This window comes from Lepisosteus oculatus, chromosome 12 (genome assembly GCF_040954835.1).
Source record: "Lepisosteus oculatus isolate fLepOcu1 chromosome 12, fLepOcu1.hap2, whole genome shotgun sequence".
NCBI lineage: Eukaryota > Metazoa > Chordata > Actinopteri > Semionotiformes > Lepisosteidae > Lepisosteus > Lepisosteus oculatus.
The window spans coordinates 15,432,779-15,677,635 of NC_090707.1; the positions used below are offsets into that span (position 1 = coordinate 15,432,779).

General features: G+C 36.1%; 8 protein-coding genes and 2 long non-coding RNA genes across 21 annotated transcripts in view; 4 read left to right on the forward strand and 6 right to left on the reverse strand.

The window, feature by feature from the left end:
• The window catches only part of b3galt1b (UDP-Gal:betaGlcNAc beta 1,3-galactosyltransferase, polypeptide 1b), a 108,898-nt gene extending 47,269 nt beyond the window's left edge, over nt 1-61,629 (forward strand). Inside the window, exons 2-5 of one of the 5 annotated variants that reach the window (XM_015359050.2) lie at nt 11,234-11,285; nt 20,642-20,703; nt 40,774-40,888; nt 58,295-61,629. In XM_015359050.2, coding sequence (XP_015214536.1) covers nt 58,559-59,542 — 984 coding nt within the window. In that variant the 5' untranslated portion in view covers nt 11,234-11,285; nt 20,642-20,703; nt 40,774-40,888; nt 58,295-58,558 and the 3' untranslated portion in view covers nt 59,543-61,629. Of the gene's footprint in view, nt 1-11,233; nt 11,286-20,641; nt 20,704-36,096; nt 36,180-36,261; nt 36,393-40,773; nt 40,889-58,294 lie in introns of those variants that run through there. The other 4 variants (XM_015359049.2, XM_015359055.2, XM_015359056.2 and 1 more) reach the window with 4 other exon arrangements.
• On the reverse strand, nt 7,515-21,543 carry LOC107078800 (uncharacterized). Of its 2 annotated transcripts, none has more exons than XR_001479768.2 (3): nt 21,488-21,543; nt 21,044-21,234; nt 7,515-7,992 (listed from the first exon to the last, which is right to left on the reverse strand). It is a non-coding gene; the product is annotated as an uncharacterized lncRNA (long non-coding RNA). The 2 variants fall into 2 exon arrangements; XR_001479769.2 differs by lacking the exon at nt 21,488-21,543 and adding an exon at nt 21,364-21,481.
• Nucleotides 61,630-68,257: 6,628 nt separating the features above from the next.
• Nucleotides 68,258-104,979, reverse strand: stk39 (serine threonine kinase 39). Of its 2 annotated transcripts, XM_015359060.2 has the most exons (19): nt 104,794-104,979; nt 100,257-100,369; nt 99,074-99,182; nt 97,854-97,995; nt 97,312-97,367; nt 95,958-96,067; nt 95,755-95,856; nt 95,462-95,595; nt 94,636-94,684; nt 94,479-94,544; nt 89,344-89,415; nt 88,341-88,463; nt 87,668-87,697; nt 86,932-86,988; nt 85,449-85,516; nt 75,256-75,308; nt 73,753-73,821; nt 73,545-73,609; nt 68,258-69,687 (listed from the first exon to the last, which is right to left on the reverse strand). In XM_015359060.2, exons 1-19 carry the CDS (start codon nt 104,897-104,899, stop codon nt 69,613-69,615), a joined length of 1,599 nt encoding a protein of 532 aa, XP_015214546.1. In that variant the 5' UTR covers nt 104,900-104,979; the 3' UTR covers nt 68,258-69,612. The 2 variants fall into 2 exon arrangements, with proteins under 2 accessions (XP_015214546.1, XP_006636599.1); XM_006636536.3 differs by lacking the exon at nt 89,344-89,415 and having other exon boundaries at nt 104,794-104,978.
• A 2,840-nt stretch (nt 104,980-107,819) lies between these two features.
• Nucleotides 107,820-164,108, forward strand: cers6 (ceramide synthase 6). 2 transcript variants are annotated; one of them, XM_006636535.3, is made up of 11 exons: nt 107,820-108,179; nt 124,679-124,784; nt 125,865-125,995; nt 131,175-131,232; nt 139,802-139,852; nt 141,058-141,150; nt 150,434-150,562; nt 151,878-151,984; nt 160,206-160,362; nt 161,148-161,171; nt 161,603-164,108. In XM_006636535.3, exons 1-11 carry the CDS (start codon nt 108,010-108,012, stop codon nt 161,759-161,761), a joined length of 1,185 nt encoding a protein of 394 aa, XP_006636598.1. In that variant the 5' UTR covers nt 107,820-108,009; the 3' UTR covers nt 161,762-164,108. The 2 variants fall into 2 exon arrangements, with proteins under 2 accessions (XP_006636598.1, XP_015214549.1); XM_015359063.2 differs by lacking the exon at nt 161,148-161,171 and having other exon boundaries at nt 107,822-108,179.
• A 433-nt stretch (nt 164,109-164,541) lies between these two features.
• On the forward strand, nt 164,542-177,256 carry nostrin (nitric oxide synthase trafficking). Of its 2 annotated transcripts, XM_006636609.3 has the most exons (17): nt 164,542-164,593; nt 164,815-165,037; nt 165,342-165,427; nt 167,267-167,350; nt 167,913-167,975; nt 168,073-168,154; nt 168,561-168,623; nt 169,395-169,493; nt 169,732-169,857; nt 170,239-170,337; nt 170,644-170,769; nt 171,569-171,677; nt 172,278-172,366; nt 172,757-172,882; nt 173,719-173,971; nt 175,698-175,781; nt 175,999-177,256. In XM_006636609.3, the coding sequence occupies exons 2-17, from the start codon at nt 165,011-165,013 to the stop codon at nt 176,133-176,135; spliced, it is 1,653 nt and encodes a 550-aa protein (XP_006636672.1). In that variant the 5' UTR covers nt 164,542-164,593; nt 164,815-165,010; the 3' UTR covers nt 176,136-177,256. The 2 variants fall into 2 exon arrangements, with proteins under 2 accessions (XP_006636672.1, XP_015214307.1); XM_015358821.2 differs by lacking the exons at nt 164,542-164,593; nt 164,815-165,037; nt 165,342-165,427 and adding an exon at nt 165,450-166,330 and having other exon boundaries at nt 173,701-173,971.
• A 948-nt stretch (nt 177,257-178,204) lies between these two features.
• Nucleotides 178,205-183,275, reverse strand: spc25 (SPC25 component of NDC80 kinetochore complex). 2 transcript variants are annotated; one of them, XM_006636608.3, is made up of 7 exons: nt 182,947-183,275; nt 182,331-182,488; nt 181,128-181,193; nt 180,890-181,036; nt 179,836-179,940; nt 178,962-179,060; nt 178,205-178,713 (listed from the first exon to the last, which is right to left on the reverse strand). In XM_006636608.3, exons 2-7 carry the CDS (start codon nt 182,479-182,481, stop codon nt 178,589-178,591), a joined length of 693 nt encoding a protein of 230 aa, XP_006636671.1. In that variant the 5' UTR covers nt 182,482-182,488; nt 182,947-183,275; the 3' UTR covers nt 178,205-178,588. The 2 variants fall into 2 exon arrangements, with proteins under 2 accessions (XP_006636671.1, XP_015214359.1); XM_015358873.2 differs by having other exon boundaries at nt 183,018-183,274.
• A 2,391-nt stretch (nt 183,276-185,666) lies between these two features.
• Nucleotides 185,667-188,532, reverse strand: LOC107078782 (uncharacterized). Of its 3 annotated transcripts, none has more exons than XR_011191352.1 (5): nt 188,418-188,532; nt 186,967-187,128; nt 186,751-186,842; nt 186,205-186,358; nt 185,667-185,748 (listed from the first exon to the last, which is right to left on the reverse strand). It is a non-coding gene; the product is annotated as an uncharacterized lncRNA (long non-coding RNA). The 3 variants fall into 3 exon arrangements; XR_001479754.2 differs by having other exon boundaries at nt 186,746-186,842; nt 188,418-188,531; XR_001479755.2 differs by lacking the exon at nt 186,751-186,842 and having other exon boundaries at nt 188,418-188,530.
• Nucleotides 188,533-191,686: 3,154 nt separating this feature from the next.
• LOC102691948 (glucose-6-phosphatase 2) lies at nt 191,687-197,111 on the forward strand. The gene is made up of 5 exons (XM_006636607.3): nt 191,687-191,904; nt 192,321-192,430; nt 192,931-193,042; nt 194,747-194,868; nt 195,314-197,111. The coding sequence occupies exons 1-5, from the start codon at nt 191,687-191,689 to the stop codon at nt 195,823-195,825; spliced, it is 1,074 nt and encodes a 357-aa protein (XP_006636670.1). The 3' UTR covers nt 195,826-197,111.
• A 2,665-nt stretch (nt 197,112-199,776) lies between these two features.
• On the reverse strand, nt 199,777-223,676 carry LOC102694104 (bile salt export pump-like). Its single transcript, XM_069196627.1, has 29 exons — nt 223,455-223,676; nt 221,208-221,314; nt 220,812-220,833; nt 220,684-220,713; nt 220,551-220,602; nt 219,597-219,841; nt 218,034-218,121; nt 217,497-217,630; nt 217,034-217,205; nt 216,811-216,935; nt 215,670-215,844; nt 214,818-214,931; nt 214,012-214,122; nt 213,644-213,769; nt 212,094-212,297; nt 209,984-210,154; nt 209,519-209,720; nt 209,317-209,392; nt 208,591-208,720; nt 208,317-208,475; nt 208,085-208,189; nt 207,829-207,990; nt 206,610-206,813; nt 204,819-205,060; nt 204,566-204,722; nt 203,030-203,227; nt 201,836-202,042; nt 201,447-201,593; nt 199,777-201,072 (listed from the first exon to the last, which is right to left on the reverse strand). Exons 2-29 carry the CDS (start codon nt 221,281-221,283, stop codon nt 200,872-200,874), a joined length of 4,035 nt encoding a protein of 1,344 aa, XP_069052728.1. The 5' UTR covers nt 221,284-221,314; nt 223,455-223,676; the 3' UTR covers nt 199,777-200,871.
• Nucleotides 223,677-223,837: 161 nt separating this feature from the next.
• Nucleotides 223,838-242,770, reverse strand: LOC102691751 (bile salt export pump-like). The gene is made up of 26 exons (XM_015358983.2): nt 242,603-242,770; nt 242,458-242,515; nt 240,353-240,594; nt 239,541-239,625; nt 238,664-238,797; nt 237,823-237,994; nt 236,735-236,859; nt 235,992-236,166; nt 235,595-235,708; nt 235,397-235,507; nt 235,107-235,232; nt 234,305-234,508; nt 233,489-233,659; nt 232,568-232,760; nt 232,394-232,475; nt 231,891-232,014; nt 231,157-231,297; nt 230,968-231,072; nt 230,673-230,834; nt 229,947-230,150; nt 229,598-229,836; nt 228,379-228,550; nt 227,108-227,305; nt 226,608-226,814; nt 226,222-226,368; nt 223,838-225,964 (listed from the first exon to the last, which is right to left on the reverse strand). Exons 1-26 carry the CDS (start codon nt 242,620-242,622, stop codon nt 225,764-225,766), a joined length of 3,912 nt encoding a protein of 1,303 aa, XP_015214469.2. The 5' UTR covers nt 242,623-242,770; the 3' UTR covers nt 223,838-225,763.
• Nucleotides 242,771-244,857: the final 2,087 nt, after the last annotated feature.

Below are 244,857 nucleotides of genomic sequence, written 5' to 3' on the forward strand. Positions count from 1 at the left end.
ACTTCAAATGCCCCCATAATTCAATTGATGAAGCAGTTTCTCACTTCTCTGTCTGTACTGTAATGGGGCTGCTGGTACTTAATGGTTACCTCACCTCACCCAGATGAATGCTGCCCTTTGGGGCTTAATGAAATGGCTCTCCCCTATGTGTCAAGTGCTTTTGTATCCTTTGGGATGGGAAAACAATACAGATGCAAGGAATTATTAATACTTAATTAATTAAAGATTATGCTCCAGAGAGCTGTTAAAGTTTAAGGAGAGCGTTGCTGTGGAAATTAAAAGTAGATTTACCAAGGGAGGAATTTTCTTTTATTACTTAACCATGAGCCAGAGTATTTAAAGAAAATACAGATAAAAGGCATTCTCTTGACACTGAGTTTTCAGAAAATCTCACTCTGAGGGAGACCAAAAAAAGTTCTAGATACGTTTTGATGTGAAAGGAATATTCTCCATCCCAGGTTGTCTGTTGTTGCAGGTTGGTAAAATATGAAGATTAGAAAAACAGATCAGTGTAGAAGATAGATTAAAAAAATAGGGCATATGTAAATTTTAATACAGTATATCGTGTTGTAGGTCTTGGTAACACTTGATGAAAGACAATTTCCCCAAGAACAAATTCATGATGGATTCCATGCCCTCAATTTGATTCATGAGAGAAATTCATAGTCAAGTGATCCTTGACTGTAATCCAAAATGTCAGAAGTAGGCACATACTTGTAGGCATGTAGCTGGGGCACCACATGCTCCTTTGTCGGTAGATATGTAGTCAAAAGCATCCTGGTAATTTCACTTAAAAAAAAGACGATAGGATATGATCCAAACCGTCTGTTGGGAAGAAGAATCTAGGTCACACTGGTCTACCTTTTGATGAGATCTAAAATTTCATTGTCAGGGTGATAGCAGACAATTTACTCTGAAAACCTTTCTTTACAATTTATACAGTAGTTCAGTAATAACACTTTAGTCCAGTTTGATCACTTATTTTAGGTTTTATTTGTACAGATTAGAGCATTGCTTACATATCATTAATAGGTATTTTATTGATGATGGTGGAGCATATAGATGTAAATGTAATTTGCGTGGAACAGATTGGAACAGTTTTGTCTGTTGCAACTAAAATGTATTTCCAAATTTTAAAGCTCAATACATTTTTAGCAAGTGTAGTTATTGGTCATTTTTGTAAGCAGAATGTCTAAATTATCATTTGGCAATGAAAATTAGAGAACCATTGCAGAATCACTTCTGCTTTTTGCTGATCTCATACCTGCAACATGCAAGATATGTACTGTACTTTATCAAATGAATGTGTCTGCAAAGACAATCTTCATTAATTCAATGCTGAGCTGAGATGCACAATGCTGTTGTCTTTAAATATTTAAAACCTAAATAGGGCTTTCTTTAATGTAATGGTCTGGCCAAAATGGTATTCTATGCAATCCAATAATTTACTGCTAACGGCACACTCCATAGCAGCCACCCATTAATAGAAAATGAGTATAAGATATTATTGAAACAGACAAACCAATAATACAATGTCCATATCCTCAATTAGGGGAAGCTACTGTATGTATATATGTATTTTTTACAAAGTTTTAATTTTAAAAATTTATACGGATTACAAGAACCCAAATTATACAGCCCTGTGAACATAATGTTGATATTTTATTAATTACCTCCAAAGAGCAAAAAGCTTTTGGAAGACTGCAGAGCATGTAAATAGCTTTCCTTTGTGAAATCCACTGTAACAGGCAGCCTTAGGCATTTTAAAGCACATGAAAGGTGACACAATGTTCCCATATTCTCTATGTTGAAACAGTTATAGCCCAAATGATTAAACCTACTGTATGGTAGTCTTAAGGATAAGCCTCTGTCCTTTACAAGTTGTTGAAGGTTACCAACATCAATGAGAAAAGCATATAATGTTGCTGAGGAGAAAGACAAAAGACAAAACAAAAGAGAGAGTTCAAATTTAAATATTGTTGCAAACTGGGAGTGATCAAATTACATATAAGAAATGTTCAAATACATAAAATCCAATCCTAAATACTGGGTCAAACAAATTATAAAAATGAACAATTACATTCTCTGTAATCAAGGACTATCAAGTGTTAACAACACATGTAATTTTTTTGTTTCTCTGACACATCTTGGTACTGAAGTAATAACCAGGCAGAAAATTTAAACAAGACAACTACAGTATGTATTTACAATAAAATACAACTTAACAATATACAATTTTTACAGCTATGCTCAGGTTTTTACAGTTCTGTATAATAAAGGGGGATAAAGAGAACAAACCTGTGTTTTATTAAATAAAATGATCTTGTTCAGGACTATCCTATTCACTCTCTAAAACACAAGCTAAATAGGAAACTATTTCCTATCAATGTTCCCCCCAATTTTCAATAGCCTGTGTGCGCAAAAATTTCAAGTTGTGCAATTTTTTTCCCCAATAACAAAAAGTAGTGCAGACTAAATTAAGTGTATGTAAAATTGTAAACCTGCGATTATTTTTTGTTAACATACAGTAGTCATTCTCGTAGATGCATAGAGATCGAAAAGACCGGGACAGCGATTCAGCGAGTGTGGAGCGAGCATGAACAGTGAGGTATGAGACTGCGAGAGCATAGATATCAATTATCGAGTAACAATAAAAAAAAAGCCAAGTTGGGCCTCTCGCAGCCAGTCTCATGTGGTCAATTAAGTGTTTTTCAATTGACAACCGTGTTTGTTTTATTATCATATTTATTTATTTTTTGTGCGCTGTTCAATTTTGTGTTTACGCTGATTTCATAACCTGTGCGTGCGAGCAGGGATTATAGGGAACATTGTTCCCTATTCAAAATAGTGCGTTACTAAACGGTGATTTCTTCCAGCCTGAAAATAGGAAATCAGTATTTCCAACAAATACCTGTACAAAGCCAAAAATCAGTTCTTAAGCGCTCCAATTATGGAGGTTTCCCATCAAAGTAGTTTATTCACCCTTCACTCTCCTTTTGTGACTTAGTCCTCCTCATATATCTCCTTTTCTGTATGCTCTTTTACCCTGGCCATGACTATGGCACATCTCCCATGAAGACTGACTTAATGATTTAACTGTAATCAGCTACCCCCAACACAAAATAACATGTTGTTTTATGGCTACCCTCCTCCATTCTAAAACAAAATTTTTTTCAAAAATAATGTGGCTAACCCCTTTGTCCAAAGCAATATAAATTTGTATTCTTCTTTACAGCTGGGCATTTCATTAATGAAAGTTGAATAAACTGCCATGCTCATGGGTACAACTTACAGTGTTGCTCTAGAGATTTGAACCCACACCGTTTCACTCACAAGTCTAGAGCCCCCAAAACAATACCCCACACTACCACTGCTGGAACAGCTCTTTCATAGCACTAGCAGAGAGAACTCTGGTTATTACACAACACTTTCATCTCTCTCTGCATCTAGACAATGTGCTGTCAGAGGCTGAAAATGACACATAATAACTAAGTTCTCATGATACTGCACAAGGTTGAATGCACATCTGAAAGGGCTCCTTACTATGAAAGTGTTAGGCCAATTTGATCCAATCCACATTTCCTACTGCTTTGCACCAAGCTAGTTCTGCTAGACTTCCCACTGAGGGTCAAAGCTATAAACCATCTTGAGAAACTGAAAAAAACTTATCACAGAGAAGGCATGGCACTGGTAGTAAATGGGCCCTAAATTAACATACTGCATAATGTCCTGTATCTATTAAAAAAGCATGTTTTTCCTTTAAAGTTGGTAATCAAATTGAATTGTTAAAATTCAGTGTTTCTTAAGGGAGCAGTCTACGGTAATTATTTTTTTAATAAAAAAAACATGAGTGTTTAGTGGGCTAAAAAAATCTACAGTGCTGGAAAATATGCATGGCCAAGCTGCAGAAGAATGCTGGAGGTGACACAGATTGTTGTGTTAACCTTCCAGGCACCACAGATGTCCAGAACAATCCCCCCTTAAGCATCATTTTGTGAGCCCCATAGCAGTGCATAATAATGAGCTGCATCTGAAGATCAGATCCCTAGTTATATGGGGTAATTGCAACATCTTGAAATGCTCCCTGTCGATCAAAAAGCAAGGTAGTCTCATATGGAAATGGGAGGAAATTGACAAAATCTTCAGTGAAAAATAACCTTCAGTGAAAAATAATGTCATTACTTCACAGTTGCAAAAATATATAGTGGTTGCTAATTTAGATTTGCCTAAAAATGTGATTATATCAAATTAGGAATTCTTTGTTAATATAGCTTTTGCCATCATAATTTTATGTAAAGCAGGGGAATGGTCCTGGAAACAGATGGCCGAAAACGTAATGCACTGCTTTCACCACCTACAGTCTCGTTTTTGTAGTACTGTCTGGTGCCTCTTTTCAAGGATGTATTCCATAAATATTTTGGGACCTAAAATTTAGGAATCTTTTTACAGTGTATCCATGTTTTGATTTTTTTGCTGGGTACCGACTAATATCTTGTGATGGTTTTAGCTTGGCTTCATTATTTTAATTTCATTCTTTTTTGTGCTAATATTATATTGCTAGAGAAAAAAAACATTAATAGGTGTCGCAGGAAGGCTGTTCAAAGGATGTCTTCGGAATTGTCATCTGTCATGTGGTGAATTCACTCTGAGGAGCCTTATATGACTCGTGGATAGTTTAGCTTTTCTTCTTCATTTACTGCTATTGTGAGTGGCACATTAAATATTGTAATTTGTAACTTATCCATTTATAACATGTAATTTTCATTATATACCCACCAGTTTTATTTCACAAATGACTTCCAGTACTGTATATGAAACCATTTATCACTAACTGTGCAATAAGTGTGGGATATATTAGGGAATCTGTTGTAATTACAACTGTCAGGTGATGTAAAGGGAATCTTAAAGGAAAACGTTAATCCCTTTGTATCATAGCAGTCTGCAGAGAATAGGCTGCTATCCTCGGAAGCATCAGTGAAGTTTGCATTTCAAAAAAGCAATCCTACAATTACCCTTTTTTCTTTGTTTAATTAGGATCCTAGAGACAAACGAGTCAATAAAAAGTTTTAAAGAACAACTCTGATTGATCTTCATAATGATTTCAATCACACAGGCGTATGCTTTGTGTCATTCAACAGAAAAGAGGAAAAGTGATTGCTGGAAGCAGAAATGGCACTGTAAATCTCAGTAACACATTGTGTTGGAGCAAAGAAGACACATTTTTCACTGTAGGAAATCAGAGTGAATACAAGTCACTCGTCTAATAAACTACTGTAAATGGTAATCTCTTTAATGTAATACAATTAGGATTTAATAGGTAAAACATTTTGTGGTTATATTGCATTTAAAATGCATGACTCTTCATTAACATAAAATAAAATGAAAAAATAATAAATCAAATACTATATTTTAAAATTAACATAAATCTTGAGGTTTAAAACATTTCTTTATTATGTTATACTGTAGTAGTAATTTAAATATGAGACAACTTTCAGTCTGTGCTTTTTTTTTTAAAGGTATTTGTGTAAAATAATTAAGATGCTATGAGGCCTGTCCTTTCTTCTTCACAGGCATAATATTCATTGGAATTATCTTCACAATGTTAGTATAACATGCAAGCAAATTCTTGCATCATTGTATTTGTCATTTTCATAGTAGTATTTGTTCGACTGTAAGAGTTAGAAATCAAATTTCTGAGTTCCATAAAGAAAAAAAAAGGATCATTCTGGCATAATAATGGCTAGTTTCCAAAAAGAGGTGAAGGTCTTTTACAGTGAGCAGTTCACTTAATTCCTTTATCTTTAATAAATGAATGATAATTGATGCTTAATAGTAGTGCAGAGAGCATGTAAATTATAGCTTGATTATTTTATTGATTGGTGAAACTGTGTGCATTTTCCCTTTTTATTGTAGTATCTACAAAACTAAGGCAAATCGAACGAGACTCTGGAGAATACGACCCATTTCCAATGACAAAACCAGACATTAGAGCATTATTTTAAAATTCTGTGAAACCAATACAAAAAAAAATAAATATACAGTATGGATGCCAAAAATTAACGCATCAGAAAGATACTCTATATATTAAAGCAAGGATAAATCAATCTCATCATGAATTTGTGCCTATAGAAACAGTAAATATAGACTTAGTACCGACATCAGTAGCTAGGCTCTGATTTTTCTTTTAATGTGAACACTTATTGATGTATGATCAGACAATTTTCCACTTCCCCTCAAGTACATGCTAATTCAGAGGGTGATAAAAGTCCATTATTAACCTGTCAAAACTCTGAGAATTTGATTCTAGTCGTGTTAAATGTGTTGTTGTGGATAAATTCCCAGAGGTACTAGAGGTGTGCTGATTGCTATTGGCTTCTCAGTGAGGGGATTTGTGAATCTGACAGTATCAGCTGTTTTAACACAAAGAGGTTACTGTATATGATTAGGGCTCAAGAAGCCAATATTGAGATGCTCTTAAGGGAAAGTAAAGAATTTATTTCACTTACTGGGGAATTGTTGAGCCTTTAACCCTTGGTGGTGGGATTATGTTCATATAGGCTTTTAACTGTCACGCTCCTAACCTATAGAACACTTAAGTCAGTTTCAGGCACTAATTATGTTAAGGAACAGATTTCGAAGCATGTCAATTGACCTTAGTGTTATCTTTTGCTTTTGACCTGGGGGAGTTATCTGGATACTCTCTGTGTTTGCGTGGGTGCTATGGTTTCCTCCCATAGACCAGAAACATACAGATAGGTAATCTGGCTTTTAGGAAAACTGGGTATTAGTGCAAGTGTATACTGTACGTGTGTTTGTGTCTGTCCCATGATGGACTGGTGTCCCTGCCAGGGTCTGTCCTGCCTTGCTTGCCCAGATAGGCACCAGCTTCCCTGCAACCCTTTTAGACTGCTTTTTAGAAACAATTATAATACAACCTGGCAGCCTATGTACAGTAAATAAACTTCATATACTGAAGTTACAGAATCCTTCTTCAACCTGGAAATTCTTAAAAGGAAATTATCAGCGTCTAGGCAGATAATTTCAATTTAATATCATTTGTGCAATTTCTAGACTATTTTTGGAACATTTCATAAATTTAAACCACACAAAGTTGTATAGGTAAATTCGTGATAATGTACTGCATAACTAGCTGAACACTTGTCGCCTGCTTATCTTACAAGCATATGTTTTAATTAAATGTATGCCCTATATCTACATTTTTCCTAAAGTAAATTAAAATTAAGCATTTAGTTGTCATACCAGACATCTGCTAGTTTCAATAATCATATGCATGCAATCAGTAAATTAAGATTGCTGTCTGCTCCGAGAAAAACGTGCTAGCATTTTGTTAATGTACATTTATGAATCTTTGGATTTATTTATTGTTTGACTTAATTAAAGCTGTAATTCATATAACCTTGCTAGTAAGAGATGAGCTGTGAAGAGATATGCTCTTTTTCTTACCATATTTCAAGCTTTGAGTAGCTTCCCTTGAGACAAGTGATGACAGTAAATCTGATTAATTTCTCTTTTTAATTGTTGCAGAGTTCCATCCCATTAGCCAATGCTTGTGAGTAGCAATTAATAACAAAATAAAACTTCCTTTGGTGAAGTTAATTTATTCTTGTGGGAATCCTTCTATGAGGACATTTTCAATAATTCGATACATGTGATTTTAGACAATTTATTATACAGAAAAATTAAGTTTTTACAAGTGCAGGATTGTTCTAAAAGTACCTTTTCTGTTATAATGAAAGGTCAGTACTTAACACCGTCCCAGATATATAGAGATAAATGCTCACTCTGATAGATCCTAAAAAGAAATACGTAATTCAAATATAAAAATGTAGCTCATTATCCCCAACTTCACTTTTGGTCTGTTCAGTGCTAAAAAACTCTTGTTAAATTAGTCCTCAAATGGTAGGAATCCTCCCAAACTCCTGGAGCTTCGGTGTGTTGGAAGGTGGAACTCAGGGTCTTATTTCTTCAGCTCTGGAGGATACAAGAGAGTATTATGGCTGACTACTTCCGATAGCAAGATGCTTTTCCAGAACCAGACATTCACCTTTTAGCTTGCTATTTTAATACCTTGTTTGGTCATTTTTCACACAGGCTTCTGTCCAATCATAGAGTCAGAGTTCAGTATACTGTATGTGGTTAGGGAACGTTATGGAATATCAACCCAATTTACTGGTTCTAGCCCACCACAGCTTACCTGCTCGGCCATTTCACATTCCACTTCAGCATTAGTAAAAGATTTCAGATTCTTGTGTTGTTTAATTGACTCTAGGGGAGCCACTCAACAGGTGGTCTTCCCATGTCTTCTTTGTGGCTTGCAACTGTGCTGTCTTCATTTGATCATGGTTGTAGGCCCGTATAGGCTAAATGATTTCCTGATTGGTGGCTGTCAATCCTTATTGATACCATACCCCCCAGCACATATCAGTATTTAAGTTCTTATAACTCAGTGGTGTCATTGGTAACGCAAGGGGACACTAAAATTCTGAAAGGAACATATTGAGAAAAATGCTAATGTTAATACATTAAATTATGAGTTGTGTCTTACAAAGAGTTGCCCTGTATGTCTTAATGTGCGACCATATTGTATACATTCATTTTTAGCAACAAATGCTGCACCTTTACTATATTAATAGCAGCATTACAAAGGCATCATTGAATTGCAGTTCAGGACTGAAACAAATACAGTGTAATTACAGTGCAGTGTAAAATATGAGAGGACGTTGTATTACAAATGAACAGACCTTTCTCATGATGGTAGTAATAGTGAATAGTTATATCCATTGCAAAATATCTTTCAGCATATTTATCTTTTCCAGTCTTTGAAAAAAACACAGTTATCCACTTCATTTATTTTTTCATTAGTGTATTAAATGACATGACACAAGATTATTCAGATAGCAAACACTACCTCTAAATTCATTAGAAAGCATTGTATGACCTTTACTATACTAAGCAGGTGTGAATGCTGATTTATAGTAAAAGGGCATGCATCAGTGGGTTTGTCAGTTTAAGTTAGGAAGAAAACACAGGGTGAAGCTGGTAAAACATTTGTTTATTGGAACTTGGTTAGAGTTGCTGATCTTTTAAAACAAGAGTCAATTATTGCTCAATTATTGACCAGGTCATATACTACCACTGCAATGTCTTTCCTTTTATCGGCATGTGACTATGTTCATAATCCGAATTAATGTTGTAGTGGTGATGGCTTGAACGTTCTGAAACAATTAGAAGTCACAACAGTAAATTCTGAGTGTTCTATGACTTCTAGGAATCGATCAATCCTAACAAATGGCAACATATACACAGACATTCAAAAGTTACAATATGCAATTTTCTTTCATAGAACAAAAAAAATGTGCAACTTAGACCAAACATATGTGAATGAATCTGCCATGATACAAACATTGATCACTCAGGGATTACAAAGATGCTAATAATTGTACAGTTTAAATACGTTAATTATAATTACTTAGTATTGTAACCAACCTCATAATTTAAATCAATTTCATATAAAACATCAGCATTTATACACTTAAAATACAAGTAAATATTTAGTTACTGTTGTGATTTGATCTTTGTCAAACACGTTTGGAATAAAAGCTTAATTCTTGAAGGTCATGATGTTAACAGTGAAAGTATATTTGTCCAAATTAGAACACCTGGGATATGGCAAAAGTCTCAAGGCCTTAGATATTATTATAGGGTCATTAGTTTGATTGAGAAAGCAGAATTGAGTTTTCATTCCCTCTTGCATCCATGAAATGGGATTTGCTTTATATATTTATTTTAATTTGATTTTTTTTTTACTTCTTAAATGCCCTTCATCCTCAATTTCTTTAATGCAGTGTTCCCCAAGGTATAACTATGCTATCAAAAATGTTATCCCTTTTAATCATCCCTGCACTTGACTTTCTCAGATTTGGCCACCAGCATGGCTGTCTACAGTATGTTAGATTACTATCCACTATTAAGCCATCAGAGTTTCTCTATCTATGCCTCTCTTAATCAGCCTTTTCAAGATATGGAACTAGTAGAGGTTAATGCCTCTCTGAGAAGCAGAGAAAATGCACATTTCAGATGTTGAGCCTTCTTCAGGTTTGAAAGAGGATGAGACGCTTATGAATGTTGCATTGATATAAAGTAAAGGAGAACAAAAGGAATATCATGCAAGAGTAGACACAGCGGGTGTGAAAGACTGCCCATATGAATGGAAATCTGGGGGAGACGTGTAAAATGTTGAAATCCGTAAATGAACGAACAGGTTCGAAAACGAAATCAGTCTGTCAACAGCTGGTGGAAGATGGAGATCCAAATTTAAGGATCATTTTGGTTCCTGATTAATTTGTAGACGCACACCTGAAAATGCCCAAAAATGTTTTCTTTCCCGCATGGAGTTATCCTCTACTTATTTTGTTGCAGCTCTCAACTTTCACCTTCTCAAGATCATTTTTATAGAAGACAAGAGGGCTGAGGAACATAGTTGAGCATCCCCCACGCAGGATAGTATCGGACTCCACAGGGAATTAAAATGGTTTATGTATACATTTGTTTGAAGATTGTTGCTTTTCATATAATGACGTGCACACTTCTATGACCCCTCTCATATTGTGCAAGAATATAAGAACATAATAAAAGTTATAAATGAGGTGATGCCATCTCGGCCATGTAGCTTGTTCTGTTGAGAAGAGGAAGGAATTCAATAACCTTTTGTGTAAAAAAGTGCCCCTGTCCTCAGTCTTACGTTCTCTTGCTCTCAGTTTTCATTTGTGTCCTCTGGTCTAGGGCTTCACTATTGATCTTGAGGAAGTATATTGGATTGCCCTTGTCAACTCAAGGATATTGAATACTTGAATCATGTCACCTCAAAGCCTCCTTTATTTAAAACTAGTCAGCGTTGTTTAAGATTAAATATCTTAATTTATTTTACTCTTTAGTTTAGACGGCAGAGAAATAGGATGTATGGTATGTTATCTGGTGGAAAATTATCAAATTTAATGAGGATTTCGTATATGACTGTCACTGGCGACAGTTCAGGGACACTTATATCAGCTATGACTAATTGCCCAATGTTTCCTTCTTTCATTTTGAAGAATAATGGATAATATGAATGTTTCTTTGCACATTTCAAAAGGAAGAAAAAATGAACATCAGGTAGAAAATAAAGAGAATACATTCTATCTCTTAAGATGTTTTTTTTTTCATTTGTTTCCAGAGATCGTGTGATGAAGGAGGCATGTGATCTGCATTGGAGCCAAGAGCTTAAGGTACTCTATACAAGCCGGGTTGTTCAACAAGTACTGCAATGTGCTTTTCTGTTAAAAAATATAATGGATGAAAAAACTCTATCCTATAAATCAAAATACCTTTCTTCTTCATTGAAAATGGTGAAGATCTCACATAGAAATAATGTTTTGCTCATAAGCCAACAGCTTTAATCTGCAGATATCATCTCATCTCATTTTCTAACCGCTTACTCCTGCTGAGGGCTGCAGTGGCAACAGGCTGTGAAAGATCAGACTTTCCCTTTCTCCAGCTCTTCCTGAGGGATTCCAAGGTGCTTCCAGGCCAGCTGGGAGACAATGCCTCCAGCGTGTTCTAGGTCTGCTCCAAGGCCTCTTCCTTATGGGCCTTAAAACTTTAGTACAACTCCATCTAAACCACCTTTTCTGACTGCTTCTCTTAATCCAGAGGAGCAGCAACTCTCCAAGTTCCTCCTAGACTGCTGAGCTGCTCACCCTGTTATGGAGAGTAAGCCCAGCAGCCCTACAGAGAAACCTCATCCGCGTGTACCCATGATCTCATTCTTTTGCTCGCTTCCCAAAACTGAAGCTTTATATACAAGTTCCCATGCAAACCAGTTTTATCTATCCATCCTTTATAAGACAAACACTCCTGACAAACGTCACGGCATCCCACACCCATCCCAGAAGCACAGAGTTACAACCTGAATGGGACACTGCATGCAAGCACACAGTAACTTAGAGACGCCAATAAACCAGCCAGCAGATCTTTGAACGTGGGATCAAACCAAAGCTTCCAGAGAAAACCCACTTAAAAGAGGGAAAGCACCAAAAGGTCACCATGCCTACTCAGTATTAAACGTGCATGGCATATGGATCATGAAGCAATAACATGATCATGACGCAATGGCAATAATCAACAATACACCCTGTCCCACAACACTCGACTTAATGCAGTCACTTTTATATTAAAAAACTCCTGTGGGTCCCATAACATTTTGGAGGTATAGAAGAGTTTATAGCATATGTGTAGGAGCAGGGAGTGCAGCAAGTTCCTTTCATGGATGAAAAGTGCAGAATAAGCATAATGTGGTCTCCACCAGGGCTCTGTTTTACACCTCAGACTCGTTTTGCTTTTGCATATCATTTCAGGATTTATCCCTGAATGTTGTGCGTAATCCGTATTGCAATCATATCAGGGAAGCTCCTAAGTGATTTTATTTACTGTGTATTTCATTTTGTGTTTAATTACCAAATAGTATAGGGTAATGAAATGTACAGTATTTATACATTTCTCTCCTAATTTCAATTTACTGTACTGCATATTTTGGAGTGTATGCTATTTGGTGTTTATCTATTCAAATTATAGAATTTGAATGTTTTTTTCCCATTAATCATTATTTCAGTTTCCTCCCTCTATATAAATTCCTTTCTGGAATAAGACATAAGACACGCTAGCATCTGCTACCTTCTCTCCCTCTTGCTCACTAGCCCCCTCCATTATTAGCACACACACTTGTTAACAATTAAAAGAAAATGAACGATGGTGAGCCTGCAGTTCTGCTCTCCTGTCTCTCATTCCTCTCTCACAGACACACCTAGGTTAAATAAGGGAGGATTACTGAAGTACCTTGAATGGTAATTCTACTGAATTTTTAGCCATCTTCATTTAAGATCACAGTTTGTCCCGATAGATCTGTATTTTTAAGTAGAAAAATGCACCTTTTGGCTTTAAGGACATGTAAAATAAAGAAATGATGTTAATGACAAGGGACACCTGGCAATGTGTTGATTAGATTTGAATGGTAAATGTGATTAGTTACTACAATCAGGACTTCATATTGGCTGATCAAGTATAATTTTTTTTTTTTACATAATTTAAGATTCTGAAGAATGTGAATGAAAGTGCTAAATGACAAGCTTGGGCAACCTAAGCTGTATTATAACAGACAAATGTGCTATAATAATAGAAAACACTACTGGAGGCTTCGAGTAAACTGCTGATGCTGGATATTGTCTGTCAAATGCATAGTTTGCAATTGGTGGATGAATCAATGTTTTGATTTAATCTCAACCTACAGACATCTACAGTACATTATCTTTCTATAAAGTATGAGTGAGGAGGATTTGTAATACTTTAATTTTCAAAGCTGTAGAGATTATATGGAAAAAATTAATATAATCACATAGATTGAAGTGAATTTACTTCCTCTGCTTTCAATGCTGTAGGGATTCCCAAGGGCAGGTTTTAACATTATGCAGTTACAAATGTAAATCAATGCATTGTTAGCTGTGTCACTTGTAAGAGCATAGCAGTGGAATTCTGATGAACATCTTTGGTCTTTTATCATGAATAAATATGTAAATATAATCAATTCACTGAAGACAAGCTTAGAAAGGTGATTACACTTGCAAACTTCTGAGACTCGGAGCTGAATATTTCCGATACAAATCTAAAATGTAAGCATTGTTTAATTATGCTTTAAAAAGTTTAATTATAATTTACATTCCTTGTCACAAGCATAGCTAGAAGCTTTATCTGTTAGGTAAACCATTTCATAAATCAACAATATAGGTCCAATTTTCTCTAAAGATCCTGTTTGTGAAAGAAATTGTCGTGGAAATTGGTAATCGGGTGTCTTGCTTAAATAAAAAGAATCAGAACTCATTCTGATGAGGCATTATTTAGGATAATGTGAATATCTGCGCAGCACACTGCTTTCTTGCTTAGTAAATCCACATACTTACAGTAGTATACTGGCAATAACAGGTTATATTTTAAATTAAAACCCAGTGAACAAACAATACAGTATGATACTGAAAAATCTGCTGATCTTCCAGCAGCAAAATGTGCAATAATTATGGATTCAATTTCAAAAACCATTCTCTAAAACATTTTAAGCATCCCCATAATTTCAATCTGTTACCTGCATTCATGAATGCTCAGGAAGTTGTGATCTCCAAGTTGAATGAATTATCATTAACTTATTAGCTTTCTAGTGCAAGAAAGTCTGGCTTTTATTTAAATTAATCAATAGTAATGACTCTGCAATGGGCAGGTGTTGTACCCATTACTAGTCAGGATAGGCTCCAGCTTTATATTGAATAAATCAGTTAAAAAAAAAGGATGGATGGATACTGATGACCAATTTTAACCAAAAAATAAATACAAATACCCAAAACAGGTCATCTCAACAAAACACATGTTTCTGGATAGTGTTTTTAAGAATATAAGATGGTATATCAAGGGGCATTTTATTTGAACTGCAGTTAACATTTTCCCCTAACCTTCAAAGATGTGTTGGCAGAGAGACTAAAGCAAACAACAAAAAACATAATGTGTACAGTATATAACCCATGCTGTAGAATGTTTATATCCTCTTTTATTTTCTAATTAGCTATATTGCCTGTTAATTATATTTTGTCCTCATTGACCTAAATCCAGTGCTACCACCATGTGTACAAGACATTTTACAATATGATACATTATTGATTTAAGGTTTTATAAATCATGCATCTAATACAAAGTCTCAATGTCATTGTGTTTTGGCTGTTTCACACAGATATGCAAAATCCACAGTCATCACTTCCCTAACAAAAAACTGTCTAAAAGATTGAATAAGCACATTCCTGTAACTTTATCAGTCTTTTGAATGTCAAATTAAATTTTCTACTATGCACTTTTAGGTAGTTAATATAGTCATGCACCAGTCATGCTATATATTCAATATTCTGCTATGTTGTCTATATTGTTCAGTGTCCTCCACCTATATCTTCCAATAGCAACCTGTTTCATTCCAAGTTATGTATAACTTTGAGAAAGGCAACAACTTTAAATTCTGCTGTTTAAAATGTGCTTTTCCACTTAAATGGCATATACAAACTTTTTTTCAGCACACACATTGAAACACGTTAGCACAATGACAGACAAAAAGAATCTTCGATATCCTTCGCCCTGATGGAAGGTTTAAAGTGTTCTAGCTCAGGAAGGTGTGTGAAAGAATGACATGGCATTTCAATTTGAATGACAAGACGCCCTGGCTTTTTTTTATGTATCACTGCATCTCTGTAGACAGCCGTGACTACATTTGGATTTACAGTGACAAAGAGGGAGAAAACATTTACAGGCTCTTAGGCTATTGAAGCATGCCTTTATCTTTGACAAAATGCCACAGTAGGTGAAATAGTATTCTATTAACAGATTATATAGGAGTTAAATTAAGTGACACAGTGCACAATTGAATGATTTTTATATTTAAAAATGAGCGCATGAAATTTTGTGTCAACATGAGTCATTAAAAGGCACTGTCAATATAAATGTGCCATAATGCAAAATGCAGTTTATGGAAGAGATTGCACCTTAATAGCCACAGTAAGTACGTGTTTTCATTGTTTCACTAGACAGAAATCAAATTGAGGCTAGCCGTGTAGGTCTTTGTGCTCTGTCTTCATATTTAACATAACTGAAAATGACTTTTAAAAGACAATAGATTATGGCCTCAGAGAACAATAAAATGATTAGTTTAAGAATGGGCAAAATGAGAAAGGAGGAAAATGTTCAAAAATACAGAACTGTGACTTGATAAAATAGCTGAAGATACAACTAATCTGCTGTGGGAGTATCTGGATCCACACAGAAAGACCTGATTTTCTTAAATGAACAATGTAATGTTATGAAACTTTATTATATTGTGGACCTAGGATATAGAAAACCATGTTTCCAGGTAAATAAATGAAATGTCTGCCCCGGTGAACAATAAAATGTGAAAAAACAGTAAAACTAACTCCAATAAATGACACCTCGGCGACTTGCAACAAGGTTCTTGAAATTGACTTCCAGAAAGGGACCAGCCACAAAATGTGAATCGGTTCAGGGCTTTTTTATATCTGGCACTGATTGAGTGGCCAACGGGACTTTACTCTCAAGCCTAAAAATCCAACAATTTCTGATTTGTATATTGGTTTTCTTTTAGATCATTTAGAGACAGTGATAGGTAACGGGAAGATCATCTATGACATTAAATTGGTTGACAATGGAAGAAAATAAATAGGTCTAGTTGCAGCACATTTTAGAGAAAAAAAAACTGTTATGAGCATCCTAATGTGAGTCTCCTCTGACACTGTTACAGTATTTGATGGACATCTGGTTAAGGGCCTTCTTAAACCTAATGACAAGATGTTTATACTTTACTTCTTTAGACTAAAAAATGATTGGATCTTCCCTTTTGGCGTCAGGGTTATTAACCTTCCTTTGGTGCAAGAATGCTTTGTCTTCAGCAGAATTACTATTCTTCCTTTGCATTTAGATTGTGACACAGAACACATTCTGTGTCCCCTCTGGTCTTGTCACTTTTTTCCCCCCTTTCTTACTCGTTGCTTATCCTATCGCACATGATTCTTTGCAGCTGTTTCTACATATTCATGTCATGATCGCTTTTCCAGTTAAATAGAACTGCAGAGAGTCTTATTTTAGTTGATGCCCAGATATTATACAGGAGTGGCTATTTAGTGTCGCATTACTTTGTTTTTAATATTTGAAAAGTCAGGCTTGATGTTTAATTTTTTTAGCTTTTGTGCAACATACTGTACTGTACATGTGCTTCATCCCACTTTAGCCGACAGTCAGCTTTCAGAACTCTTTCTAGAACCTTTTTTTTAACTGAAATCATGCCTTACCTTGGAGAGAAAAAAAAATCTAAGGAGAAAAAAAATTCACCCAAAGCACATTTAAGAAGTGAAGTATGAAGCGATAAAATGGGAAAAGTTCAAATGACTTCAAATTCTGTGTGGTTGTTCTAACCCTCCGAAACAGAATGTGAAGCAGTGTTGTGCTCTTTCCTTCAATCTTAGAGCTATATCATGTATGTACTTTTGATGTTTTACCCTATTGAAAATAACATCAAAGATATGGGGTTCTGTATGTAGCAGTAGTTATTGCTGCCTTTCCCTGTTATCGACTCCATTTGTCACATTCAGCACTGCGCCTATGGAATTAAATATGGAACATGGAATGTTGCTTGGGGTAAGTTGCATATTGCCCAAATGACACTAAAAATAAATCATTGTCCTGTAGATTGTCCCAGGTGAGAAGAAATCATTGATTTTGCAGTTAACATTTTAGGAGAAGCAATGTTTTTCCAATGAATGGAATAAATAGTAATACACATCAAATAATCTTTACTAAAATCAGTGGACCGCATCTCTATATGATAGTATTTTCTGTTAACTACCCTTTCAAGGGAAAGGCTTTTTGTGACTTAAAATGCAAGGTGCGTTATTTGCAGTGGATGAGTGTTTTAACAGTTATTTTTCTGCCAATGGCTTGTCTCATGGCAAAGATTTTAAGTTGTGGCCTGTAGTAAACTCTGCACTCATAAAAAATTGATTCAGATTTTTATCACCAATACGTTTTTTGAGAATGTTCCAGTTGGTTCTTTAGACCTTTGTATAAGATGACAGCTCGCTTTACAAAAGAAAGAAGCAAAGTTTACCAAATAGTTTTTGCAGTATTATTGATTTTCCTCAAGGTTTTAAATTTTATCTTCAGTGACTTCTATGTTCAATGTCAACAGCTTTTTGCCAATATTTTCTATTTTCATACATATTTTTCCTAATATTTTGCAAGTTAATAACCATTGAAAAGTGCATGTTATAATTAATCTTCAAGAAAATGCTAATTATTTTTATGCAAGCTGTGTTAATATATTTATTAATTTACAAGACCTTTGTGCATTTCTTAAAATTTAAATAGATCTTAATTACACTGAACTGTATACAAATAATAGGATTCATGTTATGTAAAGAATATATACTGTATTACATACGTACTGCACACTTAACTTGCTGCACCATGAATGTTTTATTTATGTATTATTAATTAAAACTGCACTGTTTCTTAGATATAATTTCTTTAAATACTTACCACTTAATTATTTTGTGTCTTATAATAATCTTCCTTACATTTCTTAGTTTCTGTAGTCTACAATGGAATGGCATTGTATTTTCTTAAGGGGTTTCATTTTTATTTTCGTAAAACAAGTTGTAAACCTGACCCATCTTTAAACCAGGGATAGGTTATTTCAGTCCTTCAGGACAGGCAAATTGTACATGGATCTTCAATTAGCAACTGCTTTAGGCTTAAAAAATATAGGGGATTCAACTTTTTCCCCCAAAATGTTGTAATTTTTTGAAAATCAGATGTTGAATGTAAACCAGAAGACCCAGTAGACCTTAAACCCTGGAGTTGTCCATGTCTACTTTAAAGCATGAACCATATCTCAGCTATAAAAATCCTCGCTTTCTCTGAGGGGGGATGTATTTTATGATTCAACAATCACCCTACATCTGCTGTTTTATGTATGTGAATAAATGCAGTGAACGAAAGTGTAAGGCACAAAAAGGCTTTGGAGCCTCTATATTCTGTATTACACATGGAAACCAGGGAATACAAGGTAAGACCAATAAGTCATCGTGAATCCTTCAAATAAACTGAAGTATCAAATTGTTGCTCAAATAAAAAAATGCTAGGAAGGTCATTCTGCTAGGTAAGGAGAATGAGACATACGCTGTTTATACTGTATATACAGCAAATGACTCCTATGTTGCCGATTAGCTAAATTTGTAGTTAACCCCATTAAATGAAGAAAACCTGGATCTGGGAATGTGTTGGGAGCATGTTTTACACACTTTACTAGAACTTTGCAAAATGCCTATGCTGGATTTTGCATCATGAGTGACATATTTGGTAAGCTTATGTGCCTACAGGGCAGCATATTCAGTATCTTGCACATACTGTATATTTAGTTGACTCTTAAAGAAAAAAAAACATTAATGCATGGGGAAGCTGAAGTCCCCATGCTGGAGAGTCTTTTATTGATTTGCATAAAAGCATCTTAAAAATTAATAAAGGTACACTTTGTCAGCAGTAAGTTACAGTATATAAATTTAAAGAGAAAGAAACTTAAAAGCCTTCTAAAGCAAAAAGTACAATAGAGTTGTAGGACAAGTAACTAGGATGTATATTTCAATTCTTCCAAGCATTAGAGATCAGTACCATATTTTCAGAGAATGATGAATGATGGATTGTCAGAAGCTTCTGTTCGAATAGGAATTTTGCTGTATTGTATGAAGAGATTTCTTGTAAAAATTTGTCAAACGTTTTGTGTTTCGAAGGCTTGATTTGAACTTCACCCTTTATTACAATCCTCACAGCCTTTCTTTGTGGATGGGTATACCCGTCAGTTGCAGTTTCACCTGCCTCACAGATCCTTCATGTTTTTTAGTTTTATGGCACTTCCTCTTCATGTGAATAAAAGTGATAAGTGTGCCAAGCACTGCTTTAGCAGCATTATTCCCTGAAATATCATCACATTGACCCAAATGCAGTCTTAAAGAAATTCTTTTGTGAAGGTTTTAATTAGCGTGTGGAGTCAGTGCTCAGGTATGCACAGCACAGGTGCCAAATGGAATGAAATACGAAGGAGAACTCGGGATGCTCTTATTGAAAATAGTTTTTCATAACTGCTCTTTATAACTCATGATGCAAAGGATTTTTGTGAACCAAGTTCCCCATTAAGAAATAATCCCAATAATTGCCAATACTCTTACTTTGTAAACCTGATGTTCACATTCGAATATCTCCAATTAGGATTCTTGTTTTCATGATTGTGAGAATTTGTTTTTATAGACAAGCAGTTTTGGTATGGCTTAATCAAATTATACCAAAGGTAGAACAGCACTTTGGACTTTTAGAGACTAAGAAGTTAATTATGTGAAAAAAAATACAGACATTTCTAACCAGGGGAAAAGACTGACAAGTCTTTGATTCAATGCAATTATTTGTCTGGTTTTTTTTTCCCCAAGCTAAAATTGATAACATCTTGATTCAGGTTGTACCTTTCGATTCCACTTCAAGGATAATTTATGTAGTCTCAAACATAATGCATCTCACCTTGCAGAGTTTCATACAGTCTCTCTCTCCTCAGCAGAGGAGTATCTGAAACGATCACTAAAATATAACCATATAACCCACTGCACATTTCTTGATTCCTGTTCCCACTGCTTTGCCATGTTCAAACTTTGTAATTCTCTGTCCTATTATTTCACACATCATCAACAAAACATTAAGATCTGGACTTGTTCACTCTGCCCTTAAACTTGGAATTACAATTAATCTGTTTAAAAAGCAGAAACTTATCCCAATTTGCATAGTAATTAAAAATACATAACTAACCATTTTTTCAAATATTCTATTTAGTTACAAGTTGATTTATCAGCACAAAGGTACTGAAGTTATTCTTCTATTAAATTATGATAATTGTAAATAATGAACCACTGTTGTCTGCTTTCTCTTTTTATCTATTATCTTCCTCCTGGACAAGTGCTTAGTGCTGGCTTTGATACTGTTGATCACACCATCTTGCTGAATAGATGAGACAGCGTTGTAAGTATTACTGGCCCTAATTTTTGTGGTTTAAATCTTGGTTTTGTGGTTCAAAGAAATAATTGAATCAATTAGGTCACATTTGGCGTCTCATAATACTCTTTTGTCCAGCTCCTCATATCGTCTATACAGTATGTTCAATTGGATTGATTCCTTGTAGGTGAGGTATCGGCTTTCACTTCTGTGCTAATAAAACCGAAATGTACGTTTTCACAAATCTTGATCAAAGCCTTGTCACAGAGTTTAGGTTATGTTAAAAATGGATGCAACAAAACATCTTACAGAAAACTGTAAACTTTGACAAGACCAAAGTTACGCTGTTCGACTCTCTAAATCATACCTTGGCTACAGGTGGTCCTGAAGTCGGCCCAAGTTCTCACGATTGGGATCTTTGTCACCTTCATTCACATCTCTCCTAGTCAGATGCACAAAAGCTCATGCAAGGGCAGCGGGCGCAAACCCACCACAATCCACGACTTTCCTCTGCGTGGTGTTGCGATCAGACGAGTAACCCGGACCAGCAGGAAAGCGCTATACAGGAAAATAAAACTCATATGAGACAGGTCCAACCAAAGCTTCTTCTTATTACAACAATCAACCTAAAGAACCATAAAGAAACAAAATACATAAAGCAAAAACACCATACATAACAAAACTTACGAACAATGTATTACTCCCGCCTCATATGCCTACCGCTTTCACTTCATAATCTTCATAACCAAAAAAAAAATTAATAACGGACATGCGTAACCAAATCAACACACAACATAACCCTGGTTCTTACCGGGAGAGCACTCCCGGACGGGACAGAAGAAAGATCTGCGGGAAACGAGCTCTTTTAACACCTGTCTCGCACGTACCACTAATTTGGCAGCGGGTTTAGTTTCCACTAAGGACATCATCTACTTACAGTAGGACATCTACCCAGGACAAGAACTACAACTATTAAAATTAACATCCACCCTAAAGTCACTTATAAACTGTAGTACATTACTTAGTAATTAGTACACTTATACCAATTATATTTTTTCTCACCCCCACTGGGAAACCTATGGTGGTACCTTTCCCGCCGTGCCAGGGACGGTCTCCTTCACTACAAACCCGTTACAACTCTGTTCGTAATTCAGTGGAAGACTAGATCTGTACTACATTACATAAGCCTTTTCATTATCCAGGCTTGTTCATTGTAATGCAGTGTTTACTGATGTTTTTAAACACGTTCTTAACAAGTTTCAGCTCAGATCAACCCAGCTGCTCAGATCTTAATTAAAACTAGAACACATGAGAAAATATCAACTGATGTTGCTTCCTTGCAATAACTCCCTATTTATTTCATAATGGATTTTGAACAACAGTTGCTCACCTTTAAGGTCTTGAATGATTTGGCTTCTGATAACATCAGTGAACTGTTAACTTCCAATACCTGTATGTCCTTGGCCTTATTTGGACTCTTCTTTCAGCTACTGAAGTTGATATTATAGAACGTCTGATAATAGGTTTCTCAAACCTCAAACTTAAAATTTGTTTCCTATAATTGATTTTTCCTGCAATGAAAACAAAAGTTGGTCTTAATCTATGGAAAATTAGATTACCAACATAGACTCAAACACAATGTTTCCATGCATTGAAAGCTCAGTTCTTAGCGTTTAATTAAACTTCTCTTTATTCTTTGAGTCAGGCCGTGATATTATATTAATATCCTATAAAGACTGCTCATTTTACGTATGAATTATGTTGGCTCTTTCAGTGGGTGGTTAGAAGAGCTGAACAACGTACTGTATGCCTCTTAATTAGTCCAATTTATTTAACGAAAAAGCAGTTCTTTAATACAGTAGTACTTGAGTTAGAAAACACAAGCTTTTAATAAGTTACTGTATACATTTCCTCCAGTTGCTTTCAAAAGCACATGCATGGAAACAGCAGACAGGTTTTTAGAGTTGAGTCTGGCTAATTCTTACATGGAAAACATTGGAGACCTGTTTGACAGTAAACATGAGGCACTGTAAACTTCACAGGGAGTTACACTAGCACTTTGCAATTTCTGCAATGTCTCAACCTAATGTTACAATACAAAGAGCTGACAGAAGGCCAGTCCCTCACAAAAGATATTAAACCAAGGCCTAGGGATTTTGCTATACAGTATACTGTATTCAGACGTGTTATTAAAGTAAAAATAATTTAAAGGGATTTAATCATTAGAATGTTCCATTGATAGTTTTAATTTCTGACATGTGTATTAGAGAAACCATATGTATCTATCGTGTTGGAAAACTCTGTTTCCTTTTCTGTAACATCCTTGTCAAATACAGTAATTGCTAGCTGAAGGTAGGGGTTTTGACACAAAAGGTAATTGAAACATGAATGAAAAAGATTCATGAGCCCCTTTCTCTTGACTGAATCAGGCTGAAAATGAGATATCAATGGGTGTCTTCTTGAAAGTAGCCTGGCTACATGAAGAGCTGAGTAATGGTGACAGAACCCCACATGGATGACAGGGTGAGTCATCTATGCAGTATAATTGTAATTGCTTCACTGCTTTAGCTGGATAAATAAAATATTAAGTGACTGACTTGGAAAACAAATGCTTGATAAAATAATACTGGCTTTACTCAGTTGAATCATGTTTTTTTATGTTTGGTTCCAGATGGTACTATTCAAACACTGAGTGTTTACAGTATATATATATATTTTATGACCTCTTTCTTCCCTAATTCTAGAAAGGTACACAAATTAAAAAATAGCATTTGTTGCATTTTCAAAGCCTCTCAGTATATTTAGCAGATTTCCTTGCCATTTATGCATTTATGTAATATTGCCTAACAGTTTTAATATGAGAACAAGTCTCATTATTTGAATTTTTTGCTGCTTTTTACAAAACTGTTTCCAAGATGAAAACTGAAATATTGTTAAAAGTTGTCATGGGAATCTGTGACAAATTTGTGATAATTTTTATATCCGCTGTGTTACAGAAACCATTGGGGAGTTGATAAATGATCCAGATGTCAAGTCTTTATTAAATATGCAAGTGATATTAGCTGTCTGGCATTTTTATTTAACTTTGACTGGAATTTCAGTCTCCTTGCACATTAGCTTCTAGACTCATATTATCCATTTCTTAATTGTGGCCCGACAGTATATTTTCCCTTACCTTTCATCCTTCAGATATTCTGATTTGAAAAGGCTCTGTGTTTTCTTATTTCCCTACATACGCCTTTCTCAATTAGATTAATTCACTCAAGGGTGAATCACAATTCTACAATTACAGTATTTACATCAAAAGTAAAAAATGAAGCCTTTCATCATCCACTGCTTCAAGCTGTTTCAGACAGCGTATATCAAACACAATTAACAGTGTTTGTATTGTAACAGATTTTACCCATCTACATCTACTATAGCAGAATAATCCCTAAATGATCTAAAGAGGTCTGCAGCCTCAACAGGATCAGTATGTCTATTAATAGACATCTCAAGATTATTGATTCATGGACATTAAGAACATAAGAAGGGTAGCAAACTGGAGGAGTGTAACGGAGGATACAAGAGCAAAGTAGGGCCCTGTGCGATCTTTGAGGCGAGGTTACACACGGGAAAGAGGGACAAGGGAAAGAAAGCCAGGTGTACAGTACTTACTGTATACGAAGGGCGAATCCAAAGTCGTAGTCAAAGAAGCAGTTCAGGTCATAAAGCCAGACGGTCAGGAAGAGTGCAGCGAAGAAGTGCAGGGAAGATACGAGGGTGAAAGAACTCCACTCGTTGACTCAATGTTGAGCACAGGGTAGTGAGTAAGCAGTCCTTAAGTAGTGTGGAAGTGGGGAGTGCGGTGCAGGACGGGGAACATGGTTGGATAATTAATCAGTGCATGGACGCTTGCGGGATTCAGTGCTCGTGGGAATGTGCAGGCGTTTATGTGCTTGTGTCTGGTTGCGTGCGGTCGTGACAACGAGGCTATTCAGCTTATCTTGGCCATTTGGTAGTTAGTAGCCAATTGATTCAAGCATCTCGTCCTGCTCTTTCTTGAAAGAAGCCAGGATATTGTCTTCAATAAAATAGGTCAAATTAATGGGTATCCAGTCCATGCTACCAAAGCCCTTTGGGAGGATGATAATAATAATAAATTAATTACATAGCCCTTTTCTGGATACTCCACTCAAAGCACAGTAATGAGCCAATTTAGAGATGGAGATTATTAGGTGGCCATGATTGGTAAAGACCAGGGGGAAAGTTGGCCAGGACTTTGAGGTTAATACCCCTACTCTTTTTGAGAAACACCCAGATGTTTAATGATAACAGAGTGTCAGGACCTTGGTTTTAACTCATCTGAAGGACAGCACTTTTTTACAATACAGTGTCCCTATCACAAGATTGGGCCTTAGCACCCACACAGATCGCAGGGTGAGTGCCACCTTCTTAGCTTCATCTTAGCTTTCCCAGGAGGTCTCCCATCCAGGAACTGGCCACACACACACCTGCTGAGCATCAGTGGGTTGCCCAATGTGAGTTGCAGGGTGATACAGCTGCTGACAGTTAAGGAAAGGGTAAAAAAGATTATCATGTTCTTAACTTTAAATCTACTGCCACGTAGTTTCCACTTGTGTCCACTGTAAACACTGTTCTTTGTCAATGTTTTTCATGACTTTAAATACTTAGATCAGTATCTCTTGTTGTCAATCTCTATCCCAAGACTAGAATGGTGCAGATTCTTCAGTGTGTCACTGTAGGACATTCCCTAAAGCCCCAGAATGAGTTTTATTTACATTTTCAAGGGTGTGCAGGAGAGTATAATAATGTAATGTTTCTTTATTAGCTCTATACAATTTCTTGCATTAGGAATTCATCTTTTCGCATACACCAGCTTTTCTCCAAGGAGACACAGACAGGGAGAGAAGCTTGGGGTCAGAGCACAGGGTCTGCCATTGTAGGGCACCCCTGGAGCAGTTGGGGTTAAGGGCCTTGCTCAGGGGCCCAACAGAGTAGGATTCCTCTGCCAGCCGTGGGATTTGAACTGGCAACCTTCCAGTCACAGACACAGATCCTTAGCCACAGAGCCACCCCAATTACATCAGTGCACAATAAATACAAGCCGGCATTTTGTTGCACACAAATCTATAATGCCCCTTTTTAGCAAAACTTGTTTACTGAGTGGAAGAGATGGTGATTTATTTGTGAACACATGCTGTTTTTTTGTTGCTGTTTGTTCATACAATCAATTTCAAGACATTACCATCCTAAGAAGGCCAAATATAGAATTTAAACAAAAAAGCAGCACATCTTCCTAGCTTGTTAACTTTGGTGACATGATTGTTGACTTGATAAAAGACACCAAGATGATATTTTGACAGTGTACTTTTTCCCATTTCAGGGATTAGTTTTATAGTTTGAATGTCGTATATATTTAATTCTGTTTGAATCAAGGTACTGTATGTGTATGCTCATCGGGAGGAATGCTGTTCCATACAGATTACCTTTTCTGTCAGTATGGTTGAGAAATGTTTTAGGGCTATTTTTTGCAGGAGATTGAGAAAACTAGAATATGCAGAATTTAAAATTAAATTGTGTTTCAGGTGAAGCAGGTTTGGCTTTGAACATGAATCGTGTGGTATTTTACATGCATGGCTGCCAAGAAATATTTTTTCTATCGTTACCTGTTTATATTGACCATTTAGCCTCTGACTAAATCAATAACAATCACACTCAGTAGCCTGAATGCCTTCTATTGTGCCATTAAACGGTAATTTGTGGAATGTGTATTAAAACTGCCACCTTCACTAGAAGATTTTCAACACTATTTTAATATTATTACAATTCTGTTGTATTTCCAAAACATGTTGTATTTTATGTGGCATTTAAAGGCTCCTGAAGCTCTCAGTATCTTCATCATCACTTTTTTTTTCTCATGGTAATAATGCTTATTGCCTTACAATTCAGTCACTGTTGACACTACCTTACTGTTTTGACTAAAACTGAAGAGACTGCAATTCACTGCAATGACTACAGTGTATTGCAGTTATCACATAATTCTATTTTCAGTAAATTATAACCTATGAAGAAGGTGAAGGCAAAGAAAGTGAAGTTAGAAACAGAAAAAACGTTCCAATTGTGGCATACTGTATGTGTTAAACGTAGGAAAGATGGAACCAAACCAAGAGTGACCAGTGTTCCTGAATGAATACTACTTTGCATAATGCAGTACCATGCTTTTCATTCCCCTGCGGGATCCTAGAGTGACAGCTGATTTCCTTTAAGCATGAGAGAATTTCCATTGCTTCAAATCAGCCTTCTGTAAATGCAGAATGTCTTGGAATCCTTAGGTCAGGCTTCAAGCACTAGCTAATTTTAACATGAGAAAAACAATCATATTTAACTGGCAACCTTGAAGGCTTTCGCCAGAGTGTGCCATTAAAAAAATATTTTTTGGGGAGGAAAGGAATAGTGTGCATAATTTAACTTTGAGTCTAAGGATATCAGACACTCCAAACTATCTGATGGAAAATCTGCAAAATGTTCATTAATGCTGATTCTATAGCTGTGGGGATTGATATGGGAGATCCCAGAGAAAGAGAAAAGTTAAGTACACTGCACGCATCGTTGTTTACATTGACTGAGGCCATGAATTTAAAGCATACACTGTATGATCTTGTGAGCCCTTAACAGCATGCTGAGCTGTAGCATTTCAGTAATTAAACTTAATTAACTTCCCTCCTACAGCCCACCCCCAACATTCACACATACATTGTCAGTGCATTGATGCACTGAGTTTAGTGCATAACATAATTATAATTTGTATATTGAAAGTATGTGGGGTTTCAGATACATAGTTCAGCCTAGTAAGAGTGCTGGTATTGGCCTTCAGCAAATCTAAAACCTCCAGTATAAATGCAGTCAAACTGATTTTGAAGATGACCGTGGATGCATCAATTTTAATCTTCAAGTTTGCCTTAGAGTATGTTACTTTTTTTTTTTCAAAAAGTGTTTTTTATATATATACAGTAGTACTTAATTATTTGAAAGGTAAACAAGGTCTTTGAAGTTAACTGTGCAGCTTAACCGGAATGTCAGTATGGCCAGATAATGGTCTTATAAAGTATATAAATCACACACACACCTTTAATAAAATAGAGAAGTAAAATACCTTAGGCTAATAACTTTCTTATGTTGAAAGTGTTTATTATACAGTGGATTTATAAAGACCCCTGTCATTTTTTGCTAATTTTAAAATCTCTGCCTTCTTCAATAAATCTAAGTAAGATTTTAGGGAGGAGACTGAATTCAGTCCCTTTTCCATGTGACACATTTGAGTTCATTTTTCAGCAGCTCAATTTGTGCCAGTTTTGAAAACCAACCAACATAATTCATAGAAATGTAAAAAACACAACAAAACATTGCTACAAATGATTTTAATTACCTGGAAAACATTAAGTTCTTTTTTTTAAATTCATCTCTCTTTCCCATGCCTTGTCTTGCTTTTTTATCTGGTCCACTATGTCTCTGATAGGGAGATTGATAGTTAAGGGGACCTGGCATTCATGCTACAGTACATAATGGTAGGAGTATTTCAAGCGAAAGTCCAGAGAATGCAGGACGTAATCCTTCTGTGCCATGATTGATTTTCATTAACTACTGAGGCCTATATTCAGTCGCGTTGCAGTGGGCCAGAGCCTAAATCGGCAGATAGTGGACAAAAGGCAGGTTAGACCCTGTAGCGCACACTAGTCCATCACAGGGCATATGCAGACACACACAGGGTTAAATGAAGACTATTTAGAAATAGCACTTAACCTAGCCAGCAAGGTTTTTGAACTGTGGGAGGAAACTGGTGCAACAGGCATACATGTAAAACATGCAGTCTCCACACAGAAGGCACCCCCAGCCTGAGTTGAATCCAGAGCCCAAGAGCTGTGAGTTTACAATGCTAACTGCCTCACCTCCAAGTCACCCTTCTTTTGCACAGTGAACAAATATATTAATGTTTATTCATGTAAAAACATAATCACCGGATCTCTTGAGACAGAGAGGCTTTTGCTGAAACGTTGTTGATTGAATGCCCTTTTTTTAAACTACGTAAAATTTGTCAGCGGTTTAAAAGTGTTGCTGCACTGAGGTATTCTGATAAAAAGCAAATAAATGGCAATCAGGGCATATTTCAACTTATGGAATTTCTTCCATGTGTACAGAGTTAATTTCTGGTACATTCGTTAAATAATGATAATGATAGAAGAACTAATCTAGAAATCTGTTTGGGAACCTGAGTACATTTCGCTCCATCCCACTGCCACCACACTCCCACACGCACTGCCACAGAGCTGCATATCCTTCCCACACACGCACCTCCATACGTTGACCTCTTTTGAATTATTGTCTTGCAGGGTTATGGTTAAAAATGCACGAGGTACATTAACAGCAGTCAGCTCTTTACAGTATCAAAAGTGCAATTTGAAATTCTTTTGCTGTACTTTTTTGCCTCAGTGTGATAGATCATTTTTAGACCACAGCATGTGGCCTTTTGGCAAATTTAAAAACACGGCGAAAAGCAGAAAAGTCTTCAGGTTGAAGGACAGGTCTTTTGGGAAATGGTGTCACACAATTGTCTCAGAAAATATTTTCAGCAGCCATTTTTGCTGTAAAGACATTGATATCAAAAGCCTCAGAGCTCTTTCGTTCTTTGCTTAGAGCAAAGCGATATAACCACTGTAAAAAGTCAGGTAGTCATAGTGAGGTATACTGTACATTTGCGACAGCTGGATATTTTTGAATGCACCAATGCACATGACATGTGTTATCATTTAGTTACTGAAAAAAATCACCTACCTGTAGAACATGAACATAACAGTATTTTGCTAATGCAAATGAAAATATTTTTAGAACCTACTGTGACATACAGTTATACACTGTCCAAACATTGAGAGACAATAAAAAGCAGCAAAGTGTTAAAAGGATGTATGAAGTTTGACTTCTAAATCAGAGTAACCACAGATTTTAATGCAGCAAAGAAGAACATTGTTTCAGCATGTCAAATGAAGCTGAATTTCATGAAGATACGGTGGTTTAAATTAGACATGAGTCTGTTAGATATCAGCTGTAGTCAAAAAGCCTGCTACCAAATGTCAATTTTTACACAGAGAACAGCTACATTTCGTTAGACAAGCAGTCCTACTGGGCTTATTGGTTTCTGAACTGTTTCATTTCTGCTTGAGATATTGCAAAGCAACATAGTAAATATTAATAGAAAAAATTCTGTATTGTTTCACAGAGTACAAAAAACAGTTTTTAAATCAAGATTAAATAAAGATTTCAAATTTTAGAACCCCTATTTTGTTACTTGAAATGGAGCCTGTACTATTCTTAGTACTATACTGTAGTACTAGTAGTAATAATTTTTAACCTTCATTATGAAAATAATTTTAAAAGTTAAGTGTCAAAGCCACAGTCTTTCTTCATGTTAACAGTTCTCTAAATGCTCACTTTGATGATGATGATATACAGTAACAAACAGAGTAAACAACTACATAGTGCATGTTGCAATTGTTCGTAGACTTTGCCTGACAGTTTCTTGAGACAGAAAAGTTTCCTGTGGCAACAAATGTGCAAAATTGGGTTTAATATATCAGTGAAATCAATGTATAAAAATATGGCAGTTCAAGCATTAAGAAACCTATTCAACAATAGGAAAATCTTTTGTACTACATCCCTTGTCAGCAGAACCTGTTCTCACGTCAGCAGAAGGATTCATTCATATGCCAGTAGTTGCAGCTTTCATTCTATTACTGTTTGTTGCAAATTAATTTCTCCTTCTCCCTCTCTCTTTTTTTGCAAATAACAACAATTACCATTATTGTGTTTCATTTCCCATGGTAAGATTTATCTCATACCAGTGTATTTTCTTACATGGTGTTTTAGTGATTTGCTTTTGTAAATGTTTAGCACTGAAAAAGGAGGATTGGACTGACTTGGACTGAATTGTTTTAGTACAGAACAGGGAACAACATACTGTTTACAGCATTTGTCTCAGTGAAAGGGTTTGTGGACGCAACAGGTCACTGGGGCTATTTCAGGTTTTAAAACAATCGTTACCCAAACAACTTAGCAGCCTCTGAAATACTGCCAAAGGAGACTTAGCACGGAAACCGTTGCTATACATTCAGAAGGTCAGTGCTGTTGAGCTACAATTCATTAATGGAATGGAGTGACAATGTACTGTATAGGTTCTAGGATTGAGTACAAACCACATAAAGCCAGTTAAACTGAAGCGAGGTCCAATACAAAAGCTTTGAGTTTTTTACGTAGAATGTGTCCATTTTCTAAGCCATTTGCAGTCATTTCAAGGTATGAATATGAAATATATCTTTCTTTTTTTCCATAGAGAATCAGTTTTTCTAAATGAACTAAATTAATTTGTGCCAAAAAAGAATGTAGGTTTATTTTGAAAGCAATATAGACATGGCATTGATATCATTCAACAGGAAAATACTAATTTCTGATACATTTCATTAAAACGTATTATGTCTTACATTATTATTTCAATATTCAAAATAAATAAGACTTACCCATGTGATTTTAGATGCGTGTAGTTAAATTAGATAAAATAGATTTGTATAGTTAAAAGCTAGCAAGATTGTTGGAGTATACATGTAGATCATTTGTACAGTACATATGTGTATTTTCAATTTTATTGAATTACTTCATTTGATTTTCATTCAATTTTCTACAGCACAGTGTTGTATTTAATTCACAATAAACTCATTTAACTTTCTCAAGAAATGTTCTTTATATATTATTGCAAAGATGGTCTGCATTTACATTAAATTTATGCTAACTTTGGTTGTCAGCATGATGTATTTATACAGCTTAACCAACATAGCTGTGTTGCTTGTTCTGGAGTCTACACTTTGTGTAAAATATGCCTCCTGTTTTCAGTCTTAAATGGTCTTTCACACACTGTAGTTTTTACTTGTGTTCTCTGGTTTCAATTTTGATTCTCAAGAAGTGCAGTTTGTTGACTTTGTTAGTACCTGTCTGTGTAGTATATTCCTTTAAGCCACAGAATGTAGGTGAGATTTCCTAGCAGAAATGTCTTTTTAACATCCCGGTGACCAAAAACATACACAGCATTGTAAATGAGGTCAATTTGTACATGTACAGTACTTCCTTTGATGTACTGTATATTCTACATCAACTATAACTACAGTATACAGTATTTCCTAACATTATGTTTGTATTTTGTTTTGCTTCTCGAGTTTGGCTCAAAAGTTAAGATGATTTATTCAGGGACAGCAAGATCCAAAAATAAGATGCTTTTTAATGTTTGGATCTCTTTGGTGGGATAGATTTGGCTTCACCTGCTTAGTTAATGGGTAGCCTCCTGCCAATAGGATGAGGAGACTCAGACCCCCTTGGTTCACTCCACATTCAGACAAGAGCGAACCAAGGGGCAGCTGCAAGGTGTGGAGAGGGTGGAGGAGGGATGCTTGAGATGAATAAGAGGCAAGGTGTTCGTGTGTAAGATATATGGCTAATTTCCATAATGACTGTGATTAGCAACAGCTGAGTGAGATTAACATGTTGCTGTTACCCCTCCCCTTACTTCAGATAATAACTTACATACATCAGCATAAACACCAAAGTCATTTTATAAATATCTCGCTCAAGCTGTTTTTCATGTTGTATCTAGAGTTAATGTTTTTCTTACCCGCTTTGTATTATTGTGCAGTTTCCTGCATTTAAATGGCATCTGCCAGGTGCATGCCCAACCTTGGGATTTTTTGGTGCTTCTACAGATTATCCTAATGGAAGCCCAGTCAAAAAAAAGACCAATTCAGTACGTAATGCTTCTGAATCGCAGAATAGAAGATTGGGGGAAACCGACCTCAACAGATACACTGTATGCCAAATCAAGTCATTGTAATAATACATAATATGTATAATAATGTAATCATTTGTATTTCATTTGGTTTGGGGTCTCTCAGATCCATGTAGTTAGCAAACGGTAGACATGCCACATTTCCATTCTAGACAAGTAGCCTATTTAAATTGTAGTTTTTTATATTTTTTTCTTTACTAAAAATTAACAGATGTTTCCCACAATTGTATAATACTGTGAGGGTCACCTGCCTAAAAATAGGTGCTGCCCAGCCAAACAGAAATGTGAAAATGAATGTACAGTACAAAAGACTGTCCAGTGATCGCACGTTATCGACATAAAACGCATTGTTTTCCTTGCGTTTTCTCTTGTATTTCATTGAATGTAGATATTGTGAACTCAAACTGTAGCCCTTTGGATTGTAGTCGCTCTCCCTGTGACAGTGGCAGGAACAGAGAGGACCTTTATGAAGCCAGAGTTGACTAAAATATGCCTGAGGCCTAAAATATAGGCAAATTGATTTAAAGTTTTTTTTTTAATATAAAATGTTCCCATCTGCTAAGCCTTGCTGGTCTCACCTCCCTTGTTATTGAGTGCACTTGTTTTTCATTTGTTCTTTAATTTCATACCTTTTTCTAGGATTAATTTCTACAAAGGGGCCACTTTCCAAGATCTTGCCTAAGGTCCCCAAAAAGCTAGGGCCGGCCCTGGTAGTGGTACTAATACAGATCCCTGTTGGACTCCACCAATGACATTAGTTGTAGCCACATCTGACCAGAGAAGCATACTGTGAAAAGTCTTAAGTGCCTTCACACATCGAATTTCTTTTTTTTCTTTCAACATAACAATCATGTTGCGCAGTCATGGGTTTAATATGTTACTTTCATGATATAATATATGTATATATTCTAATAAATTGTAATCACTTTTAAGCAGATTTTATCGCTATTTAATACCTGTGGGTAAACATTGTTTATATTATTTTCTAATTAGAAATAAAGACCTTGTGCTTTTGAATTAATTTGCTTAATTCATTTTTTTTAAATGGCATTACATGATTAGTTTTTTTCTTTTGCATTCTGATATCTATAACTTTTAATTGTAACCCTAATTGTATTATTTTTTTTCTTATTGGTCGGCATAATCAAAAACCAGTTTGTAATTGCTGGAAAATAGACTTGAATTACTTTCATAAAGAAGACAGAAAGACATCTGCAGTGAAGCAATCAGTTTAGATGTTAGTTTAAAGCTCATGTTTATTTGAGAATTTGGCTGAAGATGAAGTAGGCTGTACATAAAAGTAATAAAGTAATATACAGTACAGTACCTTGCAAAAGTATTCAGACCCTTCCCATGATGTCCCCATTTGAAACAATCACTTAAAAATGTCAAAGCCTGAATTCTCATACTGAAGACTTCTAAGGGAAGGTAGGTCACAGGAAATATAATGCAAAATCTAAAGCGAAATAAAATGATAATTGTTGATTACTTAAGTATTCAGACCCTTGACCTCAGTATTTGGTGTTAGCTCCTCTGGCAGTATTACAACTAGAAGTCTTTTTTTGTCCATTTCAATGGCCTTTGCACAGTAAACAAGCTTCCCCATCCATGGTGATGAGGAGCAGAACTACAGTATAGCATCATGCTGCCATCACCACGCCTGACAGTAGGATTGATGTATTCTGGGTGATGCACTACAGTATGTTGGGTTTGTGTAGGACATAATGCTTTGCACCTAGAACACAATTTCCCATTGTGTCTTCTCTAACCACAAAATCTTTTGCCACATGCCTGCACTATCACGTACAGTACTGTAGGTGCATTGTTGCAGACTCCAGATATTTAAGGTTGTTTTTTATATAGTTCCAAACAAGCCTCCTTTGTGGAGTGACTGTGATATTGTTGGCCCATGGACATTTTCTTGCATCTCAGCCACCGAACTCTGTAACGTTAAAGTTTCCTACTTACCTGGTTGTTTAGTTTTGAGGGACAGCCAGATTTAGACAGTGCCTGGGTGCCTTTCATTCTTAATCATCAAGTTGACAATCCTCAAAGAGATAGTATGTGTCTTTCAAATGTTTTTATACGTTTGATCTGTCTTTATACAACTTTATCCTTGAGATGTTTTGAAACCTCCTTGGTCTTCATGGTTGAATCTTTGCATTTTTAAAAGGTTTAGCCCCAGGACTGGGTAAGGCAACAAAATATCTTGATTGAAAATATATAGTGTGACAAAGCATCACTTTTAACACAATAGTCTAGGTATAGGTTTCTGCTCCATTGAAATTTTGAATTCTGAACATTGAATATTGAATGAGTTGAAGTGAAGCTTATTGATAAGGCTGAGTTTTGCTGACATGCTGGTGTTTATTTTATATTTGTCATGGGCCATAATCTTCCTCAAAACATTGCACAGTTGTGAAGATAATAAATGCATATTTTTTTATGCTGAACGAGTAGGATTGGGTTCTATACAGTATATTCATACAGACAATGAAGAGTACCAGCAAATGAGCAAATGCAAATGTTTTAATTAGCATTGAAGATTAGAGATTGAACTCTTCAACCATATCTCTGCCATTTTACAACATTCAATCATTTTAGTTTTAAATATATAAATAAGTGAAAAATGTATATTTTGGAATTAATAACAAGTGTCTGTAAAATGTGTTCAGACTCTACAGTCTCTGTGTTATAATGCCTTATTTTTGCAGTGTATATCCATGTTAGTTCATTGTGAACTGCTTTTAATTGCATTCTTGTTGTTCAGAAATAGCAATTTCGTTCATGATTACCATTAAAACCAGTTTAAGGTCCTTATATGGTGTTCAGTAAAGGCCATAAAGTGGTACTATAGTATATAATGTTTAGCATTTCATATGCATGAAAAAAAGTCAATGAAATGGAGCTTTGTTTTTTTTGCTTCCTGTTGCTTTGTTACCTACAGTACAGACAGAGTCTCTTGACAGGGATCAGGTCGGTTTTTCATCTCTCCAAGACAGGGCAGAATTAGAAAACACAATCAAAAGGGTCAAAGGAGATACAAATCAAGTACAGCACCATCTGTTTCTTAATGATTACCCGCTAAAGCACGGTACACGTGCTGTGCCTGTTATCCTCATTTTGACCTTCTCCTAATGTATGCATAAAAAAAAACACTGCGTTGAATGTGTTAAACACAGGTTAAAAAAATCTGCTAATTTCTGCCAGCCTCTTCCTTTTCTAAGTCTACCTCTGTTTTGTTTCAGTGAAGAAATCAGTAAAGGAATATTTTTTCTGGTTCATTTTACGTTATCTGCTGTTTTTTCCCCCAAGGATTACATTCAGCAGATGTGTTAGGGTCACATGCCATTTTCATACATTTACATATGAGACAGAGTCTTTTATACTGGTCTGATGATGTGTTTTTTTTTCCACAATCCCGGGTTTTGGAGTCACATATTGAAAACTGGGTGGCTCGGCGGGGCAGCAGTGAGCATTGCTGCCTCAATGCGCTAAAATCCTGGGTTCATTTCCAGACCTGGGGCGCTATCTGCATGGAATCTGTATGTTCTTCCTGTGTTCGCGTGGGTTTACTCCGGATACTCGGGGTTCCTCCCACAGTCCAAAGACATGCTGTTAAGTAAGTTGGCTTCTATGAATTTGGCCCTGGTGTAAGTGTGTGTGAGTTTGTGTCTGTGTGTGCCCTGTGATGGACTGGCATCTCATCCAGGTTGTATCCTGCTTTGCACCCCTTGCTTGCCAGGATAGGCTCTGGCTCCCCGGCGACCCTGTACTGCATAAAGCGGTTCAGAAAATGGATAGATGTTGGAAACAAAGAAACTGAAATATGCAGGTATGAAAGTAAAATATTCAGATAGTTCAATTTGTAAAGGAACATACTACTCCAGTTGAAGGTTATGCTTTACGTGTGTATGTTTCTGTGTTTTGCTGAGCACCTACACACTTGCTCCGAAATCAGGGAGGAACACAACTCTTCTACAAATGTCTACATGTGTTACAGAGCTTGTAGCATGCTTAAAGCTGAAAGGGTTCATGGAGCCTCTCTGCACCTTCCCATTAACTATCTGTGTACAGCGGTCATTGGAAAGATGTAAAGACACATTTTCCACTCCAAATTACAGTAGGTGAGTTGCATAATAAAAATGAATTAGATGCTCTAAAAAGTAAAATACTTAGATGTAGATTCTTCCTGTAAAAACTGTGAGGATGTCAGCAAATGTGAAATTTCTTCTGTAGTAATTGGAAGTTTTAAAGTGCTGATATGCTTTAAATTCTCTCTCTGTGAACAGTTGTAAAAAGGTCAATTTCATGCAAACTTAGTTTTAACTTATAGTCTATACTCCTACCATATTTTATATTTTGCTGAAAAGTGAACAATGCATATTTATGTTGCTGCAATGAATTATTCCTGGGAATAGACTTTACATACTGCTTTCCAATCATGAGCCTGTCTCCCTGAAGTGATCAATTTGACAAAGAAAGATCCTCATTCTGGCAATTCAACCACCTCAGCAGGAAGGTAATATTTACTAGATTAAATCCTAACCTTGCGTACACTACAATGCGGTAAACTGATATTTTCTAGGCATTTCTGTTGTTGATATTTTTTAAAGGACAATTGGTTGTGTATTTGTACCATCCATTATTCAGCAAAACAGGAAGGAAGAAGGATTCCACTTGATTTATATTTAATTAAACAGGATTTTCCAAATTTTCCTGCGACCAATAGATATCTTTTCTTCATTGATATTGATTTAAACGAGGTCTGATTCTTTTCTGATCCCAAAATACACTTCACAAACCCAAGTGCTTTAAAAGTGTACATTAAAGATATACATCTAATGACAATTTCAGTCAGGGCCTACAGTGTACATGTGGGGCTTAGACATTTTATCTTGACTTATTGATTAGAAGGGAGGTTTTTTTTTGCCCTGCTCCTCAATTCCCTGAAGCAGACAGAGACATAATAGTGTAATTAGCACAGAACCTTTCTGAGGTGAATACTGCTTTCTTTTTCTGTTCTCTGAAAGCACTTTTTACTTACTTTTTATATGAAGAACTTATCAGTTTTTTCATACACTCTCAATTTAGAATTGGAGATTGTTAACCAACTCAATTGACTGCCACTACCCTTGTGCCTTAGGCAGAATGCTATTTATCTAAAACGTGCATCTGTTGGAGTTCATTGGGTACCCAGGAAGACTCTTGGATTGCATTTGCTTGACAGTCTAAGATACTCAGGTCGATGACAACAAATTTAAATTGCATTCAAATGCTGCTTGGAAAACCCCAGTCACATACAGCAAACTGTTCAGCCACTGCATCGGTTGGCAAAGTCTAGAATTTCAGCCTTGACTTCTACAGGCCAGCTACACCAACCAAAAGTTTTCTTAGCTGATTCATAGAAATAATTTGATTGTCCATTGCATTTTCTGGGGGATCAATCCTTCATTTCAGGTTCATAATATTGTACTAACCAATGATGTGTCATGCACTGCTCTTCTTTCCTCTAAGAATGAACACTGTGGGTTTTAGCATCTGAGCCACAGACCTCACTGGACTTTGTAACATTGCAATGTGACTGCTTTTCAGTCATCATTTATTCTCTACATTCACTTCTCTTCTCCTTTGAAATCAACTGTTGACAATGAGCTAGAAATATTTTTTATTGAAAGTTATATTTTGAAAGTAAAGGAAAGAAGCAGTCAAAAGCAGTATAAATAGTTTGGGTCTGATTGATGAGTGGCTTTTTCATATGAATGTTTTCATCCCAATAGGGAAGTAATCACTACAGTATGTACTGTATTTATCTTTTCATGTTATCGCCAATATAACATGCCTATAGAAATTTCCCAAGTTCTGAAATGGTAAAGTTATTCTCATATTATCTTAGACAATAATACCCAGATAGCCACAATTTGTCAGCATATTTTTTAAAGAATAAGCACCATAACAAGAATTTTACTAAAATAAATCCATTAATTCAATTCTTAAATTAAAAGTGAAGAATTTCATTTTAATTGTATCTGGGTTTTTTTGCTACCAGACCTTTTCTACTGATTTGAATTTTCCTAAGGCAATGAAAGGAGAGGCATGAAAGGGATTCTGATTACCAAACAATCAAAAGTCTTTCTTTCATTTGTTGCCATTTTTATCTTCTTAAAAGATCACTTTATTAGCCATATACAATTTATTGCATTAGGAATTCATCTTTTTGCATAGCCCAGCTTGCTCTCCATGAGACACAAACACACAGACAGGGAGAGAAGCTTGGGGTCAGACAGCAGGGTCAGCCATTGTACAGCGCCCCTGGAGCAGTTGGGGTTAAGGACTCAGAGGCCCAACGGAGTAGGATTCCTCTGCTGGCCACAGGATTTGAACTGGCAACCTTCCAGCCACAGGTGCAGATCCTTTAGCCACAGAGCCATACTGTAGCACCGCCCATCTGCTCCATTCTGTCAGCAGTCAAAAAGTATGCCATACAATATAATTACAAAAAGAGTAAAAAAAAAAAACACATTCAAATTCTGAAAATTCAGTTCTGCCTCTGGGGTTGAAAGAGCTGAATCAAATGTCATTTAAACTCATTTCATCAGATAAGACAATGCTGTGAAGTTTGAGTAAAATAATTGAGACTGTACTACATTTGTGAATAAAAATAATTCTTAACTGAAGATAGGGAGGGATGACACCAATAAAGTAAGTTTAACCCAGGCTGTTGTAAATCATAATTTATCTTGAGGTACTGTCTCAAAAATTATGTACAGTACAGTATATATCTTCAGAGTAAGCCTCTGTTTCAGTGTTTCTCGTATGCATCCCTCCTCCAGCCTATCTCCTCCCATTCATCCACCCCTCAGTCACTCCTCACTCTGCACAAGGTCCCAGGGTTCTCGTTCTCTGGCCAGGGCCAGCCTCAGCCAAAGCCATTAAGACAAGTTTCCCTTTACCTGGCCAATAAGCACCCTCACACCTAAACATTCAATGAACTCCTCAGACACATCTAATTCCTGGGTGTTGTCATTATTCATGAATCTCAATATAAGAACAGTTTTAATTCTACTGTGTTTGTTTCATAGTCATTAAAAAAGTCCAAAGTAGAATGCCTTTAGGAAGATAGATTGCTATATAGATATATTAATTAAATTCAAAGAGGCTTTTAAAGTAATATTATAGTATTTTCTTCATGCTTACATTGTTATGACATGGTAATATGTTTAATATTATTTTCCCATTTCTAATTTAAAAACGTCTGTGTTAATTCATTGATGCAAATACTGTACATGAAAACACTGTATTCTCTGTAGAATTCAAGGCATTTATATGCACATATTTGTCATAAGGAATGTGTTGCAATTTTAGTTGATGGTATGACTGCACAGTACTTCATATTAGACTGAAGAGTTTGGGAGTGGGGACAAGCTGCAAAGGAACAATAATTCCATACGAAAAAACTAAAATAAAAGCTGAAAAAAATCACAATGTTTCTGCTGTGGACCCTTCCACACACCTGTAGGAGACTCAACAACCAAAATGCTGTATTATTTCTTCTTTCATTTTACTTTTTAGAATGGAAGTAACATCCTCTTGTTCCTTTGATATTAGACATTCAACTGAAAAGCAAAATTATCATCTAACTAAAGACAGTGTATGCACTAAAAAAAATAATGAAGAGAAGGATGTTGATTTTTTCAGTCTGTTAATGTGATGTTTTGATCATCATACAGTATCTGTCTGATGAATTCTGGCAGGAACCTCTCTGAAGCAAACACCCAAAAGCACAGCGTGGCTGCTAAGTACGATGTCATCACCCTGCTGCTATGGTTACCCACAGAATCATAAATCAAACAAGACTGTATAAAAATGTCTTCTTGCCTTTAGGTACTGTACCGTTGAGGCAAAACACAGATTTTGAGGTTAAAACAGAAGTTCTCCCATATAGCACTACATAAATCCAAATTTGCCTGTGGTAACAAAAGTAATGCACTAGGTTTATAAAACCTGATATGCTGCTCTTCACTTCAGGTGACAGATGAAAAGGCTTCACAAAAAAATGAAGGTGGCTAAAAGAAACTGGAAAGCCCAGTGCAGATTTCAAACCAAAGATAATTGCCTTGGTTTTGTGTTGATAGTTTTTGTTGCAGCTCATAAAAGCACTTGAGACCAATTATTTATGAATTTTACAAATGATTGCTGTATGTTTCACATTACAGGTGTGTGGAAACAAAGGATGGGTTTTATAATGCCAGGAGGAAGAAGAGGGGCAGACAGGAGCTGAACGATTGCCACAAAAGAACCTGAATCTTGCCGTTGGTCTGACATCTTCAGGTACCTCATTGTTCATGTACAAGAGTCTGTGCTCTGTGCCTTTTCAGATATTTAAAGAGTTCTCACTTCATTGCGTGATGATTTTTATTAGTTTAGACATGTTTTATTATTTAGTTTTAACTCTAGCTTAAAGAGAATTTAAAAAGATCAGCAGTGGCATTCTGTTAGATGCACTCTGGTCTATTTAAATGGGATCAACTCGGAGACCACATGCTTTTTCCTTTGACAAGCCTAAATAAATAATGCAGAAGACTCATTAGAAACTTCAGTCCATTCTTCGTAATGGAGTTGCTGTGAGCGTTTTTGTGGATTGTGGTGGCGTGATGGTGGTTGAGTGTTAAGACATTTGTATATCTGTAAAGAGCACAACAGCAGCCTGACTTTGTACTGTACATGTACTGACATTACAGATATGAAGTGCTCTTGCCAAAAAAAAATTAATCTAAGATTTTAAATTGAACTATACTACTGTATCTTAGAATTTCAAATGAATGATATAAATGCTGTATAAAACAAATTATGTACTGTATGTCCACTTTCACAAAATGCCAAAATTTAGTGAATTTAATCAGAATTAAATGTAGAATGTTGAATTATTTGTGTATAAGTATTTATTATTTACTTTAACAAGTAATTCTTTGAAGATATTAGGTAGTATATATAAAGTCAAATAAAAAAGACCATATTATTCTATCTGCTCAGATTAATGTGTTGATGAACATTTGCAGATGTGAACTTTCTCCTGCTGCAATGATTAAGTATAATATTATGGAAAGATGTCAAATCCTGTATGTCAACAACCAGAAAGTCAGAATTAACCATTGCTAGTCCAACTTAGCTACTACATTAACAAACAGTCTCACCATTTAAAATAACATTGAGCGTTATGGAAATGTGGAAAGAATGCTTGATTTCCTTCAAAAATTGCTCTTATTTGATGGATATTTTTTGTCATCAATTTATGAAGATTCCAAGTTTCATTAGTAGTGTTCGATGGAAATTTTTATCATGACTAGGGAATACTGGTTATGTATACTAAAAGCTAAAAAGAGATCTAATCCTTAGTCTGATCTACAGTAACTGCAGGGAACAGTGAATATTTATGCACAATATTTATATACATTGTTTTGACCTCCTTATATCTGAGATCTGAAATTAATTACTAATGAATAGACCTGTCCCCTAATGTACCTTTTTACCTTTTATAACAATGTAATATTGATAAATTATGCAAAAATAAACTTCATCCACCCATTTTCTACATGCTTTATCCAATACAGGGTCACAAGGGAGCCAGAATCTATGTCCCCTATGCCTAATTGAAAAATTATACTGTACTAAAACACATACCAAGGAAAATACAGTAATATACAACTAATGCTAAAACTTATTTAAAAATGTATTAATAAGACCTTTAACTAAACAAAGTTCAGTCTTCTCAACACATTGATTCACAAAGTGCATATATCCAATTGTAATATATTTTTAATATTCAGTAGGCTAAATGTTTTTGAAGCCATTTATTAAAAAATGTCACCCTTATAAATAAAACTCCCGTCACCATTTCCAGGTTTCATGTACAATTCAAGGCATCTAGCAAAGCAGCGCAAATTAGTTTTCTACTGTTATGTCTGCCACGAAGCGTTCTTTCAGGACTCTAGGGAGAAGCAGGTGTGAGCCTGGTCAGTACCTGGATGGGAGACCTCCTGGGAAAAAACTAAGGTTGCTGCTGGAAGAGGTGTTAGTGGGGCCAGCAGGGGGTGCTCACCCTGTGGTCCACGTGGGTCCTAATGCCCCAGTATAGTGATGGGGACACTATACTGTAAACAGGTGCCGTCCTTCGGATGAGACGTAAAACCGAGGTCCTGACTCTCTGTGGTCATTAAAAATCCCAGGGTGTTTCTCGAAAAGAGTAGGGGTGTAACCCCGGCGTCCTGGCCAAATTTCCCATTGGCCCTTACCAATCATGGCCTCCTAATAATCCCCCTCTATGAATTGGCTTCATTACTCTCTGCTCTCCTCCCCACTAATAGCTGATGTGTGGTGAGCGTTCTGGCGCACTATGGCTGCCTTCGCATCATCCAGGTGGATGCTGCACATTGGTGGTGGTGGAGAGGAGTCCCCATTACCTGTAAAGCGCTTTGAGTGGAGTGACCAGAAAAGCGCTATATAAGTGTAAGCAATTATTATTATTAATTATTAACACAATCCGGGGAGGAGAGAGGAATATACAGGGAAAAAAGCATGCAAAGGGAATGGAAGGAAAACAGGGGGCGTGTCCATGGTGTACTGGTGTTCGGGGGAGGTGTGGCCGAGGCAAACTGTCCAAGGGAATCCGAGGCAAATCCATGAGTGTAGCAAAAGTCCAAGACCAGGTAATCCATCCTGACAGACAAACAGAGGTAAAAGCAGGAGTGGGATCTGGCGGAGGGTCGGGGGAATAAAAGGGGGTAATGGGACCAGACGCTCCCTAATCCTGGACTCAGAAGGTCAGGACGCCGTCATAAAGCCTGTGCCGTCGAGTCGCTCCTGGACTCACGGATAGGCGGGCTTCCGGGCATCCATCTTCCAAAGCTGAGCCCAGATTGGCAGGAAAGTCTGGCTTTTAAAGCCCGCGGGACAGGAACCGGAGGCAGGTGCAGGGGATCAGTACTGAACAAGGAAGGGCTGGAGTGTCCTTAAAGGAGGGGTTTACGATCGTGACATGTCAGTCATGTTTTGCAGTTTCTTTGGTGGTTTATTTGTGCTCTTTGACATTGAAAATATTTGCTTTCTTTCAAAGACAGATTGTCTCTGGAAAATGATCCTGTGTGTAGACAGAAAATTCTTTTTGGCTTTATTGAAACTCTCAAAGATGAAATAATCAGTAGGAAATTACAGTGTGTTATGATTTTTGTCATTATTTTATTTTAATTGTTCTTCAGCATTCACCCTTCAGTTGTCCTTAAGCAGTAACATATTTCCCGTTAACCATACAGATATAAAAAAGTATCAAACAGATACAGATATGAGAAGTATCAAACTGAAGGGAGAAAACTCACCTATAACAAATACAGCATGACTTGTCTACTCATGCGAGTTAATTCCTGTATTTTCATTGATTGTATTTACCTGAAAACAACAGTCTGAACAGGCTATCAAGTTTCTAATGTAATGGAATTTCCAGTATTCTACTATTGCTTGCTAACAATCATTCAATTATCTGTTATCATGCTGAACCCACAGTGCTGTGAGCTTAGCAGGATTTTTTATCATCAATTCCATTTTAATTAAAATGCTGAAAGTAAAAGGACACTTCAGAACTTAACCTCCCCAAGACCTTCATGCTCCATTAAAGAGCAAAAAAAGCATCAAGGTGTCTTTTCACATATAAAACTAATGTAAACGTGGAGAACGTATTGTATGGTCAAATATATTTAAAAAAATGAATATAGTTTTTTTTTCTCATGGTTGCAGTTATTTTCTGTTTGGCTTTTCAGAGCCTGTTGATATGAATTTTTAACATCTTAGAAGAGATACACCTTGTATTCAGATAAATATAATATAATTATAATGTTATGAAATATTCTAACCAGTGTCCTAGCATACCTTAGATAAGCCTCATTTTTATTTTTCAGTATTTTTTTATTTTGCTTCAAAGAAGTGTTGAAAAGTGTCCCTTCATCGGTGTAGAAACAATCCCTTTAAAGTATAAATTAAAGAGGAAAGAATTAATAACAAGTAAGTTAAATTTGTTAATTTGGATCTACCCAAAAAGAGGAACTATGCAGCTAACAATGGCTGAGTAAACCTAAAACACCATGTGTTAGAACATTTGACAGTTAGAACATTAATTCAGGTTTTTTCATTTAACCATCTGATAGTATACAGTATGTGCAATACCTTATTTTCATTTATGTACTATATATTTGATGTCCAATATTTTTTCTCAAACTGTAAAGCAACGGGATCTGTCTTGTGCAATAAATCTCTGCAGCTACAGCACAGATTGTACCAATTGTGTATCCAACACAATAGGACTTGTTTATCTGTTTCTCCCATTCAGGATGCATTTAAGTACTCATAAATGCCAAAGGATGTTCTGCTTGCCACTCGGTTTCTGTGTAATGTATGCATTGATCCATTAGAAAGCCTTTCATTCTTTTTCCCATTCTACTTTCATACAGTATATAGGATTGTAAATTGAGTCCGGCACCTATTAAGCTAAAAACGCCTTTATTGGCATTGTGTTTGACGGATGTGTCTATACTTTAACATTTCACCATAAATCAAGGCATTCCTCGCTTGTGTAAAGAAAAATATAATTAATCCTTTTACACAAAAGACTTCAGCAGCTCTCTAAGAAAAAGAATTAACATTGCTTTGTGGCAATTGATTGTGACTGTATTCTTGGCTGACAACAAATTTAACTCTTACCCTAGAAAATTATTATATATTTCACTAAGTGTTTAGACACTCATTCTGATGTGTCTGTTTTATCCCGCTGCATTTCAGTGTAAGATAGCTCTCTACATCTCACATAATTTTGTGTTGCTGAATATCTAATGTTATTGTTTTTGTATTATATATCAATCACATCTAATACTGTTGTAATATTTAAAACTGTCTTTGAAACAGTCGAAACTATTGTTAAAACTGGAAGAGCTGAAATTTGTCTTTGCAATCTGATGTAGGCAGACAAGAGAGATTTGCACTTATACTTTCAGACTGGTAGATATAAACTGAACTGTTTCATGACGTTTCTGACAAATGTCCTTCTCAACTTGTTTGGAAAGAAATGTAGCCAAAGTGGTATGAACTTGTTCAAAACTGTCTTTGCCTTCTGTCATTAATTTGTGCACAGCTGTTCAACCTACTACTAAAAAAAAATAGAAAGACACTGTTCAAATGTCTTAAATCTTTGTCAGCTCCAATTCCTGTGTCCCACCATTCCTTCATTTGCCTGAGAATAAAAATTGATTTATTGTTGTGAACCATGTCTCCAAAGATCTTTTCACTATCAACATACTTCAGTTAATAAGGACAGAAGCATAATACACTTTAATCAAATTGTAGTATTTTGTGCTTTCCAATGAACATTATCACCATTTATAGTTCCCTGATTAAGTTTTTTTTTAGACTAATGGTGAAGTGCTCTGCTCTTTTTATCACTCTGTAACTAAAACATTTACACAGTTCTCAGTATGTACATTTTGTGCATTGGTGTGTTGCCAGTTGATTTACTAGTGGTTTTGCAATGTTCCTGGACTGACCCTTGTGTTTTCAAGGGTGCAGAGAATGTGTGTGAGTGCAATTTGAGTACAGTTATGGCATAACATGGTGATGTATAAACAAAGGACTGTATACACAATAACATATAATTACATTGCTTCATCATTGAAGAGACTATTTAAGTCAGGATAGGTAAACAGTCATAAAGTAGCAGAGCATGTTCTTTCTGTTGTGTGGCCCTCTTTTCAGACACACATACTGTATCACAGCCTGCTTCTTGTTTCCAAAGCAACCAGAATCCCTTGTCAGTCATATAAATTATAATTAGTTATGAAATGGTGGATTTCAATGCAGTCACTTTGTCAGTGAATTTGAAGATTAGATACTACATGGAACACTTTTTTCCCCATAAACTTAATGCTGTTTTTAATCAAATGACTTAAAAGGTTTTACAAACATTTACAATAAATAAAAACCTAGCATTATGGGTATGGTTTTGTCCTCTCTTCGTTAAAAGATTAGCAATCCATGTGAATGTATAAAAAGACATTACAAGAAAAGTAGTTTCTCTTGTTCTTGTCACAGCATTAAAATTGCCTTTAATGGCATTGCAGAAATAAGAATGCATTCTCTTCTGTCATGTGACAGTGAGAATATTACTGAGAAATATAATTTGACTGCCATTCTGAGATTTCTTTCTACATTTATTAGTATTTCAGGAGTAATGGCCTTTTATACAGTATGTAGAATGATTATTTTAATTTCATTAATTGTACGTGAATATCAGTTTTATAACCTTAATAAAGGTGATTTCTAAAAGTTGAAGAAATTGTTAGATTTCAACCTACATACATGTGTAATGTAAATTTCACAGAAATGAGGCAAAGTATAAATGAGCATGGATATGAATCATACATTTTTAACTGATGTCATCATTTGAAGACTGCTTAATGAGCAAGAAAAACATCTTCAAAAGTTACCTATTGAATGAAGGAAAAGTAAGAGGAGATACTTTCTCAAAAGCAAAGTATCTCTTTCTTCTGTGGCTTATTGGCTGTGCATGCTTGCTTTGTATTAAAACAAGTTTCATGTTTTTTCAGGGGCAATTGCCCTTTAAAAAATTAAAATAAGCAGACATTTCATTTTGAATCGAAATCACTGGAATGGTGCAATTCAAGAGCAGTTTATTCTGTGCAATATTAATGAAAATGTTGGCTCCCGACATGATCATCTGATTAGAAATGTGTGTTTTTCTTTTTCTGCAAACAATACCATTACAGTGTGTCTACACTGACATTAATCTAGGCGGTGTTCTGCAGCTATAAACATCTCAGAAAAGTGGACATTCTTTACTTTTTGTACCATGTTGAAGTTGTCTAAACATTTGTATACGTTTAGATACACAGGATATATTTTCAGACAGAAGCCCAATGGAGACATTCAGTAAACCAACAATGAATCCTTATTTAAAAAAATAATAATTTCATATTAATTCTGAAAAGATCCTTATACAATGCGCTTAATATTCTTTTCATTTCGGCTGACATTTGGAGGTCATTCGTGTAATGAGCCTAATGAAAGAAATAATTTTAGCTGCATATTGATTTACAGTGGCACAGCAAAGAAGAGGTACTCAGCCTCCTGAGTGGTAGAACAGTAATAGGAACGCGCTGCAAGAGAATGAGACTAGAGAACGAGACTGCAGTGCTAGGCAACAGGGCTGTCAATCCAAGTCAACATTTTTATTTAATAAAATACTTACATCCTCAAAGAAATGTTGCGAGCAGTGTTTGCAGAAAGAGAGAAACGACAGTAGGTGACTGGTTGGTGTCTAAAAAAGATTTGGGAACTGATGGTTGAGAGAAATTGTAAGAGAGGGTAACAAATTGAGAGTGCAAGATTAAGACTGAGCACAGTAAGTAATAATGTAAGATGCCAATAGTTAGCTTACAGTATATCAGTTCTGCCTGGGATTTTGGAGTTGGGAGTAGCTGATAACCTACAGGATCTAGTGTTCATCCAATGGAAAGTGGTGATGGATTACCTTTTGATATGTAGTCTCTTTAGATAGATGGCTAATGTACAGTATCTATAGAAAGTTATTTGTTTCCCATCTATGTTTTTGGTTTTAATAGGAAGCTAGAGATGTAGCAAAGGATTATGCTTGAACAGTGCAGAAGTCTCAGTCTCCAACTGCTTTATACTATATCTGTTAAAGCAAGACCAAAATAAGGCTGGTTTTCATGATGCGCGTGTAACCTAGAAATCGAATAAACTTTAACTGAGGTGTACAGAAGCTAAATGGGATGGAAAGTTTTTATAGTCTCTTTAAATCACTTGCAGACTGTGTTACTGCTTTCAATAACAGCCCTTGATGAGTTTTTTTCTGACTGTAGAACACTTAGCTGAGATGCTGAATATATTAGTGTCAAAACATGTATATAATTTGCAACAATTCCAGTAGATACTTTCTGTGTATGGGATTTAAATGGATTTAATTCAATGTCTGAAGAGGATCTAAAGAATTCTAATTAAATAAAGAAAAGTGCAAACATCGTATTGAACTAATAGAAGTCACTTAGTGATTTCTAAATGAAGCATATGCAGTTACAGTATGTGTAATGATGTATAGTTTCTATGTCTTATTTTATCTACCTACTGTAAGAAAATGATTTATTAGAGTCACTGTGTATTTGAAAACTGATTACAAAAGCCCGTATCGAAATCAGTCTACCCACTAATTATAAATTATGTATCCATTACTTGATTTTGTCAGTCAGAGCTTTCCTGCTGCTGCAGAATGTACAGTATACAGTATCTGTCATTAAGTGCTGGATTTGTAAAGTATTTAACAGGCAGACCACAGTTCTGATTTAATCCAGACCCAAGCCTGATTAAGGATATAGTCTAATTATTTGCTACAGTAAGTTTGAACTTTAGTGTTAAATGTACACATTTAGTAATTTTTACTGCATAGAGTAACTTCAATTCTATGTTAAATCTGTTAATCAATTGATGCTTTTCTTATTGGTGTCTAAGCAGAATCTTTTTAAAGAAGCTCCAAGGATGACAGTTGCAATTAAAATGTTATTCTGGTGATGTGTTCAAAGGTGATGGGGTATGTTGAATTTTTCCAAACAAACAAACCTGAAGAACATGGTTACATGGAACAAATCAAGAAAAATTGAGAATTTCAACAATTACTATTTGGCAAAAAGAATTTAACTGACTTTTTACCCATGCAAGAGATATCAAATCTATTAAAAGCAATGGCACCTTTTGTTAAAGCCCAGTCTTGTACTCAAGGCCAAAACTGGGACAGAACAAGGATAATCATTATTTCATTTCGAATTCACCGGTTGCGAAACCTGTCAATTTGAAAAGATTGAGCTTGCTTTTAGTTTTCATTCATAGTCATGATACATTTATTGTGTGATTTCAGATTTTACATTTGGTACTGTATATAAAGGGTGCTTTTTTTCTTCAAAAACATTGATTTGTTATCAAATGACCCACATATTTTTGACACTTTCCTAATAGCGTTTCTGTGAATCTGTAACCATTGTACTTAAAACTAATATCTTAATTTTTCCTTCTTCAGAGATATTTCAGTAATTTATATATTATCCAAGCAGATGATAATACCACATAGAAAAGTAAACAGAAAGATAAGACATTCCTGTTCCTTTGCTGTTTCTACAATTTTTTTTCCTTTTTCTACTTTTCAGCATGGAATTAACCTCTTTTGATTCCTTTGCAGCTTGCATGTTGACACAGAATACCAATCAAATGTTTATATACTGTATAAATCAGTTAATATATTAATCAGTTTAGGGGTGCCAGATATTTATCAACTGTGTGATTGCAGCCAAGAAGACTAAGTAATATCTTTTAGATCAGAGCTTCCCAACCTATTACAGCTCGACAGCCCCACAGGACCGACCATAAAATTCTCTGCGGCCCATACAGAAACAAGGCTGTCCTCACAATTTTGAAACGGCTAGCACTATACTGTACCTCAGCAGTAGCCTAACTGACACCAGTAATCAGTGGAAATGCGCATATACAAGCTACAAACAATGGTTTTACAAAGACCTTTATTGATTACAAAAGGAGTCCAGTCAGCACCTCACAAAAAAAATTAAATAAAAATAAAAATAAGAAATATTGTAAAAACTAAGGTACCAGTACAGCTCTTTCTTTATTATGATATCTCACGCACTTAACATTAGCCTTGTCGCAAACAAAACTGATCGGGCAGAATCAAAACGAACTGAAAATATTTCCAGAAGTGCATGGTAGCCTTCTGTGCTAAAATGAACTCATGAAGACGTTGAGAAACACAAATATGCACAATAACGATCAGAACAATTATGAAACAGAAGTAGATGTTAACTCCCCATCCGTTACATTATATTCAACATGTGTAGTAGATTTTCCAATGGAGGAATGAATGCACAGTCACTCAATAGCCTACAACTAGCCTGGCTTTAAACACACGCACTTTCTTTCTGGCTCACTTAGTGAGAGGGCTTGTGCTGTTTGACAGATACAGTACCAAATGCTGGATGTCGGGCTGCAGAGAGGGAAGCTGCCAGCGGAGGTCTGGCTCAACATTAAGCTTACTCCTGTATTTGGTCTTTAGTGCCACCAGCACAGAAAATCCAGTTTCTCAAAAATCTGTTGGCGGAAACGGTATCAGAAATCTCACTGCTTTGTCCGAAAGATCAGGATACTCCGAAGTAACATGAAGCCAAAAATGTGTTAGGAATTTCTGTGAAAAAGATCAGTTTTAGAGCACTGTCACAGGACAGGTCCACAAGACTGTCTTGCTCCTTTGCACCCAAACTTGCGAGAGCCTCTTCACATACTGTAGGTTTTCAAAAGGATTTTCAATCCAGCTGAACTGGACATCGGGAGCCGGGAAGTAGTCTTGCAGTTGGGTCCCCAAACGTTGCAGTTGCTCTGTAATTAACTTTGTGAATGCTGCTGGTAGCTGGGTTTTTTTTGTTAGAAACTCTGACACATTTTCAAACGCGTCGTAGTTTGACTGGATGATACGTTTGGCCCACATTTCCAGTTTCTTTACTGTGGCTTCTATTTTACTTTGGATGTGAAAAATCATAACTGCTTTACCTTAAAGACCAAGGCTGAGTCCATTAAAGTGACTGAAAATTACGCTCCCATTTGACACAATAAACGCATTCAAAACATCAAAAATGGCTTCAGCAGTTGAGTGTGTAGGTAAAGGCTTAAAGAACAGAAAGTGTACGTCCCCATTATGTTCATATCTAACATACACAAAGAGATTGGAAAGGTTTGCAATAACTAGATTCGTCCAATTTCAGCGCATAAAAGCGTCTCTCTCGCACTCTTTGTAACAGCTGCTGAGTTACTGTACATTTTGTGCCATCTCATTAATTCTTTGTTCAACGGTGTTGTCTGAAAGTGATATTAGATTTAGCTGCTTGAGGGCCTTCTCTCCTAACATGACACCAACCATCTCTTTAGCAGCAGGCAAAAGCAAATTCTCCCCAATTGTATGAGGCTTTCCAGCCTTTACTATAAGCTGCACTACCTGGAAGGAAACTTCAACTGCTTTGGTATTTTCGCTTCCACTCAAGTTGATTCAAGAATTTTACACAACAAACACCGGCAGTGGCTCGTTCACAGTTCCCACGCACATAAAGCCCAGAGCCAAGTACTCACTGCAATATTTTCTCTTTTTTAGTTGGGGTTTGGATTTTGGGCTTTCAGTATGAGACACCATAGATAGGCCTTCCTCTGTGTCTTTCCTCATAAGAGAACCAAACGCAAGCCACTTATCCATGACATGAAGCCTAATTAGGCAGTTATACTACATGTTAGCTTTCTTGTCATGTCACATATAATGGCATTAATGGCAGTCAGCATGCTAAGCCATAATATCTATAAAATATTTATATTATATATATTATGTTATATATTTACAAGTCTTTTACAATTACAACATAATTTGATGGCCCCCCTCCAATACGCCACGGCCCACAGGTTGAAAACCACTGTTTAAGATCATAAGTGCCTTTCTACATAATTTGTTACTTTTAACCTTTTGACATGTAGTGTCCACAGAAAAGGGGGAAGGATGTAGAATTAGAATTTTAGTGATTTTCAAATTACAGCAAGATTTCAGCAGTTTATTCTTTGTGATACTTGCTTGTCCCCATTGGTAGCCTCATTTTTATATTTTTATGGTTCCAGTCCACTGTAGAGTAATGTGGTCATGGCAAACTTTTCAAAAATTCTATTTTGTAAGCTACGAGGAATATACTGTATAACATTAGCAAATATGTTTAGAGAGCATCATACTTGAAAGTAATACATATATATATATAAAATAAATCAGAAATAAAATGCTAATGTGGCTGCAAAACTCCAGTGTAATTAAAGTAATAATCATTCAAACGAATGTTAATTTACCTTCAATCCTTATGTTAACCTTTACTGGATAATAAAAAAATATTATTCAATGAAGGTTAAAATAAGGATTTAAATTCTAACATATGTAGGTGTTCGTGAGTTGCTTACTTCAGTGGTATTTGATCTCCTCACATTCAAATCAGCAGTGACTCCTTTCAAATGCTTAATGCATTCATATAAAGGTAAGTGTCAATGTTTCTGCTGACTTCTCTCATAAAAAATCGTGTCCTTCAAGGTCACATATTGCCTGTAACAGCAATAACAAATGACTCTCTAAGGTTCCCCTGCCAGTAGGTCGCTAGGAAAGGAAAAAAGAAAATCAGTTTAAATGGACACATTTTTAATATCCTTCTGGGACAAATAGCAATGCAGTAATAACATAAGGATCCATGAATATGATAAAATGTTCTACATCTCAGCCTTGTTATAAAGTCAGTGTATAGTTTCTTGAGTTTAAGGATGTTAAAAGTACCAAATTCCTTATTAGAAAAAAAGTCTGCCTTTCCAAGAGAAGCAGACCATGAAAAATGACATACTAACAGTACATAAATATACCAAAGTCCTTTAAAACACTAATATTCTTACAGTGTTGAAAATCAAAGCTTAAGGGTGGTACAGTTTCTCTGTTTAGGAGTAAAGGGAAAATTCTGGGGGGAACCAGTTTTTGTGATTTCTTTTGTCAAAAATGGATCAAGGCCAAAACTACACAACTCGACACTCCCTAACACTGGTAATACCCCCCTACTCCCCCACCAGAGTTTTCTACTAAAGAACACATGTACTGTCCAGGGCATATCCTGTCTTGCACTTGTTGACTTAAATAAAGTCAAATAGTTATTATAGAAGTGCTGAAAAATTAGGATTTGACCACATCGACGTTAATCCTCCATGCCTTCATCAACCCCTGGGCTCCATGGATGTTAACAGAAGAGAGCTACAGTACATATACATTAAATACTTTCAGAAGCATTCAATGATGCAAAGACAGGGAATGGGGAGACCTCCAGTCTTTTTATCTGCTTTGAAACCAGCCAACCAGATCCATTTCCACAGCCTGGAGAGGCCAGGACTGGATTAAGCATTTAACAGTACCAGATGACAGTGAGGAATATTTTGGTTTAGAATACTGGAGAAAAAAGTGGAATAATGTTTCTTTAACCACACAGAGAAACACAAAACTTGTGTGAAAATATACCCACAGGGCTCTCTGAACAAAGCGTACACATACTGTAGGATAAGGAACAAATTTCATGTGATGGGGCGGCTCTGTGGCTAGGAAACTGTGGCTGGAAGGTTGCCGGTTCGTATCCCGCGGCTGGCAGAGGAATTCTACTCTGTTGGGACCCTGAGCAAGGACCCTGCTCCAGGGGTGCTTTATAAATGGCTGACCGTTTGCTCTGACCCCAAGCTTCTCTCCTTGTCTGTGTGTCTCATGGAAAGCAAGTTGGGATATACGAAAAAAGACAAATACAATACAAGAAATTGTACTGTATATGGCCAATAAGGTGAACTTATCTTATGTGATAGTGTCTATGAGGAGCCAAATACACCCTGTGAAGAAAATTTAAGCAAATTGTCCAATTGGGGCTTTGGGTTAGGGTTCTGGAAGGCAAATCTATTTGATTCCAAAGATTTTCCTCACTGGTAGAATACAAGAACTATTTTCAGATGGTGAGTCATATATTAATCTAATAAGAGTTTATAAAAGCCCTGAAACAAAAATATGCCATTCCCTTCATTTTTTCCCAAATGTCCAGCAGACTGTTTTAACCCATGTGTGTAGTTAAACCTACAGTACAGTCAAACTTGTTCCTCGGGGGACAGCATAGAACGGATATGTAAGTAAAAAAAAAAGAGCCAGATACTGGGGATCATATTGGAAGTGCAAGTCCTGGCCCAGACGTAGACTGAGCACATTTGGTAGAATGAGAATTCAATTATTGCTTCAAACTGAAGACATAATCACTTGTAAGGAGTTAGTGATTATGAAAAACAGAACAAAGTCTCTCCTGAGACTTTGTCAATCTTTCTACTGAACTCCAAAGATTAATTCCATAATACAGAACCAAATTTGAAATTAACAGTATCTAAGGGGAACCCTACTATAAATTGAATCTCAAAATCTGTCGGGAAGTTTTAAAACTGCCCAGACATTTTAGAAGTGTTTCAACCAAGATAGAGTAGGACACCAAGATGACAGGAGCAGAAATAATATTAAGGTTTAGTAGAGCTAGGTCCTATCCAGAATGGAGAATTTAATATATGGCTGCTTCTCTTTTGAGGTGAATGTATTTTTTTAGCCAGCACTATGGTTATCTTTGCTGCCTTGCAGTGCTGGGGCTCTGGGCTCAATTCTGGACCAGGGGTGCTATCTGCATGGGGTTTGTACAGTATGTTTTCCTGTGCAGATATCCTCTGGGTGCTCCACAGTCCAAAGACATATTTGGTAGGTTAATTGGCTTTTGTAAAACTTGGCCCTGGTGCAAGTAATTAATAATAATCATTGCTTAAACCTATATAGCGCTTTTCTGGACACTCCACTCAAAGCGCTTTACAGGTAATGGGGACCTACTGTAAGTGAGTGTATGTCTCTGCCTGTGTGCCCTGCAATGGACTGGTGTCCTGTCTGGGGTGTATCCTGCCTTGCACTTGTTGCTTACAAAGGGCTCCAGCTCCCCTGCAACCCTGAAGTGCTTAGAAAATGGATGGATGGAGTATCAATCTCTTCTAATACCTTAAAGACTTTTAGACTGTACAGTTTCAATACCTAATTAGCTTCATAATTTTAAGTAAATAAAACAAAAGATATAAAACATGTAAAACTGTACAGTATTACAAGTATTGATATCAAGCATGGGTCTTAAAAACCTCTGTGGATCCTACAATCCCATCATTTCTTCTGAAATCTTAACAAATAAGAACCAGAACTGTTGTTTGCAAGTGTTTCCCATTCTGCACATTGTACATTGATAAGTGTCTCCTCCCGCTAGAATCTGTCTTGCTTTTTGTGGCTTGCTTTAGTATTTTTACTCTATGCAGTTTTTTCAATGAAAATTACTCAATTGTCAGAGTTAAACCATTTCCAATGCAGCTAGAATAAGAAACCCTGAAGATTTAAGATTTCTTTTTACATACTTGTACGAAATGTTTTTAAACTGTCTAAAAGCCTTTCATGAAAATACTGATTCGTTTTAATAGCCAAAGGGAATAATATGCTCTACTCATATAATTCACATTTGCATAATAACATAACATTTCCATATAACTCATACATGGGCATCTAACAAAATATGGAAATGGCATCTTCCAATATATTATTGAATATCCAGCTGGATGTAGCATGCATTTTTAATAACATGATAAAAAAGAACACAAGAATTCATCCCAGTGTACATTTTATTGAAACTATAAATGGTACATCCAACCATGACAAATACTGCAGAATTTTGTCAGTTATTTTTATGAGATGTAAATGTCATACTTGATGCAGCTTTAAATTGATACATTGAGAAAAATATAGAGCATTTGTGCATCACATCAACATACTCTATCATAATGTACTTGTTTTGCAAGACAAAAAATGAACTACACAAAGCCTGAATGTGGCAAATCTTAGCCTTATGAAATTTCAGTTTATGGCACCTTGCCAAGCTGTTATCTTTTCATTTTTGTGCTCTTTCAAAGGTTAACAGCACTTTTTGCTGTACATTTCCATTATGTTTTGGAGTTCAGAATGAGGAAATTGATTTTTGAGTTTTATGTCTTTTTTCTACCCAGTGCATTATGGATAGGTGAAGATTACCTTGTCACGTGAGAGTTGACTTTCTACACTGTGCTATTCATTGTTTTAGCATCTATGAATATAATTATTTTACAGGACAATTGTTAGAGATTTCTGAAAAGCTATTAATTCTCTATACAATAGTGTTTACTTAATAAAGATTAATAGAGATAATAGAGATTTGGATCAGATTTTGATCTATACTGTTGTTTCAGGTTCACATATCTTAATCCTTTTAGCTGTTATGCAGTGACAAGATTAAAATATGGCTTCTCAGAATCCATATTCACCCATTCCGATTTCTAGAGCTTTAGAACAGCTTTATTTCACATTTCTGGAGAGTGTGTGTGAAAGCCTATATATTTTTTCTATTTAGCATTCTCTGAGTTGTCAGAATGTTACATTAGAATTATCTTTGCCCCCAGTTTACTTTACCTGATCCTTTCAGTAAGCTGACTCTTTGAAATGAAAATCATTTGGATGTCTGCCAGTTAGCCATTCTAAACTAGTGGCCCTCTTATCAATAGCTTTAGGTCTCAAATTATAACAATTTCTGGGAACTCAATCAAGTGCTCCAGTAATTTTTCATTCAAACTGATATCCCTGTAGCTGTCCTAACAAAGCTATGTTGATGTTGTGCTGAACATGGGTACAGTATGTGTTAACTATCATTGTTTTTACTTCATTTAGAAATTATAATAATGATAAGATTTGATACCATTTGAGGATTAAGGGGCTAATTTTGTCATGTTTCCACGATGTTATTATGACAAAACGAATTGGCATGCAACCGGTCACTCTAATTGTTCTGACAACTAAACCTCCTATATTTAAAAGAATCTGACAGAAGCTCATCCTTGCATACACTGTGTAGGGAGTACCACATCATTTCAATTTCATTTATTTTAGCCCATGTCTACTGAATTTCTTCATTGCTCTGTGTTTTTTTATGAATGCAAGTGATGAATGACAGCAGCGTTACCACATTGTAGACTGATCGGTACAGAGATGGAGCACTTCTAAGGAAACCAAGTAGGTACAGTACATGGTGGTGGTAGACCAGTAGGTGGCACTATTTTCTCTGAAAACAATGTACTGACCAATACCTCACCACAGTGACTGGTGACACTGTGTTGCAGAAGTGTAATGATGCTACGAGGCAACAGCGAGGTGGGGAACACCGTAACAACAGAAAACAGAGGAGCCAAAAACAAAAGAAAGACACAAAAATAAATCCAACACTCAGGGCTGCAGAGCAGTAGTGGCAAAGAACAAGGAAAGTGCTGGAATAATTAAGTTAGCGCATAAAAGTAGAGAAAAAAGAAAACCGTAAGGAAACTACTGAGTGAAGGGCAGTGGCAGTATTTAAAGGAAAATGGAACTAATAGAGAAATAATAAGTAAAAAAATAGATTATTTGGCTGGCCCCTGTGAAAGTCTGCCTGAGTGTGTTCTAATAGCGTGTATATGCGGGACTGATTACCAGCTCTTGCTCGCCCCTGACAAGAAGATGCTGTGCCATAGGCCATGCTGTCCTTTGGATGAGAGGCCCAGTCAGGGTCCCGTGACATAATGAAAGATCTCATTAGACTGTTTGTTAAAGTACAAGTCTTACGTCCACTGTACAAAATTCCATTTGGGGCTTTCACAATCTTGCCTCCCTTTATTTCCCTTTGAAAATGATTGGTGAAGTATTATCTCACTTCTCCACCTGATCTGCAGTGTTGTGTGGCTGCTGGTGCATAAGGTTCTGCTGCATATCTCTCATGGGAGGGCTGCAGCTCAGTAGCGTATGAAGCTCTTCCCCTACATGCAAATCTCTTTGGGATCCTTTGGGTAAAAAGCATGGATGAAATGCAAGCAGTCCATAGTTAAGCGGTGGCACATACATGTGAACAGTTCATAAACACAGAATTTCAAAAGCATTCATGTTTGTTACTTTTCCTTTTCTTGCAGCTTTAAATGGAGAGGCAGGAGGACTGCGAAGTGGAGAAACGGGGGAACGACATATTTCCTAAGCACGTTTTGCTTTAAAAAAATAAATATGACGCTCTTGTCAAAAGAAGATCTGGCTGCTGGAAATTGAAGCAATCCATTATTGACCATTAATGTCAAGTGATACAACTAAGCAGCATAATGCTGCCCAATTTGAAATAGTACCACTAATGGGAAATAAGCCACTCAAGGTTCAGTACACTAAATATAAGTAAATGTAACATAATGCCTTCAAAGGTCTCTTGCTTATATGTTTTGACAGTAGTTTGCTGGGCAAGTGCTCTCTGGTACTTAAGTGTCTCTCGCCCATCATCCTCATATGTTGGCCAAGCGTCAGTACCTCAGAGACAAGTAGCAAAAAGCAAAAACGTGACATTTAACAACATCCGGACTCGCCCCTTGAATCCACATTCATTTGATTTCCTTATCAACGAGCCTAAAAAATGTGAAACCAATGTCCCTTTCCTGGTCATCCTCATCAGCACAACGCACAAGGAGTTTGACGCGAGGCAGGCCATTCGGGAAACATGGGGAGACGAAAACAACTTCAACGGTATCAGGATTGTCACTCTATTTCTCCTGGGCAAAAACACGGACTCTGTTTTAAATCAGATGGTGGAGCAGGAAAGCCAGATTTTCCATGACATTGTGGTTGAAGACTTCATTGACTCCTACCATAATCTCACCCTCAAAACCTTGATGGGCATGAGATGGGTGGCCACCTTTTGCTCAAAGGCAAAATATGTAATGAAGACAGACAGTGACATTTTTGTAAATATGGATAATCTGGTCTACAAGCTTTTAAAGCCGACAACAAAGCCAAGGAGGAGGTACTTCACAGGCTATGTCATCAATGGAGGGCCTATAAGAGATGTACGCAGTAAGTGGTACATGCCCAGAGATTTATACCCTGACAGCAAGTACCCGCCATTCTGCTCAGGGACAGGCTATGTGTTTTCTGCAGATGTAGCAGAACTTATTTACAAGACATCTCTCCACACTAGGCTGCTGCACTTGGAGGATGTGTATGTTGGCTTGTGTTTAAGGAAACTTGGTATCCACCCTTTTCAGAACAGTGGCTTCAATCACTGGAAAATGGCTTATAGCCTCTGCCGATACCGGAGAGTTATCACAGTGCATCAGATATCTCCAGAAGAAATGCACAGGATCTGGAATGATATGTCAAGTAAGAAGCACCTGAGATGTTAGTTCCTCGGGTCTGGGAAGAGCAAAACTTTGAATTATTGAGAAAGCACCAGGATCACATGATCAGATCCATTTAATTTTCAAGTATGATGACCACTGTTGTAAAAGTCTTTAAAAAAAGTTATTGATGTTCACTTCTTCTGCGACTTGCTGGATTTAACTTTTTTTGTGTGTTTATTATGAGCCTACAAGGTTCGAAAGGTGCATGGTTTTGCTAAAACAAACATGACACCGATATATGAGTCGTGTTTGACAGTTTATTTTGTGTTCAGAAATAATGGAAAATTCAAGAACAATCGATATTAATAATGTACAGAGCCATGCCATATTAAAATGAGCCGCCTTCAAAAGGAAAATAATATAACTGATGCAAAATCAGCAGTGGTTTGGAGGTATCTTCATTGCTTCATTTAAAAATGTGTTCAGTATTTGAGAGAACCTGTCGTAAAGACTGAAATTAAGAGCAACTAACAATATGAAGTAAGAGTGGGACAATAATGCTCTGTTAATTTTAAAGTTAAGGTTTGTATTAAACAACTTCCTCATAGTGTACCATATGAAAATTGCTTGAATTGGCAATAGGGCAAAAAGTATTTTTAGGATATTTTTTGTTTCTTTTTTAATTTACATATGTGACTCTGTAAATTTGAAAGGTTTCAGATAAGTCTAACCGTTGGTATTTTTGGCACTGTTCTCACTAGAGAATACAACTTTTGCTGCTAAAATATCTTTGAAATTCTTGTCCCTCAGCCTTGCCAATGTCCTCTCAGATTCTTGTGCTCTTAAAATGTCTTTGGAAAATGTGCAATACATTTCAGGGTTGCTTAATTATTAATTGCCAGTTTTATGAGTATTAATATCAAGCACAAAATGTGACGTGAACACAATATGGTATTAAGTAGCTTGTCTATTATATGAGACTGATGGAGAAGGCTGTTAATTCTGCCAACAACTTAAAGGTTCTATGGGAAAACAGATGATTCCACTATGTGTAAAGGATACCCATTTCAATTTTAAAGCAGGCATTTCTAAGTTTGTTTCAATGTGTACATGCACACCATTTTTTGTAAGATGCTAGTGAATTTTAAATCTATAGTAAAAAATAAGCAGGACTCAAAGAACTGAACTGAGGGTCTAAAAGATTTCTTTATGTTGACGTAAAACACACTTAGGTCTAAAATCTAGTGTGGCGTAATACAGCGTAGGATGATGTATAAATGAAGAGGACTTCATTAAATATTAGTGACACAGTGGGGAAAAAAGTATCTATATATAATGCCAGCATTTGATCAGAAAGGCAGCAATATGACCCATGTATAAAATCATGCATACTGAAGCCAATCATGAATGTCATTAAATTAATATTTTTTGTTAAATCAAGAAATAAGAAAAAACATTGTTGGATGTATTGTACAATAGAACAGCTATTAATGATAGCTATCATTGCTGCTCAGTGTTAAGAATCAACTGTGTATAAATAATTTGATGCTTAAAAGGTGCCAGGCTCAATTTTGAAATGTCAGCAAAAAAGGAACCCTTTTTTCTGAATGAAAAAAATGATGACCTCTGTCATTTGACACTAACAAGATGCAACTGTAGCTCTTTTTAAATGTTTAAATATCAAAATTGTTTCCTTTCTTTCAGAAAATGATGGTGATACACTGTGCTCTCAATTCAAAATTGGGCTCTGTTTATATTCTAATGTATGTACAGAGCTTATTAATTTCTTCAGCACCAGTATGTATCAATGGGTATATGTATTATGTTGTATAAGTGACATATTGTAACTATGTACATTCCTATGTGAATGTATTATCATGTGTATGTGAAGTATCAAATTTTAATTTAAGCACTGCTATTGAAATTACTGCAAATAAATATATTTTGTATAACTTGAGTCTGATAAAGACAGCTTAAAATGGCTTCTGTCAGAGCCAGTATAATTGTAAGCATACACAGAACATTTTTTATTCTGTAGAATTTGAGCTGTTGTGATATTTTACTGTCAAAGCATACAAAACTTTCCTAACTGATTATTGTTATGTACAGTATGCCATTTTTTACATTGAAATAAACATTCTTGAGCATTATTAAGACAAGTTTTTTTATGGCACTACACATTACCTGTTAATAGTGCAAAACCGTAGCAGTAACTAATGTTTCTTTGTAAATTAGTGAAGAAAATAATAAAAAAGGAAGCCCTTTTGCAAGGATACTGATCCAAAAACTACATAAGAAACCTGACTGATAGAAAATACAAGGAAAACCCATGTAAAAAATCTTAAAAGGGCATATTTAAAACTGTATGTATGCTTCTGATATGCAGTTACATATTGTCGTCCTTACATTAAATATAGAGTACTGTACAGTATATCTCCCTATGAAAATGTGTGATAAAGCAAGTTAATTTTTAATTAAAGTGCTAAAATGCAAGAATTAACACATACATCTTGCTAGTTTCATACATTTAAGAAGGAAAACTTTGGACAGTTATTTTTATTTTTTCCCCTAGATTTGTTTATTGGTATGTGTGTACTTCTCTAACAGTACCTCCCAGCAAAACTTTGTTTCCTTCCAGATGCATTCTGTCCTAAAGCAGAAGAATTTTCTGGATCACTCTTTCCAGATTTTTGCAGCAACAGTGACTTTCTGCCATTAGAATTACAGAGATTTGCTGTGCTGCAGCTAATTTAGATGCTGTGAATAGCTGTTCTCATAAACATGTAAATTTGCCCTTTTCCGAGACAGGCACTGCTTGTATTGCCAGTTCATCAAGAATTCCTGGTCAGAAAAAAATACAAATTAAACTAATGGATCAACCATGCTCAAAGATACCATTTCTCCCTTAAAGCAATTATCATACTATTCCATCGTATTTCCTTTATTCCAAGTCCTGTGATACACCACCTGATAACAATTTGTGTGTTATTATTCTGCCAGAAAGATAATAACGATGACATGTCCAAGCAAACTATTACAAGCAATGTGATTTAATTTAGTTGCTGTGGATATGGTCTTAATTCCATGAGTGTTATTTTTGCTTTAAATTACCTAAAAAATAAAGCCTTTTCCATAGCTCCTCTGACAGTATGCCATGGTAAAAGAAAAAGTGGGTTTTACACACCCTCAGTGACCACGTTTATTTACAACCAGCACACACGGAGAAATGGAGTGTCAGAGAGGCAAAACAGAGACCGAATTGTTTTTTTATAAGAGAAATTGGGTGAATTAGAAAAATGTGTGTCTGTCTTCCTGGCAAACATTCTAGATTTCCACAACAGGTACAGCACAGCTTTTGAAGGAAAAGTTACATTTTTAGCTGAGGGTATTTATTTTGTTGCTATTTTATTTCAATTTTGTTCCTTCAGTTTTACACGTGTGTGGCTAAACCTCAGGCCTTGGATACCTAGTGCCTCAGGGACTAACAACTCCAAGCAAACATGAACTGTTGTTTACTGTATATAACCTGCAGTGTCAGGGACCCTAATTAAAACTCTCCCTTAAGAGAATTACAATATCTTCAATGTTTTCCTTGCTCTGAGTTAGAACAGGTATTACGTTTTTGGATACATTTAGTAGATGTTGTGGTACAGTATAATACATACAAGTCTCCATAGGTCAGGGTGACTACTTAGAGTGACTGAGCTCTAGAATCCCCCCTCCTGGGTTTAAGGCAGCACCATCAGGTATGAAAGCTGTGATACAGAGGAAATTTGCTGTCCAGAAGAATGGAATTAATTACTATTCCTACACAAGATTTTGACTACTATTTGGGGCATTAAGTAACCATTTTGGGCAGTCTCCGCTGTGTCCAGCCCTGTTTCCAGGAATGGGAGACCTGTCATGCTGTTCACTCAGCTATGCTGCACAGGCAGAGCTTAGCCACAGCTGGGCTCACTGGAGCCCCCACATGTGCAGAGCTGGAGCTGCTCCTCCCATTTCCAAAATCACTTCCAGTAAATACTGCCCTGTCACTCAATCCAAATCAACGACGGTAAAGAGGAAAGTATTCAACTAGCCCTGCATTTCAGGCTGCTTTTTTGCAATGTCGTTAAGCATGTGCAAAGACGGCTGATTGAAACCACTCAAGTAAAGCTAGTGGGCAATTATTACATATTAAGTATGAAATGTTTCATAAATTAACAATAATCCAGTAACAGCATCTGTCATGAAGGGCCATTTGGAAAGAAAAAAAGAATACAAAGGAAAATCCACAGAAATGTGCTAAATTAATGCACATTTCCATCCCTTTGTTTTCTAACAGCTTTATCCAATACAGGGTCAAGGAGGAACAGCAGCCAGTCCCAGCAAGAGACATTCACAGGGCAGAATACACCCTGGACAGGAGACCAGCCCATTGCAGGGCACGCAAAGATAAAAACACCGACACATCCACACCAGAATCAATCAGCTTCCCAGATGTCAGTTAACCTACCAGTAAGTTTTTGGACTGCGGGAGGAAAGCCAAGCACCTGAAGGAAACCCTTGATTCAATTACAGTATAAACCTGGGGTACTAACTGTGTGGAGTTTGTATGTTCATTAAAATTACGAAGCTATAGCTTTCATATGTAATTGAGAGAATAATTGGATAAAAAAATTGAAACCATACTGAGCATTACCGTATATACAGATTGTATAAGAGCTTTACCTCCATTAGCTAGAAAATGTGTATGTAAAACACTGGAATATTCTGTTGCTGAAAGTCACATAAAAAACACATAAAAATAAAATTCTGAGGTTGACAAAACATAAACACAAGCACACATCTTTTCCCCAAACCAAAACCTATTCTTAACCCACCTGTAGCTATACAAACAAATTCAGAAGTAACCCTAACTGGAGCCTAAAGTACAATGCACTAAACTTAGTCTTAAGATTTAATTCTAAACCAACCTTGTCCCTGAACCCTAGTACTAACTTTGGCCCTTAACCTCATAGGAACACTAACCAAGGAGTCTGGATCCCTGGTCTTGTGGGGAGTCCTACATCTGCAAACCATGTTAATTCTCCCTTATTAACCAGTGGATTTAGCCAATTAAAACATTCCAAACACAGCTGGAATGGAACCCCTGGCCTAACACCAACTCACAAACACAAACTCTATCCTTATTGGGTGACTGCCACTTAACCATAAAAAAACATTGCAAATGGATATGCAGAAAGGGCAGTTGTACAGTTAGGCAAAAAAAATACCCAATTACAGTACTTTGAAAAAGAGGCAAGTCTATGTAAGTATTCCCAATGTTCTGAAAGTCATTAGTACCATATATTATTCCTGGCTTCAAAACTTCTGTATACATCAAGGAGTTCCTCTGAGCAGCAGGTACGGATATTTTTTGTTTCTTTTTACCATGTTTGCCTGACTGTGCCTTCGCTTACATGTGCCATCTGTTTGAAACTGTCAGCTATTAACTGCAATTCCCTTCATTATTGGAGGAGAAAAAAACCCTTTCTGACGAATATCTGAAGCGTGATACGTGTTGAAAATATATCTCATTTTGGATGGCAGTATACGTCTGGGGGATTCATTTGAGGCCTGAATAACTTGTACTGACAAAATTGAAGATCAGCACAACCCTGATGAAACTACAGCCACAAAACACAGCTGTTGCCTTATACAGTATACAATATGTTTTATGAAATCCTTGCTCTGAACACAAAGTTCTAAGCTGTTCATTCATATCATTACAAAACAGTGGTGGGGTTAAAATTACAGAGTAAATACAAAATGACTTGGCATCAGATTCTGGCACATAGTTCCACGACATTCATGGGAACAAAACACTAAAGACTGGGCATAATCCTCCAATATCAACACAGCAGCAATTTGTTATCCATCTGCTTATTGCAGGTTGAACACAATATCAAGCAAACCTTGATATTTACAGAAAAATGCCACAGAGAAACAGAGTGAAAAGAACTTCAATCTGACTCAATGATTTCCTGACAAAGAAGGATAGCAGACACTAGTTTTATCATGATTGATAAACACCCCCTCCCAAAGGAAAGGAACTGGTTTAATGGTCATTCCTAGTGCCTCCAGCTGTGAATATTTTATAATTGCTTTGCAGTTCCACAGAAACAGTTTCAAGTATTCATACCCCGCTGTTTTATTTTGTGTACCAGTTGGCTTTTATACTGTAGCTGTGTGCATTTTTTTTCCTTCCCGTTTTTCAGCCGAGCTGCCACGTTATGTTATGGAAACAGTAAAACGCTGTGTTTTAAACTCTGTCTACCTGAAGATGGAAAGAACAGCAATTACTTTGCCACAGTCACAGAGCCCAGCAAGGTTTGTGAATTCCTAATAAGTCTTAAACACCTGCCCACACAGTGCTAGCATTACAAACTTAGAAAAAATAATTGGTAATTATAATCCTCTTCTGTAGTAACCCACACATTGCAAAAAAAAAAACCTAGTATACTGAAATACTTTGTTAGCGAGGGGAATGAATTATCCTGAAAACCTGATTGCTAGAGCCTTTTTGTATCGCCTCAGTGAGGTGAAACACCAGTACAACTGGTGATCCCGGCACAAATATGTCTTAATAATAAAGTGTAATGTTATGTTTTGTGTTGGAGACGTTTTCGAAATCCTTGCAATTTGAGAGAATATATTCTACACCCATGTACTGTACACATCTTACACAACACCTTTTTACAACAAAATGGCTGGAACAAAATTTAACAAGAACACTACATTGCAACGTTTGTTTGCAGTGCAGGGGTTATGGCTTTCTCCAACTCTCCTGCTCCCAGGGACTAAATCATTTTCTGTTCCAAGCCTCTTGTGTGCTGAAGTATGTGACTGCACTGTACTGAGTGCATGTCTGTGTATAAAGTATTTTCAGCACAGTAAAGAGACCAGCAATAATGATCATTTTGACATTATCTTTGCTCTGCTGTTTTATTCAGCATGACAACAACAATACCACCATTGTTATATTTTGACTACTCTACTGGAACGGTGAAAAATATAACAGCATAGAAGCCACACATGAGCTTCTGCCAAATTCAAGAAGGTCTTTTAAAAGCCTATAATATGTGTGAAATATTTTGTGATGTTGAGGGCAACATGTCAGCCTTAGACTCCATTTGCTTCAATGTACTGAAACGCCAAATAACAAGAGCTGGTTGCAATGGAATGAATGCACATAGGACAATCCTGTAAAACAATGAATATAGCAAAGGGTTGATATATCTCCATATGCAAAATCCAGATGTGCCTTTTCACTATTCAGTAGTTCGGTCAAATTCTTACTGGAACAAATGAGCTGATGAATGTAAAGGCATAGCATTCGTAATACATCATTATTTGGCAGTAACTCGTCTGGCACATGAAAAAACAGATATGAGGTCAGACCTCTCACAAACTCCAAAAAACAGAGGGTCCCCCAAACACCGATGCAGAGTTCTTCAATGACAGAGCTACTGGAACAAGGAGCCCCTGTTAAAAATGTGTGGAATGGACAACAGAGAATGGGACAGCTTGTTCGAAAGCAGTGAATAGGAGGACTGGAATAAGGTGAGAAACAGGGCAATGAAGATGCAGTGAGCTGGAGCGCTCCACCAGAAACTGCCCACATTAGTGTGGTTTGTTTTGCAATTGAACATTGCTCTTTACACAAGAAAAGCTCCAATGAGAACTTAGATCCAGCTCCGGGCGAAACACGGAGCTTGGCTGCAATCTGACAATGGGAGCACCCTTGTTTAATTAACACCTTGATCGCTCTCATCTTGCCAACCAGGTGTCATACAAGCCATTTTTAAAACTGTAGTAGCATCACAGTTTTGAGCTGGTATGGCACAGCACTTTCTAATGTGTTGTATGACCAGCAAAATAAGAACAGTTACAGTACAAACATGAGCAGGCAATTCAGCCCTTGCAGCTTATTTCAGTAGCTAATTCAGTAGAACCAGTCACATTTTACTATACCAAAATAGCACAGTCCAATATGAACACTTAATTCTTACCAAAATATTTTAATCAAGCACATTTGTGTTACATACCCATTTTTCATGTTTCCATACTTTTTCTATAATTATGTTTCAATGGAAGCTGCAGCTGAAGAAAAATGAAGACACAGTAAGATAAAATGTGGATATATAATTACTTATTACTGGTTGTTACATACCACTGATTTGCAACAGTGGGAGAAAAATACCAATTTTGTATTCCCTTTGTTTACCCAATGCTGTTTATGGACCTGAATAAAGCCTCAGCTGCAGTTCTCACAGTTGGACTTGTGGTATTTCTGCAGTGATGACTACAATTTTTTTAACCACATGCAAATGGACACTGCTTTTAATTTAGCCAAGAGCTAAAAATTGTGTGATCGGTATTAAAAGATCAACCAAAAGGTGAACCAATTAATTCATTTATTTCTCTTAATGCATTCTTAATACATCTCTGCTGTTTTGGTAAGTACCACTTTAAAAAAAAATTAAAAAACAGACTGAAAATCTGTGTGATTTTTTGAAATTGATCAGCCCACCTATGGGGACTGCGTCACTACTCTACAAATATATCAGTTCTTCAATTGCATACTGTGAATTTGTCATTGCCACTTTCACTTGGCTGGACTTGAGATTAGAGAGAATTAGATTTGACAACATCTCTGTTGGAGAGCTTTAAAACATTGAACCAGAAACGGATTTATTGTGTTCAACAAGTATGTTAAATTTGTTCGTATTAAATCTAAAAACAATAAAAGTGACACACCAGTTCAGCAGTAATTTATTTTCTTGCTCTTTTGCAGACAGTTTAGTTTTGCCGCTGAATTAAATTTAACAGAGTAAATATGCTGAAATGAAATACATACTGTATATAGAACACACAATAACCATATGGATCCAGTACAGTTACATTATAAACCACTTAAAATATGATCAGTGGCATTGAGAACTATCGTACTTATAAATCGTACAAGTAAATTGTTAATCATACCTTTATGAATGCCTTTCAGGTTAGGTCTGCTGATACCTTTAACATCTTGTATATCTTTGAAAAACAACTCTAGTCTTGCAGTGCATTTAGACAAAACAAGAAGCTTGTGTATTAATATTTAAGCCTCTTCAAGACTTTTAGAGAAGAGTATTATTAATTCTATTATGCTTTAGATAACCTTTTTCATCAGTAATATAGTAAACATACTAAACTCAAAATTTAATCCAACAGGACAAGACATTAACTTGTCTGTCTGAAAGTGCATTGCAACTTCAGTCTAAAGGATCACCAATAACTGTGAATACACGCTCTTTAAACAATCTCTGCAGAAATATAAATGTCACTGCAATCCTGTGGCACTTGAAAAAACAACAACTGCTGTTGACATTTCATACTGATGTTTATCAGTGTTCATTAACTACGTTCGCAGGCACATTTTAAAGATAAAATTAAGAAGGCACCTCCAACATCTTACAGCATCAACACTGACCTCCGTTGAAGCGACAAACACAGACTCGCCAAAATCTCAGCCATACTTTCAGTCTCCAACTTGGAACTCTTCCTTCTATATACAGTACATTAATTCAATAACAATTATAAGAATGCTATTCATTGTCAAATAAGCATTACATAAATAATGGATATTTTACATTTTGAACATGGCAAACATTGGACCTAGAAAATAACTTTCCTGTCAATCCGCTGGTCCTTAATACACACATCAATGAAAGCTATTGTTTTATTTTGAGAACATTTCAACAAAGAAAGACATACTTTATTCAATAAATTATTTGAACAGCATCAAAAAAGCTATGCCAAAAGCAGAGGTAACGGTAAAAAATAAAATAGGCTACTTAATATCAATAAATATTACCACCTGAGTACATTTTTTTAATTCTTGTACTTTGTGTTGTGGATGGATTCTCAAGTGTTTCTCCGGAGTTGTATAAATGCTCTCTTGGATATTAGCAGCAGTGTTGGAGGAAGAGGCAAGCAGTGGGTGCTGGGTCCTGTGAAAGGCTAGGAAATGAAGCAGAATCCTGTGCAATGTGCTTCCTCTGTCTCCATCTCTCTTGCATCCTACCATTTGATCCTAGCATTTGCTTAGACCGGGCAATAAGACGGCATCAGCTGACACTCAGCTGGGCAAACCCGATCAATTTGACTTCATCCGGCATTTCACTGCCATCACAGCCAGATGCCTGAGAAGCAGACAGAGGGAGAGTTTATTAGGTTATACAGGAAGATACACACTGCAAGTTAATTCTCATATCTTTGGCCATCGCACAACCATCATATATTAGGACTCTTTCTTAAAACCTAAGGTTTTGTGGGAGCTGCGTTTCAAACCACAGAAGTACATATTTTGGCACCACTTTACGGAGTACTTGGCAGCTACATTCAACAATTTCACTGAGGCATTTCGAGGATTTTAAAAATACAGGCTTCATGCGACAATGGAAAACATTCCTTGTTTAGAAGTTCACAGACTATTAATTGGGGCAGTATAGCATTGTATCATTATAAATCTTAATTAAACTGAGATATTTGAATTTATGAAGAAATTAAATTCTATTGACGTTACAAGCAATCTCATTTTTTTTTTTAAATACTCCTCTTATGTACAGTACGCACCTACAACCTTCAACCTGTACTCTGGAAATAAAGTAATTATGGATGATAAGAGGATGGAAGTATTCTGTTGACTCATAAAACATTTGCCTTCGTGGTACCTTGGTCTGGTAATAAATGAGAGATATTCTTGCAGACGTGCTTTGGAAATGTTCCAAATACAAGAAAACTGGTCAATTGAATCTAAAGGACTCATGAGTTTATCTTCCTCCTTCTTCAGATTCAGACTGCAAAGCTGTTTTAAATGCCTTGAGGAATGGTAACTTTTTCTCCAAATAAATGTTATGACAAGGTATGTCGCAGCATTTGCAAAGCATAGCGAAAGCTACATGGAATTAATGAAGATTAAATTTTGACTTGCAGAGTAGCTAATTATTCATCATGATTTAAACATCTGCTCGTCTCAAAGAAAGCTATGTATACTTCTGCAAGATGAATTATAAGAAATCCCTGTCTTGTAGTCATCCATCTATCTCTTGTGTGAAACTAAATGGCCAAAAAAAGCCCTTTTCTTATAATGACACTTCAAACTTAGGAGGAGCAAGCTCAAGAGTTGTGTCAGGCCCTGTTCATAATAAGCGACTAAAAAAGTAAAAAACCCCCATGTAATTTTTTACTTTTATCCTCTATTGTTCTGATCTTCAAAATAATTTCTTGATTAAAATGTGAATTATAGCACTGCGTGATTTTTGCAGCACTCATCTGATCTTTGCATTATGAAAATGTAAATATTATACAGGTATGTGATGATGGAGAAGTGCTGAAGCTATCAGCTATCCTTTAGTTGACAAACATCCTGATTCACAAATTATATGAATAATATATTATGGAAAGGGGATGAATGCATTACTTTAACTGTTGGCCTAATGATAGAGCACAGTATGACTATATCCTGTTGGTAGTAACATGCATTTAATGCATTGGATTTAGGGTCTTTAATGACCAATCAATATTCCCTTTCAGTTTTAAAGTACCCTAGTAACACCACAGCATGACATCTGTGCATCAGTACACAACAATTTATTATTGAACTTAAAGCCAAATCATGCTTTTCCCTTGTGTCCTTTTATAGCAGCAGTTTTCTTGTGGAAAACCGATGAGTTATCTTGAGAAAAAAACTGATTTTGCTTAGAGCTTCCCTTCTCTCCCTATATATTCGGACATTAGGAAGCTTCAACTTTCTGAGACCACAGGCATTAATCGATTGCAATTGGCACCCCGACCTTCAGTGAAATAAATCCACTTGTTAAAATATTATAAATCATCTACTTCACAAAGAAGGGAATTGATTTTTGCAAGACTGCAAGTGCAACAGTTTGCTTTAACATAAATTGAAAGAACTTAGAAACCAGCTGAAGAGCAGGGCAAAGCACTGATCCACTGATGGACCGTGCCTTCATTGCTTCATCATGCAAAGGTGAAGGATTGCAAATGTTAATGTGTAAACAAAACACATGGTTAAGCACATGGAGTGGTGAGGAATGCTTCAGCGTTCTTGTGCACTGAAAACCTTCTGATGATGAGCACCGGCTGGCTAGGGGCAAGGATCTACAGAGGACTTCAAAAACATTTCAACTACACTGGAAGGTGGGAGAATCTAGTGAAACTCTGTGATGAAGATACACAGGGAATAAGGTCAAAAATATAACCCTGAGGAAAATTTAAATATAAAACAATGTCCAAGTGATGAAGTGCTTAAAGCAAGCTTGGACTATTAGAAATAAAATGCAAAAAATAGAAGCAAGCGCATTAACATGCACTTATGATGTAATTGGAACCACTGATACATGGCTAATGGAGAGTGATGGTACAGAGCACAATATCAATGGGAACTCAGCATTACAGAGAGAAAGGAAAGTTCGAACAGGGAGAGGTGGAGCACTGTACAGCAAAAGAGCATGCAGGCACAGGAACATAGAAGCATCAAGGATCTCAGATACCGCAGAATATGGGTCAGTTAAAAAGCCATTCAAAAGCCAAAGTGTTAGGAACCTACTACAGTGCATACAATTATATTCATATATTAATCAGAACAGATCAATACCATAACTAAGAAAATCTTGGTGGAAACACAGTGCCCCAAATGGTTTAAGTATTATTAAAGAAAGGAGAAGGAACTTCATAAATTTAAAAAAGTATTATTAGGAGATTTATACTACACATACAGTATGAAATATATATGAAATTATATGAATTGTAAACAAAGGTATAGAGGATATTAGAGATTAGCTATCTAATCTCTAGTGCTATCTCTGTTTTGAGATTGAAAAGAAGACTGCAATGGAAGCAAAACTAAATAATAAAAGTATTATTTCTGTTCTACCACAGGAAGATAACAGTAGAGGATTAAGTTCATCATCAAGAGGCACATATGTTACTGTACAGTATATGCACTCAGGTCTCCAAGGGTTATAGGTATAAAGTACAAATCTCCAAGGCTGGCCTCTCAGTTTACTATCAATTCAATTCAGGGAATCAATTCAGTCAATAAAAAAACTCTTCCACCAGTCACATAAGACACTTTAGAGTGTAAACTTTAGTCAGAAAAGGGTGACAAAACAAACCCAAAACCAGTATGTGTTTGACCTATTATATGTAAGGTTATGTAAGCAGTAAATAGTAAGTAAATAGAAGATAATCTGTATGGCAGTATGACTCTAGACAACAGTCAGCACGGATTTAGAAAAGGTAGCTTGCTTTGTGAACAAGCAAAAGCAATGGGGAATATTTCAATATTTAGGCCTTTGGTAAAGTTTTTAATAAAATATCAAACGTGCACATTCAACAATGTTAAAAAATAAACTTGTCCTGACTGATAATTGAATTAGCCCTCAGCATCACATCAAAACATTTTGGAACTTTTAAATAAATTAATATATTTTTGTATCAAGATTCAATCTCCTTTTCAAAAAGATTTCAATGTAGTCTGCATGAATCTTAGAATATCAATGGCCTTTTAGTAAAAGAAGTCAAGTCTATGATTTGAAAAAAATGATAAGGATTAATTGTGTTTATACTGTACAGCTTAGTATTTAGATCACATTCAAATATGTGCATTGGAATTTTACTCTGCAATGTAAAGTTTTCATTAAACTAGAACAAAATAAAATATTGCGGTTTTAGCAGCACTGCTGAGGTAAAGGATCAAAACATTATTTTACATAGGAACAAGTAATAGGTTTATTCCATCCTGAAAAAAAAGAAGAAAGAGAACACAACAGGTGTCACCTGAAGAAGGCTCCATGGCTGAAACATTGTGTTCTCTTTCTTCTTTTTTTCAGCATGGAATAAACCTATTACTTGTTCCTTTGCAGCCTACGCATGCTGACGCAGCTACCCACCTGAATTATTTTACATATTTCATAGACATTTCACTGGCTTCACACATGCTGTATGTTCTGTATACATTAATCTTTAGAGTTCTCACCAATTTAAAAGTCAATACTTTGTAGGTGACTGGATCATCTACAATCTTCTGTAAGTTAGCAGCAACTGAAAAGTGAAAAAATATATATATTTTTAAAATAAATACAGCATTTATTAAAGACATTACACTTACATTGGACTTAATATTCAGTTTATGGAAAAATGGAGACATAAGCTAAATTCAAATATATCAAGAGAGATTAATTTACCTATAACTACATCATGTCCATCAACCAGGCCAGCAGAGAACAGCTCCTGGGATACTCCATCAGCAGTGTCTTCACAAACAATTGGGAAAATTAGGAAATTATGATAAAGGTTCAGAACACTGACTCCCATTTAAAAAATGCACTTTGAAGAGACAAGTTGTACGGGTTAGTTGATTTAATCACATTTTCATTTTACACTTGAACAGTTATTTAGGGGTTATGATACAGATTAATGTGCATCCACTAAGCGTCAAAAGAAACTTATCATTTAGAACTGTAGCAAATTCATATAGTTACCAGTGGGAAATATTTTCTGAAGCAGGTATAATGACATTGTATACAACGGACATGACATTGGCAAATTCATTATGCCGATTAAGTGCTTTGGTGAAAAAAAGTCATTAGTGTGTGTGTGTAGTCATCAATGGAAACAATGAGTACATGTGGGAAGCATGATTTGCACCAGACTGCAGATGATGTCTTGTGAGATGTGGTCTCATTCATTTCATTCCATAGAGTCTGAACAATCATTTGCCTCTTCATCGGTCTCTGGGCCCTACATGCTACACATTGTCTGGCTCATCCCAAATGTTCAACTGGGCTCAGGCTTGGCAATCAGGGCAGCCGAGGCATCGCAGTCTTGCAGGAAACCATGAGATCATGCCTTGCCCAGCTGGAATGTTGTCATTCCAGGATGAGCTCAGAGGAAAAGTGAGTGAGGGCTCGGGACTTGATCATTGTAGTGCCATGCAGTCAAGTTCCCATTAATCACTGCAATCACACCTGGACCACCCTATAACTCAACAATTAGTATTCTGTTCTGCTCATCTGTACTGGACTTGTGGACAGCTGTCAGGATCGGCTACACAAAACCTTGACTCATCACTTCAGAGGAAGTGGCTGTCGAGTTCACCTGAGGTGTTGCTCCAATATATTGAAATGATATAATTCTCTCGAAACGTGGGGCACATTGGTTCCTTAGTTGTTGTTGTTTTTTTTTGTTCTCGATTATCATCAGGGTTCATATTCAACAAGATAAATCACTTCATCACCTTTGCCCAGTCAACTCTTTCACTAATGAGCTGATCTGTTTATGAAACAGCCAAAGCCACTGGAGTCTCTCACGGCATCACAGGCAGTCAAAGAGTCACAATGACAACAAAAACATTTCATCACTGCACAAAATCTGTATTCTTTATCCCTCTAAAAAACATACCTGCATAAACAGCGTGGTGCATTTCTTTTGATGCTCAGTGCATGTATTTTCTATCATAACTGACAGAATTCCTTTCAAATTCTGGATTTGTAATTTGAGACCAGCAACTCAATTATGCTCTTTGAGTGTTGTTTTTGGAAAATACTTTCCTTATCAGAATCTCCCAATATTACATACAACTGCATTGCAATGCAAAATGATATACAAATCAAACCCACAACACATGCAAAGGCTAGAAACATCAAACCGCATTATTTTAGTTGATTGATAATCCAGAATTAGCTTACCTCTCCCTGGAGTAAATTCAAATCGGATGTCATTTAATTCTTTTCTGGAATTCCTAAGGAAAGAACATTGGGAAAAAATATATTTTCTTTTTCTCCAGCTACCACAGAACATGCACCCTTCAATGTACAAAACAACAAGCAATCTGCAAAACTCCTATCCAAGGTCAGGCTGTAAATCACTCATAACCCATATTATGGGCTATTGTGCTTGCAGCTCGAAAACTCAAGTGATCATGCATGAAAATTAGGAACATCTGGGAAGATGTGCTGCCATCTGAACTGCTCCACTGTGTGCAACGGAAGAATTTGTCAATGGGAATCAATATGGAATGGTAGCACATAACACAGAAAACTATCTGCTGCCTCATCAACATCCTTCTACAGTTGTGCTGAGCTTTTATTATTTCCTTCAATCCGAGAGAACACAATCTGTGGAGAGCAGCAGCTTTGAAGATCACAGTTTGCTGAATGCTAATTGCATCCTCCGACTTATTATACGGGTATATTTAACACGTATCATTTATTAATCTATACAAAAAGAAGTCTTTAATCATGAACAAAGGCAAGTTAATGAAATAATGTTTTAAGAAGCATTCCACATTATGCATACTACAGTATTGTACGTTTACAAATTTACGTGGGGGTCTTTCCAAATTGAAAAACATCACAGAAAATCTTTTCCATGTATAACCTCAGGCAGAGTCTACAATCCCTATATTGATGCGTCTTCATACCTACTGGTTTGAATGAGCCTATTTTGTATATAATGAATGGATGCTATTTGCACTGGGTACATAAATCATGTGCTTTACTGTGCTTTAGGAGTAATCAATTGCATGACAAGATAAGTGCTGAAAGAGTGTTTTAGATGCTGCAATAAATTAATTTTTAAACTGTAATAAATTACTTTCAAATCTGAAACAACCAAGTCTTTACCTTAGCTTAATGGAAAAACTCAGTAAAAAAAACTTCTGGAGGTATGATAGATCTAGCAAAAATCAATTTTATTTAATTTTCATTTTTTTTGCTAAAAACACAAAGCAGGTGATTTTTCTTTGTAATTTCAATAGTCATGATCTAATAAAATGCTAGAACCTTACTGACCATTAATGCAGAATGCCACCCACGAAAGCCTATATAGATCAAGCAAAATATTGGCGGCGTACATAGCGCCAACAGATCCAACTTTTTTTAGGGCAGCGTTGATAATGAAAAAGCTTTGAAGGCACTAAAACAGAATATTAAAAAAATAAATTGCTTGGCCCCAGAACACATCAGATGACAGGAATATGAATCTGAGACCTACAGTATCTCTTAAGGAAACAGTTCTGTGGGAAGTGTTCTTGCAGCCCATGATATGGCTCCCCTGCCTCTTCCATGGTAACCAAAGCAACCGAACCGAAGGGGATTATATTGGAAGCTGAATCGCAAGTAATAAATTACTCACAGAGGGCTTTAGAACACAATACGCATGCACTGGAAACCGAAGATTTTTCTGAAAATAGGATATTTTCTCATTTTAATTGAGAGTGGTATATGTTTCTCCCAAAGTTAAGCCCATACAGTGTTCATGTTGCCAGGACAGGGTGTTTATCTGAAATGGAATGCTGGGACAGCAGTGGGCCGCTGTGCATCACACAGATGATGAATCACCCAAATATACAGTAAGAAGACAGAAGCTAACAAATGCTTTTGGCTTACTACTTAAAGCCACTGAATCACTTTGGGAGAGACAACTAGAAAATCATTCTAGGAACATCCTAACATTTAATCCCTTCTGAAGTACAGTTTATCAACAAATATATGCACCAAGGATGTTTCAGGTTTAACCATTAAAATAACATGGAAAGTCCTAAAACAAAAATGCACAAGCTTGCTCTCTGTTTTGAGAGATTGCAGATCCTCTCTGTTTCTCACAGCTGCCATCCACACCATGTGCGTTTGGATGCATTAGAAGTTGTCATATGAATTGCAAAAATACACATCCACTAGAACACATACTGTATACACAAAGCCTCTGGCCATTCCAAGATCACCCAGAGGGCATCAAGCTTGTCCAGCAATTTCAATTATTGAAACTCTCAGAGAAAGTAGCTTGCCGTACTGCCATATAACTTTGGCACAACAGGGAGAAGACTGTTCAGCACTTCCTAGGAACATGTCAGAGCAGTGAACTGAAGAAGCTGCGACTGCTAATCCAGAATGACATCAGAACCCCAAATTTTCCTTAAATTACAGCTTCCTGCAGAATTCAATGATTTTCGTCAATCTCTCTATTCACTAAGAGCTTCATGCTTTTTACACTTCCTCGTGGAATTTGCCACCCGAATTTCTGTCTCTTTAGCCAGACCCCTACACTTTTACCTCCTCTTACCAATTCTCATATAAGCCTTCTCCTTTGTCCATTTTGCATTCTGTTACACATATTCCTGCTCCCTTCCCCCATTCCTAAACACACCTGAAGAGGGCTCTACAGCCAAAACGTTCTCTTTCTTCCTTTTTTAAAATTTGTGGCTGGAAATAATGTGGTTTCAACACTAGCTGCATTTACCACAGTATGTGCATTTCACTAGCTTGGGGATTTACGATAAAAGTTACAGAGATCATGGTTTACAGCGCTGGAAACTGACACACTGTTGACATGGGATGGATTATTTTAAAGACCTGTTCTACCTTAGAATTCTTATCCATATGTACAGGTTTTTTGTTGTAGAAGTAGAAGATGATACATGGTTTTACATGTATCAGTAAACTCCATTAGAAATAAAAATACAAAACAGTATATAGTCTAAAAATAATTCATGAAGAACTCACCCTCATATTTTTAGCTGCTGGATGCAAACCTTGTATATCTGTATCACAAGCTAAATTGGTTATTCAAATCACTTGTACTTGAATAGTTATATGTTACATGGTACTGTATATGTACACAATTACATGTTAGATTACATTAGGAAATAATAATAAGGGACAACTTTAAAACATGATCTATCAGTTTCAAATTCACTGTAGGTAGGAGTTCTGTCTTGGAAGTAGCACATTTTTATTACAAAGTGTTTATTATTAAAAAATAAATTGTGCATCCCAAAATGTGGAATAATAAATTCTCAGATGTGATAATTAATTTTTTTTGCTTTCAGATTGCTTTCAAATGTTTATCTTCAATAAAAGGAACTTTAATATATGAAAATCTTTAGGGACCACTAAATTAGTTATTATATATTGATCGTTTCTGTGAGGCTAAATTACGAGGGCTTTATACCGTTTTGTTTGCTGCACTGCAATATGTAAAAAAAATGTTGCCAAAAATAAGAACTTATTTTTTCTAAGGTTTATGGGTCTTGCTTTAAGTTAAAGATTAAGTTTGAAAAGTATGTTCGAATCGTAAACAGAAATGATTGATTGACAGAGGGTAAAAAAGTACCATAACTTTAAATATGATAAATACCTAAAACAGGATTTCTTACACTAGACTAAGTTTCAAAGTAAAGTAAAATGTACACTAAGCAAACAATAAACCATCCTGTTCAAGTAGACATAAAATTTTAACATAAAGAAGTGCAGTTGACTGATGAAATAACAAGGAATGAACTCCAAACCCAGACCTGAGCAACATGTAAGAAATTGGAAATGGAAATATATTATCTATGAGGAGTAAAGCATCATGACGGCAGTGCTTGTCTAAGCCTATTCTGTGAAAGAGTCTTCAGTACCATCATAATATGTAACCACAACCTTGAACTCTGTAATCTGCCATCTTCCGCTCATTCTGTTCCGCAGCTGACAAAAATCTGCTACCAGCTGCCTTGAAAGCCTTTGACAGATTATATCAGTTCAAATAAACAGATTACACAATAAGGTTCAAACACGTTACCTTGGGGATCTTAAAAGGATGCATTTCACCATTTAAATGCTTTTCTTTTATTTGGAAAGCTAAGGTTGTGTTAGAAAATGGAATGTTTAAAATGAAACGGGAAAAAAAAACGAATTTCATGTCATATACTTTCTTGCTTCTTATCTCAACGTTGGTAGAGCCCTGTTCGAGTCTCGCCCCCGCCCCCTCCCCTTCTGAAACCCAAAGACGAGCAAAGAATTCTGGTGCTCGCTGAGAGGTCTCACGGCTTCCCAGCAATTCCGATTTTCTTTCCGCCACACGTGCACGATCATCAGACACTGCAAAGCAGAAATCTTAGGAGACTGGGTCTCTCCTCAGACGCCCTCCTATGGAACTTGTCAGGTGTCAAACGCTCATAGACAGGAATTTCAATCATACTCTGATTTTCTTTGTTACACTGTGAGAATTGTGTGCCCTGATACCCTGACATAGTTTGGCTTTGGCTGAGCTTGAAAAGAAACACCAATGCAATATGCTTTTTATGCATGTGTTGCGTTGCTGTAGTCTCTCACAGGACACTCTCATTTGTAACTTATGTCAGATATGATTATAATATCTTAGTTGATGTAAAGCAATGCTCCTTCTCCCTGAAAAGACTCCACAAGTAGATTACTTTCAGAAAGATTTCACAAAAGCAGCTTTTAAGGAAAAGGATTTTCTTGTTCTCAGAATGAAATGGCATTTGGGACTCGTAAGCTTCCTAAATTTCCACTCCAGCTCCTTGGCATCTTGCAGATCTTGACAGGCCTTTGTGAGTAATGGTATCACCATACTAGTCCCAAAAGACACATTTATACTTATCAGTTTAAAACTCAAACACGGCAATTGGACAGGATAAACACTCTGTATTTCGGTGATATCTTCTGAAGCAGAGGCAGCATTAAACACTGCTTTTTATAACAGACAAAAAATCTTAAATCTTTGATATTAAATCAAATATTAAGCACTAATTACTTATACACTATTATTTTCAAGACAACACACATCAATATAGCCAACAAAAATAATAACTTAGAAAAAGGATTACAGTTTACACAAGAATAAAGAAATAAATGGTACATAATTTTGTATATAAAAAGGAATGCAACTTACAAAATCATTAATAAGTATAATTAAATAAGCATATACTTTAAGCTTACAAGATGTAAATTACAAAATGATTGCAATTTACAAAGAAATAAAATAATGAATCCATTATTTTAAAGGCATATTCTAAGAATATGTACTGTATAGTACAGTCATATCAACATTTTTAGATTCATTTTATCAACCTCATTTTAATTATTGTGCACGCAGTGTAAACATTTCAGCGCCTACACACAAAACGAGAATACAAATAAGGCGACAATAGGTACTGGAAACCCAGATTAAAACAGACGCTGCTTCTCAGCCAAAGGATTAAATTATTTCCCATCATGGAAATCACTACAACAAACTATAATTTTCTGAATTTCCTCCCATTTTCATTTCTTTAAACACTATCAAAACATGGACTTTGCCTGCAACAAATTTATTTATTTTCAAAATTATGAAAGATCTAAATCAATGAAAAATAATAATTCCGTCTTGTATTAATATTAGAAACCGTGTACAGGAATAAAAAAGTAAGAGACGAAAGTATCAGGTATCTTTGCTTGTTCACAGAAGATGTAACATACTTATGCTATCAAAAAAAGAATTTTCAATCATGGTTGCCACACTTTACAGAATATAAAAGGTAAAAGTTAAAGGAAGTGTATTTGAAATACAAATAACTGAAATGACCATTAAGACAGACACAATGGTTGCTAATAAACTGATGTTTAATATGATGCATCATTAGCACTTAGCTGTTTGCTAAATCCCATTACTGTGATAAGCAGTTTTGTTCCCTTACATGTATACAAAAAAGAAAAAGAATAATATACTAATAATGTAATTAATTAGAGCTTTGTTAAGTTGTGCAGGGAAGACCAAAGTCACAGACCAGCACTCAGTACAATAGTTTACAAATTTGATGAGTACACAGGGGTTATATACAGGTTAATCTGCACTCATAAAGTTGTGTATCAATTTAGCCAAACCTTTGGGGAATGTTTTTCCTTATATATTTATATTGATTTTGTAGTAGTAAGCCTATGAATCTGAGTACAACTACAATGAATATAGGTCACTTTTACACTAAATGCAATAAATCAAAGTGTATTTTCTTTTTTCATTTTTGCACAACAATTACAGATTTGACTAAAGATACTTCTATAATGCCAAACTGTATATTTTTTCTTTGATATTCAGTTACGTTTTGTTCTTTTAACTTTTTTATGGGTCTTGCTTTAAGCTGCAGACAACATCTGAAAAGTTTATTCAGATTGTAAACAGAAATGATTGGTTGGCAGAGGGTAAAAAAGTACCATAACTTTAATAAATACCCCAAACAGGATTTTTTACTAGACTAAGGTTCAAAGTAAAGTAAAATGTACTCTTAAGCAAACAATAAACCAACCTGTTCAAGTATATAAAAATGTTTGTAACATAAAGAAGTGCAGTCTACCGATGAAATAACAAGGAATTAACTTCAAACCAAGACTGGAGCAATGTGGAAGAAATTGGAAATGTGATTATATTATCTATTAGGAGTAAAGCATCATGACTGTAATGCTCGTCTAAGCCTATTCTATTTTCTTTCTTCATTTCTGCTCAACCATTATAGATTTGACTAAAGATACTGCTGTAATGCCCAACTCTCAAATTCATTGACAAAACACTCTTAATATGTTTACTTTGTTATTCAATTACATCCAGCTCTTTTATCTACTTGTCTAGCCTCACACGTCCTCCTAGAAATAAATAAAAAACGAGAAGAGTTTTGGATTATTGTGTTTTTCTACCTACCAAGGATAAGACCACACTCCTCCTTTTGCGAAATAAATGCAAATTCACATAATACTGTATTTGTTGAACTTTTTACAAAGTTATAATTCTGAAGTGACATCCAAGCACCTTGTCAAAACTGTTACCCTTAGTGTGAGGTCTTTTTAGGACAGATGGATAACCTTGACTTTCTGCAACATTTAAACTGGATTTTCTTACACAGATTGGAGACAATAATAACCACGAACTAATGCTTAAAAAACAAAATTCAAACGGCTTCCAGTCAACTTTTGACGTAGCCTTATAGTCCTGACAGCCAAAGGCAATTTTATTGATCTATCCTAGCTACACGTCCTGAACCATCTAAGGATCTACAGGAGGCAACACAAGTTCTTTAAATTGCATGCCGCAAAGCATACAACATGAAAGATGTCAGAAGATCTGTGTCTACCAATCTCTTTTTTTCTCAATGTAATGAATTTTCCCACACATTCTTTGGGCAGTGTACCACACCATGCGGAGATCATCTTGACATGGTAATGAGTTTGGATACAATGTGAATGTACAGTAGGCTTTAATACAGTAATGTAGGGGGATGGAACACAAAAAGTGGTGTAATTCTAAAATGTTCAAAGCATATATGCACAGAAATTAAAGGAGAGATTCTGCATTTTCTCCTCATAAACATCTCTTCATCTAAAATTATTTTGTATACAACAGAAATAGCAATTTTGACTTCACTGTTTTGAGGGCACTGTATGTTCACATGTTTAACACCATCTTGACTCTTCTATCATCAGTAAATATTTTCTGGGTGTTCTAGGCACTAACTATAGCGAGTAGTAAATCTTTGTCACAACATTGAGTTGTATTCAGGTCTCTATTATGGGAAAGTCCTACACAAATTACAGTCCAACACAAATCTAAACCACATTTTATATAAAATATACTAGAGATAACTGTACCAACTGTAGTACATTTCTTTTTCAGACCTGACAGAATTAAGCCAGATCTCCTAAGAATAGCTCCAGTAATTATACCATTCCTTTGAAAGCTAGATGGTGCATATCTTATCAAAGGCTATCCTCAAACCAGTTGTGCAAAAAGTGACGATTAAGCGGAGATATAATTGGTTTAATTCAGCAGTGATACGTTTATACTCCCTAACTATGTTTAGGTTTATCTAAGCATATGTATACATTTATAAACAAATGCAAGTACATAAGAATATCTTAATGTTATGTTGACTTTGACTATTGAAACCTGGAAACTACAAAATATGGTTTTAAGAGATAAGCCCATTTATTTACATTGCATCACAATAATTACAACATTCACAAATCAGTCCCTAAATTCCAATAATTTCTGGGCTCTGTGTGCCATGAAGAAAAGCCTGAAGATTCAGGCTCAAAGTTATCTCAACACCCCAGAGCTCCTTTCCCAGGAAGACTCATCCTTAGCTTTCAAAATATAAATCAGCCGGCTGCAAGTCTCCTAAAAATGCTCAATTGTCTGTGCTGTAGGTTTCCTAGATTCTAGAGGTTTATAACTATTTGCATATATTTTTAAATTCAAAACCACAAAGCTTGCCTAGTCTATCACGCAAGGAGTTTAAAATCTGTTAGCACATAGTCTGCATGCAGTGAAGATCTAAATGTAACGTAATAAATTCATACAGCTCCTTCCAAACAATATTTGTCTGCTCATAAAATGCCCTTGTACAGTACATTATTTTATTTAATAAAAATGTTGCTGCACTGACACATTAAAGCTATGTGTGGCCCATAACATAACAGGAAGAGTACATTAACTTGTTTTAAAATAGGCATTTTGTCTATGGTATGGGGTATGTTAGAATGCATGATCTTGTGATATGCTATGAGTTTTTAGTCACATAAATATTTTCCAACATTAACTAATGTTAGTATAACTGCAACTAAAAAAAGCAGTAAGATGCAGTTTTTAAAAATATTTTTAACATTATTAACTTTTTTTAATAAAGAAGGGGACATTTTTTTTGGTCTTTAAATTCTCCTTTTTCTGGTAAAACTTTATTTCAAACTGGTTGTGAAAATCCTAAAAAGGTCAATTCTGAGTACAGCAGTTCCATGTTAAGCTGCAAGTACATGCCTAGTCAGAAATGGGCCTGCAAATTAAATGAGCCAATGGCGCATGCAAAAGGACTACTGAGTTGTAACTCCAGCACCTCTTCCCAGCAGCAGAAAAGAAAAAAGCCTTTGATTAATAATCTTTAACACCCTGCAGTCTTTGGCAATTATGTATGTTTATAATGGTAAGGGAAATACTGCACTCTTTTGCTCTGCAAAAACATTGGACAAAATCAAAGCCGGAGGTGTTTAGTCGATAAATGTAATACAACTTTAATTACAAATAGCCCAAATTATACTGTTTGGGGTCTGCAATAATATTTTCTTTTAAGTAGAAAAAAATCAGGTTTAGAATGATATTACATCAAAACTTTGACACAATCCATCAATCCCAAGTAACAGCTCTAGTGTCTGATAGTAGGTCTGTCTCAGAGACTTCTTGCTTCTACCACTGACTCTGTAATTTGTGATTGATGGGTTTGTGGAAATTTTGTTTTGCATGATGCCTTAATAATCAAAATCCCAGGGCATAAAAGGTTTATTTCAGTATGGAAGAAGATGTATAGAAAGACACTTCTGGAAGGGGAAATTAAAAAAGGGAGAGGGCTGTGCTGAGCCCCAGACTAACCTAGTTACAAGCCAGGATAACACACACTGGGGAGTGCACAATACTAAAACAATGTACCCAGAGGGAGTCCACATGAAGATAGCAAACTACACAGGGAAAATCAATATTCAAACTAGGAGCTTTTTATACTTTGATGGTGCATGAGAACAGACCAAATGTACCAATTGCCAATTACTACAGGGTGATGTGTATTCAGTTTAACAACCCTCCAATGTGAGCTAACATAAAAATAATTGAATACCACATAAACACGAAGGATTTGGGGATTGTATTATTATTGGCTGCAGCCCTATAAGAGTTCCTTTTTCTTTAAAGGCGTGACTGTACAACTGCAAGAGGTTTGATCTACTAAAGATGTGTCTAAGGAAACTGGCAGATATATCCCACCAGGGGTAGACCAAAGAAATTAACATGATCCAGGGTCAGCAAATATGGAAATATAAACCTGTTCCCACACAGTCTTCCCAATTCAAGTTCTCCTGCGCTGAAAATGAGCACTGAAGTGTGAAGTTCAGCTCATTAGAGATACTCCCCATGATACGAGTCTTCAGTGAAATTAAGAAAAAAAAATATCTTTATAAAAGTAACACCTGCTCATTAGTAAGGCAAACGGCAATTAGGTCACAGTGTTAGACTCAACTGGATATTTCTTTCTAATTGCACTTACTCAGCTGATGGAATGAAGCTCTACCTGAAGTGCTACTGGTCTTACCTTAGCCGAAGGACCATATTTACAGCAGTTTGGCCTTGAATGTACGGGGAATGTTCATAAGGTTGAACCTTCAAAAAACAAAAAGAGTTTCTTAGCAGGGTTTTCCGTCAATTTCCTGAAAGTTCAACAGAGACAGCCAGACAGATATTCAGTTCAAATACCGACCAGCATAACAGAAGTTTGTGTCTTTTTTTCGGGAACATTTTTGTCCCAACCGTTTTTGTTATCTGCCCAATCATTTGGAATCGTCATTGCTTTCAATTTAAGTCATGGCTACAAACCCTGTGTCCACACACGGGAAATCCAGATGGCTCCTCCCACTAGCCTACCTCCAAGTAGTTAATTTTGTTACGTGTCACTGGCTATGCAGTCCTGCACTGGAGGCACCCAGGAAGTTGCCATCTGTGATGTTTCACAGGGAGCGGAGAGAGCCCAGGTTGACTAATTTCTTCCTACCCTCTATAGTGCTCCGTTAATTGTGCCCCACCACTCGGGGAATCCAGGCCATCATCTGCTAATGACACAGCCCAGGCTCGAACCCGCGATGCCAATGTCTAGATCACAGCTCAACCTGTACTCGGGCAAGTGCCTTTACCAGCTAAGACACAAGCCCAGTTTGTGATGGAAAGGATAACTGTAGATAAAGGTTGACATTTTACAACGATCACTCATAAAATTGGGCAATTTTCTATTTGTACCCTATTGCTTGCATGCCTGCAACATGCGGCTATTTATATGTGCAGTATATTTGCCTGTGCCAGTTCTATTTTGTGTTTAGAATGTTATCAGAGATGCATTTACTCTGTCAAGACTTTGTACACACTGCAAAAATATCGTTCTATTTGCAGAAATGATGTTCATCATCTTCTGAAAATAACGTCAGAACAGCTGCACCCACGTTAAGGCCATCTGTATGTGGGGTGACATCAGGGAGATGGTAAATGTTTAATGTTTATTTTCCTTGCTCCAAGAGTAAATGCAGTATTCTTGGGATGAGTAAGGAGAGATCTGCCATTTGGTAGAGCTGGAAATCTTCGTAATATGCTGACAAATTATGTAATAAAAGTGCGGGAAGTAGTGCATTCTTTGTTATGTAAATAAAAGTAGGATAAATGCTGCAAATGACACTGGTAGTGACACTAAGGAAGAAATGACCATCGATTTTCAGAAAAGAATAAAGCTATAAAATCTTCATGCATTTAATCCCCATGCCAAAAAAGAAAAATCTGATTAAAATATGACCCAGTCCCTGTTCAAATTTTGAAAGCTCAAGGAAAAGCTTGATCTTTATTAGAACTGCTGTTTAGAATTAATAATATTTTCCATGATACAGTTTACAGTTACAATTACAGTTTAAATCCTTTATTGAAAGCCAGTATCAAAATGCTATCAATAAAATATCAAAATCTTGATGGATTAAAACATCAGAAAGTAACCCACCAAATCATGAAAAAACTGTCATTTATTAAATTCGGAAACACACCTGGGGGTGCTGAATTGACAGTCCTCCAATGGGAATGTTATTGGCGTTCACTTCATTCTGAAAAAAAAAAATATTAACAATACCAATCACATCTGCTTCTCCATAAGCTTCACAAAAAATAAACAAAATGGATTAGGGCCTCTTCCCTGGCATGATGAAATTCCTCTAAAGGCCCTTGTTTCAGTCAAAATCAAGTTATGGCATATTAATTCCTAATTTGTAGGCTCAGTTTACAATTGAAAATGAGGAGGTTGTCATAACAAGACCGAGAACAAGAATAAGTTAATAAGGAAAGAACACTGTAAGTGCCGACATAAATATTTATGAGAAGGCCACACTAAGCATATTCTTGTGTAACTGATGAAATCTGCAAACAAACTAATAAATCTGATATTTTACGGGTCAAACCCAAGCTAATCATCTCACAGAACAAAAAGCATATAATGCATTACTGAAACAAATGTTTAAAAAATGACTTTAAGCAAGGTTCATCTACAGTCCTAATGCCATGTAACAGTAAGAGCAACCCACAAAATGTGTTTTTCTTTTACTGTCATGAACATCTTGTCATTAAAATGATGAGGTTAACTTAGTGACATGTAGCTGTTATCTTTACCTTGAAAGGTAGTTTAAACACTTCTTAAACATACACAGTTGATAACACTCATCAGAAGACCATATTATTGTAAGAGGTGACTTTAGAATGACAGAACATGCATTTACATAAGTTACTTACGGCTTCGTTTTGTTGCTGTACTCTTCGGGACTGAAAAATAACATTAAAAGATGAATTCCTCAAACTACAACAAACAAGCCAATAATACAGTTAGGCATGGTCTAATGAATTTCTTTATGCCAAGGGAAGTAATCAGAAGTGTTAGCAACTGCAAAATCATCAGAAATTGATATAAAGCAAACCACGTAAAAAACACATTGGCACAGACAACTTAGAAACACTTTGTGAATCGTCAGCATATTCACAGTGAAGACGCTTGCCTTTTTTACGGTCTGTGTAAAAGCTGATTTTTTTCAGTTACATATACCAAAGACATTTCTCATCTTTGATATTGCCAGTCAAGCATCTGCTAACTCTTTCTCAACTAGGCCTTCCAGCGATTTCCAAAATCTTTCCCACCTATTCTGGCAATCGTTTTCTCCCTTGAATAAGATAAGTAACGTTTTGCCATTAGCAGATGGTGACATTAAATGGTTAATGCAGGCAGGGAAGCATGTGAGGCAAGCATGCCAAAACATCTGAACGTTAAAGCATTCTCTGCATTGTATTTCACCACAACTTAAATCGCACAGCCCAGGAGATTCAACCAGCAAATCCAAAAAGCAAATACTTCCTCCTCAGCGCAGCCCCTCAGTTGGGAAGGATAAAATGATCCTAAAAGCACAGGACCTACCCTTCCTTGGTTAAATGCTGCCTTTCCTTCTTCACTTTTTTCATCCATCTCATCATCGCTCCATTCCCAGTCTCCATCCTCTGTCTTATGGAGATGGCCACTAGACCCAGGGACTCTTCTTACCTAGGTGATTACAAGAGACAGTTTTCCAAAGATTAACTTCTTATCCATTTCAGAAACAGGATGTCTACAACCAGCAATGGTTTCTTTTGTGCAATCTCTGGGGATGGGGGAAATCTTTCTTGAAAAGATATCTAACAAAATACAATAAAGGGTAAGATTCAGGCATCCTGCAAGCCTCATCACAGGTGCGAGCCTGGGTCATGGCACTGGGTCCCCAAGCAGTGGCGCTCTGCCAGTTGTGGGCAACTGGCTACTGGGATGGGATTGGGATCGGCCAGGGCCTTCGGTGACACCGCGACCCCCTGTGGCCACCCTCCAAAGGACTCTGAACCGCCAGCCGGTGGCTGTGGCACTCGTGACGTGTTAAAAAAAAACAAAAGGCTCATGAGATGGGTGGGTCAGAGGAGTCTACCCACACCTCCCCTTTCTCCCATGGGCAATTCTTTCAACGGGACTCGCAAGCTGAGATGTGCAAAAACACACAGTTGGCCATTTTAAATCAGGCGGATACAGCAATAACAGGTGATTGTAATAAGAGGTATCAGTGTGGTAGTTCAGAAATAACGTATGCAAATGGAAACTAAGCAAAGTTGCATAAATAAATACATATATACATACATTTATAATATATACACGGAAGGTATACATATTAAGATATGTATGTACATCAAAACTCTAGCCCAAGTTTTACTTGTCAGAGGTCTGCATGTTCTGCAGAGATTACAGCTATTCAGAGAAACTTGGCGGAGCAATTCCTACGGGAAGCATGCAAGCAACACACTAAATGCAAAAAAAAAACACAGACACCTCCAACAGGCAACGTCGGAGCAGCCTAAATAGAAGCACCCAGCATCTAACGGCTAAGTCAAAAAACAAATACCCTTCTGATGCCCTCGTGTTCTCTCTCAGAACCTGGCACCAAGGTTGTTTTCCCAGGTTTCTGCTCAGGCTCCTTGAGCAAAACAAAAAAGCATCAGAGCCATTCCCATCCACATTACCTGCAAGCTCTTTACACCCGAGAGGAAGCTGATCGCCTTGCACGTTACACACAGCAAGAAATGCACAGTACACCATGATGGAAAGGCACTGGTTTCTTAATAAAAGCACTGAGAATAGGAACATGAAAGCACAACAAGCTGCACAAAAAGAATGTTCTATAAGCTTCAAAGGCTTTCATTTACAACTGTTTTATGTTGACTTGTCTGCCTAATCATTTGGTATTGTGTATTGCTTTTGTTATGGGTTTTTCTTTTTGTTTTGGAAACAGAATAATAAATTAAACCTAAATTGCATCAGTTGTCTTTAGATGGCCTTACAGACTCAATCTCAAAGACCTTTAAAACCTGTTATTTGTACTACAGTATCAGACCACATACATTTCTAATTTTCTGCAGGAAAGATACAGAAATACGAAAATTAAGTGCCCCTGGGGGAACTGCAGCAGGTGCCAGTTCACATCACTGAATCTAGCCTGCAGTTTTTCAGGCTGCAAGTAAAAAAGGAAGGCGCTTCACATTGGTACGAACTGCTTGCGGGACTCATGGGTTTTAACCAGACTCAAATTATGTATCTTGGCTCATGCTGTAGGGCATTTCACAGCTGGTCTTGTCATTTTCATAGTCTTAAAACCATCCAAGAGCAAGTTTCAGAATGTGGAAAGGTACACGAGTCCATGACATCTCCCATCTGCTGACATTGTCCATACATTAGTTACGATAGTTAAAACTTTCTTGGTGTCTTAAAGTCTTAAAGATCTAATGCTGTAGTAAAGGACATATCACTTTTGTAAAGATCACAGTTATCTGTCTAAATTATGAATACATGTTAAATGCTAGCATGTATTTCCATTATGCTGGAAATATTAATTAAGTAAAGATATGGCATAAACAAAGGTGTCATAAAATAGTAATGTTTTAAAACTCTGTTTATAAGATTGCATGTAGTGACACTCCAAGGAAAAGAGAAGATACTAGATTATAATGTCTTTTATTGATCTGCCTTTGGGAACATCTAAAAAATGAAAAAAATAATATCAATATTCCACATACTGTGCAGAGGAAGGGTTACGGCTTTAGTGCGGTGAAAGAGGATCTACAAGGCATATACGTTTTCCTTCCCAGTTATTGCCTTTCAGTTACATAGAATTTCAAGTTATTGCAGGAGAATATCAGACTCTTGAATAAGATCATCTCGAATTCACAGTCCCTAAACACAACAATGAAGGTTATGAGCAAAAAAAAATCAGGATTACACTGCTCTCTGCTGGACACTAAGCACTGACACCACTTCTCAAAAAGAGAGTAGAAATGCTCCTGTCAGTTGAATTGATTGCAAACAATTCTTACTTTGAAACAGGAAAAAGGGAAAAAAAGGCTGAGGAATTTAGAATATTGATTGTTTTGCAGGTGATTCAACAGCATCTGTAATTACATATAATACCTGCAATGATGGCTGTCAATATCTTGTATGTTACTCATAAATGCTTTAGACTGCTTAGAAAATGAAGCACATCACCCCTATTGACCTATCCAAGATATTGGTTTTTCACATATATTGGTGAAGAACAAAGCAAATAAGCAGAAAAACCGCTAACTGCAGAGTGCCTTTTTACATTAGTTAGAACAACCATGCTTCAAACCCAGTTAGAGATTAAATCCAACTCAAGTCTAGAACTCAAAAAGGCTTTCACCTTCTTAATGCTTCTTTTTGAAATTGGTTTATTTACATATCTCTACATGCAGCTGAATGTCACCAGTAAAAATGTAGACATTTCACTAAAACAAGAAAGCCATAATACTTTTGAGCTTGGCTCACCGCGTTGTACAATTAGGGACTTTCTGTGTTTATTTTTAAATCATGTGACCTCCTCTTAAACTAACCTTTGGCCAATTCAGCTTCTCATACAATACAATAATTTGTTCTCATGGATTTCACAGCTGCCTGTTCAAAATCAATATGTTGATTTCGTCCCCATGAGATATAGTACAGCACTGGATTACCAGCCCAAACTTTCAGAAAATGTGGAAAAAGACAGCATTCAAAGTGAATGACAGGGAAGCCAGGGGGCAGAGTTTAGTGGTTACGTTGCTCTTTGAAATGGATGTATTTTCTGCTGTTGGATCTTTCTTGCAAAGACTATGAATGTTGGCAGAAGAACTCTACTGAGAACTATAGTGAAAGTGACACTGACTATGTTCTGATCTCTTGAGGTCTGATACAATAGCTGACATTCCTTTGTTAACTCTTCTCACCTAATAAATTGCAAGAGACACTCAGATACAGATTTTCAGTACCTGTTAGCTCTGTGTATCAATCAATATGAAATTGAAAAAATAGGACAGCAAACTCTGCTGAACTGCTTTGTGAAAGCTAGGCTTTGGAATTTGTACACTTTACTCTATCTCTTTAGAATATTAAACATTCAATTACAATGCAACCACAATCCTTTCACTTTTATAATTAAGATTTAATTCCCAAAAGGTGTGCATTAATACACCAATGCTATACTGCCAAGAATTAGCTGAACACAGCTTCATGAGAATTTTAAATTGTTTTCAAACCTTCAAAGCACTAAATTCATTAACATTTAAGAAGACTTTTTTTTTGTGTCTTGCAGGCACTATTTGTTTCTAAAATGTTTCTCAAATGAATGACAAACATGTTCAAGCAATCAAGAAAAGGATGATGCAGAGGAAATGGAGCCTTATAATGTCCAAGTCAAATGGATCCAAAATGTATTTTCAGAATTTGCTAAATTATTAAACATATTGTTAATGATGAGGGAGAATATCTTAAAATACCATTTATCATCTCAGAAACTGACTTTTATTTTTAGAACTATATAGTATTGTACAATGTATTTTTTTACTCCCTCAGACAGGGGGAAAGGACTACCTATTCCATGACAATTTGCTATTCTATATCCAAGTGGCCAAATCTAATTCAGTTTAAACACCAACTATGGCAGATCACAGTGGGTTTTTTTACACCAGCAATTTCTAACCCAGACCCTGGGAGACTAAATGTCTTCTGGTTTTTGTTCCAGTCAAGTCCCTAATTTCAATCCAACTGTTTTCAATTTTCTTCTTGAACAACGTTTAAATGAGCTTTCATCTCTAGAACAGTTGAATGGGATTGATAACTGGAATCAGCCATAGTGCAGTTTCTGAGCACGAGAACCAATCCCCACAATTCAGGTGTGAGCTAAAACATAGGGGAAATGTTTTTTCCTATGAGTGTCTGATACATTGTCCTTCCCATCTGTGCCTGTTCATTATAAATCAATCACCGATTAATAGCTTTTTAGACAGAGAGAGTAAACCATCACTGAAAAAGTTAAGGAGAGACTAAATCAATTTGCTGAAATTGGTAGAGCAATGCTCTTGAAGAATGGCATTTTTAAGAAGTTAAAGTCCTGAAACAGATACTAAAAAGGTCTGAACAAGCAAACAGATAAAGGTGGGAATTATCACCCCCCAATCAAATCTGAGCTGGAGGGAAAACCCTTACTTGTTAGTAGAACTTTCTTATTTTTCTCATTAAACTTCCCCTACTTGTCTTTCCCACATCCTTATAGAAATAAATCGAGTCAGCCGTTCTGGCCTTTGAAATCCTGACATCAAGATGGTTTAACATAATAAACCAATTCCATATGAGGTTTAATGTTAGTGGCATTTTGCTTTTTATGCTTGCCCTGTTTTTCTAGCAATGATTTTACTCCACTTTATTTTTTATTAGCATGGAAACATGTTACAAACCATGCCCAAAATTATTCAAACTTTTATTTCATAATGAATTCACTTAAGGGATATTCTACGGTGTTTATGATTAAATATGTACGAAAGGGATCCAGTGTATTTACTGAAGAGTAAAAAATTACCTTGGAATTAAAATGTATTCCAAATTCACTTTCATTGCTTTCTGAACAAATTGTTGGCATTGGAGTCATGCATTGAGGCTTGAAGCCACAAAACAGAATAAACAGTACAATCACATAAACAGGACTTTCACCAGATACACACAAAGTGAACCACAATATCACCCCTCTATCACCGCCCCTCAGTGAAGGTACAATTCACAGCAGGTTCTTGTTTTGGTTTGCCTGCTATTAATCATAAACAACCGCCACTGTCTGAGGTTAAACTGACTTTCACTCTTCAAACAGAAATTTAGAACTGTCTGACGTGCCTGGTCCTACATCTTTTGGCAGCGCACTAAACCAGCCTTTTCATATTCAAAACTGAAACAACTGGCTTCCACTTACCAGACCAGGCAAAGAACCAACACCCATGCACACATCAGAGTACCACTAGAACTGGGGAATGTACAGGCCCTGAGCAGCAGCTGGGTATTCACTCAAAATGTGAAATACTGATTTAAGTCTACTCATCTAGGTGGCTACACTGGCCCATAACCTACTGGAAATAATAAAATAATCTCCAAGACAACTCCTAATGATTGTAAAACACAAGTTATAGATCTTAAAAAAGATTCTGACTAAAGAAACAGAAGACAACCGGACCAGGTTCTCTTGTGGGGACACTGTGGGTAGATTGTCCACCTACAGTAGTTAATTTACTATGTAGTGGGGAGGTAACCCACAAGAAAAATCTAGGCCAATGACTCCTAAAAGCTGTCATGGTACCTGAGCAGGAGCATTTTTAGCTATGACAGGCACAGGAGTCAGCTTCCTAAAAAAGTCAAGCTTTCCAAAAGCAGTATTTAGTCATTTTCTAACCTGTACAAAAAGTCTTACTCACCGATTACAAGACATGTCACTGACTTACTATATGTGTAATATGTGTATCCCAAAAATGAACTGCACATTTAAGTGACGATTGTTTGATCATGCCAAGGTTATGGCAAGAAATACCGAGGGTGTATTACATTTTTCTACTGGTTCTGAAATTAGTCCTAGGTCTTCTATTGTTGACTTGAGATCTGTATAATGAAAGAAAATGCACATATGTGCTAGCACTTTAAATATCCACATAAACAGTATTTTCAAAACATTACCTTTTTGGCTCTTTGGGTAATATTCGGTGCTTTATGTAGCAGCTTTTCAATCAGATACTCTCTGTTCTGAAAAGCAAGAAGCATACCAGATTAATAAAAAAGTGAAAAACAGATATACACAGTACCTTTACAATTTTACCTGAGAATGGAAAGATACCTTTGCTTTTTGGAAGAACTTGCATTTCAAAAGCTCTGCAGCTGTTGGCCTGAAAAGAGGAAAACATTAAGGACATTCAAATGCAAGCGTCTTCAAACACTCAACTCCAGACTTTGAGATTTGCAAGTAATATGCCACTTGTATTTCAGAGCACAAACCTAGAGGAAAGAAGTAGGTCATATTTCTGCATTTTTCAGGGAAGTCTGGTTATTTTACCAATTTATGTATTTGTTAACACAGTAAGTGGTATGCAGAGAAACAGAAACCAGTAAATATAAAAAAAATGAATAGCCAGGGGAATGTTGTCAAATAAACACTTTCTTAGTTGACAGTATTTTAACAGTTTCAATATGGACAAAAAGTATCTTATGTACTATTATAAATAATACATCATTTTTTTAAGTTTAAGAAGTAATCGTTTTTTTAGATAACAGAAAAAAGTTTGTTATTTTGTAAAGCTGGTAAATAAGGCTGTTACGAATATTAATTAACTCATATGTAATACCCTGGGTACATTATTTCACCTTACCATTAAGTACTGCTATATAATTTCTTCTGTATTTGACACTGTGACTCACAGCTGCAGCCATGCAAACATGTACAGGAGGTTCATTTCAGTAAATCAAATGCAGCACTCTTTTAAAGACTCTTTATCTGACTGTTCACTCCACGTTATATCAACAAACAGGTACATTTCTTAAATACAAGATTAATTTGTGCAACTCACAGATGAAGCATAGATTAAATGCCTATTTGACCACATAAGTATCCCGGTAAATCAAATACTCAACATTGTTTGATAGGTAAAGTCATGTAAACTGCAAACCTCTTTGTAGGGTCCTTCTGAAGGCACAGTGTTATTAGTTTTCTAAAGGATTTGCCGTACTTTTTTAACATTTCTTTGTCCTCCACGCCTGTTTCTAAAGTAGGGGGATCATTTTGTAATGTTAACATTAAAACCTGAAAAGCAAGAGGATAAAACAAAGGGTCATCTAACACGCATTTTTTAAACAGAGCAACAAGATAACCAGTCTTGAACTGTCACCAATAACATTAAAGCATGCAGAAACATATTAAAGTTAGTTTAAAAGTTAAACATATTAAAGGTAGTCCTCGTACCTTCATAGGTGGATATCTGTGATAGGGTGCAGCCCCTGTTGCTAATTCAATAGCTGTAATCCCAAAGCTCCAAATGTCCGCTTTGAAGTCATAGCCTCGTACCTGTGTGAACACACACATGCGAAAAAATCATATTTATTTCTTAAGATCTTCATGTTTAATCTGGATTACTATTTTGACTACGGGTAGCAGTACTATCTCACCTGTTCCATAACCTCTGGTGCCATCCAACAGGGAGTTCCAACAAAGGTTTTCCGAACTTTGTTCCTTGTAACATCTCCTCCTGTTGCTAAGAATGCACTGACGCCAAAATCTATAAGGTAAAAATATCATCTCAACTGATTCCTTCCCCACCCCTTAATTCTGAAAAAAGGTCCTTTTAATTTACATACAGATTGATAGAATTTTAAATTCTGTGGGGGGGAATCACACAAGCAGATATAGTAGTACATAAAAAAGAAGGCAACACTTTATAAAGTCATATTAGTAGTGGATAAAAAAGACTGGGGAATGATACAGTATGCAGGTCTTGAAAACAACATTATAAGCTTTACACTGATCTCTCAGAATAACAACAAATCTATATAGTGTGTTGTTAAAGCACAAATGAAACATCATTGTGTCATGATTCCAAACAAGACACACTGATACAGTAAGTAGGTGATATAAATTATGGCATTTCTTTGGTCCTGAGGAAGTTTTCAGAAAGATGTAAGTTGCACTGTTAGAGAATAACATGATAAATGGTATTTATTGCATAATTGTAGAAATGATCAACAAGGAAATTACAGTACACCAGAATCAGAGGACACATCATGCGCACTAAAATAGAGCTTCATACACCAGCATATAACATATGGGAAAAAGCTACTGTATTCGTTAAGCAAAACTGTATTTATGCTGTAAGGTCACGTGGCTATGATCCTTTTAAAACAGTTTTTCATGCTTTTCTGTACACTAAATAGGCAAATATCTAATGTTTGCATGTCAAAGCACACCGACAGCACAAAACAAAATACAGATTAGATTCTAGCAAGAAAAAGCTGTTTAATAGAGTACTCGATAATGAAACTGCAATGCAAAGTCTAAACAGGACACTGAACTTAACACACTCAGAATTTAGAAAACCACTGTGTTAAGAGTGCTTCGGTATTTTAAATAAAGGATGTAGAAAAACACATTGGTCATTTAGTTTTTCAGGGGCTATAAAATTAACTGTCCTAACTGTTTATACTCACCAGTGCATTCTGAGTATCAAAAGAAATGTACCACTTTATTTATGCTCTACTGTATGTTCTTAAAAACAATGAATTTATTACATTATTCTGTGATACACGTGTGCCTTTAATTGTTGAATAAACACTCCAGTGTCACTGTATTCGCCCCCTCCAGTGACCCTCCATTTTGTTGCATTTGAAAGGGTATATGCACATTTTAGACAATACATCCAACTGTTAAGGTGATCAACATTGAAATGCAAAGATAATTTAACATTATTATAAAAAAGAGAATTTAGATAATTCTGTACCAGTTACTGCTCAGTTTAACATGACAGACCTGCTATTTGCACAGAACCATCTTCTCCCAGGAGAATATTTCCAGCTTTTACATCTCTATGGTTACATGAAAAAGAAAGAGTTAGCCTTATTTCATTTCCAGGATACTACATGAATGGTGTTAAATTACAGTTATTTCCTTCATATATTTTTAACTGTTGTCACAAGCCAATGAACACAATAGAAATATTGAAAAGCTCCTGTGATATCAGTTGTTTAGGTCTTCAGGGTCTCCACAACAAATCCTCAAAGATGCATGGATGTCTACTACAAAATAAGTTTTTATATTAAACTAAAATGAAGAACTAGGAAAGTCCTTAAGCTTTGAATTGGTAACAACAAAGTTTTGAACACCAGTCACAGAAATAAATATATTTATTAAGTAAAGGTCAAAGGAATCGGAACTTTTTAATTGTAATCTATTTAAATTGTAGTTAAATAACTCTTTTAATAGTTTACTTAATCTATTAAAAAAGTGTAGTTAGAAGACCACCAATTTTAATACCATGACATTGAAGACAAATACTCTAATAAAATTCTTACCTGTGAATTTGACCATTTCTATGTAGGTAGTCTAAACCTTCCAAAACCTCTTTCAAAATTGTTGCTATAATTGGCTCATCTAGGACTCCATTTTTATGCTCTCCTTTGCTGAATATGTATTTTATGATGTCCAACATTGATCCTAAAGATCGGGTTCAAACAGAAATAATAATTATGTTAAGAAACAAATCTCTTAATTATATGCATTACATGAAAAAAACAAAGATGTCAACTGGGTATATTTACTATCTTGGATAAATAACTATGAACTCCCCTTCAAATGTAATGAACTAGGACACATTTCACCCGATTCAATGCATCATCAAGAGATGAATTCTGCACCTACAGATTCATGCTCCTGTTTGTTGTCCTTCTGTGGCAACAGAGCATAGCTCTTTCGGGTCAGCCAACATAATCAGTTTATTGCTGTGGTAAATCCTGTTCTAACTACTGGCCTGAATGGGTCTGCTTCATTAACACAAGTCACTGCTGCTCTTTATAAATTGTTTCATCAAGCCCAAAACAAGGTATTTCTTTGTGCTTTAGCCTTCATGAAACATAGTAGTACCACTTTAAGTAATGTCTCTGACAGGCTGATTCATAACAAAAATTGGCAGTCAGCCAAAGTACCAAAAGAAAAATCCATTCACAGCCATTTTACAACCTGCTAGAAAAATGACTCCATATGCAGGAACAGCATGGTTACATTTTTGTAAACAGACTTATACAGTACATAATATGTATCACTGACTGCTAAACCCCTAATGCTTTAGGACACTTGAGCTCATGTACATAATCACCTATAAACTGACAAGTACATATGACCAGATGACCGGATTACACATCATAGGTCCAGTAAATGTCACAGCGTACAATGCCAGTGGAGACAGTTAATACCCAGGGCCTCTATGACTTAATCTCAAATTTCTATTAAATTTGCAGGGTGTAATCTATGCAGTCAGGGGCTATTTCAGAAGTCCACAATTCCAATGTTTGCCATAGTGGGTCAGAACAAAGTACTAAGATATTTAGTGCCAAGCCTATATATGGCACAGATTATTTTCCCTTGGCAAAGGGTAGTAACCATTGTCGGAAATATTCAATACATCTGCCTATAATGGTGATTCATGGTGAAAGTACTCAAGAGTAATGTTATCCTCTGCAAAAGGCAGTGGTATGAGTATATGCCAAAGAAAAATACCACCGCAGTAAGAACATACCCCCACTCAGCAGTTTCATTACCAGCCAAAGCTCATCTTTTACCACAAACGATGTATAATAAGTGACTACATTTGGATGGTTGCACTGGCTCATTGCTTGAATTTCTTTCTGTTAAAAAAGGAGAAACAGGTTTAATGTGATATACACCTGTATTCAAAATTAACTTATTGTGTTACATTTAGATGACAAAGTACAACATCTGCAAAATATTAGTGTGCTACTTCATGAATGCACTGCTTTCTAATGTTATTTTTTTTTATCAGCCACCATTTTTGATCTTACTCTGCACTTTCAAACTTTCTGTCTCCCATACTGATCTCCAGCAGGGTAGCTAAAAACAAACACTGCAGCCTCTGAGTCTCTGAGACATCCTTGTGCGCTAAAACATAAACAGGCCAGTTAGTAGACAGAAAATTCAAAACGTCACCATACACCATACAAGCATCACTGATGAGAGGTTAGACAAGATCCCTCAAGACAAACACACCCAACCCATTCTTGACACTGTGCAAGTAATTAAGTGCTGTCCTAGGGCTGATGGCCTCAACCGGCAAGTATCAACACAAATTACATCCTCACCCAATTTAATAATCATCCTGCCCTGTACTCAATGTAGAGACATAAAATTGAAAGCTTGAGTACTATTTTTGCAACCGGTAGACCACACAGTACTTCATTCAGAAAAAAAGAAAAACATCGCTTGGAGAGAATTATGCAAACACCTCCTACGCAGGACCTCAAGAGGCACGTGTAAAATGCCTCAGGTCTGTGGATCGCCTCAGTAAGAAAAATATCCAAGAGTAATTTCGGTTCGGCCTGCTTTTAGACTTGCAGCTCATTTAGGAACATGGCATGTCATGGAGTATAACTGTTACAACAAAGCAGCACTGAGCAAGGTAAATCAGAGAGCATGGCTATAATACACAAGTACTGTCAAAGTTTTAAACATCATCAGCACTTGAATGGCAGAGTGAATTGTTGCTCTATTAGCTTTTTATACTAGACTTCTTAGAACTGGATTTCATCCCTGAACGATGTTTAGCACTGCTTCATTATATATATATTTGCAGAAACAGAAGGAGCACAGGGAGAATCCATGAATGAACAGATTCAGGGACAGCCAGACGATGTCCACCAAGGAACAAGGGAAAGGGACAAAAACACATTTATAATTTTACCTACCAGTAACTCATCCATACTCGTCTGGCATTTCTCCAAATTAATTCTCTTTATCGCCACACGCTCCTGTCTGGGTTTGCAAAGTGCTGCCTGCACCACAGCTGTGGCACCACTACCTAAACCATGAGAAAGAAAAAAAAAGATTTTGTTAGATTGAAGAAATATGAGAACATTCTGTCAGATCCTGTTAATGATATGATATAACTACTTCCAAACATTAGCAGGAGATGTCATGAGTGCAGTAACAAATTGTTGAAAGTCCAAACCTGACCTTAATTATATAAATACCTCTTCCTTTAATGGTTAAATCAAAGTAAAAAATAGAAAGTTGTGCTTAAATTATAACTCTTACACGGCTCAAACACATGATGTTCTTTGCCTGGCATGAAAGTTACTCTATATTATGGAATTATATCAAAAATAGTGTTCTCATTATTTACACAGCTTTTGTTTCATCAGGTGATTTTCGCTTTAGTAAAAATTATTGCCAAACACAATAAGATACTGCAGAAGCATTTGTTTTCAACTCAAATCACCAAAACCCAATACCACCTACAAATATATATGATATGTAATTGTGTTATTAAAATGTAATAGCAGCACAAATGTTTAATACTTTATTAAATCTGCATTTTTCCATTCTTCATACTGTTTTAATTTTGTTTTTACCCAAGAAAGAGTTTGATTGGGCTGCTTAAGCAACAGCTACCCTCCTAAAACAACAATATGACAGAGTATTAACCATGGAAAATAACTAGTGTATTCAGATCATTTTGCACTTAAATCAGAGTATTTATGCGCTTATACAACACTCAAGATGAAGTGTACTGTACTTTGTAATTATTCTCTAGTAAGCAACTCTTTGATACACTAGGCAAAATAGCAACTGGCCATGACAGGTAAGTGGGGGACGAGATTGCATATCCAAGTTTACCAAAACAAAACAGCACATGCAAAATATTAAGAGTTATTATCAGAATCATTGCGATTTTAAATCTCTGCGACAGAAAACCAAGTCAGATCTTTGGAATGTTTTGCTTGGTGGTCTCTGTATAAGAGCAATACTCACAAATGGTCTATCAGAGCTGGGATTTATAATTATTACTGCACCAACAATTGCTGATACAAACACCTCAATGTGAAATATTGACTAGCTGGATTGAATGACTAATAATTTATTACTCAATAATGTATTTTTTTATATAAGCTTACATTGCTTTTGCCAACTAAGTTAAAGAAATGAATATACTGTAAAACATCTTGCAGAAGGGTATAAGGACTTAAGTGCAAAGCAAAACTTCTATACACCTTCTTCAAATACCTGTCAAATGTACATACTGGAGGGGGAATTAAAGGGATACAAAACCTATTTCTGTAGAATTTATTAAAATGTGATAAGTCTGATTAACACCTGGGGACGAGACCCGTAGTAAAGTCTCTGGGTCTAAAGAGAGCTGTAGATTATTATAAAAATGCAAAAGAGGCTGTCACACGGAATAACATTTTATCAGTATGACCTCAAGTCGCAAACTTTCATTTCAAGCTTGAGACTTGAAATGCAATACATTCCTAAACCATTGTTTTGGTGAAGGTGGGGCAGCCTGCTGCCAGGTGAACTACATCAGGCATACTTTTGTCAAAAAAGTTAGCAAAAGCCAGGGGATCTGACTGCAGTTGGTCAGAGAAATGATACTGGGCACAACACCAAAAAGTCCTAGAAGAGTGGGGTCAGTGTTAGTGCAGAGAATGATAAAACCAGGACCAAAACACGTGTTCAAAGAGAGACAGGGGATTGCAGACATCTGTCACATACCAGATCCACATCCAGACACACAATATTGAATTGAACCGGATTAACCTTTTATTGCCCCTAAGCGAATCTGTCTTGCACATCAAGAGATCATAAACATAACATATACAGTGGTGTGAAAAAGTGTTTGCCCCTTTCCTGATTTCTTATTTTTTTGCATGTTTGTCACACTTTGTTCACACAGGGCCATGTAGGGTGGGATTGTTTTCCCCCTTAATAATAAAATCCTTCATTTAAAACCTGCAATTTTGTGTTTACTTGGGTTATCTTTGTCTAATATTTCAATTTGTTTGATGATCTGAAACATTTCAGTATGACAAACATGCAAAAAAATAAGAAATCAGGAAGGGGGCAAACACTTTTTCACGCCACTGTATATGACAACAATACAAGACAACAACAGCATAATACTATAATACAAAACAGCATTCAAAAACATTGCTTAGTTAGAACTCTTCCTGTACCATAAGATTAAAAACAGTTAAGATGCATATAAAAACTCTAAAAGATAATAAGATCTCCACCTAATATCCTAATAGCTAATTCACATAAATATTAGCTATTGTTTGGTGAACTAATTAAATAGAAAAAAATTAATTGGATCATTCCAGTCTGGCACAGAGGATGAATAAATATGAAACAACACCTTTTTAACTCCTCTTATGATAAGTTATGCAATAGATCTGTCCCCCATAAAACCTTAAAATGGAAGTTCTTGACTGAAGTCCCGGAGGGAACCCAGCCCTGACCCTGGCTTTTCTAAATCATAATCGTTTCCAATGTCATTTCACCAAGTTGTAAATATAATACACAAACCCCTCCACTTTTTGCAATTCTTCACACATCCCTCCTCCTCCTGTGCAGCTGCTCACTTGCACCTTGATCACCCCTCACTCTGCATGGGGGTCCCGGCCTCCTTGTACTGAGATCAGACCAGGACCCTCAACCAAGGGGATTAATACCTAAACACTCAAGAAGCCTCTAATTCTCAGGTGTCTTTATTCCTTCTGAACTGTAAAAAGGGATAAAACCTAAAGTGTTAAAATGGCTGTGCACAACTGCACCATCCAGGATAGCATGGAGGCTAGAGAAGATTCTTTCTTTTATACTATATCTCCCACTTTACTACTAATCCCTTCAACAACAATCACTTAAAATGTGGGCACAGTTTAGGGGATAACTTTTCTCTGTCTTTTCTTCCACTGATGCCAATCATATTTTCCCTCCACCTTTATGAGATGAGGCCTTCTGCTTGTGGCATAAAAAAAAGATTAAATCTACTTAGGATGTGTATGTGGATCTGTCATTTGATCATAAAAAAACTTTTTTTCAGCTATACTGCATGTCCTCAACCTTTTATTGTAGCAGACTTTTCTTCCTTCTCCTTGTTACCCCTTACATCTTCTTCTAGACTCTATGCTTCAGCACAATCCTGCTTTCGAAGGAAATACACTTGCAGCATATTGTCACCATCCCTAGTGGAATGGTGTGTATTTAAGCAGATATTAAGGAATGTGACCCAAATAAAAAATCTGTTGGATTTGTCTCGAAAGTGTTCAACACGTCCGCCAAGAAGTGAAGTGAAAAAGAAACATTAGAGAATTTAAAGTTTAAAGGGGAAACAGTCTTTTAGTAAGTTACTGGACCAAAAGTGGATGCAGAGTCTGACCTGCAGAGGGAGTGGTGAGTGTCATGTAAGACTTCCCTAAACGACAAGCGACAAGATCGATCAACAGTAACAAATCCCCTTCAGTTTGTGGTGTTAAAGAAAGTGATGACAGAACAAACATTACTCAGAAACATAGAGAGTTCTTCTAAAAACTTAAAGCAATAAACGTGACAATATTATAAATATGAGTAAATAAACTATCAACAATTCTCAAACAGGCAGCTACTGTACAAAAAGGAAGGATACGCAAGGAGAAGACCGTCTTAAAAGCTGTCACTCCTTTAACTGCTGAAGGTAATCTTTATCTCAAATGCACCTTCGTCGTTTCTAACTAATGCACATTTAACTTTACGACCTCTCCACGGCTAAACTTCGTTGTCATGTCTAGTTACTGAACTGGGTTTCAACTGGATGTTGCAAGCATCCTCAACTTTAACAATGTAATGGCAATCACAAAAGATTATAGTAAAGTGATCCTTTACTATAAGGCAGCTATTTAATATCTTTACGATACCTCATCAGTTATACACTATATACATTCAATCTAATCGATTATTTAAAACACGTTTTACTGAGTGTTCATGTCCCAGACAGAAAACATATGTGAGCTGATTACATACATATTTTACTCAATGTATTACATTCTATAAAGCTCTGAATACAAAACCCAAACTTGGCCTGTTTTGGTATCATAATTTCTATGCAGACCGTAACTAGAGACGTTGTGACATCTCTCGCCTACTGTATATCGCCTGCTATTTTCAAAGGAAAAAAATACTTTCCCGAGAATGACAACTCAGTAACAAATCCAAATGATCATTAAAACCATTGAATCTTTCTTTCCACCTCAAAAGCGCGATCAGTTTCTTCCAAAATGTTAAGTAAAATACTGCGGTTATTGACATCCGCAATGCAAACCTGAGGTTTGTTACACAGAGCAGCACTGGATGTTGCATCGAAAAAGCCGGTAGGCCTTTATCGTCCTTTTCTACAGATAATCGCCGGACTTCTTAAAATCAAACACAATTCAGACCACATAAATAGGCTCCGTCAATACTAACCTATAACCTCCTGGAGCTCGTATGACTCCCTGGTAATAGGCCAGCTCGTTGTCGGTGCTGGTTGCGGATTTTGGACATGAACAGGAGAATCGCTCTGCTCCGCCATGATGCTGCTTTTCAGATACTAAACGACCTCAGACTGCAAAACTTCCCTTCACCTCCTCACTGACTCAGAATAGTGTCAGCTACTGCAGGGGATTACTACCGCTGGTGATACAAACATCCGGCAAATATCACAGACTGCCACTAAACATACTGCTTGATTGCAATAAGTTTGGTGAAAATTATTAATATTATAAAATACGTCACAACTGACTTTTTAAAAAACATCTTCATTATTGTCTCTCTTTTCAGTAGTACGTCTTAATTATTAAGTTATTCGGTGAATGTTCTAGTTGTAAAAATACAAGAGAGTCCATTACTGTAAATTTAATTGTGAGATCTGACGCCTAAAATTAAGAAAAAACATGGTAATGAAAAACTTTGACCCAAACAGATTATTACAATATATATATATATTATTATATATAAAATATATATATATATTTTCCACATTTTCTTTTTGTGTAAAAATATTTACTGTATAGGGAAGATCTATTATCTTCCGGATAATCTTTGTCATGCTGTTTTGGGACCTTAATTTCCAAGGAGCTCTCCTATTAACAATGAAACGGATAGAAAGACTAAATTACGATTTGTGGATCAGAATGCAAATTGTCTACAACACATCAACACCCATTAAAGTTTTGAGGACTCCTTTCAAGAAATGAATGGAAGCTCTCTCAGATGTACTTATTGATTTTCCTACAGAGAAATAATTCAGGTTTGATTTCATTTTTCATGACAGTGTTATTTCAGGACTTTAAATAGAAAATAATTCAAGTAAATGAGAAACAAATGTCATGTGTCAGTTAGCGTTGCTCGGCTGTGCTGTTGCTTATTGTTTTGGTTCTGGAGGTCCGGTGTGTTTGTTAGCTGTATCTACAGTAAATGAGTAGCACCTGAGTAGCTGGAAGAACACAGTTACAGTAATTTATCCAGTTACAACAGTGACTATTTAGAATATGTGTGTGTGCATTTGGGAAATTGTTAGAACCATCCAAAGGTATTCATTTCAACCATGTATAGTTACAAGGCCACCCTCTTGCTTAGCTGGTGGACGTGACTCAGCAATCTTGAATTTGTCTGTAAGAACACTTGTTGTAATCATAAAAACACCTGTGGTGGAGAAAACAGGCACTCTGTCTTGTTCCATTCAAAAATGGTTGCCCAATGTTCAGCCATGAGAGGACAAGTTAAACCCTTGTTGAAAGACCACAGGGCTGGAAATCTTTTTTTAGCTTCAACACTCTTCTCACTCCAAGGTGGTCTAGGAAACCTTACCATGTTGGGCATCACAGAATCGGCCATGCTTCTGAAAAATAACCTCTGGAAGACCAATAGCTTTAGATAGAAATTCCCCACTTCTCTGTAGATTTCTATGGAGAAATGGGACATTTCTTTGAAACCTTTAGGTTATGTTTGTAAGGGGCTGGTGAGAAGAATTAATCAAAAGAGGTCAGTGGATAGTTTTCTAAAGTTCCTTTATTCAAGTTCCTGAGAACAGACACAGAAGGTCTAAAGGCCCGTTAGTTCAGTTGGGCTGAGACAGAAAGATCAGTTAAAAGAGTATGAAAGCAGTTTAATGTTAGAACATGAGAAAGGTTACAAACCAGAGGAAGCTATTTAGCACAACTGGGAGTTAGTAGCAAAGTGATCCAAGGATCCCATCCCACTGTTTCTTGAAAGAAGAGAGGAAACAGACTTGAACAACATACTGTAGTCGGGCAACTTGTTCCATATTGTCTCATCGTTTAAAAAGAAAAGAAATGCTTCCTGTTTTCGGGAAGGAGAATCGTATGTTCCCTGAATTGAATTAGCAAGATTGATGAGTAAGTAATTTAGTATTTTTAAAACAAAGTTCTGAATTTTTTTTTGCAGTTGAGTGAACAGTCAAGGTTGACACAAAGATATTGGGTGAATGCATTTTTGACAGATTTACCATTTAAAGTGCTGATAAGTTAACTACAGGCTCCTGCACTACACTGATTTAAAACATATGGTATACTGCTTTTGGATGATATATCTGAGCTGGAATTATGAACTGGAGTCTTTCTAAACTATTTCATAATTTCTAGCTATATGATTAGATGTATTACACTGATATTCCAGCAGAGGGCAACATAATCATAGAAAAGTGGAGTGAAAGAAATGTATTATGGACGTGGTTCACAAGAAAGCAGAAAGCGTGCAACAATCAGACATTGCATCAGTGATTTCTGTAACAGTTGTTAAGGACCTTGAACTAAATAAGTACCAGACTGCATATGAACATGTGTGAAGTTTTGGCTCTATCTTATATTTAAATAACAAGTTATCTTAAGCACCTGGGTTATTCTAGCAATTAAGGATAAATTAGTAATTAATTTGTTGAAGTATTCCAGGTTGAGTAATGTTATGAATAGGAAGTACCATAAGTTGAAGACACTTCATTAGACCTATAAGATGAGAGAAAGAGAGTAAAACAACGTTTTGGTTCAGTATCTAAGACAGCTTCTCCATTCATTACAATCATAATAAGAGGTAGGTGGCGCAACAGTAATGTCCCTTTAAATAGTTAAAAGCTTATATTTAAAAACATATGCACGAAGTACATTCCATTACCAGTACATGCAGTTACACTATTATACAATAGTTTCAGTATATTGAAAAAGTCCAGACGAGGCGTTGTCTGTGCGTTTAGTAAAGTGGGATATTGATACGAATTAATAAATACAAAATGATGCATAAATAACATAGAAGGTGATAATGCTGTGTAGTTAGGTTTGCTGATTATTGTTCCATATGTATCCTGTTTTATGTAGAGCCCTGGTTACTGCACCGGTTCTGTGCGAACACCTTTTGTACAGTATATGTTCTTTCCAATGTGTGACATTTCATTGCACCAATCATTTGTGGAGGAGTAGTCGACGTCTGACAGTGCCCACTTCCCCATAGCATTGGACAACGAGAGAGAGGGAAAAAAAAATCGACGGGCGGTGCTGAAACTGAACGCATCACACACTCAGACCTGCAAAGATCAGCCGTCAGAGACCATTGCAACTAAACATTAACCACTGTAAGGGAACACATAACAAGGCAGAGCAAAGCGCTAGGAAAAATCAACCAAGAAGGAAAATGGCAGGTATATTAGCCTGGTTTTGGAACGAGAGATTCTGGCTCCCTCATAATGTAACCTGGGCAGACCTAAAAAATACAGATGAGGCAACCTTCCCGCAAGCAGAGGACCTGTATTTGGCGTTTCCTTTGGCATTCTGTATTTTCATGATCCGGCTGGTTTTCGAGAGGTAAGTTACTGAGTTACTGAGTTCCAGTATCGCACGTTTAGATGGACGTGCATGAAATTATATAACTATTGACAGCTCTTTCCCGAAAATTTTAACCCGTTTGACTGATGAGCGTTACAAAGTAGGAGTAGTGCAATAAAGTATTGGATCAGACAGAGGGGCACAGTCAGGCAGTGCTATGGAAATTAACCTGGATGGCAGAATCTTTGTCTCCTACGTCTGGTTAAAAGAACAATGAAGAAACCACTCTGGCGCTGTAATATAATCCAAATTAATAGCAAAGCAGTACATTTACAAATGACCAAGGTGTGTAAATGAATAACTGCACAATCCTTAATCTTTCTGTCGATGTTATTTTAACCACAATGAAATACATTTGGCCTAGCATTCTGGCAGTTGTGAGTTGTATTTGTCACTAGGGGGCGAAAGTGTGTTCTTTGTTCATACCTTTAACTTGGGATGTACAGTATTATGCCCTTTTCTAAGCAAATGCTTTCTTATTTAAATAATTCTGAGATTTGAATCTGAAACATCATGAAAGTATTTTATAACCACCCTTTTGGAGGAAAAACATGATTCAGATATAATGTATTAATATAGAATGTCCTTTATGTATTTCTCAAGTGCGATGCACGGTACACTAAATATACTGTACTTCGTCCAATGCTTTGAATGCTTCCCCACGTTGTCGACGCTGTTCATCTGACCACATTTGTAGCCAATACTTAGAAAATACCATAGCATTAAAATTTGTCTGTTTAAACTGTATCTGCTCGATTGACTAATTTTAGTTTATTCTAATAGATACAGTACGTGTATTTTGCACGGCGGTTCACAGAAAAGTGCAGGTGTTAAAAATAATTGTATATTTTTACATATAAATTTATACCCAAGGTATCGCGTTTAAGCATTTAACATTACGGTTCCATTTCTTTACTGTAAGCACTCTTTAAAAGTGAAGACTGTCAAAATTGTGACTGGTTGAAGATTTTTTTCTCTGACAATTCTATATGCTGTTTAAAGTTCACTCAAGGATGATATTTATGGAGATAGCCCCTTTTTCAAAGTGCCTTCGTATCGGATTATGAACGGAAATTTATTTTTTAAATGCTTTAGACTTGGTTATTAAAGTTATATACTGGTCCACTAGTTAGGGTTTCGGCTCTATGATTATCCATTAATATCCATCTTATCCATTAATAACACCTTGAGATAAATCTGAACTTCTGATTATTGAACTGTCTTGTCTGCAGTGTCAGAGGTTTTTTAAAGAAGTTTATCAAATGACCACCAATGAGACCCACAGTGTGTAGCCCTTCAGAGCTTCATCATCGTATTGTCATGATGTGTTTATTATGTTGACAGTGCAAGAAGCAATACTACACACTCATGGCTACACTGTACTAGCACTTGGAAAAGGTTTAAGAACTGCTGGAGTGATGAAAGTTTATGTTAAACAGCTGAGCATTACACAAGCAGAACCATGTCTTTCTTCATGTGTGTCCACGTGCAATCCACTAACAATTACTGCCTATAACGGTACCACATTCACAGAGTTGTGAGATGTAAACCTGGGAAAAAAAGACAATCTTGTCATAAAGCACTGTAGTGTACCTGTGCATTTAACCCGTGTGTCTAATTTTACAACTAAACAAGAGTAATAGATACAATGGTTGGCCTCTAAGTCACAGTCTTGTGTTGAGTACAGTATGCCCTGAACTTTATGGCTGGAGAATGGATTCGTGGCCTTGGTAATATTTATATGAACTTAGATAATTAAACTATTAAATCCATGCAGCCTTGTTTTTTCTTGTATTAGATTTCAGCAGATTAATGATTGTCTACCAACTGGCATTAATTCTGAACTTTTTTTTTCACCAACTCTGTGCTTTGTAGTCTGAGGATATTAGAGTAAAACCTAATATTAGTAATCAAGAAGTCTTTAGGGCCTTGGTAAAACCTTGCAGTAAAGAAGGATGCCATTATGTGCAGTCCCAAAAAGGTAATTTGTCCTCACTGTAGTATTAGAGGTAAGAATCTGTAGACATTTCCTTTCTCTAGTGCTGTTTTTGTGAAGGACAAATTATAGTCTTTCAACTGCAGAACATTTTCAACTGCATCTTTTTAAAAAATTATTTTGCTGCATAATCCAGCTGTTCCTAGAAATATGTTCATGAGAAAAACATATGTTTTACCTCTCTTTCATTACTTATTAGATTTGAAGCTTGGAATATTACTTTGGAAAATTGTTGTATACAGTACTGTGTACAATATAGCCTCTCCAATAAGAAATTACTTTTTTGGTTAGTATTTGAACTTTATTGCGGAGGGATAAATGTTATGGAAAGAAATGTTATGATGAAGTTGCTAAACCTTTGAATTTAGAATAGTGATTAGTGTGAGAAGTGAATGTGAATGCAGGTAGTTTTAAGATTTTTAATAAATATAAAAAAGTATATATACAGTATAAATGTATTGTATATAACACCATTCAACATACAAAGGAATATGTAAAATTGTTATTTAACATTGGTGCTATTCATACAGTATACTGTAGTGTTGTTTCCACTGAGCAGTTGGGTTTATTGCTTTGAAGCAGATACATTTTCTTTATGGCAGGCATTACCTTTTTAAACAACAAAGTAAACACTTTTTGTTTTTTTTGTTCCCGTATTACTATGTTAAATGTGTTCTAGCATTTTATTTTGCTGAAAAGCATAATCATTTCATAAATCACTCAGATTAAGAGTTTTTTAAGGGGGATTGTGTCATAGTAGTTCTAAGATTTAGGAGTCTGCATTTAATTTTCAATAAGTTCCTACAACTTTTCAAATAGCTGTTATTTCCAAAGAGAATTTGAATTCCTAATATGTTGCTCTACTCTCTTTTTTGTGTAAAACGTTTGTGTTTTGTGTCAGACTAACCTCCATAAATCTTTTCACGGAAGCAATTTCAAAGGAAGAAGCACTAAAACAAGTATTTATAATTCTGTACACGGGTGATCGTAAAGGAATTTCTCTAGGGAATGGAAATATAATTTGAGGAGAGACTTTGTGAAGACAATGTGGGTAAGTCTCAACAAATCTTTGGAGCTATATAGAATGTTGCACTTAAGTAAACTTAATAGTGCTGAACTTAGCTGAAAAGTGTTTTAAAGATCCACTTCTGTCTCTGTTGTACTTCAGCATTGCAGGCGTATCTAGCATACGTCATATGAACATATAGGCTTTTTTGTTTAATAATCTGTTAGAAAAAATTACCTACTGTATTTGATGCAATTTCTTAAGGTAACTCAAGTAAAATAATTCTCTTATTGTTTGTGTGGAATAATAACCATTAAAAAGTGAAGCCAGCAACCAGTACATTATTTTGATTTCTTGAATCCTAGGGATCTCAAAAATCAAGAGTTGTGAATTCATGGTTATGAGATGGGTAAACTTGTTAAGGATGGATTTAAATTATTATTATTTTGATTCTACAGCTGCTAAGCATTACCTTTCACTTTTAGTTGTTTTGTTTCTAAAGATGTAAGCTCTGAAAATATTGTATGTTTAAATCGCAGTCATTTTAATCAATCTGAAATGAGATCACATATTATATTTAAAATTATTATATTGTTTAGGTTATGGATTTTCATCATCACTAACCCGCTTTTTGCCACTGTACTGTTTACTTATTAACATATTTCTTAGCAACACTTTAAATCTCAGTTTCTTTTGCACCGCTGAAGTTACAATAATGATCCATTTGAGAATAAATTACTTTTTAATCAAGGAACTTTTTATTTTGACTCCTTTTCATATGTGGTCCTTCGTATTATTTATGCTCCTATGGAATTTGTTTATAACTCAAAGATTTTTTTAGTGCGATACTCGAGGAGCACATTTTAAATAAAAAAATATCAGCTCTTTGGTTTTAATGTAAAACAGGGAAGGAGGCTGAATAATCGCTGCATAGCAAATTGAGATCTTGTCCAAACAATCCGTAAACTATGAAACACTTGGCAAAAGAAACTATGCAAAACTGCTTTGAATTAAACCATTTTTCATGATACAGTATGTCGTTTAGCATTTGGATAGCATGTACTTTTTACTTCCATTTGAAGATTGTATATCTCTTAATGTAGATAGTTAAAGGATTGCCGTGTAAAAATCCTAAGATCCTCTTGTTTGTATAAGAAGAAAACCCTGAGTTTCTATTTGCATTTGTATTTGCTATTGTTTCTAAAATTTAGGTTAGGCCTCAAGGGTTGTGTTTTGAGAAATGTATCAAAATGACATCATGACCCATAAGTGTAAATAGAAAGAGATCAAAGCTGTGCTCAAGAAACCTGAACTATTGAATCTGGCTCCTGCTGTAGAGGGTAAAGGAACTGCAGTGTTAGAGACTGCCAATTGGCATTGATTCCCTGTGTAAGCACTTTTTGTCAATGTGCTTAGTTCCCATGTTTCTTAAGTTCTCATAACTTGTAGCTCTGCTTATATTTACTAATAAAACTATAACATCATTGTCTTAGCCTTTAACTAACTAGCTAACTTTTAACTAGCTTTTTGACAGTTGGCGTACTGTATATTGGATTGGAGTAGGCAAAGATCTTAGTTTAACTCATTAACCCTGATGTTTGAGGCTTCAAGGTAGAACTGTGTCCCAATGATGTGTGCTCCTATTGATGTATTGATTATAAAGTGGATTCTTTTTTTTTCTTTTTTATTGTCTTTTGCTGCTTCATTTTCATTTGATGGAAACATTCGGAGTTTCTGCAGCGTGTTTCTCAAACAGTCTCTTTCAGAGGGAGCAGTACTTACAGTAGGAATGTGCAAAACGCACAGGAGAGCCAGCTGGGAGATTACTGGTAAATGTCTAGGGAGTAATTTAATTAACTCCCCCTCTGTGCTGCCATTTTGCATTGGCACATTAGACAATATGTGTTAAAGGAAGTCCTCACCAGGGAACCAGGTTGCAGAATTGTAGCCTGCAGTGATGTAAGGCTAAACCTGTTGAACGTCATTGTCACCACCAAAAATATTGAACACTCTGCCTTTGTTGTAAAATCAGTAATTCTGACAAATTTTGACATTAACTACTGTTTGTTTAGAAGTTGCGTGTAGCATGTTTGAAATAAGGGATTAGGTGAATCCCTTTGAATAGACTTTACATGCCTAACAGTTTGTCATTTCATATCATGTCGTATGTGAGTATGAACATTTAATATAAAATAATTACAGGTGTTAGATATCCCTTTCTTCTCACCATAGGGTGTGTAAATCCATCATAGTTTTATTATGTCTATATCATGCTTTTTGTGACAAATTAAATTCTTCAACAGGCTTTTGCTTAGCTCAGTCATGAACACAAAGACTGAAATGAGGTGGAAGTTGCATTCATATTGGGACTGCACAAAGTTTGTCAGCATTTTCACCATATTCAAGCTCATTCTGGTGGCTCTGCTATTTCCTTGAGAAAGTCACTAACATTACTGCTTTGTGCCTGTGAGCAGGAAGCTGAGAGGTGTTACTGAGCACGTATGTTTTAAATCAAATATACTCTGTTGTATTAGACCTTTAATACCACATTTATCCATGTTTACCATATTTAAATACACTGCATTTGATGTACAGAAATGGAAAGCAAACAAAGCACAATGGCTTTTAAACTCCAATAAAATCCATGGAAGGCATATAGAATAAACCTGTTTTGCAAAACCACTGGCCTAAATTTTGTGGAATTTCGAAACTGAGCTAAAGGAAGCACAGGCTGAGCTGATTGAAGTCGGTGTATTGAGAGTGAGGCATATGTCTGCATTCACAGGCAGGTCAATCAGGCTACACAAGGCATCTAGCACTCCAGCCACTCTAATTAATTAAGGGTGGTGCAGTAACCCGCTCTGCCAAAAGCACATTCCCTACAACAATGTAACTCAAAACTCATTTTTTAAACTGCGTGCAACAGACAACAGCACTCGCAAAAAACAAATGACTTGCAGCAGTATTCGTTTAGAGACTTGCATCTGCCTAGTGTCCCAGCAACAGTCAAATTGTACTAACTGTTTATCAAAGAATGGCTGCCTATTGTCTGTTCAGTTCCTGGGAGCTTGATAAGTCTCATACTGTGGTTTTGACTCATGATTGTGGAGGGATATTTAGGTTCTGCAGATTGGAGCACAAGTATTTAAATGCTTCTTTATTTCGTATGATGAATTGAACAAAACCCAATCTCAGTGGAAGGGCTGGTGAAAACAATGAAAATGACAGACTTTTTTATTGCTTTCCCACATTTTTCACAGACATGTAAATTAAAATGTAATAAAAATGTACATTGTTTTCAAAAGTAGGTGAAGAAAACCTTTTTGTTCATGCTCTGTTTTTCCCATCTTAGAGATTTATATACTACGTGATTATGTGTCTGCTATGTGTACGTGACTCTGTGTTTGTCTACCTTGAATGTCATCTGCCAAGTGTTTGCCATAGTAGGATTGGCAGGTTGGTTTAATCTGCAAACTTGACTAGTTTAATGACTATACCACAAGTGACATTAAATACGTGTACAGATTGGGGCATTAAAATTCTGATCACTACTAGAGGGTTTTCTGATTCATAGTGGTTGTATTAGTAATTTACATTTGTTTCCTTATTTTGATATAGGAGATTTCTGTCACATTTTGTTTGTATCTTATGTCCAGTTTTATGCTGTTTCCATAATTATTGGTAATATTAGTGCGTATACAGTATATATTAATGTGGGGGTGTTTATTGTTCACCTTGTACTGTACATTAATTTACCCTTCAGTTGTATTAAGACACAAACAGAAGTCAGGATTTGAAGAAAGCAGCAGGACAAGGACAGAACGCTACACACAGAAGGAAGCTAAAATATCACAATGCAAAAATAACCTCATATCATCTGTCCCTTTGCTGGATCGATATTGTTCCCTTGATTTCCTGCTGTTTTCCCTTTGCCCACGGGACTCCTTTCCCTTGGTCTTCTGCTATTGATCTCCTTCACTTGCTGGCCTCATGTGGTCTTTGTGCCAACAAAGTGGGAGCTGACAAAATACAAATATATTTAGACAAGCAGCATGATATCATTGGAATGCACTCTTTGTTGCAAGAAACGGATGAAGAATAATACCATAGCTATTCTTTCAGTGGGTGGGCATCGTCTTCTTAGGCAGCCTGAGCTCTTCAGGGAGCCTGATGTCGAGAGCTGATGCAGGGCAGTTGCTTGTCCGTGAACTGAGCATGTGAATTGTGTATTGGTATGTACAGGACAGTACCTAGTGGTTAAACAAAAATAAGCAGGATAAAAGTAAACTAAAAAAAAATCGTTATGTGATACATATATCTATATTTTTTTACTGTAACACAGTTTGCATTTTAACTTTCACCTAATGAGGTCAAAGAACATGAATGAGTACATTTCTGATGGAGCAGATATGGTTTTCTTGATGTGTTCCAGTGCACATTTTTGTGGTCCTAACTACTTTCTCAAAGCTGTCACAAGAAGATTTTGTATATGACCTTTAGGAAAGGTCAGAGGACAAAGGCAAGATATTTTTTTCACTAGAGTGCATAACTGTATGTGTACAATTTGTGTTCCCTTGTAACAATTACCATACAGCATCTGCACTCATTATAGGGTTAAAAGCTAGTTTTGACTTGGAGGAGCTGCCAAATCATATGACCAGTCAGCTTTATCCGGTTGTGGAGTATAAGTCCCGTAGGCTACATAGGAATTATACTTCACAACTAAATAGTTCCCAGTGTGATTCCTTTATTATGATGTAATTATTCCTCTCTGATTATTATGCCTATGTCATTTTAATATAGATATATCACAACATATGCAAAAATTATGTACTGTATGTAAAGAACACTTCAAATTTGATGAGCTCATGGTAGCTGTGATTTTAAACAGCATTTGGCTATGATCCCTCTTGATATACAACACAGCTACTTTATATTAAGTATGACTTTTTTCACACTTATGGTTTTGGAGGATTCAAGTGTTCTTTAAAAGGGAACTGCAATGCTATTTTAATCATTTGGGGTTAGAAAGAATCTGTCACGAAGCGTTCTTTCAGGACCCTGTGCAGACAGCACAATCCAGAGAGGAGTGAGGAATACACGGGGAAAAAAGCATGCAAAGGGGCTGGAAGGAAAACAGGGGGCGTGTCCATGGTGCGCTGGTGTTCAGGGGGGTGTGTCCAAGGCAAACAGTCCGAAAAAGTCAGAAGCAAATCCGAGAATGTTCCAATGTCCAAAACCGGGAGATCCATCCTGACAGAAACACAGAGGTAAAAGGCCGGAGCTGGATCCGGCAGAGAGTCGGGGGAATAAAAGGGCGTTCACTGGACAAGATGCTTCCAGTCCCGGACTCAGAGGGTCAGGACGCCATTGAAGCCGATACCGCCGAGTCGCTCCTGGACTCGCGGATAGGCGGGCTTCTGGGCGTCCATCTTCCAAAACTGAGCCCAGATTGGCAGGAACACCTGGCTTTTATAGGATGGGGGGCAGAAACTGGAGGCAGGTGCAGGAGATAAATACAAAACTAGGAAGGGCTGGAGCGTCCTTACGAGGAGGGGTTTACGAGTGTGACAGAATCAGCATTGATGAGTGCATTTCAAACCACAATGAAAGTAAAATATACACAATAATGTGTAAAACCTCCAATTTGCATCATAAATTACACATACTTTCCTGGTATTCTGTGTTTCAAAACAAGGCAAAAAAACTGAAGTTGCCCTGTTACATTGTAAACAAGCAGGCTTATGAATACATCTTTCTTAGCCCAGCAGAAATATTACTCTTGACTTCAAGACAGTTTTGCCCTAAGAAGTTAACAAGTTCTACTTACAGTATTTGTTAACTCTACATGCAGTCCATGTTAAAACATTTCTGCGGTGAGATGTCTGCTGCACAACATGTACTTATTTGCTCCTGCATTGCTTTACATTAGTCACTTCAGTGACTAGTGAGCAGGAAGGGCCGCTTCACGTCACAGTTCCTGCAACATGGATCTGCAATAATAGACAACATAGTAACTATCTAGTAATTATACAAAGTTCACAATTTTGTGCTTAATTCAGGATTTTTAAAAAAATATTTTGTTTCTGAATTTTAGAAAATGGTCTGAGAATCTGGGACCGCAGTTCCCCTTTAACAAATATAATTTAGCAGCCAATCCAGTACTTGTCATTAATACAATTTATACATTAATAAAATTTCTAATTAATGTAACGTAATATGTCCCAAAAAGTTTTAGATCTCTGTAATGTTTAGTTTCTGAGATTAACAACTTTTATACAAAGTCCTGCTGTAATTTTCTCTTTGACACAGTTTTCATAGGTCTTTATAAAAAAATGGTTACAGTATAGTAACATCAGCCAAGCTCGAAAAAAGCAGTATGCAGTATGCAATAAGCAACATGAAGGGCTTCACAAATTATGTCTTAAACACTTGAAACATTTGAGGTCTCTGTAAAACATGTTATACTATATAATTGTAACTTCTAGCATCTAATATTACAGATCTATGTGTGTATAGAATGTAACTGTATTTGGACATATTGTATTTGAGTTTGTTTAGTATTAAGCTATTGAATGTTAAATCTTGTAATTACTTCAACAGGCTGTACAATGTAAACTACAACATATAGTACAGAATCTCTCTTGTAATCTGACTAGTTCAAAGCGTTTTTTATTGTCATCTTCCTTGCTAACTAAAATATTAAGTATTAAAGAAAAATCTTAGACATGCTAAGATAATATTAGACTGTAACAGGAAAAATATGTTGGAGAGACAAATCCAATATCCTACTGTACAGTACAATTTTATGTCTACATAGCTCCCTAGCACCTGGAGCATTTTACAAAATTAAAACCAGCATCAACCTTGTGACTCTGAACTTCTTTACCAAAGGGGCAGATACACTGTAATTGTTTCTTCATTCTTACTTGATGAACCCCCTTTGGCAATGTGCAGTGCTGTTTTTGTGGATATATTGTCAATGTTAATGATAGGGTTCCCTAATAAAGATTCCCTTTAACCTCTTGTTTATTTATAACCTGTATTATTATAGTAATAACACTTTATTTTTGAAAGTGCCTTGCATGGCAGAAAATCCCAAGGTGCCCAAATTAATACAGCAGATCAAAAGTCTAAAAGTGAGTCTTTAAAAGGATTTGAAAAGGCTACCTGATTTCTAAGAACTGGTGAGGACCTGGAAATGATTCAGATCACTGATGCAGTAAGGACTGCTCAAGCTCTTAAGTGTCCAACAGTATTTTGAATTTTATTCACAGACAGCCTCTGAAAGAATGCTAAAATTAAAGAGCTGATACATGTTCATGCATTTTAGTATAGCCATAAAGAACTGGGCTGGGAGACTCTGGTACCTTATGGACCGCGGAGTTTGGCCTTTTTTTTCTGTGGTCATTTTGTATTGAATCTGAAATTATTTTCCCGCAGATTTGTACTTCACTGCATCAGAAATTCATTAGAGTGAAAACAAGCATGTTAAACAATTGCATGGGTATGCACCCCTTTTCTTAGTAAATGCCACGAGCAAAATGCATTCCTATTAAATACAAGTACAAATGCAAAACCAAGGTTTCAGTATTCCTAATGTCAACTCGAAGGGCATTGCAGAGGTGAAGACCATGACAGCTGAAGACTCTGATCACTAGAGCTTCTGACCTTAGAGGCAGCTTCACTCCTCCAATTAAAAATGGTCAGAACCCATGAAGGACTTTACAGTTTATTGTAGCTACTGTACTATCAGTTTGACAATTCAACAGAAACAATGGAGTGACAAGGGCATTGGGACAACATGTCCAGAAGGATGCGTGTTGAATTCTCAATAAAGTGTACTAGGAGCAGGAGGCACCTCTTTAGACAGAGGTTGCTAGGAGTCTGGAACAAGTTCTTTGTAGCAGATACCCTGGGATTCTTTAGGAAATGGCTGGATGAGATCCTTGAATGACTGACTCCTAACAACCAAACAAACCAGATGGACCGAAAGGCTCCTCTGTTTTGCAGTCTTTTTGTGGTGTTAAATAATGTAGCTACTCCATTCTATACAAGCTGAAGCATATTAAGTGTTTTGTAGGCATAACATCTCATAGGGAAATCTAGTAATCAAGCAAAGAGGTCACACAAAGAAGGGCTATCACCTCTACATCCTGTGTTATGAGGGAAATCATCGAGTTCAACAATTTTTCAAATGATAGAATGCTGTTCTTATTAAAGAGATTGAGATTGGAATTAAAAAAAAGCTCAGGTTCAGAATGATAGGCACATTCCTTACATGAATTGATGATAAAATAAGAGTCAGCATCAAAGATTTCTGGGTTTTTCTAATCTTAGTTTAAATCTTTGTTTTAATATAAATTCTGTAATGCCTAAGATTATCTTTAGACAAGTTATGTCTGTCTAAGATTGAAATTAAGTTAAACTCTCTTTTGAAGAACTTAATGCCATGTCTTCTGGAAGATTGAGTGATGTCTAATTTTGTGAACCATCAGCACATGAATCTAAATCAAGATAGAAGTTCCTTATTATATCACTAAATGTATAGATTGCACAAAAAGGGGATCCACAATTCACAGAGAGGTATTAAAAACTCTGTTGAATCCAATACTCTAATAAGGTTTGTATTACTGTATAGTCCAATACAAATATAAAATATGTGTTTAATGTTTTATATTTAGTATATACAGTACTGTACAGTAGCAGGGATTCATGGTTCAGAGAAAAGCACTTTTTTGTATTAAATTACGTAAGGATCTGTGTGAGTACAGTCTCATGTTTTGTATATTTGCAGCCTTGACTGGTCCTTGTAAATATTAAATTCTCATTCTATTCACTTTATTGTAAACATGAAAAACCGTAGGTTTTTCTCGAAAACATTAGCTTTGTTCTGTTATGTCTTATGTCGTACATTGCAGTTTTTTATAATTCTTGACATTTTGGCTGTCTGACTTAATTTAATTATCTGAAAATTAAGATTATTTTGCTTCCCCATTTGTATTCCTGGATTTATTTTTATATATTGTAAGTGTAAGTATATACCCATATCTAAACCCAATTTAATAAGGGTGCATTGATCCTGTATTAAATTAAATGTAATTGTTGCATTAGATTTACTGTCTTAAAGATGTCTGTTACTATAATCTTGAATTTCTCTGTGAAATATTGGTGCATTTCTTCAAAAAACAATAAGCTTATTTGTTACAGCCAAATCAACAACATTTTGGGGATTTTTTGGAAAACTGGATTTTATTTTTACAAGAGAGTATTATGTAATCCAAATATTGGCTCATGTTTCAGGGGATGTGGGTATCAAATATAAATAAACTACAGAAATGCATTTCAAGTACTTAGTTTACATCTTTACATTAAACCCAATTCTCATACAGTGTATTACAGGTTATATTAAACATTTCATAAAGAATGTTCCAAATATATGTTATGGAAGGAACACAAATTAAGGCATAGTTTTGGCATGGTGTCTGAAAGCCCTTTATGTCGAGTGAGATTAGTGTATGCTGTGTGATTTTAGTTTACAGAAATGTACTGTGCAGATTTTCCTTATAACCCTTTCACTCAGTCTTGCAGTGGTCAATAAAGACATTTTTTTTCTTAATTTTAATCCTTCTCTACCAAAAAACAATGTTCGAGTTGTAAAAAACAGCGGTACTGAATTTTGTCCAGAGCAACCCAACCTCATCATGTGTAAGGTCCATTAAGGTATTATTTCCTTAGTCTTGGTGCAGGTTACTCTGGTAACGTGCTAACTGTAAAGTAAAAAATATACCATAACATTTTTAGTCGGTATCCTTGTCCTTCTTTTCCCCTTAATAAGAAGCCATCATTTAAAAACTGTTTATTCAGAATTAGTTTTCAAAATTAAGGCCAAAGAGGAGAAAGGGAAAAACAATATTGATCTTTCTTTCTTGTATTAAGAAATTATCTAACCCTTTGTTGGATGGAGGTTAATTATTCTATGTTGTACTGTTGTAGAGACAATCCCATAAAATAGTTGTTAATTACAATATTTGACAATATCAATCTCATGATCAGTTCTTCAGAATATGGTATATACAGCTTAAAACGACATACTGTATGCTGTTCAATGCAGTTTGTCCTTTGTATGGATTCTAAAAAACAGTTTAAATGCTCATTCAGTTTCTTAAAATATTTATTGGACTTTTTTCACCTTAGTTCACAGTCTGTGGCATCTTAAGTCTGTATCTCCAGTGTAGGGTAGAATGTGGTATATGTGGTATGCCACATATACCACGTTCTAATACATGCTTGGAATACAAAGAAAATACTCCTTTGGACCAAAAATTACAAAAAGAAAGCTAATATTGGGTTCAATTCTGGATTCTGGATATGTTAAAATTCTGTCAAGATGATTTCTTAAGAAATGTCTACCTTTTATTCTTCTTTAAAATAACAATGATGTGGCAGATAGTAGATCAATACTACTATATGAGTGTTACTTAAAATTAGAATTATATATATTATATATCAAGCTGTTTTTCAAACCTGATGTTCTCATGCTTTGTATACTGAGGTGTGAAAGGTTATATTTTAAGTCTGTAGGTTCAACGTCTCTGATTCAGAAAGAGCAAGTCATTCTAAGTGTGAAAAACTCTGGTTTTAGATGCTCAAGGCTAGTATGATTTTCTATGCTGACCTATATAGCTACATAATAGCTTAAAAATGTAAATCCACATACTGACCTGATTTCTTTTCACACAGTTAAAGCTGGAATCCGTCTTTGTAATCTGCTCAGGCAAATGCTTCTAATACAAATGCGAGACAAACCTGGAGGCTTACCTTTTTCCTTTGTTGAAGTTTCTTAAATGTCGGAAGACCTAGTACATCTCAGAGCGGTGTTGTTTTTTATTCATGTTTGCTTAAGGCATAAATTAACACTTACCCTATGATTTCTATTAAGATCTGTAGCAGGATGTCTCTATTAAAGTAACATACAAAATATTAATTACATTAATTGTTAATTTACAACATTAGTATTTATTTAAAGATTTTGTTAATTAAAAAATTGCTTTTAGGCCAACGTTGACAGAAAATGTAAACCCTCAGATGTGGATTAGAAGGCAATTAATAAGTATTTATTTTAATGAATAATCATTGTTGACATTCTTTAATTGCGTGTACATAAGGCATCCTACTGTATATACATTTTATTACACCTGATGTTAGTGACGGGATGTAATAACAAGTACCAGGAGCTTCTCCCAGGACTTTTCCTTAACTCTTACTGCCCACCTTCACTTCAGTGAAGGCACAATTTACATGTAAGGTAATGTCAGATACAAAGGGCATTCTAAACATGACAAGCCTATAAGTACCTTTGGGGAAGTGTTTTTTGCACTTGCTGTATTAGTAAATCATCCGTGTAACATTGGCTGGGTGACCACTAAAACAGTGAAGCACTGGATATGCAGTTCTATCTGTTTTATTTGCTAAGCATCCTCGGATATCTTTCTTACCAGAAGACATGGGAGAACTTCTGCTGTAGTTCAGATTTGTGCTGAACATATGGAGATACAGTATAGACTTTTTAGACAGGAGCTGATAAAACTTAGGTTAGGTATAGAATTTAGGATACAAATACATTTTATAAGGCCAGAATAATATCCAAATGTACTATTTTCCTACTATCTATTAATGTTTCTTCTGTTTTAATGTAATGAATCCAATTTGGAGTTTTGAAGACCTTTGAAAATCTAAATACATGTTTCCAAGATTCTTGCTGTCTTTCATTGCACACAGTTAGGCTATCTGTGTGGTCCTCTTCTGTAAGACTATGCTAGGCACATTAAAAATCCATGGAGGCCATTTCTGAAATTCCTCACCTAGCATGTTTCCAGCTGTGCACAGTACTGCAGTTTCCTTCAAAATCAGTATGCGGTACAGTATGCAATCTGCTTTTCTCACATGCTCAGCATCTGCTTTCATTGTACACCTTTCTAAATGTGTTCATCTCAGATAACAATAATCAAGAAACAATTATTCTTCATAGCCTCTTCATTCTGTTGATCTATATATTATTAACAGATTGAATTTCTTGACGATTCTGTACATGTATTTTAGCTGCTTCAAACAGCTATGCTGCTTTCTTTGCAGATGTTTGTGTTGTAGGATCTTACAAAAGCAAGCTGATCATAGAATAAACAGTTTTTCTCGTGTCATTAGTTTCTGCCACTTAAATGTAATGTTTCTGCACTTAATTGCAGTCATAAGGTTTTTATGAAATGGTAAAAAGCAAACTGTGTTATACTTAAACATACTTTATACTTTAGGCAGATCTGTTACCCATCATATTCAAAGTATCTCGCTATAAACTAGGTGAACTACTCCCTGTTGATGTTTTAATAAGTTTTGCCTCTTAAGAAGGATGTTATAAAATAAATCTTTTGTCATACTTGTTATTTTCATTCTGCTCCTCGGTGTTTTTACCAGGATTAATATGAGTTCATTTTAACAAAGGAGACAAGGGTAACATATTATTAATTTATGTGCACCTGCAGTGAAGTAATCACAGCTGATACATTTGCCATAATGGAAATTATTCTAGTTAAAATAGTTAAATATCTCTTTAATTATTCTTATTAATTTGCTTTATATTCTATATTTATATTCTAAATATATTCTAAAACCTTGATTATATCACATTTCAAAATGCCACTAATTAATGTTCAAATTTAAACCACTAATGTGCATCTTGATTGTGTTTGTCAATTTCTGAGATTGCATCCAGAGAGAAAAGTACTGTATAGTTGTACTTAATCAGCTGTATGTTCAGGCTATTTTTCAAAATGCTGCAAATAATTTTCTTTGCTCTTTTTAAATTGGTGCATCCTGAAAGTTATAAAAGACCCAATTTCATGAATTATTATTTTCCTTTGCTTATTAATTATAATCTCTCCGTTAATCATACTGAAAGAGATGTGTGATGCTAACGTATTAATTTTAAAAGCATAACAATTTATTATCTCTAAGAGTCAGTCCCTTTTCCAGTTATACCTAATGATCCATATCACATTAATGTTTTTAATCTTTATAAATACCAAGCTTGGGATTCCTCATTTTATTTTCTTAATGATTCTTCCTTATACTTTTATTCTAAAATTAAGATTTTTCAACAAAATAGCTGCATTACCTTCAGTCTAGTGAAACGTCTGAAGAAAAGTGCTGAAATGCTTATTTGATGGAGAAAAGTGATTTTCTTAGCAGAGAGTGACTTATGTGATTAATGTTAAATTCCCTTCTGTTTCTGACAAAAATGCCATATATCAGACCCACATTAAATACTTTGTAAGAAAAATCACACACCTGTTAGGATAAAATAAAATGCAGTAAATTAAAAAGGAATGGGTGTGTTGCCAGCCTACCATAAACACCAACAATAACTCGATAAAATATTCTTAATAGGTGTATGTTATAGTTGTATATTTTCTTTTTCAGATTTATTGCAAGACCATGTGCCTTAGGTCTTAAAATCCAAGCAAATGGACCACAAAAAGCCCAGCCCAATGCTATTCTTGAGAAGGTGTTTACTGCAATTACGAAGGTGAGTAAACACTTGTCATTTAGAATAGCAATTTACCCATGAATGTTAAACTAAGTTTAGGTTTGATAGTAAACATCTGCCTGAAAACTCTATGCACTTTCAGCTATAGGCTACAAAATTTTAAATTTTCATGAAAGCCACTGGTATTTACTTTGATTTTGAATCTAAAATGCTTAAGATGACCCAGTTGTGTGCTTCTGTATTGTGACTTAGTGCAATTAAGTACAATTAAAAGTATTTAATTCTGTCATAAAATGTAATACAAAAACCTAGTGACACACTGTAAAGCTTCTCAATGTACTGTAGATGTGTGAGACTTGACACATTCTAATAAGGACTATGCCAATCTGTCAACTTTGGTGGGAGCCTTTAGCTCCTACTGGATAAAGAAGTAAGATTGCTGCACCTAACCATGCAAAAGTGACCTTTTAGATACATCCAAGTATACAGTCCCTGGGAGAAGTTTGAGCTGCGAGCTCTAAATTGTTTTTTGCATTTTGCTTGTACTGAAGTGAAATCTGAACTATGTCTTCCAAATTAAATTAGCACAAAGAAGACTGTGCAATTTTAACAAATTATATTACTTAAATGCATGAATAAAGCTACAGATTTCAGCGCTGTAGGGCAATTGAAACGAGAATTCTCAAAAATGCAGCTTCTACCAAAAAAAGGAAGAGTATCAATTCCATGCAGTCATGTAAAATTGCAAAGAAGAAAATATCCAGAGGGCAAGAATAAAAACATTTTTTTCTTAATTGTTTTAATATTCTTGAAACTCCTCAGCTCAAGTTACTTTTTGGGAGACCAACTGCCATCTGTCACTAGATATTTCCATGGCCATGTGGTTTGGGAGCCCTAGCTTTTATTTCTTTTAGTTTCATTATTAATATTTCCTAAATTCAGAGGTTTCACGGTGCACTCTGCACGCTAGATTTAAATACTGTACAAGCCATTAATAACTCTCTTCTAGGCTGAACATGTTGTGCCCTGTCATAAAATGAATCCTGCCCCCGTCCAACAAAAACACTGCAACTATTTTCTGAACTCCTGAGCTTTTTCATTGTGTTTTCATGGGTTCAGCATCCCGATGAGAAGAGACTAGAGGGCCTGTCCAAGCAACTAGACTGGGATGTGCGCACCATCCAGCGCTGGTTTCGACAGCGTAGGAACCAAGAGAAGCCCAGTACGCTCACTAGATTCTGTGAGAGCATGTAAGGAGATATTTTTTCTGTTAAAATTATATTGGCATTTATATTTCATTCAATTGCTGGGACCAATTTAAATTGCAATCACTGACATGTGAGGCATTTCAAGACACAACATATCCTGAGGAGACAGCAGACAATTCACATTTATTAAGGATATTTTTTGATGCTGTCAAGAATAATTAAGTAACAGATGAATGTTTTATTATCTGTTAAGAGCCCACGGTGTACAAGAGTGTGGACATCAGTTTGCTGTGATTCAATGTTGTGGTATTAAGATTAATTAATTGCTGTGTATGCCTTCCCTTTTTTAATATGGTTGGGAATCCCCTTGTGCTGCTACAGTAAATGGATTGATCCATTACGATCACTACAGCAGTTAAATAATATATTTCCAGACCTGAACACATTATTTCACACGCAACATTGTGCAGGAATGATAGCTTTCATTGATAGAACAGAGCTGTTTTGTCCACTTGCTGAGATGTAAAAAATAGTTCAGAGGACATTCAATATCATGAACAGCTGAAATCTTGAAAATAGTGCCTCATCTTACTCAAAACCTCTGTGGTTGTTAATGTGCTCCTTACCTACTGGGAATATATTTATTTATTTTATTCTGTCAGCAGTATATATCGTTTCTTAAGTTCTGTCGACCTTTAAACAAAATGATGTGTCTATCTAAAGTGCAAACAAGCTGCCCAGTCCTTCATTTCTGTATGACTTACCAGAAACAAGCCTGCCACATACAGTATAATGCCAATGAATCTTCTTCCCCCTTTTGTATTATTTATAGTAATAACCTGTTGTGTTATAAATAGCACAACATATATTATGTAGAACAGAAAATCAAAATAGACTTTCAAATATTTAGCATTTTCTCCACTTTAATCCTAAACCAATTAGGGTTGAAAATAAACTGAGTTTTCATCTGATATTGCTGAATTTGACATACAGGGTCATTAGGCAGGTTTATTTGTGTTTCAGAAATAATTTTTGTTTACCCAGATCTTTTGTATTTCAAGTTGCTACAGGCAGTAGGCGCTTGTCAGACTCTAAACATATCTTAGACTCAGCAGCTGACTTGAAAACAAGGAAAGCTTATAAGGATGGAGTGTTTCTCTAATTTGTTTCCCAGAAGGTCTTCATTCTGTCAAAGACTTACAGTCAAAATTACTCAGGTGACAGCGAGAAAGGATCATTAATTTCTCAGGCCCATTTCTGTGTAGGGAATTGGAGTTAGTCCTTTATAGGAAGAAACATTCAAGGATGTACAAATTTAGTGCATTCATTGTAGACTTAATTTACACAGTTTGGGTTTGGTTAATAAAGAGTATTATTAGAAGAAGTAAAAGGATTCTTGCTGAAGCTGTCATAAAGCACAACCTACCACAAAATCACATTTTGGTATTGATTTACCAAACATAAACATTATCATAAAAATATTAACTTTTGTTCTATGAAATATGGTCTTTTAAAAATACTTAGAATGACTATCTTTACTTTTCCTTTTACATTTTTATAGTTACTGTAGTTATCTTAAGCTCTTTACTCCTTTACTCTTTAAACTGCTTTTAGAATTTGAACATGATTTCAGCCTTGATGAAATTCTTTCCCACACATTATATAAAAATATGTCCAAACCTGCATCAGATAAACTTATTCTCAAATGAATTGAGTTTAACTAAAAGTAGTTTGTTGATCTGTGTTTTACTGGCAGCCTGCTGGCACCCTTCTCTATGTTTGTTGGTGTTCATGATTGGCTGAGGTTTACTTAATCGTCCCAGCAAGTTCTAGTTAAACATGTTCTGGAGAATTAAATCATTTCAGATAAAGGTGTTTCAATACTTATATCTACAACTTTGTAGAAGTACAAATGGACAGTATTGCAGTAATGGGACTGGCTTTGGGACCTTAAAACACCATTCCAACCACGAGGTTCAATGCCTCTGGAGTGAAGCATGCAGTACATGACTATTAAGATAACATTTAATAGAAAATGACATTAAGCAATGTTTTTTAATATTCTGAGTGGTGTGTAAAATGGTAAATAGCCAGTATGGTGAAATGGAAAAGGTTGTTAGTCCTGTAAACGTTTATAGTGCCAGGCATTTTTGAAACTATTACCTCACTTCCATTTTCATATTAAACCAGTATGAAATAATTTTTCACTTGTATTATTTGTGGAAATGTGGAAATCATTATCTTCTGTACACAATTTATTATGTGTAGGTAATTGAAATGTCATATATAGGATCACTTATCCTGACTCCTGAAGCTTAAGACATTAGAAACTCCTTAAATGAGCCAAAGAATGAAAGGCATACATTTATTTTATACTCATGTATGCAAAATCAAGAGAACTAAAAGGGCTTTAACTTTAAATATTAATCGCAAAATGAAATAATCTTTCAAAAAGTTCATACTGAAGGTGTTTAACACCAGCTGTGGTTAATATTAAACACAGTTGCCACTGCATGCAAACCTCAAGGCATTATCGAATGCAGTGTCTGAAGCCAAACCTTCCTTTATGTAGACAGGCTTGCGGTGACTCGCCTGTCCCTGTCTCTGCAGCTGGAAGAATTCCTCTGTTGGATTTAATAGGGAGGTGTGGGCTTTTGGTTATGGTAGTTAAGGGGGAGGGGGGTTCATTAAGATAACATTAAGAATATTGGAAAAGAATGGCCTCTGATACATCATTGGAGAATGTGATAGAATTTTGTGGTTTCTAAACTCCTGCTAAGAAGGGATACAACGACAAAACACACAGCCCCCACTCTTACACTGATTACTTCAATTACTAGCAGAAAGACTTTTGAAGGAAAGTAACATTGACAAAGTCCTTACTGGAAACATAGTGCATCTTTGTAATACATCTGGAAGAGAAACTGATTGAAATTCAATTGATCAAATTGGAGTTACTTATTTTAAAGTTTTTATTGGAAGTTTGTTCAGAATTTTTCAAATGTCATGTCCTGTACTATACTGAAATTTCTGTTCCAATTTTAAATGAATTCCAGCATTATATTCTATTTTATATTAGAACTTTGTTTCATGTTTGAAACCACTGGATCTCTCAAAGGAGATCTTGTAAATGTAGGCATACCAGTGTGTATTTGGAGGAAGTGGATTGTGTGTTTGCTACAAAGAGGTTACACCCTTTTGCATAGAATATAGAGCCTCTTAATCATGTATTAACACTGTGTATTTTTCAAAATACATGCACCCTACATTTTAAATTTTCCAGTTGCTGTGCAACAGTGTTGGCATATCTGTAGGTAAACAATCCTGCCTTTCTGTGTTTGCAGTTAATCAAACAGAAGGTACAGAACAAAGGCCAAAACCAATCGGTAAATGCTGTACAGTAGCCAAAAATGTATTTATTCCTCTACATTTAAACATTAATCAGGATAGATCTCTTGAATGTGTTGTTTGTACATCTTTTTTTATATCATTGTTTTAGCATGTTAGCCTTTAAAACTGTTGGATTTCTAATACTGAAGATTAATTATTTTGAATATGTTTGTGAATAAAGTAACAATAAATAAAGCTTGATTAATTTGATTCAGGGCATAGCTTTAAACTTTCATTATGCAAGGATTCAGATGATAGATGCTTAACTGTCTGGAATAGCTAAATGACATCTTACATTTTTTTATTATTGCAGTATCTTCATCGTTTTATGCCTCTTTTTTGTTTTATTATTTTACACATTAAGTAAGACTACACTTTCATGTGGTACAGTTTGATGGTCTACTGATTGATAGATAGAACATTCAACCTTTGAGCAGCTTTAAAGAGCATTTTCCAAGGCAGCTAAAAATAATTACAGGACAGCTTCACACGAGGGAACATTTCTGAGATCTTCTTGTGTCAGATTGTGGTCATTCTATTTGAGGCTTTTATGAAAGAATATGTATTTTCCTGTCAGTATGTGTTACTCTCAAATCATGGTAGTTACACTGGATTCTGTTCATAAACGTTACCCAGCACAGCTCATTACAGATTTATCTTTCTGGTGGATGTTTCCTTTGATGTTTATTTTTATTTTACTCAGAAATGGCAGAAAAAATGGCATCTTAAGCTTTAATTCATGTCAAATAGGGGCTATAATGCTTTTGGGCATAACACCTGAGAAATATTTAATGTACTGTATATATCCACACTAGACATGCATTTGGATTATTCTGATTAATCTGTAATTTCTTTTGTCTCTATGGATTTCTGCCCCTGGTTCTCTTATTGACCTATCCTTAAAATTCACATGCTGTATATATCTTATGCATAAAGTACTTTATCTATCAGTGATGTATGGGGATCTGCACACAAATAAGATATGACCGGGTAATTGTTTACTGAGTTATTACAAGAGATGTGTATCTGAATAGAGAAATAAAATGTTATATACTTGTGCGATAAGGAGATGCTTTTATTTTCTTGTTTAAAGCATTTACTCTTGACCTTTTTTAATTTCTAGCCACACAATCTTCCTTCCAATTTTAGACTGACATTTATGTGTATTGTAACAGTGTGAACTACTATGCAATACTTTCCTATTACATAGTACTCTCATCAGTCTATAATATTTAAATATGATGAATGGTGTTTGTAAAACCCCAAAACAAAAGAATAAAGAGCATGCTTTCCACAGTCGCACTGGAAAAACAATGCTTGTTGGTTTGCTTAAATACCCTTTGACAGTGCTGTAATGGTACTTCATAAATCTTTTCTGTTATTCATTTGACCTATGTTGCATTTTTTATTTTTTAATAAAACTGTTTGCTGATTAATTCTTGAAATAAAAGAAAATACATCATGTAACACAATCTCATTCTGTGAACATAATAAAGAGGTTGCATAAACACTGTGGTCTTTAAACAGAATATTTTCCTGTGTGTTTGCTGCAAACCCATGGATGACAAAGGCCATGAGTTATCCAGGAATGCTCCAGGAGTGCTTGGAGAGGGATATTGATTATACTGTATAATAATACAGCAAAGCTTTTTTTCTTTATGTATTGGTTCATCACCCCAAAATAATTTTATCTTTAATATGTACCATATGTGCCTTTGGGTAATAAAATCCTGAATTTCCATATTTTTGCCATTAATTGCACAGTTTAGGAATGTCATTAACACAGCAAATTTGCCTAATTAATGTCTTAATTCTTTTGTATTTGCCCCAGGTGGAGATTTACATTTTACCTGTACATATTTACTTATGGAGTGAGATTCCTTAAAAAGGTAAGGAAACAAACGCATTATTCCCAAATTAATACTTGGAGGAGATGGAGCTAAGCTGCCAAGCATAATGTGCAAAAGAAGACATTTGTGTTCTTGTTGTGGACTTTAAATGCCTTGTTGTTTCAGAGCAAACTGTCCATATGTTTTGTACACAGCTCAGTCATTTATGTGAAGACTTTCATTTAAATATTATTAATCATGTTTTGATGACTGTGAAGGAAGTAGTAGATTTTTTAAATGTTCAGGGGCCTTACTCACATCCATCCATAATCGGCAAAATATTCAAAATATGAATCTATATTGATTTGCATCAGCTTTACCAATTTAAATACATGCTAAACACGTTGTCATCTGATAGTTAAGTCATTCTGTTCCATGTGGCACTCTTCTAATTATATTTACCTATATAATAAGGATTTAGAATTTCTTATTATGTTTATCAATTTGTAGGGAAGTAAATATTGAATGTTAGGGTAGCAAGCCATCCTATAGTCAAAACTTTTGCTGAATGTAAAAATTCAGGTACAGTAAGGTACTGTACATTGGTGCTACAGTACTTAAGTACAGTACAGTTCAGTACAGTACAGTAGCCTCATCAGGTGGGTCTTCAAGAGGCTTTAGGAGGTGATTAAAGACAAAGCAGTTTTAAAGCTTAAAGGTAACTGGTTCCATCACTTGAGGTGACAGGAAAATCAGACGATACGAGAAGCAGGAGAGTGAACGGTCCACTAAGTAACCAGCAGAAAGCAGAAGATAAGAGGACATCAGGGACTAAATTAAGAAATGAGGGCCTGGAGAGGGCAGAGAGTATATAGAGAGGACTTTGAGTGGGATATGAGCACAGATTGGTATCTTGAGAGGAGGGTTCAAAGGAAGAGATGTGTGAGAGAAAGGTTGATGCATGCACACAAAGGGGCTAGACTGCCTCTCCTCTTTTGTAACCTTCCTTATGTTCATGTGAGGCACAAAAAATAACAAGTGAGGTACAGAATTTAAGAGCTGGAGATTGGGTTGGTACTGTAATTCCAGCTAAATAGTTCTGCAACATTTTATTTCCAGAGAGAACAAGGGTTTGGAATTTATGAGAAGAAAGTTATAGCATTCAAACATTGGTGTAACTAAGTAAAGGGAAAACCTAATTATTGGGATTAATTAGCAGATGGAATTGTCTATATTCCACCTCTGCTCTTAATGAAGGGATTGAGTTGATCATTAGGTTAAATAGACTAGTTTAAGACTTTTCAAAGATCTTTAGCTGTTGCTGACTTATTAAGACCTGGAATATCTTCAGGATTTTAGCTCTCTGAAGTTGAGCACCCGTGCTATAATTATTCAAGTACACTTTAGTAATATTTTATTTTCTTGTTATGTGATATTATGAAGAATAACCAAGACTAACACATGTTTTTTTCTTCATTTTCCAGCTCAAGTATGTTGTCTTTGTTACATTTTAAGAAAAAGCAGAAAAAGAGTAGTTCTTTGTAATGTTGTGGGGGAAAATATGAACTTATCAGTGTCTTGGTTGAGTTGAAACTACAGTATGTGCCACAGTGCATCGTACTGCCTGTGTCAGTCATTTAGCAGAACTTGTCAGCATAGTGTATTTGGTCCTCAGGAGTTAAACAGTCATCACAGTTACATACCCTAGCAACCAAGCTGCACAGCCCAAATGTGTCATATCTACTAGAACCCCAGCATGGGAAATTAAATGCTTTTCTTGTTAAATCAGCATGTTAATCATCTGAAAGTCATTTTTATAGATATGTATGATAGAAGGACATCTTGAAAAAAATGTTGGAGATATTTTACTGAAGATTCTGTAAGAGGTAGAAGGAGAGCATGAGAAAATTGATAGTGCCCTCTACTCAAGATGTGCTTCGCTCAAAATGTTGTCTACTTATCAGTATAATATTTTGTCATAATGTAGACGATAATTAAAATATTATGAGAAATGTGTCTGAACAGTTTTCAGTTCTTCTCTTATTTGGATAAGTGTGCAGAAGCGTCCATCCTCTGGTGTAAAGTAACTGCCTATTTGCAAACCATGGACTTTATTTTCTCAGTTTTTGATCAAATAATCTTCATACAGTAGGTCTAATGTAGTAGAAATGTTTAAACCAATTCAAAAATTGGTTTCAATTTATATTTTTAACTAAGGTTTGGGTGGGAAGACAGAAACTCAATTCCCCTTCACCTCTGGTGCTCTAACATGAAATTATCCATTACACAAAGATAGAAATACCATACTGAGTCCGCCCTCTCATTTTCATTCATCTGCAAGACGAATGAATGTAATTGTAATGAACACCACAAGCAGTTTTTCACCATATCAGCAGCTTGATTATTCCAGTGGAACCAACAGTCCTAGTGGAGAACCCTGAATATTGAATGTTGCTGATGTACAGTGCCTTTTTCTGGTGTTAGATCCATCTCCAGGAGAATTTCTTTTTCTGTGTCTCATATTTCGGCCTGCAGCAGCCTCCAGGATTGACCCCTAGAGCTTTGACTTATTCCATTATCTCCCCGCTGTCTTCCCCCATTCAACCCCAGCCACACGTTTTCTTTAATCTTCTCCATTCCAATGATATTTGCTGCCATCAAATATGTTTGTCTGAAGTTGCCAAATTCGCAATAACTTCAATTCCTTCTCTTCCCCTTCCTGCTGATACCTTCGCTTCTGTAGCAACTGAGGCAAAGCCACCACCACCCTTCACTGGCCCAGTATGCCTACATTGGTTTCCAATTGATTTCACTGGCCCAGTATGCCTGCATTGGTTTCCAGTTGGTTTCACTGGCCCAGTATGCCTGCATTCATTTTCCAATTGATATTCCTGAATTGCTTCCGTATTACACTGCCACCCTGATCCTGTCTTCACTCTGTAGCTACTGGATGTCCTTTTTTCTGCTTGTTTAATTCACTTTCCCTTCCTCTCCTGTCATCTGTAAACATCTTCAATCTGCAGCCTCTGACCCTGAGTCACTAGACTTTTTGATTGCTCCCTTTGCTTCTCCCTCTTTCTCTACATGTCACAGTATCACCATGAGGGCTGCTACTTGCCGAATATTGTAGAAAGAAGCATTTGATAATCGACTTGTCAGGTCCTCAAAACTCTGCTATTCGGAGCATTAACCCCCGTATTCCCAGCTTGTATTTTTCACGTCACTATGCCACCAAATATATCATCCTCTTCATTAAGATTGCAGGACCTGGCACAGGGCTTTTTAAAGTTGATGTCTACAATGGTGTCAAAACCACGTTTCTGACTTCCAATTTTCGGTATCTCTTTGGTCTGTGTTTTACTGTGAGGTTCGCTTAATCTTTGGCTGCAGGAGCAGCCCAGTCACTTTCAACAAGCTATCGGAAGCCCCATGATGGAGTCTGATAAATAATTACAGGTTTCCCTTTTTCCTTCGTTGACAATTTCCTTACAATCAATTTTCCCCGTGGTCCCCCTGCAAGAGTCACGTCCACCTTGATATTCATTTCTTCAAACAATGGGTAACCGTGTTGCTAGGGATGGACTTCTGGCCCGTCTACAGCCACAGAAGTTAATGGAATAATTCTGGATTCAGAATTGCTCATTGTACCAAACACTGTGCTTGCTCGGTCGCTGCTCTATTTTTATTAAATGTCCTTCCTGCAATGCTTTGAGAGGCAGATGCTTTTACTGTTTTAAAATATGACCTTCAAACACATCTTTTAATTAAGACTTGTGCTTGATTATGTTACAGTTTGTCTTGTTTTTTTATCATTTGTTCAGCATCCAGCAGGTTAAGAAAGCTGTTACTGTATTTAAATTTAAATTTGTATTATTGAAATTCAAAATTATTATTATTCCTTATGAACCAGTCCACAAAAAAAAAACCCAGCTTCTGATCTCTTTCAGTGAGATCTTGTTGTGTCTCATTTTTGATTTCTCTTTCCCTTCAATTAGATTTGAACAAAATCTAGATTTGCCACCCCATACTCTTCCGGTCATTTGTTTCAAAAAGGTGCAGCCTCCACAGTGGCCTGTGAAAGCTTTCCTAATTCTCCCCATCAAACCACTCAATGCAGGTCTTTAGAGACATGCCACACCTATTGTACATCAAAACTAATACTCATATCCAGGCATTTCACCAACTTTCTATTTAACCACTTGAAGTGGAACTGCCAAACTATTTAGGTCTTTTGTCTGTGTTGTTTATTTTCTCCTCACGTACAGTAGTTTCCGTCCCACTCTTCTCTGTATCGAATGGTTCTTTGGGACAGTTGTCACAATTTCATTTCTTTTTGTTGTCTTTTCTTAATTCTAAATTGTTGCCTTTTGGTTTCACTTGCACTTTTGTAAGTTCTAATTTCCCTGGTCTATGGCCAGATGTTTGCATCTCTTCCGGTTGGGTTAAGCAAAAACTAACATCTCAATTAACATTCTTAACATTCAATTTAGTTAGGTGTTGTGTTAACAGCACTCTGGATGTTTTCCTCAACCACTGCTGCTCTTTGTTATTCCATATGTATTTCATTATTTTGTGTGATGAAAATATTTTTAACTTTTATAAAAACTCAATAACATATTATTCAGACATTTTTTAAACCCTTTACATTTCACCACCATTTAAGCCAGATGTTGTGTTAACAAAATACCCAGATTAATGATGTCCAGATGATGAAAAAGAGGACATGTTGCATGTAAAAGATCCTCTCATTTTACAGCCTGTATGACAGAAATTCATAAAGCATGGCTGCTTTTATAGAAGCAGTCTAAAATCTGAGTGCCACTTAACTTTCTTTTCTTGCTAGTGCTTTTAAGTTTCTTATATTTTCTATTTAATAGATGAAAAGAAATTAGTGAGTGAGTTATCAGTTAACAAGTGATTCCCTTTCCTTTTTTTGACAGTGCATGAACATACTGTAGTTTTAAAAAAACACAATCCCTTTACAGTATTTGTTTGCATTCTGATAAAGGATGGATTTGTGCTTTCCTGCAGTATGCTATCAATATATCTTTCTCAAATATCTCTGTCTAGTCTTTAATCAAATAAACTACCATGAACACAAGACAATAATAAATCACATTAAAGAAATATATATCTGATTGGCATGATGCATCTGTTGGTTTAGCCAAGTCCAACATAATTTTTTTTAAGGGTCATAAATATTGGTGTTTGCTAATGCAATATTGGATTTACTCAGTACTGTATTTGTGTGACTCAGCTCGTGGGCAGTATCTGCTATTTCCTGCATTTGTTGTTTTTTACTTGCTACTACAGAGGTCTAAGAGTAAATCTATTGCAAACCACCTACCCTGCTGTATTATTGGCAATTCACTACATATTTCTAGTAGGATTAGAGCCATGTGTTCGCCTGGGAAGTATAAGTTTTCCTTGAACCAAAATAAACAAAGAACTTCTGTTCACTTGGTTTAATTACAGTTGCAGTTTTGATATCTGTCAAGTGCTGAAGACAATGATGAGTTAAACGTTCTTGGTGTCAGAAAGCTGCTTGCACCATCCGTTCTGAAAAATGAGGAATGGTTATAATGAAGCAGCTCAAACATTTCTAATGGCATGCTCATTTACTTCACCTGTGTCCTTATTAATAAAATTTATTTTTTTCTGTTTCAATTATACAAATTACACTATGATGCCCAGCCTCCAAATAATTTGGCTCACTAGACTGCATTTTTAAATACTGGTTTTAACCCTGTGAATCTCCAAGATTTTATGTACTGCCGTGTTGGCCTCTGAGGTACAGAAACTGCTTGAAGCAATATACTAACATACTGTATTTTAGGTCCCTCTTGTGGCAAGAACTACAAACTAGGGCTATTTTCTGAAAGGTTTCAAAGTAGTGCTGACGTGTGTGCATGACTTTAGATAAATGTGATTCCAAAGTTCTTGTTGCTGTTAAATATATTATATTTTAATGATGACATCAAGCTGTTGCTCAGCTTCAACATAAACTAAATAATGCTTGGTTAAACACCTGCATTGCAAATTCAGATAGTATTAATAGGGGGCATCATGCAAGTCAGGATTTGTAGTGCCATTTTTCAGACTGAAAACTATTTTTATGCATCTTTTGCACAGTATCTATGAAACTTTACACAGCCACAATAAAATGTACAGTATATACTATTACTACAGATCTAAGCTGAGATAATATACTATATAATAAAGAGGCCTTATGTATAAGTGGCCATTGTAACGTTTTTTGTTTAATTAATTTAATTTTTTTTATCTAAAATATTAAACACATTCTATATTTTTTTAATAATCCAAAATAATATATTATCATGATTTCTGCTTTTTCTTTTTCCTGTACCTTTTGTGTCCAAACCTAAAACCATCATGTGCATCTAGTCCATTGTAAAGTATGAATTGTTGTAAATTACCTATATTCTAACATTTTTAAGGGTGCACACACAGTGAGGTTACACTATATTTCTTGAAACTTTTTATGACACCATGATCTTGAAATTCATTTATGAAATTTACTTTTATTTCTTTAGTTCTAATTCCAAATGTGTGAACAATTTGGAATTATAACCAAAAGATGTACACTAATATGCTATAAACAAGTTTGAATTTTAATGCTGGTTCTATGGTTATACTATGTAATGCCTTTTATAATGTAAAGTACTTGAAATTTGTTTTAAAACCTGATATTGTAACATATTACTTACTGTAGGTTTGGGATCTGACTGTCTTTGTAAGAATGTCTGAATTTGTAAATTTGTAAGAATTTTAATTCTTCATTATAGTGTTCTATAAGTGTTTGAGTATTTGAAATATTTGAGGTGTCTATTTAACATTTAAATTTAGTTGCAAAATTCAGTTTTATTCTATATTCTACTTATGTTGTGTGCCAAGTAGCTACATTTTTGGCTTCTTAGATGTAGCTGCACTGATAGACCATTCATAAATAATTAAACATTTGTGGGTTTTGCGTTTATTTTTTTAAATGTCAAGAACCAAGATATGAAGATAATCTATGGGCATATCTCTTGTTTTAAAAGCTGCATTTGCACTGATTATGGGATATATTTTGAAATTTGATTTTTAATTCCTGCATGTATAGTGATGGTTCACCAATAAAATATAAACACAACAACTTAGATATGGTCTAAACATTTTGGTTATAACACCAAAATATATACTGTACACTGTATACCAAAATTTAACACCTATATAGTAAAATCATCATCAAAATATTTATTTTATAGAGGTGGGATCAAGTTTAATGTTTCTATACCAATCCATTCTGAAAGCAAAAAAAATAGTTTTTATGTTTTATTTTGTTTTTAAAGTGTGCAAGTGCTGTACTTGTAAGGCAGCTGCTACTTGAACTTAGAGTTGCCATGGGTGTTTGTTGTCTTTCAAGGATCTTTAACATTGATTCTCGATTCGTTGTTAAGCAACGGGCTGTTAAAACGAAACTGGTGATTTGGTTATCAACAGCTCAAGCCACTCAAGAAAAAAAGGTTTAAAAATAATTATATTTTCCTTATCGATTTAAAGTTCAATTAATTTCTTTATCACCAGACAAGGTACACAGCCAAGAATACACTGCATATATACTGAGTGTACATTTAACAGTCATTTTATTTATTTTGTTTGGCTTGTGTTTCAGCCAAAGAATCCTTTTATGAACATCTGACAGAACGAAAGCAGTGCCCATCAGCTCACACTAGTAAAAGCAGAAGCTCTTTCAACTTTTTAAAAGCTTTTAAAAGTAGCAGCCTGGTCAGTATTTTGACCTTTCCTTACAACACCCTTTAACAGCTATGGTGTTCAAAACAGAATCTGCTTTCTCAATCTGAAACATTTGACATTATCCCCATAATGGTCAAGTCAGAATTCATATTACCAAACAACTTGAAAAGGGTGAAGCATTTTAAACTCCAGTCATGTGGCATTAAATGCTTGAAGACTTGAAAATAGATTTTATATGTCTGCTAAATGAATTCCCTTGTAAACTGAGAAACTAATCTGACCACATTTTTCGTTTGTTTATCGTGCAGCTTTGTTCTATATAATGATGAGCTCCTACCGCTCAATCTGTGTCCCTGGCTACACAAACTAATTTGTCGCTCACAGATCTTCAGTAATTTTAAAACCATTATTTTCTAGTAAAAAAACAAGAAGGTAGCATAAATGTGAAGGTCTGTACACATATAATACACATACAGTATAACTAATTTAGAATAGTTAATAAACACTGTTAATTTATACTGTATACACAATTTTCTTGTTTAATATTAAAGAAAAACGATTGTTAAATTTGTAGTATTGGGCCTGAAATTAGCTCCTTGTCCTTACAGGCATTGTGAAAAATTGCATTCAAATTACTTTTAATTAGATAGAATGTGGATTATTAAAAAGGAAATTACCTTTATGTTTCTGTTTTTTTATTTCTACAACTTTTATGAAGACTAGAGGACTGAAAATAAATAGATGATTAACATTCTTTAAGGAATGAATTTGAATGACACAAAGTTTAAATAAATCACTTTTGCTCCACATAAAGTTTGTACGAATCGTTTGTCAAACATTCTGACATTTTTTTTTTTTGTTTCTTATAAAGACGTCCTGGCTTTGGAACACCAGAGAATCTTGGTACAACTACCCTTATCAGGTAATTATCAGATTATTTCTGCAAATATTGGTCCAAATAATGGCATCATCAGCGAATCATCATATGCTCTAATTAGAGTTTAAGAAACTGTTATGAGTAGCTTCCTGTTATGTATTATGATTTTATGACATTTCGAATCACTCACAAAAAGATAGTAAATGTATCCATCCTCTGGTGGCTGAAAAATAAGAACTGATATCCTATGATATTTCATTCTGTTTCAAAAAACAAAGATTCCTGTCATGAGATTCTGAGACCCCTGTCTAAGAGTCTGGAACAGTCTGTACAATATCCAATTTTGTACAGTACAGACACTTAACTATGTGCTTCTCACAACTGCTTTGGAATTCACAAGAAGATTGCATTGATAAGACCTGTAAGTTCCCACACAAGCCTGTGTATAAGTACATACAGACATTTACAAAAGAGTTCTTTAGCTTCTATTTCACCTGATGTTGTTCATTTTCCCAGTTAATTTAAGGAATGATATCACAATCCTAGCCAGCAACTGAAGGGTTCAGTTGCACAAGGGATTATAGCCGTAGAGTTTTCAGTTTGGCAGCACTCAGCAGCTAGTACTGTAAGTTCTTTGCACAGGGCACAGCCCACACGCAAGCACACCAACTCAAAAGAGGAGAATTCCCTGGTTCCACCTGCTTCCCTATAAACATCCTACTCACACGTACCACACACTCGCCTAGAAAATGACCAAAAACAGACTGGGAGTCAAAGACAACACAAGGGCAACACAAGCTGTAGGACAGCTTTGAAAGCAGAAAAAAATCAACAGCAGCTAATTAGCTACTTTTAAGCCCTAAGGTTGAGGTGTCCAGAACAATACCCTTCCCAGTATCCTCAGCAGCTGCCAAGCATAGTTCCTGGGTTCACTGTTGTAGCTCTGACAGAACAGTACCAGAGTAGGGTGTAAATGCTCCTGCTCATTGAACGAGCACACTCAGTGAGGAAAAAACTATAACACCAATGGTGTTTTAATAATAGTCTGATCGTTGTGTAACAAACTTTCATGTATCTTTCAATTACAGTTATTTTCATTTCTTTGCATTAGCTCAGGACTTCCAGTCCTTTTCCTTGGGAATTTATTTTCATCCCAGTTAGACACAGAGGTTTAATTGCTTTCTCCAGTATATTTTTTTGTTTAAATGTTGTGGGTCATTCCTAACAGTTCTTGTTTTCTTTATTCACAGCCTCTCACAGCTGACCTTCACTACTACTACATAGTGGAGCTGTCTTTCTATTTGTCATTATTGTTTTCCCAGTTTACGGATATTAGAAGGAAGGTAAGACGCCTATTGATTACAGTACCATGAATGCCAATTATTCAACTTGATTTGTAAATCCCTGAGTGAGCAGTGTTTAATTTTGAATTAATCGTTCATTTTCAGAATATCCAGCAGAGATGCAGGAAGTGACAGTCTGTTGCACATAGGTATTTTAAATTATTACAATTTAACGACAGCCAGATAAAAAAATAAAGCATTTCTTTTTCATCACCCCTTCCATTGAAAAAGTCCCAAAGCACTTCACAGAATACACAAAAGAATGAGAGCATAAAAAGCATTAAAACAGAGAATGGGAATACCAGTGGATGGATTCCATTTAAACATTAAATAAGCCATTGTATAAAAACGCCTTGATGTGTTTTAACAATGTATACCAGAATATCTTTTCCGAAGGCCAGAGTAAGATACTGTACTGTATATACAATGGCACTTTTCATGGTTGCATGCAATAAAAATATTCCAGATGCAACTTCTCTGATTTGCTTGTCCTAAGTTCAGCCTATTCATTGCTGTTTGTATACAGTACTTGCTCGTCTGGTACTAAGGACCTACTTTATCCATCACTGAATTGCAGCTCCCACTATCATGATGCATAGCAGCCATTAAGTGTCAGCAGCCCAAGTACACAACATACCTGATGGATAGGTTAGAAACTACTAGACCAATCGAATTAAAGGGAAATTCTAGGGAGGACAGATTTTACCAGCCTAGGGTGGAATTTCACAAAGGACACCATGGTTAACATCTCTACTCTCATGAAAAGTGCTGTGGGATCTTTAATAGCCGAGTAATCAAAGTCTTAGTTTCATATATTGTCTAAAGGATTGCACTTCCTACAGCTCAGTTATCCAGTTACTGTAGCAACGGTTTGATAATTCTGACCTAGAGGACAAAGCGCCACGTACTGATCCCCCAATGTTGGGTACAGCAAAACCTAATTTTCTCTGGAAGTGCGAGTACTGACCTGCCCTGCTTCTGAAATGTGACAGGATTGTGTCTGAAGGTAATAATCCTGCTTCCTACGAAGTTGTAGCACTGCCCTATCTTAGTCTTGGTCCTGCAACTTTACAACACAGGACTCATCTCTGCCACCTTTTCCACCTTTAAAGCATTATGAGTGTTTTGATTCTTTAATAAACCTAGGAAGGGATTTCCACACACATTGAGCCAAAGTATTTAAACTTGCCCTTCCATGAGGTTTAACTTTGCCATGGGTACATACAGAAGGCCATTTTTGGTAGAGCACAGGTTCTGATTTCTGGAAAGTAAGCAGTGTGATCTTGTAGCATATTCAAAAATTAACTGATAACCAATGAAGAGATGCTAAAATTAGTTCAGTGGTTGTGCCTTTTTCAAAAAGTTAAAACCCCTGAAGCACTATGTTAAATATATTTCCTCCTTTTGTGTAGAAACGGCAGCAAACAGAGTGTTATAGTAATCCTTAATGAAATGAAAGCATCTACCGGTTTCTCCACATCAAGCATAGACAAAAAGGTGTGAAGCAAGCAGTGCTTTGCAAATGATTAAATAACACTACAGATTTTCCTCGAAGGAAAATTGGAGTCAGATCCAATCCCTTGGTTTGTAACGTCAGAAGTTGAAAACAGTCTCAGAACTATAACTAGTCTGAACTTGCTGTCTGTGCTGAACTGATTCATAGACCCAATAATATCACTTCAGCTAAAATTTAATTGCAAAACTTTTTACTGTGTTCTGGTTTGAAAGTTCACTAGACAGATATTAAGAACAGAAACAATTAAAGGAACATCAGGTTCACTGTTTAGATAGATTTGCATTGTCATCAATGTACAGTAGATGTGAAGTACATGCTATTACTGTTAATTATTTTACCCAGTAGTTTGGAGGTATTGAATAGGACGGTACCCCAGAAGAGATCCCTGAGGTTCACCTCAGTAAGAGTGCTAAACAGTAACAACATTCATGACCACTAAAACTAAAAGAATCTGTTTCTCCTGACAATAAAGAAACAAATCAGAAACAGGATGGATTTCACCCTTACTTATATTTATATATATATATCTTATAATTATATCTTGGATGGGCTTTGCAGATATTATTGATAACGTCTATATAAGCATTGCATTAAAATGTCAATGTTGAACAACCTATATCAGGAATAGACCTCCTGCCTCATTTTTGCATTGGCATTTAGTCTTTTTGGTGACACAGTTGTTTGCATGAGTCCTCAGTCTCATAGTTCATTACTTAAAGTACAATACTTATCTTTTTATAAAAAGAGCTTTTATGTGTCTGAAATAATACATCAATGAAATAAAGTGATTTTCAAAATTCATCCATTTTATGGATGGAGCCTGCCTATTCCTTCACACATGTCAAATTATCATATGATCATATCATGATATAAGTTCCAGATAGGGAAGACAAATTACCGTACCTTCAGCACGTGCTTCCCTACAAGTGGACATGCATATGAACACCTGTTGTATATACCAAAGAGACAGCTCCTTTTCACATTTCGTGACAGTACCTCAATCTTTGCTATCAATTAACTTTTCTGATTGCCCTCATAATGATGTAGTTCTGACAGCATTAGAGGGTTGTTCCTAATATTTTGACCTTTTAGTATATATCTGCAATTTGTGTGCTGTGTGTACTGCAGTAATATAAAATCTCTGATTCCAAGAGATTACATTCTGATAAGTACATACTGTATTTCTTCTGAACAGCCTTGAAGGACAGAATAATAGGGGCAGGCCTTTTCTCAGTACTCTTAATCATGTCGAAATGTCACTCATTTGCTTTTATTCCATGGGAAATTATTTTGCAGGAATTCTGTGCCATAGTAATTCCATGCAGAAAACCCAAATCAGATAAGCAGTTAAATTTGTACAACAGTCTTACTCTGTGAGCATCTGCTCATCTGTAATCCTCAGACCTTCAAAGCCCGAGTCCTGAGAGTAACATATGGCCATCTAGGCCTCTGTGCAGTTCCTGAGAAAGATAATGGAATAAATCAAAATCCCCAAGTGAATATTTTCTTTAAATATCCTGTTCATGCTTTTGAATAAATTATTTTCAGATTTTTATGTGTCTTTAATGTTGCAAATTATAACAATTATGCCTTAGCATGCTTGACTGTTCTGCACAGTGTTAATACCCAACATAAGATTTTTTTCTCAAATAGCATTAATGGCACATAATGAGTTCAAATTAGAACAATGAAGAAAATAAATACGGATTGCCTTCAATCCATACGATGGCATTTAAATTACATTAACATCTCAGAGAAGAAGAATGTTGATTGTGTTCAGCATCCATACTATCTAGTCATGATGCTTAAAAAAATACATGATTTGTTGGCCAGACTTTAAATAAGGTGGCTCGTGAGGCCTGAGCTCATGAAAACTTGCAATGAACTAAAGGCTGCAGGGTATGGAGTCTTCATTCACCAAAACCCACTCTGGAGACCAAGACTGCTCTTCAAAACCCCACTACCAACTAACACGATGCACACTTCTTATTTTCTATGCAAAACCATGTGAGAATTTGGTTTCTGGCCCTACACCAGTTATATAACAATTAATTATTTATTTAAAGACCTCTAGGGGAAGGTCAGCTGTAACTTCTACTGAATGTTTTAAACAAACGTCCGAGAGGAGGTCAACACCTAGTCTTGCCCACTTCTACCTCCCTACGTATAAATATTGTGCTTCTTGCTCACTCCCTTGCACTTTTCATTTCACCTTCTCTCTCTCCATCCCATTTCTGCCTCTGCAGCATTAAACAGAGCTGAGGTTTATTAAACAAAGGGGGTTGTGACAGCCCTGTTCTCATGGACAGGTTTTTGTTCTCCTCAGCCAGGTGAGTTGCCCCATTAAACCTCACGATTTGAATTACACCTCTTCTCTCTACTCTCTACTCTCTCTCTGCTTCTAAAACCATACAGCCGTGGGTGCTATCTTTTCAAAATTACTGTGAGTGCTCATCATAAAATGTATTCATATTAAAGGGGAACAGCAGTTCCAATTTTTCAGACGATTATTAAATGTTGGTTTCAAAATAAATCAATTGATGGTATTGCAAAATTCTACAAATATTGAATTTAAACTCTTGTGCTTTGTAAAAGTACTGTATGGTTGCCTATTGTTGCAGGCAGACAGAAACTGCTTGTCTGAGTGAGAGTTCAATTGTGACGTGAAAACAGCCCTTCCTGCTCACTAGTTGCTGTAATCAAATGAGAAACATGGTCTCCTAACAACATTAATCGTTATGAGTGTATTCTAGTTGGTTGGCAGATTGCTCTTTTTTTGCAATACTTAAAAGTATGTCGCCTTGTATGTGTCGGTTTCATAGAAATATTTACTATTAATAGTGTAGCAAAGTTTGCTTGGTCTAAAGCATGTTTACAATGTAATAGGGCCACTTTGGCATCATTGCAAGTTTTGTTGCCTCGTTCTGATCACAGACAACAATGGTAATATGGCACTACACATACTCCATCTCTTTTGTGATGTAAACTGGAGGTTGTACACATTACTGTGTATTTGGTAGTTTCATTGAGGTTTGAAATGCGCTTATTATTGCTGATCATTTTCCAACCGCAAAATGTAAAAGTAACCTTGCAGTTCCTTTTAACAAAGCATTAACTTCATTAATAGTAAGAGACTGTAAAGCAGGTGGCATTGTGGCACAATGGTTAGCGTTGCTGTCGTACTGGGTCCTGGGTTCAGTTCCAGACTTGGAATGCAATCTGCGTTGAGTTTGTACTCTATGTTTCCCCCATGTTCGAGTGGAAAAATGAGTGTGTGTGTGTTTGTATGTGTTATAGACTGGTATCCCATCCAAGTTGTACCTTCTTGCCTAGTGCTTGCCAAGATAGGCTCTGGCTCCCCAGTGATCCAAATTTGAAGTAACAGTTAGAAAATGGATGGATTTTACCATTAATCTTACCATTAATAAGACATTGTCATTGAGCAGAACTTGTTTATTGCGTTGTACTCCTGCTAATGTTATTTACTGTCTCTTGATGTCCAGTAAAACGGAACCTTCTTAAATATGAGAAACCAAAAAGCATTTTGTTTTTCTCAGCAGAACCATTGCACACGTGTTCTGTACTGTATATTCATTATTTTGTTAAACGTTTTGCAAAGACAGTAATGCTTGCTGATTGCACGTTTATTAAATACGTTCCCACATAAATGCAGATTACGCTTTAAGTCTTTTAAACGCCAGATCAACTCAGTAATAATTAACAGTCAGATATGTTAACTATGGAGGCTGGGATATGACATCATAGTTATTTAGCATTGTGAACGTGCAATCCTGTAAATCTCTCAAACGTGAAGAAGATGAAAATGCATTCACCCCTGCTTTAACTATAATATGATCTAAAATATCAGTGAGGCATACGCAACACAGCATCAACGCAGATGACACCTGACCGCATACAGTTCAACGTATTATGAATAAAAATAATAAACACACCACTGGTCGATTGTGCTTTATTTGAATGAACCTTTTTTATCTGAGTAGTAGAAATACAAGGCATTTTCATGTGTCTTCACAGAAAATATGTCCTGAAATTCTTGTTCTCAAGAAGCTGACTGCATCCTTTTCAAGGACATTTCTTCTTTGACAACAGACATTGCATTGGATAATCTAACTGGCTGGTGCATTTTTAAAGCTTTTACTGTCAGAAAGCAATTATAAAAAAAAATAATTGATAATATCTAAGGTGATGTGATGTTTGTCATCTTCTGGGCTATACTGTATACACTGCACAGTCAGCATATGGCAAATTATTAACTCCAGGAGCACTTACCTAAAAGGATTATATTACAGTTAAGGAGCAGAGGCCAATATGAAACGTGTGTATCATAGTTGGTTTTATTTGCTGTTTTGTAGAGTTAAATACCACGGTATCTGTGCATGTTCCCATGTTCACCAGTTCCTTGTTTGCATTCTTCCATGTCTGTCTTTCTTTGTAACTCCAACCCTGAGCACGACTGCCCCCAGATTGCCACAGTTTATGATGCACTCGCTTTTCATCTCTTTGTTGACTGTTTGCATGTTGTCTGTTTTCTTCTTTCAGTTTTTTCATGCACAAAACAACGCACTGAGGAGGTCCTGTGCACTCCCCTGCCAAATCCAGTATGTTCCCTGCACTCTTTCCATGCTTCTATTCTGCATTTCACACCTCTGCTCTCAGTCCTCATGCCCAGCTTACTCTTTTACTGCTCCTCTCTACTTAAGAACAATTGCATATCTCTGTGAGAGGATGGGCTGTTATTCACGTATGGTAAAATCTGAATAATGTTGGTACTGCTAATTTTTGACCAAGACTGTTTCTGAAACAGATACATTTAGTGTGATATGCAAAGAGATTAAGACATCAGATCACCTGAATTGAGTTGGTATTTAACCGTGCCTTGTATTACAGTCCAGCTGGCTGTTTTGAATATTTCCTAAATATTGGCTCTAGTGAATATGATTTTTTTAATTAGCCAGTCGTTCCCCTACTCCACCTTTAGCATTGTGCATGTTAAATATAATTATTTAGTTATACAGACAAGAATGATGAGCATGCTGCAAATTCACTCTTGGTCAAGGCCATAATGAGTCCTATTTTGATCACTGCAGAGTTTTTATGAAAATCTTAATCGTGAAATGAACCTGCAGTCCAAAAACACCCATCCCCTGTGTTTCCAGTAATCAAAATAAGAGACAGTTGTCATTTTACACACCGGAATACACAAATAGTCGAAAGGGGCTTTATTTGATTGTTTGCATATGGCACTGCATGCTGTTGTGTCATGCTTTATTCTGCCTCCAAGAATGGGGTCAGGGGTTCAGTTCTAAAGTGCTTGTGCTCCCAATGGGTATTCTCTGAGTGCTCTGGTCCCTTTTTACTTTCCAGAGACAAGTCTCTAGTTTGTCCCACAGTGTCCAGTGTGTAGTGTTGCCTTGGTGCCTATGGGTTCAAGGACAGGCTGTGGGTTGCCATGACCCGTACTAGGAATAAGGTGTTTTTAATCAAAATAAAGCATTATTTAACTTGGAAGCAGGTTTTGTACCCTGTAGTCCTGACTTTACAGGTTTGCCCAGCTGTCAGCAACAATAATTGACCATTAGGGTAAAATATTATTACTTTTCATACAATAACACCCCTGCAATAGTATTACCACTTGGTAGCCTGATAACATGAGATATGCTGCTGCAAGTGGTGTTGGTGGTCTAATAGGTGGCACTTTCCCATCTGGACCAACATTTCTGGATTCATGTCACAGTACCTAAGTAACTAGGGATACCGTGCTTTGAAATGTGCCATCCTTCAGATAAGACATAAGACATAAGACGACTTTGATATGAAAGGCTCCATGACACATTTTCAAAGACTAGGGGTGTTATTCTTGTTTTCCTGACTAAATTACATTCTTTTACAATCTCGTCTTCCTACAGTTTCCCCTTAATTCAATTGGTGAAGCCATTTCTCACTTCTCTAACTACACTGCTTTGTAGTGTGACTGCTACTTTTTCACAGAAGAAGTATGTGAGTAGGAGAAATTTAAATCTCCAGACTGTGGTGTAGTGGATTATATGGCCATGTATAAATCTCACTGAGGTTTAGCACCATTAAAATTCAGGTTTTATTAGATCTGGGAGAAAGTGCAAGAAAAAACTACATATTCAGGCAGAGTAAACAAAATACAGAGTATCCTTTACACTAAAGAGATTTACAGGACATGAGGTGCTCAGTTGGATTGTACACCACTGCATCTTTTTTGTGCATTCTAACACTCCACATACTTAGACTGTGTATCCCAAAGCTTGATGTTTAAGATATGTGCATATCCTTTTGATTTTAAGTGAATATGTATTAGAAAAATTCTTAAAATAAACATTACTGTGCTTCATGAGTATACCATAAACACTTGGCATGCTTGGAAATGGATTCTGACAGTGTGTATTACTGTATATTCATTAAACTATGCGATTCTAATTTGGCATGATAAACATCAAAAACGAATTTATTAAAGTATCAAACTGCATCATTAAAAACAAAGGTGCTACACCTTTAATTAAAAATGGATAAGTCAATTGTTTTCTACTTCCAATTAGGAAAGGTTCATTCAATATTTTTAGGAAAGAACAAACACTTCAAGTTATCAAGTTGAACAAGAAAGCTCCATTTTTCCATAATGAAATAAGTTTGTCTCAGTGAGAAGAGCATTAGTTAAAGGAAGGAATCAAATGTGGAAATATGGAGCTGTGTCTGGAATTAAGCTGTTCCAGCTGTAGATGGTGCCTTTGGCAGAGAGCTATGGATTGGATTTTCTTCATACATTTAGATGCATAATACCCACATAGGACAGAAGTGATACAGTTGTGTATATGAATGGATTAATGCCAAAGTTAAATCGTTAAGTACAACATTTCTTCTCAAAACTGCAAAACAGAATTCTTAAACATTTTATGCCTCATGCATAACACTTCATCCCTGAAGAAATAACTCGGAAACCTAAAAGCAAATACAACTGGTATGTTGGCACACCAGATGTCAATTTCTGGATGCAAGCCCTGTCAAACATTATTTGAGTGCTTTCTTCAGAAGAGTGGAATGCTAGAAAATGAAGCACTCTGCTTGGGTTTTGTACCAGAGAAGTAAATTGCTGGTGTATGTGTACCCCCTGTGTAATGTTATGTATTTTAACATTCATAGGTTTGATTTTGAAATGAAACATGAAACACTGTAAGACTTTTAAAGTGTGCCCAAATTAAGTAGTGATTTGATGTAAATTATGAATACCTTCTTTCAACATCCTTCTGTAAAAAAGTATGATATAATACACCTCATCTAGATGGAGGGTTTCATAGATACAGGCTTTGTTAGAACCTCACACTTTTGGAAGCTGTAAGGTACCCAAAAATAAGTGAAGAATATCTTATGCATATGCATTCAAAACTCTTTTGTATACCGTTTGAAATGCACAGTACCATACAGTATGTTTTTAAGGGTAAACGTGCATTTATAAAACCACTATCTGCTCTGATAAGACCCCAGGACGAATGTGTGCCGCTAAAGAAGGAGGAAAACAGTGTTTTGTTACATTTTGGAGCTGGTTTTCATGAGTCTACACAGGCCATTTGCAAGGCAGAGATACATACCATAATCTTTTAGATATAATATGTAAAAATACATTGAAAAATATTTAAAAGCATCTCACATGTTACAAGTTGGCTGCCCAATAGTCAAGCATTATTTGATACATACTTTGTTTTTTTTTTCTTTCTCCTCCAGGATTTCCTCATTATGTTTCTTCACCACCTTGCAACACTCTCCCTGATAACCTTTTCATATGTCAACAACATGGTGCGAGTGGGGACGCTGGTTATGTGCCTTCACGATGCTGCGGATGTCCTGCTTGAGGTACTGGAACCTACAAAAGTGCTGCCTTAGAAATGTGTAGTGTAGCCCTCCAAATCAGTCTGATGTTGGGAAGAATATTTTAGGTTTATAAAAGCATTAAGCTTATTGACAAAACACACGGTACAGATGGAGGAACAGTAGGTAATCACCACAGAGAATTTAATACTGTAGCTCTGCAACGAACTGACTCATTGAAACAAATGTATTTGTTTCTGATTGATGTTTAAAAGCATGCAATATTTGTATATGTGTCTGTTGCATGGCAATGCATGTGTTCTTATTAGATGTTCATATTGAGCATATACAGTATAGACTATATGTTTCTGTCCTTGTGGAATTTGATATCTTACTGTATCACTGCAAGTTCTGTTAATTTTACCTAAATTTTGTGTAATATGTATTGCTATTCCAGGAACAGGTAGAGGTTAGTTCCATGCTGTTAAGTAAAAAGTGAGGAATTTCTCTACTTGTTTGCATTTTGCCTTTGCATGTCATAATATGCCCCCTATTCTAACCTCTATTACTATTCTGGCCACACACGAGTGTTAGTACAGACTGTGGTAGTGATACCTATGACCTGGTACAATGATAACATGTGAATTAAAGGTATTAGCTTTAGAGCCTTACCAAAGCTGCAGAAGACGTAGAAATTAAAAATTGACAGAAGAGCTGAGATGAAAAGCAGCCCAGTGGGTATTTAAACTAATTAAGGCTGTGAGAATTGATTTTGAAAATTAAACAAGCCAAAGTCACTTTGTCTCTGAAAGCCTTCAATGAAAACGATCAAGCCTAATGATTTATCACTATATAAAAGAAACTTATAAGAGGCTGTTTAAATAGTCATACTATGAGTATGACTAAGCTTATTGGGATAATTTGTACAATGATGATAAGATGTAATTTGTTGGTAATTTGTTAGTATAAATACAAAATGTTGAATAAAAATTGTATTAAAAATATTTGCATTCAGTATGTCCCATTAAGACTGAAGTTTTCATATTTCAGTGTAATAAAGTTACTGAGGCTAAAATATTAAAGCCAGGAATCTAAAGACTAACTACTACTTGTAATTTAAAATATATTTTAAAATAATGCAGCCCCAATGTTTTCCTTTGCTTTCTTATATCTTATGTATTGTACTTATTGTACAGGTAGGGTAATACCTTATTAATATTTAGTTGATTAACAGAGTTGTGATTATTAATGTTTAACTATTAAAATATTTCGTTTGATTCTTTTTTGGAATCACAACCTAAAAGTTTGCAAGTTAATTTTTCAGGACATTTCTAAATCCTCTCCATATTTTTATTTGCAGGCTGCTAAAATGGCCAATTATGCTAAGTGTCAAAGACTCTGTGACCTCATATTTGTCATGTTTGCACTGGTCTTCATAAGTACCAGGCTTGGCATTTATCCTGTTTGGTAAGTACAGTATGCATTCTTCTCTTATTTTTTTTTAAATTGATTGTTCCTTTTAATTTGGCATAAGTGACATTCCAAAAGATTAAAAAAACACAATATCTGCATTCGGCTGGCTACATTCCTAAGAAAAACCTAGTCCTTATGCTGTGTTGTCCACTTTTCAGGATATCTACAAATGTGAATGTCTTTGAGTTTTATGCAACACAGTGGCAGGAATAGCCTGTATCAATCATGTTGGTTATGTCAATGCAATCTACATCTGTTGCTGAATTTTGAATAATTTCAGTCATTAACCCTGATTTTCATACTCTCAGAGCAGTTGAAACAGTTTTGCTATACTAGTATTGTTGCACTTAATGAGAAAGTACAAGCCAGTCTTCAGCTTCCTATGTTGGCTCAATTTTGTGCTGGTTTAAAAGTTAATTACCTTCATAATGTTATTAATAGTATAAAAAGGGTAAGGAAAAAGGGCCAAACCATAACAAATATAAAAATATTTTAAATAACAAGACTCAGAATCATACTTATTCAGAACTAAGCCATTAATTTGTCCTTGTGGCCTATGATTTATTCTGAAAATCTAAATAATATATTATATTATAATCATAATAATTATTATAATCTAATAATTTAATCTGATCAGTCCACAGAATCATTTTCAGATCAGATTGTTGTGGTTTTGTAGCATAAGACATCCCGGAAGTAGGAAGAAATAACCTGCTAATCAGCAAACTGACTGAAGTTCTTTGTATAAATATAAAATCTGTATACATAGAGGCCATTGAGGACTTACCAGATGACAGCTTAGAGATAAAATCTTTGCCTGTGGCAGTCCAGAAAACACTTGCAGCAGTCACAGATGATGTAATGGATTGTTTTATTCACCAATGAATGTCATTTTGCCCTTGGTAGATATAACAGAAGCAAACCAGTGGGACAGTGGAAGTGTGGTGATGTGAGGGAATTGTATACTTCAATACAAGAAGCCTTTGGTACATATACTGTAGAAGGCAACTTTTACTACAGTTTGGTTTTAGCTTTATTTGAGCCCTTGAGGTTTTCTGTTCCTGGAAGCCTATCTAAAAGTGTCACTTTTCCAACAGACCACACAATAACCACGACAGGAGACCACTGTGATTAGCTAACCTTAGTCATCTGGTTGCAAATGTACAGAAAGACATCTGTTACACTCCATACTAACTTTGTAATGTTTTCATTGATCAACATACCCATGTCATGGTCATACCAGATACATCTTTTGTAATTTTAAGTTTGTCCGATTTCATACCAAACTTTTACATGATTTTTGATGATCATAATTGTTTAGTATGCATTTTGTTTACAGTTTCTGTGATTTTGTTTCAGACTTGCACCTGTGTGCTGCAAAAGCTCAGTGAAAATCAGTAGATAATTTTTGCCAGGTTTAAAATCCCTTTACATTTAAAACTGAGAATTTGTTGTGTTGAGAATTTCCGAAACATGCTTAGTATCCACCAAATGAGCAATCCCCTTCCCCTTTTAAGGTGTTTTCTGCAAGCAGGCTTACATAATGAGTCATATAAATGAGCCAGTTATGAAACTGTTTCTTTGTATTAAAACACTGTTTCACTTGTTTGCTTCACAGTGTGCTTCAGTATACAGTACACCCTATTGTGGAAAGTGTCTGTTTGCATAGGAAAAAATTCTAAAATGATCAGTATTATACAGTACATCTGTGATATCAGGAATCTCAGCACTGCAGCTGGCTTCACCTTTTGTATGCTCTAAATATGATTGATGTATTTTCCTCATTTATTGTACATATCAATAAATAATAAGAGTAAAGTGCTTTGAGTGGAGTGTCCAGAAAAGCGCTATATAAGTGTAAGCAATTATTATTATTTGTTTCAGTTTAAATTAAAAAAAAATAAAAGAAGGCTGGGTTTTAAATTAAAAAAATAATCCTGTTTTCTCTTGCCATAAAAATAAGAACTCAAATTAAAATGATCCATGTGGAAAAGTAGGGTAAAAAATATTAGGATAGAAGTTGAACAGAACCTAGATAAAATGGGGCATGTGATGTTATTTCTGCTTGTACTGTATGGTTGTGTTTACTGACATGGCCAGCTGCTCTAAAAAATTAGATGACCTACCTCTAACCCCACCACTACCAACTACCAAAATAAGATTCTGCTTTCTGTGCCTCATGGTGCTGCTCCTTTAAAGTAGGTTTGATTGATTTAATGACATCCTGGTGAGTCTCTCTCCCAGCATCTCCCAGAGACAAAGAGAGTCTGGTTTCCTGAGCTACAGTCCAGCCCTCAGTCTGCATGTGTAGTGTGCGCTGTCTGACATGTGAGAGCATGATCTCTCTGCTGTGCACAGTGTTTCATGAGATGTATGGAGTGACTTGCATTGTTGTAAGTCCTTGTGGATTATATATGGATTGTGAGCAAGATATGCAAGCAAATCATGCAATGAGAAGCCTTTTTAGCCATTGGTATTGCAGCCACATCACTAACAGGGAATATGATCAACCTTATAGTAGGAAAGTAGGAAAGGATTATAACAGGGAAATACGTGATAATTTGACCCTTTAATTTAGATTTTCTTCACCGTAGTTTGTGAGCAAGAAGAAATTTATAGTGCTCACTCAGAACCAGCAGATTTATTGAGTTTATAGAAGAACAAACTGGACGTTTGGTTTAGATAAACTAGTTTGAGCCTATTAAAGAAAAGAGAGAGGCATGCTTGATGATGGTCCTGAAGGACTATTGAGGGTCGATAGCTATTAGCCAGATGAAGCAGGTCCTGATGAGAGGAGCTTAATATACTGTTTGTGGTATCAATAGTAACACTTGCGTCAGATTTGGTTCACTTCCTGAATCTTCAGTGCTTCATTTTTATAATTGAAAAACCCCATTGATCAGAGATTCATTAAAGTGTCAGAGAGTACTACTGTTACAAGTGCCCCAATACTTGTTAACATGAAGCGCATCTCATTGTAAGTAATAGACGGGTCACGCACTGGAATCGCCGGCCTACTGAGCCGCACTTTAAAAATAGAACATGATGTGGAGAACTTTGGGGAGTTCAGTCAGTTAATGTTTCTCCTTTTTATAGTCTAATGCAAGGTGCAAAGCTTCTTGTATAATGCATGATGCTACCTTGCATCGAAGCTAAGAGAGAATAAACAGTATATCTCAGTAAAGCTTTTCCCCTGTGCTGGTGTGTTCGTATTGTTCCCCTTTTTTAGTTACATTTAAAGCAATAATTTTTTTCTGTCTTCACATTGATATGATATTTGTTAGATAGGAATTTAAATTATATCAGAGCCCAGCCTCGTCTGGTGTACTATACATTTCTCTTTGGTCCTATGAGACATGATTGAAGGTTTAAAAAACAATGGTGTGCTCAGTCATTTGCAGTAAGCGGACACTTCCTGTGCTGTTTTAGACTTCTCCCGATGATTAAACTGTGCTTACAGCATTTAGTGTTTTTTTCATATTTAGAAAACAGTCTTAATTGTTAATTATGCCTATTCAGATGTTGACATGGAAGGAATAAGAGACTTGTATTAAACCCTGAATGTAATTGTAGGTCATGCCCCCTGTGATTTTCATTCTTACATGTTAACAAATTTGCACATCCAGCGTCTGGCTTTGCTTTTATCACTTGACTTGCAAAACAATAAGTAAGGAGTCAATCATAAAAACAAACTGGTTGTGGCCACTTAAGATGTCATTACTCAGTGACAGATTCCATCTAACCTAAGGAGCTTTGGAATTCTTATAGTCAGTGTAATTACAGCTTGGCTTCATTGATCTAAACATGATTTAAAAATCACAGATAAAGTGTTCATAATATTGAGTGATTACAGAGAGATGTATTTTGTGCTTTTATCAAATGCCATAAAATAGCCTGTCTGCTGTCACCATAAAATGCTCAGTGCAGTAATTGATGCTGACTGTATAATTGGAAATTCACTTTCTGGCCTCTTAACACTCACATTGCTCAGTTATCCATCACAGTTGCTGGATGTAGTGTGTCAATGCTTGACTCATACAGTCCTTCTGAATTCTTGCACTGGCATTCATAAATTAGAAGGAGTACAGCTATTCATTTCTTTCATTTTCTCTTTCTTATTGTCTGCAACTAAATTTTGAAAACCATATCCTCCTTTAATCTGAATAAACTGCACAGAAATGTAACAATGGAAGAAACAAATCGAATAATAGTGGAAGACTAAAGCACCAAGACTTTAAATAAAGGTTAGGATGGTATATGAACAAACAGTATATTGAGTTCTCATTCTATTTGATAATAAGCAATATTTATTAATGTACCATGACAAAGAGTAAAAATAAATGCCACCTCAAATAGGTCTGAGTTCCCAAGATATTCTTTGAAGTGGGGAAGGCGAGATGACTGAGGTTTGAGAAACTTAATTTTACAATTTCTTTATACTTCTAGATACCTTCAGGTTTAAGTCGAAGTCAGCATTAACTCGGATCAACATAATTTCCATCAATCCATTTTATTACTGCTTTATCCAATATGGGGTCATGGTCGATTTGGAACTTATCCTTGCACAAGGTAGGATACAGTCTGGACGGGTAGCCAGTCCATCATAGGGCAAACACAGACTAAAGACTATGGGAGGAAACCGTGGGACCCAGAGAAAACTCACACCCAAACCCAGAGAGAAGATTCAAACTCCACACAGATAACCTACCAGGTCCAAAATTGAATCCAGGGCTCCATGATAAGGCAGCAGTGCTAACCACTGTGCTACTGTACCACACCTCAGCATCATTTCATTTCACAAAGTCATTGATTGTTTGAAGACGTTTATGATTAGTTCTTTGCTATTTTCACATCAAAGATAAATGTAACTGCGTGGAACTGTGATTTGGTAGGTGGGTGTAAGATACAACCATATGGTTGAACCTGCTTTTAAGGGATCATTCAACACACAGTTGGATTGGGTCCTCACATCAATTTAGCTACTAGTTATCAAGGACGTAAGGTTGGGTTAATGGCTTCTTCTTATTTGTATCCTTTCTTAGATTCTTAAAACCGCAACTGCATGGTTTAATGGAAAAACAGCTTCATTGTATTTTTTTTTTCTGTAACCTTATACTTCTAAACGTACTATCACCAAATTAAGAACAAATAATGCTGCATTGTATCAGCACCTTAGAAATAAATTGCCTTAAAAATCTCAGTTTACTGTAATACCTACAATAAGAATGCACCAAGCAGTCCAAAGTTACTAGTGTCTGAAGTGCACCAGATCAGCCAGTGTGATGTCTGTTTTTGACTGTCTGCATTATTCTCAAGACAGTCTCTGTTTTCTTCTGCTGTTCTTGCAACACTTTATACCCTAATTCTGCTACAGTTATTTTCAGCTCTGCATTACTTTTATCCTAAAAAAAGGCATGATCCTGGCTTTATAGATCAGCCACAGATGTTTTATGTGAGCATCACCATATTAAGAAAAAAATAATTTCAATATTAAACATTAATTTAACATTACAGATGTCATGTTAAATTTATGTCTATAGTCATAGATTTTGGTGAGTCTGCGGTATTTTGAATTTGTTTATGGTGATCAGCAGTTTGGGGCGGCACAGCACAGCTGCCTCCCAGGTCTTGGTCTAAATCTTGGACTGGTTCAATACTGGACTGGAGCACCTTCTGTGTGAAATTCACACATTCTCTCCGTGTCCATGCAGGTTTTCTCCAGATGATCTGTTTTTTTTTCCCTTCTCAAATGCATGCTTAATTGGTGTGTATAAATTTCACCTGTGTGCCTTATGAGGAGCTGGATTTCCATCCAAGGTGTATATTTTCAAAGATAAGAACCACGTTGCCATGACCCTCCATTGAAAATAAGAGGCTTTCCGGGGATTGCTAAGCAGATGGATTATTAGTACTTTTCTCTAACAGAAGAATAAAAATTCAGGAATGTTTTTTGGTGTGAAACTTGCAATATATTTCCAAATATATGTGCATTAAGTTTAATTAACATAAAAACTAATAAGGACTATTTAGACCAATTTATTATGGCTAGAGGGATTGTACAAAGTAAGCAGACTGCCTTGCTCCCATGGGTTGTAATTATTCTTTGCTGTTTATAGTGTTTGATTTAATGCCAGTAGCCACTCAGCCCTTGACACATTCTTTATGTGCACTGGATCATGGATTGAGGGCAGTAGCACTCCAAACTGGAGACACTGAGGTGCTCAGAGCCCTGTTTTCTTTACTTCACAATAGCGTAAGCTTATACTGTTAATAATTAATTATACTGATAGCTTAGGGTCAGTCAGATACAGTAAGTGGCTGGTTTTGTCCTTCAGTCTGCTGTGAGACTTGCTTATGTTCTTTCACAGTCTTTAAAACAAGACAGAAGGTTTTACATGCAGGTAACAGGAATGTACATTTTCAATATTGGAATGTTTTGTGTGGAATTAGAGGAGGGAAGTATAAAAAAATATAGAGGAATATATGTTGATGTTACTTTCGTTATTTAGACCACATGTAGAGGGTCTTGCAAATAACAACAGGAGGGTTGGATATGTAGTGAAAATTCTAGTATTTAAATCAGCAGAAGTGATGCCAGAAGATCAGCATGCTTTAGAACATATGTTCTTAACAGGCAGTATAAAAACTTCACTAAATTCTGGTCTGAAAGTAAGGTCTTTTTATTTACATTTACATTTATAAGGTATTTTTGATTACATGGAGGCAGTAATCTTTTAAAGGTTTTCAAAATACTAAATGATATAATAAATAAAAATAAATCTGAAATTATTTAAGTAAGCTCCCCACCAGTGAATAGCTGTATGTTTAGGGGCAAGCCTTTTATACGGTGCCCCTGGAGCAGTTGGGGTTAAGGGTGGTGCTCAGGGGCCCAACGGAGTAGGAGTTCTCTGCCGGCCACGGGATACGAACCAGCAACCTTCCAGCCACAGGCGCAGATCCTTAGCCACAGAGCCACCACTCCGCCTGGCTTTGTCACAAAAACAGCCATTTGTCACCTTTTTTTTGTCTTTGGGTTAAATGGTACAACATGCATTTCTAACTTTGTTTTTCAGATTTGTCAAAATTTGGCTTACATGTTCATTTGATTCCTTTCTTAAAAAAGAAATTCCAAAGGAATTTCCAATGTTTTGTTTTAAATTAACAAATGGCTGTTTTTGTTACAGAAAACCCTTTTTTGGTCATGCTAATTTTTAATAATTTAACCTTTCATTTTTCTATTTTTATCTTATACCACACTATTCAACTTAGTAAAAGTACTTCAAAGGTACATGAATTGCAGAACACTTTTCATGTATAAAGGTGGCATGTTATCCACATGGTTATGGTAATTTCATACTGTTATGCAAGCATCAAAAGAAAACTGTTAACAAATCCAAAAAATTATTTTTTGGAGGCAAGATTTCTTCACAGCATAGACATGAACAGACATGACATAAGTAAATTTATTATGCCGTTTAAAATTTGTCAACAGGGGTCAACCATGAAAGTAACTGGCTAGTCACATTTGAAGCTGGGAGACTGTTTGAAGCATACATTAGTGTAGAGGACATGTGCCTGTTTCATGGTCTCTGCACAACATCAATTCGGTTCATCCTACAAATGTTCAACACAGCAGATACAACAAGAAACAGTCAATCTTCCAATTATTGATGACAAGGAATTGGTTTACCTGATAAATAGGGCATTTTTATTCCTTTTTGAGAGTTTTTTCACTTAATTGACGTTCAATAAAATCGCCTCATCACCTGTTCCCAATCAACTCTCTTACTAATGAAGTGATTCAAAGTTTATTCAAAGGGGTCACTCACATCTGTCATGGTCAATCATGAATGAACAATTAAGCAAAATAACTTTTAATCAATATCCAAAATTAGCATACTATTATTACTTTAAAAAAATGCATATGTAGAGATGTTACATTTCTTTTGATGCTCAGTATGTTTTTCAGTATGGTTAATACCACTTTCCTTTTAATCCTCAGTAAAACTCCAATTGGAAATTGCATATTTTTTGACTGAATGTGAGCAAACGAACAAATGTATAATCTCTATAGTGACTGTAATAGGAGAGTATTCATTTGAATGAAATGAAATATGCTTGCAGTACTATGTCAGGGAAGGGGTACTTGTCTCATTAAAAGTCTGCGTATTGAGAAATGTGATGTGTATTCTGTTGATATTTTTTTTATTTTCAGGATTTTAAACACAACGCTGTTTGAAAGCTGGGAGATTGTGGGTCCTTATCCTTCATGGTGGGTCTTCAACTTCCTTCTCATTCTCCTGCAAGTCCTGCATTCCTTCTGGTCCTATCTCATCATAAAAATAGCTTGCAAAGCCATTTCTAAAGGAAAGGTAATGTATGCATGTCACAGAATTGTCATCAGTCTAACTCCTCTACATTAGCCTTTGAAGTTAATCAGACCATAAAATATAATATGCATAGATTATAAAATGGAGAAATCTACAATATTAGGCTAACAGATATAGACTTTACTGCTTTAATGTCTTTATTGTATAAGAAACCTCTATTTCTACTAATTAGGTTTAAAGAATTTTTAAACTCCTTACGGTTTATCCCAAGATTTTAATTGACAAAGACAAATTTGTTTCCCTTAATAGATTAATGAGAAATTAAGGGGTCAATAATACTTTACTGTCTGCATCTGTATTGTACTGCAAGTGAAAATATAAGCTTATTATTGCTTGTTCAACATCTTAGAATGTTATACACTATAATTCCAAGTAACTAATATTGTACTAATATTAAAAACTTAGTGGGCAAAACTTGAAAGAACTGATCAAGCAGTTTTATGGTAAAAGTACTTCTAAGGTATTAGTAATTGCTAAGACTGTTCTGTGGTTTGTTTCTGGAGTCAAATGCGTTGGAGATTATTTAATTTATTAATGGCACTCATTAGTTACAGAACAGCATGTTAACTCATTGCAGCAGGCAGCAGAAAGCTTCAATAATGCAGACTCTTGAAGACCCCAAAACAAGGCAAGCCTCCAAAACACAAAGATGACCTGCAGGGGGCAGTGATGTGCTTTAGTGGGTTTGTCACCATGTTAAAAATCCTTCAGCTTCTAATGGCTTTTTCTTGTGTGACTTATTTCTCTCCATTCTGCTAACCTTGAAGGTGGGGAAATGGAATCCCTTACATGTGAGTTGGACACAGTGTCCTGCATGAAGAGTAGGCCATGTATGGAGTAGGCCACTCAGAGCTCAACAGATATCCAGGCCTTTCACCATCATTAACATTTCCATCTACTACCTATCTTCATGAAGGTTTAAGGAGTATAGACAGGCCACCTCATTTGCATGCCTTTGAGCCCGTGTGTGAAAGTCAATATTTACTGTATACGCTGAACAGAAGGTTTCTTTTTATTGTTATCCTAATACCTTAAACGGTCTTTTTTTTTTTCACCGACATTTTCAAAGCTTGAGAAATTTTTCCTTTCCGTCGTCTCTCGTGCCCCTTTTGATTGCTTTCCTCTATTCCGCGCCGCCAGGCGTGCGAACCGGCTTGAGAACCTCCAACGTTTTAGAAAGGGGTGACAAGAGGGGCTTTCCTTTTTGCTGCCTGCTTCCTAGGTTTCGAAAGACGATCGAAGCGACGTTGAATCCAGCTCTGATGAAGACGAGGAACAGCCTCCCACACAGAAGGTTCACAACAGCGCCACCAACGGTACTAATGGTGCCACCAGAACCAACGGCTACCTTTCTGGGGCCCCCTGTCAAGACGAACACTAATCACTTGCCGATTCGAAGTTTCAAACACTGGAAAGATGTCGCAAGCACCATTAGTAGAATATTGTATGTGAGACATGAACAACATTACCTGTTTGATACCAGAAGTACTTAATAGAATTTGTGGTGATACCGTGTATCCTGGTATCAAACAGCGTTTCAATAGAATATCAAAGCATTCTAATAGAGCGCTGCCCAGTCTTCTGTGCGTGAAAGAATGAAGGATTTCCATTTTTATTATGTGTGAGCATGCTCTGTATATGTAGTCGGACATAATGGGAGCGGTATTTTCTTATGTTTTGTCTTTGTATATTATTTATTTTTATATTTGTTTGAGATTTGTGGACAAAAGGGATTTTTTTTTCTTTGAAATTTTTGACTTTCAAAGTTGAAATTGCTAGGTCATGGTCCTGCTGCTATTAATTTCACTGCTAAGTCTGCTTTGACAAATATGGGTCTTAATTTTTGCCACGTGCAGCAATTTTGGATACGCTTTCAATGCAGTGGTGTCAACTTGCTAGATCAGTGGTTGCATTCTTTTTGTTTACAGGTTTAATAATAGTAATAATGTATTCAGTCAATATCTATAAGGAAGTACACTTTTATAATGATTGTAAACCAGTCAACCAGTAACAGTATTATGTCCATTTAGATTCATTTTGAAGTGAAAAAGGTATGACTGTATTCCAAGTTCCTATAGTATTCAAGCAATAGTATAGAGCCATTCATACTTCCTTTTCAACAGCCTATGGTGTAAAACCCTGGTTAGCTGTGGTTTACGTAAAGAACACTGAAATATTCTGTTGATAATATGAAAAAATTGAAAACAACAACGTGGTTAAAGCTTGTGTTCACATCGGTGAATTACATAATCTGTAAATGATTAGCAAGCCACTAAGCTGTTTCTTGCAAAGTATAGTAAATAACAGTATTTGCATTAGTTTGTTTTTTTTTGCTTACACTGAACATTGCTTTGAGGATATATCCTACATTTCCCCGATGATATTCACATCAATGGGAAACTCATTTATGGGAGCCACATTTTAAACCGCTGCATTTCATTATTATGGAGGAGAACCTGAAAGCATGTTCTTTCCTGGACAAAATACTTAATACTCTAAATTCAAATACACTTTCCGACCAAAGCGGTACACTCATGCTTATTAGTCAAGAACTTTACTCTGCAACTGACAAATTGTTGTACGTCTTTCTCCATCACTGAAACAAGGATTTCCAGTTCATAACATGATTAATGAAATTGTTGTCCGATTGGAAAGCAAGACAGTTAAAAATCCTTCACCAGAAAACATGTATTTAATTGATCATCTGCGATACATATACGGTATGTAACCGGATCACATAGAGGAAATTCTGGAAATTTTCGGAAACTAAAAATGTATGGTTCCCAGCTGCAGCAGTGGTATCATCTGATAAACTAAAATGTTTTGCTTGCATCCACATATATGTGGTGCCATCTAATAGGAAAAAGTATATTGTCCATGAATCTTGCTGTTAATCTCTTAAATCTCTTGCTGTTTTAACCTAGATAGTAAATCATTGCATTCTATTTTGGGAAATAATAAATAGACTTGGTATTTGTAGAAGGGAAAATGGGTAGCATTGATAAGAAACAAATGTTAGAGGAAGTCTCCTGTTAGGTTAGCGTGATTGTCCAAAGCTTTTTTAGTGATGTTTTTTTTCAGTGATGTTAAGGCACTGTTTCAGTTTCTTATCTGAAAAAGGTCAACTATGGACTTTAATATCTCAGCTAAATAAGTGGATGCCATTGACAAAGAATAAACTGTCTAGATTGAATTAATTTACTGTTTCCGATCAAAAGATTGCATATTCCAAAGTATTCTGCTCTTCTTCTTAGAATCATGGAGGCAGCAGGATTACACACTTAAGACGTAGTATAAGGTGCCTTCTCTGATTTCCTTTTCTAGTATTCATCAAGTATAGAACCGTTGATCTTTGTATTGGAATATATTTCCCCAGTTCTTAAATATTAAACAAAAGTAGCAAGAGAGTTCAAGCAGATGTATTTAATTAACAATATGGTTCAAGCATAAACACAAATGCGTTTTTATTTCAAATGAATGAAGTTCATTAAATATACATAAGAGGTTTGTAGTCTGCCTAAATACGAGGTGAAATTGCAGCAATTTAATAGCAAAGGTTTCCTAGTTTTTATCAGTCCATCAGTTTGGTTAAGAAAGACTGTAATCTGATTCACATTTTTGACTGTAATTGGTTTGGCGGACAGTTCTTAGTGACAGAATAACCTTTAGGAAGTCCAAATCTGAAATTGTTGCCAAGTTTGTTTTTGAATAAACTCCTTCAAACAAGACCACACCATGACAATGTCTGGTTTTTTTTTCTTCTGCATTTTAGCATGTTGTTTTCTGGACTGTCAATTGGTGTTGAAAGAAAGCTAAAAGGGTAAAAACATGTTATTACATTCCGTGGTTACTGCAGTCACTAGCCCAGATGATCAGTAAATTTACAGTCTCACATAAACATGACAATTCAGTTCTTCTATTAAGACAGCTTAGATCTTTGTTGCAGAATTCTATAAACTATTTGGAAACGTAAAAAACCTGACCAGGTATTAAAAGAAAATAAACGTTATTCTATTAGGATGATCGATCATTTTCTTTAATGTGATAATGTGTGTGTGTGTGTGCAATTCTCCTAGAAACACTAGAATAAAGAAACTCATTCCTATGAGTTTGTTTCTAGCAACTTGTACTTTCATCAGGAATTCCCAATGTGCTTTGTAGGTTTTGTATGTCACCAGCAAGCTACTGTAGTTTCAGCAGTTTTATGACACAGGTAACATTTTAAATGTGTTTCAGTGCTTTTTTGTTAGCCTTTAAAATATTTTAAATTCACAACCACAGTTAATTAAACACTATAGTTGTAAATACTCTACCTAACCTAAACCACGGTAAGCAAGTGACTCGATTCGCAAGGTTTAGGTTTTTTTAACATTAAGAAAAAGAATGGTTTAAAGATGTTTTGCTTTTTTCTTTCTCTTTCGACCAAACCGAAAGAAGGATTAGAGAGCCATGTAGGCTATCTTTAACAATCCAAAGATGGAATTTGCCAAAGAGGTTTTTTTTTATTGGCCCAGCAAGCCCAGATGATTACCCAGTGAGTGATTTTTCATGGCCAAAGTTTGAAGTGCAGAGTCAATAAATGCAAAAGTCTGGAGTGCAAAGTCAATAATTCGAGCCTAAGGAAAACAAAATGAAGGATCCTGTGAGCGGCTGTACCGTAAGTAAAGGTTAAAATCATTTTCATAGTGAGCCACAGTTCAGTTTGTTGGAAAATGGAATTATTTAATACCTTAAAACAGTACTCTCCTATTATGTATCATAGTTGAGAATAACTAGAGATTTTTGTCAGAAGGGCAGATGTTGCAATTTAAATACATGCAGCAAACAACTTTTAACCTTGAACTTATTGTACTAGTTTTAGTTCAAAACTGGACATGGATTTTAATATACTTTAAGCACCCCCCCTAAAAAAAAGTGGATCGGGTTGAGACTTTACAGTGTGGTTTGCATGTATGTTCTAGTACAACCTGCTGTATCAGGATCTGAAGAAATTTTCAAAAAATGGAGAACATTACTGCAAGGAACTCATGACGGTCTTTCAACAAAGGTAACTTGTGTATGTATGTTTTCCCACTTCCTTTCGAACTAAACACTAGTATGTTTACTCTGTGAAAAACAGTGTGTAATGGTAATACACTGCAAAATCTAAAAAAATGTAATATCACAATTTACAAAAATATTATGTAGTCACCAATTTCCCTACGGGATTAATAAAGTATTATCTATCTAGTCACACCTGTATCATATCAATGTCCTCAAATGCTATACACAACACCTGTGTTATTTCTAGGATGTGCTTTGATAGCTTAAAATATATATTAACCATGTTTAGTTCCAGTCCTTAAAAGCCTTCAGTTTTTGCATAACAAGTATAGCCTGAAATGAATGCAATTTAACTCTTCACATTCTCTTTTCATTTTTAACATGCAAAATAAACAAGCACTGGCCCCAATTAGCCTTTGAAATCAAAGGTAGAATTAAACTGACTTTTTAATGGAAGAGATTCAGTGTCAATCACAAAAATGATAATAAGCATAATTTAAATGTTTTTGGTTAGGCCGAATCCTTTCTTTAAATACAAATTTCATTTCCAAGATGATGTCTAGGATATGTCAGACATTTTATAAGGCTTTAAATTACCTCATGAAAACAAGCAAAAGCCAAGAAGCAGACTGAATGTCCCTAATTAAATTTTAATAACCACTGCAGTTATTTTTTCACAGTCTAACAATGTCAGTGAATATGTAGAGGGGAACTAACTGCAGGCACTCGAGTTGTCAAGGACTGCAGACAAGTGTCACAGGGGGGTATCTGCCTTGAATAAAGCACAGCCCCCTCTGTCACAGTGTTTAACAGACCTTCAGACACTGTGAACATCAAACCAGCTGATAGGAGAGGATAAGGCATGGATAAAGGATTTCCAAATGATTTTATAAGGGAACAAAAAAAGGTTGGTGCTTAGCAACAATGTGATTTTTCTTCAGTCGGAAGGGTGCTTGCCTTAGGTGGAAAAGTGATAAGGATACAGGACAAATGAAAAACAATGTGCCATGACCTTCACTGTTTGTAAAGCAAGAGCAAAATCGGGGCAAAATTAAAGCATGTTTCAAAGCATGACCAGAAGAACCACAGAAATTACAATGCACTTCTGTTTGTTTGCTCAGTCATGGGGTGAAACTGCACATCTTTAATTAGAAAGTCCTTCACAGAGCATTGGTTTCAGATTAAGGAAATATTTGTTTAGCTTTGCAGCCTTTCTTAACCTCAGTCTTAAAACCTAAATGACAAATGAGTAACCTTTCTGTTGCCTTACCATATGTAAAATTGTATTTACATCGTCCATTATTTGTGTCAGTATCCATTACAAATTACCCAGTGTTTGATGAGAAATTAATTCTGACGTTTTACAGGTATAGTTCCATAGATCTAAGAAACATTTGTCACTGATTAAAATCTATTTTGATATTTTTATACTTACCTTAATGCTGGTGGAAAAAATCTGGACTTGTTTATACAGTATAACACAATTTAAAAAATAGAATCTATACAGAGGAATTATTACAAATAAGAATGAGAGTTCTAGTAATCAGAGCTTCTTTGTACCCTAATGTATTCTAAATATTTTCCACGCTGAATAAATAGAGAACAAAGGTTTAGTTGGATTCTCACCAGTTTCTCTATTTCTGTATTGAGGTACAGTATATTGAAAAGTGAATGTCTTCTAAGCTCCACATGAAGGCAGCTATTTGTCAGAAATTGCTACTTGCATAAAACAGAATCTGTCTCTTGTCCAGTTTAAAAGCCATTGCTGTAATTAAGAACATAGAGACTTACAGTATGTTGTGCTAAAACCACATAATGATCACTGTAATCTTTTTGCTTCAAGAGCTGACCTTGAGATCAGTTATGCAAAAGGACTGCAGAAACTGGCTAACAAGCTAACCAAAGCATCAAGTGGCATGACTAAGAAGTAAGTATCTTGACCTTGGCCATAATGGATCTCAACAGCGATACACATTCTCCTTTTTCTTCTGTATTTACAATCCTGTTCTCTTTCTCTCAACTGGACAATATTTCAAAAATGACCACAAATTTGAGAGTGTAAAATGAAGAAATACAAGTCAGTTAATGAGTGAAAGCTGCAAATAATTTTAAATAGATATAAGATTCCCTGTTTTTGATTAGTTACTGTACATTCAAGGAACTTTTTCCAGACTTAAATCAAGAAAGGATGAATATTTGTGGATAACTATGATACACTTTTTATATAATATGTTTCTGTTATATTCTCAATAAAAATGCCACTCTGATCCAGAATATAGACCATACAGAATATAGAGATTTGGGGACAGAAAATGCTTTTGCACTTACTGATATAATGCATACCATTTGAAATAATATGGCAGTTTAGAATCGCAAATTCCACATTTCCAAATGTTACAGTGAAGAACTCATTCTCTATGGGTGCAGTGAAGCGCAACCATTGAAGTTTTGACAGAACACAGGTGGTATTGATTTTTTTTTTGTTCAAGCTCTACTTACATTGCTTGGAGTCATGTCTCGGATGAAATGTGTTCTACAGCTGATATACACAGGTAAGGATTGAATTCTCACCCCGGCTTTTTCTTCAGAATTGATTATTCTGTAGAATTGGACATGTGGGCTTGCCATTAACCATTTTCTTGTCCGTAGAACACTGGGAAACGCTTTTCAGCAGGAAGCCATTCAGCAAATTCGACAAGTTCTTGACGATCACACAAAAAAGAAAAAGCCTGTATGTATTTTAACTGGCTTCCCCATAAAAAGTGAAATAAATCCTGTCAGTTTACTTTCCTGTATTGAAAATGACTTAATCACCTGTAGATCATGACAGAAAGTATAACACAGAAGCAGGGGGGAGTAGTGAGCAGGGTTTTAGAATAATACAACAGTACAATACCGAGCTGCATAAATGGGTGAACATGTAAGTTGCTTTGGATAAAACCATCAGACAAAAAATTGAGTAATAACAATATTAATGCATTAATGCAGTTTCTAATTGATAACAGCAGATACTGTATTGTACAGCAGATAGTAATAGCACCCAAACCTGTGTGTGACTTGGAACTAAAGGGGGACTAGTTTTAGGCTTAGCTCTTGCATTCTACTAAATTCTAAAATAAATCAAATGTTTTTTGTAGTTAGATAATGCCGTTGAAAAAAGTGGAAAGTATGTACAAGCCAACTGGAATGAGCAAATCAAGGTAGGTTTTTTTCTTCGTTTTGTGATTGTCAATGCAATGAGTCAAAATATTGAATATGAACATATGAATATGGACATTTGAATAGAATATCCTTTTATTTTAGAATATTCACTAAAGACAACTAAGATGTGTAGATGTTACATGCATTTCCCAAGCTTCATTGTTAGTTTACATACAAAATAATTATTAACATAAATTAGCATTAGTAACATCATATTTTGAAAATATTTTAGTCAACATAAAAGTCCCTTTATCTGATCAGTTTTATCATGATCCTGTAACTATCAAGCATTTGTGATCAAGCTGATTCATAATAATTAAATCATTAACCCCTTAATATTATATTCCTCAATATAAAACATAATGATTTTTGTTTTCAAAAATAATCTTTGGACCATTTAGTTAAGCTGAAATATTTCAAGTCAAAGTCAAGTTTTTTTGCCAAACCAGCCCTTCTTGTTAGGATTATTTTCATAAAAAAGACAGTTTTTTTTTAAAGAGGCAGATACAAGAAGAGGAAGAAAAATCATAAATTGCATACATTTCTAAACATTTACTTCCTTAAATCTCTTACTAAGCCTGCATACTTAATGCAATTATCTGGCATGTGCTACCATATTAAGAACACAATTGTCAGATTGAGGTTACTGATGGGTACATGTGTTTACAGTATGTGGGTAAGCTGGAACTGACCTTGGAACAGGAATTCAGCTACATGCTTGAAAACCTCTCATACTGTACAGTATATGTTAAAATATATTTTCCATGCAGATAAAAAAGAAGTTATTTGGGTTAACAAAGGAACATGAAGCCCTCTTCAATTTTGTGGAAAGCAACAAGCATTTGTCCACTGAAAAAGAAAAGCAGAAGGTAATTGTCTTAAGATCCTTCTAATGAGTGTGTGCTTTATTGTTATTAAATATGAAATTCTAGTAAAAGCCAGTAATCTCCACCAGTAGAAATTTGTCATTTGTAACCGTTACGTGTTACGGTCACAATAATATTTTTTAATGAGATTTCATTGCCTTGTTTTCTCCTAACAGTAATATGAAACAGGTAATACAGTACATTATGCATTATGCAACCTTCTGTTTTATTTGTCCTCAAGATGCTTAACAGACTGACAAAATCTGCTGAAGTCCTGGCAAGAACAGATGAGGAATACTATCACATCAGTATGGCTGGTCACGAACACCGAATAAAATGGGAGACAACTCTGAAGAACTGCTACCAGGTTATTGCTGTTCGCTAATTACAACATATAGAAATTTTAAAAGTTTTATCATGCAAAAAAAATAAGAGTTTCCAAATGACATTTCTTGTGATTTCTCTCATCTCATTTATTCTTTTTCCTCTCTTTGCACTCACAATCCACGTAACAGACAACATCATGCTGTGCCACTTATCCTTGTCCCAGTTTAACCCAGCTATTAAATTCTCCACCACTATCACTGACTGTAGACAGATTGTACTGCAATTAAGGCACTGCCTGCTCTGGCTGAAGGGCTTTGCAGAAAGTTCCTGTGTAAAAGATAATGGTGTCCTTGGAGAATAAGCCCGAGACGTTCTTTATTTCATATTCAGACAATAAAAATCTCTTTCATCTTTCATGCAGAGCATCCAGGAGCTGGAAAAACAGCGCATTGAAATATTATGTGAAATTCTGAATAAGTACAACGAGCACATCTCCAGTTTTGGGAAGACTCTCATCATTGTAAGATGATAGACATCCTTTTTGGCATCTTAAAAACACACACTACATCTTGTTTCACAAAAAGAGTATTAACAGTCTGTGTCTTCTAAAATGTTGTATATAGTTGTAGATGTATACACTATTCTAATTGTCATCATCAATGTCCGAACTAGCCAGGAATAAATAAAACAGGGAAGCAAATTATTTGTACTTCATAACTTTAATGCTTTGGACTATATTTGCACTGCATAGTTTTAATGATCAAGAAAGCAATAGGTGTAATAAATTACAGAGTGCTGATGAGTGCTTATATTTGTTTTCTCACAGTGTCAAAAACAGATTGACCAAGCCATTAAGAATGTCAATGTGGAAAAGGACATACGGACCTTAGTGGAAGAGACGACCGTAACCTCAGAAGACAACAAAGCCGAGTTTCTTCTTGCAGATTATTTTGTGAGTGTTACCTTGTGAAAGATTCAGATTGATTCTTGCTATCCGTGTGATTGCAATGGTACACAGAATATCTATCCCAAATGCCTTTCACTAGTTCTGATAAGTACACTCTTGTGGTAGGTTTAGAAAATACACAAAAGAATTCCTGGAAATCAGGAGAAGGCATGACTCACTCAGGCAGCTCGTTAACTTAAAGGAAGTGATTTTGAAAGTTAACTCAAAGCGATTACCCCTGCTGCCTGTTGGAATTCACTCCCATCTCCTCAGGTCTCAAGCTGCTTTCTTTTGCTTCTTCTGAAGGGGCTTGTGACAGCACGGCAAAATGCACTGCACCCCCCGAGCAGAGTCTGTGCTGGCAGCAATCCAGGCGTCAAGAGTTACTTGGAAGCAGGGGTGTCTTAAAAGTTAAAGCCGCTGTGATAATGATGCACGTTTTATCTAAGCAGCAAATTATCTCATGAATCACACCGGATCAAATTTGAATTTTTCCACTGTTGTCTTATACTGTATGTTATATAACGGTTTTACTACACGAACAGCTTCCAGTTGTTTTATTTAACCAATGTAAATACCTATGAACCAGTACTGGTTATATTATTATTTCCCATTTACTTACAGCTGATTCATTTCCCTATTTATTTCAAGCTACAGTACTTGATATTAGGCGGATCTGGCAGTATTACTGGGTGTGTTCACTTAAATTAGGAAGTCAAGATATGAGCAAAAGGGGGGAGCTGTGAAAACGCTGGTTAATCAAGCTTAAATTAAATTTGTGGCAACATGTTTTTGCACAATACAGGAAGAGGACAACAAAACTACAATGACCAAAGACAGGAGAAAAGCCTCCCTGAAGGTGAAACTCCAGCGGCTGCAGGATAACATCACAAAGACCAGAAAAGACCGGGAAGGTCCGCATTATTGAAAGACACATTGAATCTGTAGTGGGAATGACTTACAAAGGGGCAACTGTGATTAAAATGACCATTGAAATCCAATGTTAAATATTATCTCAACTAGAGGCACAGATCCAATAGTACTGTAGTAAGAAGAATACATTATATTATTACACATTGTGCACACACTTCGAGTATTGATGGCTTATGCAAAAAAGGTGTTAAGAGTCATGTAGTTCATGTGCTATGTAGTCGTGCTTATTTTCTGTTTATTTAAAGTTTATTCCATGCTGAAAGGAAAAGAAAAGAGACGGAAGCTTCTGGATACACACACCTGAAAAAGGCTCCGCAGCTGAAACGTAGGGTTTCTTTTTTTTTCCTTTCAGCCTGGAATAAACCTTTACCTGTTCCTTTTTTCAAATGAACTTTGAACTTTGTCACGTTAAGAGCTTACCTGTTATGTAGCATAATAAGTCACTGATAGACTACTGCAATAACTTACAACAAGGATGCCAAGTGACTACATACTATAGCTACGGACCATACGCCTACAACAAGGAAGATTTATTCTGAAATCATTTGATTTATTTATTTTTCCTTTTAAACATCTAACAGGTTTGGAGAAAATGATGAAGACCTACAATGAAAATCCAGCCTTTTCAAACAAAAAGAATCTAGAAGAGACTGAACAGTTGCTTGATGAGGTAAGCTAGCAGTGTTTAATGATCGTCAAGGCAATTAGACATCATGAGCAAAGCATATTAAGAACAAAAGAATAGTTTTGAGACAAGTTACAAAGGCCATTCAGCCCATGTACTGTAGCTAGTTTGGTAGTTAGAAACTAATTTATCTGAGAACTTTATCCAGCTTTTTTTGTATGAATCAAGCTTTTTTGAAGGATATCAGCTTCTGGTTATCCTCTATCCTCTGGTTAATGCTTCACTGTTCATTTTGAAAATTAAATTCCAGTTCCCAGCCATATATCAGTCCACGGGGAAAATATTAACAATAATTTAAATCAGTTAAACATATTCAGAATGATTTTCAGAACGATTCTGTTATTTAAAAATATATATTTTTGAAATTGTCCACAGACAACACTGAAACTGAACCTTTTGGAAGCTACATATTTTAAACTTTCTACAACTATGGCAGAACTACAAGGGAAACCAAAACCTACACATCAATTTAGTGACAGCATCACCAAATGGAAAGACAAGGTAAGACTGCATGCAAAGGTATTGAAACATTGTCTAAATGGTACTAAAACTGACTTCTCTTTTTAGGTTTGTTCAGCAACCACCATCTACCCATTAAACACAAAATACTAGAATGGACTGCAGAATAGGCTAGTGAAGAATACATCTGCTTGAAACTGATTCTTAGGATCATATTAAATAAAAGAGCTGTCATGACATTGTAATATACTTTCAGCAGGTGTTGGGAACATTCAAGTAATCACCATGTTAAGGATAACAGACCGTGTAGGATAAAATTATGCCTAGTGATCTATTCATGTGTGAAAATGGGTTCAGAAACATTAAACACTGTGTCCGAGGAGATTATAAACTACACAATCTCCTTGATGTAGTGATCGCTTTAATAGCCCTAATAGCTGGTGGAGTATATAAAGTTGGATATAAACCAAGGTCATTAAACTGTAGATTTGATCAAAAAAGTATTGAAAATGTAATCTCTCTTGGAAGTAACAGACCTTCAAACGACCGCAAATCATAGAAACTTCATTAATTGAATAATTGCCCAACCAAAGAGCATGAAACATGTGCTTGAATTCTCAAGTCAGTGAATCAGTGTGCAGCAGAAGCCAATACACCAGATATCAATGTGAGAGCCACCTGTCTGCCACAGTACAATTTAAACAAACAGGGATAGCACATTCAAAAGGCGTGTGATTTAAGAAACACAAACCATTGGACAGAACAGTACAGTTTTAAAAGACAAATTTACCATGACTTGGTAAATATGATTTAAAGTGGACAACACAGACAAAATGCAACAGCAGCTCACTGAATTATAGAAATTCATTTTTTCGAAGGACTATCACCACAGCATTGTACAAATACCCCGTCCAGTCAAGATCAAAAAGACACCTTACAGGTCGAGGCTGTCCATGAGATTCTCAGTCATTCACAATGATGAGGAGCAAAATGACTCGGCTATCCCATCTGTGTCAAGAAGTAGCAACAGTGGTACAGCCTGTGCCCTCACTGCAACTTCAACAGCAGTAGACAATGATGCACATAACGGGTACCTGTCGGATTTTGATGATGAAGAGAAAATCGATAAGGGTAAGTCATTTATCAGAACCTTCTTTAGTACCTCAGTTAAGAACTCTAGGTATGCATTTCCTTTGTGACAAGGCTTGTCAATGATAAATCATTGTGTGCAGCACCATTATGTAAGTCTAAAACTTGATTGCAGGTGAAGTCAGGTTCAAGACAAAATAAAGACAAAATAATATCTGCAAAACAAAAAAAGGGCTTTTGATTTGGTTGTGTGCTAAAACACTATGTTGTCCCTTTTCGTGCCACCTTCCTAGAACAGAAACATTTGGGTATCAATGCAGCTCCAATTTGACACTTGGTGCTACATGGAAGATGTGTACACAAGGTCAATTTTGTTTAGATCACTCAAAGCAGGTGGATCGTTCAATTCATCTGTGAAGAGATCATTAGTCAAACTCAGCTTTGTAGGAAGAGTGTAAGAGCCCCAGTATAAGAACTTGTGATTCACTGAGATCTAATTGTTCTTTAGGTTCTTAGCAAGCCACAAACAGTTAAACAACTATTTCATCAACAAAAAATGTCTGAGAATTTAAACTTCAAAGGCAAATTCAGCTGCATCAGAGGGAACTTAATTTAAAATAGTTTGTGGTCCATAAAATCTAAGATACAAAATATGGAAAAATGTGCTTGTGTGAATCATTTCAGAATTATTTCCCAGTTTGCTACTTTGCTACAGATTAAATAGGCTTCCATAACAACAGCCGTAAATGAAAGAATCTGCAGGACAGGAGAAACTTGGGTTTCTTAGAAGCACATCTTTCCATATCATTAGATCCCTAAGAACTGGATAATTTTTCAGTTTTGCAATATACCCAGTGCCCTGTGGCCCTCAAGGATGACAAGTAGGCGTTCCTTACTTAATTCGTGAAACTGATCATTACTTTAGGAGTTGAGGGTGACCTATAAAATCTGTTGGATTGTGGCTCTCTGGGACCAGGTTTGGTCACCTGTGATATATACTGTAAACAATGATAGACACATTCTCATGAAACATCAAACATGCTCTCTAACAGATCAGCTACCATAGTACGATCGTCCAGCCTGTACTTTTTTGTACATACAAAACCCCTGTTGCAGAGTGATCTCTAAAAATGCTTACACAACCAGCAAGGTTAGGTAAATAAGAGAAAGGCCTCGTATTCAAAGCCAATAAGCTGCAGTAGTCACAGCTGTGGACTCCAGAGCCAGTGAATCAATTGTATTTGTGCAGCAAGCTCTTGTGGGGATATACTGTAAGTTTTAATTTTTCACATTTCAAGACCACATTTCAAGAATTTGAAAGAAAATCAGAAAAGTGTAATCAGTAACACTAAAAAAGCTAATAAAGGCTTATTTGCTCAGAATTTTTTTTCTTTGAATGTCATTCAGTCCATATGCAATGTACATATTCTACCCATTTTCACATTGGTTTGCTCCAGTGGGAAGTGATGCCCTGTATCTGCCATGGTAGGTTCAGGCTCATCCTGATCCTCCAGGGATAAAACGGCTGATAAAAGTGGATGGAAATGTGTCTGTAAGAAACTGGTTTACGTTTATTTCCTTCTTTAAAAGACTGGTGTAAGGGAATGTGTGCTGTCTCATAGTGTGACAGAGCAGAGCTATGCTTCTGTGAAAATCATCATGTCATGTATTTTTTGCAAATGCTGAACTCTTCAAAAACACACATTTTTGAAGTCAAAGACTTAGAAATCTTATGAAACTGTTCTGTTCTTTTTCCACTTCATATTAGGTATGGAGTTTGCCACTATCGGCAAATGCAGGGCTCTTTATGATTTTAAGACCGACATAGCTGATGAATTAACCATACAGGAAGGTAAGCAATTACTGGAAAAAAAACACTAAAAGTACTGTTAATGAGGCAACTTCAAGCTTTAAAAACTTCTAGATTACTTTTTGTAGATTTATTTTTGTAGTATTAAAAATGCAATTAACTAAATCGCAATGTGCTGTGATATCACTAATATCAACATTTAAATTGATGGGTATTTAAATATATTTAGCTGTTGCTCTCACACATTGTATCTCAACAGGTGATGTACTAAACATACACCAAAAGGACGACAGTGGTTGGTGGTATGGCTCTTTAAGAGGGAAGAAAGGCCATTTCCCATCTACATATGTTGAAGAATTGCCAACGTTAAATTTTAACCAATCGTCAGAAGTATAATGAACTGCTTGTGCTTGTCTATTCTCATATGGTTCAGGTATCTAATGAAAACTGGCAAGTTAACGCTGCTAAATGTTTTCAAACGGAAAAATTGCTATTGCTAGATTCAGAAAAGATCTAGATTTTTATTGAATTCATTGCTGAAGACAAATTAAAAGTAGCACTCTAAATGCCTGTCCTGTATCTCCACCTTCAAGCATACGAACTATATGAACTTGGAACATTCTTGACATCACATTAGCACATCTTATTATCCTTAAAAATCCACATTACACACTCCCATTTTTTTCCCATGTGCTACTGAATCAGGGTGGTAGACAATTGTATAAGATTGTGGTGAGAAAAATAGAACAAAGCAGGTTTGTATAGGCTGATTGACAATGGACTGGATCTGTAACTGGGATTAATTTTCCTGAAAAATATATTTCATGTTTGCCTATTGTTCTTTTTTGACTTAATGGTACATTTTACTGTAGATATCCTATATAGATTAAAGATAATGCTTAATATTTGTAGATTTGGAAAGACAGCCACCTTGGCTACACTGCTGCTGTCCTAAAAGATATTTAATCTTCCATGCTGCAGTAAGAGAACACCCCCATAATTTCATCAGGAAATTTTGCTTTAGTACTTATACCTTATACTGCTATCAGTACATATTTCAGGTCTTGAAATTATCCAAGAATTAAAGTCTCTCCCCTTCCCATTGAAATCTCATCTCTCAAGTATTTGTTTGCACTACAGTATCTAACATTATACGTAATGTAAATATTGTTGCAATGTTGTTTCAAAGATATTTTAAAAATACTGCCATACTGTATATATGCTAATATAACAACTATTTTACTTAAAAACATAAGTTACATGATATTATTGCTAAAGTGCCAATAGCAATGAAAAATAATGCACATGTGCATTTGTTATTTTTTACCAAGCATAGTCCATCAATGTAGCTTGTTTGGGAAAACGTTAAAATTCATTTCCAGCAAATAGGTGTATCATTAAGATGCTAATACCAAATACCCAAAAATATATTTTCCCTCAAATTGTATTCCACTCTCTATTAACAGAAAAATGTTAACTACTTACAGAATAAAGATTTTATTATTAGCAAAGGGAAACGGATGTGGTGTGCATCTTTCTTTCTACGGTACACAATTCAGTCTCATTTCATTACTTAAGTAGGTCAAACACCATGGAGTACATTAGGAAAATCCATAATTCCAAAAGCATTAAAATACTGCTAATAACACATCTCTCTACACAAAAAAAGCAGTAAAATTGCTGTTTCAGTCTAATACATTTGCCTACATCCATGGTAAATTGCTGCTGCACTGTAGGCTCCAGTCATTTACTAATCCAAGGCATAATTTACAATGAGTCATAAGAACAATTACAAATGGTTACAAAGGAGGTCATTCAGCCCATCTAGATTGTTTGCTAATTAATTGCTAATCGATTTAAGGATCTCATCCAGCTGTTTCTCGAACGAACCCAGGTTACTGACTTACTGGCTGGGTAATTTGTTCCATACTCTTATGGCCTTTTGGGTAAACACATGCCTGCTGTTCTCAGTTTTAAATACTAGAAATACTTTCAGCCATAAGTGGGACCTGAAACTGGACAGTACATTTTAAACGTACACATAAAAACTAAAATTTCAGTTTTAGCCCAATTTATTTTCTTCAGACATGACTGTTGCCATTTACCATGTTTACAAATTCCTTGGAATTAGCACTATTTCTTTGTAGATGTAGAACTGAGATTTGTTTCATTGTATGTTTATAGCTAGAAATATAACAGGAGAAAAAAGTATCACATCTGAAGGGATCACTTGTTTTGAAGCCAAATGGTTCTGCCAAGTACTTTTTTTAGAAATCAGAGTTCAAGCATACAGAACATTTGATCATGTAAAGACAAAATAGAATCTTAAAATATATTCTATAGATACAATATAGATCTAAAGGTGTAGTGTTCCAGGGAAGACATTTTTTTAAAGAAATAATTTAAAGCTGTAAAATACAATTGTACTAAATATCAACAATATTTAACAGAACAAACAATACTCATTGCACGTATTAGTAATTTTAATATAACTGATACTTATGAAATAACAGAATAACAAATTAGAGAAAGTAACAGATACAAAAAACAGACATTTGAGGACATTCTGGAGGTGGGAGTGAAAGGTATAAAAACTGTTTTTGCATATCAAACAAGTATTATGTTACAGAGCAAGTTCACAACTGCCATATCCACTTATGAATCCCAACACAAAAAACTTACTTCAGTTGCCTGGAATGAGTAATGGCAAGGATAATCGATCAAAGTCAAGAAAACACTCAAAAAGGGTCATTCTACAAATGTTCTTCTTAAATCTTTTGGCCTGTAAAAGCTCAGTTAAAAATAACTTATTGGATCATATATTTTGATGTTTGCAGAGTTCAGGATGTTTAGCTGTTTGGTAAAGCAGCAAATTCTTTCCTGACATTAGTAAGAAAGGCAGAGAAGTTGTTGGTTTCCTGCAATCTGCTCTCCAGATGAGACATGCATTCCAGTGGTGGATCACATGAAACCACTGGATGGGGAAAGAAAATTAGGTTTAAATAATGAGGACATTCTCAGCAAAACCCATTCTTGGCTTCCTCTGCTAAAGTAACTTAGGTCTCAAAATTGTTCAATATCAAACAATTTTAAAAGGAACATAAATAAACAATTAGTCTAGAAGACAAAAGTAGCATAAAACAAGTAATCTGATTAACATCTCACTAATTAAATAATTTCTTGTTTCATTTGGTTTGGTAGATTTATCTTGTGTCACTTTACCTTCATATATGCCCTCTTCACTGATTCGCAGTGTAAAGGTGTACACACTGTCCAGATCCTTATGGTTAACTCTTCTGAACACAAACTGCAGCTTTTCGCCTTATAAAAACAAACAAGTACACCGAAGGATTACTGTAACCAAAAGTTCACCAAAAAGAGTATGAGCACCCTGAGGAAGCTGTCCTGAAAAATATACCACAGCGCAGCTCTAGGACCAGATCGATTTACATTCACGCTCATGCGGAGCTGCTTGTTTCTCTCCCACAGCTCGTAAAAATCAGTGTCCCCTGGCATCCTGTATATTACATTTCCCTGCCAGTCGTAAAACCTCTAAGGATGAGAGAAAATCGTAAAATGTTCCAACAAAGCACAAACAATTTATAAAAATGCTAAAAGGCCCATTAAGCATTTTAATGTAGGAATTCGTATAATATTGATTAGCAACAATTAAGTGACAAACTGTAATTCCCGATATTTGCCATGGAATAAAGATGCTGTGGCTGTGAGCACAGGAAATGTGTTATTTTGCGCAATTTGTTCACAGGAATCAAAACCAAAGATGAGATGCGACTGGAAGGCAATGCAACCCTGGCCATTACATCCAGCCTCCTCATAAACCCATCCTGACAGAGATATCTGTATCTCTACTCCTACAGACGAGAGTATATCACATTGAAAACTTGCAAATCAATTTTTCTAGGTAGTCTGTGTGATTTACACTGCAGCACAGCACTGCAGATGCATGAACCACCACTATTTTATCCAATATCGACTGGCTACTTGTACACTTCTTAAAGCTAAGGATTATGTAACATATTTAAGTTCTCTATTTAAAACGAAATCATTTAGTGTACATTTCTGCAAGAATACTTACCATGAAGCTTACGTATTTCCAACCCAAGACTCTCTTGAAACACTTGTTTAGCCTTGTTCAGATTCTTCAGTCTGCCTTTATTCACCTTATTTTGAGAGGTCATCACTTGAAATGTGAAGAAAAAAAAAATCGAATTGATAATTTGCTTATCCTAAAGTCGAAGCTGTACACCAGTCTCTGTGGTCCGATATGGTGCACTTTTTAAAGCATTTTTTTTAATCAAAACATGAAGATTTAAAATTAATACTTTTAGGGGTGAAACTGATTGATACATTTAGATTATCAAAAAGCTTTTCACAGACTGCTCTTTCATAAAAAGTCCAATTCTAAAAAAGTAGGCATTAAATATTTAAGACATTAAATATAGTAGCTATGAATTAAAAAAAAAGATTTAGACATAATGACTGAACCAGCGTTTAACATTTAAGCAGCCAATGGAGTTAAGCAGTTACAGGTTTGGCTGGGGGGAATAGTACAGAACCAAGAAGAGCCTTTATAATCAGTAACCACAATTTAGAATCAATTCTACATTTATCTGAAATGTTACCTATTTAATGAACAAAACAACAGTTATGACCACTATAATTAGTCTTAGTGGAACCAAAGCTTAACAGTAATGTAAAAATGAAATAAATCAGTGAACTAAAATTTTAACAATTCACAAATTTGCAAAGCTTTCAAATGCTATTGCAGTGTAGTAAATCTGGATATAGAAGCTGAGGTTTAAGTCCACGAAGGCCAACAGATTTAGATAAAAAGTTAACCAAAGTTAATCAAAGAGATCTCAATACAAACAGGTTTACTCTAAACCTGTAACTGTAGCTGAATCAAATATAATGGTTGACTGTCATAATTTTAAAGGAACAGCTAAAGAATGATTAAGTGTCATCTCTGAAAGTTAACTTGTCCTTTTTAAATATATTCTGAATCTCATGCTTAATACAATGCAAAACTTACATTCTATTGAAGTGAACCAGTATTTTTCAATTAACTTTGAAGTGCAAATTACTTTCGACTGCACCTACTGTACTGCATAAATAAATGAGAAACTCACATTCCCGCTTTTTGGCATTCTCTTCCGTAAGCTTCTGCAATGCTTGCATCATTTTCTCCTTCTGCATTTCATTTTCCTGAATTTCCGATTTAATTTCAATTATTTCGGCTCCTCTCTCCTTAATCTGGGCATTTTTGTGTTCCACTTCTGTGAAGACAAATCCATAAAATCCATAAAAATAGAATCACAAAACAGACAATATTGGGGAACCTAATATTTCCCAAAAAGTTTCGTTTACCCTTTAAAAATGCTTTCATCTTCTCAAACATGGCCTCGTCATCCTTGCATTTCTTGTAACACGCGTCTGGAAAAAGGGAAAAGACGAATCACGAAATCTGACAAGTGCTTAACCGTTTCTTCCAATTCAGGGTGACAGGAGAGCCCATCTCTGCAGACAACAGGCTCAAGGCAGACTACGCCCTGGGCAGGACGCCAGTCACCCCAGGGCACACACAGACAGACACATACACACTCACACACCAAGGCCGATTAATCTACCAGTATGTCTTTGGACTGTCAGGTGAAACCCACACGAAGACGTGGAGAACATACAAACTCCACAGAAATAACACCCAGGTCCTTTAGCAAATCACCCATGATGGCTACATGGACATACAGTTTTCATTGTATTCAGCATACTGCACTACTTGGACATAATATATTGCATAGACCCTGGACACATAGCAGCTCTATTCATATTGAGGTTTACTCCATTTCTATTATCATATAACCTTATTTTCTTAACCTTAATTTTGTGATTTTTGTGAGCTTGCAAAAAGACATTTCATTGCCAGTAACTACTGCTGCACGCTGTATTGTTGTGCATTTGATAAATAAACTTCGATTTGATTTGATTTGAAGTGGACCCCAGCAATGCACCACCTCGCCAGCGTGTAATAATAATAATAATTGCTTACAGTTATATAGCGCTTTTCTGGACACTCCACTCAAAGCGCTTTACAGATAATGGGGACTCCCCTCCACCACCACCAATGTGCAGCATCCACCTGGATGATGCAACGGCAGCCATAGTGCGCCAGAATGCTCACCACACATCAGCTATCAGTGGGGAGGAGAGCAGAGTAATGAAGCCAATTCATAGATGGGGATTATTAGGAGGCCATGATTGGTGAGGGCCAATCGGAAATTACACCCCTACTCTTTTCGAGAAATGCCCTGGGATTTTTAATGACCACAGAGAGTCAGGGCCTCGGTTTTATGTCTCATCCGAAGGACGGCACCTGTTTACAGTATAGTGTCCCCATCACTATACTGGGGCATTAGGACCCATATAGACCACAGGGTCCTTTTTCCCAGGAGGTCTCCCATCCAGGTACTGACCAGGCTCACACCTGCTTAGCTTCAGTGGGTTGCCAGTTGTGAGTTGCAGGGTGATATGGCTGCTGGATGTCATTAGTGGACGAAAATCTAAGGTTCATACCTTTTAATGATTTCATCTTCTCTTTGTGTACTCGCTTCAGCTCGGCTTCAGTGCTCACATCTCCCAATACCTCGTTTAAAAGTGTGATTCGCATTTCTTCAAGCTTCTTGGAAAACTGATTGTTAATGCCTGGCTGTTTGATGGAAGCCATGGTACTTCTAAACACAAAATTACATTCATTTATCCCGTTTGCATGCAATGAGAAAATCATTTTAACGTCAAGTACGCATGTATTTTGTAGGCTGACTTCAGTTGGGCAAGTGAGAATATAATCTGAAATATATAATTTTATATATCATATAAAAATACAAAATAAAATACTGAAGCGAGATTCGAATAAAACCAGATGAAACTCACAATAATGAGTGCGGAGTTTTTTAACGAAAAAACAAACTAATGAACTATGCATGAACGATTTAAGATTTATGGAGATAATTCAATGAGGCATAACACAAAATGTTAAGACCATTCCTTAAAAAGAAACAAATAGTGCAAATAAACAAAAAGAAACATTTACATTTAGATCGCCCATATTAATAGAGTAAGGACACGCGAATATAATAAAACATCACATCTTAGTCGCAAAATAAATCACTAAATCACTTCCCTTACTCACGCAATAATGTAGTGTAATGAAGATTCTCATCTAATAAATTAAAATGTTTCTAAAGACTTCAAAACAGTTACCAAATTCAACTTCCGCGCCAAACAAGCTTCGGACGAATCACCGGAAACGTCTGGTGTATTCAAATTTGAAAGGACACTGGAAATTTAAATCAAGTGAGTGGAATTTGTTGGATTTTACTTTGCAATTCGTAACTTTAGCTGCCTTCTTAAATCTCACATTTTTATAAATATATGGCTACTCCTACCGTTCTTAAGATACACTAAATTGCGTTAATGTTTATTAAAAAGGTATAAAACAGTGAAACGCTACTACACATGGTACGGTCCAAACCCTTCCCAGAATGCAACGCCACCTCATGTTATTCTTCCGTTTTCACATGCGATAGTGAAGAGACACAGGGCTACCGATACGGCTTTATACGTCTTATAAAGAGACTGTCAGGCGTGGATGAAAATACACCGATCTGAAACAGTCAAGTGAACCCCAACACAACAACGGAAAGTTACAGGTTTTTTTTTTTTGGTGGATTAAACTCTTTAACTTAAAATGTTGTCTTAATGTCAATGTTAGTTATGTATAATTAAAGTTTTAGTTTTCTTATTATGGGATCCTGTATTAGGAAAGGATTTCTTGAAAAGATTCTCTGGTCCGATTTTTTGTTATGGATTTTGTATCACACCACCGAAGAAAGCTCAAAAGCCGTTTGTTATTCGTATGTGACGGCTATGGAGTAGGTAAACAATGATATACTATGTACTTAAATGCTTAAATGTTTGCTGACTACAGCAAAGACCAACATTGCATTGCATATAAACTGTCTAAAGCCTGAGTTTAAAAGAACTCCCTTCTGTCGTTCAAATGAAGTTAATCTCTTGCTAATAACCAGAAGATTACAAGCGAGTTTGAAACGTCAAAATATACAAGATCTTTATATCAACGAAGTAGTAGCAACCAAACAAAATATAATGGGGCTTAGTGCTTCCTTTTATTTATGACCCGAAATTCTAAAATTAACACGTCTCAAGTCTGCATTACAGAATTTCATTGACAAATTCATTTTAATTCACAAGATCATTAGCGGTCAGTGTTCCCATGCGGGAAAATTATTAATTATAATTGTTACCATTAGTGGTGTAATGTATAGAAATCAATAAATAACATATTTCATCTGTAAACAAGTACGAAATAAGCAAATTTAGGATATTTTAGCTCCCCGTTTAACTTGGCACCTCGCGAAACTGCCTAGTTAATCTTACATAACATCAATTTATTAGCCCTATACAATTTCTTGCATCAGGAATTTGTCTTTTCGCATACCCCAGCTTGCTCTCCATGAGACACACAGGGAGAGAGCCTGGGGTCAGAGCTATTGTGCAGTACCCCTGGAGCAGTTGGGGTTAAGGGCCTTGCTCAGGGGCCCAATGGAGTAGGATTCCTCTGCCGGCTGCGGGATTTGAACTGGCAACCTTCCAGCCACAGAACCACCACTCCGCCCTGCCCCGGACATTATCTGTGCAGGACAAGTCAGCCATGAATGCACTAAACTTGAGACCTATGCAATCACTTACTGTACCTTTACATTTGTCAGTCAGCAGCTGATCTTGCACTTTATTAGTACAAAACTATTTCAGCATGGATTCTTGTGTACATTCAGTTGGCATTCACAGAAATGCTGGAGTTGAATAAATCAGGCTATCTACACAATAGTTTACATTTTTAGACATACTGCATACAACATTAATCACACAACTTCACATCCCACATATTTGATTTTTAAGGTACTATACAAAAGTTATTTTTCCCCCAAATTATATCCCAACTGTCTGTGGCTTTAATAAGCACCTCTGAAGTCATAAAGTGTAAATTCTGTAACAACTTCATGTTTGTATTTGGACCACATCTCTGGACTGATTTTAGAAGCAGCTGTAGCCTTTTATTGTGTTTTGAAGAAGACTGTACACAAGATTCTGTACCATTAGGTACAAGAAAATAAAACACAAGCTTCAGAAATATGTTCAAAACTGTCCTTTATCGGTTGCAAAATCTTTAATCATGTAGCAACTTACTGTACTCAGATGAAACTATAACATTTTAAAATTGTGGTGATTATAGTATAACTATGTTCATGCAATATTTAAATACTTCACAATGAAGAAAATGCTCAAAAACGAAAACAACCAGTAAGATATAATTATGGATACAGTGAACTCTCAGGCACCAATTTCACTGTATTGCCTTTTAAGTTATGTAAATATTTTACAAACTACATCATGAAATTAAAACTAAGTAGTTTCAAAACTCCATAAATCAGGAAGATTAAACATTTAAAAACAGAAAAGGATACAACAGCAGAAAAACAGAACTGCAGCAACACAACTACAAAAGCCTTTACCAATGCAGGATATGAAATGTACGATGTCAGACTCATCTACATGGTCATTTAAATGTTGACTTCAGGTACAAAAAAAGCACTGTAATTTACTACTGCTTGCATTCTATAGTCTGTGATCCTTTTATTGGTCACCAAGAAATTCTACATAGTTCATAACACAGAAACAGAGGCAGACAATACTAGACGTTGTTTAGATGTGTTACTTCTAATTCAAGTATTTATCACTGGAGATATATGGATGAACAACTTCAATGTGCACGTCTCCGTTAGTACAATTCTTTTAGTGTAGGGGAGTCGTTCTTTGCATTTGTTAGTACTCTTTTTTTTTTTACACATACACATTTTCAGAGCTCCATGTAGGTCTTCATGATAATCTCCGTTAACTTCCAAGAGCTGTCCTAAAATGGAAATACTTATTAAAGCACAAGATTTTAACTTTATTAAAATAAGCTTTAAAGGTTTTTGCAAATTACACCTAATACAGGATTTTGTTTGTATGAATGATGACAGGACAATCTGACTGGACAGAAAGTAACAAAAAAAAACATCATTCGGGTTACTTTACCTCCAGGTCTTACGAACTTGCAAGCACGCAATACAAGCTCGCCTTTGTGGGAGGGTGTACCTTTTACACAAATTCAGAAACATCATTGATAGATCATGTCCTAAGATTAAACCGATTCCATGCACAGAATGTACAGTAAAATTTCACAATTTTTTACCTTTTCATTAAGCTGGAAAATAGTTTTTGATGACACAAAAGGTCAAGTAACATTAACCCAACTAGTAAGTTAAAGGATGGATTTCAGGCACATCTAAATCATACTTTGTTGGAACAACTTTTGCGCTGGTACCTTCTGTCCTTGAAAACATTCTTGAAGAACTTTAGGCAGTAACTGAAGCCTCAATTACATTCTGCTGTATATCTCAGGAACAGTGGTTCTAAAAACAAAAGATGGTATCTGAATATCATGGGTCTTCTAAGGTGAGGACACCAAGTTGGACAGTCTGGAGGGAAACAGAGGAATACTATAAGCAATGTTAAAGAAAGGTACAACAAAAACACTGCATACACTTTAAAAAAGTTTTATCTAAGGATTCTACACATGGCTGTCAATGTATATGTATGAATGCTGATTGACCATCTGCTTAAACAGACATTGTGTTAAATATCATCATTCAGTTAATATACCTCCATTTCTTACGTCCTTGCAAGCAAACCATTACAAGAACGCCTTTGTGGGAGGAAACAATTTTACTTAGTTCAGATCACTACAGCCCTGCTCCCTTTATTTCCTTACTGTCTGTAGGTTAAACACCCCTGACTGGCAAAGTGATCAAGACATTTCTTTCAATGGCAAAAAGATTAAAAAAAAATCTGCTTTTAGCTGTTACCTTACAATAAAGAATGACATTCCAATTTCTGCTTAAGTAAATCTCAGTCTGGATGTTCTTGACTATCAAATACACAAGTCATCTTCATGAACGTTTCCTAAAGACAAAGACAATTTGTAAAAATCCACCTATCCCATATGGGTTACCATCAGAGAATTTAAAGATTTCTACTCTTAAAAGAAGGACTAATTCACTTCACCACCACAACCAGAGCTACCTACTTGATTAAGAATGTCTGATCCTCCAGTCGTACAAGAGCTCTTGGCATTAGAGCTTGGCATTAGTAACCCCAAGTTTCCTGAGCTCCAGAAACATCTCAAATCCATCCTGGTAATCACTTAATGTGAGTCATCCAGATGTACCTAGTAGAAGCCTGTAAATAACTACAGGGAAACAAAAAGATTTTAATATATATACTTTCAATCACACTATTTTCCAAAACATTCACATTTTATTAAAAAAAAGTTATAATTAAGTTGAACACTGATCGTAAACATGACAGTTCAACTCAAAGCTTATTTCTCATGAAGCCCACAGTACATAAAAACAACTTTGTGATTTTCTAATCACAGCTGTTTTAGGATTAAAGTGCTTTATATTGCACTCATGGTGCAATAGTGCATAAAGGTATATTGCCATCTCTTAGAACTAGCAGTTCAATTGAGAAGCAGGCAGGCAGGCTTCACTCTTTACATTCTAGATCAGAATTTTACAAAGGTTAGTGTTGGAGTTAGAGTATACCAGAGAGGCTACCATGAGCTCTCCCCAGCCGTAGGTATCGTCCATTTATCTCCCCACTTTGACTTACCAAGTTCTACTAACACTTAGTAGACTGGCTTGAGTCAGGAGGGTTCATAAAACACTTTCCCTAGTTACACACAATGATAGTTTATGTTGTTTTCGCCTAAGAAATGTGTCTTTTCACAAGTAAACTCGTGAACAGACTCAACCGACTCCCTCGGCCGCAGGTAACAACCATGGAAACAAAAAGCATCCCATCTAAGACACCGTCCAAGCATCCCTCGTGTGTGTGTATATATATATAGCTTTACAATATTGTAGTGTACTCACAAACCGTAAACCTTAACCAACAACTGGAATTCATATCAAAACTCAACCAGTTAGCTGTAGTTTACAGATCAAATCCATGATGTCGAAGTCAAACCTCTTGACTACTTTAAAGACGCGCTGCATAGCCCGAAATGCCTCTTCATTTTGTAACCTTCCTCGTTGTCATAATAAAAGTTTTTTTAATGCTTTTAATGCGTTTTCTCTAGAGATCCGTCGATATGGGACAGAACAGCAATAGTAAAACTTGAAGAGACCGAATATAGACTTTTAATTACACGTTAAACATATATTGGCTTGACTTTAAATTAAAACACGTTACAGTATCGTTGGGGCAACGTGGACTCACAGCCTTGTTATTTTAGGATACAGTCTAAAATGCAGTTCTACTTCGCAGTTGAAGCAGCTTATAACAGTTACTGCGGTTTTCTTTTTCAGAAAGCGCCCAAAAGGACAGCGCAAACTCCATATTGACTGCAGGTTTGCCTACGTCGGCTTGTCTATTCAACACATGCAAAGTAACTACTTACAAAAGAAGACGTATAATACAGAACATTAATATACAGTCAACACATTCCACAAATCATGTGCTGCATTCTCTTACCCCCCACCAAACTTCCTTCGGCCTGAATGGGGAAAAAAAGGATATTTCACCTCCAGGCAAGTTCATTTCACGACATGTGCGAGTAAAATACACATGCGCACACCCCTGAGTGAGCAGGAGATACACCTCCGCTGGTAGTGCCGCGACCTCTGGTGGCTGGATGACTAAACACAACAATGAAGTCGTTCGCGTTCAGTGTGTTGGGACCCGAATTATTCAAACAGCAATGTCTGAATACGGACGTGCGATAGGATTCTGATTTGTTTTAATCCAAACTGAACATTTAAGAATATTTTTGGCAGTAGGGGGCTGGCATGCAGACTTTTTAGCTCGCCTGTTCATCCGTCAACATTGTAAATCCATGAACAAGTTTTTCAGGAACCTTTTGCTACAGCACGTACTGTATATAGGAACTTAATCCTTCATATTTTGTCCTGGGAATCTGTGTTAGGTATGCGCCACTCGCCCTCTGGTGGATACCTGTGACGATAGCGCCCTTTTAAGGAATCAGAGACTTAAATCTTTGCTGCGTGCAGTCGTTGAATCTAAAGTATGCTCACACAATATCGTTTGTGTACTGTTTTTCAGTGCACCAAGGTGCACAGTCTCACTGAAAGTACGTTTTTTACGTGCCGTCTAAGTTAATCAACGTTTCTAAATTGACTTTGTGTGTGTGTGAAAGAACCCTAAGGCAGACAGCTGTCTTGTCAACTTCCATTGCTTCTCAAAATTCAATACTTCTTACTTCTAGAATAGGATCCATGTTGCCAGGACCCTTATCAGGAATAATAAAGAGGTTTTTGATAACTGGTGGGTGGCTGTACAAATACATGTAGAGTTGGACAAGCTATACCAGATATCCCCTTGAGGCTTATGATGATGCAAAAAATGAAATTTTGGTGTAAGGGGCACTTTAGTTTGGGTTGGATCTAATTTGGTCATTTTTGGGTTCCCATCTTGTAACAGTAAATACTACATAGAACACTAATATAACATAATAGAAGCTACACGTACTATTCCTACAAAAAGAAGAAAAAAACTAGAATTTAAGTAATTTCACCATTTGCTTTTACATTTTATTCATATCAAATTAACTGGTTTTCTTTTCAAAGTTTGTTTTGCTGCTTGCCAATTACCAATTGCAGTTAGTGTGACACGTTGTTGTGAAAATGACAGCCTTTTAATCCAGTCTCTGATGACAAATGTACTCCGAATGAAGAGAGTGAACACGAGTTACCCGATGGCAGACTGAGCATTTCAAAATTGCTAGACACAATCCTAAAAAAGAGTCATATGAACATCACCAGATTCCCAGTTGTCTGCCAAGTTTAACCTGGAGTTACATAAAGTCCTTGTCATTTGTTAAAAGCAGCTTCAGTGTTTAATCACCATGTTGAATGATCACAGGATGTCCATTCAGGATGAGCTCTGCAAACAATACATTAGCAGAAGCTGCACAGGCACCACTACAGAAATAACACTCAATGGTCAGAGCAATCCCATCAATAAATGCCTGAGATGAAAAGCTGCCTTCAGCTCATTTAATACATCACTGCTAATTTAGTCATATTAATGACTGTTCTTCCAGGTATATCATTAAAATCAGATGTCCTACATATGCTATAATATAATTGTAAGTTACACACCTATTATACCTCAATGTCCTGGATGCAAAGATGTAAACACTTGCTTCTGTATTAGATGATCACTTTATTGGCCATAAACAATTTCTTGTATTAGGAATTTGTCTTTTCGCATACCCCAACTTGCTCTCCCTGAGACACACAGACAGGGAGAAAAGCTTGGGGTCCGAGCACAGGGTCAGTCATTTATACGGCCCCCTGGAGCAGTTGGGGTTAAGGGCCTTGCTCAGGGGCCCAACAGAGTAGGATTCCTCTGCCAGCCACAGGATTTTGAAACAGTAACTTTCCAGCCACAGGCACAGATCCTTAGCCGCCGCATCGCCCAGTATTGTACTCTGTATTGACTACCACTGTATGAGAGTATGTGTGCCACCACACCAAAACTGTCAATCCTGCCAGGTAGCTGTATAAAGCCAATACATTCATTTGTGCATCTAAATATCCAAATCACAAAATTCAGATTGTATGAAAACAGTACAGTTGAATAACACTTCATTATTTAATACAAAAATCTCCAATGAACAGTACTTCTTTGAGTGGACACATTCCTTATCTTTAACCTTTCAAAATGTTCGCCTTTTTTAGAGAAACTCCTTTATTTAATTAACGAAACATGGTAGGATTAGATAAGATTTATGCATGTGAAATATGATTTTTACACATTCATGTGTCTATAAAATAATGAAAATACTGAACCAAGTCTTGTTAATCTATTTTCTAAACAATGGATATTCCCAGTGAAGTGAAAATTAGACTTAGAGACTACATCTGAGCCACATTTTTTCAAGTACTATAGGAATGTTTGTGGTCTTTCCAAGGCTGAGAATTGGGCATAATTATTATACCATCAGCATATTCCTACAAAGATCTCCAAAAGATAGCAGTTTCAAATGTGTAAAGAATTCACTTTAATAACTGCTCAGATTAATTCTGTTGATTTACGGTTAAGGGATTGAAAGAGAAAATAAAAGAAAATAAATAATTAGAAACAATAAATAAAAAGTAGAAATAATTACATACCAAAAGCAGATCATTTGTTTCAATAAACATTTATGCATTCTCCTTATCTAATTCAGTAACGTGACATAATTCTAAGATCAAAAGACGACACAGAAATGATCAGATATATATTTGTGTTATTATTTTTTATTTCTTTGTCATTTCAAAAAACCTGCAAAAAGTAAAGAACAATAAACAACACCAGTGGCTGTTTTACCTCAGTAACAAACCAAAAATTGTCAGCAATATATAAAATGGCTAATGTTCTGCAATTAAAAGAAATGGCTTGTGCAAACATTACTCATCTGTAATCTCATCTGCTGAGGACAAGTGATGAGGTTCCAAATTTTTCCCCATGAATTATTGCATGTCAGCAGATGCCCTTATGTGTAGCCCTAGAAAAAAATACTTGAACTTCTTGAACCTGAGGAAACACTACATCCATGCACACACCCTGTGAAGTGTAGTCAGGCCCCCTGACACCGCAAAGTGGACGTCTTACTTTCACGCGGTATAAAAGGAGGTACGTAATAAAGCCACAGATAAATACTCTTTACATGGTGCTACACCTACAAGCGCATTTGAAAGGAACACTGTTTCAGCTGTGAAGGACAAACAGATCTGACGATGGATTTCATTCACAGTAACGGAGTGTTGGTTATTCAGCACCTACAGAATAACTACAGGGATTACCACAGTTTCCTCAATTTCATGTCTTCAGTGGGTGACCCGCGCAACATTTTTTCAGTTTATTTTCCTCTGTGGTTCCAGTTCAGCCAGATTGTGGGCACCAAAATGATCTGGGTGGCTGTGATTGGAGATTGGTTCAATCTCATATTCAAATGGTGAGCAATGTTATGGTGCTGAAACGATGTGTCAGTGTTATGAAAAAAGTAATAATAAAGTAATAATAACTGTGAAAGGAAAGAAAAGATCCAAGATTTGCTCTACCATTTGTTTGGCAAGAAAAGGGCAGAGTTTCAGTTACCCTAAGATTGGAATGTATGTAAAATTATTTAAACTTATTAAACAAACTTGTTTTCATACATATCCGGTAGACATTCTATTTTTCCTTTTGCGCTGAACTTTCTCAAAAATGCTTAAGGCACAACAGTTTAATAAAGTATCTTAGGAATTAGATTTGTCTTTGCTATGTTTATTTAGGATAAAGAAATTACCTTAGTTATTTAGTTAGTTATTAGTTTAATGTGAAATACAGTAATTGTTGATAAATTCATTGTTTATTATTTCTTGTTTTCAGGATTTTATTTGGTCATCGCCCTTACTGGTGGGTTCAAGAAACTCACTTTTATGAGAACAATTCCCTGCCAAAACTTGAACAGTTCCATATAACCTGTGAAACAGGACCGGGTGAGTGTTCATTTTGCTATTCTTTGTGCATTAAATACAGATATAAAAGCTCGCTATTAAGTATGAAATTAAGATAGAAGCTTCTTAAATTATGATTTCATATTTACTCATGTCCTCCTCTCTAAATACCATATTTTAGTGACACTTGAGAACTCATTTTTTGCAACACACACATCAACGTGTGTTATTAGCTAACAGGTTTAACACATAAGACATGACAGTAAAAGTTCATAAAGCATTAAAAAAACATAACTGAGCGGTACTTCCACATGTTCTCTTGAATATTGATCTTAAACTATTCGTTTTTTGAGATGACTTGTTTTAATACTGTAACACAGACCCATTTTTTTGTGGAACTTCTAAACAAAACTGGAAACGGAATATGGAATAATCAGAGTTTTGGTTTAGTTCATTATTTTATGAGAGTGACTACGCAATTGCACATGAAGTTACACAGATCCGGAAAGTAAAATGTGTGGCTGAGAGTACTTCTGTTTCAGGCAGCCCGTCTGGTCACGCAATGGGGTCTGCGTGTGTGTGGTATGTGATGGTCACTTCTGCACTGAGCTTCACAAGACCTCAAAGTGATAAGTCCCCTCACAAAATGCAAAGGTAAGAGCATTTAAGGAGCACTTCCAGTTCATGTTATGTGCTAGCAGTGTGGAGAAGTGGATGTGGTTAGTATGCTAGACTTTGGACTTGTGACATGAAGGTTGTAGGTTCAGTTCCTGTGTACACTGTTGTTATTCCCTTGAGCAAAGAACTTAACAAAAAACTGCTTCAATGAAATTCCCAACTGTGTAAATGGGTACAAATGTAAACTGTTTTGGCTAAAAGCATCAGCTTTATAAATGAATAAAATCAAAAGTTAGCAAATGAAATCTTTTAGATTAGTGTTGAATAACCTAGAAATACTGAAGCGATGGATAAATGCATACTCATTCATTTAAATAATTTCTACTTTTTTTAAAGTTGAAAATATGCTGTATACCTCCTGGAAGTGCAATAGTATCTTTTGTATAGTTTTTTTAATTCATAAAAATAGCACCAATATCTGTATCAAAAACAGTAAGTTACCAGAGTGCGCATATGTTTGGTATGGAAAACAAATCATAACTTAAATCAAAAGACAATGATTTTAAATAAATTTAGCTTTTATTTCTAAATAAAGGGTTAATATTTGTGTTATGTTAATATGTATTCGACCAAATTCTGTACCTTTTGTAAAACATCTCTCTCATCAATGTACTAGATTTATTCTTCCAAAAAATTAGAAAGTAAAACTACTGTAGCAATACAGAAAACCTGAATAAATATTTGTCCCATAAAAGTTCTTATATACATCATATACCTGATAAATGTGTGTCATTTATGTACTGTAATCCTTTTGTTTTAACGAATGTATTTGTTGCTACTTTTGACTATGTGCATTTTTAATTCCAAAATTTCATTTAAGTTTAGAAAGGGCCTACTGTATATAGCTGATAATTTGCCCAGTGGCCTGGATGTGAAGATTAACTCACACCCTTTTGGGATAAATACATAATAATACTAATAATTCTCCTAAATTTATTAGAATACTTTGATCTAAAGCAACCATTTTATTTATATTCGTAGAGTCTAATAGACTGCATGAACACTTTGCTAAAATGCGACTGCACACCATTAAAAAAGCCAACTCACAGACACGCTAATGGTAGATAACAGATTCCAAGATGTTATAGTGTCAAATCAACAGGGCCGGGAATACAATATTTTATTGTTTTCTGAGAAGAAATGACTTCATTTGAAGAAGCAGAACATCACCAGTCCATTGGATTTACATGTACAGGGTTTACTGTGGCTAGAGCCACAGAAGAAAATAATCTTGAAATTGATTTGATTTTTGTCAAGTCTTTCTGAACTGCAAGTACCTGCTTGTCTTGTCCTAACCCCGCACTGCTTGATTGATAGGACACCAGGACACACACTTCATTTCTGGCTCACCAAGGTGCCTTTGTAGAAAACAAACACAATTCCAGAAATATTCCAATAACCAGGGGTAACCAGCCTGAGTAATGAAATACAGAGAACAAATTCTGACCTCTGCACTTCATGCGGTGACTAGAAAGTTTAATCTCTGTGCACCAACATACAGTATTTATAAATTCTAAAAATGTTTTTTTTAATATATATACAGTAGAACCATCCACCGTATGTTGTCTAAACATCGTAAAAATCCAAATATATATAAGGCCACTTGCAGCAAGTTATGTATCTGTATACAGTTTAATTTAATTTCATTTTTTTAATGTTCTCCATTTTTTATTTTCCCAGATTTTGGATTGCCTGGTCTTTTCTCTGGACAGCTTTCTGGGTTGTTCAGATCAGTGTCTGTATCTCTAGGGTTTTTATAGCCACACACTTTCCTCATCAAGTCATTCTTGGGGTGTTAGCAGGTAAGAGTAACATACTCACAGATACAATCAACTGTTTGCCTAAAGAATGCCTCCATCCCGACTTTTGAATAAAAACAGCCAGGGTCAATATACTGTAAATTTATTTCATATGTCAACAAAGTCATTACAAGTCATTAATGAACTTTTAATTACTTTTTTGTTGCCACATAATTTTTGGAATACTGGAGATCTTTTGCTGGTACAGGCATTTTCATTTATCAGTCACCAGTTGTTAATCAAGAAGAATAAATTATTTGAACATGAATCCGTTATTATTTAGTGTTTTATGCATTAAGATCCATATTAGTACATTTGGTGCATTGTGTCTCAATCATTTAATGGAAAAATATGAGGACAAATTAATCAAGTTAGAATCAAGTATTAGAAAACATACCAAGAAAGTGAAATCTGCTGATATCATTAACCTGTAGTTCTTTCTCAACAGGAATGCTGGTCGCTGAGGTGTTTGAACACATCCCCTCAATCCAAACAGCCAGTTTGAAAGTCTACATTACAACCAATTTCTTCCTGTTTTCCTTTGCGGTAGGCTTCTACCTGGTCCTGAAAATGATTGACATCGATCTCTTGTGGTCAGTTCCAAAAGCAAAAAAGTGGTGCATCAACCCAGACTGGATCCACTTGGACACAACCCCTTTTGCGGGGCTAGTGCGAAATTTGGGGGCTCTGTTTGGGCTTGGCTTGGCCATAAATTCACAGATGTTCCTTCAGAGTTGCAAGGGCAAAAATGGCTACAAGATTAGCTTTAAGCTGATGTGCATCACAACCGCCCTGACAACTCTGCAGCTGTACGATTTCATAAAGATACCCACACACACAGAGGTTCTGTTTTACGCTCTGTCTTTTTGTAAGAGTGCAGTCATTCCACTTACTGTTGTTGCTCTCATTCCTTACTGCATTCACTTATTAATGGGAGACAGCGAGAAGAAATTGGATTAAATAAATTCAGACACTCCTACAAAAGCCTGTTCGTACTGTAAAAGGAGACTACATCAAAATACCACATTAGTTTTTTTTTTTGCAGATTAACCCACTACCCATGGCTTTGGATATAAAATGAGCATTCATTAATTCTAAAAATGCAGGACTATATGACAGAGTAAAACATATCTTATCTAAAGGAACGTGTGAATGACGTCCTCTCACAAAACTGCATGTCATGGTAACAGTTTTCTGAGAGTCCTAATTATTTATCTTATTTATAAAATGTTCCAAATTCTGTAGTTGCATTTTAATGGGATACATCTTTGCTTTCAAAATGGAAGAGCCAGTCAGGATTTTGGCTTCATCTCAAATCAGTGGCAGGATCATTTCTAAATTGCTGTATCTCTGTTTTCCATTTGAATTTGAATTGTTATTGAAGTAAGTTTTTTATTTACCCTGTGCAAGTGATAGGGGAAGAGTTTTATATATACATGTGTTGTGATTTTAAAGTTATAAGTATTCTGAAATCCTTTTTATAACAATTGAAGCAACAAAATATACGGTATGACAAATGTATAACTGCCTGAAAGACTAAGCTGTAAATAAAAAATACATGTACTTAAAATGTTTTTTGGCCATTTTAGTTGTAATTGAAATGTTCTTCCTTATAGTGAAGGCAACGAATTCAGATTTTGGTCGGTATGATTTGCACATATTTATTCTTTACTGGTGCTCATGATTGAAAGAGGTCTTTTCAACTTACAAAGATTAATACTCATAAATGGCTTATTGTAACTGGGGAGATGGCTTCTCTTAAGTACTCGTCCTGATACTACTGCACAGTAACTTGATAACTGTTTCCCTAACTCTTGACGCTGTAAATTATAGAACAAAAAAGGCAAAGTGTGGAAAACATACTGTACCTTGCACTTCTGGGGAGCTTTTAAAATGTAACCACTGTAAAGGTACTGTAGAAACAATATTGTCTATACCACCATTCGTCTGAAACATTTCTAATGTACATGAAACTGCAATATAGCAGCGCTGGGAATTTACAGTGCATTCTACTTTGGGGTTCTCTATAATACAACTGTCAAGCAAAGATTTTTTGAGTGAATTTATGTTGTTGGAACTATACCTGTCACAAGGCTTAGATACTAATGAAAATCTAGCATAACTGATATACTGTATATTCTTTGAAATGTTAATCTGTTTATGGGTCAGGGTATTGCTATTAAGCAAAGCACTTTAGAAGCAGGACTTGTCTTTTGAAGCAGTTCAATAAAAGCTAAATGCAAGTGTGCCTGTGTTGTGTAATTATTTTATGGTCTGTTGGTTTAGTGTTAGATGAGTTGTTCATGTTGTTCTTAACTATTATGGAATAATAAACTCAATTCCATTCTGATCTTGACCACTATATCATGTTTTCTGAGGAGAAATATTTTGAGTGGTCGATTTAAAATCTTTTGCTTCAACTCAGTATTAGCATTAGTTTCATCATTTTACTAATTTGGCACTTGATAACATTCTCCCTTGAGTTGTATTTCAATGTCACTACCCTGAAACACTTGCATGGTTCTTTGACTGATATCAAGATAATAATTTAATCCTAATAAGGTCATTATTTAACTTCGGAGCTATTCTCTTAAATTCCTCAATGGTAGAGTGAAATGTACTCATTTTCTTTCAGATTAAGTGTACATCAATCAGTAAATCATACAGTTTTTGTTTGACCAGTTTAGACAGAGAAGATCTTTTAATGATTGTCAGCTTAAGGAGATGGTTATTGCTGTATTAAACAACTGCAAGACATTCTTAGTCTGACGTCTGGTAAGTTAGCTTTGATGTTAACAAGATTTAATGAGAAATGACAGTGAAAGAACCTCAAAACTGAGTTGAAACCTCAATTTCTACTTTTGAATAACTGAGCATCAGTCAATGTAGATAACTCCAATCTTTTGCCCAGTGGGGAAATATTATATGAACTAAGTGATGTTAATCACTTTTGACTATCACAGCTCTTAAACTGAGGATAAGCAACGTCATTTTTTTTTCCTTTATGAAAAAATGTTTTTCCTCACTATCCATTAAATATCTTTAAATGCTTCCCAGCCCTTTGCTACCAAAAAAGAGGGAGGAAAAACAAATGTTACTCAGCTTCAAACAACATTATGAATGTTTAAAACATAGACTTTGGATTTACCAGAAAACAATCATGACTAAGAAGAAAACAGAAGACTTTCATACCCATATGTTTTTGTCACTTGTCAGTTTTCTTTTCTTGTTTTTGGTTCTAAAGCTACATCCGTAATGTCACCATGTAATCCTCTAGGTCTTAACTAGCATGATCTTGTTGATCTCACTAATTGATCACTTTAATTAAAATCACAAATGTTCTGCTGCAGGTCTTTCTTGTGAAGCAGTTTAACCGACAAATCTTGAAATGTGATCTTTTCAACTTGCTTATTAGATCTGTGCTGTCTTACTAATGTCTAAATAAATCAACACATTAGAAACCAGTGGGAATGATACTGTATCAAACACTTTGACAAAGTGACTTTGTGTTCTACAGATGTCCACCTATTCCGCTCCACACAACTGTATGAGAGTGGGAGTGAAACACAGAAATTGGATCAAGGCTCATAGTAACGACCAATCCCAAATAACATTTTTAGAGCAACTGGTTTAACAAACACCTACAAATCAATTACCCTAATTAGCTCAGGTGAAACAAAAACCAGAATACAGACAGGTGTTCCAGGCTTACAATCCCTACGTTCGAGTAAACAAGTACAATAAAAAAAATTATATTATCAGATAATAATAAATACTATTATCTAACAATATAAAGTCTAATATTGATCTAATAATGTAAACCTTTATGGCAGGAGACTAGCAAAATATGCTGCAGGATGGCATAACCATGTTAAACAAATATAATGGATTAAATGTGTGAACACTTTTTTCCTTTATCTTTTAAAAAATCTAACATACTGTAGATCTGAGCACAGTATAGAGAATTTATTATGGTGCTAGTTTCACATTTAAGGTCAGAGATCCTAGTTTAAATAGTTAATAGGGAAAAGGTTTGGAACCTTATAAGTTGTTTTTTTTCCATACATCTGATTCAGCAATTCTTTTAAGAGAATTTGTTCAGTAACATTTGTGCTGTCTTATATAATAAAAATTACATGGTACAGTACATTTCGATCCTGCACAACAGGCTCAATGGATAATGTTAATATGTACAGCCAGACATCATTAATGATTCAATTTATATTTCCTAGACAGTGACAAAACTGCTGTTGCCATATGTTCAGTTAACTCATGAATGGCATTTATGTAATCAGCTCAGTTATGCCTTGGCATTTAGTCAGGTTAGTTTTACCCTTCCGTTGCTGCAATAGTAATCCTGCTCAGTTTGAGAGGATTTAAACATCTGGTGTTTATGCTTGGCTGAGGAGCCAATGACTTGAAGCTTCTATACTCAGTAATTTTAACTAGATGGAGTCCTATATAATACTGTGAAATTATGACAGAAAAGTCTTAATTCAGAATCCCCCCTAAAAAACCAAAGCTCCTTCAATGATTGTTCTCTAGTCAGCAGTTGTTCAATACGTTTATGTACTGTAGATCAGTGTCATTAGACAGTGTATTTCTTTCAGGTCGTTACTGAATGTATGTATGGTATGTACTCTTTAGCTAAATAAGGTCACACATCCATAACTAACAATATATACCATTAAATTAAACAACCAAAAATAAAAGATTTCAGGGTTTGTCCATTAAATTAAAAAACAAAACATTCCATTTCAAATGTCAGTTAAATTTAAAGATATAAACTTAAAAATATTACATTTTAAATATAAATGTTTCTCCTGTTTAAGAAAGAAATAAAGAGTGTAGTCAGTATATAATTTTAAAACAGTGATATACTGTACATTTGACTCCAAACTATTCACAGCCTTGGTACAATGTAATATGCTTAAATACATTTTTAGGAAAAATGCAAATACTTATTTGCTATTGGTTGCAATTCAATTGCATAGTTTTCAGAATTGTTCACACAACAATAAGAATTTCATTGCCTCTGACAAGTGCCCTCAGTTTTAATAAGGTCCCCAACACCAGAAGATATAGAATAGAAACAATTTAATTCAGTACAGCATATATTCCATCGAGCCACATAATGCAGTTCTGCTTTATAATGTCAAATATACAGTATGTATAATGTATAATGTCATATATAAAAATACACGTCAAATTTGGCATGTATGTGTCTTTTCTTTTATATTGCTATGTTACAGACATTAACCAGATTCATGCCATGATTGAACAGTAGTAATTAGAGACACTATCCCAATAGAGACACTTGCCATAGTTTGCATATTCACAACGGGTTGTTGCCCTCATGTGTCACCTAGCCTTTCACATGTTGGTATCCACAGTCAAAACTTGGATGTCTTATGGATTTATACTGTATATACAGTAATAGTATGTACAGTGATTGAAGGAGATTAATCTTTTACCTTAGATTTTTGGACAGTTCCCTAATTTTCCTAGAGATGAGGCACTGAGTATAAGGTTTTATTGTTCAACTTATGTTAACTTTCCTGAGCCTTTTGTGAAACGACCAGATAACTAAATAACATTAGAAGATTACATGGACAGTTATTATTTCCAACACATTTACAGGGAATTAACACATTTTGACATAGTGCATTTAGAAAAACGAATTGTTTTTTTTAGTAATTGTATTTACTGTTCAGTGTTCTGTACGCCTTTGTATCCATTTTTAAAAGATTTCAATTCAGAGATACTGAAAAAATGTACACACCTACATGTTCTGTGCTAAATCAACGTTTATAGCTCAGTAAGTGTATGAATATATTTGGGGGCTTTTGAATCTGTCAACCATCACAATGAAATTAAATCCTCCATAATGCTCATCACAGCCTCAGCAATTATGTATACACAAAGATGTGACGGACCTGCATAATATCACATTTTGTGGGTGCATAATTGTGTTATCGTGCGACCACGACAATCGTAACAAAACGATTAGCTAATAGGTGCACCTGTTGTGACTAGCTTGTAATAAGCGCCTTTTACTGCCATGAGTTCATCATGGGTACCTTTCTCTATCACATATCCTCGAGACATCACAGCTATAATATTGGAATTCTGAATTGTCGATAGGCGATGAGCAATGACAATGCAAGTCCTTCCTTGTCTGGCTTCGTCCAACGCAGCCTGGACAGTCTGCCAAACATAAAATAAAGGTTACTCTGATTATTAGTAACGCCCAGGTCTGAATTGGTACTGAATGCTTTTCGACATCTATAGCTTCCCCCTTACATCATCTTAATTTTTAGATCCAAAACAGGACCTTCTAGGCTCCAATATGCTCCAATGCAGGTTGTATAGGATGAAATAAAAGTTAACATATCCATGCAGTTGCACGGTTTCACAAAGATTCTTGCAATTCATCCTGGTAAGGGATGGTGTCCTTTCAATAATCATTGAGTCTCCGTTTTTGAGTTCCATTATATTATAATCTTAAACAGTGATATGCTGTCATAATGGTATACCGTACCACTCCTAGCAGTGGTAATATTCTAGAGAGTGATTATTACCTTTTCACTCTCTGTGTCTAATGCAGATGTTGCTTCATCCAGCAGTAAAATCTTTGGATCTCGAATGATGGCTCTAGCAATGGCAATACGCTGCTTCTGTCCACGAGATAGCTGTGACCCCTGGGAACCAACATTGGTGTTGTACTTCTGTAGAATACAAAAGTAGCCTTTAATTCCATTAAAAATTAACATGAATCACACTTTCCAGTAAGTGTGTACAGGGCTTTTTTCTCATTGCATTGCATATGTTTTGTCAAACTAATATGACATACTGTGGTTACCTACTGTAGTAATGTCTGTTTTGAAGGAAGCGATGGATAAAGATCTTCATAGTAATGAACTGATATATTAATTTGACCTTTATTGGATAGTTTCCAAACATTTCTTACCTCAGGCAGGGACATGACAAAATCATGCAGCTGAGCTTTTTTTGCAGCAGAAATGACTTCATTCATGCTGACTTCATGCATGTTGATGCCGTATTTAATATTTTCAGCAATGCTACAGTCAAACAATACAGGCTCCTGAGAAACAATTCCAATTTTTGACCTCAGGAAGGATACATTGACGTTCCTGGTGTCATGTCCATCTATCCGCTACAATGACAAATACAAAAAAGCATTAAACCTGTAGAACCGGTATTTGTCCCTTCTAAAGCACATGCAGTAATGGCTGAAAAAATAATAAAATTAAGATTGTTCATACCTAAATCACTTTTTTAATTAGGGCTGGCAGGCTTTTTGATTTTCATGTCACCTGAATTATCTATGTAACAAACTATTGACATACTTTAACCTAATATGTTTTATGTTCAAGATTCCTATTTAATCATTTTCTTAGGTGAACTGTTTTATTTAACAATAATAATAATTATAATAATTGCTTACACGCCAACGGAAAATTTGGCCAGGACACCAGGGTTACACCCCTACTCTTTTCAAGAAACGCCCTGGGATTTTTAATGACCACAGAGAGTCAGGACCTCGGTCTTCCACCTCATCCAAAGGACGGCCTGTTTACAGTATAGTGTCCCTGTCACTATATTGGGGTATTAGGACCCACATGGACCACAGGGTGAGCATCCCCTGTTGGCCCCACTAACATCTCTTCCAGCAGCAACCTTAGTTTTTCCCAGGAGGTCTCCCATCCAGGTACTGACCAGGCTCACACCTGCTTAGTTTCAGTGGGTTGGCAGCTGTAAGTTGCAGAGTGATATGGTTGCTGGCTGGCTGGCTGGCTTAAAACTAGTGTAAATAGAAGAAGATCACTTTACTGGCCATACACAATTTCTTGTATTAGGAATTTGTCTTTCCCAACGTGCTCTCCATGAGACACACAGACAGGGAGAGAAGCTTGGGGTTAAGGGACTTGCTCAGGGGCCCACCAGAGTAGGATTCCTCTGCTGGCCATGGGATACGAGCCAGAAACCTTCCAGCCACAGGCTCAGATCCACCACACCGCCCCATCCCTAAGTGTCCCTAATCTATATCCCTAAGCGTCAGTTTTAAGGTCTCCTGTCTTATTGGATAATGGCTTGCCTTGTGTTAGTTTCATGTCAATAAAATCCTCTTTATTGAACTTACTACTTTTCCCTCATCTGGATCGTAGAATCTCTCCAGCAGCTGAACACTTGTACTCTTACCACAGCCACTACTTCCTACAAAGGCCAAGGTCTGTCCAGGCTTCACAGACACACACAAGCCATTGAGCACTGTGATATCTGGCCGGGCTGGATATGTGAATTTGCAGTCCGTGAATTCAATGTCTCCTTTGAAGTTTGACTATTGGGAAGAAGAAAACTGTGAATAAGATATTTGACACCCATGAAGTTAAGTCACTGCCAATCTCCAGTGTATTACATGTCAAAACTGCCAAATCAACACAAATGTTATTCAAATTATTTAGCCTATACTTTACTACAGCTACTAAGATCCAAGGCAATCAGATGGTAAAAAGTGAAAATAGAAAAACAAAAACAGAATAGAATAAAAAACAAAAATCTTAATACAATATTTCACAATTATACTATAAATGACACAAGTTAACATTAAAACAAAATATTGTAATTCTGTATCAATCAGACTTACAGAACACATGATCTATTACTCTTAAGAACCAAATGTGTACAAAATTCTTATTTTCATAAACCATTGAGCAGATTGAAATACTGTAATTCTGGATAATGCAGTATACGGTAGTTCACATAACTATGTTTAAAGTGTAAAACATAAAATCAAAAAACAGATTATTTACTAATGTCTAAAATGCATGTCCTGATCATTTCTGACAAGCATTGAATGTTCATGGCATATTTAACACAAGTCAGTTTGGATGCCAACCAAAAATAAGTACATAAAAGAACTGTGTTGAGGAGACTGTTTGCAGATGATGCAAGTGATCTAACCAGGCATTTTTAAGGCACAAAAATCCCATATAACTGCTGCCTGGAAACCACTGGCATCTGCAATTTGGAGATGATAAATGCACTTCACTTAACACTACCCCAGCAAAGAACAGAGTGACTTTTATGTTAATTAGTCCTTCAGAGACCATGAACGCTTTAGGCAAATTAACATGGTAGAATTCCTAATGCCATAGTAACGCACTTATAAACAAGCAGTTTATGACAGAGACACATTAACAACATCTGCCACAATAAGGTTAGCAATCTGTGTGCAATTTGCTTTGCAAATCAAATTTATCGCAAGTGACACTGACACCTCATGCTACAGAGATCATGTTGCAAATACAGTACACGTACAGTATAGTACCAAGAGTATGGTCCATCAGAGACTGACTATGTTTAGTTATTTAGCTGCCTCTTATACACCCTGATTCCACACAGCCCAAAAAAGCTAAAAACACTTTGTAGTTTGATATTATCAAAAACCAAACCCTTCTCCACAGAACTGTGAAAAACTCTGGTAAAAGTGTCTGCCATAATTAATAGAGATGGCAAATAATGGCTTAAAATAATGGCTTATAACCCTTGTATATGTATCATATAAATTCAAAGACTGTATTAATGTTTGAGTACTGTATAGTGCATTACATGTAAATGCAATGTACACTATACACATACAGTACTGTACTGTAAAACACAATAATACCAGTCTTACCCATTTTTCCCCTTCCTCACTATAAACATTGATTTTGGGAACCTGGTCAAGAAGTTGAAAAAACCTCGCAGCCGAGATTTTGGCTTTTGCATAATCTGGTGTATAGGACGAAGCTCTCCCCAGAGCAGTTCCACTTGTGACTATAGCCGAGATCACTCTAGAGCAAAGGGGAGGTAAAAAGAAAACATGAGCTTCAAACTGAAGTTGCCCAGTCAAAATCAGAAGGACATCAACTTCACAAAGAAACAGACACCTGAACACGTAGCTGAAGTGGAGTCCCTCTTCACTGACCAGGTATCCTCCAAACCTGTAAGACGCTGAGTTGGCCATGAACACCACACACTGAGCAAAACCATAGCAAGCTCCATATACATTGGCTTTTTTAATGGCTGCCTTATATGGAGCTTCAAGCTGCGCCTCGTACATTTCAACAAACGCCTTCTCTTTCCCAAGGCCAGCAATTGTTCTAATGTTGTTCAGCGCTTCTCCTGAAATCTGCAATGGGAAGGAAAAAAAAGTTTTTTTTGTTGTGTTTTGGAGTCATAAAGGTATATAAGATTGTGGTGTGGTTGTTTGAGGCTCAGTATAAGACCTAATTTTGTTTCTGAAGACAAATATGAAGTATTTTTAATGCCTAATAAGCTTTTTGATTGGGTAATTTTAAACAACATATTTGACTGAAGTTAAACTGTGAAGAAAAGCTTCTTAAATGAATGTTCACGGAATAAGTGCGGTGTCGAGGGAGTGCCAGGATCAGAAGGATCATCTGGAGTGCCTCAGTTCCCTGTTCTGCCTGCTACTGCTCTGGCCCCTGAGAGGAAAACTAGAGCAGAACAACAGGAAGAGACTCTAGAAGATCTTAAATGGGCAGATGAAAACCGCAGCAAAAAAAGAAAACAGAACCTCAGATTTTGTGCACAAAGAATGAGCTCTTTGTCTTGACTGAGCGAATGTACTTGTGAAACTGGAGATTCTCTCTGTAATACTTCAGTAGCAGATTACTCAATGTGGGGTTTAGTTAGATCAAAGGTCAGACTGCTTGGACTAGGATTAGATTAGTGACCAGTGGGTCTAGGAAAAAGTATTTTGCTTTACTGTTATTGTTTTTATTCTTCTTTTGAAGACTCCTGAAATCAGTAAGCTTATTGTTTTCTTCTATTTTGTACCTGCTTAGCCCTTCTTGGTATTGCCATATGAATCCTGTACTGCTTTAAATCTGTGATCCCTCTAAGGCGTCTAAATAAAAATGTTTGTTTTAAAAGCTTGCCTCACAGATATGACCTTATCTGGAATCCAATCAACTAGTCGCTAAGGGTCACCTTTGGAACCTTCTCCAAAGGAATTAGCCTTGCAAGATCATTAGGGGTGCTACACCAGCTCTGCCCTGGAGTCTTAGGGTTTGCCCCTCTAGGGGCAAGAGACTCAGTAGTACAAGGCTAGCATCCACTCAGTGTCCTTCACAAGGTAACTCCTGTGCTTTGCTAGTTGATCGACAACACAGGCTTCCCAGGATGAACCCCCTGGTCTGGACCTCCAAGGTAGAGAGAGTCTGTGTGCCTCAGTGTAAACTCTCCCCTCACAACAGGGCGACATGATAGTGCAGTGGTTAACATTAGTGTCTTACACCACCTGGGCCCTGGGATCAATACATCGGGTGCTATCTATGTGGAGTTTGTATGTTCTTCCTGTTTGTGCGAGAGTTTCTTCTGGGTCCTCTGATTTATTCAAACAGACCAAAGACAAACTGGTAGCGTAATTGGCTTGTGGGAAAATTTGCCCTGGTGCGAATGTACAGTATGTGCCCTGTGATTGATTGGCGATGGATCAAACATGTACTGTAAAAGGAAGACTATTACCAACCATAATGCATTTCCTAATATAATGCTGTTAAGGTGAATATTTCACTTTTGAAAAAAAGTGCAAATTAAATTAGACGTAGTAAACCCAACATTCACATACAGTGTACTGTATTTGCTGCCGATTACTGTAGAACTCCAAAATTCTATTTCTTTTACAATTCAAAAAGAAATATTCATAAACCTACCCTTCCTGCTGCCTCCATCGCATCCTTGTCCTGCTTTGCAAAGCCTGTCAGCATTTTTGCTTGAAATCCACCAGATAATGCCAAGAACGGCAAGAAACACATGATGACTAAGCTGAGTTTCCAGCTGAAGTAGAATGAGATAATGATGGCAACTCCAACATTAGTCAGAGAGTTCACTATCATGCCTATCTGAGAGCCTGTGGCCTGGAATCAGAACACAAAATGTTACCACTCATACTGTATGTCTTACAATGCAGACCCTGCATATAGTGGGGAACTGTAGGCATGTGAGAAAAGACATAAAGAGAGACAGCAAAAAGTCGTGATTGCATAAGTAGCAAACCCTTTGCTGTGGCAAACCTAAATCAATTTAGGTGCACAAAATGACCTTAATGAGCCACAACAAGGTGAGCGACCTCTGTCAGTATGCAGTAAAGTTGGTTCACATGATTTCAGAATAAATTCATAAGGTAAGTGAATTTCATGCAATAATTCAACCAAGAAGACTAAAGAGCTTTTAAAATAACTCAGGACAATGTAATATAAAGGCACAGATCATTAGAAGAGTATATACTGTAAAAGCACACAGTGTCTAGAGTTTCAGTCTATTAAATACTTAAAATTAAAAAATTAGAATGAGCATTCACCTTCCTTCAAGACAAACAATGGGCAAAACTTGCAAAAATCAGGAAAAAACCTGTGGCTGTACTTGCTGCCATAGGTGTGTCACCCAAATATCGAATTCATAGGTCTGAATACTTCTGCATTTGGCATAATTCATCATTTGCTGGCGAAATCGTGCAAAAATTAAATTTTCATTTAAAAAATGTGTATTCATTATTTTGTATTACTTTCACAAAATAGGGCATCACAGGAAATGTCTGAATACTTTTGCAAGGCACTACAATTAAATGGGAAAGGTATTGGACAATAGCAGAAACTGAGAAAGAAATACATTGCAACTGGAAACAGCTGTGAGACACAGCAAGTTAGTTGTAAATGAATTATATCCTAGCATTTAATAAATGTCAGGCAACTCCCAACATTTGTTTCAAAGGCTAGTTGGGAACATGTTACTTATATTTAAGTAATAAAAGCTAATACCAATCATTTTTTACTAAAATGTTAGGTATTAAGACTTTACTACCACTCAATAAAATGTATTTCAGTAATACAGTAAAATCTAGGTTACTGGTATCTCCTATTCTATTTAACTCACTCCCTGGACTTGGGAAGCATCTGTGGCAAGTCTTGTGGTCAGTGCTCCTGGACTGTTCCTGTGGTCATCAAACCACCCGATCTCCTGTCCCAGCATGGCTTGAAAGCCCAGCTTGCGAAGTCTTCTGGTAAGAAGTTCCCCTGACTTGGAGAATGCATATCCCTGAGAGAAAGAGCGAGTCAGGATGTAGTAACTTGCTACAGAAAACTGCATGGAATTTTCGCATGCTAATTTAAAAAAAGGCTTTTCTTTTTACCTGCAGCATTTGTGTAAAAAACGAAATGAGTCCAATGAACACAAAAAACAAGCAAATTCCATCAATTTCTCTTTTCTGTTGTTCTGTATCGGGCATTGAAAATGTCTGCAACACAAAAGTCGAACCGTGGTTTAGAAATTAAAAGAGACAGAACAGTGAGTTTTGGCCAAATGGATTTCTTACCCTAGCAGAGGTCAACAGAGAGTTTTCATATAATTTAACTAGCACTTACTCCAAGAATCTGGCTGAACAGGAGAGAATACATGGGGCTTACTCCCCCGTTCACCGCAGCCCCCAAAGTACCAAACAACATGTAGGGCCATTCTGGTGCATTGTACTTCAGTATCCGGGCCACAGGAGCTGGCTCCACTGGCTCCTCTTCCTCCTCAGTCTGAAGTACAAATAGGGGACAGGACGAGCGGGCAGATGAGTCTAGGTTACTTGAGAGATCTTGGGAGAATGTGGAGCATTTACAATTATTACCAGTCAGTACTGTTCAGACTAACCTTACTTTTGACATCCTGTGAAGCAACAGACTGAGTGTAGGATCTTGGTCCCAATTCACCCGCAATAGGCACAGAGGACTCTGGTATGACGTTGGACAACTGCGATCTAGACCTCTGGCGAATTGAAGCTCTGAGGAGAAAGTAGGGCTTACTGTATCAAGAATAGAAAACCCGCTGCAAGAACCTTCGGCCTTGTTCTTCTTTTGTGTTGTTTTCTCAAAGATGTTTCTCAAAAACTTTGTTCCACTGTGGTATAACTACTGAGCAATATTACAATAGGTGCTGCTGAATAAACAGAAATTGTAGTAAAGGCAAGAATATATGTCTAATTACTGGGTAACACAATAATGTAACCACTAATGATACATTATGGTAATACAGTAGAGTGCCTTGCAAAAGTATTCAGACCATTCCTATGGTGTCCCCATTTTTTAAAATTACAAAATAAAAGCATAAGTATGACCTATTTCTTACATTATTTTTTAAAGGCAATTCAACTATATGTCATTAAGGTAATTTTGTGCACCTAAATTAATTTCCTTTTGTTTGTTTCTTTGCTTTGAATGTGTGGAGAAAATCATGTATGCAACATACTGTATATTAATTGCTACTTAAAAGTGTCATGACTGCAAACTTTACACTGGTCTGAATTTTTTTGCAAGGCAGTGTATTTCACTTACTGTTAATGTAATGGGTGATTTGTTTGTGCAATTTTGCAGGACATACCGTAAACTAGCCCGGTAACTCCCTGCCCGCAACATACTCCTCGTCTCGCATTCTTCAGGCACTTCATCCTCAGCCACTTAAGACAAATTGATCAAGAAGTACAGAAGTAAAAAGATCAGCCATGGTGACACTGTATTATTAGTTATATACAGTAATTATCTTTATTTGCTGTGTTCCCTACAGTTCTTGCCACAAGACTTACTTTGCCGAGCCTTCTGATTGAGGGCTTTGTCTCCTTGGGTTTGAAGAGTCACTAAAGTGAAATAAATCCCTTTTCTTTCCAGAAGCTCGTCATGCTTCCCCCTCTCCACAGCTTGGCCATGTTCAAAGCCCACGATCACATCAGCGTTCTTGATTGTTGAAAGACGATGGGCTATGGAAATAGTGGTGCGCCCCATCCGCACCTCCAAACACAAAATTGAAACTTCAAGTGAGAAAATCAAAAGCTTGAAGTTCAGACGTCACAAAGTTACTAATTTTATATTTATGAACTTCTTATTGTGGTATTAATTAGATTCGTACACATATTGATTTTTGCTCAAAATGTAGTTATTAGTTGCATTGTTGTGTAGCAAATGATTGTGAACATAATTTCTTATGCTGTCTGATTTTCTTGGTTGTCTGCTTTGGAATGGTTTTGTGAAACACTGAATTTAGAAGAGCAAACCTTGTCTAGTGCTTCTTGTACCACGGCCTCACTCTCGTTGTCGAGCGCGGAGGTGGCCATGTCCAGCAGCAGGATTCTGGGATTCCTGACGAGAGCTCGAGCGATGGCGATTCTCTGCTTCTGGCCCCCACTCATCTGTCCTCCGCCCTCCCCCACCAGGGTGTCAAATTTCTGAGTAACAAATGACGTTATGACATAGCACAAAATCATTCTGTGCCTTACAAAAGTTTTCAGACCCTTGCACCATTTTCATATTCTGTTTCTTTAAGCAAAAAAAACAAAAAGAAGTAAATAAGGCTGGTAATATGAAAGAAAATGGCAAAAGGTTTGATTCCATAAGTAACCAGACCCTATGCAGTGGCAAACCTAAATTAATTGAACAAGTAATAGGTTTATTCCATGCTGAAAAAAAGAAGAAAGAGAACACAACGTTTCGGCCGTGGAGCCTTCTTCAGGTGTCTTCTTCAGGTGACACCTGAAGAAGGCTCCACGGCCGAAACGTTGTGTTCTCTTTCTTCTTTTTTTCAGCATGGAATAAACCTATTACTTGTTCCTTTGCAGCCTACGCATGCTGACGCAGCTACCCACCTAAATTAATTGAGATGCACAAAATTATCCTAATGATTCGCAAAATGAGGTGAGTGGCCTCTGTCTGTGTACAATAATTGTTGTTCACATGATAAATGCACTATCTCTGTAAGGTCCTTCGGGCAGGTAGTGAGTTTAAAGCAAAGATTCAATCATGAAAACCAAGCAACTTTCAGAACGAAAGGTATACAAACTTTTAAAAGACCTTAATATTTCTTTGAGTTAAGTTCATCACCAAAAAGTGGAAGGCACTCAGATACTACCTAGATCAGGCGTAACTTCAAACTGAGGGGGCAGGCCAAGAGGAAAGTGTTTAAGGATGCCAACTTGAGGCCGGTTCCATCTTTGACAGAGTCTGTCGGTCAACAATATTCCAGTCCAGAATATAGTCACTACAGAAAAGGGGCTTGTTCTGAACTGGAAAAAGCATTCATGGGATATTACAAACATGTGACAAAAGGGCAGATAAGAAAGTTTAAAAGTTTTGATCTAAATGCTAAACGTTCCTGTTAATGTCAATGATAGGAACATAGATGGGGCAAAATACTGGCAAATCTTAGCAGAAAATCTGCTTTAGATTTACTGTAAAACTGGGACAAAATTTTACCTTTCAGCCAGGTAATGACCCAAAGCGCAAAGTTAAAGCTACGCTTGAGTGGCTTAAGAATATGCCCTTGTGTCACAATCGTAAACCCCTCCTCTTAAGGATGCTCCAGCCCTTCCTTGTTTTATACTCATCTCCTGCACCTGCCACTGGTTCAAGCCCCCCGTGCTTTATAAGCCAGACGTTCCTGCCTATCGGGGGCTCAGCTTTGGAAGATGGATGCCCGGAAGCCCGCCTATCCGTGAGTCCAGGAGCGACTCGATGGTACAGGCTTCATCACGGCGTCCTGACCTTCTGAGTCCAGGATTAGGGAGCGTCTGGTCCCATTACCCCCTTTTTATTCCCTCGACCCTTCGCCGGATCCCGCTCCGGCTTTTAACTCTGTTTGTCTGTCAGGATTTATTACCCGGTCTTGGACATTTGCTACACTCATGGATTTGCCTCGAACTCCCTTGGACTGTTTGCCTCGGCCACACCTCCCCCGAACACTAGTGCACCATGGACACGTCCCCTATTTTCCTTCCAGCTCCTAGCATGCCTTTTTCCCCATGTTTTCTTCACTCCCCCCCCAGATTGTGTTGTCTGCATAACATTCCCATTGAAAATCTGAGAAAAGACTTAAAAACCACTGTCTGTAAGCAACTGCCAAGAAATTTAGTGAGCTAAGGCAAATTCTGCCAAGAAGTTTTTAGACTTAATGCAAAAGACTTGATTTTGTCATTGCTGCCAAAGGGACTTGCATCAAATATTGAGTTCACAGAGCTGAGTGCTTCTGCAACTTGATAAGTCAGTATTTTTCTTCTTTTTAGTTCCAGCTGATGTTTACTGTAGCTTCTCTTACCCTTAGAATTCTTCAGTTTGAACATTCAGGTTTTTGAATAAGACTTTCAAATTGGACTCCAAAGGAAGGGCCTGTACCTGTGGTAAGTCCATGATAAAGCTGAAGGCATTGGCCTCCTTGGCTGCTCTCACAATGTCTTCCATTGACGCATCTTTCCTCCCGTAGCGAATATTCTCAGCAATGGTGGTGGCAAACAGAACGGGCTCTTGTTCCACTATGCCAATCAGAGAGCGCAGCCACTGGATATTCAGGCTACGTATGTCATGGCCATCCAGAGTCACCTTTCAACAGAGTATTACACAAGCGGTCAAAATTATGTGAATAGATCCATCCACTTTGTAACTCAATTAATAATAATTCAAATATGCAAAGCAATATCAACTAAAATTCACTGGGTGTATAATCTAAAAATTAAACTTAATGAAACTTAAGACAAATACTGTACATCACTCTTCCTGCTTTTACTGTATAATATCTTCTTGCAACAATGAAATTGGTCAAGTTGTATTGCTGAGTTAGGGTTAGAATAAAAAAAAATTGAGTTATAGCTAATGCAAACCACATTACGATATCAATGAAGAGCTACACTGAAAATGAAATGTACTCATAAACTCAAGATTTCACTCTTCTGGAATTTCTCCTCCTTCCTAAAACACATTCATAACTTAATTGAATGTGTAGCTCTAAGGGAAGATACAACACTGACCCTACCTCAGAGTTTTTTATGTCCTTTTTTCAATGTCTTCAATTATTCAGTTAAATATACATTACTTAACATTAACATATGTTTGATACACAGTTTGTTCCATTTTAAACTTTTTCATTTATGTTTTTTTTAAGTGTGAGGGAAACTAATTATAGTTCTTGTTAGCTATGTTAAACCATTACAGCTACATGGGAAATGGAGTTCTCTTAAACTAGAGCGTGTAGTGTTCTTCCTTGCTGTTTAACATGTTCATTCTGTGAATAATTCTATTTCAAAACACTTGTATGAAGGCAAATTGGCCATGTGCCTAATAAACATCTTCATAGGAGCTATTTCAGCCCAACTTCTAGTTCTATCATGAACCACCACAGACGTCTCTTAAATCAGGTATTGAGCCTACACACACTATACTACTACAATAAACCATTCATAAAACTGAAACTGATTTCACTGGGGACAAAAAATAGATAAGAATTGAATGCTTTGTGACTGTTTGAAATATGTGGTGGAAAAGGTTTGGCTTAACCTGGTTGGTTAGCGAATAACGACCTGGTAACAGGAGGAAGAAGTTTGAACCCCACTCAAACTGAGTGAACCCAGGGGCAGCTGCAAGGTGGAGATGGGGTGGAGAATGGACGCTTGAGACGAATGCGAAGGGACATGTTTGTGTTCGATACATTTAGCTAATTTCCGTAACGATGGTGATTAGGAACAGCTGAGTCAGATTGTCGCTGTTGACCCTCCCAAGCTTCACTTCTCTTCAAATATTCACCATCATCATCTGATTTTGTTTGAAAGGTACCATAGCTCTTACGCATAAAGTTCTGCAATTGATATACGGACACATGATTTGTATGGGTACAAATTTGTATTTGTGGTAATAACTTAGGTGTCCGCATCTGTGTGCTTATATCGCCATACCATGCCTTCCTTGGGGTCATAAAACCGCTGGATGAGCTGAACAGCCGTGCTTTTACCAGCACCACTAGGTCCCACGAAAGCTGTCGTTTCTCCCGACTTGATGACCATGTTCAGCTGATCTAAAATCTGTGGAAAAACCGCGATACCGTGGTTAAGTGAAATGATCATAGCAGCTGATCATAGCACTGCTAAGGGTGCTTGTTCAAAAAATGGGAAATACATTGCAAGTCTTCAGTATAAACCATACAGCAGTTTATAATGTAACGTTTAAAAAGACAAAATGTATGCTTAGCTTCCATACATCTACAGTATAGCCGCATAGCTGGCACATAGAGGAGAAACTGTTGAAATAAACCAAAATAATGCACCTTGACATCAGGTCTTGAGGGGTAGTGGAAAGTGACATTATGGAACTCAATGTCTCCTTTAATTCTGTCTAATTTGTATCCAGCATCTGACATGCAATCAATTTCTGGCTCCTAAAAATCAGACACACAGATCAAATCAAAATGTTACATTTATCTCACAAGACGATTCATGTCCTAATTGTGAAGTTTTGTATGGCTAGGAGACAGCCTCTTTCCTTCGTGTCTGGGTTAGTGTAGGTGCAGTGCTGTAACCCCTGTGTGTGTTGTTTAGCCCCCTTTCCTGAGTCCTAGACCTGCTCCATTCCTGCTCCATTCCATCCCGAAGCCCACGGTCATTACAGATGTAATTAGCAATTAATAATGTTTTATACACAACGTACTTCACACACTCAAAGCAACAAAAAATAAAGAAGCAAAAAAATAATTACTATTAAAGGGAAATCAAAAAACCACGACTGCATAAGTTTTCAAACTCTTTGCTGTAGCTAACATTAATTCATTTTAGGTGCACAAAAATACCTTAAGGAGCCACACAATTAGCTGAGTGGTCTCTGTGTATGATAGAAGTGCATGATTTTGGAACACCTGTCTCTGAGAGTTCCTCGCTCTGGCAGTGAATTTCAAGCAAAGATGTAATCATGAAGACTGTAGCTTTCATAGAAAATCAGGGAACAAAAAAATGTTAGGCTCTCAAAATCCTTGTAAGCACTGTCAACACAGTGAAGAAATTAGAGGCCCATTCTACAGTACCCCCCAGACACTACCTAGAAAAGGCAGTCAAGCAAGGAGGAAACTGGTTAGCTCACTCTGTCAATGGTCTCAAAGATAATTGTTGCTGCTCCACGTCCAGAAGCAAAGGCTTCTAAGCATGGGGAAGCCTGTCCCAGGTTTAAGGCCCCAATAAGCACTCCGAAAAACACCTGCAATCACAGCAGAAGAAACACTTTTTTCAAAATGTGGCAGGCATTGGCCATGTTAAAGAACATGAATTAGAAATGAAAAAAGGTTTGATTTGTTCTCTACTGTTGCAATCATTGAATTGCAAACTGATTTGAATATTTCTGGGAGAGTGTTCTGAGTGTTTATAGCAGGAATGAATGACATTGATCCTTGAGAGCCACAATCCAGTAGGTTTAATGATTTACCCTTAATCATCACTTTTTAAACTCTAGGGGCAATTTCATGCTAAAGAAGCTATTGTGTTTTTATTGGAATAGTATGGATTGTCTCAGCAATAAATTGGGGTGGTCAACACTGGACATGTAGATTCACAATCCAGCAGGTCTAAAAGGTCACCCCATGTCATCAGTTTTTAAAGATTTGAAACATTTGACTCTTAAGTAATTTACTTGTTTTGTTAAAATAGTTTGATTAAATAAAGAATGTGTTTTCCTTTCAGATGATCTCCACCCTTTACACAGGGGTAATTGCCTGGTTCGAAGGTGTTGACTGAAAGCAAACATCTCAAAGCACTTTCATAATTGCAACAAATTGCATAAACACGGTCATTTATGCTTAAACTGTGTTCTAACTAGGGATCGAGTGTACAGTTCTGACGAGTTCTGTTACACATGTTAGCACCATGTGTGCGGTCCAGTAAAGAAAATTACTGATATATTCAATGTTACTTGCAAAAGTATTAATTAAGAAGTAAATACCTGCAACAGTGTCCCTGGACTGTATTCTTGAGTGTCCACAACCAAACTGGATCCATACCAGAAAGCTAACGCATAGCAGAGAAAGATAATGAACCACATATAACCTGTGAAGAAGCCCATGATCAAGCCTTTCCGGATCCCCCAGCTCTGGGCGGAGATAAGGTTCCTATCATACCTGCAGAGTGAATAACACAGAGAAAAGAACAGGCTATTGGCTATTCTTCAGGGGTAAATTGATGGATGGACAAAGTACAATGAAATGTCACAAAGGAAAAGTCAAGACTAGATACCTTTGCATTATTTTTGCAGCCTTTCGGGCATATCTGAATTAAAATCGAGATGATTTTAATGGTGAGTTTTGTGTTGTTGTGAGAACAACAACATGTCCATAAGGACAGCTGTCATAACCACCAATATTAATAGGATGGAAGGTGAATATGGGTGGAGGCAGGGATTCTAAATTATATTATGAGTGATCCTACAGTACCTTACCTCATGTAGTGACACCAATGTTATCATAGAAGAGCAATATGGACATTAATGCAGTTTTGTGAAAAGTGAGTCACACAGACCCAGTAAGTCATACATTGTTCACTGTTCTCTTCTTCTGTTCTCCTTCCTGCTTCACTTTTCTCTTTTTTAAAAAATGCAGCTTCCTGGTCTTTAATTTTCAACTGACATTATCTTGGTTCTCATTATAACTGGTCAGGTGACTCATGGCAGTATGACATTCAACCCCCCCACCCCCCCAGCTTTATGGGTAATGTAGTTCATGCCAAAGCAGCCATCTTGCCTTAACCTGCCATTCTCATAATAATAATAATAATAATAATAATAATAATAATAATAATAATAATAATAATAATAATAATAATTGCTACACTTATATAGCGCTTTTCTGGACACTCCACTCAAAGCGCTTTACAGGTAATGGGGACTCCCCTCCACCACCACCAATGTGCAGCATCCACCACTAATGTATTGATCAGAAGCTACAAAAGGTTATGAACCTGATTTAATGCTTTTCTATAGTTTTGAGTAATCTAGTTCAACAAGTCTCATTAATGGGACAGATATGGCAATAATTCTCCTCAACTCCAAGAATAAAATGGGATTCGTTGATGTATTTCAAGTTGCTTACCTTTCAACCTCTTTCTTCTCCCCTCCAAAAGCGGCCACTGTCCTTATGGAAGAGAGAACCTCGTCAGCCACTGATCCTGCTTTAGCATAAGCTTGCAGTTCCCACCCAGTGAGTTTAGCAACAAACTGAAAAAGAAAACACGGTGTGGAAATGGGTGGAAAGTCTTTACATTAATTAAGATGTCTGTTGGTGCGTTTTCATGAGAAACTCGAGCTCTTCTTACCAAAGCCATGAGCGCTGCCCCTACTCCTAGCAGTGGACTGACAGCAAGAATCACTAGCGTGAGCTTCCATCCTCGGACAAACCCCATCAGGAACCCGCAGATAAAAGTAGTAAAGCGCTGAATGAATATCCCGACTTGGTCGGCAATGGCATCATTTATTTTATTGATGTCACTGGAACAAACAGACACAAAAAATAATCTCCAGGGTGCGTTTTCGCATAATGTAAAACGAGCTGCTCAACACTATGCACGGACAGTAAGAAACAAAAGCCAATTACAGCGTTTCATGATCAAATAGGGTACAATGTAATACGTAGAAAGTTTTGATTAACACTTCAGTTGATCGAGGGCAGTGAAAGTCCGCAACAGGACACAACACTCAGTATCTCGGGGAATGTGAATGCAAATATGATTAGCACCTCTGGCTCTTAATTGAGCAAGAAGGCTTGAACAGATCTCTTACTCTGACATCCTTGTGTTAAGCTCTCCCACGGAATTGCAGTCAAACCAGCCAATATCCATTCTCATCACCTTCCTGAAATACAACTTCCTGATTTTCTGAATCTGACGGGCGGCTGCCACGACCCAGAGAGAGATCTGGAAAAGAAATGCCAGTACGTGTCTTCTAGATTCATTATTTCGATTTTTTTTTAAATTCAAATGGGATTTATTTTGCTTTAATCGTGACAAATGTATAACAAAAATCATTTCCAAGATTAATCTTAATTCAATATTCTGGTTATATAGCAACTGCACATTGCCAATGGGATTTCACTGGGGTTGGAGAAAGTAAATGAATCCATTTGGTGGATTCTTGTTAAAACAAGGGAGGATGGGACAAAGTTTTACTTTGCCTGCTGAGATCTTCTGGAATTGATTGTATTACTATCAGCAAAGCAGAAGAGAAAATCCTTGTGGCTCATTTAATAACACGTGGGCTCGCAAATTTAAAATAACACATTTCTAACTTTTCCTTGTCTTGGGTATTACTGATACTTACTTGACAATATCCCAGGAGGAAGACCCCAGATCCAATGCCAACATAATACAAAGCAAATTTGGTCATTTCTTTTTCAATGTCTAACAGCCTGTAATTAATACAGACAGTTAGGCTTCGATTTTGGAAATTCACCACTGCCAAGTTAACTATTTCTGGGAAAGTGTTTTAGTGTGGAGTGTTTTAGTGTGGAGCTGAGTTAATTTTAAAGTTAACACTTTCATTCTTTCATTGCGCTTTTCAGCATGAAATTCTCCTCCTTCTAGTATTTTTGAGAAAACTACTTTTACAACTACAGAATGTTACAGACTAGTGAACCTGATACAGAAAAAGTACAGTATTGTGCATTGCTAAAAATGTTTTACTTTTATTTAACATAAAAATTCAGTTTTTTTTGGAAACATAACATAGCATATACTAACATAGCTATAACATAAAACCGAAATTCTACTTCTAGCATTGTTATGTGAAAAATCATTAGTGCAATAAACTCTATGTGCCAAGTTTAAAACACAGTAGGGCACTTTCTCAACTACTGCCTCCAGTCCAAATTCAGGTTATGGATCGATAATGCTTATCTTCTATATTACCATCGGCACAGTGTCAACCCAGGGAGACAGAAGTTAACACTAAAGGCACATTTGAATTCTTTGAAGTTGTTCCATACTGCTTGATATACAGAACATCAGGTGGTCACTGGTTAGCCCAGTAGCCCCTGCCAACTCCTTGCACAATTCTGTCGCACAAATGGACATAGCACCGATTTGCGACTTTTAACACAAGAACGACTTAATGTTCATGCTTTTAAATATATATCCTAGAATTGTGTCGTTTTTATTGATTTCCCCACGTTGTCTAGAAAATATATTAATGATGTGTCAAAATATACACCTCAGCATACAGTACATGCGGAGATGTACAAATCAATGACCTCCTCTGAAATAGTCTGCAATACTGTTTGTTTGTCTTTTGGATCAGAGGCAACAAACTGTGAAGTGATGAACTCCAAGAGCTCTCCTACAGATGGCTTGTGACTATTTCTGATCAGATCACAACTGTTATTTCTTATTGCCACTGAAAAATATTAAGGTGTATTATTTGTACACAATGTGATATGCATAGGTGCTGATAAATCCATGTCTGTGAAGGCTACAGAGTTTTTTTTTAATAATTAGTTCTGTAATTGATTTAATAATTGTTTGATAATTTTGCCTTAAATTTTGGACCAAACACATAAAACAATTTAACTCATTACAGTGCATTCATTTGTACATAGTTCCCAGAATGTTTTATTATTTTTCTGTTGCACTTTTCCAGTGTGAAATATAATATAGAAAATCTACATTTAGTGTAAATACAAGGATTTTGAAATGTTTCTCTATACCATCAGCATCATATGCATTAACAATGATTTTTCCATATTGAGTCCATATCTTATATTTCTTTAATCAAATAAAAATCACTTTGTTTCAGTGTGTGATTAGTAGGGCATTTTTGGACTAGAATTACAGGTAATTATGGTATATTTTTGTCCATGTTCTTATAAACAAAGAAAGATCAACTTACCCACAGGATTTAGTCATGTTCATGTCCATGTTATATTCAAATGTCTGATTTTTCCAAAGTATTGTATTATTAATGCAGTGCTTGTTAGGGTTTACAAGTTCCTGCAGTTCAATGTCATATTCAATGAAAGTGTCAGTCAGCATTCCAAACACCAGCAACATCAAAGGCTGTGCTGAACCATGTACAACTGCACACAAACTCCCCATAACCATCATAAATGTTTCTTTGCAGGTGGCAAACCGAAACTGAAAAGAATAAGAGAAACTTAAGAGCATAAAGATAAAATGTTTGTTCTTCTGGATGCTTGTAACTTAATAAAGCATCTTCAAAAATGAAATAAACATTGTATTTTACAATTAATCTTTAATTAGCTGTGGTTGACAAATGCTCTTCTGAAACACTTAATATGCACAAGAATATTTTTAGATTCATATCCTGCATTTTTTTTCAAGGCCTAGCATGCAAAACTATTTTCAGTATATGTACCATCCAGTTGGATAATAATCTTGTTTTGCATTGTCTATAAGGTACCCTCACAAACCAAATGTACTTGAATTCAGATCTAGAGAACAAGAGGGGCTGAATAAGAACCAGGAACCTCTATTTGAAATCACTGTGTCATCAAAAGGTTTAAATTTGTACTACACATAGGAAAATGTTGCATTTACAGTACTATTCTAATTATATCAAGCCCACAGTTGTTAGAGCAGCTCTGTGAATTTGATAAATCGAATGATGCAAGTCCTTTCTTGAAGACAATGCACTCCAAAGATGTTCTCTCCAAATGTGCTAGACTGAAGAGGCAAAGAAATAAACAGAACATTTCATGAACTGTCCTTGAATCCCTTACAAACGAACATTTTTCAAGAGAAGTGAGAAAATACATTATTCCAATTACATACTGTATAAAACTGATATTTTTGATTTGCAAATACTGAAAGCTGCAGACTTTACCAACTGAAAGAAGCCAATCCTAATGGCTGCCTCTTCTTTCTTATTGTTTGACCTACAAAAAAAAGTAAATCAATCAAAATAGAAATAATGTTAAGGCTATGAGGAAAATGTTAAGGAACATTTGTTTACTTACCTGCTTTCATCTTTTGAGGATTTCTCATCCCTATAACGCAAATATAAAAATGTGATTGAATTGCTTAAATTCAGTTCCTAATATTTGTTAATATATAAATATGTATGTTGTAAATCTTGAACACTTACATATAATCCCTTTTGCTGTCAACTGATAAAGAAAACAAAACAACAACATTAACAAGTACACATGTGTAGCTTCGGTGTAGTGCTATTTGTTTTAGAAAAGTTAAAAGATGATTTTGTTTTTTGGTAGCCAACCAAATTTTTATTTGCTGTTTTCTGTGGGCATTTACTTCTGTTTTTTATTGTATCCTATAATATGTTAAAAAAGTGATCAACCTGAGACACTTTCTATTACCGGTATTGTTTGTCTTACTGATATGTTTTTCCTGTTACGATACAGTTATTATTAATTACTGTTATAGTAAACTTTGCAGTGTAATCAGGGCCTGATTATGCAGATTTTTTCAAATAAATGGACATTTATTTTAAAATATCTTGTATTCTGCAAGATATCCTTACATGGATCAGAGAATTCATAGGCGTTGTTCTCGTGTCCTATTTTTTTTATGCTGCGTAGTTTAACAGAACCAGGCATTGTCTAGTCTTGACTCGATCAGCTCAGGATTCTGGGAAAAAAACAAAACAAGGCAAGAATACAGAATAAAATTCACAAAGTTATCCCTGATAAATACTAAAACTTAAAAGTTGCTTCCTAAATGGAAAATTTCAATTTTGTAAGAACTAGGTCTTGCTGGCACTGCCTTGTTTTACACTTCCATCCACTGAGAGTCTTGTTTAGTAAGTGTGGTCTGCTCACAAGTTAATCAAAGACACAATTTTATTTTTTCCGGTAGTTTGGGCAAAAGTTGAATTTATCCAAACAGATATACAGTAGAAAAGAAAAAATGAAGGATTACAGCTTAGAGGTAAAGACTGAATTTAAGTAGGTAGCTGTGTCAGCATGCGTAGGCTGTAAAGGAACAAACAGAGGTTTATTCAATACTGAAAAGAGAAGAAAAGGAACACAACATTTCAGCTGTGGAGCCCTTTTCAGGTGTGAATACTGAATTTTTGTTTACCTTCACCATGATAATCATAACAAGGCACCAAACAAATATAAGATGAGTAGTTATCTAGCTTCCTGGCATTTGTATCAAACCAATTTTCTGTATTCTACAAAACCTTATTAGCGCCACTGAGAAAATAATATTTTTTTAGTTTAAATGAGATGGAATTACGTTTAAACAAGAAACATGTTGCATGTATACAATATAGTATTGCATTTAAACACATTAGTTAATTTGTGAACAATATTGCTGAATATATTCATATATTGTATTATAAGGGAGCTTATTGGCACCACAGAGAAAAAAACATTTTTTCAGCTAATATGGCTCCGTAGTATTCATCTTAATTTACCTACTGAGGAACAAAGTCAAACAAACTTGAAATTAAATCAAATCTGTTGAAATTAAAGCAGATTTGGGACAATCTCTTTCTTTCATTTATCCATGCTGTCATCAAAAGGCATCATTCAATCCAAATTATTATTAGACATGATATAGGTGATTTTCGAAGAAAAGACACATTTATTTACATAAATTGTATTCCATATGACAGACATCAAACAGAGAAAAACAAAAAAATATGAATGACTTGTTTTGTATTAGCCTATTAGTCTTCTGTAGGTTTATCACACTTGTCTTGCCTGTGACTGGAGATACTGTGCTGTTAGAGGTGCCTATGGGGGTGATTTTACTAGGAGTGAACAATTCACGACTGCTGTCCTGGAGGTCCTGTCAGTTTTTGGACTTCTTTATACCTGACTTCCACCTAACCTATGTGAACTCATTATTTCGGACAATTTGAAGACTTAAGAAGCTACAAAACCTGCTGAGCAGCAGCTCTTTTGAAGACCAGAGTTGAGAACTCCTGCCTTAATTCAAGGTCACGACTACATGGTCATGAATGATCCTGTGGCAGTTTTTAAAAGACTAATCCCGGTGTTAATCCCAATGTCGGGCTAAAATCCACTCTGTGTTAGTGTGATCTGGCCTCCCTAAAGTTCCTCCTTAGCAGAATTGGTGAAAAAAACGTCTCACTTCTCTGCTTGGTCTTTGGTGCACTCAATGGCCCCAGAGTGTCACCCAGACTTCCGTGATGAATAAAATACTGTAGGTCGTGCCTATACTGTATGTAACACACCCTGGGGCCTTTTGGCATAAAAGTACTACATAACACCAAGAAATTATTATGTCTATTGTTTTTTCCTAATATTTGCTTTAAATTCCTGTTCCTTAACGCAATTGGTTTTGTTTTCTGAATTAGTTTTCAGTATCACGGTGTCTATCTAATATTACCTGATAAAATATTGGTATTTTAGCAGGTATTGGGAGCTGATTTGAAATGTTGTTGTGGCTCATTATTAAAGCAAGACACTCGTCAGGTAATTGAAAAGGGTTGTGAGCAATTAGGAAAACTCATTTAAAAACTAGAAAAGAATCCTATTGAAAACATCACAATTCAGTTAATTGCAGAAAGTTCTTCACACCTCTGCTGAGTTCAAGTAATGACATTATCAGTCTGTCATTAAAACAATCAACAACAATATATTTTTGTTCTCAATTCCTACACAGACAGTTTTTTTTTTGTAGTGGATAATCACAGAACACCAGGATAATCTCAGAACACACCACACACATTCTTAATGGTTCCAAAAAAGAAATACATTAAACAAGGTTTCAACAGTTGACAAAATTTGCTTACCAAATACTTGTCCTCTGAAGATGTTAGTAAAATCCAAGGAAAATCCACATCATATATGACCTCAGGTAAATAATATTGTTTTTACTTCAGTGCTTTTCTGGCAGTTTTGAAGGAAAGGCACTTTTTTTGAAAACCAACCGAAACAAATAAAAGACTGGTATCAGAAATGCCAGAGTAAAAAAATAATCCACCTTGTTATAGCTGAGCAGCTTTCTGTCTTTGCTGAATACAGACAGAACAGGAACGTTAATTTAACCTCAGAGGTACGTGTCCTGTTGGTCAGTGACGTGTAGGGGTCAATGGCCCATACAGTATTGTATATTCAAGAAGCAAGAATTGCACTGAAGCATGAACACCAGGGGACATGGGTATTTAGGAGAAAACAAATAGGATTTTATTTATAAATAAGAGGAAAATAGAAATGCGTTGGTCTTGAAAGAGCATTTTATTGTTGTTTCTTCTAATACCATGCTGGATGATTATTACATCATAAAGCTATAAAGGCTTTTCCAACCTACTGTAAATGAGAGGAAAGACAGAGATAAAATAATTCACCACTGCACATAATTCAGAGGGCTTTTTGTTCTGGTATGAGGGCAATTCACTTTTACCCATACACTTCTTTACCACAGCACTCAATTTACTCTCACTAATACTATTATTGCTGTTGAATAATTTCATTATGGCTACTAGTCATGAAAGCAATGGTTCAAAGCAAAACCAGCACAACACGTACAAAATAATAACACTTTACTGCTTTCAAAATCACAACCAAGGCTATACATTATAGTCCTCAAGCACCATGATCTTCAAGGCTCATGATCCTCATGTGTCACAGATCATTCTGAGTGAAACTCCTATGCACACACTTTGGAGTGCTGTGAGCCACATCCAATGAACATTTGGATCCAAACCCTATTAAAAAGACAACATCTGTCATACGGGGTCCACGTCACATGCCTTCTGGCACTCCAATGCCATTCATTCTGAGTGTTACAGCAAGCAACAACTCGTTTTTGTACAGTTTTCACATACTGTACAGTAGCAGTGAAGTCAAAAGAGCTCACTTTGATATGTTAATTTCACCATGATGTCAATAGGGTGACACGGTGGCTAGCACTTCTGCCTTGCAGTGCTGAGGTGCTATGTATTTGAAGTTTGTATGTTCTCCCTGTGTTCGTGTCGGTTCCCTCTGGGTGCTCCTTTTTCATCCCATAGTCCAAAAACTTACTGGTACTGTAGGTTAATTTGGGTCTGGTAAAATTGACCCTAAGTGTGGGTGTGTGTCTACAGTATGTGTCTGTCCTGTGATGGACTGGTGTCTCGCACAGGGTATACCCTTTCTTGTGTCCATTGTTTACTGGGATAGGTTCCAGCTCCACTTTGACCATGAACTGGAAACGGTCAGAAAATAGATGGGTCAGCTACTGTATCAATAGCCAGTGGAGAAAAAATAAATTAACAAGGTTTCAACAGTTGACAAAATTTGCTTACCAAATACTTGTATCCAAATACACATTCTAAGGATTCCAAAGCTTGAAAGAATCATACAATGCTTTTAGAAGAAATTGTTTTATTTCAGGCTTTGCAAATAATAATTTGGAGTGAATCTCAAGTCCTGTTCATTGAAGACTTACAGTATTAGGCTTATTACTAGAAATAAACCACAGTCCTTTCTAATGGCTTTTGCAGAGCTTGAGAATGGGCTTTTGCTAGATGAGTCTTTGCTAGATGAGTTTGTCAGACACACACTAAGATGGGAAAAAAAGGTGATGCACTTTATTTTATTTTTTTCTCATTAATAGTTTTTCATCATATTAAGCTTTTGTTTTCATTTGTGATTTTAGTGTTTTCACTACATATACCTTAAACAGGTTGAGACTTGACAAACATCAAACATTTTAACTTTAATTAATCACACATTGGTATACAGTATGCAGTGGAAACAAGAAATTAAATACTCAAAATATTTTAAAAAGGAAGTTATAATTTTTCACCAAAAATACCTATGTTTGATACTAAAAGTGACTTTGAAAAATAAGTAATAAAACTATTTAGATACATTCTAAAAAGAAACAAATTCCAGCAATATGCAAAACTGTGATGTTTCATACTTGAGTACCATGTTTCAGATCTGTATAGGCTTTCACCTCAGTTACTTTTTCTCAGTCCTACAGAGACGTCTTTCAAAAATAAATAGTAACGAGGTGAAGTATCAGTTGTTCACAAAATAACTTGGCTTATTCCTACTGCCCAATAAGTGCAGGTGTTAAAAAACGTTAATAAACCTGCAAGACACAAGTGAATGATCAGCTGGTGGAAGCCCCTGTTGTTATCAGTCTATAGTATGCTGATTTCTTGTCCATGAGTTCTTCATGTGTCCCCTTCTCAACGATAACACCATGAGACATAACGGCTATGATGTCAGCGTTCTGGATTGTAGACAGGCGGTGGGCGATGACGATGCAAGTACGTCCCTGCCGAGCTTCATCCAGTGCTGTCTGGACAATCTGAATTCATTTTGTTTTTCAAAAAAGACATGCTTTGAGTGAATATTTGGGAAAAAAAGAAATGCACAAGCCTGAACTGACAAGCATGGAATGTCTTAAGTAAGAAGGTCAGCAGTTATTTATTCGTGTAGGGTCAAAATACATTTGAATGAATTCATTTTAATTTAGAAATGTTAACGATTCTTTTTTGGTTTGCGGAAATGCACCTTCAAAAGAACAGAATTTAAAAAGATGTGGAAATTGAACCATTTCTGTACCTTTTCACTTTCTGTGTCTAATGCAGATGTGGCTTCATCCAGTAAAAGGACTCTTGGGTTCCTGATGATGGCTCGTGCCAGAGCTATTTTCTGCTTCTGTCCCCGAGACAGCTGGGAACCCTGAGCACCCACTTGTGTTTCATATTTCTGAGGAAACAATATATATATATGCTTATATAAACATGTATTTGAAGTTACTGTGTGTCTGGAAAACAGGTATTTAGTAGCTATTTTAGGTTAAAAAAATTACAGGGATTAAATTTCTAAATGAATCTCATAAATGAGCACACACCTGAATCTCAATCTGTCTCTGATTTTTATTTTAAATAACATTTCTTATTTTCTTCAGGCACAAGTGATAAAACGGCAATAAAAATAGAACTTACATCAGGCAGTGTCATTACAAAATCATGAAGATAAGCTTTCCTGGCAGCAGTGATTACTTCTTCCATGCTAATTTCCCGCGTGTTGTCCCCATATTTAATATTTTCTGCAATACTATAATGAAACAGCACAGGCTCTTGGGAAACTATGCCAATTTGAGATCTCAGAAATGACACATTTACATTTGGTGATATATGTCCATCTATTAGCTGTAAAGGAAAAGAAATGATTAAGCATGTATACAGTACATAATGGTTGCCTTACATGTTCTCATTAGACCAAAAGACTGGAACAGCTTCTATATGGCAAAACATTTCTTACCCACAATTCTCCTCTCATCTCCCTCTAAGTAAATCCGATGAAATGCCATCATTGTATATATTTAAAAATCCCAATTTGCAATGAGACAAGCTTATTTTGTTTAGGTGTAGTTTGCTTCAGCTTTACCTTCTGAGTGAAGCTGAGGTTCAGAAGATAAGTTGAAAAAGATTAGACGACTTACAACTTTGCCATCTTCTGGGTCATAGAAACGTTCCAGTAGTTGAATACTTGTGCTTTTGCCACATCCACTGCTCCCAACAAGTGCCAGTGTCTGTCCTGGTTTAACAGACACTGAAAGACCTTTTAGCACTTGAATATCAGGACGGGTTGGATAAGTGAACTTGCAGTTGTAGAATTCTAGCTCTCCTCTGAAGTTATCCTGTGAAATGAATGCAACACATTTAAAAAATCTGATGGGAATAAATCATAAAGGGATTCTTTTCTTTAATGTGCTCGTTTAGTCATAGTTTCATTTAGGTAAGAAGTCTCGTTACTTATAGTTGTCTGCTTCATTGATGAGGAAAGATTAAAACTGACGTCTAATTATTTTTCTGATCATGATGAGCTATACTCATAGCTCCAACTGAAAATAGCACTACAGTAGGTAGGCCAGGTGTGTACCCAAATAGCACAATATCTATTTTTCTCTTAGTTTGATATAGTTAAAGATTTAAGTCCAGATTGACCTTCATACTAACAAGGATCTGTATGACCCAATCTGTGGGAGGGGAGGGTATTTTTAACCCTGTCTCTGTAAATCGAATAATTAAGGACACATTCATATTTGCGGTTTTGTTTATTTTGTTTGGAACATTGGTACGTTTACGATAAAATAAAAATGCTAGTGAATGTTTCTGGAGTAACCCAATATCTATATTTGAATAATGGCCCATGACTCATTTTTATGCAGTACCCTTATGCATCCCGCATTGTGCACTAAAGTAATAATAATATACAAATATTTGAAGGTTCTTCGCCTGATGTACAGTACAGTAAATCAGCTTCAGGATTCAAACAGTGTGTTCAGGATTACTTTTTAACATTAATCCAAGACCACAAAATAAAACAATATCCTCCCTGTAAGTATTTGTGTAAAATTACAGGAAGAGGGTTATGGTAAACCTTCAAATTGTATAGCTTATCTGCGAGTTTTGTAGTTCTTCCAATATGTTATTTGTTTTGTGACATCTCACAAAGAATGTTCAGTCCCATTCTGCCAAAAATGTGTATTGTGTTTGTTTATTTGTATAGAATTACACATTATACAAAATATGTCTTTATTCACATTTTATGTGAATTTGACTCAGAATTACAACATGTTGTCATTCTTTCCCATGGGCATATAGATATAATTCCACTTTTGCAAGTTTAATCTAAGATGGTACAGTGCTGGTAGCATTTTGACTAACAGATCCATGCAAAATGAAGAAAGACGCACAAGGAATGTCTCACCCATTTTTCTCCAACCCATTTTTCTCCAACATCATGGCTTGTCTTTATTCTTGGGACTCGGTCAAAAAGTTTAAAGAGCTGTGCTGCTGCAGTTTTAGCCTTAGCATAGTCTGGAGTGAAGGAGGACACGTCACTAAGAGCAGTTCCACTGAGCATTACTGTTATAATAACCCTATAGGGATAACAACAAAAAAAGTTGAAAAAACTTTTCTATTTTAAACACAAAATGAATTTTTATGAGTAAATACGATTAACAAATAACATTTAATATCCATTAATTTTATACATGTGGATGTTCATATCTGAACAGCTCTCTGTGTTGGCAATCATCAGCGTGAATAATATAATATAATTATAGAGTACAATGTAAATATAATGCTTAGTTATATTTTAAACATTATATTCCATGATGGTTCTTGGAGTAGAAAGCTCTATGAACCATAGCAGCCTCAAACCAAATATTTCTTAAGCTGCTGTTCATTCACTACGAGTCAGAATTCCTAATAAAAGAAATTGTATATAGCCAATAAAGTCAACTATAATTATCATACAAGTAATACAATAATGAAATCCTGTAAAAGAATATGTTATTTATTACATATTCTTCCTGTGACCACATCACCAATCAGCTTTGTAGAATATTTCTTCTTATTACATTGGAAAGATAACATATCTGGAACTGTTAAAAATTACTGTTTTTTCACTCCCTCACTCCCCACTTAGCAGATCAAGCAAACAGGTGAAATAGTTTTGGATTTTTTTTTCAATTAAATTACAGGTGGAACCTTAAGAAGTCTAGATTAGAGTTTCACCAAGTTACCTGAATAAGCACCCTTACTCTTTCAAAAAGCGTAATAGGGTCTGTAATGTCCAGATAGTCTGGTACTTAGACTAACATGTCATCCAAATAACAGGAGCTACAGTACAATGTTCCCCAGTCACTAAATCAAAGCATTTCGTTTTTTAAAAAATTCTGGTCCAGAGGGAACAGTGCCACCTGCTGGATGACCAATATTGCCTGCAGTAGCAATCTGGCCCTCCTTGGAGGTCTCCCATCCCAGCCTTGCTTCCCTGCTGTGATCTGACAAGACCAGGTTACACGGTGGCAGTGCAGCAGAAGAGCAACACATCTAAAGCAGTTCGTAAGGACATTCCCTCTGTCCATGCTTTTCAATGTTGTAACAGACAAAAAAAAGGATAAAAACTACATGTAACATACCTGAAAACTACTATGTAATGCAAACCACCGCTCACGAGAAAGCCACCATATCTAAAAGATGCAGCATTCGACATGAATACTATGGATTGTGTAAATGCAAAGCAAATCCCATAGACAATGGCTTTCTTTTTTGCAACTCGAAACGGGGCTTCAAGCAGCTTCTCGTACAATTTCACAACATTGCTCTCCATACCCAGCCCAGCAATAGTCCTTATGCTGCTTAGTGCTTCACCTGAAACCTGTCAAATAGAGACAATCAATGACATTTCATACTGAGACAAAATGAAAGAGGGAAAATATGCTAAGCCCATGGGAATCTTGCAGCTCTTTTTAAGATAAGCGTGCTTACCTGGCCGGCAGCCTCTAGCGCTTTTCTATCCTCCTTTGCAAAACGTGTTAACATTTTTACCTGGAAAGTTCCAGACAGCCCAATCAATGTCAAAAAGCAAATCACTACCAAGCTTAATTTCCAGCTGAAGTAGAATGCAATCATAATTGATACTCCTATATTGGTTAAGGCATTAACCATCATTCCAATCTGTGTTCCAGTAGCCTGCAAAAGAAATGAAACTTCTGTTCATATGATTGCAAAGAACAAGAGACTGATATACTGTACGTCCTCTAGGACAATTAATTACTTTCCCATTAACTAGTGATAACTAGTGATTATGGGTGCACATGCTGTGTTGATCAATGGGTTTCCTTAACCAACCAAATGTGAAATCCTTTATACTTATAACAACGAAAAGGGATTAAAAACAAAAGTTCATATTTTTTCAGCCTAACCCAGAGCTTATCTCTATTTTAACTTATCTCTATTTTAGTGGTGATATGAATGTTGAAAAAACACAAAACACCTTCTGGATGGTACACTTTTCTATTGTGGGTAAATTAATTTACATACAGTAGCTGGGTTGACAGAAATAATAAGTTTGCACAGGTTTCCTCAAGGACACAACAACAGTATCCCTCTATGCAGTGCTGGTAATTGGGACGGGAACTTAGCTCCTCTCGTTGCTTATTACAGTAAAACAAATTACTGACTTTGGCAAATTGACAAATGCATCACACACACCCCTTGAACCATTGAAGCATCTGATGCAAGCCTTGTAGTAAGAGTTCCTGGGCTGTTCCTGGGATCATCAAACCAGCCAATCTCCTGTCTTAGCATAGCCTGGAATCCCACCTTGCGTAGCCTCCGGGTCAGCAGCTCACCCGATTTACCAAAAGCATATCCCTTCAGTGGGAGGAATGAGAAAGCAAGCAAAACAATTAATTGAGGCCGGAAAATACTCGGGTAGAATTATTTGCTTCTAAAGTCAAGAGTGTGTCATTAACATAGGAACTGAATGTCATAGACAAAGACGTACCTGTAAGAACTGTGAGAAGAAACTTAGAACACCAACAAAGACAAAAAGCAGGCTAATTCCATTAACCTGCTCCCTTTGCTCATCCAGGTCTGGTCTGGCAAATGTCTACAGGGCAAGTAGATTTTGTTTTCAGAAGACAGCCAAACCAAGAAAAGGGGAATAAGAGGACGTGTGGCTCATGTTGCTTACCCCAAGAATCTGAGTCATCAAAACTGCATAAAGTGGGTTCACACAACCGTTCAGAGCAGCTGTAAAAGCACCCAACAGCATGTAGGGCCATTCGGGTTTGTTGTACTTCAGAATCCGACTCACTGGTATTGGTTCTGTCTCCTGTCACATAGAAATGAGCAACAGGTACAGGGAGCTGTGTTTTCATTTGCTCAGAAGACATATACCTTTCTTGGAAGTACCGTATGTACTTCAGACTGAAGACTGAATGTAATGATGGAGCCTTTAGACTCTTTAGACCTTTAGACTCTTCAAAAGTTGCATAAGGATGCTTTAGTTTTTCCTGAGCACATAACAATTTTCCTGAGTTTCAGTTTTGCCACATGACTGCATCACTACCATTTGACTGTCTTCTTCTGAATGAAAAATGGTATTCAATACCGGAACAGAAATGATTTTATACCAAAATGTAGATGTATATCAGGACAATTTTTTTTTTCTTTAGACATCACAGATATTATGATACATCACAGTAGATGCGTCTGTAGCTTACTGTAACATATTAGTGAGCTGGCTGTCTGTCGCAAAAATGAAATTGTTTTTTATTACTTAATTCTGTTGTTCAGTTCTGAAGAGTAAGGCAAGAAGAGTTCTGAGAAGACTTAAACATTTAATCAACGATATTTGCTTTGATTTATAATAAAGGCAAAGTGTTTTTTGTAAAATATCAAAGAAAAGAAAATTCTGTCACATACCCCTTGCATTTCCTGACTCTCCTTTCCGCTACAGTACTCCCCCGACACAGTGATATCCATATTTCCGGATACAGCATTGGGAATCACATTGGTCAGTGAGTGACATCGGAGACGTAGTGATTTTCTTTTAAAAAAAGTATGCAAAAAACAGAATACAATTATTACTGTTTTCACCAGCAATCACAATTTTAGGAGTGGGCTGTTGTAATACAGTATGTCACAGTATATAGAATTCAAATTAAACAAACATATTTCCCTCAGGAAATAAAAAGGCTTGGTTTGAACAGGAAAATGTTCTTCAATCTGGACAGGGCATTTTTATTTTAAACTTCCTGCATTGTTTATTTCATACATTAACAGGTAATTTTTCACAAAAATGTGAGTTGTGATACACCTGCTCCACAGCACAATCACCATATTCATACTGCACATGTAACTTTTCATTAATGCCCTGTCTGATATTTATTCGATCCTTTCTTATGGTAAACACTCAGGCGACTTACCTTCTAGAAGATTCATAACTTGCTTTACGAAGACTTCTACCATTTTCAGCAAGTGGTTCATTTACACTTTCCTGTTTGAGAACTGAAAAACAAAAATAAATATTTTAGGAAGTTTCTGTTAGTGTCTAATATAAAGAAATGATTTCTAATTAAATATATAAAGTGATAACGTACTTTTATTTGACAGATTGTTAAAGTTTTTGTTCTGCAAGGACACCAAGGTGTAATAAATGCCTTTCTTTGCTAACAGTTCACTGTGGGTGCCTCTCCCCACAGCCCTTCCATGCTCGAATTCATAGATCACATCTGCATTTCTGATGGCTGATAGGCGGTGGGATATGGTGATAGTTGTTCTGCCCATCCGTGCCTGAAACAATACAATTACATTTAAAAAAAACACCTGGATCATGCACATAGGCAATGAAAAAGTAAAAACACTAATAAAAAAACATTTCATGAAATTGTGGTTCTGATAGGAATTTCTAAAGACCCAATAAAGAATTTCCCACATATTTTATATGCTACTTAAATGTGAACACAGGAAAAAGGACTGACTTAGAAAATAAAATGCCTGTTCATTGGGTTTGTAAACAAATGGCACTATGTAAATTTGGGAGGAGGTCAAAATTCAAATGTCACACTTCTGCTCCTATATATATTAAATACTCCCTGGTTTCACACAACTCTGTGCTAATATCTTCTAGCACCACGCATCCTCCATCACAACCTCACTGTTGTAGCGGCCTCCCTGGTTCATTCCTCTAAAGTGATGGAGGATGTGATAGCACTGATCTTCAGCCAGTGCTGTCATTTTCTCAGCCAGGCACTTTAATGCCAAAGTGATAAGTACACTATCCTTTCATACTCATTTCACTACAATTCCAGATGGGTTGAGCATGTTGGCAATGATACGTTTGCATCAAACTGTATTATCAAGCTGTGTCTTACATGTCTATTTCAAATCACTACACCATCCCTTCCTGAAATGTTCCTCCCAATAATTTTACATTTTATTGTTTCAAATACAACTAAGTATTAATTTAAAAGCTAACTAAATCAAGCCTGTTGCTCCTGAAGAATGAATGAATGAATGACCTTGTCTAGTGCTTCTTGAACCGCTGCCTCACTCTCGTTGTCGAGCGCAGAGGTGGCCATGTCCAGCAGCAGGATTCTGGGATTCTTCACAAGAGCTCGAGCGATGGCGATTCTCTGCTTCTGGCCCCCACTCATCTGTCCTCCTCCCTCCCCCACCAGGGTGTCAAATTTCTGGGTCATAGAAGTCATTTACAATAAGAATTGATGTTGTATATGTAAGTCTCATTTCTCTGACTCAACAGCATTTATTCTAATATGCCACAGGTGAACTGGAGGCAGAGGAGTGCTGTACTCTATGTTTTTTTCTGAATTGTGCAGTAGCATTGTGTTTAATAGCAAAACGTACACCGCTGCAGAATAATACTGAACATGATTAAATATAATTGTTTTTGAGAATTAGAAATATGTGTAGGGTATTTTTGTTAGTCTAAAACAGCGGTCAGCATAGCTGTCTTGCAGCACTGGAAGAGGGGGAGAGGCTCCTGAGCTGGGGTGCTATCTGGGTGGAGCTTGTATGTTAGTATGTTCTCCCCATCTTTGTGTGGCAAAGACATACTGGTTTATTAATTGGCTTCTGGGAACATAGTCTGTCTGCCCTGAGGTGGGCTGGTGTCCCATCCAGGTTGTACCCTGATTTACCTGTGCTTGCTGGGGCCCCCGTGAACCTGAATTGGAAGAAGGGGTTAAAAATGGCTGAATGGATAAAACAGCTTTAAAATTCCAACTTGAAGGGAATGCCAAATACCAATAGACTAAACCAGTTCTCTTTTTGTTACTTCCAAGGACCGATGTAATCTTTCTGCGTTGATAACTCACCTGTGGTAGATCCATAATAAAATCATAGGCGTTGGCCTCCTTGGCTGCTCTCACAATGTCTTCCATTGACGCATCTTCCCTCCCGTAGCGAATATTCTCAGCAATGGTGGTGGCAAACAGGACGGGCTCTTGTTCCACTATGCCAATCAGAGAGCGCAGCCACTGGATATTCAGGCTACGTATGTCATGGCCATCCAGAGTCACCTGAATGAGAGCAATTCCTTTTGGGTTATCACAGGGCTCTTGGATTCTTTTCTACTTTGAATTTCATGCATTTGTCAGCCTTCAAGATGAGAAAGAAGAATGTGTTTTGATTAAGGCATGCATGCAGTGTGAAGGTGGACTAGTTGGCGTTGCTGCCTTAGAATGCTGGGGTCCTGGGTTCAATTCCTAGACCTGGGGTGCTATCTGTGTAGAGTTTGTTTGTGCAGGTGGGTTTCTTCCAGGTGCTCTTATTTCTTTTCACAGTCCAAAGCATACTGGTAGGTTAATTGGTTTCTAGGAAAGTTAGCCCTAGGTGAAAGTATGTGTGCCCTGTGATGGACTGGCATCCCGTTTAGTGTGTACCCTGCCTTGTGCCTGTGGCTTGCTGGTGTAGGCCCTGGCTCCCCTGTGACTCTGAATTGGAAGAAGCAATTAGAAAGTGAACTGTTGATCAAGTCCATTTGCAGATTCAAATATAATCCACACCTTTTTATCTCCTTTAACTTAAACAAGTAACAATTCATAACAATTCATAACATAACAATTCTAGAATTGCCTTGCATCACATCAGTTTTTTTCTGGGCTACTGATTTAGTACCATTCCTTTACTGGGGTTGTAGAATCTCTGGATGAGCTGAACCATTGTGCTTTTTCCCGCTCCACTTGGGCCCACACATGCAGTAGTTTCTCCATTTTTAACCAGTATGCTTAACTGATCTAAAATCTGAGCAGGAACAGAAGAAACAAAATGTCAGTATTCTGTCAGGGTGTCAGTAAAGTACCTAATCAAAAAATCGAGAACTGCATAACATTCAAAGGGTTATTTTAAAAGGAAATGGATATCCGAATTTTACAAATAAAAAGGAGTAATAAATGCAAAATAAACACCTTTGCTTCTGGTCTAGATGGGTAGTGGAATGTGACTTTATGAAATTGAATGTCACCTTTCACTTTGTCTAATTTGTGCCCTTCTTCTGAGAAACAATCAATCTTCGGTCTCTAGGGGTATAGAAAGGAAAGGCAATGAGAATAAAGACATCAGTTCCAGAATTTACAAAAAAAGGAGATGTACTACATTCTTCTTACCCTGTCAATTGTGTCAAAGATCAGTTTTGCAGCTCCCTGTCCAGCAGCAAAGGCCTCTAAGCATGTTGACGCCTGCCCCATGTTTATCGCTCCGACCATAACACAGAAGAACACCTGGGCATGAGAATTAAGGGGAAAGGTAATTTCTTTGCAATTTTTGAATAACTTATAAAACAAACTACAGAGCACATTTAAACTCGTCAAAGCAAGTTCACCCTCTTATGGATGAAAAGCAAATTGCAGATTAAATGTCAAGCAGGCTCTTTAGCTTTACTTCAGTTCTTCACTGTAATGTAATGCTAAATATATATTAGTAAGAATAATAATTTATGTATAAAACAGTATAGCAGTACAATGCTGAGCTTACAATAGTACAAACGTTTAGGGTATTTTATACCTGAATGAGTCCTCCTGGAGAGAGCTCTCTGGCGTCAATAACAAGTTTTGATCCATACCAAAATGCCAGTGCATAGCAGAAGAAGATAATGCACCACAAATAACCTTGAAATACACCTATAATTGCATTTTTCTTCACACCCCAGTTCTGTGCCTTAATCAGGTTCCTGTCATACCTGTTAAAACACATAAGATCAGAAAGCCAGTCAATGAAAGAAGGCCGTTCAATCAATCCATCATACTCAAGCAGTTGTATTTAAACACCCTTGTCCAACATCTCCCACGCTGACAGGAACAATTTAGAATAGCTCATCAAACCTGTCCAGCATGCCTTTTTAGAGTAAACTGCAGTATCTAGCAGAAACCCACACAGATCCCGGGAAGACCACGCAGACTCCACACAGACAGATGCCATAAGATGGAATTGGACACAGGACACTGCTGCTGTGAATCAGTGGCGCTGAACACCCCCTCTTCTTGAAACTGCACGTCCAAATGTATATAAAATACTAAGAAACACTAGAATATTGTACCTGTTCTTTTTTGGCACTGGTTTTAAATACATTGGTTTAAGGTTTCATGCTTTGTCTCTAAACAAAGGGCTCCAAGGAGGGGAATGAAGCCGATAGCACATGGAAGAGAAGGACATTAAAGGCAAGGTTTCATGTACTCCAAACAAAAGCCCAGTCAATATGTCCCCGTGCCACTCAATATAGGTCGTGTCGAAAATGTGAAGAACCCCACCTCTCCACTTCTTTCTCCTCGCCCCCGAACGCTGCCACTGTTCTCACAGAAGACAGCACTTCTTCAGCTACTGCTCCAGCTTTGGCATAGGCCTGTAGCTCACGACCAATTAGCCTGCCAGTAACCTACACCACAGATCACCAGAATTAATTCACAGACACTCACAGTAATGAAAAAGAAATGTTTGTTCATAGGAAAAGCTAGTTTGGCCTTTGTTATCCTGTTAGACACAGACATGGCTTGTGTTTATTTCACATCCTGAAAGAGTCTTGGGATCCACAGCTTTAGTTCAGGATGAAAGTAAAAGTAAATGAAAACATTGAATAAAACCTAATATTCTCATGCTGGTACTATTAATTAATAGACCATGCATGTTCACAACACTGTTTATAAACCCAAAACATTAAGCATCAAAAGGTGCACCTTTCACAGAAAACAAATATGAAAGAATGTTTTACCGACAGACATGGTAATGAAAAGGAATATCACGATTTAATGTCAGGAAATAATGGCACACTCTTTAAAGAGCTATTATTAATTTAGGCAGTATTAAAGTGGTCTGAGTTTGACATAGATCAATAAATCAAAAATCCAAAGTTTCACTTGCTAAGCTACAGCAGATGAACTAACCAGCGGAGTGAACTATTTTTATTGTAGTTGATTGATTAGCTTCGTGAATAATTACTCCAGCTTTATTGAAAGAAAGCAAAAATGAACTGATCATTACATGACAAGCATAAAGGCTTAAAAAAGGCCAAGTAAAATTCTCATATCCTAAAATGTATTCATTTCCATTTTAAAAATCCACTGAGAGGTGAGTTATTCTATATTTTAGAAGCCTGGCAAAGTGTGCAAATTTCACCAGCTCTGTCACTATTATCATATCAGCAACAAACAATGATGTACAGGAAAAAGTCTGTAAAGTCAGGAATTAAAAATAATTACAGTTCTGTCTGATAGAGGAAACACAGGCATACAGTATATCCATAAGAACAGACCTGCAAAGTATGTTTGTATACTGATACAAAAATGTATAAAAAACTGGTGTGTATACAGTGTGGATATAATTCATTTCAAAACAGGCTTACCACTGCCATCAGTCCACCTCCCAAACCAATTAGAGGGCAGACTGCTATGATAACCAGGGTCAGTTTCCAGCTACTGATCAAACCCACCATGAACCCAAAGATAAAGGTGGAGATTCTCTCAATGAAGAAGGACACCTGATCAGCAATAGCAATGTTGATTTTATTGATGTCACTGAAAAAAATAAATACATTGTGAACAGGATGAACTTTTTTCAGTCAATTAATACACAATTAGGTTTCCTTTATTGCTACCTTTCTTCCTGTTTTTATATTATTGTTGTATTTATACAGTCTGTTTAGGTACCATGTCTGTCATGACATGATGTGTTCACTATTGCAAATAGTACCATATTCTCTGTTTTTCCTGAAAAAACAATAAACAAATAAAAAAAAACACAAAAAGAATATACAATAATACAAAGCACATGGTGGTTATTTTTGCTAGGGATCTCAACTTCCAATTAGAATAAGAATTTGCATCAGTGTTTTTTAACATATAATAAAATACAGGAGTTGAAAGATGAGAATTCATTTTTGGAAGTAAGAGATAGAGTACAGGTATGTCCTGTTCCAAATTGATTTTGCAGATTAGATCAAACTAAAATGTTGTTGCTTTCAAATGTCTCGTTTTGCAAAGAGCATGATTCAAATAATTCATTGAAATTGACTTTTTCTGGATCAAGGAGTATTTGACTGTATGAACAAATACAGTTGGTTCGTCTTCAAGAGTTTGCTGAAAGGCAGTGCATGTTTAAATATGCAAAAGCTACTACATAGTACATGGGCTGGGCCTCAGAAAACACATTAAAAAGAATTATTGCTCTTTACTGTTCACACTTACTCTGAAATCCTTGTGTTTAATTCCCCAACTGAATTGCAGTCAAACCAGCCCATCTCCATTCTCATGATCTTTTGAAAATATGCTTTTCTTATGCACTGTATCTGACGCGCTGCAGCTGTTACCCAGAAGGCAATCTGAAACATGTGTGATGATGTGAGCTGCTTTATAGGTTAGTATAACAACAGCACTGTCTACAGTATTCTGAGGATTTACAGTATAAGGATGCATGCAAACGTTTTCTGATCCCTCTTTTATGAAAATCTGCCAAAGAATGCTACAATTTCAAAAGCTACATTTTGTATTTAGATATAATATATCCAAATTTCAGAATGTTTCTATATTGAGTTTGTTTTTTTTCCAAAACCTTCAAACCTTTGAGAGTGACTGCATCCCAGCTTTGCTTCATACAATATGTTACAATATGTTATATGTTACAATAAGTCATTACAGCTGTAACATTCCTTTATCTCTGTTATATCTACAGTTACACAGAAAGGGTGGGACAAGGATTTGGCATCCTAAACATAACACTAAATTCCAATTATTCTTTTAATTAAATCTGCAAAGCTTTTTCACTGAAAAATAACATTGATATAATAACAGCATAGATAAGGCACAAGTATGTGTTGTTTTGAATCTACTGGCGCGAATGGCCAAACAAACAAATATTTTGTTCTTTTTACCAGAGTTCAATTAATCCATTTGATCTAGATTAAACAATTAAATTAATCCTAAAGTATAATGGGATGAGAGTATACTTCACAACCTGGAATGTATTGTATGCATTTTTAAAATAAGTGCTCTATATCTAAAACAGATTTTCTTAAACACTCTATGCCCTGTTGTAGATCCCAAAGGATTACTAAAAACATCTTACCTGAAAATAGCTAAGAAAGAACACGGCAAATCCAAAAGCAACATAGTATAACGCAAACGTTGCCATCTCAGCTTCGATATCAATCCTGTAAGAAAGTTACATTTTTAGATTTTTCAAAGCTCTTGTGTTAGTTAGCATATATAGTGGTAGAAAGCAGGTTTGTAAAATGAGGAATATTCTGGCAGAATTAATTACACCACCTAATACAGTAATTGTACTGTATTTGTATTACAGTCATACAAAAATGAGAGTATGGAAAGAAATTCACATGCACTAACTTCCTGAAGAAGAAAAATATGGGTCACTTCTCAAGGTCATTGAGAAGTTACAAAATAAGTAACACAATTAAAAAATAACCAGCATATTATAATATGCAATCTGCAAAACAACTAATGAACTTTTTACCTAGTTACAACTTTGGAACACTGAAATGAAAAATGTAAACTTTTGTTTAATGTTAAAAAATGTGAAAAGACATACCTGATACAACAGATCAAAGTGTTACTCATTTGTTATTGAGAAAATAATGTCAAGTACCAGCTGTGAGGTCATAAAAAGTAAATAATGTACCTTCAGACAAAAAAAACTACAAGGAAACCTTTTTTATTTCTAGAATGTAAATGAGGGAAAGACAGAAATGTACTTCAAGACTGTCTTAACTAAACTACAATTCACTGTCTACAGTCAATTGGACATTTTGTGTATGAGAGAAAGAACAGAAAGATAATCAAATGTATAATCCATTTGATTTTTTTGTGGATAAAAGACAGCTTGTTCCAGGCAAATTCAGTCTAATCATGAATGTTACTCACCCACAGGTAACAGTTGTGTTTAGTTCAACTTCATATATAGAGCCATTTGTCCAGGTTATGGTACTGTTGGTGCAAGTTTTATTGGGGGCATTCAGCTCTTGGATTTCCAGTTCATATGCCACAAACGTGTTGATCATACTCCCATACACTACCAGCATGACAGGAGTGGCAGCCCCATGCATCAGAGCACACAATCCCCCTATGAACATCATGATTATGTCTGTGCATGCTGCATAGCGGAACTGTAAAAGAATGTTCCTCACCATCAGTACCAGAGCATGCAGGATCGTGTTAGACACAAATATTAGCCTAGCAGGCTAATTGATATGGAAGATGTTGGCACAGGAGCTCCGGTGATTTTAATTAGTAAATTAATGCAAAACAGACTGAGAGGCAATACAAAACTCAGTGACATCCTCTTAAGGGAAATCATATAACATCAGGTCACTTTTACCACCTGTTTATTTAATTCAAATCAAATGTTCAGGGAATAGTTTGGTGTTCAAGAAGGATTGCAGTTGCATGTTCCTGAAAGTGCCTCTAGTGTGTAACAAATACATGTTATATAGGTCAATAGAATATTACAAATATAACGTAACTCTATATAGTTTATGTAACTAGCTGTCTCAGCATGCCTAGGCTGCAAAGGAACAGGTAAAGGTTTATTTCATGCTGAAAGGAAAAGAAAAAAGACACAGTTTCAACTCTGGAGCCTCCACAGCTGAAACTTTGTGTCTCTTTTCATTCAGCATGGAATAAACCTTTGCCTTTACCTTATACCTGTCTACACATTTGTGCTGGACAATGACATCACGACAGTCTCCAGGTATAATAATAATTATTATTATTATTATTTACACTTATACAGAATAGCCAGGACAGTCCATTCAAAGTGCTTTAAAAGGTAATGGAGACTCCCCTCACCACCACCAATGTGCAGCATCCACCTGGCTGATGTGCAAAGCCAGAATGCTAACCACATATTAACTATTAGTGGGGAGGGGAACAGAGTAATGAAGTCAATTCATAGATGGGGATTATTAGGAGGCCATGATTAGTAAAGGCCATGGGAAATTTAGTCAGGACGCTGGGGTTACACCACTAAACTTCTCGAGAAATGCTCTGGGATTTTGAATGACCACAGAGAGTCAGGGGTTCAGTTTAACAGCTCATACAAAGGAGGGCAACTTTTTACAGTATAGTGTCCCCACCACAATACTGGGGCATTAGAACCCACATAGATGGCAGGGTGAGCACCCACTGCTGAGCGCCCCACTAACACCTCTTTCAGCAGCAACCTTAGTTTTTCCCAGGAGGTCTCCCATCCAGATACTGAGCAGGCTCACACCTGGTGAGCTTCAGTGGGTTGCCAGATGTGAGTTGCAGGGTGAAATGGCTACTGACAGGTACACTATGTGTCAGGGCACAAGGTAATCACAACCATTAGGTATCAGTGAGTCTTAAATGTTTTCCTGATGTGTAGCCAGTCCATAGAAGACTTGCAATTCTTCTTATTTCCTCTTTATGTTATAGTGAAAAATTAAACAAAGCAGTGGATTGATTATGAACCTGGGGTACAGACATAAAATGATTTCAGGTCTTGTTTTACATTTAGGATTGTAGTTTTCTTGCCCCTCAGTATGTCTTTCCAATTTCTCCAATATCAGAGCTGTATTTGAAAACATATCTTCATGCAAGAAAAGGAAAGGTTGACCAGCAATTAATCTGTATTATGTCATGCAAAATATTCCCTTATTTTTTAATTTTAGATTGTGATTCCTTTCTTTCTTTTTTCCTTACTATCACTCTACTCTACTCTACTATTGCTTACTATTGCCTATATTGAATCTTCAATTTTTCCACCATGTAAGTTCGAAACTGTTTTTCCAAATTAGCAGACAATGAAGTTGGTGTTACATCTGAGAGTAAAGAAAATATCTAATATCAAATATATGTTTATTATTTTTTTTAAAAGTCTTAAAGGGTTGACTTTTCTACCCTTCTCCAAAAAGTTTTTTCCTTAATATGATGGAAATTTAAAAAGAGAGCATTTTTAAATGTTTTACTAAATGATTTCTATATTCAGAAAAAAAGAAGATAATTACCATCTGAAATAACCCAATTCCAGTCCCCTTTTTGCCATTTTTTTCGAGACGTAAAAGTCTAAAAAAAGAGAGAAAGAAAAGGCATGAATTCAAGTGACATGCTTTTTCCAGGTCATCAGACTTGTTTTTTGCTGGGACAACTTACTTTTCGTTCTCTCTGTCCATTTCTCCTGAAGAAAAATTAGGAATTAACCTGGCAATATCTCTGAATAGAGGTAATGATATTGATTGCAAATAATGTGAAAGACTGAAATTCCAGAATTTTTGTTTCCTCTTGAAGTGTAGAACAAAGTGCCTCTTCTTACTGTGTTACCATCTGAAAGAAATATACAAAGAAATTTCAATAAGCCTCCATATTTTCATCTACACTATATGAACTGCATAACATATCAGTCCAGCAGGAAACTGTTTTTATCTTTATAATTAATTATATATCAATTGCAAATATGCAATATTCAGTATTGTGATATGATGTATTGTAGACTTGTTATTGTGTTTAATTTTGAGACTATACAACTTTGCTGTACCTATTATTTTGTAATCCTTTAATGAGACTCTTTTACCAATTCATAAACCATTAAAAAATAAGGAATAGTGAGATCCTAAAGCTATTTTTTGCCATGATTTTTCCCAAGGGTGGAATTTGCAATAGACACACAGAGAAATTAGTGAATTATAAAATTATATATATAATCATATGTGTCACTATTAGTGTTAACAGAATAGTTCTCTGTGAGGAAATGTTCTTGTCTGTACCCACATTACACTTTTCTCAGTATCTCCTTTTCCATTAAATAGATGTAAGGTGTTTTCCCTGACTTTCAAAATAAAAAAAACATCACCACCAAGGAATCTTATCCATTAATAAATCACATCTTTATAAAGTTATAGATTCTTCAACATCAGAGTTAATGACCTAAAAACCTGCTCTTTGGCTGCATTCCAGACAATATATGGGTTTATGAAACGTTAATATTGATTTTTGTGAAACCTATTGTATCCGTAAAATTTCACTTTTGTCACTACACTGACTAAGAAGTGTCTGGATTCCATCTGTGCGCCCATCAGATTTGTATAAGTTACATTCTGACTTACTACAGAATGATGCAACCTTACAGGACACCTCACATGTCTTTCTGTCACTCATCATTACATGTAATATTCAGCTGATACTAAATAAATTCTGTTTTAGAGAAGGACTAAAAATGGTACAAACGTATACTGTATAAAACTTACAAAAAAAAAGTTGAGTGAATTATTTCAGTTTCACAGGCATGTTTTATGTAAGTGTACTCTTTCTTCTCCTTTCCATAGTTAACTAATTGATTTTGGTGTTATTTTATAATTCTGCTTTGAAAAACATCAGAACAAGACCCCCAAATAATGGCTCTCATCCATTCAAAGTCATTTCCTACACCCAAAGGAGTTTAACGACAGCATGGAAAATTGAGTTCAATGACCACAAGTCCCTTACCTCCAGCCTAATTCTTATCTCTGACAGCCTGTGTTGTGAGAGAGTCATAAATTATTTATTATTTTGGCCTTTACCACAGCTTAGCAGTAAGTGCTTCTTTTCTCCTTTTTAGAGCTTCCTCTGAAATTCTAGCTCAAAAAGACATGTGAGCTGTTTATATAATTGTCCCATTAAGAGGAGTGTACATATTGTCTTCACATTTTGTACTCAAATGTACTGTTTCTGAACGTTTGTGCATTTACTTCTACCAGATGGGTACATAATTTAATCCTGAATAAAGAATCTAATATATACTCATTTGTTCACTAACAAAGTGTCATCATTTTCACAATATGGAAACATTGTTATAAAATCTTATGAATCCTGCAACAAATTACAAATATTATAAACTGCATAACAAACTTAAGATGATTGACTAAAATGCCTTCTGGACAATTTCCTGAAGCTTTTTGTATTACACAATTCTGGAAGCATGTGTTACTTGTATGATAATTAAACCCACTCAAGTCACATCAAAAGGAACATGCAGGGATCAGTACAGGGAATATTATGGAGCAGAATTTGTAATGGAATATTCAGTGCTTTGACATTACACAATCAGCAGATAAAAATATGTGTGTAAAGAAGCACTATGGTCACGGGTACCTCTGGCAACATAACCATGTCATCTTGAGACATGTTAGCACAGCAATGGGAGTGCCTCTTTCAAAAGTAGTTAATCAAAGTCATTGGCGAGATGCCACTGTTAACGGCTGGCTGTTGTGTGGGTGTTGAGCCAGTCTGCACGCTGTTAGTGAGAGCTCTGTGTACCCTGTGGTTTTGATAGCTCTAGACAGTGGCACTGTATTGGGCTGGAGAGCACTTGAGCACCACAATAGTTATACACCTCATCCCGATCTCAATCCCAATCCGATGTCTGGGAATAG

Bases quoted from the DNA above. Each gene is read 5' to 3' on its own strand.
- stk39 (XM_015359060.2), bottom strand. From the start codon at position 104,899: ATGGCGGAGCAGAGCGATTCTCCTGTTCATGTCCAAAATCCGCAACCA. The intron at 100,370-104,793 runs GTTAGTATTGAC...CTCATGGTTTAG, and splicing joins CGAGCTCCAGGAGGTTATAG to GTAGTGGTGCCACAGCTGTG. The intron at 75,309-85,448 runs GTAAGACCAGTA...TTCTTTCCTTAG, and splicing joins AATATGGTCCTTCGGCTAAG to GAATTCCAGAAAAGAATTAA.
- cers6 (XM_006636535.3), top strand. From the start codon at position 108,010: ATGGCAGGTATATTAGCCTGGTTTTGGAACGAGAGATTCTGGCTCCCT. The intron at 108,180-124,678 runs GTAAGTTACTGA...TTTCTTTTTCAG, and splicing joins ATCCGGCTGGTTTTCGAGAG to ATTTATTGCAAGACCATGTG. The intron at 139,853-141,057 runs GTAATTATCAGA...CTTTATTCACAG, and splicing joins GGTACAACTACCCTTATCAG to CCTCTCACAGCTGACCTTCA.
- nostrin (XM_006636609.3), top strand. From the start codon at position 165,011: ATGAAGGATCCTGTGAGCGGCTGTACC. The intron at 168,155-168,560 runs GTATGTATTTTA...TGTTTTTTGTAG, and splicing joins ACACAAAAAAGAAAAAGCCT to TTAGATAATGCCGTTGAAAA. The intron at 169,858-170,238 runs GTTATTGCTGTT...TCTTTCATGCAG, and splicing joins CTCTGAAGAACTGCTACCAG to AGCATCCAGGAGCTGGAAAA.
- spc25 (XM_006636608.3), bottom strand. From the start codon at position 182,481: ATGGCTTCCATCAAACAGCCAGGCATTAACAATCAGTTTTCCAAGAAG. The intron at 181,194-182,330 runs GTATGAACCTTA...CCCTTTTTCCAG, and splicing joins GAAGATGAAATCATTAAAAG to ACGCGTGTTACAAGAAATGC. The intron at 179,941-180,889 runs GTGAGTTTCTCA...TCACATTTCAAG, and splicing joins GAATGCCAAAAAGCGGGAAT to TGATGACCTCTCAAAATAAG.
- LOC102691948 (XM_006636607.3), top strand. From the start codon at position 191,687: ATGGATTTCATTCACAGTAACGGAGTGTTGGTTATTCAGCACCTACAG. The intron at 192,431-192,930 runs GTGAGTGTTCAT...CTTCTGTTTCAG, and splicing joins AACCTGTGAAACAGGACCGG to GCAGCCCGTCTGGTCACGCA. The intron at 194,869-195,313 runs GTAAGAGTAACA...CTTTCTCAACAG, and splicing joins CATTCTTGGGGTGTTAGCAG to GAATGCTGGTCGCTGAGGTG.
- LOC102694104 (XM_069196627.1), bottom strand. From the start codon at position 221,283: ATGCCTGGTTCTGTTAAACTACGCAGCATAAAAAAAATAGGACACGAG. The intron at 216,936-217,033 runs GTAAGAAGAGCT...TTTCTTTTTCAG, and splicing joins GGGCAGCGCTCATGGCTTTG to TTTGTTGCTAAACTCACTGG. The intron at 208,190-208,316 runs GTAAGTGCTAGT...TTTGTGTTGCAG, and splicing joins TGTTCAGCCAGATTCTTGGA to ACATTTTCAATGCCCGATAC.
- LOC102691751 (XM_015358983.2), bottom strand. From the start codon at position 242,622: ATGGACAGAGAGAACGAAAA. The intron at 236,860-237,822 runs GTAAGCCTGTTT...TCTGTGGTGTAG, and splicing joins GAGGTGGACTGATGGCAGTG to GTTACTGGCAGGCTAATTGG. The intron at 235,508-235,594 runs GTAAGAAGAATG...CTATACCCCTAG, and splicing joins TCTTTGACACAATTGACAGG to AGACCGAAGATTGATTGTTT.